At 40.9% G+C, this 288,358-nt stretch overlaps 1 protein-coding gene across 1 annotated transcript; it reads right to left on the bottom strand.

Annotated features, from left to right (window-relative positions):
- Nucleotides 1-25,708: 25,708 nt before the first annotated feature.
- LOC136866146 (uncharacterized) lies at nucleotides 25,709-153,543 on the bottom strand. The gene is made up of 6 exons (XM_068226510.1): nucleotides 153,492-153,543; nucleotides 144,597-144,884; nucleotides 98,189-98,627; nucleotides 57,731-58,064; nucleotides 29,035-29,463; nucleotides 25,709-26,077 (listed from the first exon to the last, which is right to left on the bottom strand). The coding sequence occupies exons 1-6, from the start codon at nucleotides 153,541-153,543 to the stop codon at nucleotides 25,709-25,711; spliced, it is 1,911 nt and encodes a 636-aa protein (XP_068082611.1).
- Nucleotides 153,544-288,358: the final 134,815 nt, after the last annotated feature.

The following is a 288,358-nucleotide window of genomic DNA, read 5'->3' on the forward strand; positions in this document are numbered from 1 at the left end:
TTTTTGGTTATTTAATTTTGTGTTTGTGGCATTTAAATTGTTCGCTTCCTTTTTGTGATACATCTCCCCAATGGCGTTACCAGCCGGACATCATTTTGATCTCACTAGTGTAAGGGGGCGTGTCACTAAAATATTTTGAGATTTTTGACTTATTTTCTAACTCCATGTGAAGGGATGTATTCACTTTTGCGTGCTCCTGTGGTGGTTAGTAGTATGATGAGTCGTGTATATAACAACAACAACAACAACAACAACAATAACCAGCGTATTTACCAACTAGAGGCATGAGACTGTCATACTCATGTTAGTTTTTGAAGGGAAAGTGATAAGGCTGATTGCCAATAACAAAATTCTTATAATTATCCCAGTTAGCAACATAATAATAATGTTATTTGCTGTACAGTCCCACTAAGTTCTTTTATGTTTTTCGGAGAGCCGAAGATCCAGAATATAGTCCCATAGGAGTTCTTCTACATGGCAGTAATCTACCAACATGAGGCTGACGTATAAGAACACCTTCAAATACCACCAGACTGAGCTGGGATCAAACCTACCAAGTTGGGATAAGACCAGCACCTCAATCGTCTGAGCCATTCTGCCTGGCAGTCAGCAACAATTTTCGCAAAAGCGTGCAAATGCAACTCACGATGACATTCTTTGTTTTGATATAAACAGTGTGAAATTGCTCTAAATAAGCAATTTCCATCACCTAGTTAAAATCCTTTGGGTTTCCATGACAGTAAATTAGGCAAACAATATTTGTGACAGAGAAGTGAGAGGGAAAAGACCAGTAGAAAGGCCAAAGTGTGAAATGGAAAAATATAGAGGAACAGAAACTGTACTCTGACGGAAAGAAATGATAAGTGCTTGTACACCACACCCAGGAAACTAGAGTTGGAAAATAATGATGATGAATGTTTGTTTAGTCACCATGAAATACTCTTGGCAAACCACGAGTCCATGAGCGACTGCTCAGTTATGTAGATTACAGCAAGGTGACGTCATACCAGACATGGCCTTGAAGTACTGGCGAGCACTTTGGCCAATCAGAATGCTACATTTTTCTTTAATAATTTAAAAATATAAGGCAAGAAATGTTATGCTTTTGAAGACACTGCAAATCTACAGGCCAAGAGCCTTCGTCAGAATGCTTTACAATGTCAATCGATTCAGCTGTTCTTGCAATCTTGGGATCCGGAGATCAACGCACTACCACTCTTGCACTGGAAAGATATTATTTGATCCAAACTGGGAAATGAAATCATTGGTTTTATGAAGGATTAAATAAAGATAGTAGAAGTATAAGGAAATAAGCATTTCATTTTTATTTTACTATAAAGAACTTAAAATCATGAACTCATGAGAAAGTAAAGTTAAATTTTGGAGCAATAGATTCTGATCTGACTTCACCCTTTTACAAAGTATGGTATAAGATCCAAGAAAATAATGGAAGTTTACAATAATACCTAAGTGAATAGGATAGAAGCCATCACAGCACATCCCAGAGGTGCACAAAATAATTAAATGTGCACATTTAAATTCTTTATTATAATACCGTACATACATACAGTGAGTAAGTGTAACTCTACCAGTAAGCAAGAAGCAAAATGAGTGAGAACTTTATTTAGATTACTCACTCCACTGGATCATAAAGTTCTCTGCATCATCCAATGATGTCACCCCTGTCAAACACAAATTAAAATGTGATTTGCTAAAATGTACATGTGAGAGTTTCTCAAATAATGACATATCATCACAGTAATTTGTACTTATTTAGCAGTAATAATTGGATCGGATTCTTGTGATAGCCCTGTAAATGTATGGAATTGGCCAAGTTTGTTTTCACTTGTACCAGTCTATGTGCACCCCTGGGCCATCAACAGGCAAGCATTTTTTCTGTAAAGAGGAACACAGTATTGAACAAATAGAAGAATGAAATACACCTCATTGTATAATAAATAACCACTAATAACATTTATTCATGAAATCCTATAATATTCAACTATCAACATAAAAGAGAAAGGACCAAATATCTACTGCAGAATGTATGACAAGTTTTGAAAGTCTTGTCGGATTTCAAGAGAAGAATATACTCTTTAAATTGGCACATATGTCTTATTATGTAAATCAATCAACATAGTGATATAAAAGCCAATTTAACCATGATTTTTTATGGAGTAATTCCTGTTAGAAACTTACTGCATTTATTCATTTACAATATATTTACAAATAAATAGCTTAACCTAACTCCTCACATTGCACAATTCCTGTATAACATAACCTTCAGCAAAGCTCAATTTATACATGAAGTTTATATAGGGCCTATCACATTAGAGGGGCCCCTGGAAAACAATGTTGTTTACTCCAATGAATTTCAGGTTCAGTTTTCTTGCTTACCTTACATGATTCACCAGTGCAAATAGTGTGAATTATAAAGTACCATACAAAAATATTGAGGCATACTACAACCCATAATATAGAATATATAAATACTGCAACTGTAAATGAAAACTAGCCAGTATCAACATTCCCAAGATACCTGCTGACTGATGGCCACATTGAATTAGCTTTTCTAAAAACCATTATAGGCCCTATATTTGCATCAAACAGTGAAAATCTCTTGGATTGTTTAACTCATGGAAGACATATTCCAGAGTGTGCAAGTAATTACATACCCTTAAATATCAGGAAAACATTACAAATAATTTTAAATCAGTTATTTACTTTGGTGGCCTCATGTTGATCATAGTGACTGATTTGATTATTATAGCAATAAGAATAAGAGAAAAAATAATAAATGTTTCTTGATTCAGCATATCTTGATTACTTTTGGAATCACGATCTGTTTGAAAACCAGCAATTAACCACTATGCTAATCTCATCCTGTGATGATGATAATATTTGTTTTAATATCTCTTCAATTATTGCAAGTTATAAGTGAGTAGGTAATTATTTAAAATGAATGTATGAATTAATAATGCACTTATTTTGTTTAATTTTTAAAGTAATAGACAACAAGATGAAGTCAATATTATTTGCAACAACTTTTGCTATGTTTTGTTATTAAAAATGTTGGTATCAGTAACAATAATATGTCAATAACTAACCAGATCAACAATACCTACATTGCTATTCAGGCATGGAAACAAATCCCACCTAGTTGGTCTGTCACTTGGTACATTTTATGTATATATATCATACTGAATTATATTGTAAATTAAAAATATATATATTTGGTATCTCCTAAGCAAACCATTGTATGTCCTCCTAATGGCCATATTGAATTAGCTTTTCTAAAATCCATTATATATTTGCATCAAACAGTGAGTGAGGCTCTAAGGTTGAATGGATATTGTTACAAAAGTAATTCACATTAAAATATATTTTTAAAGCTCCAAAAACAGGAATTATTTTCTTGTGTTGGTGAAATCAGGTTAGTCGTGCTTATACCATGCATTGCATACCCTAAGAGTGTTTTATTCTTGAAGTAAAGATGAAAGAACTCGACCAAGTCATTCAGGTTTCATTTTGTAAAATATTAGCAACAAATATGCAAAAAGAATGAGTGAAAAAGTATAGCCTGTGAATGAATTATCAAAGTTATGTAGTTATGCGACATGAATTAAAATCACATTTCATGCAAATATCAGATATCTGTAACACAAACCATGGTACAAGTGCACATTGTATGGTTTTACATGCCTATTCATTTCATGAAGCTGGACAGCACCACTGAGATTGTCTTTTTTCTTTTTTCTTTCTTTCTTTCTTTCTTTCTTTCTTTCTTTCTTAATCCATTTACCCTCCAGCGTTGGTTTTGCCCTCGGACTCAGCGAGGGATCCCACCTCTACCGCCTCAAGTACAGTGTCCTCTAGGACTTTGGGTTGGGTGTATACAACTGGAAATTAGGACCAGTACATTTCCCAAGCGGCTTCACCTGCTAAGCTGAACAGGGCCTTGTGGGGGGATGGTAAGATTGGAAGAAATAGACAAGGAAGAGGGAAGGAAGCAGCCCTAGCTTTAAGTTAGGTACCATTGCTGCATTCGCCTGGAAGAGAAGTGGGAAAACCATGGAAAACCACTTCGAGGATGGCTGAGTAGGGAATTGAACCCTCAACCCCTCTACTCATTTGACCTCCCGAGGCTGCGTGGACCCTGTTCCAGCTCATTTACCACTTTTCAAATTTCGTGGTAGAGCCAGGGAATTGAACCCGCGCCTCCAGTGGGGCCAGCTAATGACACTAACCACTACACCACAGAGGCAGACGAGATCGGCTTTCAAGGTTCATTAATCTTTTCCACTCTGATGTCAGTTGTTAATTGTATATCATAGTGTCAAAACATAAATTGAAGTTATAAATAAATGTGACCGACCTCGATAGCTGCAGTCGCTTAAGTGTGGTCAGTATCCAGTATTCGGGAGATAGTTGGTTCGAACCCCACTGTCGACAGCCCTGAAGATGGTTTTCTGTGGTTTCCCATTTTCACACCAGACAAATACTGGGGCTGTACCTTAACTAAGGCCACGGACGCTTCCTTTCCATTCCTAGGCCTTTCCTGTCCCATCGTCGCCATAAGACATATCTGTGTCAGTGCGATGTAAAGCAAAATAAAAAATAAAAAAATAAAAACAATAAAAAAAATAAAAAAAAAATAAATAGATTATTATTATTATTATTATTATTATTATTATTATTATTATTATTATTATTATTGAGAGCAAAGAAATTTGGAAATTCCAGGGCTATGCTTCAATGGAAAGCAAAAGAAGTCACTGAAAAATTAAAGAAAGATGACTTTACAGAATCTAATGAATGGATGGAAAGTTTCTGAAGGAAACACTATTGTTTTTGAGATTGTTTGTGGTGAAGATTGAGTTGTTAGAAGAGACTGTGACTGAATGGGCTGTCAAACTAGTGTCACTTGCATAAGGTTATGAGCAACATTGTCAACTGTGGTGAGACAGGATTATTCTTCCAAGCACTACCGGATAAAACTTTGTGCTTTAAGATGAACTGTGTTGTGGCAGAAATTTCAAAAAAAAAAAAAAAAAGCTCACAATTTTGTTGTGTAGATTAATGACTGAGCAGATGGAAGAAAACCCTTCTTATAGAAAATGCAAAAAAGAAAAAAAAATTAGAAGCATAAACTTCCTTTTTTGTGGAAATCAAACAAGAAAGTGTGGATGATGGCTGCAATAATGGAGAATTGACTAAGAAGGTTTAATGAGAGATGAAAGAAACAAAAATGATGTGTCCTGTTGTTTCTTGACAATGCTGCAAGTCATCTAGATCTTCAGCTCTTCAATGTAAAGTTAGCATGGTTTCAGCCCAATAAAACTAGTGTTATGCAACCAATGAAGCAGAGAGTCATAAACTGCATGATGATCAATTATTACAAAAATTGCAAAAGTCTTAGGATCTCTCATTACCACTATGGAGCCAGCAACTTCTGCCAGCGGTCAGGCATAGTCTATTTCTATGCTCTTGATACCATTGTTTGAATTACAGAAGCAGTCAAACATACCACTGTTTGAATTGCAGAAGCAGTCAAACAATTTCCTCAAGGCATGGTACAGTCTTGCTTTTCAAGTGCCGGTATACAAACAGTGGAGAAGAATTAGCCACTGCTGACAACTGAGAATCTTCAGAAAACGAGCAAAAGTCAAATGATGAAGCTTCACAAAAACATCACTCAAAATCAAATGTTAAGACCTACCGTGAGGCCTTATAACACTTGAGAGATTTGCAAGATTTCTCTGATAGGAATGATTCAGAGTTATTTCAAGTGATGTAGAGTGAGAGTAGTAGCAGAAAGCTGGGTCTCCAAGCCCCCTAATGTGCAGAACACACTAGATAAATATTAGAAAAAGTGAAATATAATATATACTGCTCAGTTTGAATATTTTGTAGTGAAAGGAAAGGTGAATTGAGGCATAGGGTGGTATATGTAAGATTATCCGTTTTCTTCTTTGTGATGTAAAAAGTGAAATTCAGTGGTGTATGTAGGCCTACATATCTTTGTGTTCATGCAATAAATCAACTTTAATGGATTTATACCTCTATCTTGTATCACACATGTATGGGATTTGTAACTATCCATGTATTTCAATTCTATATCTAGAATCTGTTCTAAATGGAAACCTGCCACAATGGAAAAATTTTATGGTCCTGTGCATTTCCTTTAAGAGCTGGTTCAACTGTAATTATTTGGTTGATTTTATACTGGCATTTGTCTGAAATGAGTGGAAAAAAATATCCAGAGGAAGTATAAAACTCAGGATATCTGCAATCTGTGCTTGAGATTCAAATCTCAGCTTCCCAGTTCTATCATAGCGTGAACTTTTTAAAAGTTGCTTTACGTCACACCGACACAGATGAGTCTTACAGCGACATTGGGATAGGAAAGCGCTAGGAGTGATGGGGAAGTGAATGTGGCCTTAATTAAGGTACAGCACCAGCATTTGCCTGGTGTGAAAATGGGAAACCACAGAAAACCATCTTCAGAGCTACTGACAGTGGAGTTTGAACCCACTATCTCCAGAATGCAAGCTCACAGCTGTGTGCCTCTAACCGCATGGCCAACTCACTTGGTTAGAGTGGACTTGGTCAGTGAACTATGAAAGTAAGTGTTCTAGAAATATATTTAAATAGACTGTAGTCCATCCCTGGGGGTGGGTGTGTGATTAGTTCAGCGGCTTGGCTGCAGGTTTTCCAACCAGAATATTGAGGTTCAACTCCTGGTTGATCTTGGATTGAGATTTTCATCTCAAAAATCAATGGCGTTAAGAAGGGCATCTGGCCTTAAACCCCCAGCTAAAACAAAAATTAACCTGGGTGGTTCTAGTGATCCCAGAAATAGCTAGGATACGCTGAAGAAAGTTTTTAGACTGTAGTCTAGTCCCATCAAACTGAGCCCATTAATATGGAAGGCCAGGCTCTGCCTATCACAAGCCAGAACAAACGGTGAGTGATAGAGGATTAAGATTAACACCTCTTTAAATATCCTTGATTTAGCTGGCCTGGCTGGTAGCATCTTGTCCCTTGCCAGGGTTACAGTGAAGTCCTTAACAGCGACTTCAGTGGATAACGGTGCAGTCGGTGGATGAGGCATTCCAGTACTAAATCTGCTGCCTTGTAGATGAAGTAGGGAGCTACTAAAGATTAAGCGAATTCACCCTGACTGAAAAACCCTCAATTGTATTAGCCACAGCAAGTCAGAAGAAGCGGAAGAAAAGTAATTGCTTACAACAGTAAAAGTACAAGCCTTGAGAGGGAACTTATTCATTCCCATACCCAGCCTGCAGGAGTGGAGAATTAATGATGATGATGATGAGACTATAGGATTATATTAAAATGTCCATCACATCAAAAACAATAATAGATGGGTCAACTTGAAAAGGAGTTAGCAATTACCTCAGAGTTTAGAGGAAGTAGATACCAAGGAAAACTGGATAATCATCAGAATAATTATACACCTGGCATAACATGGTAATGATTACGGATAGTGCTAGAATAAACCATGCCACATGCTTTGAAAGCTTCAGGTGTTTTGAATTGTTGTGTTTTTTTGTAAATAATACCTCAAAATGATGCTGTCAGCGTACTACTGGTGAAGAGAAGCCTCATTGCTGTACTGAATGAGGAAGCTCGGAAGTTTGCGATATGTATTCTGAAACAGAAATTAATTCTGAAGCGGACCATCATAAAATATAAAGTTGTGATTATTTTGCATTCCTCTTGATATTTCTTCTTGTTAGGATGAGGGTGCATGACTTTAAATATTGCTGTACAGTTTCATTTACCATTGTGTTCTTAAGATACATTTCATGTGGACTGACAATCCATCCCACAAACTTCTCACACTTGGTGCAAATTTTCTGATCCTAACATGAATATACCTATGAAAATTTGACCACATTGTAATCAAAATAGACTTTCAACCTATCAGGTCATTTTACGTCCATTTAGTACATGTTGAAGAGATATTAAGTACAGAATAAAAATGGACAACCGGACACCAGGAATGAGTCTTCTCTTCACCAGTGGTAGGCTGACAGCATCATTTTGAGGTATTATTTACAAAACACAACAATACAAAACACCTGAAATCGGGAGGTTGTGGGTTCGGATCCCACTGGTGTCCCATTGGCCATTTTTGTTCTGTACTTAACATCTCTTCAACATGTATTAAATGTACGTAACATGACCTAATAGGTTGAAAGTCTATTTTCATGAATATACCTACTTCAAAAAAAAAAAAATTACACACACCATTCAGGCACCACAATAATACACATTATCAAACACCTTCTACTCCTGTGAAGTTGACAAGTGTGTTGTTCTTAGACCATAAAATAAAAAATAATCTTTCTCTGAAATATGTAGGTATGGTACCTCTGTGGTAAGGTGAATGATAGATTTATAAAATTATTCTGCTTGACAACATCCTCCATCACTTGGAATATCATTGAGATAAAGTTTACCAAGCGAGTTGGCCATGAGGTTAGGGTTGTGCAACTGTGAACTTGCATTTGGAAGATAGTGGTTTCGAATTTCATTGTTGGCAGCAAATGGAGTGTGGATTTTAGTGCCGGGTCTTTCGATTTGTCGCCCGCAGGTGACCTGCGCGTTGTGATGAGTACGAAATGATGATGAAGACGACACATATACCCAGTCCCCGTGTCAGCGCAATTAACCAATGATGGTTAAAATTCCCGACCCTGCCAGAAATCGAGCCTGGGACCCCTGTGACCAAAGGCTAGCATGCTAACCATTTAGCCATGGAGCCAGACTGGAAAAATGCAAATATGTTTGGTCAGCCTCTTGCTGATTATTTTGTGAAAGAATGACTGTGATCATTCATGGTTCGAATAGAATTATTGTAACCATGGATAACTGATTTACATCTGCCCATTGGCTCAAACTATTTCAAACCCATCTTACTCTCTAACAATTGTGTTACAGTAAGGAAGTACAAACATGTGACAACTCCAGTGCTCCTTGAATTGAAGAAGTAAAATAATTGGCAAGTTGATGTTTTGTTTTGATACTAAAAACACTTATTTAATATGAACCAAAGCATAGAAAAGTTTTTGTTTTATTATCTACTACATATGGTAAGGTAAGGGTTATTCTGCCCGAAGGCAGGTCCGAACCTCCGCAGAGGTGTTTCTGAGCCGGAGTTTACGAGCAGTAGGGTGGCCAGTTCATTTCCGCTCCTCCATTCCCTTACCCCCCACCAACAGCGCGTGGCAACCCATCCAACTCCTGACCACATCCAATGTTGCTTAACTCCGGAGATCTCACGGGATCCGGTGTTTCAACACTGCTATGGCTGTTGGCTACTACATATGAGGACATGGAAATGAAGGATAATAGTGGCAAACCTTCAATAGTGGAATTTTAGAATGAAACAAAATGTGCAACAGACTCTTTCATTCAAATGTGCTGAAATGTGCTGCAGTAGAAAGACCCAGCACTGGTCTCCATATGTGTTCTTCAATATGATCAACATGTTCCTAGTTAATGGGTACAACATCCTACAAAAAGGAGGAAAACCTGCCTCAAGAAAGGGCTTTCATGTAGCTGTTAAGTGGTGAACTGATAAAACCTTGTTTCCTGCTCTAACTTACACAACCAACTTTGCAGTGGTCATTAAGAGGTATGACCTGTGAGATTCTCAATGAAAATCCACAAGTACACCAGCCAGACCACGGACAATTGAACAAGAAAAAAAATGTGCATTTTGTACTTTGAAGCTGTGACAAATGACTTTTTATCCCTGAACTATTTGCAACCAAACCATGTGAGGTGACCACAGATCCACTACTTGTTCTGAGTGCTGAAATTACATGAGTGTGTTGAAAACTGAAAAGTATGTCCATACATGAAATGTATTAATATCTGGTTTAAGTTTTAAATGTAAGATGTATCAAAGTTCATTCTTCATAGACCCACAGGTGAATGTTTAGTAATAACATACATGATCTGGGGTTTACGCACATTCATACAAATCCTCCAAGTTGGACTAGATGTACAAGATGTACCAATGCAAATATCTACAGTTGGTCCTTTCTCTTGTATGGTTATCACTATGACTGAGAAATGGGAGTTGATAACAACTGAGAATCAGATTTCTGAAATGTGGCCAGCACATTGCCTCACTCACATTAACTACATAACAATATAAATTTCAGCTCCTTTACCACCATGTAAAATAAAGTAAAATATTTTATCTTTAGAGTTAGAATAACATTTTAAAATGTTTACAAAATCTGCCATAAGAATGTCAATTTTTGTTTTACTTCATTTCCCTGAAATTAGCTGAGAGACAATGTAATAGTCATGCATTTTTAAAAAACCTTAAACAAAATATTATTATTATACACTTTCAAATTATTCTTTTGGAATGATTTTTGCAGTGGCAAAACCTTCATGTGGGATGAGAAGAAACTTTCATAGTTTGTCCCAAATTTTTGGATAATTTTAGGGAAAGAATAGAGAGAGAATTCAATAATACTTAGTCATATAAAAATGAAAGGTGGTTTAGTAACATTTACCAGCAGGAGACCAAAAGTAACCACACTGCTTTAATTATGTTAATTTTAAATTTTCATTTTTTCATGCTTAAGTGTAAAATCAGTAAAACATTTTTGACATGTTTACAATGAAGTAACCTATGCAAACAACCAGATAATGAATTGTTGTTCTAGTATAAAATATAATTTCAGCACTTGATGTCAGGGATATTTTAATATCCTATTACAATAAAATATTAAAAAGGAGGTGCATTAAATGAAATTCCTCCTTGTGTAATCACTCTGACAGGAAAGTGAAGAGTCCAGGATATATTGTTTTGTTGTATTCACATGTAGTTAGTACCTCTTATTTTTGAGGCAATTTTGATTATATTATTTCCATTCTTCAAGGAAAGAGTCAGAAAACCATTTAGATCTTATTCCTTCCATGTACCGGTATCTGATTATATATTATGGTAAGGGTTATATTTACAATTTGAACTATCCATAAACTGAGAAACATATGATGTATTCTCAATATTGTTGTCTTTTTCCAATGAATAACAACCAGGGCTGTTTAATGCAGGTGTGCCTGATGTTTAGTGCACTCCTGGTAAAAATGGACAATTGGTACATTTCTCTCTCTTTTATCTATTAAATATGAACCTTTGAATGCGCTTGCATGCAAATCGCTCTGTATTATTATTGCTCCCCTTTCCAAATTGTCCCTTCATGAGAGAGTGGTGATACTTTCCACAATGCATGCATGAGATTCTTGTGGTTAATATTCTAGCTTCTCACAGACCACTCAGTGAACACTTCAGCAGCTACTTTTAGTTTCACACACAGAAACGGGACTGTCAGTTTTAAGCTACCAGGGCATTCTGTATCACTGCAACTCGGCCAGCAGCCAGCAACTTGATTAGTGTTTGAGAAGACAACATTATGCTAAATTGTGTGCGTTCAACACCTCTGTTATAAGGCAATACCATTTTCAAATTCAGTTAGTGATATGACACAAAATATTACCATAAGGAACTCTTAAGAGAGACCATTTCGAATACAATAGAATCAATCAGTGCTATGACAGAAAATATTATTAGAGAAACCATTTTCCTTGCATCCTAGTTGCCAAAAATTAGGTATAGTGATAAAATACCAACCTGTTCCACCCCTACCCAATTTAAAATCCAGTCATAAAGGCAAAAATGAACAATGTATTAGACAGTTTTACATTTCCTAATATGAAAACATTCTGTGGTTGACTGGATGTGAAACCATCAAACAGACTGTTTTGTTGTCCATGTTTGTTGTTTCCCAGCAATACTGAAGTTTGGAATAATCAAGATTTTGCAGATTTAAACCATTTATCTAACACTCAGAGAAAAAAAAAATAATAAAATTAGAAATTTCTAACTCATGTTCGTTATTTTCTACAGTTAAAGCTTTACAGAAAACAACAGGTAGAACTGTTACTTGATGATCATCCCAGAAATGACACCAGTAGGCATAACAATCAGGTCAGAAAGAATAGAGAAATATTAAGATAGATAACTGATGCAGTTTAATGTTTAGCAAATCACGAGCTCCCATTCAGGAGTCATATTAAGATATCAAGTTTTCAACAGATGCATTTTCTTGCAATGTCTTAATGTGTTAAAATAATATGATCCACTTTTAGAGTGGCACATAAATTTGTCAACAGCTTTTAGAGCAACTTCCACAACCATACAGAGTTATATTATAAAACCAATTTCCAATGTTGTCAAAGACAGAATAAGAGATGAAATTAAATTGGCTATATTTGTTTCAGTAATGCTGGATGATGAAACATCTGATATTCTGTGTAAATCATAATTGTCAACAGTTCTGTGTTATGTACATGAAAGCAAAATATGTGAAAGATTTTAAGGATTTATGGACATTAGTGCTGATACGACTTCTGACAGATACAGCATATGATTAATGACTTTGGAATTGCAGATTAATTAGTAGAGCAAACTTATGTTGGAGCCTTGGTGATGAGTGGTCATTTGAGTGTTGTAAAAAAAAAAAAAAAAAAAAAAAAAAAGTTAATAAAAATCTGCTTGATAAGATACAACCACTTTCCTAAAGGCCACCTTTACACATTGTTACTCTTATATTTTAAATCTTGTATTACAGCAGAGCTTCATATGGTGGTATGGGAAGATACCTTCATAGGAACAAAATAATTCAAGAAGTTCAAAACTTTTCTGAAAGTTTAAAGAATTATTGTCCCAAATTTTTGGATAATTTTAGGAAAAGGATAAAGAGATAATTCAATGATACTTAGTCATATAAGAATGAAAAGTTGTTTAGTAATATCTACCAGAGGCCAAAAGTTACCACACTGACTTAATTATGTTAATTTTATAATATATGTAAGTCCAAAATCAGTACCACATTTTGATATGTTCACAATGATGTAGCCTATGGAAACAACCAGACAATGAATTACCACTCTAGTAGAAACACAGTCTCAGCACTGATGTCAGGGATATTTTAATATCATATTACAATAAAATATTCAAAGAAAGATGTAGTAAATGAAATTCCTTCTTGTGTAATCACTCTGACAGGAAAGCTAAAGTCAGAGAATTCAAAATAATTCTTCAAATGCTGAGTGATTTTTTTTTTACTGACTTTTTTTCTAAAGCTTCCAAAACAACGTATACCTTGCAACAGTTTGTACAGAAGAGACTACCAACATTTGCTCCAATGATAGACTTTTTCATAGAGTGAAAGAATACAGATGTGAGCTTTGTTATTTTTTAGCAAATGTTATTGAACATCCTCATAATGGGGATAGTAATAACAGCTCATGAGTGTCATTTCTTAAAGAATTTGAGCCAATATTACAATATTTCTGGTGGAATTATTTTCCAAGTTGTTTAGTTACAGATGTCTTGTGTACAGTTCATTAAAATAAAAAGGACTTTGATGTATTACTTTGTTATATATATATATGTAAGCCTATATAAGAGGCAGTCCATTCCAAAACTAATCTTATCCAATTTTAGAAAGAAAAAAAAAAAAAGAGAGACAGCATTGCCTTCTTGGTTAGATTTGTGATAATTCTCTCACAAAAGTAGACATCAAAACTTGCCTTTCCACTCGTCCAATAATACTGCCTGCAACTTGTTCTTGTTGGAAATAGGTCTTTTTGGCATGTTTCATTCCAATACATCCCACAAATGCTCAATTGGATTGAGGTCTGGTGATTGAGGTGGGGTCTACATATAACGTGGTGTGTTATAAAGCAGCCACAGCCTGGTATTAAGAGCCATGCGTTTAGGGTCGTTGTCCTGGGTGAAAGTGTAGTCCCCTATCAGGTCCATATCTTCAATACTTTTGACAAGATGGTTCTTCAGAATCTGAATATATCCATGGTAGTCCAAGATACCTTCAATTGGATGTAAGTCCTCCAACACCGCTCGCACTCATGCACCCCCATACTTGTATGTGTTTGACAGTAGCAGCCAAGTTCCGTTCTTCCATCTCACTGTTCTTTTGTCTCCAAACCGTCACTCTCGCATTTGACTGTTGGGCTGTTGGTCCATGAAAGCTAGCTATGTAGAGAACATTCCTTAAAGTAGTCTTTCCTAATTCATTTGTGACCTGAACTTTTAGTTTTAGGCCACTCAATTTTGGATACTTTTTAACTTGACGGACTACTAGCCACTTTTCCTTCTCTGTCAAGATAGCTGGATGGCCTTTTCAGGGAGCATTTTGGTATTTTTGTGTTTTAGTAAACATGTAGAGTATATTATGCTTCTTACTGTTGTAATTGGTCTGCAGAGAAGTTCACTAATGTCTTTATAAGATTTATCTACTTTAAATTTATGTACGGCAATTCGTCGTTCCTCCTCTGTTGTTTCCTTGTTTTTCCATCCCATTCTTCCCCACATCTTGCACAAACTTGCACACACTGCCTGCACCATATGACGTCGGTGTCTGCCTTGGATGGACTGCAGGCTAGCCTGCAATATTTGAATTACTGCATGCGGATGAATACATATTGGAGGGTAGATGTCGCTGATAAATGTTTCTAATGGGAATAACTTACGATTATTGCTGTCCATTGACTTGTTCTTAACGAATATGAAAGCCGTACATTCTTAACCAATATATTATATTTATGTCGGTAAGGCATTATATATTTGGACTTCATAATTAAACTCATAACATTACGTAGGTTAACAGATGAATACTTCTTGGCGCCACTGTAATTTTACATCATATTTATGACAGTACATTGTGAATGCAGCCTAACAATTTTGATTTAAGGAGCATATAGTTAGAGCCCTGCACAGATTTATTCATGGATATCCATGAAGTTAGTGTCTTGGCAGATACAAACTGTATGCCAGTGTGGATAATTTTGCTGATAGTTTCTAAATAATGATGTTTATTGATTTTTCACTCAGGTATACTCTTACTTTTGCTTGTAATTAGGCGACCCTTGACAGTGGTATGGGAGAATGGTAATATATAGAGCCTTGAGGCATAAAGCCGGAAATGTGACCTAAGCCTAACGGGCTTCTCCCTGCAATTAATGGAAGGAAGGAACAAAGGTCAATACATTGGTAATTGTCGCAAGAAAAAGTCCCTCATAAACCTATAACTGTAGGGGTTCTGGTGCCAGGTGTCAGGCCTATTGTATTATGTTAACAGATCTATCTGTTTCAATATCTTGGGTGTAATATACTGTAGGTAAATATTTATAATATCCGCGGATAACCATTTGCGGATGTGGACAACCATTCGCGGATGCAGATGAAGGAAGTACGGATGCGGATGTTATTTTGTATATCCGCGCAGGGCTCTTAATATAGTTTAAATTGCCCTAAAATGAAATCTTCCTTTGTTATTTACAGGTACCAGTATTCAAATGAACTACAGTATTTCCAATCTTCTCATAATTTTGTCCACTGACTATCAGGTATGATTCAGGGGTATAAGATGTGTATAACTGATATAACATATCACCATCTTCCTATAAACAATGGCAATTTTTATGAGCATATGAACATTGAAGCTACAAGATGCAGACAAAATGAAGTGCAAAATGACCAAAACAAACATACGGCTAACAGCAATCCTCCTTTTATAAAAACTGGCACACGAATTGTGAGAAAGTATATTGCACAGTTGTTACCGGTATAAGGTAAACAATTTATGTGGATGCCTCACTCTGAGCATAAAGATCACTTTAAATGTATTTATTTCATGAACACTAGCATACTAATGAATTATGTAAGATGATTTTTGTTTCTACTAAGTTTTTATATTATCTCCAACTTTTTACATTTCTTCCTTTCCATCCCACATAATTAATATACAAACAAGGAGTTACCACTGCATTCTAGTGAGTAGGTACAAACAATACTATGTCAAACTGTGTTCAACAGGCAAGGCAGCTCACAAGTATGTCTTACATTCCCTGATATTGATATTCAGTTCATAACTCCATACAGGTTTTTGTTTTATTTATAAAATTAGCTAAGTCTTTTCTACATCATTTGATATCTATACACAACTTCCATTATGAAATTATAATACAAAAGAAAGTGTGTGATTTATATGCAAAGTTGTAGTGAATGGAGAACACTTTGGCACATTCCTCTGTATAAGAAGAGGAAAAATTGACAGATAACATAATCAGTATTGATTGTGGTTACTGCAACAACGTATCAAATTTACACATGTACAAATATTAATGCCACATGTACATAGATTTATATAAACACCAAGCTTAATGCTACCTGGAATTTCCCTAATATTAACTCAGTGTTCCAAAATTCTCCATTATACAGCCATTTGCTAGAATTTTACATCTTTAGGATTGTATTAGAACACTGAGATATGATGGTGGCAGCAAAATCACACATAGCTTACAAAAGCCATTCAATATTTTATTATGTTCCACAACCTTTTAACTTGCCCATCAACTTCTGAAATGGAGTAGAAATACACAAAATAAAGTGGGGATGTCCTTGCTTATCATCATAACTTCAGGATCCTGTACACAATTATATATACTCTCTGGAAAAAATTTCTAGAATTTAGAGAGATTAATCCTCAATGAATAATGATTTATCACCCAATTTTAATAAAATCAGAGTTAAAAATCTCTTCATTATATTTAGCAAAAAGTACCTCAAAGATATTGTTTTTTATTAAATGAAATAACATACTGATAATATATCAAAGAAACAACTGGTTTGAGGAGTAAAATGTATTGATGCTCATCCATTACAGAATATTTACCATACTCCTATTTTGAAATTAAAATTCTAATTATGATCGTCAGTTCCCATGACTTTGATGTGATAATATTTAATACTGGTAATACGATTCCCATTAAACTGGAAAGAAAATCATGTTTAAATAAAAACATATTAAAGAAGGATATAGGAACTCATTTCAGGGCACTACAAAGTAACAGTAAATACTCCAATCTCTATTACAGTGTATTCTATTAAACTACAACAGGAAAGAATGGGGATTGTAAATTTTCTTGCAATTTTTATGCTATTCTTGTATACAGTGAACTAAGGTGATCCAAATGAATTCATTAGTTAGGCCTACTCTCTCAGTTTGATGCAGCCACTTAGTCAGTAGTGAGTAACAAAGACTTTGAGTGATCAAAATTGACTGAATCTTTCTGACACTATTCACACTTGGCAATTACATGGCAAGGAATCTTCATATATAAAAATATTTCTCATACAGCAATGAATGACAGTGTTAATGAGCCTAGATTCAATATCTGATCATTTTATTACCAGTACTACCTACTGTACTTGAAAATTGTATTTATGTCTGACTTGGCAATCATATTTAAGATGATGAGCAACTCATCATCTTTGATTAGACTTTGCATCCAATCTAATGAGTTGAACTTTTTTCTGCAATTCATCATTTAAACTAAGTGGCTAAAATGTGGAAAACTGTTTTCAAAAGGTTGAAAGGAGAACGTCTTCTGTGGCCTTGGGATTAGTTTTGGGTTGACCTGGATTTGATTCCTTGCTCTTTTATGAATTTAGGACTCATTTGTGAGACTGGAACAAGGTACACCCATCCTTCAGTACTATAATAAGGAAAAATTCTGTTTAAAATCCCACTCTCGGGCACCCTAGAAGTTTCTATGGTTTCCTGTAATTCAACTCCAAGAAAATATCAAGTTGTTACCTAATGAAGGCTACAACAAAACCCTAGCCCCACTTTATCTATACAGGTCTCTCTCTCTCTGAGCTGTTGACTGATATCTCAAGCCCCTTATATATTGCAATAACATAGAGAAGTAATGGACAAATAAAAGTATCATAAATGAAAATAAATTGTGATAGTAAAATGTTAAACTGTTATGAAAAGGAATTTTAAAAAAATGAACTCTTGATATATTTCATATAGAAGCAGTAAAGTATTACTTTAGTGTCACTATTGATTTAGTAATGGCTCATGGTTCACATCAAAATATTCTTGGGTTTGACAGTCACAATTTCTGTCATAATATGGTAGTGAATTGAAAGGCACTTTATTATGAAATAAGCAAAAGAATCAACAAAAACTGGACTGATGAAATAATAATTTCAGTTTTTCATGCATTATTATAGGTCATGACTTGTCATAGTTCGATTGTTTGAGCAATATACCAAGCTTCCATTTTGTAGCTGATGTTAGGTATGAACAATACACTGATCAGAAATCTAGCTCAGAAGAAGAGCATTCAGTTCTGTTGAATGGGCAAGATGGTATCGGTACGTGATCATGCATCTCCATATCATGTAGACTGACACCCTGAGCGCTTGAGCAGGGTTTAAGTAGACAGAGCACACACAAACTGGGAGTCTGAAGCAAGTCAATATTGAACAACAAATTAAAGAGTTTCAGAGCCTGAGCATGACATTTTTTTTTTTTTTTTTTTTTTGAGCAACTTGAAAAACATATTATATTTTGTGGGGCTGATCATATTAGGTTCTTTCCAACATGCAGTTTGCTGTCAGTACATGGATGCATCCATATACCGCTCTATACGCACGCGCTGACTTCGTATCGGTTCCGGGATTGATACACGATTGGGTTGTGTTGGAATGGATTCTCGTTCATGAACTCCAAGGAATAGGAGTAACGCAATTACTATACTAACCTGGTGTAATGCCGATATTTTCCCATGTTGCCCGTAATGTCTTTTATGATGCTCACTTCTTTCATATCGATTTGTAATATCTTGAACAACTCCTCGGCTAATGCGGAAATGCTCGAAAAACTCATTTTCATTATACTGAGGAACAGTTTCTTCTGAAAAATATATTGTATTTCAATTATATTTTGTTTCACCTGGTAGCTTTTGTGCCTTCATAAACTATAGGCCTAACACAACACAATACATAAATAACTAAAGAAAGATGTTTAATTACGGTCACCTAAATAATTTTCATTTTTTTCTTTTTGCGAAAAACAGTACCTGCTCTTCTTCACTGGATAAAGAGTGTAAAATATCATTGTCACTATCCATCCTAACCTCAGTAACCAAACAGCTGATTAATTTATTAATGGGAGAAGAGCGCGAAATGTGTATAAAAACAGCTGATTAAGGAACTCCATAGAAATCAGCATACAGCAGGAGACAACACAGTGTTTCTGTGCATGTCACAGAAATGTACGGCTCAGTACATGCTTTAGACTGTGGACTAGTTCCGACCGCCAGGGATCGATGCAAAGAGTTAGTTGGAACGCCTGACTGCAGTACATGGACGAATACATGAACGCAATTTTGACTGTGTTGGAAAGGATTTTTCATATTGCGCATGCGCAAGGAGACTATGTACTGGTACAGGGACTGTGTTGGAAAGAACCTATTGTCTCACTAATAATACACATAGTCTCACTTAGTTGCATGACAACTCTTTTGGTGTATGGGCTGTTGAGCCACACTGGAACACAATACTCTGCTGCTGAATAGACAACACTGAGTGCTGACACCAGCGAAGTGTCTGCTGAAGAGCCCTAGCTCATTCCATACAATCTTTCTGTAGTATATTATTTTTAACTCCAAGTCTGGCTACAGTCTTCATTAGGCATTGTTTACAAGAAAATGTCTTAACTATGGTGACCCCTAGATACTTGTGATGTGCATTTTAACTTACTTTCTTTCATTCAAAATAAACATTGAACACTCTACCTGCTGATTTATAACGGAGATGAAAACATGTCACTTCTGTCTTGGTGGGACTAAGTCTCCACTTCCAAAGTTATCTGTCCAGAATGGTTAGGTTAGAAGTCAGAATATCTTCAGTTGCCTCAAAATTTCTGTGTTGGGTAGCTATAGTCTAGTCATCTGCATAGCCAAACTTTATAGATTTTTATTTATTGGTATGTCGCCTATATAGAGGTTGAAAAGAAGTGGTGCAAGAACAGAGCCCTGTTGTTCAGTATTTTGTGTGTGCTGTTGTTGTCTCCTACAATGACTGAGAAGGACCTTCCAGCAAGCATATTGTTAATGAGATGGATTGTCTTTATGCATGGGATTGCCCGAATTAGTTTATAAAGCAGCCCTTGTCGCCAAACTGTGTGTCATTTTCTGCACTTTGATCTATGAAGGCCACTGATGTCTTTTGGTTTACTTGATACCCTGCTTCTGTGCAAGTTGTTTGGGACATCACTTGATCAGCCCAGCTTCATGCTGGATAAAACCTGTCTTGTTCCATAAGGATCTCTTGAAATATCTTTGTGCTGATTCTGCTATACAATAACCTTGCAAAGAGCTTGTAAAGAGTGCTTAGCAGTGAAATTGGTTGATATTTCTTTAGCTCGTTGGATGGTCACTTGACTTCCTAGGTTTCAGTAATGCAATAACTTTTGCTTTCTTCATCTGTTGTGATACTGTGCCCTTGTCCATGATTTTAGGAAAGAAGAGCCATCTTTCTGCATATTTTCTGTAGTGAAAGAAGAATTCTTAATGTATACCATCTGTTTCAAGTGCATTTTCAGCTTTTATATCTTTAAGCACATCTGTAATTTTGGAAGTATTGAAGAGAAATGAGATTCCTCAGGGCATGATAAAACATCACCACAGTGGTCTTATTTACTGATATATATGAGCTCTCTTCTTCACTCCTTTGAAGTCAAGTGATTCAACAGTTTCTTTCCATTTCTCTAGACATGAATTTTCATACTGAGAAAGAAGAAAACAGCAGCATGAAATGAATATGTCCAAATGACTACACAGTGATGTGATTGAATTCTTGTGGAAAGAAGGTGCTTAAAATCTTTAGTCAAATGCAAGCCATGTACAAAGATACATGTTTAAAATGAACTCTGTGCTCAAGTCTTACACTAAATTTCACAGTAGATCTCACACAACCTGGACAGTTGGTTATGATGACACAAGAAAAATTGCTGCTGTTGACATGATGGTGAAGGATGAGTGAATGAAAACCTACAACCTGTTTTCCAGTCAATGACCAGGTCAGGGATGGGATGAATGAAGCCAACTTGTGGCGAGGGTAGGAATTGTGTCCGCTGCCGAGGCCTGTCACACTCCTCTTGGGCAATGATTAATGACTCACAGATGAAATGAAATACTAGTGGAGAGTGTTGCTGGAATGAAAGATGACAGGGAAAACCGGAGTACCCAGAGAAAAACCTGTCCTGCCTCCGCTTTGTCCAGCACAAATCTCACATGGAGTGACCGGGACTTGAACCACAGTATCCAGTGGCGAGAGGCCGGCGTGCTGCTGCCTGAGCCATGGAGGCTCTATGATAGTGAAGGACAATTGCCTAATAATTGTACGTGAAGTTCAACAGATGTCAACTTCAATGTCAGATCCATAAACAGCTTTATTCACAGGGAGCTGGGATGTTAGAAAGTGTCCTCCAAATGCGTACCTATCATCTCTCTGATGATCAGAATGGAGCAGATTTTGACTATGATGAAACCTAGAGCCACCACCACTTTGAACTGGCAGTGAAGATGAATCCTTTTTCACCAAGACAAAAGAAGGTAAGATACCGGTAATCTGCTTCAACTGGGAAGGTCATTTTATTGCTGCCTTTAATATCAATGGGCCACTGGTTGGTGTCACGATCAATATTCAACATTAGCCTATTGTGACATCTAACAGAATCTCTGATAGGCCATCAATATTGGATTGCTGGGTAACTGTCACAAGATGTACTGATACTACACGATGACACACACTGACACGCTGCTAGTGCAATAATGGACACACTGCATTCTTTTTGCTGGAGTCTTAAGGATTGATCATCTTACAGCAAAGATCTCTCCCCTTGCAACTACCAAATCTTTTATTCATTGAAGAGACCTTTCAGGGTAAATGTTCCTCCACTAATCAAGTGATTTGTGATGCTATGGAAATGATTCAACCAGCATCCTTCATTGTGGAGGATATTGAGAAACTTTGTTGGAGGAGTAATGAGTTAAAGCCTCTGAATATAATACAATTGTCATAAGCAATTTAATTAATATGTTGTGTCTTCTAGGTGTACAGGATACTCTTTTCAGAGACCTGAGATAGGAGTCAATTGATCATTCAGAAAGAACTTTGTAAGCTAGTAAATCTAGCAGAAGGTAATTTCATCTGATTATGGAATCTGGCCCCTGTCTCAGATCTCTGAAAAGACAAATGCCTCAGTGGTGGGAGTGATTATCTATAGGCTCTGCAGTAACAGTATGCTGTCACTGTGATACAGTGTGCATATAGTGTGTATATAGTATATGTTGCTTAATACATACAATGTAAGTTTCTATGTTTTAAATGAATGGCCCTTATACTGTAATTGAAGCATACCCATGAGTGAACAGTGTGTATATAGTATAAGTTGCTTAATACATACAATGTATGTTTCTATGTTTTAAATGAATAGCCCTTATACTGTAATTGAAGCATACCCATGAGTTTTGTGAAAACATGCTTCAAAGCCTTTGTTGCTTGCTGAGTCAGAATGTCCAGTGTAATATAACATAGACCCTTATTCCATAAAAGTGATACTGCTGTTTTCTCAAAATAATACCTAAACTATAGAATTAAATATTGTGAGAAAAAACAGCAATAAAGTATAATATATAAATAGTCTATATTTCAAATTTAAAGACCAACGTTTTTCTCTCCTTGGCCATCATCTTTATGGCACTTGGTGATAAGTAATACGTGCACATTATCATTGCTGTTATCAAATAGCATATTCATGTTTGTAATAAGAAACATGGGCGCCCGCAAGGGGGGGCAAGCGGGGGCACTTGCCCCCCCTGGAATTCTAAAGATGTTGATGTTCAATTGTTTAATATCATACCAGATTATTTCATAAACTGAAATTACTGACAGTCATCTAGCATATGTTATAACTGGAAGTTTCTGTAAACAATTTAATGTTGCTGACGTTATATTGGTTTTTATATTCAAGAAAATTGTTAATGTGCCCCCCCCTGGAAAAGATCCTGCGGGCGCCCATGTAAGAAAACATTCACTTTCCAAAGACAGATAACATTAACTGCGCACTGTAGACTGTATGGTTGCTATGATTGTTGTAGCTTGGTGCAAGATAAGCAGGTTCATTACTTTCACATTTGATATAGACATTTGTTCTACAATTGTCAAAAAACATTTCACTTCAGAATATCTCCTGTATGGTAATGTCATCTATTATCATAAGCTAAAACTAGTGGATAGGTAGATGGAAGAGGAATCATAGACTTTTGTTCCACAAATAACTCACTTTTTATGGAAATGTAACATAAACCCTTGTTTGTGTTTATGCTTCAATTTATCATTCAGGAACAACTCTTTGCAAGTCAGTAAATCTAGAAAGTAAGCCAGTAAATCTAGCAAAAGTAGGTAATTTCATCTGCGTATGGAATCTGGCCCCTAAATCAGATCTCTGAAATGAAGATCCTGTACACCTAGCATACTACATCAAATAGCTTGCTTATGATTTCTATTTATTGTGACGATTTTATTATGTTCAGACACCATATTGCTCCTCCAACAAAGAATGATCTGTTCGAGAATGTCCCTCCAAGTGAAATGTATATGTGTTTAGAAGCTGCATGTTCTTTATTTTATGATATACATCTATATTTGTGTGTTTGCTTTCCATTACTTATATTAAACCAGCTGGGTACCTTTTCCTTTATGTCCTGTATTCCTTGTCTTCTACCACTTGTATTAACATTTTGTTTCTTGCATTTATATTGTTTTCTCCTTACTCTACCCTTCTCATATCAGGAAAGAGGAGTTCTCAAGAATGTCTCAAGGAGTATGAATGTCCAATTCTCCAATGAATGTAGGAAGTAGAAGAAAACTTGTTGCAGTCTGAGAAGAATAGATTTGAAAGAACTGAAATCATGTTTCTTATTGTCCCTTCTTCCTCTCAATCTCTCTGTTTACACTACCTTATCTGTATGTTCTTCCTTATGAACATACAACCTTCCTAGTCATCTATCTTTGATGATGACATTCCTACACTTACAAGGGGAGGCCATGACTTTCTGATCTTGGATTATCTTCAAAATTTGTACACTTTTAGTAGTCCATTAAGACAACATAATGTGCAAGTAGTAAGACATACGTACTAGGTACTTAGGCATTCTCGAGAAAATTGCAAGAGAAGTTTTTGCGTTGAATATGTATCGGTGTGTTGTGATCATGAGCACGATGGCGCCCATGCCCGGGGGCAAAGTGGGGATGCCCCCCCCCCCCTAGCTCTTAGGGAAAGGAAAAAATCTAATATAGTCAGGTGTTTTTCTTTCAAGAAAATGGTTTAAATATCGGTATTACGTAGAAGTGATAAGGGATACCGTGTGTGGCATTTTACCATGGAATAGAAGTCGACATTCATCTTCTAAAATATTAAAAATACTACATACCCCCAGGTCTAGCCCCTCCCTACAATCTATCCTATGGGCGCCCATGGATGGTGGCAGTTGAATGGTTAGCGTTCAAGTTCCGTAATTGCTGGATTGCTGGATTGACTCCCACTCATCTTTTTTTTTTTTCAATACTGGTCATATTCTTTCATGTATGTTACGATTCAAAGATAATATAATTAAAAAGTATGTGTATTTGCACGAACTTTTATTGAATTTCCAATGTTATTTGGCTGTTTACTAATTTTTATCATTACAAAAATTATATTATCTATAATTATCAACAAGTAAATGACCAAATGCATAAAGTTTTCTTGAAAATGTATGCCTGTCGTGATTAGCAAAATCCCTCATACCTGACAGTGAAATTAGGTAAGGTACCCGGAACTGCTTTGCACCTGTTCCTTTTCCTGTTCCTCCTATATAACTTGAAGTGACACTTGTTTGTTCTTTCCAATATGTATATTAAGTATGAACGCTCAAGGGTCATAAGTACTGTTCATTACTTGTAAAAGATGAACTAGCAATTTTCTTTGGCATGAGCAGCTGTTGTTTTTAGTAGTTTTGACAATCTCATTACCTAAATTTATGGTTCTTAGATGAACACACTGACCTTCATGGCCATATGTAGTAAGTGAAAGCTGAGTGGTTGGAATCTTTATCATGGTCATTTTCAGACTTTCAGTGGCCAAACTGAAATGGAATTTATCCTATGATACTTATATTCCTTCCCTAACTCCCGATCCTGCCACAAAAATAAAATGAAGAAACACACTCTCCTGTGACAAGACCATCATGCTTGAAGTTAAGTACCATACCTGGAGATTATGATCATAGGCCTATTGCTTTATCCCCTTTAAAAAGAGAAAGAACAGTTCTACAAATATGAAATAATTGATTGAATTTTTAAATATTGACAGAGAAAGAACAAGAGCTGTCAATTGTACTAATGAAAATGAATCCATTTCAATTATTGACAACAATCTAGAACAAATGATTCCTTACTACATCTATTGCCTTCAGTTAACCAATAATACTACAGTCAAACATAATATAATATGTTCATATGAAGTAAAAGCTGACCCTCTGTCACAGAGGTATTTTTTTAATGCACTAGGTTTCTGAAATGTGGAAGTTTAGAAAAGTCAGCCTTGACACAACCAGCAATGAGTTACAAAGGCATATGTGAACTGCTTCAGTCCCCTAGCTTAGTGTGCTCTAGGATCTGTTTCTGACCTTATCTTTTGTCAGGCTAAAATTGTTCTTGTTGTCTTTTCTAGGCAATGGGCATGGCCAGGTCATCTGGAATGACACTGTAGCGGATGACTGGGGGGCTCACCTTGTGGCAGTCCTCTCTGCGTGGTGGGCACTTAACACAGCGACGCACAAACACTGCTAGTCCAAACACAGTGAATATAGACAGAGAGAGTCCAAAGAAGAGCAGTGCCTTGAGCCCTTCTTGTGTTACCGCAGAATGGTGGGCAGATTCTGATGACACGTTCTTGGCAGGAGCAGCCATCACTCGTGGTTCTTGTTTCCCAGGCTCACCAGGATGCAGCAGACGAACTATGAAGCGACCACGTTCAGATCCCCAGTACTCGCTCAATCTGCGTGGATTAGGCACTAACCAGGACTGGCCAGCTACCTGTGTAACATTTCCCATTTATATTAATAAATGATTCACTTATTGGGAGTGGTTCCTACCAGCTCTTAATTTAATAAATACTTGAACTATGCAGGAATTGAGCCCTTCTCTTGAACCTGATTGCTAGTGAGGTCAGACTCAAAGAAGAGTCCCAAATAGTCAGATTTCAACCTACTAAAACCTGTGACAATAAAGTTCGGTGAATGAAGTCATAACGGTCAATCCGGCAACAATGGCGACACACAACGCTCCACCTGCATAGCAGCAGGTTTTGACCACCTGCTCCCAACGTTGTTCAGCTGAGCATCATGTGTGTGCCATGTAAGACCTGTTTGACACAGTGCATGTTTAGTGCATTGGTGCTTAACTGCGAACAGGAATATGAACGACCAAAAGATCAATGTACAGTTTTGTTTTAAGCTTGGCAAGACACTGAAAGGAACACATGCGATGCTGGTACGTGTTTAGGAAGATCAAGCACTGTACTTGAAATGTGTGTATGAGTGGTTCACCCGTTTTCGAGGAGACCGGGAAAGTGTTTCTGATAACCCCCGTAGAGGAAGACTGGCAACCGCCATCAGTGATGAAAACATTGAGAAGGTGAGGACATTAATCACGAACGATCTGTAATTAACTGTGCGCGTGATAGTGGATGAACTGCAGATTAACCGTGAATCCGTGTGATAAATCGTTATCCAGAAGTTAGGGAAGAGGAAAACGTGTTCTCGTCTTATGCCACATCACTTGACTGATGATCAGAAGCAGACACGTTTAGAGGCTTCACAGGATTTTGTCAGAATGGCAGATGCGACACCAAATTTCTTGAACTGTATTGTCACTGAGGATGAAACCTGGTGTCTGAGGTACGACCCTGAAACTAAACGGCAAAGCATGGAATGGCATTCTCCGCGATCCCCTCATCGGAAAAAGGTCAGAGCTGAAAAGTTGCGCATCAAACTTGCTTTGAAAGGAAAGAGATTTGACGATATTCCTGGCATCCAACGAAACGTGATGAGGCTTTTGAACATCATCCCAAAGGAAGCCATCTTTCAAAGTTTCCAGGACATGTATCGCCGATCTCAGCAGTGCACAGTTATGGGAGGGGACTATTTCAAAGGACAGTAAGGTCACTGTCGTGCATTCTTCATCTATGTTGATAGTACAGGACTATTCACCGAACTGTATTGTCACAGGTTGTATTATCAATAGTTATATCAGTATCATTAAGTGAAACCTAGTTCTCTTCATCAGAAACAGCAATGTGCAGAATGTATCACTCAAGGAATGTGTAAAATTTATGGCTGCTAAGAACATTTATAATCTTTACATGGCATATTTATTGTATGTTGGTCTTACTGGTATCTGACTAGCAAATGAGTTTACCATTTTCATTCATTGGAATTATAAAACTCTGTCACTGGGTTATTAATCTTTGCAATGTTACAGGCTCTTTTTAATATGAGACAACAATAAATAGTATAGGTCTAGTGTATTTGATAAATGAGTTGATTTGAAAGATTCTGATTCTCATAATAAGTGGATTCTGCAGTACCGTTCTATCTATTTAATAACAAGACAAATCTGCAGATATTCATTTTGAAAAGGGGGACTACAAGATTAGGAATTGGCTGCCATCAGGAGAATCAATGACAAACTTCAAAGCATGCAATATCAGCTAAGACATCACAGGGCACTGTTCTTGTTTCTCACAAAGACACACTTTGAGGCCAATTAAAAATCTATTATTCACAAGTTAGCAGAGACTCTGGAAATTTCCATAATTACTGATTGGATACATTAAAGAAAGTAAACTTGGATTTTTACAAGATTGTTAAAATAATGATCATAAGCCATGAACCTACAGTTTTTATCTGGAATGATAGCCACTGAGATGTAAATTTTCATTTGAAAATTTTGCTTACATTGGCTTAGATTCAGACTGAAGTTGCCCCAGTGAGAAGCCAGCAACAGTGTCACACCTACTTGTGTACATATGAAGAGGTTCTGATACATTTCTTGTCATGAAGTCTGAGTCCCACAGAATGTCAAATAAAAATGAAATCAGGCTCAATAAGGAATATTAGATACAAAATAAATCAGTTAACTATAGTAAATAGCTATTGCTGCTTTCTTGTAAGATCTATGAAGTTAAGAAACATTAGGTATTTGAATGGTAGCCCACGTGTTGTCAGCTAGGGGGACAGAAAGGAACTGACCACCTTAATACAAGTCAATACTGATGAGAATTTCGGATCAGCGATTTCCCTGGCCTAGCTGATGGCACTCAGTAGGTTACCAATGTCTACCTTTGCATAAGGTTCTACATAAATGAATTATTATAATTATTAGGGCCTATTATTTAATACTTAACACCAAGCTTTATAGCTGCAGTCGCTTAAGTGCGGCCAGTAGCCAGTAATCGGGAGATAGTGGGTTTGAGCCCCACTGTCGGCAGCCCTGAAGATGGTTTTCCGTGGTTTCCCATTTTCACACCAGGCAATGCCAGGGCTGTACCTTAATTAAAGCCACGGCCGCTTCCTTCCACTTCCTAGGCCTTTCCTATCCCATTGTCGCCATAAGACCTATCCGTGTCGGTGCGACGTAAAGCAAATAGCAATTAACACTTAACATTAAGCAACTGCGCATCTATTAATGTAAAATTTAAATTATACCAAAATATCAAGAAAATGCAATTAACTAATGCCATCATCATCTATGATATTAAAAAGACTTCATGGATAAGAGAGTACATAACAAACAATACCTGAAATGTTGCAAGAGGTTAAAATGTTGAAGTCAAGATTAAAGGTAAAATTGATATGGTCACGTATGCAAATTTGGTTCTAGTAAAAGTATGTTTTAAAATCAGTTTTTTGTCATGTGAGTCACACTTTTATTAGTGGAAAGTCATAGGAAATTATCATATCTAACAGTTGATTCTGAACCATATCTCCTACCTGTATATGATAAAGTGGTGAACTAAAACCCCTGAACCACTTTAGAGCACTACCTCGCCAGGTGTTCTCAACAGGGACAAAGACATTAGTATCTTTTGTTGTATCCAAGATCCATATGTCCATTAGTTGATCATATGCCAAGAGTAACAGGGTACGCCCAGGCCCAGCATCCACAGCTGCCAATATAACACGTGTATCATCTCCCCACAGTGCATCTGGAAGATCAAAGGTTGCTCCCAGTTGGAGTTGCCCTAATGCTTGCAGGGAGTGGGTGATACTATCCAGGCGGTAGGCAAGACGAGTGGAAGTGGGTGTTGAGGCACCATATGGAACGCATAACACCAAAACAGAACTTCCAGATGCAGCATATCTTACACTTTCTGCACCTGGAGCACAGCCTGGCCACAGAGTGGAGTTCTCCACCACCACCTGGAACACAGAGCATTTTGATGTAATGATATTGATAATAACAAATCATGTGACTTCAAACATATAAATTATTGAGGAGAAAACACCTAGAATTTTGTTATCAATTTAATTGCAATATAACTACCAATATGTTGCTCTAGCAAACTGTGTCCAGTTGTTCCCGTAGTACAACCAAATTATATAAATAGAAGTTTGCAATAGCAAAAGGAAATTTTACTGAATTATTACCTTATAATACAAAAACTTTTTAATATACTACACTGTATAAAAAAGGCAGGTTATAGATTTATGTTAAACATAACCATGTTTTGATGTAAGCCTTCTGTGTGATTGTGAACTAATTCTTCATGAAATAATAATAAAAATTGCTGTTACCAGTCACTTTGAAGTTTTATTAGATAATTCACTTCACAATGCATTTTGGAGACGGTGCTCCATCATCAGTTGATTAAAAAATGACAGAATTTGTTATTCTGTTTCATATTTAATTATCTCCAAAGAATATATTATTACATTTAAGAGTAGGAGCTATGTAGGCTTACATTATAAATATACTACATCTATATTGGATTAGCCACCGCTGTCTGCTGGATCAACTATAAGCTTGTGTCAATTCAGAAATGTACAGTTGTTACTAAATATTTCTTTTCTGTACCACAGAGGATGTGTTTTGGATCTATTAATTGATGTCTATAAATTTCTAGTGTTTCTGAAATGTTCCATTTTATCTGTGTGTGTGTGTGTGTGTGTGTGTGTGTGTGTGTGTGTGTGTGTGAAAATGGTGAGAGAATTCTGTGCTTCATGTCCTGTGTCATATAGAAATATAGAAACTGCTGATTTATCATGCTTATATAGCCGAAGTGTCAACATGTGTTCTTGAATCTGATATCAAATCCTCTTCCAGTTTGTCCAATGTAAAAATAGTCAAAAGTTTTCTCTGGCGATTTTGTATACACCAGTTTATTTGATTATCTGGTGTATTGATTGAGTGTGGTAGAATCTGACCCAGTTAGTTTATGGTTGAGAAACTAATGAGTAGGCCTCTATTTTGCTTTTTGAGGGCTCTGGCTATTTGGTACCTGTGATGATTTTTCTGTGAATGGTATGCTGTGATGTTACATGTCGTTTTGTGTCATTCACTTCCTTGTAGCGGTGTTTCTGTTGTTTTCTTTACGATGTTTTTAATAATTTTATCTATTGTATGTGGTTTGTTCAATTTTTTGTGGCCATTGCTTTATGAATTGAATTTCTTCAGTTCTATACTCATCAAGTAAGGGTAGTTTTAATGCTCCATAAAGCATAGCTCTAAAATGTAGCCATGTTTATTAGGTAGGGTGGCATGGGGTGTCATAAAAAGAAATGGCGTATGGATTTTTGTGCCAGAAGTGTCCAAAGACAAGTTCAGCTCACCAGATGCAGGTCTTTTGATTTGACTCCCGTAGGCGACCTGTGTGTCATAACGAGGATGAAATGATGATGAAGACAACACATACATCCAGCCCCCATGCCAGCGAAATTAACTAATTATGATTAAATTCCCGACCCTGCCGGAAATCGAACCCGGGACCTCTGTGATTAAAGGCCAGCACGCTAACCATTTAGCCATGGAGCCGGACATGAGATCTCATGTATGGTTATAGTGGTTATAGTTCACAATATAATATTGTTACGAATAGAACTCTATCCGTTTCATTACTCACATTTATTTCAGGATGACCCAATAAATGCCCACACACATATTCAAACACAAACATTTCTAACCAGTTATGAATGGCCACACTAATTACCAGTCTATTTACAAATCTCTCTACCTTGTGGTGCAGCAAGGGCCCAGCCCGTTCCTTTACCTGGGACACTAATCCTTAGTTTCACTTTCCCCCAAGTCCAGTTAGCTCCTACAACCACTGTGCATAGACAGCTGGATTTGAACACAGTGCCCCTGGCTATACAACACACGACGACTGTTCATCGGTTCAACTCCACTGATAGTCCAGTACTTCGCACAGTCCTATAGCAGTGAACAACTGAGCAGCTCAACAGTATTCAACAGCAGGACGATACTCACAACGGCGAACATTACCACAGGTCCATTTATCCTTGCACTCACGATAGCGCGTTTCCTCGCTGACTCACCGCGATCCTCAGTCCACAGAATTACACGAACACACAGTACAATCTTTTGTTCTGTCGTCTTCACCTACACACTGGTCTCTCCGACACCACAATAACAGCTTATGGTTCAGACCTCGGTGGGACACTAGGGACAGCCAACACCTCAGCCCAGCCACCGAACCCCAACACACCGAGTCTCACACCGACTCCGTCTCTGAGCCCAGCTGTCACTCCGAGTCCAAAACTGACTGACTGTCCGCGGCTAGCCTCCTTTTTATAGCTCGCGTGATTTGACCCAGAAATTTCGCGATGTCACTGGAGGCAGAACATTCCCGTTGAATCTCCAAGGAACTCACAGGTAAGCCGGTCGCCGAGAACAGTACACGGAAAGGCCGGCCCCACCCCACAAGCCGGCTGGGAGATTCCAGGTCGTCTGAGTCACCAGCCCCTTCCTGGAAGTACTGAAAGGAGCTACCACGGAGCTGGCACGTAACAATATGAATCCAACAGGTCAATTAACTTTCTGGACCTCACAATAACAAATGATACACAGGAAAGCAACAACAGCAACTATTTCATGGTACTGTCAGAAACTAAGGTTAAGTTATGAGTAGGTTCCCACCTTCCAATACTTATCAATTTCTATATAATAGGTTTATTAATTACAAAACATAAACCATATAATCTCTAGTACATGTTTCGTTCCGATTATGGAACATCTTCAGCTAAAATTTGACAAAATGGCAAGACAATTAAAATACATTGATGTTATGATGATACAAAAGCTAAAAGATATGATAAAATGGCACGAAGATTAAAACATATAATTATGATGATGAAATAAAGTTCATTCATGTTGGTTAAAAATTCAACAAGTCAGTGTTCAAATGCCGAATTAAAAAACGGCGATAAAGTTCTTCTTCATGTTGGAGACATGTACATTTTGTTAATCTTGAAGATAAATTGGAGAAATACAAGATTTTCTTAATGTATATTTATCGGGGGAACTCTTGATAAAATAACCGTAGTTGAAGTTGAGTTGTGGCAGTATTGAAATGAGTCTTATAGTCAGTCGTGTCGTATTTAACGTCCTCCCTTATGTCATGTTGTTAACTGACTGAGTCCTGTGTACGTGTGTGGACTTGAGTCAAATTTTAGCTGAAGATGTTCCATAATCGGAACGAAACATGTACTAGAGATTATATGGTTTATGTTATGTAATTAATAAACCTATTATATAGAAATTGATAAGTATTGGAAGGTGGGAACCTACTCATAACTTAACCTTAGTTGTGCTGAGCCAATACGGAATAAATATGAGATTTATAAGCTGTAAACTGTCAGAAATTTAAGATAGGCAAGAAGGCCGGTATGTGTTTAGAAAGATACATACAGCTCACCTTCATTGGGTGTGTGCTGGAAAGAGCTGTAGCACCTCGGGACGAGGACAAGAATTTACAGATTTTTAAAGTCCAAACACTCAATGTGTTGGCAGTCTCTCTGCTTTACCTGTGCATTGCGACGGTCTACACTTACTATATGTTTTTTCACAAGAGTTTAATCCTGATGTAAACATGGTATGTCCACGCCTCCACCAAAGAAAGAGTTGTGATTCGCTGAGCGTGTAGTACCGACCTCCACTTCGTCAATGTCTCGTGTTCGGACGTACAGGGCTGCGCATCACATACAACAGTGCGAAGATCTGAACTTCTGAATAACCGACTAAACCTGGATTCTGTTCACTTGGTTTATGGAACACATGCACAATGCACGCCTATGGTAATTTCTGAGCGGTTTTCTTCGTTTGTGCTTCACTAGACGCGATGGTCTTCCCTCTTGCGCCATTTCTCTCACTATGAATACCGACACTGACTGCTGCTATAAGATGCAACACCTTATCTCCACGCTGTGCAGCTTGGGACTTTCCCTCACTACGAGAAGACTCCCTGTATTACACCACGCCTTGTCCCTTCATTTCTCGTCATTTAATCAATATTTTATTAAAACAAAACCATATATATACCGGTATATATGACAACCATATTTTAATTTGATTACGTACTCTTCCAAACTTTCTGAATGTAATAAACTAAAATAAAATAAAATCAATACGACATACTACTTTTCTTCGAGCTCACATACAGTCAAGTGAGTGCGACGGTTGCTTCTCCAATCAACTATGTCCTTGTCCACGTGCATAGGCACGTTTACAGCAGGATTAAACTCTCGTGAAAAGCGGTATAAAGGTGAAAACTTCAGGTTCATAAAGCAAACAAGTATTTCGACAACTCACTAGATAAGATTAAATCATTGTGCACAAGGCAAGGGATATTTATTGGCGTTATGACTTCGTACACGGTAGAGCATTAATATAAACATGCTGGTTGGATACTGAATGAAGCAGAGGCGTCACAGAGAGGATGAGTTGGCAAATATGCTGTTATATATGGAGAAAGTCGAAGAATCTGATTTCTTTTTTGCGGGGCTGTATGCGTGACATATATGCTACATTACCTGATAACAGCGTAGCAAGTGAAATTTTCACTCTCTTCATATTATTGAGGGTGCAAGAAAGCGTTGTGAGACGTAAAATGCTGTGTGTGGAACAAGAGGGTGAATATCTTAAACGTATATTTTGTAAATAAAATGGTACTATACAGCAGCCAAAAGGCACCGTTTGTTTACGTTTCTCTTCATTACATTACTCGAGGAAAGCCTCCGTTGCTCAGACGGCAGCACGCCGGCCTCTCACTGCTGGATACCGCGGTTCAAATCCCGGTCACTCCATGTGAGATTTGTGCTTCATAAGGCGGAGGCAAGGCAGGTTTTTCTCCGGGTACTCCGGTTTTCTCTGTCATTTTTCATTCCAGCAACACTCTCCATTAACATTTAATTTCATCTGTCAGTCATTTATCATTGCCCCAGAGGAGTGCGACAGGCTTCGGCAGCCCGCACATTTCCAATCCTCGCCGCAAGATAGGGGCTTCATTCATTCCATTCCTGACCCGGTCGAATGACGAAACAGGCTGTGGATTTTCACATTACTCGAGGCTTTCTCCTTTGGAGTAGATTGACCTGCTAAACACTTAAGGCAGAGAGGTTGCCTATAAATCGAATGTATGGACTGAAAACTACAGTACCTCCCCGAAGCCACAGTTGTTTTGCTTTTGATACGAAGGTCTTACTTAAACCTAACCTACTTACCACATTTTATACTGTGTGACAATTAGAGTATCTGACCAGTGGGCGATCCTCAATGAAAATTAGCGAAGGTGTCATTGTATTTAGAGGAAATTATAGCCGACCCACCGATGAGTCTTATTTCGAAAGCTCTACTATCTACAGTGTGTTCAGTAGATAGTTCTATAGAAAAGTTATAAATACGTTCATATTGAATAAATCAAACATTATTTTTTCTTTAAATAGGATAATTGAACATTTCAGTCAACCCACATCAGGCAGATTATGAAGAATATCTATTTATTAAGGAGAGCAAAAAGGGTAACTATACACTAAACATTTCTTGAAATATCCAAGTTTACAGGGAACTCAAGCAAGATGCACATAGTGAATTACAGGAAGGGCAGGGTGCAGTTCCCTAGAATCCTATCGGTCTTTCTCGCTGCAGACCACCGCTGTTCTCTTCAACACGTACGAATTAGGAAACAAACCTCATTATCATAAAAACAGGAAGTATATTCAAATTAGGCAATGAGTTTCCTTTCCTTACCTTAACGTCATAGCAGCTGATAAAAATCAATAACATATTCATTCATGCAGACCTGGCATTTTCGAAGGAAATTCTCTTACACCCGCCGTCATTTGTGGGGTGGGTTACTCTAGGCACATCCTAGTTCGTGAACCATGGGCAACAGTCGAGCAGCCTAGTAAGTGGTCATGAGTGTCGGGATACCAGTTACTATGAAATAGGAGTGGGCATCTCGGACACATTCTTGGTCATGGCCCTCCTTGTGCCCAGGCGGCTAGAACGATACAATCCACCAATGCTCCCTAGCCCGTTAGAGGAGAGACTCCTGCTTTTTAGAATTCTTACTAAGCACACTCAGACCGTTTTAAGCAAGTCTCAAATCTATGGAAGTAACAGAGTCCCACTTCCGGCAGGCGAGGGACTCCTTGGAAGCACTTAGCGAACGAAACAAAATTTGATGGGGAGCTATCAATATTAAAGGGGCTTATGGAGGAAAGAAAGTAGAACTGGCTGAGTTAGCAAAAAGGTCGCGTCTGGATGTGTTAGTAGTTAATGTAATTCGGGTAAGGGAAGATGACAAGGCAGAGATTATAGAAAATGTTCTTAACAGTTAAACAGTGAAGGGCAGAGTGTGGGGTAGGACTGTTTACCAGGAATACTAGTGCACGCAACATAGTTTCTGTTAAGCACGTAAGTGAGCAAATGATGTGCGTAGACTTAGCAGTTGTAGGAATTAGGACGAGAATTATCTCTGTCTCACCATGTGAGGGTGCAGAGGATGAAATTGACAAGTTTTATGAAGCACTGAGTGGAACGTAGTCAGAGTTAAAAGCAAGAATACCGGACGAGTTGGCCGTGCTGTTAGGGGCGCGTGGCTGTGAGCTTGCATCCGGGAGATAGTGGGTTCGTATCCCACTGTCGAGAGCCCCGAAGATGGTTTTCCGTGGTTCCCATTTTCACACCAGACAAATGCTGGGGCTGTACCTTAATTAAGGCCACGGCCGCTTCTTTCCAACTCCTAGCCCTTTCCTATCACATCATCACCATAAGACCTATCTGTGTCGGTGCGACGTAAAGCCACTAGCGAAAAAAGCAAGGATAGGATAGTGATAAAGGGGAATTTTAATACGAGAGTTTGAAATAGACCGAAGGATATAACAAGGGTATGGGTAAATATGACGAAGATATGGAAACTAATAGGAGCGGGAAGCGTTTACTGGACTTCTCTGCTAGTATGGGATTAGCAGTTACGAATGCATTCTTCAAGCTTAAAGCTTTTCATTGCTACAAATGGGAGGGTAGGGGCACCAGATCCATAAAAACTATATCATAACTGACTTTAAATCTAGATATCTGGTACGCATGTGTGGAAATTCCGTGGAATTTTTGATGATACACACCATGGATATGATTAGTGAAAAGTTACAGACAATGGACAGTAAGTAGGTTCAGGATATAGAAAGAAAATGGGTGGCACACAGGAATGCTGTGGTAGAAACAGAACGGGAATGCCAGGAACAACTGTGTGTAAAGGTGGGAAAAAGTAAACATCTTGATGGAATGATGGGGTGAGAGCAGCTTGTAAATGTAAAAAGAAGGCATAACAGAAATGGCTGAATGCAGACAGGGAATTGTACGTAGATGAAAGAAACAGAGCGAAACAAATAGTTGTTGAATCCAAGAAGAAGTCGTGGGAAGATTTCCGTAATAATAGAGTATTAATATTAGCATGGAATGTTAGTGAGGTAGCTTCTGATTGGATGAAAGCAGTAATTGAACCTGCGTTTAAACAAGAGATCAATAAGGATTGCAACAACTATCGAGGCGTTCCATTGATCAGTGTACCAGGCAAGGTGTTCACTGGCATTTTGGAAGGGTGGGTGCGATCTGCTGGATGAAAATCAGTGTCGTGTCAGACCACAGAGGGCCTGTCAGGATCAGATTTTCAGCATGTGCCAGGTGATTGAGACTGCTACGAGAGGAATAGAAATTTATGTTTATGTTTCGTAGTTCTAGAGAAGGGACAAGGTAGAGTAGCAAGGGAAAAGTAGCCATACTGGAGGATTATGGAATTAAGGTAGATTATTAAAAGCAATTAAAGGTATGTATATGTTGACAATTGAGCTGAAATTAGAACTGATGGTTGAATGAATTCCTAGTTCAAAGTACTTACAGGGATTAGACAAGGCTGTAATCTTTCGCCTTTGTTGTCCATAGTTTACATTGATTATCTACTGAAATATATAAATTGGAAGGGAGCGATTCAGTTAGGTGGGCATATAGTAAGCAGTTTGGCCTATGCCGACGACTTGGTCATAATGGCAGATTGTACCGAAAGCCTGCAAATAGCCTGAAAATAGGTGCAATGAGTATGGTATGAATATTAAAATTTCCAAGACTAAAGTGATGTTAATAGGGAAAGAACGTAAGGGAATTGAATATCAGGTAGGTAATTCAAAAGTGGAATAGCTAGATCATTTGGAGTACCGGTATGTAGAATGTGTATTCTCCCAGGATGGTAGTATAGTAACTGAAGGGCTGTACCTTAATTAAGGCCACGGCCGCTTCCTTCCCTATCCCATCATCGCCATAAGACCTATCTGTGTCAGTGCGATGTAAAGCAACTTGTAAAAAAGCTAATGCTTTGAGCTTGCATTTGCGATCAACAGTATTCTGTAAGAAACTATCTTCATACTGGTCTGTTTTTAGAAAAACTTTGCTTTAGAGGAGTGAAAGCTGGGTAGACTTAGGATATTTTATTCATAAGTTAGAAGTAACAGACATGAAATTAGCAATAATGATCGCTGGTACAAACAGGTGGGAACAGTGGCAGGAGGTTACTTAGAATGAGGAGATAGAGGCATGGACTCGCTTGATGAAGCTGTAGTCATAAACTGGCTTTGCTGGTAGGGTCATGTGAGGTGATTGGAGGAGGAGAGGTTACCTAGGAGAATAATGGCTTCGTCATGTAGGGTAAGAAAAGTAGAGGGAGAGCAAGACGGTGATGGTTAGACTCAGTTTATAATGATTTAAAGCTAAGATGTATAGAAATAAATGAGGCCACAGAGCTAGTTACAAATAGAGGATTGTGGAGGCGTATAGTAAATTCACAGAGGCTTGCAGACTGAACACTGAAAGGCATAATGGTCTATAATGAATATGTATGTATGTAATAATAAGGAAATTCTATGACGTGCGTCATAATTCATCCTCTGTTATTTCACTTATCACTCCCCTAATTCCGTTTTCCAAGGCCTCAGCTGTACGCGGATTGTTCCGATAGACTTTCTGTTTCTAATTTCCCCTCAAACTTTCTGGAAATCGTTTGCCTTCCATCATATGAATTTAAAAAAATATGTTTCAATAACTAACACTCGTTGGTCAATGGTGTATTTAACAATGGCTGATAATTGTTACTGTGCACTTTATAATCGCAATCACTCAGCGCGTCCAGTAAATCATGTGTCTCATGAGCGCATGATAATTGCCTGATAATTAATTTCGTGTGGCTATTTCTAGCCGGATGCAGCACTTGTAAGGCAGACCCTCCGATGAGGGTGGGCAGCATCTGCCATGTGTAGGTAACTGCTCTTCGTATCAGAAGCAAAACAACTATGGCAAATACACGAATGTAGCGTAAGCGTTAATTCGTTGCACTTCAAAACGGAATAGTAGAATATTACGAATGCTAATGTTGGGACTGTACCTTAATTAAGGCCACGGCCGTTACCTTCCCAATCCTAGCCCTTTCCTATCCTTGCGTCGCTAAAAACCTTCAATGTGTTGGTGCGACGTTAAACCACTAGCAAAACAAGGAAAAAGAAAGTAAATTACAATACGCGTATGCCAGGAGATTAAGGAATTTTTAAATCCCGAGAATAGAAAAAATACTAGTTGAAAGTACCAGCTATAAATAAACTCCCAAAATATATGCTGTTGCGAAATGAAATTGCATATGGCTTTTAGTGCCGGGAGTGTTCAAGGACATGTTCGGCTCGCCAGGTGCAGGTCTTTTGATGTGACTCCCGTAGGCGACCTGCGCGTCATGATGAGGATGGAATTATGATGAAGACGACACATACACCCAGCCCCCGTCCCAGAGAAATTAACCAATGATGGTTAAAATTCCCGACCCTGCCGCGAATCGAACCCGGGACCCCTGTAGGTCAACACACTAACCATTTAGCCACGGAGCCAGACTATGTTGTTGTATGTTAAATAGATAACAGAGCAGATGAAAAGCGTAGCTAATTATGTCTTATAAAAATATATATTGTACATCCGTATTAATTTGTAATTCATTTAAAGGCCTTTTTAAGAGCAAACTTAAGCACAGGTAAAAGGAAAAACGTGTCTCTCCTTGCTTGTAACTCAGTAATAAGTATTATATCGTTCGTTCGTAATCTGTTTACCCTCCACGGTCGGTTTTTCCCTCGGACTCAGCGAGGGATCCCACCTCTACCGCCTCAAGGGCAGTGTCCTGGAGCTTCAGATTCTGGGTTGGGGGATACAACTGGGGAGGATGACCAGTACCTCGCCCAGGCGGCCTCACCTGCTATGCTGAACAGGAGCTTTGTGGGGGGATGGGAAGATTGGAAGGGATAGACGAGGAAGGAAGCGGCCGTGGCCTTAAGTTAGGTATCATCCCAACGTTTGCCTGGAGGAGAAGTGGGAAACCACGGAAAACCACTTCCAGAATGGCTGAGGAGGGAATTGAACCCCCCCCTCTTCTACTCAGTTGACCTCCCGAGGCTGAGTGGACCCCGTTCCAGCCCTCGTACCACTTTTCAAATTTCGTGGCAGAGCCGGGAATCGAACCCGGGCCTCTGAGGGTGGCAGCTAATCACACTAACCACTACACCACAGAGGCGGACTAATAAGTATTATATGCCAAGTATTGTTATTAGTATTATTTACTATCTTAAATATACGTCTGCGCAACTCTTTACTTAACCCTTGAGGGGTCACCTTCGGTCAAGGCGACCGAGTAAGTAAAACTTCCTGCTACTACCGTTTAAGGCAACGTCTTCTGTAACTCAAGCCGTGTTATTGTACGTGGGAACTTCCAGAATGGTATGGACTCAGTACCCCCACCATTTTCCAACTTGAAAACAAGACAGCCAACATCCGATGAAGATATTTGTAAAATAAGTAGAAGAACATTACCCTGCTGTCAAACGATAGGCTTACTGCAAGCTGATGAAACACCTACACGCGATCCTTTCAGACGTTAATTTCTCCGCATATAAACAAAATGTTATGAAACAAATACCCACACACATATGCATCAGTTAATAGCTATACTATCAATGCAAAATGTTTGTCTTTTTCGGGTATGCTCGAAATCTATTGGAGCGACTGAGCTGAAATTTGGTAAGGTTATAACTCGAAATCCCCAGGGATACTTTTGATTTTGATATATTTCACAGTTTTGGACTAGTGGGAGATTTTACTGGGGTATGTTCTAAATTTGGGCAAGTTTTACCCTACATCAAATAAAGTACCGAGTAAACTGTTGACCCTATAAAAAAAATAATGAAATCCACCATGTGGCATTTAAAATAAATTTTCTGCAAGGAACGATATATCAGTTATCTTCGTAACTCCAACGGTTTCCGAGAAAATGTAGCTTTCTTATGTTTTGGACTGCTGTCACGTTCACAAATGAATAGGCCATTAATTTCGCGCGTAAATAGAGGTCACGTGAAGCTATTCTCGCCATCATTCGTGTAGTAAAGTCGTTCGTTTGTTAACAGACCAGCTGAAGAATGAACGCGCCATTATGCGGAAAGCGCTTGGAGGCTACACTTGTGTTGTTGAGAGTGTAAAGTTTGAGAACTGCTGTGGGCTGTGGTTTATTCAGCCATTTTCATTATCATAGTCATCGTATTGTATTTGTATTCCGTTCTTCTGCCTTGTTAAATATTATCTAGGTTTAGTGTTCATATTTAGTACGTATTGATTTCATATTTCATTTAGCGTAGTCTTAGAATTTACATATCTTATTCACTTATTATATTCTTGAGAGTCTCCCGTTTTTATTCATAGTAAAATATTTTCTGATATTTCACTGAGAGACTGGTGTGACGACCACGGGCTCCGATCTGAGTCCGGCATTGGTGCTACTTACATGTACCAGGTTCTTCCTGTAATACTGCCTGTGCGACCTCTCTTCACCAATTCTTGTTTTTTACCGACTCCGATAATATCAGAGGCCTAAATAGGCTTTCATTTTCGCGCCTTTTACGGCTATTTCCTTTTCTTTGCCGACAACTTCATTCGTCAAAGGTTCACGTTCGAGGCCTAAAAGAGGCTTTCGGGCGGCGCTGTTGCGTCGGTGTAAGCCAGGGCCTCTAAACGCCCAAAATATCACGCGTGCAAATTGAGGCGCAGAGCTCCTGTGCACAGTGCATCGGTCCCACTCGGCTCGGACCAACGCTTCGTCTCTGGGCTACTCGGCTAAGCTCGGCTCAACTCGGTTCGGATTTGGAGTGTTACGGAGCAAGTGAGGAAAAGGGAGACATTCGGAGCGAGCTATGCAGGCGTGGGGAAAGAGAGAGATAGCGCTATTGCTCCAAATCGAGGAGTGGGGTCTGCACTCTGGTCAACCAAGCGAAGTCGTCATTTGCACCGTGAACAGGGCATGCCCCCTAAGAGGCCCTGGTGTAAGCAGTTGGTATGGGATGAGTTCACCATGGCTCACAAGCGCACTCTGGAGTCACTTCGACTGCACATTGCAGGACCTGAGGGGTAACAACCTGTTGATGAGAGGCCTGGTAGTTCTGTTGACCGGGGACTTCAGGCAGACGTTGTCAGTAATACAGAAAGGTACCCCAACTGACGAGTTTAACGCTTGCTTGAGAATGTCCATCGTGTAGAATCGTGTCTTAAACTCAATTTGACGAAGAACGTGAGGGTGTGTCTGCACAACGATACATATTCAGGACAGTTTTCGACGAATCTCCTTAAGATAGGCGACCTCTGCTGACGACCAACAGAGAATCGTACTCCCTCCGAACTTTGGCACGCTGGTCATTTCTACCGATAACCTCATTTCCTCAGCGTTTCCTGATATACGCAACAATTACCTGTCATCTGACTGGTTCTGTGATCGGGCAATACTTGCTCCAAGAAAATAAATCCGCGAACTCCATTAATAAAGGCCATGGGGCTGTTGCCCGGGGAGAGCACTTTCACCCTCTCAATCGACGCTATTATGGACCATGACCAGTTAGTTTTCCAACAAAAATGTTAAAATGGTTGGATATATCTGGGGGCCATACCACAAACTCCATCTTTAAGTGGGCGAAGAGATCATGTTCATGCGCAGTTTGGTTGCATCTAGGCTGTGTAACGGCACCAAACTGTTTGTCAAGCCATCGGGCTCAATCATATTGAGGGGATTATTTTGACCAGCTATGCCAAAGGGCAGCGGGTTTCCATTCCACACATTCCATTAACACCACCAGACTTGCCATTTAATTTCGAGATATTGCAGTCATATCGGCCTTTGCAGTGTCAATAAACAAGTCGCATGGTCAGACACTGAAGGTAGTAGGGAGCAGTGCTTCAGTCACGGGCAGCTTCGCGTGGTGTGTACTAAAGTGTCGAGTGAGCGTAACCCATACGTGTGTGTGTGTTTGTGTGTCTGGATGAGAAGATCGTAAATATTGTCTACAAGAGCATGTTGTCAAACACACAATTATGTTGTATGTTGGGTATTCAGCCCGAAGGCTGGTTTGATCCTCCACAGCTACACCAAAAGCTATCATAGCCTAGGCGTCACTGAAGAGGCATTCTAGGGAAATGAGGAGTGAGGTAGTTCCCAGTTGCTTTCCATACAAGGTGGAAGGTAGCTAATGCACCAAATTAATACAAATATTGGATCTAGGGGAGAGGATGGAGAGGATCACAATATCGTAAGTTTCAAGTCTGTTGCGAGCACCGTTATGCTATTAAATCACAATGAAATCAGTGATATAAAGGGTTAATGGCTCAAAACGGAAGACGATGTAGTATACAGACACCTAGAAATAAGTTTCAGAACAAATGCCAGCTGGTTGTTTGTCCTGAACCTCGATGCGTTTAGCGGTAAAAATTTAAAAATATATGACTTGAATGGCAGCAATGTTCATGTGACAACGCAGCTACGATGAAGCGAACGGTGGACACGGTCGGTAGCCTCGTTGGGGTGGGAGAAGTGACCTGAAACGTAATGTTTACAACCCGAACATGACTCACACCGCTTTGCCATGGCACCGTTCATATCGAGGGAATATCTGTACATAATTTTACTCTACGGTGAAATAGGACAAAATACTCCTGCAGCTGCAGACTTGTACGTTTAATGAGTCGTCACTGATCCGCATTTAAGGCTGTCGCCCAGGTGATAGATTATCTAGGCTATCAGTTATTTACCTATTCTTCTCGGGAAGATATTTATGAAATTGGAAATTCATCGAATGTCTCCCTTGGTAAATTATTCCAATCCCTATTTCATCTTCCTATAAAAGAATATTTGCTCCAGTCTCTCCTCGAATTCCAACTTTATCAAGTACCTACATTCTAACTCATCAGAAAAGCATGATCCTTCCGTAGGAAGCTGGGCAGTAGTGCCCCTAATTACCATAGCAAGAACTCTAAAATAAAGCCGAAACATATAGCAAACAGAATTGTTGGCTTAACGAAAGCATCAGCAGACACGAAACGGGATGAAAAAAGGCAAATCCTAAACGAGCTGAAGATAGAACTGTCCAGAGCTGAAACAAAATCGCAGTTCTCCGAGGATTTTTCTGTTGCAGAGATCTCAGCTGCTCTGAAGGAAACGAAATCGAGGAAAGCAGCAGACTTGGATGGTATCCGTCCAGAATTTTTGAAGCACAGTGGTCCTAGAACATTGGAATGGGTTGCCAAATTCTTCAGTGATATTTTAATGAAAAGAAGGCTCCCATCTCTTCTTAAAAGAACTAAAGTAGTTGCTGTTGTGAAGCCTGGGAAACGTGGCTGTACTGCGGAAGATTATCGACCTATTGCTCTACTGAGTATCTGCTACAAACTACTAGAGAGATTGATCTATAACAGAATCTCACCTACAGTACTTCACCACATTCCAGTTGAACAAGCAGGAATCAGACCTAACAGGAGCTGTTGTGATCAGGTTCTGGCACTAACCAGCCATATTGAGCAGGGCTTTCAAGAAAAAATGAGAACGGTTGCTGTGTTTGTGGATTTATCATCAGCCTATGATACAGTCTGGCGAAAAGGGACGATCCTGACGTTCCTGAAAATTATCCCTTGCAAGACCCTAGCTTCGTTTCTCAACAACATGCTTTGCAATCGCCTAATTCAAGTACATCTCAATGGAAACAAAGCAGATCCTACAGATTAAATGGATGGATTGCCGCAGGGTTCTGTTCTTGCTCGACTTCTCTTCAATCTCTACACGGCAGATTTTCCATCTACTGTGTGCCGAAAGTTTATATATGCTGATGACATAGCCCTAACAGCACAGTCCACAGACTTTGAGACCGCTGAAACCATTCTCACACAAGGTCTCCTAAAAATGGATAGATACTTCAACACCTGCGATTGAAACCCAATGTAGACAAAACAGAGATAAGTACCTTCCATTTAGACAACAGGAGAGCCCATTACATCCCACAAGTTCAATTCAGAGGCTAACAGCTAAAATACTGTGCTAATCCAAAATACTTGGGTATTGTGCTGGATCGCTCTTTGACGTATAAAGAATACCTCTGCAGAACAGCAGCAAAAGTTAAAACACGTAACAACATCCTTCACAAACTCAGTGGCACTAGTTGGGGAGCAAATGCTAATGTCCTCCGAACAACAGCTCTTGCCCAAGGTTCTTAAACACTACTAAAGGTTGGGCCCAACGCGAGCCGAGCTGCTATTGGTTAACGAAATGACGTCACAGTAGGAGCAAAGCAGCCGAGCGCAGAGCACGCAAATCAGTAGGAATCTCATAATATCAGCAAACATTACAGTTTCTCAGAACTAATTGCACACCAGACATAAAGATTACTGCTGTTATAAGATTGAAAAAGAGTACAGAATAGTAACTTTTCATTATATCCATTACGAATAAGGCGTAAATGTAACGTGACGGCACACTGACCAACGCTTGAAATTTATTAACATTTCAAAGTTCCTCTATTTAGTTTGAGGAAGGTTGCGCGCTTTCAAATCTGTAAACATAAATATTTAAGAGATATGAAATCTTTGTCATATTAAATCTTTACAGCAGAAATTCCGTTATGGAACTACCGTATGTTAACATACGATATACTGACTCACTTCCGCAGGTATCGAGTTTAAAGCTTAACACATATTATAACAGCAGCAGAAGTAAGTTCATATTCGAAACCATGCATAGATATTCCTGGAAAACCTACAACCTGTTTTCCAGTCTTTGATCGGGTCAGGGATGTAATGAATGAACCATATATAGGCTATTATTACAATGGGGTCGTCACTCCCAAAGTGATTTATTAATGGCTGATAAATGCTATGAAATGATAATGGAGAGTGTTGCTGGAATGAAAGATGACAGAGAAAACCGGAATACCCAGAGAAAAACCTGTCCCGCCTCCACTTTGACCAGCACAAATCTCACATGGAGTGACCGGGATTTGAACCACGGTATCCAGTGGTGAGAAGCCGGCGCTCTGCCGTCTGAGCCACGGAGGATCCGCATAGATAGTCTACTTTTAAAAAATTAAACAATAAGAAAGAATAGGAAAAACACTTCATTAGAACACAGTCCTACCTGTGAGATTGGATGTCATGACGTGGTTGCTTTTGAAGATGAAATCCACCGTCGTGCCTTTCGCCGATGAGCTGCTATGGATTTTTCAGTTCTTGTCCGAATGTTCATTTTTTGTATGCGTATAAATATTATCGTTCTAACATACATTTTTAATATTTCTGGTGGTACAGCGGTGACTTTACTGCTAATTATTTGACACACTTTGCGTGTAATATTAGGTATGCGTCACAGTTCAGCTCGTCCGTGAGTGTCCCTGAAAATTAACTCAAATTCCTTTATTTGGTTTACGATTCTAACGATGGAACGAGTAGACCTCCCCGAGATAACATTTCTATCCATCCCACAGGGGCTGTACCAGAAGAAATGGAAAGCATTTCCGCAGTGGGACTTAGCATTGAACTGTCATATTTTCTTTCACGGTCGGCGATGTAGCCAGCGAGGTACCGTACCGAAATCCCTCTGCTGAACAATCAGGTGTCGCTGTAGATTGCGGTGAATCTTTTTTTTTTGCTATTTATTTACGTCGCACCGACACAGATAAGTCTTATGGCGACGATGGGACAGTAAAGGCCTAGGAATGGGAAGGAAGCGTCCGTGGCATTAATTAAGGTACAGCCCCAGCATTTGCCTGGTGTGAAAATGGGAAACCACGGAAAACCATCTTCAGGGCTGCCGACAGTGGGGTTCGAACCCACTATCTCCCGAACACTGGATACTGGCCGCACTTAAGCGACTGCAGCTATCGAGCTCGGTCGGTGAATCATTAACGGCACAGTTTTCTATCGCAATGATAGTGTACTATGAGCACAAATTTCACTCCAGCTACTATTACACTGTTCACGCAACTAACGAAAAGAAAATAAGTGCAACTCACTGCACGAAACACAGCAACTTAACAGAGATCTCACAGAAACGAACTACGACACACACACTAAACAAAATACAGTAGGCCACTATATAAACCAACAGCAATATGCGGAAAGAAATTACGTATAGTTATTACGTGGAAATCCTTTCTTTATAAGACAGACATATATAAACAACGAAATGAGATACACGTGCGGTTGTGTGCTACACAGTCCCGGTGCTCCTGTGATGACGTCACGAGCAGGACGAGGGAAAACTAACATCTACTGCGCAACCAATCTGGGCCACCCGTGGCTCTTGCCCTAGTATACACAGTTACAGAATATTGCAGTTGATGTCTAGCTGAATGATACCATGAAGACAGTGTCTGTCACACTCAAATTCACACCACTCAAATGGTTGCCAGTATTAACTAACATCCATCCTCCTCACCTTCGAAGGCTAACTGCTCTGAAGAAGGAATGGTTAAAATGTACTGCAAATACACTCTTGTCGATTCATCAGGACTGCAACCCTCAGAAGCATGGAAGATTAAAATCTCAACATCCATCATGACAGCTAGGAAAGAGGCTGGTTGAGTCATAGTACAACATGAATAATGCCTGGAGGGAAGAGTGGGCTGCTTCAAACCCTGACCAGCTAGGGTTGATATCTGACCCTTGTAGGAAACTTGCTGGGTTCAACTTGCCAAGAAGAATCTGGGCTTCGTTGAACAGAGTGCGGACTGGTCTTGGAAGATGCAACTTCCGGCTCCACAAGTGGGGAAAAATTTCCACCGCTCATTGCGACTGCAGTGACGTGGCTCAGACAGTCCACCATGTTGTAATGATGTGCCCACTTCGGAGCTTCCAGGGAGGATACCACGAACTTCATGAGGCAAGTGAAGAGGCAGTGAATTGGCCAAATTCTCTGGATATTAAATTATAAGTTATGCTACCATCAATTGATCCTTCGTCCGATTGTTGTTCTATCAACTTTAACCGTATATAATTTTAAGCGTATATATAGATCCTCTGTACCCTCTTTACGCCATACGAAATAAATAAATTCTACGCCATCTCTCTGCTAATAGCTTGAAGTGTACCGCTTGTTCGAGCAGTTCGTCTCCTCACTCCCACGTCTTCCCAGCCCAAAGTTAGCAATTTTCTCGTAAAAGAAAAGGCACGTCCTCAACCTGAAGAGGTTCAGCCCTTTTCAAGCACTCCCCCACTGCGGTGAGCTACGTATAAACAGCAGCCTGTCTGCCAATCTTAAGCAATCCCTCCAGAAGGGTGCTGGAACAGGCGACTGGCTGTGAATGACGTCCACGTTTCCCCACGATCGCTCAGGTTGAATGTTCTCACCTCGCACATCTAGTTTAGTTCTAAGGAAGAGGAAAAAACTGGTATTGTGGAGAACAGCGCCTGCTCACGTTTTATCAGCACTTCATTTCGTCCCTTCCAGTGTTTATTCTAGTCCATAGTCTGACGTCTCTAGATTAATAGCTTCACTTCACTTCACTTTCATCTCTTCCTATGAGAGGTGGTCCATTCTAGTTCAAAGTCTGACCTCTCTAGGTCAATCACTTCATTCTCTTCTCTTTTCTTCCAGTCCGACTCGTTGGCTGAATGGTCAACGTACTGGCCTTCGGTTCAGAGGGTCCCGGGTTCAATTCCCGGCCGGGTCGGGGATTTTAATCGCTTTTGATTAATTCTTCTGGCTCTGGGGCTGGGTGTTTGTGTCATTCCCAACACTCTCCTCTGCATATTCACACAGCACACTACACTACCAACCACCACAGAAACACGCAATAGTGATTACATCCCTCCATATAGGGTTCGCGGCAGGAAGGGCATCCGGCCGTAAAACATGACCAAATCCACATGTGCGACGCAGTTCGCACCCGCGAACCCACACGCGTGGGAAAAGCGGTAGAAAAGAAGAATAAGAAGAAGAAGAATTCTCTTCCAGTGAGAGATTGTCTGTCCTAGTACACAGTCGGACCTCTCCAGGTCAATAGCTTCACTTCTTTCTCATATCTTCTATTGAGAGATTAACTTACCTTGCAGCAGCTATAAAGAGAATAGCAGACATTGGAAGGCGTGAAGCTGATGGGGCTAGATATGATCTTCGTGTGCATATTATAATTTATTGCAGATGATCGCGACATGAGTACTTGCCAAATCGCAGCAGTGGTGCGAGTGTCCCATTTGACCGCCCTACAAACTTTACGGGAAGACCGGCAACATCCGTACCATCCATAGCGTGTTCAGCACCTATCGGGGACCGCGCATGGCCTTCTGTAAATGGGTCCATCGTCAATTCGAAGACTTCGTGAATCATAATTATTTTGTTCTCGTTTACGTGAAGTGGCACCTTCAATTTTCAGAACACGCACATGTGGTCGGAGAACAATCCCCATGCTAACGAGACGTTCCCACCACTAGGTTCGGATTTCCATTAATGTTTGGACATGGATGTTAGAAGACATGATCATAGGACCTGAGGGACTTACTGGACTGGTGTACCTTATTTGCGGTTTTTAAAAGGCACTCAACCACTACCGTACTACTAGAGGATGTTCCACTCATACCCGACGTCACATATTGTCCTATTATGACGGAGCACCTCCGCACATTACCAATGCCACCTGGACGCCATCTATCTGCAGCGATGGATAAGGGCGTTTGAGCCCTGTCGGCTGACTAGCAAGAAGCCCCAGTCTAAACTCCTTAGATGACTCCTTTTGAAGGTTCAAGAAATCTAAGGTGTTTCTCAGAGAAGTGGAAACCCTGCAAGAAGTTTGCGAATGTGTCTCGGAAGGACATCAGCCAAAACCACGAGGTAATACATTAATTTCGTGTGGCTATTTCTAGCCGGGTGCAGCCCTTGTAAGACAGACTCTCCGATGAGGGTGAGCGGCATCTGCCATGTGAAGGTAACTGCGTGTTATTGTGGTGGAGAGTAGTGTTATGTGTGGTGTGTCAGTTGCAGGGATGTTGGGGACAGCACAAACACCCAGTCCTCGAGCCATTGGAATTAACCAATGAATGTTAAAATCCCCGACCCGGCCGGGAATCGAACCCGGGACCCTCTGAATCGAAGGCCAGTACGCTGACCATTCAGCCAACGAGTCGGAACCACGAGGTACTGAGGCGCGTTCAAGAGATTTTTTCCAAGGTAGTGAGCATGAATTACCGCGAATGGTGGACATTTCGAATACCTGGTGTAACAATGTGCATCATTTTCCACGTCTAATCTGGTCGAGTGTGTCACTCTCTGAAAGGTACACAAACGCTTTGCCGTTGTGTTCTCATCTTTTTCTATTAAATATGCAAACTATGCTTGGAGTTTTACGTTGTCTTTACTTTTGTGATCATGATCTACGAGACCCCTATTATGTAGAATCCGACCCATAGGACGTGACATTTCCTTTCATGAATCCTACATGCACTGACCGGGAATCAAACCCGGACCGCCTTGATGAGAAGCAATCACAGATGCCACTAGGATTGTTTATAATACATCCCATTTTACCCCTTTTTTCCTGCGGGGTCAGGGGTTGTAGTAGATTTGGCACGGCTGAATGCCCTTCTTGACGACAACCCTTAGAGAAATCTCCGTGTTAATGTGGTGGTGGTGGTGACTGTCGTGTCGTGTCTTGTTGTGTGCTGCGTACACGTGTTGAAGACGACAGAAAAAGCAATCCTGGAGCCATGTGAATGCACTTGTTAATCTAATAATCCCTGGCTCGGAGGGGAGTTGAACCTGGAGCCTCAAGGACGGAAGGCTAGTACGCTAGACATTTTTATTTTGCTATTTGCTTTACGTCGCACCGACACAGATATGTCTTACGGCGACGATGGGATAGGAAAGGCCTAGGAATTGGAAGGAAGCGGCCGTGGAATTAAGGTACAGCCCCGGCATTTGCCTGGTGTGAAAATGGGAAACCACGGAAAACCATCTTCAGGGCTGCCGACAGTGGGGCTCGAACCCACTATCTCCCGATTACTGGATACTGGCCGCACTCGGTAGCTAGACATTCAGCTATGCGGCCGGATGGTTGTTTTCCCATTATGGTATCACAGTATTTATTAACGGACTGGCCAATCAGGGCAGTGTATTGCAATTGACAGCGGCAGGCTATTCTGGGGAGTTTGCAGTCGGTTGGTGAGTTGTTTGAATCCCACTGCCGGTAGTCTTGAAAGTAGTGTTCCGTATTTCTCCATTTTTACCTTCAGAGTATAAATAAGGAACAGGAATCATCATCATTAGGATAGGCCATATTACGTTTAATGTCATATTGTTAAATAGTTACTGGACATTCATTACGATTGTTACACTCTATACTATCACAAAACTCGGTCAATGCACTAGTGCTAATCGTCTATCTTGAAAGAGGATAAACATGTTATTGCTTTTGTTGATAGTGGATGCTCGACCTTGAACATATAACAGCACGCCGCACACTTGCTCATGTACTCCGTCAGCTTCTCAGTAGCAATCACCAGCTGCTGCGTTGTAATTCTTGAAATTCCCAAAACTCGACTTTCCTCGAGAACGGTGCAAGCTACAGGCCTGAAACTTATGCCATTATGACCCTCTCCCGTGTTAGTTTGGCGCATCAGTTTCCTTCCACCCCGTATAGATGAGGGTCACCTTCATTTAACCGCTACCGAACAAGTGGCTGCGTGGTTTGGGTCACGTACCTATCCGCTTCCATTCGGGGGAGAGTGGGTTCGGACCCCACTATCGGCAACCCTGATGGTGTTTTTCCGCGGTTTTCCACTTTCATACCAGGTAAATGCTGGGGTTATGCCTTAATTAATGTCACGGTCGTTTCCTTCCTACTCCTAACCTTTTCCTGTCCCATCGTCGCCATAAGGCCTCTCTGTGTCGGTGTAATATAAAACAAATTGTGAATATATACGAGTGGTGCACTATATTGTTTTACACTTTATTTTTCGTACGTCCGGATATGGTTCACATTTCACTTTTGAAGGTGGTGACGTGTAACTAGTGTCTTGTTCCACCGTTTGGTAGCAGCACACCCACAGGGGCCAACGAATGCACTCGTCATAACCATTTCATAACAACATTGTCAGTGTAAGAGCAGACATGGAAAGCAACCGTCAGGGACAGCGCTACACGACTTGGTTCCTATAGAAAGAAGGCGTGACCACTGCAGAAATGCATCGGCGCTTGGTGGCTGTCTGTGGAGAACATGCGCCGTCACGGAAAACAGTTTACAACTGGGCAGAAGGTTGGAAAACAGGGCGCACATCGGTGGACAAGGGAACCAGTTCTGGAAGGAATGTGGCAGTTCTAACACCAACCAACATTGCCCGGGTAGAACAGGCCATCCAAGGAAACAAATGCATCACATTTACGGAAATGGAGGCAGCCACGGGAATTAGCCGAAACACCCTGCAGCGGATCTGCACTGTCACTTACAGTTGGGGAACGTGTCATCCACGTGGGTGCCTAGACTCTTATCTGCAGACGGAAAGCAGAGGCGTGTGGACGTGTGCAGAGAACTTTTGCAACGCCATGATCAAGATCCAGCCAACTTTATGGCTAGGCTTGTGACTTGTGATGAGACATGGCTCCATTACCATGAGCCACAAACGAAACAACAATCGATGCAATGGAAGCATACGGTGCTGCCACACCCACCATACTCTTCCGATTTGACACCAAGTGATCATCATCTGTTCGGGAACATGAAGAAATCTCTGCGCGGTCGCGGTTTTGCGAATTTTACAGAACTGGACACAGCTGTCAAGGCATGGGTTCGCAACACTCCGAAAGAATGGTTTCAGAAGGTCTGGAGAGACTGACACATCGATGGCAAAAGTGTATACAGTTAGACTACAAGGAGATTATGTTAAGAAGGTGGACGTAACATCTGATGTGTAATGTACTTCATTTGGGTAGAAAAATGTGCAAAACAATATAGAACACCCTTCGTATATAACCACTTTAATCCTTGATTGTAAATCTGTACGAAGGACAGGTACATAAGCTAGTAGGCTATAAAATACTAATATATTAATGTCGTATGGCTTCCGAAGAGGTCTGGTGCAGGTCTCTCGAATTGACACCTACAGGCGACCTACACGTCTGTAAGGACGGGACTCTTTGTATGATGAATTCTAATGTTGAAGATGGTACACACCCCCGGACCCCGAGCCAGAGGAATTAAGGTTAAAATCTCCGACCCGGCTGAAAATCAAACTCGGAACCCCTTGAACCAAAGTCCAGCACTCTAACTATTTAGCCATCGAGCCGGACGTAAGGTAATCATATACGAGATTATGCGTTTTTCTTTGCTTGATGCATTACTCATTGCCAATGGGAAAGATTCAGAGAAATTTTGCGTTAGACTAAGACATCAAAATCACTTATAAAATCTTGTTTTTGGAGTTTCAGTACTCTTTCTAAATTCTCTCTGCGATTCGGCATCTTGTCTTTCATCTCGTACACTGCTCCTCAGGTATAATGGCAAATGCGTAACTTACAAAAATTTCATTTTCAATAAATTTAGGAAATCTCAGGGTCGGTTTTATAACACCACCACCCAGTTGTTTCCAATTCCCATAAGCTATGATGTCCTTATTAGGTACCAGTTTTTTCATGAGATCGCACGAATACATTTCCATTTCCTTAGCTCTTCTTCAGGAAGCGAAAATGTGGACATAGTTCCGCTCAGCTTCACACTGCTACCACAATTCGACTTGCAAATCCAGCACACAACATTTCCTATAGCTGGGCCCACGAGAGTTGAAGTCTGAAATATGAGCGGCGAAAGCAATAACTACCAAGTGCGCTGCGTTGTCATAGTTACCTCATTCTGCGGCATATCAGTCTTTTTATACAGACTGAATATTTATTCAACTATGTTGGCCTAATGCAATTCAATAAACTTTGGCCCGTTCCTAAGCTCGTGCTAATAATTCCAGCATATAAGACAGAACACGCCATTGCCGATAAATTAGAGATTTCATATTCACTAAACTGACAATAACCTCAACAAATGCACACGTAAAATAGAGAATAGAACTGTGCAACTAGTCACTGACTAACTTACAAAAACTAACAACGAAAATAATATTCAGGAAACCAACACTTAAATTATTACATAAACCATAACGCAGCTAACACAGTACTACTCCGAATAATATCACAAAAGCGACTGAAAGCAAGCCAACCCAGGTGGCGATAGCGTTCTTAAATGTGGCATCTCTGTTTTCGTTGCCATAGAAACAGACCATTTTCGAGCAGCGTTAGTCAACTTTTTCTCGCCGGTGACGCTAAACATTAGACTTCAACTCTCGAGGGCCCAACTATAGTCATCTAAAAATGTTTCACTACATGTTAATGTATAAACTAGTTTACCAAATGCATTCAATCCGGAGGCCGGTTTGATCCTCAAATATCATCATCAAAGGTTATGCCTTTATACGGAAACCGCACAAACCGATGCCGCCGTCATAATGAGGCATGCAAGGCATGATAAGTTAGTTTGCTATTGATTTTCTCACTCGGCACCGTAATAATCATTAAAAATTAGGAACGACTAAATTCAATTAAACGATCTTTTACGTAAATATTACCACGCTGGCTATTGTTTTCCATATTCCTCCCAGCCTGCTTGCACGTTTCCAATTACACGAACCTCACAGTTTGTAAGGGATAGCGGGCGTTGCTTAAAGGCATTTCATATTATTTCCCTGTGCTCCTACATACCGTACAATGAACTCTTTCGCTTTCTGTAGCGGTCATTGTTGATCTTGAATTGCTTATACTCCAGACACAATATTGTTATCTAACCTCGTCGTTTCGACTTGGCGCGCGACTCCTCGCAATGTTCTTGTTGTTCAGTTATCCAGTTTATTCCAACGTGCGTGTCTTCTCGAATATTCTCGCCTATATGGTGATCTGTTCAATGTTGGTCTAAAATTGAACATTGAAGAAAAGGAACGAATGCATAGCTAATTAGAGTGTGTACTTTCCGTTCAGTAAAACTGCGCGAGAGTTACGAAGCATTTACAAACAGCTGTTCTTGGAAGAACATGGAGCGGATGGCGATTGCGACTTATTTAATGATTTGCATTTAGGTGAAACGTTCTTCCCATACCTGACGGATGCTATGTACCAAATTTGTAACGAATATGTGGGGAATAGAAATATCGAAAATGTCGTATGCGACCCGACGAGTGACAATGTTTGGCGCGATCTCTCAAGGATTAAAGGAATATAAAGAAAAACGTATTGTTATCAAATCAACGCTACTATTTCTCCCACCTGACTATGCATTTGTCTGTTATAGTACCTTAACTTTTCATCATATTTTTTAACATCTTCAAAGCAAGTCATCAGTCAAATACACGACAACTCCCAGTTTTCGAAACGGAAATTTCAAGAGAGGGCATTACGACGATAAGGAAGCTAGTCTTGTATTTGGGATGTGCGATATGACTTCCCTGCGATAGATTAAAATATAACAGAGAAAATTTACGTATTCTAACGAGGAATTATCTCATATATAACGAACATAGTACACAAATATGACTTACAAGGGAACATCGGCAATGGGTAAGTCGCCGATCGCGATGAAACTTGGAAAACACATTGAGGTACACGTAAAAATGATGTCGGCATCAATTTTGGGTGCCAACAGTCATTAGGGCGTTAACCACGGGGCCTAAAAGTTGCGACTTTTCAAATTCCGCGCGATCAGCGATGAATACCTGCTGGCCAATGCTAAGCTGGCACACTGCGTATCTGGAGACACGCCTCTGCACCTCCTCCGCTCCCCGCTCCAATTGGTTCGCCGCCGCACGTTCCCCTTCTCCCCTCGCTTGCCGGCTACTTAGCTATTCAACTGCTTCTTTTCGTACTGTAATTATTGAAATCCTTTATATTACGTTCCGTTTCACACATAATGATAATAAATAACCTACACTAATATACCCATATTTTATTCAAATGTTATATTTTCATTCCTGCTAATTCCGGTGAGTTGTCACGTTCGTGGGTACAACTCCGAGTTAAGTACCCCGGAAACGTGGGATGGGGTACCACGTCCTACCTACGCTTAAATTATGATTTACTTCTAAAACGCCTTAAAGCTGTCGATAGTGTCCTTTAGAGTGGACATACATATGGAATTAAATTAAATCACCCACCATTAAATAAATCTCCCACCTTTAAACAACGTTAAATACCTTTTCATGTAAAGAAATCACGTGCCCGGGTATAAGATCTCAATGAATGTAATGAGATTCGGTACCTCGGGATATCAATACCTGGTTATAGGTCCAGATCATCTTTTTATGACCCATTGTGTGTACGCTACCAGTTGTGTCATAACGAAACGACATCGCGGACGACAACAACAACAATTATAAACTCAGAGTTTGAAACTACTGGTATTTTCCGTATTGCGTACTCTGGTATAAGGAATAGGCCTATAGGTAGAATGTTTTTATTTGTGCTTGTACTGAACGATTTATTTATGTTTTGCAGTGACAGGCACAACACATTTCAATTGCAGCAATGGTTGTCGAATATAAATTAATTTAATGCATAGGCAACTTCGATATGAGTATGACATGGAATGTAGTAAAGTTTGACGTAATAAGAAAAGCCTTGAAACATAAAAAAGATGTGTATTTATATATGCAATAGATATACAGTAATCACAGGCAGACCTGTAGTCTTACTGTACCGGTACTTTTGCGTTATAGCTGACGAAGGTCTATGTATTCAACAAGTACCGATATTAAAGTATCACACTACAGTCTTCTGGGTATAATGGCAGTTACATACGCAAAAAGTTAAATGGGTATTGTACGAACTGGTACAACAAAAAACAATTACAAGGCAATACAATAAATGACTCTGTAACAATTACACATCGGGCAAACTCCCCGTCAATAACTGATAGTAAAAAAAAAAACAAAAAAAAAAAACAATCTTTGGTCTATTCGAAACATTAAAAAATAGTGAAAAGAAAACCGAAACAAATCACAATTAACAACAGGCACCGTACTTTTTTTGCTAATTGCTTTACGTCGCACCGACACAGATAGGTCTTATGGCGACGATGGGATTGGAAGGAAGCGACCGTGGCCTTAATTAAGGTACAACCCCAGCATTTTCCTGGTGTGAAAATGGGAAACCACGGAAAACCATCTTCAGGGCTGCCGACAGTGGGATTCGAACCCACTATCCCCCGGATGCAAGCTCACAGCCGCGCGCCTCTAACCGCACGGCCAACTCGCCCAGTGCAAACGTTTTCATAAACATTTCAGAAAACGTAAACTGACTAATACAATGCGGAAATTACAAAGGAGAGATATGAGGAAGGCTGATAGAGTACGCAAAGTGTAGCACCGGTTCTCTTCGACAGCTAAGCAGCCGTCAAGCGGGGGGGAAGGGGAACGTGCGGTGGGGAACCAATTGGAGCGGGGAGCGGAGGAGGTGCAGAGGCGTGTCTCCAGATACGCAGTGTGCCAGCTTAGCATTGGCGAGCAGGTATTCATCGCTGATCGCGCAGAATTTGAAATGTCGCAACTTTTAGGCCCCGTAGTTAACGCCCTAATGAATGTTGGCACCCAAAATTGATGCCGACATCATTTTTACGTGTACCTCAATGTGTTTTCCAAGATTTATCGCGATCGGCGATTTACCCATTGCCGATGTTTCCTTGTTAGTTTCATCATCTGGAAATGTCCACTCCTGACTCAAAATACTGTGTTGATGAATCATTAATTTTGAGATATATTACAATTGAGATATATTACCTGGTGTTGGCTCCAGTGTAGCGTTGCTAGGTCAAACTGCCATAGGAGAAGTGGAGTCGCACGCAGATCTATAGCCACTAGCAGCTCTCGTGAGGAGTCGCACCATGCTACAGACTGGGACCGCCCCACTGCTCCGCTCCTTGATTCAAATGATGGACAGAAGAGCTGGTCGTCGTCTCCGCAGCATGGTGCTGCCTCTCTACTTTTGTTAGAACTGGGCTTCTGAAGAGGCACAGCTACGGAGTCAGTGCTATTACTGGATTCAGGAGCTGCAGACACAGGTGCTGAGTTCGCCACTGATCTGCTACTACTGGTGGTGCTGGCACTGCTACTGCTGACAAACATACGTTTATTCTCTAAATAATTCCGTTATAGTAATACAGTCCACAACTGGGTCACAACATTTTCCTATCTTGGAAGTGTAATTAATGGCACAAGTCAAAAGGAGTAGCATGGAGACCAAGAGGGGATAATATTAGCCAACCAAGCGTTCATCAGCAAAATAAATTTGGCAAGGACGTAGTCAAGTCAGAAAGTGCTTGATAAAATCCCTAGTCTGGAGCATGCTACTATATGGTTGTGACTTCTGGACATTAACTAAACAAGAAGGAAACGACTCGAAGCTTTCGAAATGTGATTTTCTTTAGTGAATATACTTAAACAGTCTTAACAAATAGCATCTCATAAAAAGAAAATAGAATTCATTACACTATCTCTTTGTCAATAATACAAATGGAATTCAATTGTCTATAAACTTAGAGATATTATGTTTACACCGTTAATCATGCGCCTGACCTGTTCGCGTATGTGTGTGCCTGCACTTAAAGTTTTAGTTCTTCCTACTTATGTAATTAGGAGCCAGTAATTGCAGAACTATCTAATCGTGATCTGTATATAACCTATTGTTGTTTTTGTCATTTTTCTTCTAAATTTGTTTATTATAATTTTTCAGAATCTGTTGTTAATTTTTCGTGATCTTTTCTATTTTGCAATATATATTATTGTACTATATTTTGTAATGTCTGTTGTAATTGGAGTGCAACTCTCTTACAGATACGTGTAATAAATAAATAAATAAATAAATAAATAAATAAATAAATAAATAAATAAATAAATAAATAAATAAATAAATAAATAAATAAATAAATAAATGACTCAACTTATAATCATAAACAAACTACTGCACTAACACATTTGTATGGAAAACACTAAGATAATTATTCCTTCCGGTTCTGAATTTAAATACTTACAAATAAAATTATCATTAAATGAAACAGGAAACATGGACCATTTTATTCCGTACGCGGAACAAAAGAAATGTACAGTAGTACGTTCCTTAAAAAAAACGTACGTCCAGTAACTCTATTAGGAAGGGTAAGGTAGATTGACTAATTATACTGTACTGTACGTTAGTAATCATAAGAATGTTATTGATTTTACGTCCCACTAACTACTTTTACGGTTTTCGAAGATGCCGAGGTGCCAGAATTTTGTTCTGGGAGAGTTCTTTTACGGCCGGTAAACCTGTCGACGCGGGGCTGATATATTTGAGCACCTTCAAATACCATCGGACTGAGTTAGGATCGAACCTGCCATCTCGGACTCAGAAACTGTATGTTAGTACTTTACAATAATACGTGTGCAAGTATGTATGAACGTTGAGTAACACACAGTCTAAGAGCTCTTCTGTTCTTTAGTTTTGTTTTCCATGGAATTACTGCAGTATACCACTTTCATACGCCCATCTTCTAGAAAGGAATAGTGAGTACCCTTCTCTCTTTGTACGTGACACAAACAATTGCCCCAGGAGTCTGCAACTCATCTCGTCAGCAAGAAAGGTGGGTAGGTTATAGTACCAATTAATTAAGGGAGATGCGTGTTGTTGTGAGCGACATCGGAAGTATCTGCTTAGCAAACATGGAAGTTCTGAAGGAGTATAATATTAGTATTTTATTCCACCCATGTGTTCTTAATAGTCTACTTAGCACCTAGGTTTGAAAGTAGTTTCAGAACCAGTAACACTTCGCAAACAAGCGTAATTGAACAGTCGATATACCAGGCGACTCACGAGCGCCGTACATACAATTGTCCCGCATGCACTAGTGTTGCATGGGATGGCTAATCACTTGTTTTTTTTGTTTTTTATGATTTCATTTTATTTCTCACAAATAACAAGATAAAGTATTAACATACAAAAGAAACACAACAAAGCACTCAATCTCTTATTACAGTATAATGTTCACTAGTCACAAGTCCTTCTGTCCTTGAAAAAAACCTACCTTTTCCCTCGTATCTGATTGTTCTAGAGAATAATTTCAACTGAGAAAAAAACACAATTGGCACAATACACATAGCATGAAAAACACTGCACTATCCACTGCACGACCATTCGACTGTTATAATGAAACACTTTCGAGTTCCTTAACTTAATGTTTCTCGATGGCACGCGTTTCAGTAATTGTTGTTTGGCATCTTTTAGAAGACGTGTTCGTTTTTCTGGACATAATAAAGATACCCCATGACAAGCCATGTTTGCGCAAATTTCAAGTGTTGCGTACCGAAATCTAGCTCTAAGGCTGCTCTGTAAGCTGCATTAGGATTAGCTGATCCTGTCATCTGCCTTAGCACAGAACAAAACCATTTCCAGACTACTTTGGCATTTTCACAGGTAGTAAGTTTATGCCTCTGTGTGTCCACCTCCAGACATGTTTTACAGAGTGGGGATTGGGCGATGTTGTGACGGAATTTTTTATCTTCTGTGGGAATAATTTCGTTTATAGCTTTATATGCGGCTACTTTCCAGTCAGTTGGTATCTGAGGATCTTTAAATTTTCTCCAGATTTCATTCCATTTCCTATTTGGGTACTGCTCCGTGATCTGGGATTGTGTTTCGTTCTTCTTTAATAGATGATTGTATATTACTCTTGTAGGAGGAACGTTGTTTCCTGTCACTCGTATCGTATCTATCGCTTGCAGCGCTCTTCTAAACAATAGAATGGGATAAAAATAGAGTAAGACTAAGTAGTATTGTAGTGTAGTCGTATATTAATTACCTTATTGTTGTGTGATCTTTGAGTACTATCCCAGACAATATATCCCTCCGTTTATTTATTTTTTGAAAATTAGTTATTTTATTTTCATTTTTCCGTAAAGAATGGCTAAGGAGCGCGAGTGTACGAACTGTGGGTGTGGCGAGGCATTAGGGATATGAGGGAGGGGTTGGAGAGTTTGAGGGAGATAATTAGGATTCTCACAGAAGACAGGAAGGAAGATAAGACTCCCTCAAACAATGTACAGGTTACAGCAAGTGTACAAGAGGGAGGGGAAGGAAAGGGGGAGTTGTAGAAGACAGGTGGTCTAATGTTCTAAGAGGAAGGAGATTGCAGGCTAAGGGCTCTATTCAGGATCAGAATTCAGGACAGGTGTCTGTGCGAAATCGGTACGAGTCACTCCAGGTAGAACAACAGAGGGAAGATGAGGGAGAGGGAACTGTTGCTGAGATGTGTGGAAGTAGGAGGAAGGGAAAAGGTAGGAAAGGGAAAGAGTAGAGGATAGGAAAAGACAGGTGGAACAGGGTCATGGGAAGGAGAAAAGGGAGGAGAAAGTAGCTTCTGCAGCTATCAGGAAAGATAGGGCTGACCGGGAGGGGAGGGGATCAAATGAGGTGGGTAGGGTTGAGGCTCTGGTCATGGGGGATTCCATCGTTAGACACGTGGGGAAAGTGTGTGAAGGAAAGGAAACCAGGGTAGAATGTTATCCAGGAATTAGGTTGAGGCAGATGATGAGGAAAGTAGAAGAGAGGGAGGAGGGGAAGGAGAAGGTGGTAGTGTTTCACGTTGGTACCAACAACGTAAGGCAAGCTGATATAAGTACCAACATAGTTGGAGATGTGTGGGATCTGGTAAATGCAGCACGGGTGAAGTTTAAGAAAGCGGAGATTGTTATTAGTGGAATACTGTGTAGGAGGGATACTGACTGGAGGGTGATTGGGGATTTAAATGAGACTATGGAGTGGGTATGTGGGAAAGTGGGAGTGAAATTTCTAGATCCTAATGGGTGGGTAGGAGATAGGAATCTGCGCTCAGATGACCTTCACATAAACCGCAGTGGTACGTATAAGTTAGGAAATTTGATTGGAAGGGTAATAGGGAGGTACATTCAGGGAAACGGGGCGGCCTAGGGAGCGGTGATAAGGGAACAGGGAACTGGAAATCAAGTAGGGATGACATAAAACTGTTAGTGCTCAACTGTAGAAGTATTGTAAAGAAAGAAATAGCATTAAGTAATTTAATATATATATACTTACCAGATATTGTAACAGGAGTTGAATCATGGCTGAGAAATGATATAATGGATGCAGAAATTTTCACACGGCACTGGAGCGTGTATCGTAGAGATAGGATAGGAATGGTGGGAGGGGAAGTATTCATTCTGGTTAAAGAAGAATTTGTAAGTTACGAAAAAGTTAAAGATGAGACACATGAAATTCTAGATGTAAGGCTCATTTCTAAAGATAATAAGCAACTTGATATATTTGGAGTGTACAGACCGGGAAAGGGTAGCACTGCCGCGGATTCGGAATTATTTGATAGGATAGTCAGCTATCTGGGAAACGACATGGAAAGAAATGTGATTGCAGTGGGAGATCTGAATTTGCCAGATGTCCATTGGGAAGGAAATGCGAACGACAGGAAGCATGTCCAACAAATGGCAAATAAGTTAATATGGGAAGGACAGCTGATTCAGAAAGTGATGGAACCAACCAGAGGGAAAAATATCCTGGATATGGTGCTGATAAAACCAGATGAGCTCTATAGGGAAACTGAAGTAATAGATGGTATTAGCGATCATGAAGCTGGTTTTGTCGTAGTTAAAAATAAATGTGATAGAAAGGAAGGTCTTAAAAGTAGGACTATTAGGCAGTACCATATGGCTGATAAAGCAGGCATGAGGCAGTTTCTAAAAAGTAACTATGATCGGTGGAAAACAGTAAATAAGAAATGTAAACAGACTCCGGGATGGGTTTAAAGAAATTGTTGAGGAGTGCGAAAACAGGTTTGTACCATTAAGGGTGGTAAGGAATGGTAAAGACCCGCCTTATTATAATAGAGAAATAAAGAGACTAAGGAGGAGGTTCAGGCTGGAAAGAAATAGAGTTAGAAATGGCTGTGGAAGTAAGGAGAAATTGAAGGAACTTACTAGAAAATTGAATCAAGCAAAGAAGGCAGCTAAGGATAACATGATGGCAAGCATAATTGCAGTCATTCAAATTTTAGTGAAAAATGGAAGGCTATGTACAGGTATTTTAAGGCAGAAACAGGTTCTAAGAAGGACATTCCAGGAATAATTAATGAACAAGGGGAGTGTGTATGTGAGGATCTTCAAAAGGCAGAAGTATTCAGTCAGCAGTATGTAAAGATTGTTGCTTACAAGGATAATGTCAAGATAGAGGAGGAGACTAAGGCCAAAGAAGTATTAAAATTTACATATGATAACAATGACATTTACAATAAGATACAAAAGTTGAAAACTAGAAAAGCGGCTGGAATTGATCAGATTTCTGGGGATATACTAAAGACAATGGGTTGAGACATAGTACCATATCTGAGGTACTTATTTGATTATTGTTTGCATGAAGGAGCTATACTAAATGAATGGAGAGTTACTATAGTAGCCTCTGTGTATAAAGGAAAGGGTGATAGACATAAAGCTGGAAATTGCAGGCCAGTCAGTTTGACGTGCATTGTATGTAAGCTTTGGGAAGGCATTCTTTCTGATAATATTTTTCAAGATTCAAGATTCAAGATACCCGTCTCCCTTAATCTCGAAAATCATAGATTAGGGAGAGGGTATTGTTTATTGTAATCGTTTCATAATTTCATAATTTGTGATACATGCCGTATACAAAATTAGAAGGAGTAACTTAAAGAACTATTGTGAATAGTGTTAATAATTGGTACATGCGATGAATGTTCATATAAAGCAGGTGCATAGAAATTGAACAGAGAAAGAATACTATAAACTGAATGTTGGAGTTCCATTCATATATAGTATTATGGCAGAAAAAAAAACCAAAACATCTATTTACAGTGATATCTTTTCAGATTATCAAAAATAATATTGCCTTTGCAGGCTGTTAAGAAAAGAGAGAAAACGGAAATTCTTACTCGAGAAACATAAAACTAGTAGAACTACTGTAACGAGGTAGTTCCATGCTATCCCTTAAGACTATGTACCTAATGGCTCTAGACTTCAACGGAGTTATATTGTCTAGGTTACCCTAGGCACAATTCGGTTCCTGGCTGACATGTATCCAATCCTTTCCTTCCTTCAATTTCCTGCTCCATCTTCCCCTAATAATGTTAAATAATTTTGCAATTCTATCCGGGTGCCTCCATTCTCTGTTCAATAACTTTACAATTGTATACAACTGATTTTCGTTCTCAATTTTCTTAACATCCTCATCGTCTGTGAGTTTTTCTCGTATTTCCTTTGTCATAGGGCAATCTTTTATAAGGTGTGCCCATCCCATCTCTTCAGAGCATATTAAGCATTTATTTTCATCCCTGTTCCTTCTATATGCTTTATTTTTATGTATCCCCATTAACCACCATATTATACCCCTCATTCTCTTTTTTTTTATAAACTCTACATTTATTCTCATTCTCCCATATATATTACAAAATTCTTCTAATGACCTCTTACTTCTACATTGTGCATCAATGTCTTGTTTTTCAATATCCTTAATTCTTAGAACTATTTTTTTTTTACATATTTTCCACTTCTCTATACATTCTTTTTCCCAGTAACATCCCATTCCAATCGTTTCTAAAATATTCCGTACCCCATCCACCCAGTATCCTTGGTTCTGATGTTTCATTTGGTGTTGATATGCTATCTGTAAAATTTCGCCCCCTTCTCGCAGCTTCATTCTCAACCAATACTTTATTATCCTTTTAATAATGTCCACTCGCAGACTTATATCTTTGCACATCATTCTCACTCCACAATTAGCTGTACAGCTGGGTAGACCCATAATTATTTTCCCAAATCTACTCGTAATTGTATCAAGTGAGTCAATCCTTTCTTCAGCTCTCCAAATTTCCGCTCCGTACAACACTCTAGATTTAACTACTGCATTAAAAACATTTTTATACACTCTGTAGTCTGTGTTGGGCATCTTCTTCTCCAGTATGCTAATGGCTGACAGTGCACTCATGCCTTTTAGCTTTGATCTTTTTATTTGCTCTGACCACTTTCCGTTTCCACTTAAAATCATACCCAAGTATTCTACTTTCTTGACAACTTCTAACCTCGTCTCGCCCATCCACCATTTTTCATTCTTTAATAATTTATGCCCTTTTTTGCACACCATTACCTTGGTTTTCTGTACATTGATTTTTAAGTTCCATTCTTGACAGTAATTTACCACCACATTTATACTACCTTGCATACTATTGGGTGTCAAAGTGAGCAGAAGGATGTCGTCAGCAAAAATGAGGCCCGGAATATCCCGGTTCTCAAGACTTGGGTAAACCCCTGCCTCGAAGCCTTTCGATTGAAAGATATCATTTATAAAGAGTAGAAACAGTACTGGTGACAATTTACAACCCTGTTTTAATCCTACATTAGAGAATATTTCTCCAAATACTACGCCCTCCTTAGTTTTTATTGCGAACCTTACTTCTGAATATATATTTTCAACCGCTGTTATCATCTTCTGGGACACCCCTATCCCTCTCGTCTTGGCCACGACCGCCCCTCTGCTCACAGAATCAAATGCTTTCTCCAAGTCAATAGTAGTAATGTATACTTTTCCTCCTTTCTTTTTTACATACTTATCTATTATTGTTTTCACGACAAAAATATTATCTGTTGTCCTCATCCTTTCTCTAAAACGTGCTTGCAGCCTCTCCAGAATCAATCCCCCCTATGCCCACTTCATTATCCTTTTTGCTAACACACCTGTATATATTTTACTTAATGTATCTAGCAACGTTATACCCCTGTAGTTGTTAGGGTTATTTTTATCTCCCTTCTTCTTATAGATTGGGCAGATCACTCCCTCCTGCCAAGATTTTGGGAACTCACCTCCTTCAATTATTTTGTTAAATAGTTTCGCCATACTTTCTAGGATATCCTTATTTTGCGCCAGCTGCTTCCAAAATTCGTTAGTGATACCCGAAATCGCTCCTGATTTGCCTTTCCTGGCTTTCCCTAGTACCTCCCTTATTTCTTCTTTCGATATTTCCTTGTCTAATGCCGGCACCGTACACCCTAGCCCTACCGATATACCGGTATCGTTTAATCTCGGTCTCCACCTATCTTCAGCCTCTAATAGTTTCTTATAGTGCTCCACCCAGATAGCCTGACTTATTACCGTCTGTCGCGGCGGCTTCCGTATTCCACAAATCCCCTTAATTGTACTCCATACTTTTCTACTATCATTCTGTTTTGCATTGCTATTTAATTCGACAACTCTCTGCTCCTGCCATTCAGACTTAGTTGCATGCAGTAATTCCCTATATTCTCTTCTCAAGTTACAGAATCCCATCCTATGGTTTTCTCCCCCATGCTTCCGAAACTCCTTCAATGCTTTCATCACTTCATACTTTTTATGCCTGCATTCGTCATTGTACCAGCCTTTTCCTATTATATTCTGCCCCTCCTTTATCCTCATCTTCTCCCCTGCCATCTTTACAGAATTTTCAATTATTTTAACTGCTGTACTCGTTTGGTTACTCTCGATCATTGAATCTATTCCAACTTTCATTATCTGTCCTATTTCTCCATCATAATAATTCATAAACTCGTTTTTTAGCTCCTCTCTCCACCTATATTTAGTGACTATCGTTTCTTTGTATTTTATCATATTGCTTGTTGGTGTCTTACCCTCTCTAACTTTTATTCTGACAATAAGTGGGAGATGATGTGACTCACCCCATTCCTTAACCTCCATACTTTTAATCACAGGCAACGCATTCCTGGAGCATAACGTCAAGTCTATGCTACTACCCCCTGTTTCCATTATGTATGTCAGGTTCCCTAATTCGTCGCCATGCCACCATCCATTCAAAATATATAGTTCTATCGTACCACATAGCTCTAGCAACTTTTCTCCATTTTTATTACAACCCTTATCCTGGCTCACTCTCTTTTTTTACATAAACAGCTTCTGTCTCCTTGTCGTATACCGGCTTCTGGTCTGCAGCCCTCGCATTGAAATCCCCCATTATTAGAATGCCTGTATCCTCAAAAAATTTTGTACTCTATTGATTTCTAATGCCAAATCAAAGAAAACCCTTTTCGCAAATGGCGAGGTTTCAGGAGGGTTGTAGACAAAACCAATACATAAGTCTGACTCATTTTCATCATACATCTTTATTCTGACCCACATCATTTCCTCCATTTCTGATTCTATCTGAATTATTCTAGCTTGCAAATCCTCCCTAACCATCACCATTATCCCACCCGGGTATCTGCCCCTTTCGGTTCGTCTCTCTTTTGACTTATAATAGACTGTGAACTCTCCTATTTCTATAATAGTTTTCGGTGGAATCCAGGTTTCCACACATGCGAGAATATGCAAGCTATGTAATAACTCTTTAAAAGCTTCATTCTGTAACTTACTCCTAAGGCCCTCAATATTGATACACCCTACTCTTATCTCTAGTTATGTCTTTCTCCCCTGTCCCTCATTCTGGCTGATCTTCTTGGATCTCGTAATCTTTGTTACACCTAGATCTTCAGTGTTCTCATCTAGAGTGTTAACACCTTCCCTATAAAGGCTACCCTCATTTGGATTACCTTTTCTGAGCAAGAAGTCCTTGATACTCACACGTCTGCGTTTCGGTGTTGCTTCTTTCATAGAGTCTGCACTCAGTTGCCTCTGAAGGTCGCCTGGACTACCTTCGCTATTCGTTGTCTCAGCATCTGTTACTTCCTCTCTCTGTCCTTGTTGCATCGTTAGCTGGTTGTCCCTCGCTGCTCCGCATTCTGCTGGTCTCAGCTGCCTCGTACGTTCACCTTCCTCCTCGGCCAATGTACCCGCTGTATTGTACATATTCTTTAACTGCTCTACTCCCAAGGTCCTCGTCCATTTACTGTCCCCCACCACTAATTTGTTGCGCCTTATGTAGGCCCTTAATCCTTCACGTCTAGCTTTCCCTAGGTGTAACTGTAGCATTTTCTGGTTCCTGAGGGCTTCTTTTTCCATCTCCTGTTTGACCCATATGTTCTCACCTATCAACCGGCTTGTACTATGCAGAATCTTTCTCACTAGTAAGTTTGATACAAATCTCACTCTCACTGGTCTCTTGCCTTTTGTTTTCCCCATTCTCTGTAGTTCTTCTATATGGGCCTCTCTGCAGTTAATCTTCATCTTCTCGTTAATTAGCTCCAGCACTTTGAATACCAGGTCTTCTTTAGTGTTCTCTGGTAGCCCATTTATATAAAAATATTTTTCTTGCGGGTTTCCTCTTGTCTTTTTTTCTTCTGCCATCTCAACTCTTTTATCTCTTCCTCCATTCTCCTCACCTTATCCCTCAAACTTGATATTTCTTTATTATTATGGACCGCCCTTTCCGTCACTTTTCCTATCTCCTCTTTCACCATTTCTCGTAGATCACTAGATTGCTCTCGTAATAGCTCTCCCATTTGTTCAGTTTGGGCCTTACTAAATTCCCTTATCTTCTCCATGTCTTCCCAACCAACCACATTCTCATGATCAGGTCCAGGGTTCATCTCGACCCCTCCAATAACCAAAAACACTGCCATCACTGATGCAGCCATCAAAATTGAAACCAAACTCACCTGCTGTCCGGTTCTGCCACTCATATTGCGTCTCGTATTCCTGCCTCTACCGTGCCAACGACCTATCGACGCCCGGTACAATTCTATTGAAATCCCCATGTCAGCACTCACTCACTCAACAACCTTCCTCTTCGCTTGCACGATTACAACTGTTCTGATTATATTAGACATGTTTGTGAAATTAATAACTGGTTCGATAGAAGGCAGTTCGGTTTTAGGAAAGGTTATTCCACTGAAGCTCAACTTGTAGGATTCCAGCAAGATATAGCAGATATCTTGGATTCTGGAGATCAAATGTACTGTATCGCGATTGACCTGTCTAAAGCATTTGATAGGGTGGATCATGGGAGACTACTGGCAAAAATGAGTGCAATTGGACTAGACAAAAGAGTGACTGAATGGGTTGCTATATTTCTAGAAAATAGATCTCAGAGAATTAGAGTAGGTGAAGCTTTATCTGACCCTGTAATAATTAAGAAGGGAATTCCTTAAGGCAGTATTATCGGACCTTTATATTTTCTTATATATATAAATGATATGAGTAAAGGAGTGGAATCGGAGGTAAGGCTTTTTGCGGATGATGTTATTGAGTGATAACTAAGTTACAAGATTGTGAGCAACTGCAACGTGACCTCGAAAATGTTGTGAGATGGACAGCAGGCAATGGTATGTTGATAAACGGGGTTAAAAGCCAGGTTGTGAGTTTCACAAATAGGAAAAGTCCTCTCAGTTTTAATTACTGCGTTGATGGGGTGAAAGTGCCTTTTGGGGATCATTGTAAGTATCTAGGTGTTAATATAAGGAAAGATCTTCATTGGGGCAATCACATAAATGGAATTGTAAATAAAGGGTACAGATCTCTGCACATGGTTATGAGGGTGTTTAGGGGTTGTAGTAAGGATGTAAAGGAGAGGCATATAAGTCTCTGGCAAGACCCCAACTAGAGTATGGTTCCAGTGTATGGGACCCTCACCAGGATTACCTGATTCAAGAATAGGAAAAATTCCAATGTAAAGCAGCTCGATTTGTTCTGGGTGATTTCCGACAAAAGAGTAGCGTTACAAAAATGTTGCAAAGTTTGAGTTGGGAAGAGTTGAGAAAAAGAAGAAGAGCTGCTCGAGTAAGTGGTATGTTACGAGCTATCAGCGGAGAGATGGCGTGGAATGACATTAGTAGACGAATAAGTTCGAGTGGCGTTTATAAAAGTAGGAAAGATCACAATATGAAGATAAAGTTGGAATTCAAGAGGACAAACTGGGGCAAATATTCATTTATAGGAAGGGGAGTTAGTGATTGGAATAACTTACCAAGGGGGACGTTCAATAAATTTCCAATTTCTTTGAAATCATTTAGGAAAAGGCTAGGAAAACAACAGATAGGGAATCTGCCACCTGGGCGACTGCCCTAAATGCAGTTCAGTATTGACTGATTTAGTGTCGGCACTAAATACTTTGGATTTTGCTGACGTGTATTCCAGAAATAAGTAATATGAGCAGCTCCTACTCCTGTCTTCGCAATCATTAACTCTCGCATTAAAAGCGTTTGGCATTTTTCGCCGACTGCTATGAGACCCAGTCCTCCTTGCGCTACTGATTTTCTCACTTGTGATCTTGCTACACGAAACATATATCCGCGCCATAAATAATAACTAATACGGAGTTCAACTCGCTGGCTTATTTTTGCCGACACGGGTAGAATTTGTGCCACATACCACAATTTAGATAAGGCAAACAAATTTATATGCCACACCTTTTGGATGATGTTCAGGTTTCGACTCAAACTGATTGACAATGTGGCGCGTACCCTTGAAACTATGGTTGACAGTTTATGTCAATATTTTGGGACATATTAGGGTTGAACACTAATCCCAAAATCTTAATTCTATCTTTAATTGGTACGGACGCAATTGTCATTTCTTGTGACCAGCTACCAAGCGGTAGTATCTCGGATTTTTAATAACTGACTTGGGCATTAGAGGGTTTCTCGTGAGTTGTTATTATGCTCTTCAACTGTTGGGCAACGGTTGGTGTCTGCAGTAATATGGTGACGTCATCAGCATAGTTTGCAACCGTGAACAGGCTCTGGGGGGTTGGGAATCATGCACATTACAAAGTGGACTGCCCGAATAAAGGGTTCAATACTTAAAGCAAAAAGAATCATTGACAGGGGACTTCCTTGTCGTACCGATGTTTTAATTGGAATTGGTCTGGAAAAATGTCCATTAAGAAGTATTCGAGAATGCGCCGAACTACACAGGGTTCGAATAAGATTGTATATTGCGGTTGGGAGACCAAAGCGTTGCAGCACTCCTAACAAGTACCCTTGATGCACTCTGTCGAAAGCTTTTCGGAAGTCCAGGTTTAGAATCGCGCCCATTTCAGTTGGTTCTGCTTCAAAGTGTAACACTGCATTTCTTACTGCCTATAGGATGTGGGTTATTTTCCTTTCGGGAATAGCACATGTTTGCCCTACTTTGATGATGTTATTAAGGTAGGGTAGTATTCTTTTCGTCAGTATTTTCATGAAGAGTTTGTAATCGGTGTTGAGGAGTGTTATCGGGTGGAAATCCGATACAGTTCGTGGTGCGGGGACGTTGGGTATAAGGATTATAAGTCCTTCATTAACGCCTGTGCAATCTTGTAGATTGGCCAACAATAGTTGCATTAGTGTTAAAAGGGTTGTTTTCAAGATGTTCCAGTACGTTTTGTAGAAAAGATAAGTCAGACCATCAGGGCCTGGAGCTGATCTGTTACTGGCCGGTCGTAGGGCCTCGAATAATTCACTTTCCTCAATTGGACGGAGGAGCTGCTGCCTGTCATTATGATTTAGTTGTTGATCGACGCAAGACAGAATGGTCGTTTGATCTAGCGGGGAATTCTCACAGTACCGGAACGTTTCTCTAAAGTATTTCTCAGTTTCATTTAGACAGTCTTTAGTAGATAGGAGTCATCTGTTGTCATCTGTATGAAGAGTAGATATTATTTTTCTCTTCCCGTTCCTTTTTTCATGGGCTACATGATAAATCTGAGCTTCTTCTTCTGCTAAGGGTGAATTAGAACACGAATGAAGGAACCCTGTAGGCTGTTCTCCTGAATGGCTGCTATTCTTCGTTTAACTGCAGCTATGTGACTGTTTACGTTGTAACCTGCTTGTTGACGTACCAGAAGGTCAGTTAGTATAGTGTAGTAAGAGTGCAGAGTTTTCCGTCTGTTACTTGCTTTTTCTGCTCCATGTTTCTTAAAGGAGGATTGAATCGCCGGTTTAACCTTATGCAACCATTTGTGTACAGTTAAAGGTCCCTGTTGGGTGAGATGACTGAGCATATTTGACCACATCTGTTGAAAGTTCTCTTTCACTTGCTCGTCATCAAGCAACGCATTATTTAATTTCCAATATCCCTTCCCGATAACAGGTATTCTCCTAGTGGTACGAATCATCAGTAGGACAGCGTGATGATCACTGAAGGGTACTATGTTAACACTGATGTCATGTACATGCGGTGCTAAGTCTCTGTTTACGTAAATTCTATCAATTATAGAAGCCGATGTTCCTCGGAAAAATGTAAATTGTACGAAATTGCCATGTTTACTTTCCCATCCATCACGAAGCTCTAAGGCCTGACATATCCTTTCAAGCGCTGCAGAAGGGTTGAATTCTCCTCTCTGGTCTTTGGCGTGTAAAACACAATTAAAATCCCCACCGAAAATGAAGTCTTTGTAGTTATGTCGTAAATAGAATGGTAGGTGTGTGGTGAGAAATTCCTCTCGCTCGTGACGACGATGTGTTCCAGAGTGCAGGTAGATGTTTATGTACAGTGTGTTATCTTCTGTTAATATCGACGTGATCCTCCCACCAGGGTGTGTTTTACAAAGTTTAATGTGAAATCCAGATCTGTATATGCTTGCAGTACATCTTGAGTCTTCCCCAAGATTGGCAATATATTGGTAATTTTTCCCAAGGTAAGGCAAAGTATCTTCTTGTAGGAAAAGGATATTGATGTCATAATATCTAATAAATTCTTGTAATCGCACCTGTTTGCTGCGACTTCTCAGGCAATTTACATTAAGTGATGCTACGGTATGAAGAAATAGAATGGTAAAAGAAAATAACACAGAGCCATTCATAATGATTAGTTTGGATATGGAGACGAGTGCTGAAGTTATTTATTCGGAACATGTTTGATAATTTTAGTGTTTTTGCCAGCTTCATCTACCGGCCGCTTTAACCTAGGATCCCTTTGGCTAACTTGAGGTAGTTTTGTTTCCGTAATTTCCATTTTTTCTACCGACGGGGGTCTCTCGTTTTCGAAAGTCGGTGATATATTATGTTCTTCCCTACTTTGCATGTTACTGTCTTTGACGGATGTTGGTGGTGTCAATACATCTCCGCCTTCTGTTTCCATATCCTGAGTTATTGGAGCCTGTAACTGGTTATGATTTGTTTCTTGGGGTAGCTGTGCTGGCAGTAAGGCATCTGACTGGGTCGTAGGTAGCCTTTCCGGTTGCGGTATTTGATTACTATTATCAGAATGGTCGTTCTCAGTTATCTGATTCCCCACCTGTTGATCTAATAACTCTGTCTCCCCGTGCGTCACAGAAGTGGCCTGCATAGTGTTATGGTAACCATGTTGTGTTTCTTGTGTAGCTTCATGTAAGTCACTAGGTGACGAACTGTGCGAGTTGTCTTCAGAAGTCAACTGCGTAGCTTGCAGCGGACTGCGCTGTGTCGTCAGTTTCCCACTCGCCAAGGTCGCCCAGGTGGGACTAGCAGGCTGTTCGCTTAGCTGGACAGGTTGTTTGCGTCGTGGGCATTGACCCCGTAAGTGTCCCACTGCATTACAAGACGAGCACGTAGTAGGCTGATTTTCGTAACTGATCAGGGCTTTATGCCCACCAATATCTAAGTAAGACGGTATATGTTGCTTTAACATTAGTCAAATTGCTCGTACACCATTATGAACCTTGTACCGGAAACCTGAGCTCCACGTTTCATCCTGAATCGAAAAAATTGTCCCATATTTACTAATTTGTTCCACAATTATTGTATGTGGTATCTCATCGGAAGATTAAAAATTCTCACCAACTTTGTACCAAGACCTGCAGAATCAATAGTCACTTCGCTACGGAACCCATTACTGTGTAAGAAGGAATGCTCACCTGCGTAATCCTGTAGCAGTTTTTCAGTTGTTTCCTGCTTCTTGCATTTTATGTACACTTGCCGCGATATACCATTAAGCTGGATCATCTCGATGTCACTTTCTTCTAAGTGCAAGGTGTCGAAAATCCAGCCATGCACTTCGTATGGGGCTGGTCGGGGCGTGTCTCTGTCGGTGAAGTTGATCACAATCGTATTCTTCCTTTCCACTATCATGATGATCTTTTAACTATGAACACATAGATATCTTGAACAACCCTATCTGTCACCACTGTCAAGAGTTTATCAGGTAGTGACTTACACACAAGTATAAACAGACTCGTTAGACCGTACACTCAGTTCGAGAGCTCACTAGCTGCCCCGACTTGCACGCACGGTGGTCCAAACAGAACTGTAATTTAGTGATGGGTCGCGTGATACAAAGCTCCCGATGCATTCTGAGCAGTACATGCCTCATAATGCTAACTCGATGTCGTATAGTGACGCCAGGCGCATTAGCACTTTGTCTCGAGGCAGTGTTGGGAAAAGTATCGAGAGCTCTCGAACTCTCGATGCATTTCGAGCAACTGATGCAGTCCATGACTCGTAATCCTATCTCGAAGTTTGAATCGGGGTATCATGCGCATGCGGTATGTCATCCCTCGACTATACTACGCCTGCTGATCAACTAATGATGTCTCTGAAAACCTTAATAAGTAGTTAGTGGAACGTAAAGCAAATAGCATCATTATAACAACTAATGAGGTATGCCCACTTCTTTTTAATCTACTCGCAGTCAACTTACCTACCTGTACGTCCTGCATTTTACTTATGCACTGTGCGCTTCTACGGCCAAATGGTTAGCGTGTTGGCGTTTGGTCCAAGGGCTTCCGGGTTCGATTTTCTGCTAGGTAAGACATTTTATCCTTCATTGATTAGTTCCTATGGTTCGGGGAGTGGGTATGTGAAATAAATAGTAATGAAGAGTGTGACATATTTTTAACATATTATTGAAACCATTTCTTTTACTACGCATCGAGTTGTGTAATAATTTGAACAGAAAGGAAAATATACCGGTAATGGCATAAAGATACTGGTATATGTGTGCATGTATCTGAAAAGGGACTCGTTCTCGGGTTAAGTCTCCTTCTGGAGTATCGATACTTTTATATAAGTATGGTAACACATAGATCGTTTCCATGAAAAGGATCATTCAATACCAGCCACAATATTATCCGACCTGAAGGCACATGTACAGGATGAAGCCGAACTCCATCGACAAACTTTCGGAAATTGTTGAGGGAAACCTTCTGTGTATATTGGTAGAAGGTAGCCGTGGTCTCCGGTGGCTCGTTATAGAGTAGAACCGGTAATTAAATTATGATTTATTCGGTTTTATTACCACAAACAACATTATTTCTGTGAAAATACCTTCACAACAGAGAAAAGGCCTGCAAAATTCTATAACCAAAACGTACAACACAAAACCCAGGGTAGCAAAGCTTGTAATACGTGTATGTAATAACCAAAACGTACAACACAAAACACAGAATAATGCGATAACCCTCCGTAGAAACACGTACACTTTTATCACAGTGTGTTCAATATTTTCTGTCAGCGTATTGTTTTAAAGGTAACAATTCTATGTCCTTGGCTTCCAGCACGTTAAAGAACTCCTGCGGGACATAATTCCCACACCCCGGCGTCCATCAAGAACAAGCATTTAGGACGGACGAAAAACAAATAACATTATTATGAGTACTATTTTCAGTGCAGAACAGATACAAAGCTAACTGATCTGATGACATGGCCACAAGGTAATCAGGTTTGTTTGCATTATGATTGGTTTATATTGCATGTGTTCAAGTGGAAGAGATTTTATTATCTATTGGTTATTTTGTACATTCAGTAATGTTACAATTACTTCTATTAGCGATGTGGTTGTTTCTGCACGAACAGGCGTGTGTTTGGAAGCCGAAACTCCGATTGCAAAACAAAAAACAAACAAAAATATTTTACGAGAAGTTTCGAACCACCATAAAACGTAGCGGAGGATAATACCCAACGATGCTATTTAGCCAACAGCTCGAGTTCAGTCTACTAATCATTTCTGTTTCTACCATATTCGTCCCGGCTGAGGTCCAATTGGAGCGTGCCTCGAGATGCATCGAGATAGTGACGTCAGGCTCGAATATCTCAAACGGGAGTTATGCCCATCCCTACGTAGACCTCGAAGATCCATCGAGAGTGGTGACGTCAGTCTCGAGTATCTCGAACGAGAGTTTTGCCCACCACTACTGTAATTTTCGAAGGAGCGCTACAACGTGCTGTATTTGTATGTTGTGCAACAAATAGCAGTAATTTTACTGCACACGTTCCACAACAAGGTGCATTTGTAAATACGCCAAAAAGAGCAGAAAAAATGAATAACTTATTAACTTATACACGTGTAGACATTCCATTCTATAAGAGAGTTGTTTGTATGAAACAAAAACGAATACTGTTCGGCGAAATACGTGTGTAGAAGGTAGACGTCTGTTTGGAACTTCGGCTGCTTTCCGACCAGGTTCTCTAGATTAAAATGATGTCTGTGTATTCGTCGCTGCTGAGCACACTAGCCATTGCCGATATGCAGACAGCAAATGTCGTGCTGCTGTACCATACACATAACTAGTACTATGCAGTCGTAAACGAGGTTTACTAATTCAAGGGGTTGCATTAGACGGGTAGCGCTGAGTAACAGGCTGCGAGCGACCGTCCGGTTGTTATCTCTTCATATTCCAACGTAACCTGGCTGCTGACAGTACTGCACCTGTGAAAATCAGTTAGTAGATATCCCATTCATCTTTTGTGCATGCGGGACATTTAAAGTAGGAAGTACGGCGCTCGCGAGCCGCCTGGTTGTATATTGTTGGTACCCCAGGAATATGTGGTCTAAAGTGCCAAGAGTTCAAATGTACCGAACAAAACGTAATTTTTGCACTGAATGGTAAAATACCACAATAATGCATTAAAATACCGCCGACATTCCGCCACAGTAGTTACATACGCTATTTTGGTAGTTTCACGAACATTAGAGAGATCTAAAAATTATACATTAGGAGAATAGAAGCAAACTTTGAAATATAAAAGAAGCCGTAGAAATCCTCCTGGCACAGAAAAATAACACAGTCAACGTTAACAAACACGTAAAATTGAAAACTCTTCCCTACTATCACTTTTATATTGAAGAAAAATCATATTTGTGTGGTATTAACCGATCTCTGGAATTCATTTGCAATCCAAGTTATCGTTTCTGATCTGTCCTTGGGAGTTACCCTGAGCATAATGTCTGTAAACTTAGTGGCACAATCAACAAGCGATGTGTAACTGCAAGCCAACCATGGTAAGTGGATTACGCAGTAAGTTGACCTCTTGGTTAAGACATTTCAAGTCACATGGCATTTTCAAGATGACTAATAGAAAAAAGCCCTTCACATTACACCAGTATACATTACTTATCCAAGAATGTAATATTCACATGCTTTCATCCACCTGAATAGATAAGTTAAAATAAATAGTGGTATCAACGTGTTTCGAAATTTCCCGATTGGCGAACTGCAGAGATCGGGTTAGGCAACTCGCAGTTCAGTTGTAGAAGCTAGGATGCGGCGAGAAATCCATCAATGGGGATTGCATACTAGGGTAAGTATTCTAACAATCTAAATGCATATCTCACTCTATATACTCATAAATCAAACGTCTGTATGTCTGTCTTCTGAAACGACATCACATCTAAACCACTCCACGGAATTTCATGAAATTTTGCAGAAATACTCTCACAGGGATCTGCCACATGAATAGTTATGTTTTATTCCAAGATGTAGCTCTGAAAATATATTGTTTGTAAAATTGTTTGCAGAAAAAATTCACAAAATAGCTTACTCCCAGATCAGTATTGCGATTGACCTATCTAGGACATTTAATAGGGTGAATCATGGGAGACTACCGGGAAAAATGAGTGCAGTTTGACTTGACAAAAGAGCGACTGAATTGGTGGCTGTATTTCTAGAACATAGAACTCAGAGAACTAGAGTAGGTGAAGCATTATCTGATCTGTAATCATGAAGAGGGGAATTCCTCAAGACAGTACCATTGGACTTTTATGTTGTCTTATAGATTGTAACAGGAACGCCCTATTTTAGCCTTATCGGAGAGCATAGGTTGACGCCAGGGCGTGTACGGTCCATGCTAGGAACCACAGAGAGAAGGATATTTGAATAAATTATTTTGAAATTTAAATCTTTGTTTTTTCAAGTTAGACAAGAAATATATCACTTTTTACAGATGTGAACAATGGATTTCAGGAAGTCCAAGCAGTGGTTGCAAGTGACGCTGTCTCTCGGTATCGGCGTCGGTTGCCTGACTCCTTCCCCCTCACCACAGATCTCTTCTCAGCACCATGGTACCACGTTATTCCACGGTGGGTGTCAGATCTTGAAGGTCCGATGGGGATCGGGATCGAACCCGAGGGTCTGACGGCTAATGATCGATTACGTGCAATGCAGAATTATTGATTTAGCATTTAATTCCACTTCGATCCCACGAAGGGAGTAAAAAAATGTATAGGCATCGCACAGAATGTCAATGAGATCTGATAGGACACTTGTTTACCGCACTGCACATTTTGCGAATTAGTACCTTCACCGAATATTACTACTCAACACAGTTCGTAGAATTTACAAGTTCCACAGTTCATAACGAAAGAAGATTAACACAGTTCAACATAAATTAACTGATTGTCGTTCGATGCACTGTTCTAGTGCACCAAGTCTATTTAGCGAATACAGTTCAAAAACCTCGAATCTGTTCTGTCACTAAGGCACAGTCTCATAAAAATAAATGCTGTTATTAAAGCACAGTTTTACGAAATAAATTCTGTCACTAAGGCAGTCTCATGAAAATAAATTCTATTATTAAAGCACAGTTTTTACGAAATAAATTCTGTCACTAAGGCATAATCTTGTGAACCTAAAAGGCATGATTATAACGTGATCAGCATAGTTCGAAGGAAAGGAATTAAACTGTCCAACAAATACGATACAGTCTTTAGGAATTATGATACAGTTCGTTGCGAAAGACTGACATGAGTCAAATTGTCTCGTTTGTAACTGAACTATCATTTCCCCGAATATGTGCAATAACACGACGATAAACTATTATGTGGCGAGTCCGCCCAGTTTATGCAAGTTGATAATAATTTATGATTTTTTGCTCGGAGAATTTAGTCCCGTTCTTAAGAATGTTAATTACTCGAACTGTTCAAGTTTTTATACACAAGTCTATCAGCTGTTGACGACTCAAAATATTACCATCATTTCCTATCTCGCACAAAAATAGAGTTTAAAGTTTCCACCTTCGACACTTAGAAATTTGTACGTCCTCAGACGCGAACACTTGTACTTTCCAAAAACACAACTATCGTCGGCACTCTGCCGAACAGAGTAACGATATCCTCCACAGCTGGCCCGCACACCGTTGCAGCTGGGAATACACACAGATACTGATTAAGCTAACTACTATTACTAAAATGTTTTCATTCTTTCCCTGAAGGGGGAGGCGGGCCTCTTAGACGGTGACGCCGTCTCTCAGGCCGGGAGATTTGTTCCGGTGAAGGAGATGCGCGGAGAAAGTGAGGGGTTCGCGACCGTGGCCTATACTAGGAAATGTCCCGGCCTTCGCCTTATTTAAACGACGACGAAGTCGTTTTCATTCTCCGCCCGAAGGTCGGGGCGGGCCACCTAGAGGGTAACGCCCTCTCACGGGCCAGGGGAAGTGGAGAGAACAGTAGATGTGATGGATGAAGAAGATGAGAAATAGGAGATGATATTAGGTGGAGAACGAATGATGGGGGCCTCTTGGCTAGGGAGGAGTGGAGGTTCAGCCCGGAGTTCCTAAATGAAGGGTGAGGATATGAAGTGTAGCTGCGATGTTACAGAGGGAGGTGGTAAGAAGTCTGATCAGGTCAGCTGTCGGAGTGGTGGGAAGAAGGAAAGAGTTGAGGGAGGGAGTGGACGGACGTGATTCCGAGGTTGATATGGAGGGGCTGGCCGGGTTCGATGACGTGGGGTGGAGTGGGTATGGCCGGTGGAATGTTGGGGAGGGGAGAGAGAGGATTTCACTACTTTGTGCAGACGGCCATAGATGCGTGCGCCGCTGATGAGGAGGCGATCGACGTCTTCTGAAGTCGAGAGGTGGATACGCACTAGGTAGGTCGGTCCAGAGGTGTTATTGATGCGAAATGCTTTTCGGACTGGGATGCTTTCAATACGGAGTTCGTGGATTACTTCCTGTTCCGTGATGAGAGGATCTACGCCACGGATGACACAACTGAACATGGTGTTGTGGGCGGGTGTTGGCGATAGTGACGACGGTTGTCATGCGGCTTCTGCTGTGTGTGGTGACATCGTGACCGGTGGCGTTGCAGATGTGCCTTCGGTTGGCGGGATATATAGGAAACTTGGTTGCTCAGGGATTGGTGGCATAGGGAGTGGTGGTGTCATAATTGATAACGGATGGGAAGACGTAAGAGTGGTGATGGGAATGTAGGGAGGGGTCAGGGCGGAGGTCGTTGTTGTAATGGTGGTGGTGGTCATGGTGGAAAGGAGGAGTACATATTGGGGAGGCTAACGTCCATTCGTGGATTCGGAGGCTTGATTAAGTTCGCCAGGGAGCTTGAAGTATAGCTGATGAGCCACCTGGCCGAGCAAGAAAAGATGAAGAGATTTTTCAGAGTTCGGGGATGTCCAGTTTTTGAGAGGTTGGTGAGAGACGCTTGTTTAAACTCATCTATCTCCTTTTATACCCGTAGTCCGGGCATCGTGGCTTCTGATTCGTCAATCTTCTATCTTCAATTTCTCGGCTATCCCACCGCCGATTTTAATGAAATGTGGTATTCTACTTTCTGTTATTATGGACTATACGATGATGTAATTTAAATATTTGTATCACATTCAGTTCTAGAAATCATGAGATGGAAGGAATCAAATGTTCGATGGCTACGTCATATGTCCTTGGCTGGCTTTCCATCAGCAAGAAAGTTGCGTGCACAGCTGCTTCATACGTCACCTGCGCGCACAGCGGTCTTTTCAAACTTCTCGTACAGCTGTTGTTACGAGTTGCGCTAGTATGCACCAAAAATACTTTGATAATGAATATCGCTGTGACATTCCCGTTTCAATATATAAATGATATGAGTAAAGAACTGAAATCAGAAATCTTGGTGCAGTGGGTGAAGAACAAGGTGAGCGGTTTATAAAGACATTAAAACAATTGACACCTACAATGAAGGCCATTGAGATGTGTCAGTGATGGGCTGATTACTGTTGGTGTTTGAAAAGAAACTCTAGTGAAGGACATACAAGAGCTTCGAAAAAAAAAAATGCTTTTTCGACCTAACAGTAAAAAAGTTTGGAAATTCATATTTACTGAAACAGCTCTCTTTTTTAATACATTCACAAAGAATTTTAGTTAAAATTATACCTAGAGAAACAGTTTTGTCTTATGTCCTTTCATACGTGCGGTATACTATTTCATTTAAAATATTACATTATTAGATTTGATTTGTTTAAAAGCCTAGCCCGATAGAGTAAAATTGAATCTTCTTTTCTACTGATTCACTGCACTCTTGTCGGTTTTACAATGTTTCTCATGTATGTTTTGTTTGGTCTTTTTTCCATCCCTACATTAAAGTATGACATATTTTACAAGGTTGACTATAATTCTCAAAATTGTTAAATAATTTAACACTATTTTGGTTAAACGGAGCACTGACATTCATAATCACAGAGTAGTAACATTCCTAGCTTCAATTGATCGAATTACCGAGCTCGATAGCTGCAGTCGCTTAAGTGCGGCCAGTATCCAGTATTCGGGAGATAGTAGGTTCGAATCCCACTGTCGGCAGCCCTGAAAATGGTTTTCCGTGGTTTCCCATTTTCCCACCAGGTAAATGCTGGGGCTGTACCTTAATTAAGGCCACGGCCGCTTCCTTCCCACTCCTAGCCCTTTCCTGTCCCATCGTCGCCATAAGACCAATCTGTGTCGGTGCGACGTAAAGCAACTAGAAAAAGAAATGATCGAATCCTCCCACTACGATGAACACATGGATTTCAGACAACCAAGATAAACTATACATGAAAACATCACATGAATGAAGATGGTCACAAGTATCCAAATACAATACTACTCGTGCATTTACCACACATTTTTATTAATCGGTTTTACGTTACCTACAGCTTGAATATTACTGTAATTATTATTATTTATTGTAGCCATTAATTACAGTAGATGATACTACTGGATTTTCCATTTCTATACGAATTTTCACTGTTGAAATTAGTGGTAAGAAAATATGGGAATCACTTTCATGGAATAATACTCCTATATCAATAACTTTATTTTAGGATTTAAGATGAAGAATGCTGACTTCACATTACCTATATTCTGTCTTACTTAATCTGTTTACCATCCAGGGTTGGTTTTTCCCTTAGAATGAATTATTATTATTATTATTATTATTATTATTATTATTATTATTATTATTATTATTATTATTATTATTATTATTATTATTATTATTATTATCGAAAATGATTAACTCTAATAAATGAATATTTTGGCTGTACATCATTTAGCTAATTTGGAATATTACAGGATTAATTATGACTCTAGAAGCCACGACTAAAAATAACGTGGATTTAAACTGGAATAAAAATGGAAGTTAAGGCCATAATACTAATAGTAATGATAATAATGGATTAAATAAAATGGCGTATGGCTTTTAGGGCCGAGAGTGTCCGAGGACAATTTCGGCTCGCCAGATGCAAGTCTTTTGATTTGACGCTCGTAGGCGACCTGCGCGTCGTGTTGCGGTGAAATGATGATGAAGACGACACGTACACACAGTCCCCGTGCCAGCGAAATTAACCAATTATGGTTGAAATTCCCGAACCTGCCGGGAATCCAACACGGGACCCCTGTGAGCAAGGCCAGCACGCTAACCATTCAGTCATTGAATAATAATGGATAATTTCGCCTAATATTTATTCATGATTTCAGGAATACAAAAAATTATAATGACTCTAAAATTAAAATGGAGACTTATAATGATCTTATACATACTTAAGAGAGTATTATTTATGAAAGAGATCAGGAACCACTTGAAGCTAATCTGATCTAAATACACTTTGTAAATTATTACTAATTTAGTGATAAAAATTGTTCAAGATGATGTATAAATGTACATAAAATAACAAAGATCAGTGGCTGAAACCACACAGGAATGCCAGCAAGGTCAAATTGGAGCAGGCCCTACATGACTTGTACAGGAGAATTACAAATGGTTAATTGTACTAAGCGTTTAAGACAGTTATTTGAGACGGTTATGATAAAATTTTATATTTGCTAAAATTTATTGTAATCAATTAAAATTGAAATAATTGATTAAGGTGCTGAAATATTACTACTAATGACGATATTTCTTTTTCCAATTGAATTTTTAGTTATCATTAACAGTGGAGAGTACAGCAACGAAGGATAAGCTTCATATAAAGTCCAAATCATTTGATTTATATAAATTCACCTCAAGAGAAGAAATTAATTTTTTCAAACGAATTTTCACAATTACTGCAAGAATGATTTGTTAACTTTGATATTTTTAATTGTAATAAATCCACCAGTGTTTTATATATTTATTTTATTTATGCCACGAGCCTATAATCCATCCATCCATCCATCCATCCATCCATCCATCCATCCATCCATCCATCCATCCATCCATCCATCCATCCATCCATCCATCCATCCATCCATCCATCCATCCATCCATCCATCCATCCATCCATCCATCCATCCATCCATCCATCCATCCATCCATCCATCCATCCATCCATCCATCCATCCATCCATCCATCCATCCATCCATCCATCCATCCATCCATCCATCCATCCATCCATCCATCCATCCATCCATCCATCCATCCATCCATCCATCCATCCATCCATCCATCCATCCATCCATCCATCCATCCATCCATCCATCCATCCATCCATCCATCCATCCATCCATCCATCCATCCATCCATCCATCCATCCATCCATCCATCCATCCATCCATCCATCCATCCATCCATCCATCCATCCATCCATCCATCCATCCATCCATCCATCCATCCATCCATCCATCCATCCATCCATCCATCCATCCATCCATCCATCCATCCATCCATCCATCCATCCATCCATCCATCCATCCATCCATCCATCCATCCATCCATCCATCCATCCATCCATCCATCCATCCATCCATCCATCCATCCATCCATCCATCCATCCATCCATCCATCCATCCATCCATCCATCCATCCATCCATCCATCCATCCATCCATCCATCCATCCATCCATCCATCCATCCATCCATCCATCCATCCATCCATCCATCCATCCATCCATCCATCCATCCATCCATCCATCCATCCATCCATCCATCCATCCATCCATCCATCCATCCATCCATCCATCCATCCATCCATCCATCCATCCATCCATCCATCCATCCATCCATCCATCCATCCATCCATCCATCCATCCATCCATCCATCCATCCATCCATCCATCCATCCATCCATCCATCCATCCATCCATCCATCCATCCATCCATCCATCCATCCATCCATCCATCCATCCATCCATCCATCCATCCATCCATCCATCCATCCATCCATCCATCCATCCATCCATCCATCCATCCATCCATCCATCCATCCATCCATCCATCCATCCATCCATCCATCCATCCATCCATCCATCCATCCATCCATCCATCCATCCATCCATCCATCCATCCATCCATCCATCCATCCATCCATCCATCCATCCATCCATCCATCCATCCATCCATCCATCCATCCATCCATCCATCCATCCATCCATCCATCCATCCATCCATCCATCCATCCATCCATCCATCCATCCATCCATCCATCCATCCATCCATCCATCCATCCATCCATCCATCCATCCATCCATCCATCCATCCATCCATCCATCCATCCATCCATCCATCCATCCATCCATCCATCCATCCATCCATCCATCCATCCATCCATCCATCCATCCATCCATCCATCCATCCATCCATCCATCCATCCATCCATCCATCCATCCATCCATCCATCCATCCATCCATCCATCCATCCATCCATCCATCCATCCATCCATCCATCCATCCATCCATCCATCCATCCATCCATCCATCCATCCATCCATCCATCCATCCATCCATCCATCCATCCATCCATCCATCCATCCATCCATCCATCCATCCATCCATCCATCCATCCATCCATCCATCCATCCATCCATCCATCCATCCATCCATCCATCCATCCATCCATCCATCCATCCATCCATCCATCCATCCATCCATCCATCCATCCATCCATCCATCCATCCATCCATCCATCCATCCATCCATCCATCCATCCATCCATCCATCCATCCATCCATCCATCCATCCATCCATCCATCCATCCATCCATCCATCCATCCATCCATCCATCCATCCATCCATCCATCCATCCATCCATCCATCCATCCATCCATCCATCCATCCATCCATCCATCCATCCATCCATCCATCCATCCATCCATCCATCCATCCATCCATCCATCCATCCATCCATCCATCCATCCATCCATCCATCCATCCATCCATCCATCCATCCATCCATCCATCCATCCATCCATCCATCCATCCATCCATCCATCCATCCATCCATCCATCCATCCATCCATCCATCCATCCATCCATCCATCCATCCATCCATCCATCCATCCATCCATCCATCCATCCATCCATCCATCCATCCATCCATCCATCCATCCATCCATCCATCCATCCATCCATCCATCCATCCATCCATCCATCCATCCATCCATCCATCCATCCATCCATCCATCCATCCATCCATCCATCCATCCATCCATCCATCCATCCATCCATCCATCCATCCATCCATCCATCCATCCATCCATCCATCCATCCATCCATCCATCCATCCATCCATCCATCCATCCATCCATCCATCCATCCATCCATCCATCCATCCATCCATCCATCCATCCATCCATCCATCCATCCATCCATCCATCCATCCATCCATCCATCCATCCATCCATCCATCCATCCATCCATCCATCCATCCATCCATCCATCCATCCATCCATCCATCCATCCATCCATCCATCCATCCATCCATCCATCCATCCATCCATCCATCCATCCATCCATCCATCCATCCATCCATCCATCCATCCATCCATCCATCCATCCATCCATCCATCCATCCATCCATCCATCCATCCATCCATCCATCCATCCATCCATCCATCCATCCATCCATCCATCCATCCATCCATCCATCCATCCATCCATCCATCCATCCATCCATCCATCCATCCATCCATCCATCCATCCATCCATCCATCCATCCATCCATCCATCCATCCATCCATCCATCCATCCATCCATCCATCCATCCATCCATCCATCCATCCATCCATCCATCCATCCATCCATCCATCCATCCATCCATCCATCCATCCATCCATCCATCCATCCATCCATCCATCCATCCATCCATCCATCCATCCATCCATCCATCCATCCATCCATCCATCCATCCATCCATCCATCCATCCATCCATCCATCCATCCATCCATCCATCCATCCATCCATCCATCCATCCATCCATCCATCCATCCATCCATCCATCCATCCATCCATCCATCCATCCATCCATCCATCCATCCATCCATCCATCCATCCATCCATCCATCCATCCATCCATCCATCCATCCATCCATCCATCCATCCATCCATCCATCCATCCATCCATCCATCCATCCATCCATCCATCCATCCATCCATCCATCCATCCATCCATCCATCCATCCATCCATCCATCCATCCATCCATCCATCCATCCATCCATCCATCCATCCATCCATCCATCCATCCATCCATCCATCCATCCATCCATCCATCCATCCATCCATCCATCCATCCATCCATCCATCCATCCATCCATCCATCCATCCATCCATCCATCCATCCATCCATCCATCCATCCATCCATCCATCCATCCATCCATCCATCCATCCATCCATCCATCCATCCATCCATCCATCCATCCATCCATCCATCCATCCATCCATCCATCCATCCATCCATCCATCCATCCTTCCTTCCTTCCTTCCTTCCTTCCTTCCTTCCTTCCTTCCTTCCTTCCTTCCTTCCTTCTCACTGCGAACACTGCCGGTACAGAAATACCATTCTTTTTAAATTCTGTACAGTGTACAGACAGCACTCTTATTTTATACATATTTTGCTGGCGAGATGTAGTGTTTACAGTACACTATGTCTTTTGGTATGAGCTATATCTAATTTGTTACTTTCATTGACCTGTCTCAGTCTCATCCTTGGCTTTGACAGTATGAAAGTGACTGAGGTACGAGTGATGCTAGCAATACCATTGCTTATGCAGCCAGTCTCTGTTATGAATGGTGTGAAAATATCGCTCGTAGGGTCGGTTGGTGCATACATTTCAGTGGGCTTGGCAGACTGATATGTAATAGCAACGGCTGGCTCGGTGAGGAAAGCAACGGGAAACTACCTCACTCCTCATTTCCCTAGTACGCCTCTTCAGTGACGCCTAGGCCATTTATGACAGCTGTTGGCGGAGCTGCAGAGGATCATACCAGCCTTCGGGTTGAATACCCAACAACATACTTTCTTTTTGGTATTGGCTTTACGTCGCACCGACACAGACAGGTCTTATGGCGACGATGGGACAGGAAAGGGCTAGGACTGGGAAGTAAACGGCCGTAGCCTTAATTAAGGTACAGCCCCAGCTTTTTCCTGGTGTGAAAATGGGAAACCACGGAAAAATAACTTCAGAGCTGCCGACAGTGGGATTCGAACCCACTATCTCCGCACTTAATCGATGGCAGCTATCGAACTCGGTATACACATACATATACTAGTGGCCTATCACAACAATAGCTGCGAACACAGACTAAAAGTAAAACCGATAGTAAAGGAAACGTGAGAAAAGTAACAGAAATTATTCTGAACCCCGGAGAACCATTTATTTGCCTTTAAACTTGCACTTCCGTTGTGGCTGTACATGTGGAATCAATCCTAGGTAGATAAATTAGCCGATTCTTCAAAGCACCTATGACTTCTAATTTTATCATTTTGTCGTGCATTTCTAAATCATACCCACTCCGTTTATTTAACCAAAGACCATGTGCGTATTTCTTATAAGCATTACAATTGCAGCAACTTTCAATTTTAATACATGTGGAAGCATTCCAGATTGCATAATGTGGATATGCTGCTTACGAAATCTGCGTCAGCATTACCATCTGGCAACAGATTATCGACACTGTTGTATTCCTTTAAACTTCCTGAGATTAGGTGAAGAACATAATTTATGCTGCTAGTCATCGTTGAAGCGACTTACAATTGCTCTCTTAGAGTAAGCTGAAAAATTGAAGTCTATACAATTTCCGAAAACGTGACTTACCAATGAAGCGTTACTTAAGAAGTCATTGGAAACTCTTATTATATCATTTCCTATTTCACTGTTATTTTCATTATTTCCTAGTTGTTGCAGCCATGCCACGAATTCCTTTTCGGTAAGCTTTGCACGCATTATTGTTTCCAAGGACAATACTTTAATGTTTGGTCATATTTGAGCATTCTGGATGCATGCCTCAATTATCAGAGCTCTTCCACCTTTGGGTACCACAGGAAGAACCTGGCAAAAATCTCCCCCAAATATGGCAATCTTACCACCCATTTCTTTTCACACCTCATAATGTCCTATAGTAGGCGATCAATGCAATTTACTGTTAATGCAGGAATTATCTAAGCTTCGCCAATAATAATAATAATAATAATAATAATAATAATAATACCCGGCTAAGGGGCTCAGACGGTTGAGGCGCTGGCCTTCTGACCGCAGCTTGGCAGGTTCGATCCTGGCTCAGTCCGGTGGTATTTGAAGGTGTTCAAATACGTCAACATCGTATCGGTAGATTTACTGGCACGTAAAAGAACTCCTGCGGGACTAAATTTTTGGCACCTCAGCGTCTCCGAAAACCTTAAAAATAGTTAGTGGGACGTAAAAGCAAATAGCATTAATAATAATAATAATAATAATAATAATAATAATAATAATAATAACGGCCGATTTTTACAAAACGTCTGCTTTTGAGGCGTCTCATTTAATACACGAAACTGAGCTTTCTGTTATTGGAACAGACAAACCAAAAGTTTTGTGAATTGTCTTACCATCTGGTAATAACAGAGCTGTCCATACAGCAGCGATTGTAGTCTCACCTCTGCATCTAATCATCTATACTAAACTTGAATAAATGAATGTTTTCCCGCACCTTCCTGGAGCTTCTAAAAAATTATTTTCTGACTTAATTTCACAGAGCCATCTATCGGACTTACGTAGAAAGATCTGAATAGACAACTTTCACAGAACCCTCTATCGGGCTGGTATATAAAGATCAGCGTAGACAATCTTTATAGAGCATCGTATTATTCGAATAAATGACTATTTTACGCAAATAAAGGACTTAATGAAATACATTTTTTTAATAATCCTGAGATGGAGACCTTTCTTTTGATGTTTAACACATGGGCGTTAGTACTGCGATTTTCTCACAATATTGTGTTACACATTCAAATGATAAATGTAAATAGAGATGGAAGATGAATGGTATAGCGTGTTTACAGTCAATACATTATTTAGATCTACATGCCAGAGAAATATTTTGAACTACATACAGTCTAGTTTATACAGACATTTTAACAAGGGTTTGAAATATCATAGATTAGCTTCCGAATTGTAACATACCCTCTTTATCAATACAGCCAATTCACATAATATCAACGTCTCAGACAATGTTTACAATTACTTGCTTTGGGTTCTTACACTGCTGAGCAATTGCATTAGAGATAGCTGCCGCCTTGGCACAATAGCGCTGTAGTCGGCACGGTATAGCACGTGACTGCGATGTCGTCAGACCTCGTACTGGCCGTGTGAATAACACTTGACCATAGCATGGGCAAGACACGAGATTTCTCCGCATTTGATTGCGGCCAGATTTATCAGTCTTAGGCATATGGGTCATTCTCTCTCCGAAGTCGTGGCACGCGGCTGTCTACGGCCACGGTATCAAAAGTGTTCCACGAGTACGTGGATTCGGGGAATACCACCATCAAGGTCAACTGACGTGGAGTCGGCTCACCGTCGGCTAGTACGGATGGTAAAAGGTGTTAGACGGTCCGAGAGTGTTACTGGCGAATTCAGTGCTGGACGACACTCCACAGATATGAGCTTGATTGTCTAGTCTCGAAGGTTACCCGACCTCCATGCTCTTGAGCGCATGTGAGCAGTAGCGGCGATAAAGGAGGGCGAAGGGAAGGCCCCCCTCCCACTTTGTGGAGACAAAATTACATTTTTGTCCATTTTAACCACCTGGAACTAGGAATTATAAAAAAAGAAGCAATTTGTACAGACCCTGTTTTTTCAGCGAATTATTTCCCTTAATTTATTTAATTATTAAGAATAATATTTAGTGAAAATACGCGCAAACATGGTGTGTCTAAGGTGTGGAGCAAGTACAGTACAGAGAGAATGGCAATCTGAATGATGGACCCCATAGTAAACGTACACCTGTTACCACGCAACGTCAGGCAATCAACATCTATTGCCACGTCTTCTGTCTTCTTGCAAGCTACAGGGATCAAGAGCGCCCATAGGATAGTTTGTAGGGGGGCCTAAACCTGGGGGTATGTAGTATTTTTAATATTTTGGAAGATGAATGGCGACTTGTATTCCACCGTAGAATACCACCCACGGTATCCCCTACCACTTCTACGTAATACAGACTTTTAAATCATTTTCTTGAAAGAAAATCATCTGACTATATTAGATTTTTTCCTTTCCCTGAGAGCTAGGTGGGGCCCACGGGTATGGGCGCCCTTGGCAGGGATTCATGCCTCAGAACAAACTTAGCGCCCAAGACTGTTGGTCTCCATTCCGGAAGTTTTATTGCAGACTTGACATTGTGCTAAGTGAACCGAACACATCAAAGGAACTGACCGACATTCATCAACATTGAACCACTCATGAATGGAGTAATGTGATGTTGAGTGACGAGACCAGGATTATTTTGAGACCTGAGACCTGACACCATCTTATTCTTATTCTTCTTGTGCCTATCTGATTCGTATATTGATGATCAACATGGCAACACACCCTTTATCTATAACTGATCTGAAATGTACCCCCAATTTGTACTGAACTACGTTTTAGAATTATTCAGCCGAGAAATTCTTCATCTTCTTATTATTCTTCCAGGTCCTCTAATTTCTTCCATCTTCCTCTGGATAATAAATTGGAGTAAAGCATACATTTGCCTGTTCCTTATTATATACCCTAACTGCATACTCCAGTTTACGAGATTTTGGGTAAAAATAATCTTTCTGATTTCACACTTTTTCCAAAACAGTACCATTGTTGATGTGGAAATCCTGAGTGTTCGACGGTACAACCACATTTCATAGACTTCCAGGATGTTTGCGTCAAGGTCCAGGACTCAACTCCATACAACAGTACCGGGAGGACATCGTATCTCAATAGTCTTATTTTACATTGGAAGGATAGATTGTGACACGTAAATAGCTTCAGCATGCTAAGAAACACCGCTCTGGACTTTTCTATTCGGCATTTAATCTCTGATGACTTATCCTAAACTTCTTTAATTAATGTGGCCAGGTTTATACATTTTTGCATCCTGTATACTGGGTGATAATTAACCACCAGCTCCATAGGATGACTATCTTTATTCTTGGAAAACAATATGGTTTGTCTTTAATGTTGAACAACAGTCCATAATTCTGACTCGGCAATTCTGTTCATCAGCCTGCCGAACTATCTGCAAACACTATTGTATCACTGCACACACAGAACATTGTTAAGGCATTCTCTATTAATAATAATGCCTGTGTCGAGATCCTTCTTTCCTCCTGGAAAATTCTCTCTGGAAATAGTGACAGGTGACAGAACACGCCCTTTGCGGACTCCTCGTTGTATCGCGATCTCATCTGTCTTTTCCTTCGATGCATATAGAAACAATTTGGTGCCAGTACACGTTGCTGATGATTCTCAAATCTTGATTTTTTATACCGATTCCCCTCAAAATATTGATCAACTTTTCATGTCTAACACTATCAATTGCCTTCAGGTAGACCATAACACAGATATAGACGTCACTGTTGACATCCCGGCATCAATGAAATAAAAACTGGGCACCAAACAAAACGCCAAGGATCTGGACGTTAAACAAAGCCTCTGTTGTACCTAACGCATTACGAAATTCAAACTGTGTTCTCCCGATACTGTCTTCACCTAACCGATAGATTCTCTGGTGTATTTCTTTCAGGAAGAGATTCAGAATGTGACTCACTATACTAATAGTTCGAAAGTCATTACAATACTTTGCACTCGAATTTTTGGGCAGTGGTAAGAGTGACGACTTCAGCCAAGATTAAGGAAGATATCCACTCCTATCAACCATACAACACCTGATATCAAATGCACGGTATGATGGTGGACTTCCAGACGAAATCAGCAATATTCAAGAGTCCATTTTGCTGGTGGAAGTGTAATGTTCTGATTTGGAATAGAGTTCGGACGGCGGACTCATCTCATCCCCTCACATGGTACTTTGACTGGCCTCCGATGCGTTCAAGAGATTCTGTACGCCATTATTAAGTCCAAAAAACATGATAGGTTGTTGTGGTGGTGGTGGTAGTGGTGGTGATTGTTATGGATATGGTTTTAATAATAATGTTATTTGTTTTACGTCCCACTAACTACTCTTTTACGGTTTTCGTAGACGCCGAGGTGCCGGAATTTAGTCCCGCAGGAGTTCATTTACGTGCCAGTAAATCTACCGACACGAGGCTGACGTATTTGAGCACCCTCAAATACCACCGGACTGAGCCAGGATCGAACCTGCCAAGTTGGGACCAGAAGGCCAGCGCCTTAACCGTCTGAGCCACTCAGCCCGGCGGATATGGTTTTATGTGAATACGCGACTTACATGCTCTCTTCTTTACATCCTTACTACAACTCTTTTATACCCTCATAATCATGTGCAGAGATCTGTACCCTTTATTTATAATCCGCTTTATGTGATTAGCCCAATTAGAATCTTTCCTTATATTATCACCTAGGTAGTTACAGTAATCCCCATAAGGAACTTTCACCACATCAACGCAGTAATTGAAAGTTAGAAGACTTTTCATATTAGTGAAACTCACAACCTGACTTTTAAACCCGTATATCATCATACCATTGCCTACTGTCCATCTCACAACATTGTCGAGGTCTTTTTAGCAGTTGGTCACAATCTTGTAAATTTTTTGTTACTCTATAAAGTATAACATCATCCACACAAAGCCTTATCTCCGATTCCAGTTCTTTACTCATATCATTTATATAAACTGCTCACAAAAAAGTATCAAACTTTTGGTCCGCTGTAATATTTTGTGTTTTTTGTAGGCGTAGTTTATAAAGAACCAAAACATATTCATTTATTTGTATAGAAACAAAAAATGAACAAAAATACACACACGATTACGATTGATTGTCTCAAACAGACACAGTGGCCCAAAAACCGAAAGTCACTGCACTTGAATGCAACTAAAAACAAACTGACAGTTAACAATTTTTAGTACTCTGTGTCCCTACCTCTGGCTCGTAGCACAGCAGCACACCGGCGTGATATGCTTCCGATAAGCCTCCAAATTGCATCTGGGGGGATGGCTCCCCATCTCCAGATAATGCTGCTGTCAGCTCCGGGAGTGTGCGGGGTTGCTGTGGGCGATTCTCGATACGCCTACCAAGTTGATTCCACAAATGCTCGATACATCTGAGGTCGGGTCTACATGCGGGCCAGTCCATTACTTGAATTCCAGCAGCTGTAAGGAGGTTCCTGGTAGCCCTAGCAGAACGTGCAGTGGCTCCATCATGCACTAATGTGAAATATTGCCCAATATTGTCTGCGATCGGTAGTAGTTGGTTCTCCAGAACCTCCTCAATGTAGCGCACAGCTGTCAATCGCCCCTGAATGACTACGAGGTCAATTTTATGGTTCAAATAAATTCCTCCCCAAACCATCACTGATCCACCAATGTACGCGACTGTTTCCTGCATGTTGCAAGACAAATTTCGTTCTCCTTGACGTCGCCAGACTCGAATATGACCATCTGACCCAGAAAACTGGAATCTGGATTCATCGGCAAAGAATACTGGAGTACAGTGTCGGAGCTTCCCGTTGACATTCTGTTATGCATACTGCACACGGCATCTTCGGTGATGAGGGATGTACTGGGCCACTTTAAGCTGACCATCCTACAGTCCACTACGAACAGTCTGTGTACTGACGACAGTCCCATGTGCGTTAATTAGCTCACCTCGTAGGTTCCTGGCTGTACTGTGGCGATTTCAGAGGGCATGTAAATGAAGAAATCGGTCCTCACCTGGCGTTCTTTTCCATTTTCTTCCTGAATCATGTCATAGTTTGACATTTTGTAGCTTTTAATATCGCCGCCACAACCTGCAGATGACTGGCTGAGACACTCCCAGTCGCTCTGCCACGTAACGCTGCTTGCCATCCCTCTTCGTACGTCACATGTCCACGATTTTTTCGGCTGAGTGGTGCTCTTCTCTGCTGTTACTCAGTCGGCCCAACAATAATTCAACGGGCAGACGCCTAGTTGGCTGTCGCCTCCCCTCTCCACCATGGTTTGTTACAGCCTCATCAAGGATGTGGACATTTCGCTCGAAGACTCCTACCTTCTCATGAAACTCAGCAAGTCCGGCTGTCCCGTCGCCGACGTCATCCGCCTCCGGGATTAATGCACCTCTGGGCCTGCACCGCAGATCCTCATCACCTTCCGGGATGTCACCGACCAAGTCGCCTGTCAAACCACAGGTGTAACCATCGCCGGCCGGCTCTATGACGTGGTCCGCCCTACTGAGTCCATCTTAAGTCAACTCTTCTTTAATCCTTCCCGTGCTCCCTCTGTTTCACCACCCCCCCTCCCCATCTCGTACATTCCCGTCCACACTTGTCACTTCCACCACTACCATCACCACTTCTGCCACTAATACCCCGTCCTCTTTTACTCTTACTCCTACCACTAGCCACTCCTCCCCTATCATCTCCATACCTGTTACATCGCTCTCTCCTAATTTACCCTGTCCCCAGCAGCCTCCTGCCGACATCCCGGATGCCACCGTCGCAGCTTAGTCACTTTCCCCGGAACAAGCAGCCTCTTCTACTGTCGTCCAACAGACATCTCCATCCCGGAGTTGTGTCGTCCGTGGCATTGACCCTGCCATCAGCGAACAAGACCTACTGCAAGATCTCCAAAGGGCAGGCGTCCCAGCCGATCGGACGTACCGCATCTTCAACTCCACCGGCCCGAAGTTCATGGTTCGCCTCCAACTATCATCAGCTGCCGACGTCGACCATCTCATCACTACCGGCGTCCGTTTTCGCAGGCGGACTTACCACGTGGAGCACTCTCGTTCCCCACCCCGTACCGACCACCCCCCTCCTCATGCCTCTTCTGCTAGCCCACCACCTGCCCCGCCTCCGCAAGCTATGTACCAAGCTGCCCCACAGCCGCCCGTTTTTCTCCCGCCACTCCCCATCATGGACCTACGTACTTCGCCTTCTCGCCACTTCCATAACCAACGTTACCACAACCCTCTATTACCTCATGTCGCAATACTACCCAACTCCTTACTCCATCTTTCCGCCGAACACCCCCATTGTCCCTACTCAATTTATGTGAAATACTTTGTAACTTTATGTAAAATTGTATCTATTCCGACTTGCGCGCCCGAGATGCATCAATATGTCAATAAATTTCTCGTCCCTCTTCCCATGGTGTTTGTGGGGGTTTGCCTGCGCGGGGTGCTTTGTGGGTCTTCCCTGGGTCCCGGCTTCTTGTGATGGTGCCCTTACGCCAGATTCATTCATGGTGCCTTTACACCAGATTCATTAACTATTTTCCCCCTCTGGTGTGTACAACACACACCCCCTACACTTTATCTTCTTCACTAATTCTTTCCTCTATACGGCCGAAGAGCTCCTTTGTTGAGCTGATGGCCCGCCCCTCCTCGTTCGAGGAGAGGGAATTAAATAACTTGTTTTCGCTTCGCAACGCTGCTTGCGTCCTTCCTGCTTGAGGGTTACTGCACGCATGACTTTTTCTGATGGTAAATGCCTTCCCACGTCTTGTGCTCTGTCGTGCCTGTGCTGCTTACGAATACGACAACTCACACAGCACTGACAGATCATGCCGTATGTCACGAACCACTCCGTTTGAGGTGCGGTCACAAATATAACTGCTACGACTGGAGGGTTATGTACTTGACTTCAGTATTCCATCACATAGATGTCACCAAGGGATAAACGAACAACCCTGCAGAGCACCATGGATGTGAAACAGTGTGTGTCTACTCTAGTTCATACCAAAGCTGTGATATGTTTTTATGTGAGCCATGTATAATAAAACATAAAAGTCCAACAATATTGCTTTAGGAACTCCCCTCGTACTGATTACAAGATCAGATAATGCTTCACCTACTTTAATTCTCTGAGTTATATCTTCTAGAAACATAGCCACCCATTCAGTTACTATTTTGTCTAGTCCAGTTGCACTCATTTTTTGCCAGTAGTCTACCATTATCTGACCTATCAAATGGATTAGATAGGTCAATCGCTATACAGTCCATTTGACCGCCTGAATCTTATGTTTTGCTGAATGTTTTGCTACAGTTTCAACATGACGGCAGTAAAATCCCCGTGGCACGTAGGTACGGATTCAGTCCTCCAGTCGCGATAAAGACATTATTTCACTTGATTGGAGACGGCGTATGACGAGATGACAGAGCTTCTCTTTCTCGTAATTGACTTCTGTTGGATTTAATTGTACAGATGGATACACATGCATATTTGGTTACTCGCTATCCCTTGCTAGAATCCTACAAGTTGAGTATCAGCTTTCCTACACCCTTGTTGTTGACCCAAGGAAAGAACATCCATGAAAGGAATGTATCTCCTCTGCAACACAAACACTCTATATCCGAGCCACAATAACCAATTGGAAAACATCAGTATGTTACGGAGCGTGCGATTCACGGAGCGTGCGACTATGGAATTTTTATAGACCTAATAACGTTAATTAGCGACATGTAAACCGATTATTGAAGTATTCCTTATCGTTACCGGGCTAGTTCAAAGTCTGGAAAGTCCCTTTTGAATCCCTGGTATCAAAACCCTTCACTTTCAGGTATCACTGTTTTCCTTTATGTTTGCGATTATGACTGCATCGATTAGATCAGAAACAATCCCATCCGTATCCCCGTAATGTTGTGATACAGTTTCAACATGACAGTAAAATCCTCGTCGCACGTAGGTGCGGATTCAGTCCCTCAGTCGCGATAAAGACATTATTTCAGTTGATTTGAGACGGCGTATGATATGACAGAGTTTCTCTTTCTCATAACTGACATCTGTTGGATTTAATTGTACAGATGGATACACCGGCATATTTAGTTACTCGCTTTGTTGCAATAACAGATAAGAAACCAGCTCTTTTTGTCTCCATTCATCATCGCACACTGCAATAATATTAAAACTCTCACTATGGATAGCTTCCCTTCTTTTTATGGAAACGGCCTTTGTGGATCAGTGGTAAAGTGTCAGCCTCTGGATCCCAAGATAGCGGATTTAAACCCGACAGGCACACGGCACACAAGGGCTACATGACAAATGTTTACAACTGTACATAATTGGTGAGTTAGAATGATCGACGAACTGAACGAAGCCCTATATACTATACGCGAACTTTTTCTTGAGCCCGATTCTTACGGGGTGAGGGGTAAGGAGGGAGCGCTGACGGTTTCGGTTATACTGCCAACTGGATGGAAATGAAATCTGAATTGAATCGATAATATGATAGATCGATATGAATTTTCTAAACATTTATTATCTTACGCCAACAACTCCTGTCACACATACATTATTTAACATTATATAACATTTCTCGATGCGAATCCTGCTCCTAGCATGAATTATATAGTTTGGCTTTGCTGTGTAAACAACATCAGTACTAGTTCGTAAAGTGCACGCCAGATGTCGCACAGCGATGCATAGTTTGTGTTTCAAAGGTTGCCAATATGGATGTCGAAGATAACCGAGGTCTACCGATTCAGCACTAGGGAGCTCAGGGCTCAGAAAAGATTCGCGTATAGTATTTCTTTTTGTGTTGTATAAATCGAATCTTGATTTTCGATTACTTACCTATTAGCTGAGTCTGGTTTGTCACAGCAGCACAAGAAAGCGGTCCAGAGATGATCACGCAGTTCCAGCTGCCAGACTGTGTTGCTGCGCCGGCTGTGTGCGTCATAGAAAGCGAAAGACCTCTCTTCACCATCAGCACCACGGCCACACAGCAGCAGGGTCGAGTCAGGTGGACGCCGTGGCCGCTCTGATACAAGACGTCCTAGGTACGACTTCCGTACATCGGAAGTAGGGTACTCTCTGGACCAAGAGCGTTGCTCACTGTCATAGCGCCACAGGTCAGAGTATGCCTTGGGCTCTGGTTGTAGCAACCTTCCTCCAAATAACCACCACGCAGCAGCCGGCCGGTCAAACCACAAGGATACTCCCACTCGAGCTCCTGGTCCACGAGAAGAGTTGCCAGATACCCGTTGTTGAGGCCATTGTTCCCACTGCCACTCTGAAATAATAATAATAATAATAATAATAATAATAATAATAATAATAATAATAATAATAATAATAATAATAATAATAATAATAATAATAATAATAATAATAATAGCGAAATGGGCAAGCAGGCTACTTAAATGGTTGAATCATTGAAATAATTCGTTGGCATTAAACATCAAATGCAATGGGCTTCGTCAATATTAAATAGGCAGCCTACTTTTATGTCACCATATACTCTCTGTATAAACTAAACGAACATACTCAATTTATTGACAAATGTGAGAGTTAGCAATAAAAGAAATACAAGTATCGTAAAAAATCATTCATCGGCGCTGCATTGATTTAGACGTTTGGGTATCCCGACTTAGAATCCTTGCAACATCTGGTAGAGGACCCTTATCAGACGCTGTGCGCGGTTGCTATTCAAATGAAATCGACATCAAATCAGGTGCTATGTACGTCTAGTATGCTTAACCATAAGCATTTAAATTACTAGATAACATTCTATATAACGAAATATCATGAATAGAATTACCATCTTGAAAACATAGTATATATATATAAACAACGATACATGTGTCATAACTAGGGTACGTTTTCTCCCCTGATTGTATAACAGTGACATAAATCGAAACATACAGTAGCGATGTTAAGGCAGTGAGTTCGCTGCTACCAACTGCACTGTGCAATTCTGGTGTTATAAAATACTGGGGACTTCAAAGACCCGTCAGGTTCCAGAAACAATCAAGCAGTGGTTGAGGTTCTGTTTGCAGGTTTTAACTGCATTAGTGTCTATGGGTTATTGGACAGCCTCTTCATGGTAAAATGCATCACTGCCAACGGCAAATTATTGTTCAACTTTATTTTGGCGGTTGCATATATATATATAATCACTCTAACGAATTCCGCAGTAAAAATCTTTTCTTACTTTTCAGCTCTCTACAGAACATGCCTCAAAGTACCTGATATAGCTTATGAGCTGGAAAATATACCTAAGGACACAGGTACTCCTAGTGAACTTAGTAATGATAGTGTGGAAGCGTTTTCTGTAGAGATCTAAATGCTGAAAAGCAAGAAGGGATTTTTGCTGCAGACTTCATAAGAATGGCAGTCTATATCTAATCACTCAGCTGCTGGAATAAAGCTAAATAATTACTACTACCGTTACTAGTACCGTTATTTCTATGTTTACCATTGCTGTCACTGCCATACACCATACATGCATACATACATACATACATACATACATACATACATACATATATACATACATACATAAATAAATAAATAAGAATAATAATGATGGACCGTGGCCTGAGGAGAGGCCTGGTGCAAGTCTTTTGAGCTGACACCCTATAGACGACCTGCGCGTCCGCTGGGATTGGGCCCTGCCTAAGGTGAATTCTAATTATGAAGACGGCACACACAATCAGCCCCCGAGCCAAAGGAAATGGGAGGTAAAATCCCAGATCTGGCCGGGAATTGGACCTGGAACTCCTTGGACCAGCGGCTAGCACGCTAACCATTTAGCCATGGAGCCGGACACCACGGTCAGATGAAATTTACTCACTTTTAGCCTTGTAATTTCTTTTTGCCTACGATCATAGTGAAGTGCTTTGTCATTCATATGAACCTTGAAAATATTCCTGTAAATCCTGCCGGGACTTTCAAGACCCAAGTTACATTTTGGCCCAAATTACAACTATTTCACGTATTTATGGTTTCATACTTGTTAGTATATCTATCAGCAAACCGTATTAAAATTTACATCCAAAAACTTAGCAATTAATATTTCAGTAAACAAAGGGTATTTTTGTTTGTTTTTTGCTTTACGTCGCACCGACACAAACAGGTCTTAAGGGCCCCATAGACGGTCCGTCTTAGCGTCCGTCTTACCTGCGCAGTTCTAAGACGACAGGTAAGACGGACCGTGTGTGGTAGAATTTTCATCCCTGTACTGTCTTAGGCTTGGCTCGAAGTGAATCTGGCAGCGCCTGATTTTTCTGTGCGTGTACAGGTAAGTCGGCGAGCAAGTTGGAGCGTGTGTGGGGTCTTCAGACTTAGCGTCAGTTTTAACCAATTGCTCCTACAGTGCAGTTCGCTCGTAGGACATAACGTCGGATTTAACAATCATGCCTCGAGCGTTTCTAATGGAATTCATACAGCTATACCGTTGTAATCCGTGCTTGTGGAAAATCAAAAGTAAAGAGTACACGGTACAGGGTTATTTTTACATGTTTTCCATCAACCGCACCCAGACAGTTTGGAAAATTCCATTTTCTTTCAAAGTGCTGTCCAGTACATATCCATTCATCTTCTTTTGTTGGAAACTGAAACAAAATAAAATTATTATTATTATTGTTATTATTATTAAATCATGCAACTAAAATATAATTTAACCAATGCAATTAATTATATTTTTTGTTTTTAGGTTGGTTGGACGAAGACTGTTAATTTTCACACTCCGTTATATAATTGTTTCTTATTGTACTCTAAGCATACATTATACATTGTTTTATATTAAATTAACATGAAATACATTTCCTTTTACCTTGTGCAAGAAACTTATAAATAAATTTTACTTACTTTGAGATACTGATTCTTGCGCACCTTATATATTGCAGAGCAAGTCTCAGGAATTATTACTCCCAAAGACTGGACTGAAATTGCAGCGGAAAATTTCAGATCTTCGTAACTTCTACCGGTTGCTAGGAAACGAAGTGTGACGTTGAGTCTTCATGCGGTGTCATTGCCCGTCTCATTACATTGTCACTCTTTCTGATATGGGTCGCTACCAGGTGAAGAAGGTATAAATACGTTTCACTGTCCATCCTCAAATAATTGTCCGACTCGTTGGCTGAACGGTCAGCGTACTGGCCTTCGGTTCAGAGGGTCCCGGGTTCGATTCCCGGCCGGGTCGGGGATTTTAACCTTAATTGGTTAATTCCAATGGCACGGGGGCTGGGTGTATGTGTTGTCTTCATCATCATTTCATCCTCATCACGACGCGCAGGTCGCCTACGGGTGTCAAATAGAAAGACCTGCACCTGGCGAGCCGAACCCTTCCTGGGACATCCCGGCACTAAAAGCCATACGACATTTCATTTCATTTCTCACCTAGTTCAATAGTTAAATCTTTCATTAAATTTATATGCGACAGTGTATCTCGTTTAACTAACCAAGCTTTTGCCCATTTTGATCAAGCCCTTTTCTTTTTAGCTTTTGATCTCAAAGCTAATGCTAGAGCGGTGTAAATTAGAAATTCCTCTAGCATGTTATCCGTGCACGACTAGCGAAAACTGATCGCAAGTCTGACAGCAAAACGGAGCGTCTGTGTCCTCTTTCGTGTTCCGTCTTACCTCTCATCTTAGAACTGCGCAGGCAAGACGGACAGTAAGACGGACCGTCTATGGGGCCCTTTATAGTGACGATAGAGTGGGAAAGGGCTAAGAGTGGGAAGGGAGCGGCCGTCGCCTTAATTAAGGTACAGCCCCAGCAAAAGGGTTAAGTAAGGTGTGAGTTCACCGTGAGTAGGAGGACGTGAGGAGTGAGGAGGTGGCCGAATTGTCCAAAACAACTACTCTTAAGACTCTCTGTCACGGATGATATTCAAGAACTAATGTATCTATTGGAAATCGTAGTTTACCTATTGAAATTTCCAGTATGACAGAACATAAGATCACAAGCGTGAGCAATAGCAAAATGTCTACCACACGCCAAGAAGCACTGCAAACTGGCTGAAATCGTACGCGATGACCAACATCGAACTGCTCTTCAAGATTTGATAGTTTTTCAGAAGGTAGTAGCATCTTGCAGACAAATAAACAGGCACCCCATCTTGTCTGCGGCTCTGTCTTCCCCTGTTCCCCCAATTCGGTAATGCATTGTATTTAGTACATCCTTACTTTCTGCATATAAAAGTGGTTCAATAGATTTAAGTTCAAACTGTACTTAACCGTACACGCCGGCCAGTAAGTAATTATTGTCTGCTTTTCTGAGACGCATGCTGTCGATGCACATTAATTTGTGCGCAATCAGAACAATTTTAGCTACGAGGCCAGTAAATACTCTGTTCTCATGAATATTGAACAAACAGAGCAATTATCTTCTGCCCACCAACATTGCGTGAACAGGTGGCACAATGCGCTTAATGCGGCCCCATTGGTTGCTTCGATTTAATCAGCAGGCCTGAGCGAGAAAAAAACATATCTGCATTCATTAACATATACGGAATGCCAGTATCCATCACGCTGGTGATGGACATGAAATAAACACCTCGACAACGACGGTGGTACAGACGCACCAGGATATCAACAATTAAACATAATTACAGTATATCTTTTCCAGCCGTCCGGGTGGTCTAGGGGTAGCCTGCCCGCCTCTCACCCGGAGGCCCTGGGTTCGATTCCCGGCGAGAACAGGGTTTTTACCTGGGCGAGGTCCGACTCGTCGGCTGAATGGTCAGCGTACTGGCCTTCGGTTCAGAGGGTCCCGGGTTCGATTCCCGGCCGGGTCGGGGATTTTCACCTTAATTGGTTAATTCCAATGGCTCGGGGGCTGGGTGTGTGTGGCGTATTCAACATTAGAAATCATCCTAGGTAGGGCCCTCATCTTCATAGGCATGCAGGTCGCCTAATAGGCCGTCTACTAGAAAAACACCTGCACCAGGCCTCTCCGGAGACCATACGCCATTATTATTATTACCTGGGCGAGAGGGCTGGTCCGAGGTCCACTCAGCATAGCATAAGTGATTACATTTGAGGAGCTGTCTGTTGATGAGATAGCAGCATTTTCAGGGCTGCCGACAATGGGATTCGAACCTACTATCTCCCGAATACTGGATACTGGTCGCACTTAAGCGACTGCAGCTATCGAGCTCGGTAGGAAACTATTTAGCACTAACAATTAACCAGCGATTACATAACAGCAACATTTTTTTTCTTTTTCAGTTTGCTTTACTTCGCTCCGACACAGATTGGTCTTATGGCGACGATGTGTTAGGAAAGGGCTACGAGTAGGAAGGAAGCAACCGTGTCCAGCATTTTCCTGGTGTGAAAATGGGAAACCACGGAAAAACATCTCACAACAATTCAACACTTCGATTCAACAATTTAACACTGTTCCAATTCTGCTCACACAACTATTCCACACTCTGAGTCCACGTCGTTCTACAGTCCATGGTAGTTTAAAAAATACAATTTGCTTTACGTCACTCTAACGAATTCCGCAGTAAAAATCTTTTCTTACTTTTCAGCTCTCTACAGAACATGCCTCAAAGTACCTGATATAGCTTATGAGCTGGAAAATATACCTAAGGACACAGGTACTCCTAGTGAACTTAGTAATGATAGTGTGGAAGCGTTTTCTGTAGAGATCTAAATGCTGAAAAGCTTTTTTTTTTGCTAGGGGCTTTACGTCGCGCCGACACAGATAGGTCTTATAGCGACGATGGGATATGAAAGGCCTAGAAGTGGGAAGGAAGCGGCCGTGGCCTTAATTAAGGCGCAGTCCCAGTATTTGCCTGACGTGAACATGGGAAACCACGGAAAACATATCTTCAGGACCGCCAACAGTGGGGTTCGCACCCACTACCTCCACGGTAGTATACAGAGTACTCCAACAATACTCCAATAACACTCCAACACGACGATACTCAGGCAATTACTCTGGTGGAACACCTGCCACACACATGAAAATCAACCACCACCACCACCACCACCACCACCACCACCACCACCAACAACAACAAGAACAACTCTCCGACGACAGCTAACCCTACTGCTGTCCAATTATCTACACTCGCTAACTGTTCACGGCTAGCTTCCGTTTTATATCCTGATTATAGAGTACTAGAATCTTCAGTGTGCGGCCAGAATTGGAACACTCATTTCGTGTTCCAGAAGGTTCACGGAGAAACTAGATGAAGAGAATAGAGAGAAGAGGTTGTCACTATGCCCTCAGACTCACTAGTTCCTTCCAGGAAATGTCGAAGGGGGCTAAATAAAGATGGTTGACACGTAACAATATGTTAATTCACGGCCTTTTCCGTAATTGCTAACGTGGTCAGGAAATACGCAAAACAGTTCGAAAATCAATTTTATAACGTCAGTTTTCTTTTCATGTGATGATGTCGTAGAAAACAGTTGTATGATGAGCTCTAATGTGGTTTAGAGCATATCGTTGAGCGTCTAGATACGAAAAATTGGCAACTAGAAGAAAGGAAAGATAAAAACTGTGAAAGTTGCAAAATTTGGTAACACCTCCTTTTAAGCACATTCGTCTGAGAACGAGCATTATAGCAGTAAAACGTCATCCAAATGTAAATATTTTATACTTTGGTCAAGGTCCACTAGTTTGTCCGCAGTCCTGCCCTTTGCGACGAGGTCGTTATTCTCTGTCTTGTACGTTCAATAAGCTGTACACACGCGAATACTTATCCTGCTCTCTAATCAAATTAATATACACGCTTAGCGCGAAAGACGTGACACAGCTCTAAGAATTCCTTTGTTTCTGTGTTATTTTAGTTCTCACATACCTCCCAGTGAGTGGGAGTGGCAGAATACACCTATGGCATCCCTGCCTGTCGTAAAAGACGACTGAAAAGGGAAACCCACGGGGACTCTCATCTTGGGTGTGTGGGTTGGCGACTACGGGATCTTCCTCTTACTTTCACTTTTCCTAGCCGACGTTCTTCGGGCAATTTTTCCGACCCCTATATTTTTAGGTTTGCGAGGCTTAGGGAAACTTTCATTTTCATGGCCTTTATGGTCCTTATCCTTCTTTTGTTGACACCTTCAATCTTTCACCATATTCTTGAGAGTCGAAGCTGGACAAAAGATTAAGTGCCACAAGACCTATCGCCCTTTCAAGCTTCTACGGTTCACTTCATACAGATTTGTAAACCCATTATAACCTACGCTACATATGTATATGGCAAGAATGGCGAACCTATGACACGCATGCCACTAGGTGATACACGAACACGCCTTCTATGACACGCCGCACAACATATCAACATATTTTAATGTTTTTAACATGTAATAAATACGTCGGAATTCTACCAATATATTTATATTTAGGTATTGATTTTCGAACTGATTTACGTATTTCCTGACCACGTTAGCAATTACGGAAAAGGCCGTGAATGAACATATTGTTACGTGTCAATCCTCTTTATTTAGCCCCCTTCGATATTTCCTCGAAGGAACTAGTGAGTCTGAGGGCACAGTGACAACCTCTCCCCTCTATCCTCTTCATCTAGTTTCTCCGTGCACCTTCTGGAACACGAAACGAAATATTTATGTATTTAACATGTAATAAATAGGTCGAAATTCTACCAACATAGCATATTTTAATGTTTTTGACATGTAATAAATAGGTCAAAATTCGACCAACATAGCATATTTTAATGTTTTTGACATGTAATAAATAGGTCAAAATTCGACCAACATAGCATATTTTAATGTTTTTGACATGTAATAAATAGATCGAAATTCTAGCAACATAGCATATCTTAATGTCTTCAACGTGTAATAAATAGGCCAAAATTCTACCAAAATAGCATATTTTAATGTTTTAAACGCGCAATAAATAGGTCAAAATTCGACCAACATAGCATATTTTAATGTTTTTGACATGTAATAAATAGATCGAAATTCTAGCAACATAGCATATCTTAATGTCTTCAACGTGTAATAAATAGGCCAAAATTCTACCAAAATAGCATATTTTAATGTTTTAAACGCGCAATAAATAGGTCAAAATTCTACCAACATAGCATATTTTAATGTCTTCAACGTGTAATAAATAGGTCGAAATTCTACCAACATAGCATATTTTAATGTCTTCAACGTGTAATAAATAGGTCGAAATTTTACCAACATAGCATATTTTAATGTTTTGACATGTAATAAGTAGGTCGAAATTCTACCAACATAGCATATTTTCATGTTTTTAACATGTAATAAATAGGTCGAAATTCTTAACATGTAATAAATAGGTCGGAATTCTACCAACATAGCATATTTTAATGTTTTTAACATGTAATAAATAGATCAAAATTCTACCAACATAGCACATTTTAATGTTTTTAACATGTAATAAAATGGGTCGAAATTCTACCAACATAGCATATTTTAATGTTTTTAACATGTAATAAAATGGGTCGAAATTCTACCAACATAGCATATTTTAATGTTTTGACATGTAATAAGTAGGTCGAAATTCTACCAACATAGCATATTTTAATGTTTTGACATGTTGTAAGTAGGTCGAAATTCTACCAACATAGCATATTTTAATGTTTTGACATGTTATAAGTAGGTCGAAATTCTACCAACATAGCATATGTTAACATTACGCTTTAATAAAGCATTACGTCACAATTTAATTTTGTGTGGCTATTTCTAGCCGAGTGCAGCCCTTGTAAGGCAGACCCTCCGATGAGGGTGGGCGGCATCTGCTATGTGTAGGTAACTGCGTGTTATTGTGGTGGAGGATAGTGTGTGTGGTGATTACGTCACAATGAATTTTATGGTCTTTTTTTCTTCAAATTTTTGTAGGTTAAAGAAAAAATAAAGCCCATTCATAAAATTTACCTGTTTTTGAAATGTAATTTTCAGTAATGTTTGCAAAATAAAATTATGAAACAGTCGAATGGATTTATATGTAATGCAATTTAATACCTAAATGAACTGAAGTGAGGCAGTTTAAAAGAAAATAACCGGCGGTACAACAGACAGTGGAAAGTAATAACTGACACGCAAATCGGAAAAGATTTGCCATCCCTGCTATAAGGTATTTCAGAACGTGTAGGAGGTAATCGTGGGGTAGGGAGTATACCTCAAAACAACACAAAAAGTCTCTATTGGCTTATGTCTCATGGTCAATAGTTTACGAATAAAAGACTTTCCAGTTTTATACAGGCTTACCTGGCACATCCCGTGTCGAGTAGCTGTCGCCATATTGGTGTACCAGCAGGCGTATTCAGTTGTTTAGTTGGACCGAAACGGGCCAGAACGCCGTTCCGAAAAATATTTTCACGCTTTACAATGACGTAAAATTTTTACATTCAGTAAGAAAATCTTATAATCTATACCCCTTTCAGACCTGAAAGGAAACTGGAGGTGTGAATTTTTGTTTGTATGTCAAAAACTGACTAAAATGCTCCTCAATATACATATTGATAGTTTATTTTACAAAATAAAAACTAATATCCGAAAAACAGGACCCACACAATTGTGCGTATCAAAATTCAAAACCTCGTTGTATCACGTACGATGGTGTAGCTTCAAAATTTACGTTCACTAACCAATGTACACACTTCATTGAATATATTCCGGTATTCAGTAAAGCTTCTAGATTAATATAAACGCAGTAAATAAATACTTACTTTCGGCACTACTGCTTCCTGTCATTTCACCGATCAACTGTGCTTTTTAAACTCTTCTTCCTTCGCCCTGGCGGTCAAGCGCATACTAAAATCAATTGAAATACACGCCACGTGTCCTGCACAATCACTGCAGACCGGTGTAGCGCCGAAAAAACATCAAGTACGGTCAGGGATAACTAAAACACGAACTCGCACAATTGTGCGTACTCGGTCTGAAAGGGATAAATAGCACTGAAACGTCATGAGTGTACTCTAGCGGACTAATCTCGAAACTTACGGTTTTCTATTCATAAGATACGGACGATTTTACACTCCTGGGTGGTTTTCTGGTTCTCTAATGTTGGCTACACTGCTATTGGATTCGGAGAGCGGGAAGTGAGCACAACCACCTTCTTCCACTTGTTATGTTTGTATGAATCCAAGTGAATCCAAAATACTTACAATAAGATGGGTAGCATCGAGCCAGAGAACTGTAAAAGCTGTCTGGGAAAACTATAGTGCACTAGTAAAACATTTTAGTGAGCTCAAAAATGACCACCAGAGAGACTCCAAAGAAAGGGCAAAATTCCAAGGCCTAGAAAATATGTTAACATGTGTAGAATTCCTAGAAAATATGGCAATTATGTATGATGCTCTTGTTGAGTTAGCTGATTTGTTATTAGAGTTGCAGTAAAGAGAGACAAGTCTGACAGAGGCTCAAAATGCAATCAAGCACACTATAAAAATGTTTGAATCTATGTGTAACTCAGATCCTGGAGAATACTACAGAACAGTTCCTAAAGCAGCAGAAAACAAAATGTTTAGAAACATAGGATTACATGATTCTAAAACAGAGTTGTAAAAATTGACAGAAAGCTTTTTTTCAGAAGTCTTGTGAACAATTTAAACAACAGGCTTATGGAAAATGTGTCCACATCATCTCATCTTGGTTCCAGCACTAGTCAGCAGAGACATGAGAGAATGACAAAAGGTATCAGTGATTCAAAGATACTATACCAAAATAACTGGCCCTCCACTTCTACTTTGGATATATACTATGGTGATGAGAGTGTTGGCAACCTTTGTGACTTTTTCCACGTGTCAGACAAGACGAGGTACATTAATGCTTTTAGAAAGTATGTCGAGACCAAGGAAATTCCAGTGGAGCTGATGCCTTTAATCAAGACTGTACAGACCATTCCCATCTCTTCAACAGAAGCTGAAGGAGCTTTCAGTACCATGAATGAGATCCTCACCGAAAAGAGAAATAGGCTGCTGGATGCAAGATCAAGCGGACTTATTTTCATAAGCAGCGTTGGACCTCCTGTGCTTATATTTAATCCACATCCATATGTCAAGTCATGGCTACGAAAGGGGAGACATTCAGCTGATGAAACAACTTGTCGGAAACAAGAGGCCGCTGATTTTGACACCCAATACGAGTCCATTTGTAAATTGCTAAGGTGAGTTCCTGTAAATATTTCGTTCCAACTAAATCACTGGGCGTATTGCATTCTAACACAAATGAGTCCTCAAAATGCCCGCCATGAGCCTCAGTGCACAGCTGGGCTCACCATCTCATTGGCTGTCGGAAACGTTCGAATACTCCAGGCATCGATGGCAATCTTGTACCACACGCTGTCAAAGTAGGCCCTATTGCAATGTCCGGAACGTCATTCCTGATTGTTTTCTTTTTTTTTTTTACAATTTGGTTACGTCGCACCGACACAGATAGGTCTTATGGTGACGATGGGATAGGAAAGGGGCTTGGAGCGGGAAGAAAGCGGCCGTGGTCTTAATGAAGGTACAGCCCCAGCATTTGTATTGTGTGAAAATGGGAAACCACGGGAAACCATCTTCAAGGTTTCCGACAGTGGGGTTCGAACCCACTATCTCCCGAATGCAAGCTCACAGCTGCGCGCCCTTAACTGCATGGCCAAATCGCTCGGTCGTCATTTCTGACTCTAAACTTAAAACATAAATACGAACTAATCCTCACCCCCACCCCTTGTAATAATTAAAATAGGCGTAGCTCGTAACGATCAACCGTACGAAATATGTTCATACAGACTCTTTTGGGTGTACTGTCCACCCCGCCGATTACATCCCCCATGTTTGGGAACATTCTGTATATTGCAATTAGTTTATTATTTTCGTGTTGTAATTACAATGTATGTAGCCAGTGTGATATACAATAACTCAATTCCCACTTCCTCCATGCTTTATGAAGAATATATTGTACCGGAAACACCGCTACGAGAAAAACAAGTTCGAATTTATGAGAGTTAAACTTCGCGCGAGGTGAAGGATAGGCAAGTCCGCCGAACTCGGCTGACGTACGCAGCAGTGACATGGCCGCTTTGTACGGCCATATATGGTCATGTTCAGATCCATCTGTAAAAAGTCTATTTGGAGTTAAGACACAATTAATTTTGCACCACCAACGTTGAGGCCGTAATAACAGCTGCAAGCTATCAAATTCTTGAGCAAATTTACCAAGTACTTTAGGAGTTACAGAGGTGGATAATATCCATGTTTCGAGATGCTTCATCGGCTCCAAGTATAAAAGCACGGATAGACAGTAATACTCCACTGTCTCTACGATACGGGTGACGCGTGGAGATCTATAAGTGTGGAAGACCGAAGCTACAGTATGTCCAGCCGGGACTCGGCATTTCGGTGAGACGATACTCTGACTCTCTAGTGCTCGGTTCCAGTGGAACATAGTATTTTTCTTCAAGTGTCATATTAGTACTTGTGTTTCCTTTACTAATGGTGGCGTTCCAAAGGAACATAGTATTTTTCCAAGTGTTGTAATTTTTTTCATGTGTCATATTGAATTTCTCTTGTCATAACAGACTGTGGAAACATAATATTTCCGAGCGCCACATTTGAACCTGTAACAAACTTCGGGAGTATAGAATATTAATGCCATATTTGAACTTGTGTTTTCTTCTCGTGAAGTTTCGAGAGAACGTATACATTTTCAGTCCGCATTTAAACTTACAGTTTCTACTTCGTAATAATTATTCACAGACAATTCTTAAACATTCTTCAAGTGCAGTTAAACTCAGCGGCGTATGCTGAGTTCAAGACGTGGGCTACCACTAGACTTAGGTTACCCCTTTGAGATGGTTGGTTTAGTGAATGACAAGCCTTTTAAGCGTTTTGAGCTGCAACGAAGAACAGCTGCATTACGGATAATACAGGATAAACAGGGACATATTTACCCATACTACTTGGCCTTAAGAGTGAACGAGAAAATGTTGCACATAACCGGCCATTAACAAAAGGCAAGGAGGGGAACCTCCAACACTCCTTATAGAAATTACTAAAAACCTAAGTGGGCTTACGGCCCAAAGATACAGAGGTTAATCCCATGCTACAAGAGGGTAACTAAAGGAGGGACCTTTAAAGCCAAGATGAGATTTACAAAATTTAGAGTTTGAAAACTTTCGTCACCCAATTGCAAGGTTGAATGGGAGACGGCAGATGTTCACCACTCTTTTTTCCCTTACATTACATATTTCCCGGTAGGGAATAGAAACACAGTCCTCAGACTTGGCCTAAAATCCTACATTTAAACCACCAGTTCACAAAATTACATTTAAAGAAACCGGCTAAAACCTTCCCCTCAAACTACCCGCAGGCGCTGTCACATGTTTAGGAAAATTCTGCCATTACCTTGTATTGCTGGATATTCTTCAAGCAGGCTGCGCCCCTGCCTCCTAGGCCTGCGTCAAGTCACGCTCCCAGGCACTGGAGCAATTCAGACAAGACGGCCTTAAAGTACCCTGCTTATGTAGTTCCGTAAGAGGAAGCTTCCCGATTAAATTGAACCACACATTGCTGATAGACTGGATTCCTGTACACAACCCCTGTTTTGATTGGCTAGAGAACATATTTACAAGCATCTGAAAAATCAGGAGGAACAAGATGAAGTGTTGACAACTTCGGTACTTAAAAAAAACAGTGTTCAGAAAAAGGTTTACTAATAACAAAATACACTGACTGACAGAGCAAATGCAACACCAAGAAGGAGTGGTCAGAACTTTATGCCAATTGCAGGGTAGACTGACGTCACTGAGGTATGCTCATGATGTGAAATGCGCCGTTGTGCTGCGCACGTAGCGAACGATAAATGGGACACGGCGTTGGCGAATGGCCCACTTCGTACCGTGATTTCTCAGCCGACAGTCATTGTAGAACGTGTTGTCGTGTGCCACAGGACACATGTATAGCTAAGAATGCCAGGCCGCCGTCAACGGAGGCATTTCCAGCAGATAGACGACTTTACGAGGGGTATGGTGATCGGGCTGAGAAGGGCAGGTTGGTCGCTTCGTCAAATCGCAGCCGATACCCATAGGGATGTGTCCACGGTGCAGCGCCTGTGGCGAAGATGGTTGGCGCAGGGACATGTGGCACGTGCGAGGGGTCCAGGCGCAGCCCGAGTGACGTCAGCACGCGAGGATCGGCGCATCCGCCGCCAAGCGGTGGCAGCCCCGCACGCCACGTCAACCGCCATTCTTCAGCATGTGCAAGACACCCTGGCTGTTCCAATATCGACCAGAACAATTTCCCGTCGATTGGTTGAAGGAGGCCTGCACTCCCGGCGTCCGCTCAGAAGACTACCATTGACTCCACAGCATAGACGTGCACGCCTGGCATGGTGCCGGGCTAGAGCGACTTGGATGAGGGAATGGCGGAACGTCGTGTTCTCCGATGAGTCACGCTTCTGTTCTGTCAGTGATAGTCACCGCAGACGAGTGTGGCGTCGGCGTGGAGAAAGATCAAATCCGGCAGTAACTGTGGAGCGCCCTACCGCTAGACAACGCGGCATCATGGTTTGGGGCACTATTGCGTATGATTCCACGTCACCTCTAGTGCGTATTCAAGGCACGTTAAATGCCCACCGCTACGTGCAGCATGTGCTGCGGCCGGTGGCACTCCCGTACCTTCAGGGGCTGCCCAATGCTCTGTTTCAGCAGGATAATGCCCGCCCACACACTGCTCGCATCTCCCAACAGGCTCTACGAGGTGTACAGATGCTTCCGTGGCCAGCGTACTCTCCGGATCTCTCACCAATCGAACACGTGTGGGATCTCATTGGACGCCGTTTGCAAACTCTGCCCCAGCCTCGTACGGACGACCAACTGTGGCAAATGGTTGACAGAGAATGGAGAACCATCCCTCAGGACACCATCCGCACTCTTATTGACTCTGTACCTGGACGTGTTTCTGCGTGCATCGCCGCTCGCGGTGGTCCTACATCCTACTGAGTCGATACCGTGCACATTGTGTAACCTGCATATCGGTTTGAAATAAACATCAATTATTCGTCCGTGCCGTCTCTGCTTTTTCCCCAACTTTCATCCCTTTCGAACCACTCCTTCTTGGTGTTGCATTTGCTCTGTCAGTCAGTGTAGATAGAGAGTACCGCTGCCAGCAGAACATGGCTCCAAGATATAAATCAGCTGATGTTAGGCACCTATAATAAATTCCGCGGGCCATCGGTGTAAGGGGGGAGATTTCAAGGATTCATTGTCGACAAATCAGGCTTTTTCTATGCAATTTTAATGTGTTACAAACATTAAAAAACACGTATTTTCGTTGATGTGATAAGTGAAGTACACTAGTCTGAAATAATATAGCAAAAATGGTCATATCTCGCTCTGCTTACAATTGCAGTCAGAGGTTTGAAAAGGGGAGTAAGATATCTTTTCACAGGTAAGGATTAAAATCTGTAACTAAAAAGACAGTCTTGATTTCATACAGTATCTAGGCTGCCAGGGAAAACGAGTATAAGTCAGAAAATGACTTGTACTCTCCTTCCATAGATAGATATTGACATGTTTACTTGTAACGTTGGGACCAAATGAAATATTAGGCCTAGGTACATATAGTTTATTTCTGACATATAACTACATCGTAGACTTATCTTACTTTGAACTTTTTTGACATACTCGTTTTTTCTGGTAGCCTAAATTGATTTCTGGACCTCACAGCATAGCCGTAAATCGCGCACCATGACTATGCGGCTGAGCCGGATGTCCGGGGATAGAAAATTCGAATCCCGGTGCTGACTGGCCATCCTTAGAGTAGTGATTTTCCCCGGGTTTTCCAATAATCCTTCCAGGAAAATTCCGCGATGCTACGTCGTTTAAATCCCCCCACCCCCACCTACCTGAATCCCAGACCTTAAAAGCTAGTTGCACACACTAGGTTAAGACAAATTCAACAAACACCTAAGTATAAGGGGGTGATGGTCAATATGTCCCAAGCCACTCAAATGAAGTAACAACATAATTTATTTAATGTAAGATATAAATGTCTGGGGAGGGGGAATAACAATTGGGGGGGGGTGAGGTGCGCTTATTCATATCTGATAGTGGCTGATAACCTAGATGTTAGGCCCTGTAAAACAATAACTATCATCATGCCTAAATGTACATCTGTAAAATAAATGTGAAGGTCTGTGAATAAGTATGATGATGGTAGTGGCTGTTTTTTTCTTTTAACGACAGAACCTTGAGGTTTATCACCTGCATTAAGTATTGGTCATTTCAAAATTTCTTTGGCGATAATTATTATAGGTGCAGTGAAGACGTTTGCGTTATTATCGGTCACATTTCTTGATTTATAAGGCTTAACCAGCATAAAATCGGCATAATTATAAATGCAGTTTATTGGTATGTTTTGTTGAGTTTATTATTTGCGGCACTGTGAAAATATTTTAAAAATAACTATTGCAGATGAATATTACGGAGAAAAAATTAAACTTGTGAAATTAGGATACAAATAACTAAAATAGGTTAACAACGTGAGATCTATTCACGTCACCGTATCGCTTAACTGATACATAAACACGTCAGAATATCACACCTATAAAATGATACTCAACACTTTTCATCCAAAAAGGAACGGAAATATTCCTAGGGAATTGCATTTATCACCATCTTCAATAGTTTAAATCAATTAATCATAAGCAGCACGCTTAAATCTGAATTTAAAAACACTCCGCAATGCTCCTCTTACGGAAGACCGCCTTCTTTTGCCCTACATCAGCTGATCGCTCAGAGCTTGATGTTGGTGCCATACTTGGCCGATAGAAACATACGGAGCGCCCTCTCTAACTATTTCTCTTCTCGAAGGTGTGAACCATCTCGTGATGAGGAGAATACGAACTTGGAAAACATCGGAAAGAAATAATAATAGTGAAATGACACCTATATAAATCCTTAATGGGTGGCAACCACGTATTACGTAAGTGACAGAGTGTCCCTGGTGAAATACGTATTTCCATAGCCTCCCGTATAATCCCAGACCTATAATGTTTAGTGTGGGTAACAGCTCGAACATCGGGTCGGCGGATGCAGGGTGACTCTGGGCCCACACGTGGCCACCGCTGGTCCGTGGTCCGACAGCTCTGCACTCTGACCTGCCAATCGAGCAGAGGAGGAATGGCCACGACTCTACCGTAGCTCTACGCCCCTGTATTCGGGAGACGGAGAGGAGCTGGTCCCCACCTTCGGCTGTCTTGAAAATTGCTTTCCGTGGTTTTCCATTCTCCTGCACTAAGGTGAATGCCGAGACAGTTCCTATTATAGGAAACGAACGCCTACCCCCTCACTTTCTCCAAGCATCTCCCGGTCTCAGAGACGGCGGAACAATCTAAGAGGCTCACCTTCTTCAAGGAAGGAGTGAAAACATGTTAGTAGTAGTCGAACATTTCCGGACGCGACATAGACAGGGCGTGCTCAGCTATTGCTGATTTGCCTGGCTGATTGAGACGGATATTACTTTGGTGTTCCTTGATACGAGTACCAATGGAACCGGAATGTTTGACCGATGTATACCTTGCCGCAAGTACAGGGACATTTTTACACCCCAGGGTGTATTTTGTATGGCTTATTACTAAGAGTGGTGCAGCCTTTGTAAGGCAGACCCTTCAAGGATGACGGGCACCATGTGTTATAAGTACAATGTAAGTTTTTAAAAAAATAAGGAAACAAGATCTTGCACGGAGAAACTTTATTTTACAGGCAGATAAAAGAATACATTGTAAGTTAGTACACATGGCTATTCAACATACTCACTATTCTTATCCAAGCTCTTGTTCCTCTACATCAAGACATCGATGTTGGCAAGACAGAAATCTGCTTCCAGTTTCTGAAGCCACGCCATGACGTTCATCCTCGTGCTTCATCAACGATCCGAAGAGATGGAAATCACTGGAGGCCTGGTCGGACGGTCATCGCTCAGTCCACCTCGACAAGCTTTGCCTTTTTCTAGGTGAGAAAAAGAAGTATGTGTCCTTTTGGGGGGGGGGGGTGCCGTGAGGCTCCGCCCCGCCTCACAGCCCGTGGTGACCTACCTGTTTGGACAAATGACCGACAAGCAAGTACTAACGCAGGAACATAGCCTGGTACAAGAGTACAGAATAACTTGAGGTGCAAAGGCTAGTCTTCTGCCAGCTACTTCCACCCCTCCGTAAAGGAGAAGTTATGAGAAACCTCCCTAAACCCACCAGGCAATCCCATATCTCCTTTCGGCACTGGTTACCCTGTCGCGGTCATACCAAGACATCCCCGGCGCTAGACCACTGCCGCTCAAGAGCCACTGTCACCCCCGGCACATGGCCGCCTGCAAGGCTTTCAACGTAGAAAATGGAGAAATTAAAACAAAAAAGAAATTTTGACGCGCGGTCGAGAGACAATAAATAAATAAAAAGTAGTCTTGTAAACGACCATGCGGATGGGATAATGCGAAATCTCTTCCCAACACCACTTATAACATTAAGGACGGACCGCATAGAGAATGTGGTGCCGCACCACTGTTGTCATAGCGGTGGTGGTGAATATTGTTTTAAGTGCACATACAACTGGGTGATCTCGGATAACACTAATCATAGGGGAGGGGGGAGTATAGGGGATCCGACAATTAGAAAACTGAAGGTTTCAGCCAAGGAAAAGAAAGACAAAGTCCACTACGGGCATGAAAATGAAAGACTCCCTAGGCCTCGTGACCTAATACCGTCGGGGTTTGAAATGAACAAGAGTTGATCAATTGACGTCGGGTATGACAGATAAAACTTAGGAGCCTGGCACAGGCAATGCCAGAGGTCAGCTAAAGACCCCGTGGTCGCCAACCCACGCTCCTAAGTTAAGAGTCCCTGGAGCCTCTTTTACTCGCCTCTTACGATAAACAGGAGATATCGTGGGTGTCAATCTACTGCTCCCACCCACAAGGCAAGTTAAAGTATATTAAAGATCCTCCACAAACTTTACGTCTGATAGAAGAGAAATAACTGGCATGGCGAGCATCACATCTCGACTAGCATTCATCTCTGGTCTTCTGGAAGTAATTCCCCGTAATATTAACGTTGTTACTACTGGTTGTTCGACTAGAAACTAACGAATAGTACAGGGCAAGGTATATTGCGAAAATCATATTAAGGAGGTTGTCAAGAAAGGTTGCAGATCTCTCTACATGGTTATGAGGGTATTTAGGGGCGTAGTAAGGATGTAAGGAGAGGGCGTGTAAGTCTCTGGTAAGACCCCAGTGTATGGGATCCTCAGCAGGACTACTTGATACGAGAACTGGAAGTGATTCAAAGGAAAGCAGCTCGATTTGTTCTGGGTGTTTTCCGACAAAGGTGTAGTGTTACGAAAATGTTACAAACTTTGCGCTGGGAAGACTTGGAGTAAGGAGACGAGATGCTCGACTATGTGGTAGCTTTGGAGCTGTCAGTGGAGAGTTCGCGTGGAATGACATAAGTAGATGAATAAACTTGAGTGGTGTTTTTAAAATTAGGAAAGCAGTTTGAAGACAAAGTTGGAATTCAAGAGGAAGTTGGGGCAAATATTCGTTTATAGGAGGAGGAGTTAGGGATTGGAATAATTTACGAAGGGAGATGTTCAATAAATTTCCAAATTATTTGCAATTATTTAAGAAAAGACTAGGGGACTGATTGATTGGTAGGCAGGAGATACCGTGGGTGTTATTCTACTGCACCCACCTAGGAAATCGATTGATTGATTCATTGATTGATTGATTGATTGATTGATTGGTCGATCGATTGATTGATCAGTGGCTTATGCTGGGATCAATATGTGGACTACCAGTAGACTTAGGTTACCCATTTTAGATGGTTGGTTTAGTGAGCGTCAAGCATTCAGCGTTTTGAGCTGCAGCCAATAGCTACGGAGAAGCCTTTGTGTTGTGAAATCTGCTTCACAAGCTACTGCCCTTGCTTCTGCTGCTGCCAATGTTCAATCCCTGATCAGTGGATATGACAGCTGAAGGTTTAGCAAATTAAAGTCCGGCTTTGTGGCTAAATGAATAGAATACTTGCCTTTGGTCCGATGGCCCCGGATCAAATTTCAGAGTCAACCTCCTCATACCGTTAATTCCCCTGGGTTGGGGACTGGATGTTTATGACGTCTTTGCTATTCATTTTATCCTCATTAGGACACCACCAACCCTACACAGATGCCATATATTATTATTATTATTATTATTATTATTATTATTATTATTATTATTATTATTATTATTATTATTATTATTATTATTAAATACAAAAGTTGAATATTACAGCGGTCGTACCCATCGTGCACTGGTTTATTAGCTTCCTCTGGAGATCAGTGATGGTGTTTGACCCATAATCACGGGTTCGATTCCAACCAACCAAAGAGAACCTGAAAGATTGCATTTAATTTTAGCAGTTGCACCTATAAAAGTAACACTATATTGCTCCCACAATAACAGCCGTGCGGCCGGACTAAGAAACAGCATAGTTAATCAAAGAACTCACTTCTAAATATAAACTGGCATTTTCTGACAGTAGAGAGTATATTTCATAAGGTCGAACTGAGAGACATGTTATAAGGAGACCAGCTGAGTCGCAGTTATCATTCGTATTACGTACACGAAGTATCAGACGACTGGCAGTCACTGACCCAACTTTCACGAGTTCATATACAGAATGTCTGAAAATAAGTTACGGACCATTTATGGGCATAATAAGCCCAATAATGTAAGAGAGGATTCGTCATCATTTTTTTCCTAAACCGTTTAGTTAATCGTCAGCGCTAACTTTTTCATCTCTCTTATGTTCTGCGCCGTAATGCTCGGTATGCGCAACAGAAGAATGTTAATAGTAACATTTACGATTCCCAAGGAAAATGCGTGGGGTTCGCAGAAATGATCAGAACTTTTACTAGTGAACGGAGTACAGACATGATCGCGTGACTGAGGACTGCACGCTATCGACTGGTTACATGTGCTATGCATTTGGTAAGCAAGACAGTAGAGTGTATTGCGTGAATCAACACTCTAGGGGAGGGAAGTGGAGTGGACAAGCGGGACATCAGGAAGGAGAAATTTAAAGCATAATTTCTTGTAAGTTTTCGCGCTTGTGCCCTGCACCGTGCGAAACAAACTATAAAAATGAAATAAAAATATTGATTTTCACAGTGTGTAAAATACAAAAAATAAATAATTAACAGAAATCAATTATTACTAAACATATTTCCTCACTGGCCTAAGGACTCTAAAGTCGATCTGTAAAGAGCCGACCTGTTACGTCAGGAAATCTAAATAACGTAAGGAAGATGTTTGCATTAATTGTGGTGTACACTTCTGATTAACATTTATCAAAATACAATGATAACTTACGGAATTACGTTGGACTTGGTTTTATTAGCCTATATCCTAGAATACTCTGTTCTAAACCTAGCCTTTAATACTTGTTGATACCTCAGGACGTGCATAGTTGATGTTCCGTAGGTAATTATTTTGCAGTGTGGCGAACTTTAACATGCACGAAATGTACTATGTTAACCGATATGCTGCATAAAACAGGTGCTCTGTACTCGTCCGAAACCGGGAGAAGTTTTACTACTACGATTTGTACGCCAATCGGTTGAGGATACCTTAGCGCATGATAATCAGAATAAAGAGGCTAAATTATCCGGACATGATGATCAGATGCTGTTCTGTGACACACTGCAGTAGCAAACCGCCCAAGATTATCAAGAAGAGAGATTGGCCGGCTATACGCTGACAGACTGACACAGAACTTCTTCGTCGATTTTCTGGTGAGCTTTCACTAGTAAGAAATAAAATACGCTAGAGATCGATGTTTGTTTCAGAACGCTGTGTCCTCTTACAATTTCCGTAACTTATTTTCAGACATCCTATACAAAGGATGATCAACCTAGCACTTTGAATCTGTAAGATGCCTGATTTTGTATGTTTGCCGTGCGGTTGAGTGGAATAGATCGTATTTTGGTACACAATGAAGGAGAAAGATTTATTTCACTTTAGTTTTTTATTCTACACTGCATTAATGTTTTCTTTTACTGATCCGTCTTTACATCCCATTTATGTCTTGCTATTGTGCGACCTAGCGATAACATTATCCTTTATTTTTGGGCTCTTTTGGAGATAGCCATTTTATTTTTCTGCGCGAATCCTTACCAATTTTTTCCCCTTTTTATTTGACACCCGTCCACATGTGACGCAGCTTTGCCCTATTTTGTTTCCTTCTTTGCCGTAAGTCATTACTGAGGATTTTTCTCCGGAGTCTATACCTTCTCTGTGGTACGTTATATATTATTTTGAAATAAGTTATTAATGTCGAAATATATCATCTCCGAGGTAAATGGGATATTATGCGAAGAGTTTTCTCCTGATGAAAGAAAGAGTGGGGGGCCCTATCCCATCTCTGGTACTGAATTACACAAATTGTATTATCTTATGAAGGTCGCTAGGGTGACGATATGTTGACAATCTTCACACGCTATCATTTGTAAGTAGGCCTACTCTATAAAAGAATTTATGACCTGTTTTTTTTTTTCTATTATGAATTTATCTTCCATTTGAACCTTGTTAATAAACTTATTTTTAAGTCTTATCTCTTTCTTTACTTTGCCGTAGTAAGGTTTGCTTAGTTGGATATATAATTATATTACATAGGGCAGGAGTCCAACTTCGAACAGTTTCTTGTTTGCTCCGATCGACGATTTATCGTACCTCAATACTTTTCCACCACATTGCAACTCTCATACTAGACACTGGTATCTTATAATTTATCGCCTTGTATTATCGCGATCTCTTCATTTGCGATTTTCTCCGTGTTATCTCTGCTGTTTGGTAATGTTGTGTTTGGATTAACGAAAGGTGGGGGTAGGTCACCAACATCAAACATCTTCTGACTAGCTGAAGATAGTGATGGGCGGTTTTTACCTACTGTATGTGAATAACAATAATGGGCTCCTGAAAGAACGTGCAGTGTGTGTTTTGAGGCAGTGATGCCAAGGTGTCACTCCACAGGCCTGCAGCTTTTTAATCACAGGCTCTTACTATATCACTAGGTAACTCAAGGCCACAAGGATACATTTAGGCAACCGTTCTCCACCGGAGCCTCGTGCTCTGGGCGCACACAGTACACTCTGGAGCGCCGTAGCGAGTGAAGGCGTCGACCGATTTAAAAGATTATGGTCTCGTTTTTGTTCGTCAATAGGCACAAGTGACATTATACAAGTACAGTTTGTCAATAAAGTGACTGCACTTCGAAAATTTGCATTAACATGTTCCACGAACCTTCTACGCTGGCGTAGCAGGGGGAGAGGTGATACTCCCACGTGGCGCGTCCCAGGTGGCGGATAGGGGGTCGTAACCGGCTTGCCGGCGGACTTGAGGGAAATAAAATACCTCTCGCGGACCAAACACACGACCCCTTGTGGGTGGGGGGACGCAGACGAAGAATACACCTACGGTATCCCCTGCCTGTCGTAAGAGGCGACTAAAATGGGCGACCAAGGGATGATTGTATTATAACCATGAAACTACTTGTGATTAGTACCACCACGCGGGGAACACCATAGGTCGCTTTTTCTTGCGCGTAGTACCACTATGTTAGGTACCAAATAGGTTTGTGATTAGTAACACGTAGGAGCACCCCACTTAGAGTGCACCGTCGGCTTTTACAGTACCTGTGGTTAATACCACTGTATGAGCGACACTATGGTTCTGGCTTGCCTTTGATTAGTACCCACTATATGAGGAACACCACGGGATAGTACGAGTCCCTGTGGTTGACACTTGTGGATGAACGCCTGTAACTGGCGCCGTAATGTGCGAAACACCATAGGTCCGTATACCTCGTACATGTGCGAATTTCATTACCTGTGAGTAATACCATAATGTGTGTAATACCGCAAGTCTACGCTACTTTTGATTAGTACCGCACCATGACAAATACCATGGTTCTACATTCCTAGCGATATGTACCATTATGAGGGGCCGATGACTTGGATTTTGGACCCCTTTAGACTGCAAGCATTATAGATTCAGTATTGTGCTTTGGAAGCAGTCCCTTGGTCAGTAATACTATTGTTTTACGTCAGTTTCTGTGAATGTGAGGCACTGCGGGTCGGATTCACCGATTGTTTTAAATTTATATCCATCCATTCATTCCTTCTTCGTCCTCACGTTTTGAATTCTACTCAGTGGTGGATTTTGGACTTTAAATTTGTCATTACATTTCGTCTCATTTCGTACCATTAGGGGCCGATGACCTAGAAATTATGTCCCTTTAAACAACAACAATCATCATCATCATCATCATCATCATCATCATCATCATCATTAAAATGTTTGAAAAATTGGCGATTTGGCCGTCTAGATATCAATTTCAGCCCCTCATACGGGGTGCCATTATAAAGCTATCTCTAAGCCTTAGACGACGGTACCACAACTGTTTCCCCACAATCCTTAGGGAGAAAGTTATGTAGGGTGTGTTAATTTCTTAATTTGCTTCATATCGATTTCTGAATGTAAATTCCGACCCATGATTTATGTGTCAATGGGTACAGAATCTTAAGCTCTACACAAGGTAACCATTGCAATAGAATTAGGATAATTACGGCAAAAGTTACGTGATATACGAAATTTTGAAAATTACCAAGAGGACTGAAACTTGTGCTTGGGCTATATCATTAGTCATTCATGCCTCTAAGAGACCATCCAGGTAAATTAGTTCGTCAATAACAGCCATAAAGATAAAATCAGTTAAACACTCTTTATTTATTTATTTATTTATTTTCTTTTTTTCTTAATCTGTTTACCTTCCAGGGTTGGTTTTCTCCTCGGACTCAGCGAGGGATCCCACCTCTACCGCCTCAAGGGCAGTGTCCTGGAGCGTGAGACATTGAGTCGGGGGATACAACTGGGGAGAATGACCAGTACCTCGCCTACGCGGCCTCACCTGCTATGCTGAACAGGGGCCTTGTGAGGGGGGGGATTGGAAGGGATAGAGCAGGAAGAGGGATGGAAGCGGCCGTGGCATTAAGTTAGGTTCCATCCCGGCATTTGCCTGGAGGAGAAGTGGGAAAGCACGGAAAACCACTTCCAGGATGGCTGAGGTGGAAATCGAACCCACATCTACTCATTTTACCTCTCGAGGCTGAGTGGACCCCGTTCCATTCCTCGTACCACTTTTGAAATTTCGCGGCAGAGCCGGGAATCGAACCCGGGCCTCCGAGGGTGGCAGCTAATCACACTAACCACTACACCACAGAGGCGGACATTTATTTATTTACTTAACAATTACCCACTAAGATGCCGTTAATTTATACGGTAGCCATTATTGGCCACTTGTAAATAAAACTGTATTTTATTAACTCTCTAACGTGTCCTTCATTTCACTTAAAGCCAGATTTCCGCCGGGCGACGGCGTCATGAAAACCCAGAGGGACAGTTCCTCCCCTGTCCCCTCCCATGTTTATTTTATTGAAACTATACTCATTTCCGCTGCGTTCATCGTTCCTTTTTAGGTAGCCACATATTTAGCCATGCAATTATTTCCAGTCAGATGTGTAGCACTGGCATTGAAGTGTGCACATTTTCAAATGTGAGGCCGTCAGCAGTTTGTAGCACGAAGTTCAAGAATACAAGGACTACTTCCAGTTGATGTCACTGGAGTGAGTGTACATAGAAACAGGGCATTTAAGAGTACCGGTACTTAACCCATATGCGACGATTACTTACAGCATACTACGGAAGAAAATCGATGTGGCTTGAAACATATAGGCCTATATCCGCGACTGACTTATTAACACTTACTCTTTGCAAACACACACACACAAGGATAAATATTTTGACAGACCTTGTTGCAACGTTTCTGATACAGGTTACATTTAATTAGTCAGCTCTCTCCGTGTATTTGCCGACCATGGCGCTAGATATCATAACTGTTGATTCTTCACAGTGCAGGACAAAAATTAGAACTGTTGTGGGATAAAAGTTTGCACTGAACTATTTGTTGCACAGTTTATACACAAAAACACTCCGATGGACATAAATATCACTTCCCATCAGAACAAGCACTTCTTTTGTATTAAAATAACTCCTGAAATACTTTCACCCGTTCTCTTCCGACACAGTGATGCGTACGAAAGTTACTTGCCTCCGAGCTAACAGCGATCGCTAATGAAAATGTCTTACGCAGTCCGCACGTTACGGCAGGCATCTAAAGGAAAACATTCTCAGCTGGTCCAACTGTGCCGTCTTGCCGATCGAAAAACAAATCTAACTTGTATCAGATTCTGGAAACTTCGCAAGTTGAGGTCAGATAAATTGTAATACTTGTTCGTTAACACACAATAGTTTGAGTCACAGCCCGTTCTATGCAAAAATACTGTAAGTTGCTCGCGTGCGCCATGCAGTACAGACTATGTCCAGTATCTACACAACTGAAAATATATCCAAGTCTCAAAAATTGACCAACTTTTGTTAGAGTTTCACGTGGCCGACGGACGTGGAGATTGCCTCTGGATTCAAAGAAAGACAGTCTTTATTTTCCAGGACTGGAGCCTTTTATGCATTTTGCAAGTGACACCGTGAGTTAGCTTGAAAACAAGGAGACATTTTCTATTTCGCGCCAAAGCCACTTCGCAAAGCTCGTAACTTATCTAACCACAGTATCTCACGAAATCTCTTCGGCCAGATGACACTCGTAAATATTAAGTTCGTGCGTACAACTAAAGAGTTTAGTTCTAAATTAAGTTTTAATTATTGAAATATGAAAAGCGTCATAAAAACTATATCCTTTCACCCCTTCCATGGCGATATCGACAGGTTACCACCACCTAGCGTTGTAGGTGCTAAAATCCCGCGTAATGGATCATAAAATATAAGCAAATAGCGAATGTTTACTATATGTATATGGCAATGTAGATTAATAAAATCTTGAATTACTACTGTTGTAATTTTATTTCGTATCGACCGTGCGCGTAGAGGCGCGCGGCTGTGAGCTTGCATCCGGGAGATAGTAGGTTCGAATCCCACTATCGGCAGCCCTGAAGATGGTTTTCCGTGGTTTCCCATTTTCACACCAGGCAAATGCTGGGGCTGTACCTTAATTAAGGCCACGGCCGCTTCCTTCCAGCTCCTAGGCCTTTCCTATCCCATCGTCGCCATAAGACCTATCTGTGTCGGTGCGACGTAAAGCCCATAGCAAAAAAAAAAAATCGTATCGAATAAATACTGCAGCTCACTTTCTGGAGAAAAAATAGTATTCTTGCGCAGATAAATGCACATAACGAACACTGTCATTGGTGGTAGTTCAGGCAAGGTGAATACAATCTTGGATTATTTTACACAGTCCGAAGGAAAGTCCAATTTTGCTGTCTCTCTTGTGAGTTGTGCAATGGATTAATGACGTCTCCTCTTGCTTGCACTCCATGGACAATTGGGTGGAGTATGGACAGTGACATCTATCCAAGATAATTGTCATGAGGGACTGCGTAGTTGCAATCACCAGGAAATTGTAGAAGTTGTTGTTTGTACTGGAAGATAGGCAACGAAAGGCGAGTGCTCAATTTTTTTTTTTTTTTTTAGTTCATGCTCAGCCTCCTCCAAGAAATTCGCTCTTAACTCTTTTTCCTTCCCTGCACGCCAATGACATGGAAAATCGTAAGGAATACAGTGAATGGGTGCAGGAAACGAAGGAGCGGTTCTTGCCGTTACAAAGTCCTTCATGACTCCTAAAGGTATGTGGATTAGTTTGCAGCTTCTACTGGTGTGTTTATCTGTAGTTAATTGGTGGAGAATGAAGAAAGATAGCCTCGGGCTTAAAACGATATATCAGCATTTCCCCAGAATAAGTTTTGAGTGGCCATTGAATGAATTGCACTCAGTATAGAGATTAATGCCGGCCCCGTGGTGTAGGGGTAGCGTGCCTGCCTCTTACCCGGAGGCCCCGGGTTCGATTCCCGGCCAGGTCAGGGATTTTTACCTGGACCTGAGGACTGGTTCGAGGTCCACTCAGCCTACTTGAGGAGCTATCTGACGGTGAGATAGCGGCCCCGGTCTAGAAAGCCAGGAATAACGGACGAGAGGATTCGTCGTGCTGACCACACGCCACCTCGTAATCTGCAGGCCTTCGGGTTGAGCAGCGGTCGCTTGGTAGGCCAAGGCCCTTCAAGGGCTGTAGTGCCATGGGGTTTGGTTTGGTTTGGTTTATAGAGATTAATGATTACACATTCCAGTACAATCAACAAATTCCCACCTACGATGAATGCTACTTATTTTTTCCAATGTTGTATTTTACTCTGATTAAGTGAAGTAGCTTATGACGGAAGACCTGAAATTGGAATAATGGTAAAGATGTGCAAAGCACTCTATCACAGAATTTGAAAGTATGCATCGTGTTAATCTTCCAGGGCAGAGCGAAAACGAAGAAGAGAACAGCACTTCAATAAAATACAGAGACGAATAGATGAGTTAATAACCATATTTTATGCGCTACCGTTGGGGACTATAATGTAAAAGTCTGTAGCACATACAGTGGTTCAGAATTCACCGTTTAAGCTTAAGATATTGAATACAGTTCTCAGATGCAAAGATTCTACGTGTGACAATTTTTCGATCATAGTGTTTCAGAATAGTACTTAAAATTCCAAAAAGACCTAAGATAAATAACAACTAATTCTTATAATGAGCTTAAACTAAAACTGATATTTCACATATTTTCAGATTTGAAAGAAACAAGGGATGAAGTAGACCTAAGTGATTTTTATAATAGGTACGATTGTAAGATCCTATTAACTCATTTCTTATTTTTACTCAACTTCGTCCAAATATCAACATCATAATTAAAAACAGTGCCTTAGCTGGTGAGATCTAGTGTTTATAACACACTGTGTCTTCTGGTACGCGCTAGAACAAGCTTGTTTTACTTCCATTCACCTGTCTGTCTCATCCTTGGCTTTGACAACATGAACGTGACTGGGGTATGAGCGATGTTAATAATACTATTCCTTATATAGCCAGTCCCTGTTATGAAAAGTGTGAAAATGTCGCTCATAGGCTCGGTTGGTGCATACATTTCAGTGGTCTTGGCAGAGCGATATGTAATAGCAACTTCGGGATTGGTGAAGAAAACAACGGGAAACTGTCTCATTCCTCATTTCCCTAGCACGCCTCATTAATGACGCGTAGGCCATCTATTACAGCTGATGACGGATCTGTTGAGGATCAAATAAGCCTTCGGGCTGAATACTTAACATATACATAACTAAAAACACTCAAGCTCGTTAGGCCTTTGTGTTGACTTCTTTTGCAATCCATGAAATTAAATTATGATTTCCTTCTGGAAACTTATTTTTTGAAATATCATATATATATTTACAGAAAAAAGGCAATACAATGACCAATCATTAAACATAATATTTTTACGACTGAATATTGTTGTGGATCTGGTGTGCTATTCATTCTTTAACTCAGTTCCATAGTAGTGCAAAGAGAGATTAGCTGGAGAGGAATTGTTAACAGAAGCGTGAAATTGACTTCAAAGGCGATTAGCGGGCGTTGAATGTCATCTGAAGCGGAAGATCTGGCCATATGTAACTGGAAATGCTGCCAAAGATAATCTACTAAAGAGAGGTGAACTGTAACTAGATGTATTTGCCTGAGCAGCCCAGAAAACTCTTAAATATCTTTCTCGTCTAATATGAAAATACGTGTCATCAGTGTTAGTGTGGAACATGGACAGATGTCTTATGCTTAAGTTAGTTGCTGGGTGTGTACTTTTTATCTCAGGAGACTTACGTGGATATAGTGAGAAATATAAAATGAGATATGAAAAATCTACGTCTATTGACGTCTGGTAAACAATGAACTGCGTCAGTGCAGTCCTGGGCAAAGGACTATAGCAGCGAATGTATACAAAGTTCGACGCTGATTCCTCCGTACACGATTCAAGTGGTGGTGGAGATAACTTTTTAGGGGGGAACTAGGCAACCATTCCTTCTGAACACTAATAAGATGGGGGCCACGTAAGGCGTGAAAATCAAATACTTCCTAGTAGACGTGGGGACGGAGCGGTTCGGTTCGGAGCAAGTACTGTGACGTCATCACACGGTTAAACCGAGTACAGAACCGAGTACAACTTTATAGCGGTAAATTTAAACTTTATATTGGCCTTCTAAGCTACAGTTTACCTTTATAAAGAAATGTCGTATGGTTTTTAGTGCCGGAATGTCCCAGGACGGGTTCGGATCGCCAGGTGCAGGTCTTTCTATTTGACTCCCGTAGGCGACCTGCGCGTCGTGATGAGGATGAAATGATGATGAAGACAACACATACACCCAGCCCCCGTGCCACTGGAATTAACCAATTAAGGTTAAAATCCCCGACCCGGCCGGAAATCGAACCCGGGACCCTCTGAACCGAACGCCAGTACGCTGACCGTTCAGCCAGCGAGTCGGACTTTATAAAGAAGATTATCAGTTATTATCAGTGGTACAATGCTCCGTACTTTCTACTATTGGTTATTTGCACAATTTTTGTAATGTAATATAAATTTACCACTTAACGTAACAAACAGTGTAATTACAAATTTGTGCTTAATATGGGGCATATCAAGTAGACATAAATAAAGAAATAAACATAAAAATGAATATATAAATACAATAAATATTAATGCGTATGGATAAACGTACCGTATTCCATAATGTGATAACTGACGAAACTCTGTGGTAAAGAGTTAAATGAAAAATCTGTTAAGATAAGATCAGTATTGGAAATAAGTAAAGTATACAAATGAACTCAATTCTTGATCTTGTGACAAACATTAAATTCAAGACATAACACGTTGTACACAGACAGTAAGGGAAGTACCGTTAGTGTTCTGTATTGCATGGAACACGTTATATAGGAGGAATTTCCATTCAGAAAAATCAGAGTTTCAGCTCGTTTTGCGGAAAGCGACTACCTCCGGCGTGAAAGAATTTGTCCAGCACATGAAAACACCTCCTATGCGGGCACAGATGTAGCAGGTACGCTAAGGTAAGCAAGAGCAAGTTCACTTAAGTGTCAATGAATATTGAATTTTCACGACTGCATTGTAACCGAAATCGACTTTCAACCTATTAGGTCGTATTACGTACATTTAATACGTGTCGAAGTGATGTTAAGTACAGAAACAAAATGGCCAACCGGACACCAGTGGGATACTAACCCACAACCTCCCGAGTTCGCGTTAGTAGCTCCATTAATTGAGCTATGGTGGCCTACTGCATTTTTCTTCTGTTGGAAACGATCAAAGCTACAGGTCTGGCTCTATCCTCTACAACACTCAGTGACTACATGTCTTCGCATACAAAAGCAGCCAAACTCCTATGCAACATTTTTTTTCCCTGCACTCTCTTATCCGTACGTAGAAAAGGAATTATTTTCAGGATGTGCAACTGTATCTTGTACCTTGTCCTTACGATGCGCCCGTTTTATGTGTTTCCATAAATTTGACGTTCCTCCACCTGTACAATAGATTTGATTGCAAATTTTACAAGTAGCGGATTTTCTACCTGGACTGCTAGTAAAATACTGCCATGCTTGGGAGGACTTTCATGGCATTATTGCTTCTTTCTTATTACAAATATCGGTAGAAAATATAGCGCAACAACTTTAAACAAAGATATATGTAGTATAAGGAAACACAAATGGAACAGACGTCTCAGTCTGGAGTCTGAACAACAGCACAGTGGTGTTGCGAGTGTAGCCTGGCTTGAAGGTTTACTGAAGCACCCGCAGCGCTATACGGAGTTTTCGAGTTGAATCGGTGCTCCGCTGCCCCCCCCCCCCCCCCCCCCCCCAACCTGATATCGCCGTGGTCGAAAAGAACCAGAGTTGGTCAAGGGAAGTCGGATAAGGAAAAAAGTAAAGAATCACAAGAATCAATGCTCTTACGGCAGCAGAGAATATACATCACGAGAAGGATCCTCGACGACTGGGATGGTGGTATCGGAGTGGGAATCAAACCTGTCAGGGATATGCTGGTGCTTTCCTCTTCATAATTCCAAATACCAGGAAAATGGAAATCCTATTGGCTTGAGATCAACAACCGTAAGACAAAGCATATAAGGTCGGGTTCTATGGCTAAATGGTTAGCGTGCTGGGCTTTGCTTCAATGAGCCCTGGGTTCGATTCCTCGCCGGATCAGGGATGTATAACTTGCTCTGGTTAATCTCGGGGACTAGGTGTTTGTGTTCGTCTCAAGTATAGGAAGATCAAGAATACAAAATAGTGGCCAGCTGCATGGTCGAAGAAGATCGGAGGCCAACTTTATGAATAAAAAACAGCTTATGATCGTGATATGGAGAATCAGGGATCTCTAATCTGAACAATGGTGGTTGCTCAGGAGCGATCAAAAGAAATCTTGCGATAGTACGCACAGTGACTGCCAAGCTAAACAAGACATGGAAAGGAAGGAAAATTACAAATAATACCAACCTGAATTTAATCAATGTTTTGACATTTCCAACTGCCATGTATGCCGCTGAAATACGAACGCTGAAAGAAGCTGACAGGAAGAGGATATACGCATTAGAAATGTGGGTGTACCGCCACTCCCTACGAATATCTTGGACGAACCACGGCAAGAACGCACCAGTTCTTGAAGAGCTAAACTTTCAGGATGGGCTACGGCAAAGGTCAGCCGACCTTTCGTAAGATATTACCACCACATCTCCTGACGAACGCGAGTAAAGGAGAAGATGGCAATAGAAGGAAAGGCGCATGAGAATACTCTACCAGTTCTGCTAGAAGATGTACCTTTACAAGTGCGACAAAACATGTACTTCATGCACGATAGAGCTCCGCCTCATTTCAGTGTTAATGTTCGTCGGTCTCTAAATAACAAATTCAGTCACAGATGGATAGGTAGAGATGGACCAATTTCCTGGCCTCCACGCTCTCCGGACCTAAACCAAATAGTCTTATCGTTGGGGCATTTGAACTTGGGTACAAGATGTGGAGAGTCTTTAATTTCGTGTGGCTATTTATAGCCGGGTGCAGCCCTTGTAATGCAGACCCTCCGATGAGGGTGGGCGATATCTGCCATGTGTAAGTAACTGCGTGTTATTATGATGGAATATAGTGTTATGTGTGGTGTGTGAGTTGCAGGGAGGTTGGGGCCACCATAAACACCCCGTCCCCGAGGTTAAAATCTCCGACCCGGCCGGGAATTGACCCCGGGGTACTCTGAACCGAAGAGCACTGCGCTGACCATTCAGTCAAGGAGCCGGACGTCTGTGCTGTGAAAGGTTACGAACTCCTGCTATACATCATCGCATCTGGGATTCAATATGACGGCGGGCTGATAAGTTACATGTTAACGGAGAGGCATTTTAACACTTCACGTAAGAAATACTTCCATATGGTATGCTGGTACGTTCTGTTTTTGTGTTTTTCCCATGATTAATACACTATATGTCCGGCTCCATGGCTAAATGGTTATCGTGCTGGCCTTTGGGCACAGGGATCCCGGGTTCGATTCCCGGCAGGGTCGGGAATGTTAACCATAATTGGTTAATTCCCCTGGCTCGGACACTGGGTGTATGTGTAGTCTTCATCATCATTTCATCCTCATCATGACGCGCAGGTCGCCTACGGATGTCAAATCAAAAGACCTGCAGCAGGCCTCTCCGGAGGCCACACGCCATTTTTAATACACCATATAGCCCCCACCCCTCCCAACCCCATGACGCAACAGCTCCGAATGACCATGGCTTACCAAGCGACCGCTGCTCAGCCTGAAAGCCTGCAGATTGCGAGGTGTCGTCTGATCAGCACGACGAATCCTCAAGGCGTTATTTTTGGCTTTCTAGATCGGGGCCGCCAACTCACCGTCAGATAGCTCCTCAATAGGGAACATGCATGATCCGGGGTTTTAATTAAAAATATGCAAATCTGATTCAAAATTTCATGCAGAGTTCAAAAATGTGATCAGAATGTACAAATAATAACTCCAAACGTGATAAAAATCTACGAAAATGTCACGTCACGCAAGTACGCGATCTCATTGGTCTGACGTCATCGTACAGGTTGACTGAATTAGCAGACGAAATAACACATAGTGTGCTGTGAGAAGCAGGATACACTTCGCGTATTTCTACTTTACGTTAGTGTCTAGTATGGTTAAATTCGAGGTCTACACATTGGATAATAATCTGAGTGGTATATTTTAGACTTAAAATGAATCCTGCGCAGACAGTGAGGCAGAAAACTTATAAATGGTGTAGAGTTCCGATGTGCAATAGCACATCGCATACCATACCAAACAAATTGTTTATAAATGTTCCATAGACGCTAAAACTAGGGAGAAATGGATTTTGGCGAGCCGGAGAAATGCTGGTGATATATTGGAAAAGTCTACAGTTTATTTTTTTTGAAGATTTTAACGCAAGATGAATTTGTTTGAATTTTCTAATCACTTTTCCATGTCAGCTGTTCTAGTGGTAAAACTTTAAATTTTAATGTATGATGCTTTATTTAAATGCTTCAATTACATCTTGGAATATGAAAGTAATAAACAGTGCATTAAATAATGCTGATTATTAAAGTATTCTCCAAACCTAACCTATGTTTTGGGTGATCCATGTCAAGATAATAAATCAAAGGGGTTATGAACCATTTTGACAGCTCTAATTCTACCAATATATCTTGGCATGGGACAGTTATGTATGTCTTTATTGAAGAGCTTAATTGGTAAAGAAATTTAGGCTATATCTAAATACTCTATAATGTAACAAATAATAGGCGTGTACATCATGAAAGGAAACAACGTGAATTTAACAAATGTATAACTCTACACAAAACCAATGCTTGTCTGTTGGGGTCTTATAAGTTAACAATGCTCAATTATAATAATTATCATAATATTAATGAAATAAATAACATAATTGCACACAGGTGAAAATAGTGATGTAGGTGTTTAAAATATTATCCAACTTAGCCTAAGTTTTAGGTTATACAAGCCAAGTCAATAAACCGAAGGGTAAAAATACCGCGCGAGTTGGCCGTGCGGTTAGGAGCGCGCAGCTGTGAACTCGCATCCGGGAGATAGTGGGTTTTGAACCCCACTGCCGGCAGCCCTGAAGATGGTTTTCCGTGGTTTCCCATTTTCACACCACGCAAATGCTGAGGCTGTACCTAAGGCCATGGCCGCTTTGTTCCCATTCCTAGGCCTTCAGGGTTGGTTTTCTCTCGGACTCAGCGAGGGATTTCACCTCTACCACTTCAAGGGCAGTGTCCTGGAACGTGAGACTTTGAGTATGGTGATGAAACTGGTGAGGAGGGCCATTACCTCGCCCAGGCGGCCTCACCTGTTATGCTCAACAGGGGCCTTGATGGAGGATGGGAGGATCGGAAGGGATAGGCAAGGAAGAGGGAAGGAAACGGCCGTGGCCTTAGGTGCCTGGAGGAGAAGTAGGAAAATACGAAAAACCACTTCGAGGATGGCTGAGGTGGGATTCGAAACCCTTCTACTCAGTTGACATCCCGAGGCTGAGTAGACCCCGTTCCAGTCCTCGTACTGTTTGTTTTCAACTTTCATGGCAGAGCCGGGAATCGAAACCGGGCCTCCGGGAGTGGCACACATTAACCACTACACCACAGAAGCGGACTAGTACTATAATGCTACCTATATGTTTATGTTAGTGCTGAAATCCGATTTCTTACTTTACTAATGCTGAAAGCCCGAAAATGTAATGTTATTCTTTAATAGGGGAATCAGTCTAGAAGGAAATGTTGAAATGTTGAAAGTGATGTGATATCTATCCAGGTTCGTCGTTATCCTAATACTATGGGTTACAGTACATTGCACGTATATAAAAGACGCCACTTACAAACTTGCTTGTTATCCGCGAATTTCTGCGGCCACAAAAGTCACTACTTTTCAAGAATGATGACATCTACACATGATAGATTGTCTGACTGTGCTGTTTTGAACCTTTCTTCTGTCATTTCGAAGTTATTCGCGATCATGAATAATAAACAATCGGCTTTTAGCAACGGCTGATGCACAGTGGCTGGTAGAGCTCCATGCGGTACTGGATCGTGACGTCACAGCGCGCCGCTTACGTCAGAGGCCGTTTCACTCGCCTTGCGGAAAGGCACTATTAAATATTTTTTTAATGGTAGAAAACAAGGCAACATACCACAATGTAATACGTTTACGTACTATTTCATTGGTGTACTTTTCAAAAAAAATATTTTTGAAAATGATGCATGTTCCCAATTGTAATCGCGTACGCTGAGTAGACCTCGAACCAGCCCTCAGATCCAGATAAAAATCCCTGACGTGGCCGGGAATCGAAACCGCGGCCTCCGGGTAAGAGGCAGGCACGCTACCGCTACACCGCGGGGCAGTACACTATATAGAGTTGGAGAAAATTTCTAACATGGAAATAAAGCTTTTCCAGACCTATGTCAATATGTCTTCTGCGGGCAGTGTTTTTAAAATTCGGCCGGGCGTTATTGTTACATCCTATAGATAGTTGCAGTTAGAACGTACCTAACATACTATGCTATTTATTTTACTGTACAGCTCTAATGCCATCTATTCCTGCTGTTTTATGACAATGGAGTTTATTTATCATGCATTTCCCTTTCTCGAGCGTAATTTCATTATCTGCTCTGTTGCTCGCGAAATATATATTTCCTTTTACGTTGAGAAGATTTTCAAAATATTCCTTCTACCTGTCCAGTGATTCGTGGGATCTATTATTAGTTCACCTGATTTACCCATAACACTATTCATTTCCTCTTTCACTCCATTTCCAAGATTCTTTATTACTATACAGAAAGGTTTCCCTATTGCTGGACCTAGTATATCCAGGTTATAACCGAAATCTTCCCATGACTTCTTAGATTCGACAATTATTTGCTTCGCTCTGTTTCTTTCATCTACACACAATTTCCTGACTGCCATTTCTGATACGCCTTTTTTATGTTTACAAGCTGCCCTCACTTAATCATTCCACCAGGATGTTCGCTTTTTCCCATCTCCACACACGCTTGTTCCTAAGCAACCCGCTGCTGCTGCTCCTCCAACAGCATCCCTATATGCCACCTATTCTCTTTATATGTCCTGAACCGCTTACAGTTTATTGTTTGGAACTTTTCACTAATCATATCCATATGGAGGGCAGCCATGCTGTAACGTAAAAGGACAAATTTTAATGCAATTTTCTCTGCAATTTAGAAGAGAGCCATTCAGAACAATTTCGTGGACTTTTTCCAGCACTTTCCGTTTTATTTTCCTCTTAGTTTATGTTATGTTCTGAACACTCTACTAAATATACTTATCCAGTACTTAACATTATTTTATTAGGAAATGCATTTGTCACAGCATTGCGTAACTATTCACTACAAAGAATGTTCCAATGAGAAGAACAGCTGTTCTCTCCAGAGAGTATACATCTCTGTGTTGTTACGCTGTTGTTACTAGCGCACTCACTGTATTATTATTTTTAAATACACTATAGTCTCCCCCACTTAGAAATGTGTTATACACTGAATTTTAAATAAACACTTTGAAGCTGTGAACTTATCAGATAAGGAATATAGACGAATAAAAAAAAAGGAAAAACCAGATAATCTATTGAATTTTGAAAAAGGTACTTCACTTCTCACAGAACAGTTGAGCTGAGTTGGTTCACAAAACAAAATCACGGAACCGCACAGGCAGTCGAGTATGTCTTGATGATCTACGGACACGTACATTTGTTGGAACATCGGGATTCTGTCGTGGTGTCACTGCCGTATCTGGGGTTGATGGATTTTCTACTGGGACAGCTGGATCTTGGCGTGGTGCTGTTAAATCAGAATTAACCGAGACATGGCATTCTGGAGCTCTAGGTACGTCGTATGACTGGGCTGGTTCAAATGTAACTGATTTAGGTTGAATCGGTGTCCCACGCATTTGGTCAATATGGCGTTTCAGTGTCCTTCCTGATTCGTCCAAAATAACTAGGTAGTGTCGCTGACCATACTTCTTTACAACCTTTCCAAATTTCCAAGTGTACTTGTTATTGCAAAAGAAGCGCACCTACTACACTCTACTAAATATACTTATCCAGTACTTAACATTATTTTATTAGGAAATGCATTTGTCACAGCATTGCGTAACTATTCACTACAAAGAATGTTCCAATGAGAAGAACAGCTGTTCTCTCCAGAGAGTATACATCTCTGTGTTGTTACGCTGTTGTTACTAGCGCACTCACTGTATTATTATTTTTAAATACACCATAGTTTATCTATGTTAGGACGTCATATCTGCGCAATTTGTAATGGAGAACTGCATGTTAGGCTGTGATCTGACAAGGTACCTCGGGATTTGGAATTATTAAACTTCCATAATAGAAAACAATTGTTCGCACACATAACACCCGTGCAAGAAGTGCATACAATATCTGAAATCTGGTTAGGAGAACATTCTTGTAAAAAACAGCCTAGTCCTTTTGTTTACATTGGGCCTTCAACAACGAATCGTCGCAATGTAATTTGTTTTTGCTAGTTGTTTTACGTCGCACCGACACAGATAGGTCTTACGGCGACGATCAATGTAAATTTAATGTAAATTTAACAGTTCCATTTGGTATCTGTTAGAAACGTTATTTCCTTCCACTGAATACGGGGTTGCAAAAGAGCGAAAACTTAGTAGAAAATGTTTCTACACGTTGAAACATGACTAAACCTGTGACGAACGTTCTGTATAATTTTCAGAATATACTCTTTCGACAGACTAAAATCAGGAGCACGCATGTTATTTTCATCGAGAGCATTTCAGCTGACTGACCCCTCACTTCCGCACACAGCGCCGTTTCTCTAGGCAACACTGCAGTACTTAGCTCTCGTCTGACGTCGCACGAACTGACAGGCTTGTTTTTCGTTCTCCGAAAACCGAAAGAGTAGTTAGTGTGACGCAAAGACAATAACATTAATATTGCTCTTCGTTCCGACACGTCACATCTTCCTCTGCTTTATAACCTCCTATGGCTTCCTCGTTATCTCCCCTTGCCTGAATATCATTAACTCCTAACACAACCAGAAGCATCCTCTTTGTTAACTCAGCCAGTTCTACTTTCTTTCTTCCATGAAAATGAAAATCCACAGCCTGTTTCCAGTTTCAACCGGGTGAGGAATGGAATGAATGAAAGCCCGTCTAGCGGCGAGGATAAGAAGTAAGTCGGCTGCTGAAGCCTGTCGCACTCCTCTGGGGCAATGATTACTGACTGACTGTTGAAATGATATTGGAGGGTTTTGCTGAAATGAAAGATGACGGTGAAAACCGAAGTACCCGGTGAAAAGCCTGTTCTGCCTCCACTTTGTCAGCACAAATCTCACATGGATTAACCGGGACTTGAATCACGGAACCTTGCGGTGAGAGGCTGGCGCGCTGTCTCCTGAGCCACGGAAGCTCCGCTTTCTTTCTTTCTTTCTTTCTTTCTTTCTTTCTTTCTTTCTTTCTTTCTTTCATAAGCCCCATCAGAAGCTCCCCATCGAATTCCACTTCGTTCGCCATGTTTCTAAGGAGTTCCTCGCCTGTCAAGTAGAAGTAGGATTCGGTTACCCCTATAGGTCTGAGGCTTGTTTAACACGTTCTGAGCGTGCTCGTAAATAATAATAATAATAATAATAATAATAATAATAATAATAATAATAATAATAATAATAATAATAATAATAATAATAATAATAATAATAATAATGGGTATTTTTTCAGCGCGTTTTTTTCAAATTACACACCGTTTCTCTGTAACTGAGTTTTTGTCCACATAAAACGCATAGGGCAAACTTAGTTACATGGTCTGTGACAGTGAATAAGGCCATAGTGGACGCTCTTTTCGTCTTTTACTCATCGTCCACAACAGAGTGTGAACCACGAAACGTAAAGTGGAAAGACAATGCGAACTGTTTCGAGAAACTATGCTACTGTATGTATTTCCACCAGTTAACCTAATGCAACGAACTTCAAATAAATGAAGAATTTTTGTAACTGGCCAACACGTAGAGTACAGTGATGTCAGTACTGCCCCTGCCCTAAGCGAGCCGCTGTGTTTCCTCGTGGGGCTTAATATCCTTTAGTCAATCAGAAACTCCCCACTCTTCCCTTGGTTTCACTGAGACGTCTCTTTTTATATTAGGATCTTCTGTGGAGCAACTTAATGTGATGAAACAGGATACATTATTATCATGTTGCAATATTTAACTCCCATCTCTAGTGCCTTTACCTTCCACTTCTCCAAGGGCCCTTATGGCCTGTAAGGAGATGGAGAAAACGTATGTGATTTGTTTGTAATTGTGAAGAATGCATTTGATGCGTACCGTTACTCAACTTCTGTGGGCCGTTACCCGAATGGATGGGGATAATCCGCAAATTTTTTTCGGTAAAATTACCTTATTAAAATTGAATTCCGTTTTAAAGGTACATAATCAGTTGAATATTTTCTTTACGGAGTTTCAATCATGAGAATGTTTTAGGTGGATATGACTTCCCCAAATTCCCATACACAGCAATCTTCTTCCTGAACGTTGCCCACTTACTTTTGCACTGGTGGGAAAGGTGGCCCGGTATAGAGCTAACCACTCTATACGACTTAGGGCTGAGGGTACGGATAGTGGAGAACTTTACCTTTACAGGCACTTTGTATGGATTGAGCCTATTTTTAAAGGTGAATACCTTTCCTAACGTCAACCCTATGTGGGGAGATGTATTCTCTATTGCGTGCTTCTGTGGTGGTTCGTAGTGTAATGTAAACGTATGCAAACGAAGATGTGTATTAAGACGACGTCAAACACCCAACCAGACGAAGATAAAATCCAGAGCCGGCCGGGATTTGAATCCGGGGCTTTGAACTGAAGGCCACTTCACTGACAATTTAGCCAAGGATTCGGACTATTTCACATACTTATTTTTATGGCGAACTGCTTAACATGCTGGCCTTTGGTTTAAAGCGTCCCGGGATCGATTCCCGATTTGATCGGTGATCTTAATCCCCATTGCTTGTATCCTCTGGTTTGAGGGCAGGATTTCTGTGCTGTCTTGAGAATTAGATTTCATCCTAGGTAGAGCCCCATCCTCACAGACGCGTACGCCACCCATGAACGTCAACTCGAAAGTTCTTCATATTATTATTATTATAATTAAATGCAAATTTTCATGAATTTAGCTTCTTAATCCCACGCTAGCGTCACTGATATGAGAATATTGTTTCAGTGATCATGGTTACGAACAAACTGGCGATGATGGTGGTGGTTGTGATAGTTTTATAAGATGAAAAACCGAGTGGCCATTAGCTCCTATTGATCAGGAAGACGATGAAGATATCTGTCGAAATTAGGCTAAAAAATAGAAGGAGCGGCCACTCGTAGAATGAGGGGTAAAGGAGTCATGAAAGTGTGAGTGAAAGCCCAGGCCTTGAATGGCCCAACATCGCAGAGCTGGAAGTAATGTGTTGGCCCGATACTTATCAATAACTGGCTGACTATTGTTGTTAGATGAGACATGCTCTGCCCCTTCTGCTGCCACTCTACTTCTCTACATAGCACTATAAATAAATTAAAATAAATAAATAAAAAATAAATATAAAAAAATAAATAAATAAATAACTCACCAATGATCTGCGTATAGCGCTGTCGCTCAGGTGACAGATTCGTTATCAATTGTTTGCCTAGCCTTTTCTTAAATGTTTTCAAAGAAGTTGGTAATTTATCGAACATTTTCCATGATAAATAATTCCAATATTTTACTCCTCGTCCTATAAATGAATACCAACTGCAGTACTAAGGTTTCTGAGGATAGCTTTTTTTTTTTTTTTTTTGCTAGTTGTTTTACGTCGCACCGACACAGATAGGTCTTACCGCGACGATGGGACAGGAAAGGGCTAGGAGTGGGAAGTAAGCGGCCGTGGCATTAATTAAGGTACAGCCCGAGCATTTGCCTGGTGTGAAAATGGGAAACCACGGAAAACCATTTTCAGGATAGTTTTTAAATGTTTACCTTTAACATTTGTATTACCGTTTGTTATATGCGAAGTGAATTTTTATAGAATTCCTTTTTGAGATGTTGTTTTTAGGACCTATTACGTAGTTTTAGAGTTATTTGGAAAGTTGTTTAGATGTGCTTGATTTCAAGTTTTAGATTATTTAATTTTCGAGTAAAACTTTGTCCTTGTGGAAGCTCGAATTGACTGAGAAGTATTTGATCCTTCCAAAAATGTATGTATGTCATGACTGTAGGTATTTTACCCGTCGCGCTATAGATATTTTATATATACGATTTCAACTGTCATTGATACTGTCAAAAACAGCCTAACGACCCTAAAAGCAGTGGATTCAACCCTAATCTCAGTCATTTTAGACTATTTACCTTTAAGTACCTCTCAGCCCCTCCCCCGTCTCAATGGAGGCTGAATGTGGACATAAACGGTATCCAGAGCGTCACAATTCGTCTCTGTGACACATGAACAATGGATCCGTTATTAATATCGGTTACTTTCTATTAATTTTACAAGTCATCCCCCCTATTCCCCACCCCCGGCGGGGGTTGGGATGTTTCATCTCCATGGCTCTTTTTTCCTTCAGATGGTAGGTCATGTGTGTACCAAGTTTCGCTGAGAGCTATTCTAGAACATACCCACATACATCCATAATCTCGGTTATTTTTGCATTCATTTCCACCCCTTCTTAACCTCCAGAGTGATTTTCCCTAGTCTGTCCTCTTGAGTTCCAACTTTATCTTCATACTAGCAAATGCCCCCGTGCTTCGCTACGGTATTCTACATTGTATGCGGATATCGAAGTAAATTACTGTACATACAGTGAATAAGATTGTTTTAAATTGCATATCTCTTAGCGTTATCCGAGAAACAGCATGGACAGGTCCCCCATACGTTGTTTACACTGTAAAGTGTGAATTGCAAAGTTGTGATGATAACGACAGGCTCATTATAAAATTTGGAGAGTTTTCGTTAAAATAGCAGACTACTTCCAGACAGTTGAGAAGCTTTTATTGCAACAGCAGGCAAATTCCCTACTGCCAGTCAAAATTGAGTTGTGCTGTTATCATAATGACAGGCCCCTTTTCCTACTGCCAGCCAGCTTACTGAGAGTCATACCGAGTTGGCGAGTTTTCATTAAAATAGTAGGCCACTTTGCCAAATGCCAGTCACATAATGGCGGGTACCCTTGCCTACACGATCGGGTAGGGGAGTTTTGAGCAAAATTGCATGCTCCCTTGCCTACTGCAAGCCAAATCGAGAAGGAAATTATTCGTTATCATTACAATGGTAAGCCCTCCTTACTAATGCCAGTTACACGGGAGTTGGAGAAGGGCCCTATTCCTATTGCCACTCAAAGTCGATGTGGGGAATACTGATTACAATAGCAGACACCCTTTCCCAATCGCTACAAATCGACATCAATGACTATATATATAGATCGACATACAAAAGTATATGCATGTGTACAATATTGCAGACCCCTTCATTTACAGATTAACTGCTGCTAAACGGTACGTCATTTCGATAAACGAATTGTACCATAAGACGCCGTATTTAGCGATTGAGTTGGAAACGTTGAATAGAATGACATTTCTGTAAGATTGTCTCACAGTGCATTACTTTTCGGATAATTATGTGACAGCTACAAACAAAGCATTTGGCTCACATGTGGCTACTGGGTGGGCCAATGTCCGTGCAGAATTTGATGATTCTATCTTTCCTATAAGTGATTCAAAGTATAAATATTGTGTATATAAAATTTGCAAAACTTACCTAAAATCCAGAAATAGAGACAAATCTAACTTATAAGGGATAGAGATAGGACAAAAAGTAATAGGACCAAAAAGTTGTAGACCATTCCAAATTGAACTGACACTGAAACATCCGTTTCGCGGTAGGACTTGCCGTTTAGCCACAAAATACCTCGAAATGAAGGTGTTTACGGTCATTAAAATTGCCTCCATATTTCAATATTCTTCGGGGATAAAAAGTGAAAATTTAAAGATTTTGGAAGTTTCCCGTTTTCTAGCTCGTCTGGCAGATTGTGCCGCAATCTTGACTTTGGGGGAGGCGGGTAAAATTTAGGACTTTAATGAAATCAAAGCTTTAAAAAAGCAGATGGTCATTATTACCCCTTAAACGGATAGCTGTACGAAAATTTCGCAAAAATAGTCAGTGTACAGACACACGGTCGTTACGATTGTATTTATATACACTTTTAAAAGCTCCACTCAAGCTTATTCTTCTGCTTCCACGCCATTTCTCCACTGACAGCTCGGAACAGACCACTTAGTCGGGCAGCTTGTCTCGTTACTCCCAAGCCTTCTCCGCCCAAACTTTGCAACATTTTCGTAACACTACTCCTTTGTCGGAAATCACCTAGAATAAATCATGCTGCTTTCCTTTCGATCTTTCCCAGTTCTCGTATCAAGTAATCTCGGTGAGAGTCCCATACACTGAAACAATACTCTAATGTCTTACCAGAGACTTACTGTATATACCCTCTCCTTTACATCCTTATTACAACCCTTAAATACACTCATAACATTTATCTGTAACATTTATTTACAATCCCATTTATGTGATTACCCCAATGAAGATCTTTCCTTATTTTAACACCTAGCTACTTACAGTGATACCCATAAAGAACTTTCGGGCCGATGACCTAGATGTCAGGCCCCTTTAAACGACAAGCATCATATCATCATCATCAAAGAACTTTCACTCCATCGATGAAGTAATTAAAACTTCGAGAATTTTTCCTATTTGTGAAACTCACAACCTAATTTTCACCCCATTTATTGTCTGCTGTCCATCTGACAACTTTGTCGAGGCCTTTTTGCAGTCGCTTAAAATCTTGTAATTTACCACTTTATACAGTATAACATCATTCGTAAAAGCCTTATATCTGATTCCTCTTCTTTATTAATGCCACTTATATATAAGAAAACATAAAAGTTCAATAATAATGTCTTGAGGAATTCTCCTCTTAATGATTTCAGGAACAGATAATGCCTCACCTACTCTAATTCTCTGAGTTCTATTGTCCTTTGTCTAGTCTCCACTCATGTTTGTCAGTATTCTCCCATGATCGACCCTATCAAACGCCTTAGATAGATCAATCATGATACAGTTCATTTGATCTCCTGAATCTAAAATATTTCTTAAAAGCTGACTGGTCTGTAATTATCCACTTTATATTATCACCTTTTCCCTTGTATATTGGAGCAACTATTGCATTTCACTATTCATTTGGTATCTGTCCTTCATGCAAACAGTAAACAAATAAGTATTTAAGGTATGGCACTATATCTCAAACCATTGCCTTTATTGCATTCTCAGAAAAATCAATCACAGCTGATTTTCTAGCTTTCAACTTATATATCATTTTGTAAATGTCTATTATCGTAGGTAAATTTCAGTAAGTTGGCAATATTATTTGCCTGATCTATCAGGACATTATCCTCACATCCAACTACCTTCTTTACACTGCCTGACAAAAAAAGTTAAGCCCCCAAAAGGAGTGACTGAACGGGAACGACACTACATATGCTGAAAGTCCATGTGCCTTTATTGAACTGATTACAATGTGGGATGAAAGAGGCAAGGCCGTTGGCAGTTACAGGTGGAATGATGGCGCCAGGTCATTAGGGTGTCGTATCCTCCCCCACCACTGCCACCTTGGCCGCAATGCATGCCCTTATGCGGTTCGGAATGGTGTCAAACAGCCTTTGGATCCTCTCCTGAGGCAAGTTAAGTTCGTCCACAATTGTTGCAGCTGTCCCTCAAGATCCCGCAGGTTGGTACTGGGACAGAGTCCCCTTCCAATGTCATCCCACAGGTGTTCAATGATGGAGAGGTCGGGGGATCTTGCTGGCCACAGGAGGACCTTAACATTCTCCAGGATGTGTGTGGACGTGCATTATCTTATTGGAACAGTCTCCCAGAGTGCCACCCGCCAACGTACTGCGAGTTCCCGCACAGTGCCTCGACGACTCGCATCCGCAGGATTTGGGTCCTGTCGCCCCATACGTCGGTTGCCATTGATACTAGAACACCAATCCTTGCGTTTGGAGAGATGCCTTGCCCGGCAGGCATTAGAGGTGACCCGAATGCGTATCCCATGGCTCCTGACGCCATAATGCCAGGAATTACGCCTTTGTGTGTCTTTCCATAATATGGACAGGATCTGCTCTCAACGTCGCCAAACCTGTACACGGTGGTCATCGAATGGAGAAGCGGGACTCACCACTGTACATGATGCGACGCCAGTCCTCTGCCCATGCCTGCCGGGCAAGGCACCTCTCCAAACGCAAGCATGGGTGTTCTAGTATCAATGGCAATCGACGTATGGGGCGGCAGGACCCAAATCCTGCGGATGCGAGTCGTCGAGACACTGTGCGGGAACTCACAGTGCGTTGTAGAGTCTCCAGTACATGTTCGCGGATGGCGGGTGCCGAAGTTATGGGATCCCACAATGCTTGGCGCACCATACGACGGTCCTCTCTCGGGGTGGTGTTTTCTGGTCGACCCAAACCTGCATGACGTGATTGGGTGCCGTCATGTACCCATTGAGTCTAACATCGGGCCACTGTGACACCTGAATGGCCCACATTGTTGGCAATTGCACGGTACGATCAACCAGCCTAATGCAGTCCCACAGTGCGGCCTCTGTCAAATGCTGTCAGTTGGTGGATAGGCTGTCTAAACGAGTCTGCGAGACATCGCGGGTGCTTCGTACTGTGCGTAGTCCTCTCTGCACTCACAGCAGTTGACTGGTAACAACTTATCAACAACAGGACCCTTCTACGGTCATACCGACACGGATAGGTCTTACGGCGACTATGGGATAGGAACGGCTTAGGAGTGGGAAGGAAGCGGCCGTGGCCTTAATTAAGGTACAGCCCCAGCATTTCAATGGTGTGAAAATGGAAAACCACTGAAACCCATCTTCAGGGCTGCCAACAGTGGGGCTCGAACCCACTATCTCCCGGATGCAAGCTCACAGCTGCGCGCCCCTAATCGCACGGCCAACTCGCCCGGTCCTTACCACTTTTAACCCTTTCAGACCTGAAAGAAAACTGGAGGTGTGAATTTTTGTTTGTACATCAAGAACTGACTAAAATGCTCCTCAATACACATATTAATAGTTTATTTTACAAAATAAAAACTAACATCCGAAAAACAGGACCCACACAATCGTGCGTATCAAAATTCAAAACCTCGTTGTATCACGTACGATGGTGTAGCTTCAAAATTTACGTTCACTAACCAAAGTACACACTTCATTGAATATATTCCGGTATTTAGTAAAGCTTCTAGATTAATATAAACGCAGTAAATAAATACTTACTTTCGGCACTACTGCTTCCTGCCATCTCGCCGATCAACTGTGCTTTTTAAACTCTTCTTCCTTCGCCCTGGCGGTCAAGCGCATACTAAAATCAATTGAAATACACGCCACGTGTCCTGCACAATCACTGCAGTCCGGTGTAGCGCCGAAAAAACATCAAATACGGTCAGGGATAACTAAAATACGAACCCGTACAATTGTGCGTACTCGGTCTGAAAGGGTTATAGGTACATACCTGTTTTCACACTCTTCAACAATTGCTTTAAAACCATCCCATTGGCTATTTTCATTATTTACTATTTTCCATTGACCACAATTGCTTTTTAAATATGTCCCGTTGCCTCTCTTGTGAACCATATGGCATTGCCTAATATTCGTAATTTTCCAGCATTGCTTTCTGTCACATTTAACTACGACAAAACAGCTTCATGATCACTAATACCATCTACCAATTGATAATAATGTCATTTGCTTTACGTCCCACTACTCTTTTACGGTTTTCGGAGACGCTGAGGTGCCGGAATTTAGTCCCGCAGGAGTTCTTTTTACGTGCCAGTAAATCTACCGACACGAGGCTGACGTATTTGAGCACCTTCAAATACCACCGGACTGAGCCAGGATCGAACCTGCCAAGTTGGGGCCAGAAGGCCAGCGCCTTAACCGTCTGGGCCACTCAGCCTGGCTCTACCAATTGAGTTTCTCTGTATTCACTGTTTCATGAAACAAATAAGGTAGTGAATACCCTAAATGAATTTGTAAATACCACATATTTTCTTTATCACACAAATCGATTTTCAAGAATACGGACTTTCACTTATTTTATATTCATACGACAATGACCACAGAGTACGGCAATATTGACTTAAGCCTGTGTTTGTCCCTCTTATGCTGCATCCATAATTTGTTGCTCAGAAAATATTTACATTCCCCGACGCACACCACAAATGAGGGCACCGAATATTCATGTAGCCGTTTCTAAAAACCAACTGCTGGTGTCGTGATTTGAACGTTGGATCGTAACTATGAAAGTGTCTTAACAGTTAAGCTGCGACAATAGCAGTGTAATTGGGTTAAGCTAGTGCCTGTGAAGCTGGCCAGACTTCATCGTGGTGCACTGATAATCCATCAATAAATAACGCAAGTTTGAACATCATTCACACCTGTTGACATTTACCACACAGAATACGTAGGGTAATTTTCAACCTTCAATCATGTTGAATCACCAAATGCAAGCTAGTAACGTATGCAGCAAAACAAACGACACCGAAATGTTATTTTACTGCGTCGGCACAGGTTGTGCCATAACGCGCCACGCATTGTTCATAACTTTCTGAAGATTACTACTACTACTACTACTACTACTACTACTACTACTACTACTACTATCTGCGCACTTTTTTAGCGATAGATTTACACCCTAATGCTGAAGCGGTCGACCTCGGCAATCTTCGAGATTCGTACTGGCAATCTTTGAAACACAAACTATGAATCGCTTATGCATCGCTGTGCGACGTCTGGCGTACACTTTACATACTAGTACTGTTGTTATTTACACAGCAAAGCCAAACTATAGAATTCACTCTAGGAATAAGATTCGCATCGAGAAATGTTATATAATGTGTGTGTGTGACACAGTTGTTGGCTTGAAATAACAAAGGTTTAGAAAATTCATATTGATCGATCATATTATCGATTCAATTCAGATTTCATTTCCATTCAGTTGGCAGTACTAACGGAACCGGAAGAGCTCCCTCCTTACTCCTCAAACCCGTACACAAATCTATCGCTAAAAGGTGCTCAGATAGTAAATGTTTCCATTCCTCCCCTGAAGGGGGAGGCGGGCCTCCTAGACGGTGACGCCATCTCTCATGCCAGGAGATTTGTATCGGAGAAGACGTGCGAAGAAAGTGAGAGAGTTGGCGGCCGAGGCCTATACTGAGAACTGTCGCGGCACTCGCCATAGTGCAGGAGAATAGAAAACCACGGGGAAAAAAAAAAAAAACATTCTCAGTACAGCCAACGTTGGGGACCAGTTTATCTCCGTCTCTCGAATACAGAGTCGTAGAGTCCGGCTCCATGGCTAAATGGTTAGCGTCCTGACCCTTGGTCACAGGGGACCACTATCTGCCGGATGAGAGCTCACAGCTGCGCGCTCCTAACCGCACGGCCAACTCGCCCGGTAATACCACAATTTAGTAACGGAGCTAAATGGGCATCCAGAAAGATGTCAGATGTACTTCAGGCTGAACAAAGATGAATTCAACTACTTACATAATCTCATCAAGGATCTTTTTTTTTTTTTTTTTTTTGCCTTGCGTTGCGTTGCGTTGCACCGACACAGAAGGATGAAATCGCATTTGCAACTGATCCGGAGGAATCCTACATATGAGGTTTTTCAGATACGAGAAAATTTCAAAAATGAGTTCGACTCGCTTGAAGGCTCCGTGCCATGGCAATTCCCAATCGTTCGTCGTGGAAGATAAAATTGAACTAAATAGAAAAGAACTGTGCAGTAGCGAATAGATCAAACAATAAACACTTATTCACCGACCTCTAATTTAACAGAGTAATGTGTATTTGTAATTTGTGTAGTATTTAAATTATTATTATTATTATTATTATTATTATTATTATTATTATTATTATTATTATTATTATTATTATTATTGTACCGGGAGGTACACCTCAACGCCTCGCATTCAACACTAGCGCCTAAATGAACTCCTCTATTGGTAAAACAGTCAAACTGAAACTACACCAACTTGGAACTTTAATCAGAAGATGTCACCACTAAAATATTGAGTAATTTTGTTATTGTGCAGTTGCCTAAACTGAGTGAATTTTCTCCTAGTTTTGTTAGCTATACATCAAGAAGTTAGGACATTTCTCCACAGAAGACATTACCAAAAACAATGATCATGCACCCTGGTGCGAAGTGTAAGAAGTTACAATTTAAAGAAGCTTTGTTTTTCTAGGTTCTTGTAACTGATTGATGTTCATTTATTTTTGGGTTGGCAATATTTCCTTTTTCTTTCCGCCAGTTTTTTAATCTAGCCAATCCCTAATTTCTGTAATTAATTTTCAACCTATCCCAGGCTTCTTGCTAGATTCTAAGTGTAACTTAGAAATTCATCCAATAAAATTGAGAGGATGTGGCTAGTTTAGTCTTGAATGATCTCGAACATTCCCTGAGGGTTTATGAACTGCGGATTTTCTCGTTTCTTGGCCAATTGATCGTCATCTTACTGAGTGTCTGTGTGTCAAAGCAGGAGGCGGGTGGCCTCTTTCATCGGTTAACAGAACATCTACAAGGTAATGGCCACATAGCTTCTTTCTTTCTTTCTTGCTACCTCCGCAGTTTAACCCGAAGGAAAGGTCCGACTCTTTAGTTATGTAACAAGCTTTTCTAAAATGTAACTTTCTTCCGGCTAATGTAAAAGCCTTCATAAAATCTTTAACTGTAAACCGGGGATAGAGAGTGATGTACCCTCTCAAGCTCCCCTTCATCTTGGTTTGAGGTGACTACGTTTTGTAACTTTTCTTCTGTAAGGTGTTAAAGCAATTCCTATACGAGTCACCTCAGTAGTTTGGGAATAGCCCCTGTTTCATCGGCCGAGAGCCCTTTAGTTTTTTTAAGTGTTCATTATATTGGAAAGCCGTGTGCTTCCATTCACCTTGTGTTTGGGCCAGTTATTTAACCTGTTCTTTTCCATGAAGGCCCGGTAGGTTGGGTATTAAATACCCCTGTAAGTTCAATTTGTAAATGGTGGTTTGAGAGACCATAGATTGATGTAATGTTGCCTTGAGTAGGCAGTAAGAAACTGAGAGCCTGTTAGCTCTTTTTCAAATTTTGTAATTGTAACGAGTGCCTCTGGAAAACTAGATATTGTTTTTTGGAGAGCAAGTGCTCTTGAATTAGGGGATTTCTGCCTTTAATAATTTGTGCTCTTTTGTAAATTTGAGCTGGGGGCTCAAGAATTGTAAAGCGAGGGGCTTGAAGCCCAGGACCTGTTGAATTCACTATTATTGTATTTTCCTTGACTTGTTTCAAAATCGCTAATTATACCTGTTATGTTGTTATTTGCTGATTTTTGAAATTCTGAAGAAATATAACCTTTGTTAAAGTTTTAAATTAATTTTGAGACTGTAGTCAGACCCATTTTACCCCGGCACCTTCTTTAACCTCTTTCTGCTCTATGGGTAACCCCGTAACAATTATTATTATTATTATTATTATTATTATTATTATTATTATTACTGCGATAATAATCATAAACAGGAGGACTATTTTCTACGACTGAATGCCTATTAAAATCAGTACATTTTAGTGCTCACCTAATTCCTTTCCTATTTCGTCCCAAGCCTCGTGTCGCATTTGCCAGTTTCTATAGTTAATCGAACCTATATCATACAGATTCTCATGCACCCGCACCAATTCAATTAACATTCCTTCTATATCGCTAAGAGAAACTGCTTCTAGTCACACCTCACGTCGCCAGATATGTGCTAGAGCAGAAAATTGTGTTCCGCGTGAGGAGCGGTCACCAGATTCTACGTCACAATGACATCAGACGACGTGAACATCCGTGACATGAGTGCAGTGTGATCACTCTACATTTCGTACAGTGTGGAAAAGGCATAGCACATCTTTCTTGACAGGTTCGAATGCGTCACGATAGGCGCGAACTCACGTGAAGTGACAGTAGTGTGTTTTCACCTATGTCCGCGTCGTGTTGTGTACCTGGTTGTAGAAGCAACTATAGTTCAAAACAACCTAATATTTCAGTGTTTAAATTTCCTACTGACTTGGTTCCGAAACAAAAGTGGATCTTAACCATCCATCGAACCAAATTTGTCCCTTCAGAAAGCTCAGTTGTGTGCATAAAACACTTCGACGAACGATTCGTAATTAGGGAGGATTCTGTTAAAAGACCTGATGGGTATATTTAACTGTAAAACTTAACCATTTAAAACTCTCAGATGACGCTATTCCTAATAAGTTTAAAAATGCCTGCCTATCTGTCTAATAATCTTCCAACACCGAGGACAACTCCAATTCAAAGACAAGAAGAAATTGAAAAACGGGAAGAAGGAAGAAAGCTGAGGAAAAAGATGACAGGATCAAGGACTTCGATGACGTTAAGGGTAATTTCAGTACTAAATGCAAGTTAGATTTTGACAAAGTTTCTGTCAATTTTGAAGGCCAAAGTCTCTATTTTTCAAAATTTGTATGACTCAGGAAAATATTCCAAAAATATGTACTTCTTTAACATTAAACGAGGCTCTTGATTTTAAATCCATAAAACATGACATTTTCATGAATGATAATCCTGATATACGTGCATTAGATGATGGGGGAAAGATATTAAAATGGTCAAATTTGAAAGGTATCTGCAAATTCCTGTTTAGTCCTCCTTGCGACTCAAAAGTGTATGTCCACGACAAAATAGAAGCTGAGATAAAATAATCTATGAAATTGGAAGTGTCTTACTCCTGTATACTAATAATACGGTTCGCTTCAATATTTTTCGCATTTCCTGGGGCTTATAAGAAGATAAGACAGTCAACGTTCCTTACAATGCCTCAACCTGTGTATTTTACAGTCTTTTACTGCAAAATTAGGCACGGAAAATTCTGGTATAGATGATTCACATTGGAATTATTTGAAAAAGAATCTCAAATTATTAAATGAACATGAAAGATTTTGTAACTTCTTGTTGGATGAAGTCTATGTTAAACCTAAGCTTAATTATAAAGGAGGAAAGGTTGACGGAGTTGCTTTTAGTAGTGAAAGTGGAGACAATAACACTACATTAGCTACAACTGCACATCTTTATGTTGTCATCTATTCATTAAAAAATAAAGACGTTGTGGTTTGTTTCCATGTAAGAACCTAACGTCACATTTCTTAGAAGAGCTAACTTTGCAAGTCCTTGAAGTATTAACCGATATAGGTTATAAGGTAGTATGCATAATTTCTGATAATAACCGTTTCGACAGGAATATGTTTGAAAAGCTGTGCAAAAGAAATTTACAAACCACTTTTCAAAATACATTTGACGAAACTCAAATATTTTTGTAATGTTTGATACTGTTCATTTACTTAAATGCTTAAGAAATAACTGGCCTAATCGAGCTTACAAACTTTCGTGTTCCCTGACATCGACAACCCTGAGTCAGATAAAAAATGTTTTGCTAGTGTTGGTCATCTTAAACAGCTGCACAGAGGAAAAGAGAATAATGTAGTTAAGCTAGCTCCTGCCCTGAACCAAAAGTGTTGTACCAAACTTCTTTAGAGCGTTCATTCGTTCGTTCGTACGCAATCTGTTTACACTCCAGGGTCGGTTTTTCCCTCGGACTCAGCGAGGGATCCCACCTCTACCCCCTCAAGGGCAGTGTCCTGGAGCTTCAGACTCTGGGTTGGGGGATACAACTGGAGAGGATGACAAATACCTCGCCCAGGCGGCTTCACCTGCTATGATGAACAGGAGGCTTGTGGGGGATGGGAAGATTGGAAGGGATAGAGAAGGAGGAGGGAAGGAAGCGGCCGTGGCCTTAAGTTAGGTACCATCCCGGCATTTGCCTGGAGGAGAAGTGGGAAACCACGGAAAACCACTTCCAGGATGGCTGAGGTGGGAATCGAACCCCCCTCTACTCAGTTGACCTCCCGAGGCTGAGTGGACCACGTTCCAGCCTCATACCACTTTTTAAATTTCGTGGCAGAGCCGGGAAGCGAACCCGAGCCTCTGGGGGTGGCAGCTAATCACACTAACCACTACACCACAGAGGCGGACTTCCTTAGAGCGACAAAATGTAAACCTTCGTTCTAAGCTGTTTGATGAGAAAAATTTCGCCGCTTTAAAACACTTTGACAAAATAAAAATACAGATGATTTTAAAAGCACAGCTGAATTTTTAGTAGTAATTTGTCAGTGGTGGAAGATTGTTAATATTAAGCATGCTTTCAAAGGCGATAGATTTAACGACTCTCATTGTAACGCAATATTTTAAATTCATGACGACAATGTTTTATTTCTGCGCAAGTTTTTAACATGGTTAATTAGGTGGGATAATCTGTCTGTTCAAGGGGAGATCACACAAAAAACAAAGAGCCGTCATGGAAAAATTACTAATGAAACTCAAACAGCCTTAGTTCACACTATAACAACTATTTTGGAGTTAATAATTTTTTTGAAAACAAGTTTAGGATTCAAGTATATTTTGTTATGGAATTTTCAAACTGACGAATTAGAAGCAAGATTTGGGCAGTACAGTGAAATAATTGGTGCCTGGTACTATATTTCAGTGAAGCAAATCCTTGAGTCAGAACGAAAACTGAAAGCCCTAGCGGTAATAAATACATATTCTGCTAAACATGCAGCCATCCCTATTAATGATATTTCATTACGTAAGTACGTGGATTCCCAAGAGCTCACATTGTAAAAGCTTCAAACCTACAGACATTTCACATTTTGAAAATGTGGTGTGATAGTACATATATCACACCCTCGCACTATATGTAGAAGTGAGAGATATTATTGTCAGTATTCGATTTATTATTATTATTATAATCTGTATTTCATTTGTATATTTTGTCATTTATATTTGTAAGCTGGGGGATATCCACATATGTAGTATGAGTAATTTGTTTTGTACTGGGAAAACATTGCTATATTGGACTCTGGTATTTGGATGACTCATGCGGGCATCCCAGTCTGATGAGATGTGTTTGTTGATGTTATTGTACTAGGAAGTTCTATTAGTCATGTGATATACCCCAGCGTTTGTTTACCTCTTGGGAACATGAAGAAGTTGAGGGCAACTCTGAACGGTGGATCACTCATGATTGGCTGGCAAGGACTAATCCAGACGTATTATGTGAGAGGAAGGGGGAATGCTGATGCCTATCAAGGTTGATCAAACGGCGGGACAACAGACACTCGGTACGGACAAGAAGGAGTACTGACACACTGCACGAGAAGGAAGCAGTGCGCACAGACGGTACGGGAAGGAAGTAGTGATGATATGCGGTACGGTAGTGACACGGTTGCAATATACTGGACTGGACTTCAAACGTTCGTGCAACGTAGTCTTGTTATGTTCGTGGAAAGTGGCTGATCGACAAATTGTGGAGTATTGTAGCACTTGTGGCGGCCTGGCATTATATGTTGGTGAAAGCTATCTCAGACTTTCCATAATTTTTGTTCAGGGTCGATAAGCGTGTGTTGCTCAAATGTATACATCTTTACAACGAGTGTTAAAATATGTGAACACAGTATTACAAGGTACAGTATCTGTGTGATGTGATAACTGCCGATTATGAGAATCGGCAAGTAGTATTGATACAGAGACAGTGAAGGGTATTTATCTACATGTACGTACATTGTTCATCGGACTATCTACAAATGGTAGCTTAGTTCTCGCTTTCGTTTTCCCACTGTTTTCATTATTGTTGTTGTTGTAAATATGGAGTCTTCCAGCAATCTTTTGTGTGTGTATTATATTATAATTTTGTGTGTTGATGAGGTGCTCATGCACGGATTTTGTTAAGAATATAGTTAGCTATTTTTAGAATCAGTGGAGTTATTGATGAACCTAGGTGCAGTTCCTACCCATTTAGTCGTTTTCAGGAGGTTAGGTAAGGCCTGCAGCAGATGTACCAGTACGCAGCATTATGTACGCGCCCTGGGATATAAAATTTATCATGCTCTATCAAAATTCGAGGGATCCATTCTGGTGAACTCTGGCGCCCATACTACGGATATTTCGATCAATTTTTATTAAGTTTTTATATATTTTGAATAATTGATGAATTGAAACCTTAATAATTGTTAGGTAAGTTTTAAACTGAAGCCTAATTTACACTGACTGACAGAGCAAATGCAACACCAAGAAGGAGTGGTCAGAACTTTATGCCAATTGCAGGGTAGACTGACGTCACTGAGGTATGCTCATGATGTGAAATGCGCCGCTGTGCTGCGCACGTAGCGAACGATAAATGGGACACGGCGTTGGCGAATGGCCCACTTCGTACCGTGATTTCTCAGCCGACAGTCATTGTAGAACGTGTTGTCGTGTGCCACAGGACACGTGTATAGCTAAGAATGCCAGGCCGCCGTCAACGGAGGCATTTCCAGCAGACAGACGACTTTACGAGGGGTATGGTGATCGGGCTGAGAAGGGCAGGTTGGTCGCTTCGAAAATCGCAGCCGATACCCATAGGGATGTGTCCACGGTGCAGCGCCTGTGGCGAAGATGGTTGGCGCAGGGACATGTGGCACGTGCGAGGGGTCCAGGCGCAGCCCGAGTGACGTCAGCACGCGAGGATCGGCGCATCCGCCGCCAAGCGGTGGCAGCCCCGCACGCCACGTCAACCGCCATTCTTCAGCATGTGCAAGACACCCTGGCTGTTCCAATATCGACCAGAACAATTTCCCGTCGATTGGTTGAAGGAGGCCTGCACTCCCGGCGTCCGCTCAGAAGACTACCATTGACTCCATAACTCCACAGCATAGACGTGCACGCCTGGCATGGTGCCGGGCTAGAGCGACTTGGATGAGGGAATGGCGGAACGTCGTGTTCTCCGATGAGTCACGCTTCTGTTCTGTCAGTGATAGTCACCGCAGACGAGTGTGGCGTCGGCGTGGAGAAAGGTCAAATCCGGCAGTAACTGTGGAGCGCCCTACCGCTAGACAACGCGGCATCATGGTTTGGGGCGCTATTGCGTATGATTCCACGTCACCTCTAGTGCGTATTCAAGGCACGTTAAATGCCCACCGCTACGTGCAGCATGTGCTGCGGCCGGTGGCACTCCCGTACCTTCAGGGGCTGCCCAATGCTCTGTTTCAGCAGGATAATGCCCGCCCACACACTGCTCGCATCTCCCAACGGGCTCTACGAGGTGTACAGATGCTTCCATGGCCAGCGTACTCTCCGGATCTCTCACCAATCGAACACGTGTGGGATCTCATTGGACGCCGTTTGCAAACTCTGCCCCAGCCTCGTACGGACGACCAACTGTGGCAAATGGTTGACAGAGAATGGAGAACCATCCCTCAGGACACCATCCGCACTCTTATTGACTCTGTACCTCGACGTGTTTCTGCGTGCATCGCCGCTCGCGGTGGTCCTACATCCTACTGAGTCGATGCCGTGCGCATTGTGTAACCTGCATATCGGTTTAAAATAAACATCAATTATTCTTCCGTGCCGACTCTGTTTTTTCCCCAACTTTCATCCCTTTCGAACCACTCCTCCTTGGTGTTGCATTGTCACTGTCAGTCAGTGTATAAGAAAGGTTCCAGACTATTGTTGTGAATTGGTATCATGTATTTGCCTAGTAGCATTAAAACCATTTTTATACGTATTATGGATTTTAATATTTTACATGAAACCGTGTTCCGTTACAAATGAGAGGTGTCATCTTAATTTTACCTCCGGAGGTACATAAACTGCCCCGCCAGTACCCCCCCACCCCATTCGCCCACGTATAAAACTCGTGTAATACACAGGCATATATAAAACCACAATTGAAGACGTGTTCAATTATATCGCTAAGGTTCAATAAATGATCAATATCATGGTGACAGTGAGAGCGGGCCGTACACTGCCATGCTGAACGTGGGCCACTTTTGTGACGTCACGGTCCGAGCCTTGTGGCCTGTCTATCTAACGCGGCCTTAGTAGAGCCTCGGTGAAGCCGTGGCCACCCCTCTCTGCTCGGTTGGCTTGTATAGCCAAAACGTAAGGAATCTTGGTATAATATTTGACGAACATCTGTCCTGGTCTGCCCAAACTATGTCTGTGTGTAGAAAAATATACGGAACGCTACACTGTTTCAGTGCATCCAAATTCACTTTCCCTTTCAAACTAAAGAAAATCCTTGTTGAATTACTCGCATTACCTCATTTTGATTATTGCGATTTAGTTTACAACAACCTAAGAATAGAATGGAGAAGGAAATTGCAGTGTGCTCAGAATGCTTGTGTAAGATATATCTCTGGACTTCGTTACGCTGACCATATCACACCGTCGTACACACGGCTCCGGTGGCTTCGCATGTAAGAACGACGCACACTTCATACTCTTTGCTTTCTGCGTAATATTCTTAAAACTTCTCAACCTGCCTATCTCCGGGATCGCATCAAACTCCCCTCCACAGACCATAACAAAAATACCCGATCCTGCAGCACCGTGTGTTTATCCCTTCCTGTACACAGAGCAGCCTACACGAAGTCATTCACCGTTACCGCAGCCCAACAATGGAATCTCTTACTAGTGGACGTTAGAAGCATGTCCAGGAGCTCAGCTTTTAAACATACCTGTGTCGAAATTCTAGGTCAGGGCCTCTCAGAGTGCATGCGCCAGTGCATTGCGCGGTGCAAGGTGCATAAGACGACTTCGCTAGGTTAACCAGAGAGCAGATCCACACTCCCTGAGTTTGAGCAATAGCGCTGTCTCGCTCGCTCTGCCAGTCTCCCCCTTCCTCACTCGCCCTACAGGTCTCACAATCTGAGCCGAGTTGAGCCGAGCTTAGCCGAGTCGCCCCGAGACAGAACGCTGGTCCGAACTAAGCCGCGTAGGACCGATGCACAGTGCACAGAACCTCTGCGCCTCGTTTTGCACGCGTGAGATTTTGGACGTTTGAGAGGCCCTGTTCTAGGTAAACATACATGAATCAAGTTTTGACCTGAAAACACCTCCTCCTACCTTCTCTTCATCATTATTTCCCCTCACAGATCTTCTTCCTACTAATCCTCCTCTTCGCCTCTCAATTGAGGCGATATCTCGGTATACTGTAGATGTGTATACATTTTTGAAACTTTCTCTTAAGTAGTATATACAGTGCTCATTATTAATATATCTTTAATGTACTCTACGTACGATGTGTATTATGTAGATGATATGATTTTTTTACGTGTGATTACTTTTATTAATACTATTACTGTTATTATTGTTAATATTGTTTTCATATTGTCATCAGTAGTTATTATTAACAGTGTTCTAGGTTAAGACTGGTTAAGTGTAAGAAAGCGAGTACATCCTTAACTTTTCCACAATAAATAAACCATCATATTATTATTATTATTATTATTATTGTTGTTATTATTGGCCGGTCGGAGTGCTCTGCTCGGTCGGCCAGTCGGAGTACAGAACTGTCAGACCACGGACCAGCTGTGACCACTTGTGGGACCGAGATCCGCTCTGAAGGTTATTGAACATGTTAATGAAAGAAAAAAAGTTGACCAGGTGAGTTGGCCGTGCGGTTACGAGTGCGCAATTGTGAGCTTGCATTCGGGAGATAGTGGGTTCGAGCCCCACTGTCGGCAGCCCTGAAGATGGTTTACCGTGGTTTCCCATTTTCATACGAGGCTGGGGCTGTACCTTAATTAAGGCCACGGCCGCATCCTTCATACTCCCTTTCCTATCCCATCGTCGCCGTAAGACCTATCTGTGTCGGTGTGACGTAAAACAAATTTAAAAAAGAAAAAGTTTGCTGTATAAACATACAAAGTCAGGTTATCCCATCGCTTAATTCAAGGATATTTGTAGGTGGGCCATCTGGCTTGAAAACAGATTCCTTCAACATGTCCCACGAGAATAAGACGATCTCCAAAGTGTCGTTGGAGAAGGGTAAGTGACTCTCCCACGTTGTGGACTGCAGCACGATCTTGCTGCATCCATTGTCATTGGAGGGGTAAGTATTAACCCATTAACCCACACACTGTGTAGCGCTTTCTGTATAACGGTATCAGGTCGTTCAAACCTCTAAAAATGAGTTGTTTGTCGTTTGATGCAGACATCAAGGTGAATATGGCTTTCATCTGAAAACCATATACAGCCTATGTTGTAGAAGAAATTTGGATCCTTATACGCCATGGACAGCACTCTACTGTAATACTGTAATCGCGTTCGCGAATCCCATTCTGCTACATGTTGAGCAGCTTGAATATGGAATGCAAATCCACTTAGCTCTTTAAACATCCGCCAAATAGACCTATCGTTGAAACCGAGTTTGTAAATCTAGCTAAACAATTTTGAATCAACTTTTTCTTACGGAACTCATTTTCACCAAACAACCACACTATACTAGCGTCAGTACTGTACTGTGTGTAAACTATCTATGAGCTAACACAGTTTGGTTCTGGTCTTTCTAGCTGACACCCATGGGTAAGCACCGCGTCTATATGTCAGGTGATAATGAGGAGGTAAAAACTAAAATGGCGTATGGCTTTAACTGCCTGAAGTGTCCTGAAGAGTATGAAATGCTGATGGAGACGACACATATGTCCAGCCCCGTGCCAGCGGAATTAACCAATTATGGTTAAAATTCCCGACCCTGCCGGGAATCGAACCCGGGACTCCTGTGACCAAAGGCCAGCACGCTAACCACTTAGCTATGGAGCCGGACGATGATAAGGTAGGGAAAGGGTAATACCCGGTGACAGCAAGTAGTGGAATAAAGCCAAGGGGTCTGCTCACGGCTTTACGTCTCCAATAGCGTCATAGGCTCCCATTGCGACTGCGGGGAGGTTTGTAACTGAAGCCAGGCTTTTGGCATGCAATTAACTATTGCACATCACCACCTCGCTTACCCCCCCACCCCATCAACAGGACTCGAACCGCGTCTAACCATAGTGTCAGACGTCTTAACGATCACGTCCACCGGGCCCTCTACTGTAGTCTCCTCGTGAAAAGAATCCGTACGGAATATAGCATTACGGAGCAACACGTGGATGTGTTCTAATGCAGTGTTCCTTTGTTGGATGGTATGTATATATGTATGTTTAGTCATCAGCCCGAAGGCTAGTTGGATCCTCAACAGCTCCGCCATCCGCTGTCATAGATGGCCCAGGAATCACTGAAAAGGCGTACTAGGGACATGAGGAGTGAGGTAGTTTCCCGTTGCTTTCCTCACTGAACCAGAAGTTGCTATTACATATCATTCTGCCAAGCCCACTGAAATGCATGCACTAACCGACCCTATGAGCAATAGTTTCGTAGCAGGGACTGGCTGCATAAGGAATGGCATTACTAGCATCGCTCATACCTCAGTCACTTTCATATTGTCAAAGCCAAGGATAAGACCGAGACAGATCAATGAAAGTAACAAAATTGCTCTAGCCTATATGAGAAGATGTAGTGCACTGTAAACACTAGGTCCCACCAGCAAAGGGTAAGACCCGTTATTCGCCAGCGATCTTGCTCTTTCATCACTTCGGAGATAGTGTGCCGAATCTTTCAGATCTCTCAAATATACTGTAGAGTATGCGCGGTGAAATCGTATTCACACATCATGGTTATGAACACAGCAGCACCGAACTTCATGCGAGGGTTGTGTGTCGATTGCGGACACCTCATTAATAGTCTGGACTGTGGACAAAAAATATTTGGGAAGAATGTCAGCTCGTTCCAGGGATTTCCTTTCCACCCCTCTTCTTAACCCGTCTAACCAATCCAGTTCTGCTCTAGTTGTCATACAGAACGTTAGTTCTACCGCTGTGGTGAATTTTTAGATCGTTTGCTTGTTTATGTTCATTAATTTAAACTTAAGGTGCAAATGTGTTAAAATACATTATAATTACTGTGTGTGACCCAATTTTATTTTTTTCAAATTGACAAATTGCATGTGTCATAAAGCGCAAAGAAATGTTTTTAACTTAATTTGCTTGTATTTATTATCAACCAAAGTAATAGTATTGTAATTATTAAATATTTGTTATTTTTATTATTTGTTTACTTATTCTAGGTAATGTAGTGAGAATTGTAAATTGTGATAGCATACCTGATAAGGCTCAACAAGCAATATATCGTGCAAAGAAACGGGCTAGAGAAGAGCCTAGTACTTCAATACCACAGATTTATTCTGAAGAATTTCAACATTTGCATAATAAAGGATATTAACTTGCAACATACATTCTTCAATTCGGAAATTTTAGACATTCACATCCCACATAATGTCTTTGGGGGAAGGTTCAGGAAATAGGAATGACGACTATTCACAAGGAAAATGAAGAACTCAGACGAAATGTAAGAAAATGCGCTGCACTTGCTTTCCTGAAGCCTGGATATGTAGAGGATGGATGGATTCCAATTCACAATCAAGCTCCGCCGGATGTGAAGTTAACAAAATTCTTCGACTATTTTGCTGAGCAATGGCTACAGAGTGAGTCTATTCCGCTGGAGATGTGGAACTGTTTTAACGTTAGACACAGAACAATATAACTGAAGGGTGGAATCACAAAAATCAATAGTAAAATTGGAAGGCCTCATCAAAGAATGAGATCTCATCACCTGTCTAAAGCTGCAAACAGAGAATTCAGATAATTCAATTACGCGGATGGACTTAAATTTGGAAGGAACTAAAATAAAGTACTGTAAACTGGATTGAAGAATTGATCGAAGCACGAGGAAGTACAATGAGGATGGCGACTTGGAAAGGTTTTAGGAGTAATGTCATTTGTCCCCATAATGGATTAAGCTAAGTGTCGATCGTTCAAAAAACGTATGTTGTAAGTGAGAGTGTGTTATTAGCAGTATGTACTGAAAATGTTGACGAATCTTATAGACGAGAAATAATTATAAACCTGAATTAATACGTAAATAATTAGTAGTAAAATCGACAAACTTGTTAAAAAGCGTAGACAGGTATTCTGACAAAGAGAAAAATAAATGAGAAAATTATGGGATTAGGTCTTCATTATTTTAAAGGCCGATTACGGTTAACCGTGCGGGTCCGCAGCATCCGTGGGTCCTCCAAACCCCTGCCGTTAACTTCATGTGTGAAGCCACACAACAGGCCTACCTCGAAAATAAGAGAGGTGCTCTAAAAAAAAAAAAAAAAAAAAAAGAGTACGCAGTCCCGATTGGCACTAACAATGAACTTTTACGCACTTGCACTAGTAGTAAAAGTACAATATAGGTGCTTTATTTCACGAAGGGTTATATGTAGGGACTAGTGTCTGCAATCGAGGCACATCGAGACTCGTAATGGGATGTCCGCAATAAGAACACAACTGAAAATGGAAAACCCTGGAACGAGCTGTCACTCTTCCCAAATGTTTTGTGTCCGCAATCAAGACTGTTCAGGATCGCGACGACACCCACGCGAGACACGGCCACTACAGTTCCACAGGAATCGGCACATGCCTCAACCTTGCATCGCCTCTCGTTGTAGCGGGCCCACCGGCGCGTGACTTTTACACGTGCTGTTCTGTGGTAAGTTTTTTAGAGGTTGCGAATTACAAGTACCAGGGGCTGAATATCAGGAATGAGCCAGTTACTTATCAGTTTCTTTGTTTCTTAATCTGTTTACCCTCGAGCGTTCGTTTTTCCCTTCTGCCTCAGTGAGGGATCCCACCTCTATCGCCTCAGTGGCAGTGTCCTCGAGCGTGAAAGTTTAGGTCGGGAGATACAACTGGGGAGGAAGACCGGTACATCGCCCAGGCAGCCTCACCCGCTATGCTGAACAGCCGCCTTGTGGGGAGGATGGGAAGATTGGAAAGGATAGACAAGGAAGAGAGAAGGAAGTGGCCGTGGACTTAAGTTAGGTACCATCCCGGCATTTGCCCGAAGGAAAAGTGGGAAAACACGGAAAAATACTTCGAGTATGGCTGAGGAGAGAAGCGAGCCCCCTCTCCTCAGTTGACCTCCCGAGGTCGAGTAGACCCCGTTCCAGCCCTCGTACCTTTTTCAAATTTCGTGGCAGAGCCGGGAATCGAACCCGGGCATCCGAGGGGTGCCAGCTAATCACACTGACCACAACACTACAGGGGCGGACAATTATCAATTTATTAGGGAAAAAATGTGGCTCAGACGGTAGGGCCTGGCTTTCCGAGTTCAAGTTGGCTGGTTCAGTCTCGGATCAGTCCGATGGTATTTGAAAGCATTCATATACGCAGTTTTACCAGCACGTGAAACCACTCTTGAGGGACTGGAGTCATACATCTCAGCTCTGTAAACCATGATCATTTCATGGGGCGTAAACACAATAAAAAATTCTCAGTTCAGAGGTATAATAATAATAATAATAATAATAATAATAATAATAATAAGAAGAAGAAGAAGAAGAAGAAGAAGAAGAAGTTGGCCGAAACGAAACAACAACAATAATTTTACGTCCCATTAAATACTTTTACGTCTTTCAGAGACGCTGAGGTGCCAGAATTTTGTTCCAAAGGAGTTATTTTACGTGTGCATAAATCTACTAACATTAGGCAGATGTATTTGAGGATGGGGATTATTATTATTATTATTATTATTATTATTATTATTATTATTATTATTATTATTCCCACAACAATGCCTATAACTTTTTTCACTTGCATGACATTTGATGAGTAACCGGATGGTACTTCCTTTGGCAGGACGTGTTAGTGGACAAAGGTAATTAACCACATATATTTGAGATTCGTATCTTCTACCATTGCCAGCCGGAAGGAAGGGCAAGACACCGTGACTGCCAGGTAAGAGATAATTAGCAATATTGGCACACCATCATTCTCAGAGACAACCACGTGACGTCTCACCCCATATTAGAATGTGGTGCGGAATGTTGAGTGGTTTGTCATTTTAACTCCTTGTCTGAATGGTCAGCGCCACAGCCATCGGTTCAGAGAATTCTGGTTTCTATTCCCACACGAGTCGGGGATTTTAGCCACGTCTGGTTAATTCCTCCGGCTCAGAAAATTGAGTATTTGTGTTCGTTTTAATACGCATCTTCACATACATACAACCCTCCACACTGCCAATCACCACAGAAACACACAATAGTGAGTACATCTCTCCACATAGGGTTGGCGTCGGGAAGGGTAGTCGGTTGTAAAACAGGGCCACGTTCACATTGCAATACAGTTCGTACTGGCGACCCCATCATGATGTGGAAAACAATGGACAAAATAAGAAGAAGAGTTTGACACAAATAACCGAATTTCGACGGTTACTAACGAAAATGTTCAATTAACAGATTATTTGGACCGACTGTGCTGCGTAGCCTAATTGGAGGACGCCTCTCTCTTATGGCCAAAATTGTGCGATCGGAACCTGGCGTACCGACTGGTATTTAAGAGAGCTTAAGGCAGTAGATCCATAGGAGTAGTATATGGCCAAGTTGGAGAATACTTTGCCAAGACGAAATATTGGTTTGTTCAAAAACGAACAATACCGATAATTTTAGACCTTACAGATTATGCTTGTTTAAAGGGGCCTAACATCTAGGTCATCGGTCCCGATTTATTTATCCTGACAATATTAAGGCCAGAGTGCTTTTCTCTTACATCTAACAAGTTTAATGCACTGTCTGCAGCAAGTTGTTGACGATTATACAGACATATAAAATATATATTTTAGTGATATATACCTAAATTAAGATATGTTAGCTGAAATTAGGGGAAAATGTATATAAAAAACAAGATATGAATATTGTGTTTTACCTGCTAATATTTTTATAAGATTATGCATAGTGTAAAACAGTAATCAATAAGTAATTAAGTGCGTCATTAATAAATAAATTGTTTGTAATTAAACTTAATTTTGCAAGAAATGAAATTATTATTTCAAGGTTCGTATTGAATACAATATATAAATTAAAATATAAAATGTCAACGTATTCAATACTAGTGTTTTCTTCTTACTTCTGACATGACGTACAGAATACTCGTATTGAACAGGTTGAAATATTATATTTTAATTTGGATGACTAAACTTAAACAAAAAGTAACAAACCTATCTGAATCATGAATCATGTACGTGAATTTAGCAAGATTCAGCTAGTTATATTTGGAGGATATAAGAGAGGAATACTTTAACTGGTACGATTAGTAATCAGCAATTCAGTAATCCCAAGTCAGAGAGTGACATCAGAGGACACATCTCAATTAACAATAATAGTTAGTCAGTGTGATGTTATTGTTGATAAGTTTTAGGGGCTCGAGTCTTAGGCTTAGGGTTAGGCTTTCAACCTTCCCATTTATGGTTCCTATTTCCCTCATTCTTCGATGAGTCATCTCCATTACTTTCCTAGTTAATGACCATTGTAGCTTATAAAAGTAATCACCATCCCCAGTTCGTTACCATAACAACTGAACAATATTTCTTCATCAGCGATGTTCGCCGTTGATGAACTTAGCAAATCTACATATAAAACAATTTTTCCTGACAGATTCATCATCGCCGATCCAAAACTACTGGACATAAATGAAATTTTGAGGATACATTCATATTACAATGTAGATACTCACTAAGGGAGAATTTTCGGATATTCCGTCGCTAAGGAGATGAAAAGGGGGGTGAATTTTTAAAATGAGTGTATATATATCTCCAAAACTGAACAGTTTAAAGACATGAACATTGGTACTTGGAAACTCCTTTACAAATAAAGAAATATGCATTTTTTGTTTTCAGAAAATCCTGTTAAAGGGTGAGGAAAGGTGAAAAAGGGATTGAATACACTTTATGTATATCTCAAAAACTGAAAATGTTAGTCATAAAAATTGGTATTTGTAATCTCCTTTAAAAATGAAAACCACGATTTTTTGTTTTGGGGAAATCTACTTAAGGGGTGGTGAACAGGGGATGAATTCTTAAAATGAGTATGTCTTAAAAACGTAACGTGTTACAGATGTGAAAATTGGTATTTGGAATCTCATGTAAAAGTAAAGGAACATGCAAAATTTGTTTTCTGAAAATCCACTGAAGGGGAAATGTTAACGGGGGTAAATTTTAAAATAAGTATATATATAAACTTAACACGTCCCAGACGTAAAAATTGGTATTTTTAATCTCCTTTAAAAATTAAAGTAATGCGTATTTGTTTTTTTCGGAAATAACACTTCAGTCGGGGGGGGGGGGCAGTGTAAAAAGGACTGAAAATGGGGTTGAATTATTTTTATGTGGATACTTATATCCCAAAAACTGAATATGTTACAGACATGAAAATTGGTATTTGGAATCTCCTTTAAAAATAAACACGTATTTTTGTGTTCGGAAAATCCACTTAAGGGGGTGGTATGGGTGGAGAGAAGTGAACTTAGCTGAATTCTTTTCATGGGGATACTTATACATTAAATAATGAAGATGTAACAGACGTGAACATTCGTATTTGGAATGTCCTTTAAAAATAAGGAAACACGTATTTTTTGTTTTCGGAAAGACCCTTTTAAGGGCGGGGGGAAACAGGCGATAAAGGGACTGAATACCTTTTTGAAGATACTTGTAGGTCTCTCTCAAAAACTGAAGATAGTTACAGTCATGAAAAGGTTTATTTGGAATCTCCTTTAAACATAAAGGAGCACGTATTTTTTGTTTTTGGAAAACCTACTTAGGGAAGGGGGGGGGGGCTGACAAAGTAGACGAATTTTTAAAATGAGTATATCTCAAAAGCGGAAAATGTTACAGATGCGAACATTTGTATTTTTAATCTCTTTTAAATATAAACTATTATACTTTCTTGTTTTCGGATAAATCACTTGGGGTAAAATGGACTGAAAGAGGGGTTGAGTTATTTTTATTAAGATACTGGTATCTCAAAATCTGAAGATATTACAGACGTGGAGATTGGTATTTGGAATATCATTTCAAAATAAAGAAACACGCATTCTTTTTTTTTCTATTTACCGAGCTCGATAGCTGCAGTCGCTTAAGTGCGGCCAGTATCCAGTAATCGGGAGATAGTGGGTTCAAATCCCACTGTCGGCAGCCCTGAAGATGGTTTTTCGTGGTGTCCCATTTTCACACCAGGCAAATGCTGGGGCTGTACCTTAATTAAGGCCACGGCCGCTTCCTTCCCATTCCTAGTCCTTTCCAATCCCATCGTCGCCATAAGACATATCTGTGTCGGTGCGACGTAAAGCAAATAGAAAAAATATTGCTATTTCCTTTACGTCGTACCGACACAGATAGGTCTTATGGCGACGATGGGATAGGTAAGGCCTAGGAAGTGGAAGGAAGTGGCCATGGCCTTAAGGTACAGCTCCATCATTTGTCTGGTGTGAAAATGGGAAACCACGGAAAACCATCTTCAGGGCTGCCAACAGTGGAGTTCGAACCCACTATCTCCCGGATGCAACATGCATTTTTGTTGGGGGAAGAGAATGAATGTTGAGGATAAAAATAAGAAGCAGACTTAAAACAATACACCCCTAAGAGGTGTTGACTGGTGGATGAGGAATGGTGACAAAAATATACGTTTATATGGAACCGTTTGAATTACGAAGTTGAAATGTCAAATGATATCTTAGGTGTTAAATAACAAAAGGTTTGAAACAAATCTAACCTCTCAGAAAATTAAATGGGGGTTAAGATCCGAAAAAAAGAATCCTTCCTCCGAAACGGTTTGACGTACAAAGACAAAATTCCAAATAGCGGTGTATATTTTAAATCCTAGGTGTGAAATAAATATTTTTAAACGTTTCATCTCTAAAGTGTCATTTGAGGTTAGCTCCGTAAAATAATTATTCATCCGTCCAAAACCGTTTGGCGTACAAAGTTGTAATTTTACGAGAAGGTCTTTTTTTATGTTCTAGGTATAAAATACCGTATACTTCAAAACATTTTCCCCCTAAGAGGTTCAGATGGTAGTTGACCCTCAAAAACACAATATCCATTCTTCCTAAACCGTTTCAGGCACGAACATAACTTTTTTTTTTACGAAGGGTTGTTTTCTGTATCCTAGATGTTAATAAATGTTTCAAAACATTTCCTCCTTAAAAAGTATTCATTCCTCCATTACTGGTCGACGTACAAAATAAACATTTCACAGGTTGGTAGCTTTTACGTCCTAGATTTTAAATCAGATATGGTTTAAAACATTCACATTCTTCCGTACGGGGTTCAAGTGAGTGGTAAATGATAACATAAATAATCATTCCCCCAAAATAGTTTGACGTACGAACCGAGGACGTATTTTACAGGTTCAGCTGATAGTGGACTCTCCAAAATGTACAATTTTGAATAATAGCTTTCATTTTAAAGCCGTAGCGGAGCACGGGTATCTTGCTAGTTATTGAATATTTGTATTATTGTTGCTCGTTCGGCAAAGAGTATCAGATAATTATAAAAGATTGGAAATAGAACTTTTTATAAAGTTTGTTTTGAACGTTTTAGATAGAATTTTAATATTTACGGAGATATTTGTAAATTTGTGAAAATGGAATAATCGTTAATCGTCATTATTCCTCGCAAGGTAAAACACATGAAAAATAAATATAGTAACTTATACAACTATTATTATTTACCGTGTTTCATAACAGCTAAAATTAACGAAGAAAATTTACATTCCTGTTTTGGCAACTTGATATTACAATCGAATAATACGCAGCATAGTGCATAACCCTGTTATCCCTGTACTTAAATATCAAGATTTTGTAAATTCTACTGATAAGTTTTCCCGTGATATCGTAACAAGCAAACACAAACGAACAAAAAGATACAAATTGAACTGGACGTACTTTCAAATTTTGTAGCTATCCGATATAAGAATGGAGTTGAGGAAAAACGCGAAGACAAAATTTTAATTTAATTTGTATAGATATTGTATATGTGTCCGGTCTTCTGTAGAGACCTTCAGTTCAAAGGGTCCTTGGTTTGATTTCCAGCCGGGCTGTGAATTTTAGCCTGTTTGGCGAATTCTTCTTGCTCAGAGACTGGGTACTTTTCTTCGTCTTTGTACACTTCTTTTCGTGTACATGCAGTAATGGGAATAGGCTACATCCTTCCACATAAGGTTGACGTCGGGAAGGGCCTCTACCGTAAAACTGAGCCAATGCACATCAAATGCCGGCTCCAATAAATTGGGAACAACACCAAAAAAGACTACATATAAGTATTATGTAGGCCTATAAGGGTTTGTAAAGCCTGCGAAGAAGTTTCTGTAATATGCTAGAAAGAAGTACAGTACATTCAGTATATGATATTCAAATTGAATTAATTAACGTAGGCAATCTCTTAATCCCATTATATGCTCTCTCAGATTTAGCCTACACAAAGTCATCTACATCCCCTCGGGGACTCATCAGCACATTAACGTGTTGGGCTACTTGCCAACGAACAACTCCCCCTGGCCGGCTCGCCTCAAACACCGGGTACGCGAAATTGAATCAACACTCGAGCGTGCGTTAATTCTTTCACTAACAATGCTCTGCAACACCAAGTTCGTAAACTTTCTTGATCCCACGATATTCGACGTCTGTCTTTTAAAGTGACCAACCCAAAACCCGAAAATACTGGTGGGAAGAATATGACAACTTATTCCTTGCCTTGTAGCAATTATTTGGGGTCGACACTACATGTACCGTAGAGCAAGCCCACTTTTACGCCTGGATTGCCTTTGTGACGTCAACTCTAAGTGGAGTTTTTTTATTCATTATCGCGTATTCCTGGGGTAGAGTTGTGCATTTTGTTGGGTATAAGTGAAGAGGTGTGTGTGTGGGGGGGGGGGGCGGACGTGCAAGTAACTACTAGCGCTAAATGTGGCGAATCGGCAAGGTAGTGTGCAGCCCATGCTGGTTTAACTAACTCACAACTATGGTGTTAGCTGACGAAAGGATGTATTAATTATTTTGTCTGTACACTCAACACGTAATTTACATACATATAGAGGCAATATGGAAACGTCCTCGCCATGCTAAACAATACTGTTGTGTCGTGAACTGCCATAATTCAGAACGTTATAGCGATCCTTGTGTTAAGTTTTTCGCCTTCAATAGGAACAAGAAAGAAGGAAAATGGATATTGGCAGTGGACCGAATGAGGCAGGTGTCGTGAAATATTACCAGAAACATTTGTATGGCTTGGTTCTAAAAGGGCCAATGTCATTTTTTTAAATCGAAATTGAGATATTAACTGATAAAAACGCGTTTTATCCTGGCTTGCAACATGTTAAAAGGGCCAATGTCTCTGTTAAGTACTAAACGAGCAGTTAACGTTTAATTAAATAAGCCCTTGCCAATAATGTTAGATTACCGATAAAGATTAGAGACCTGGCAATTTTTAAAGAATACGATAGAAAATATTAGCGCTTAATAAGGTGACTTCCACAAAGAAAGTATACAGTAAAGTTATTTAAAGTTAGTTGTTAAAAAAATTAATTGCAACACTATAAGCAAAACTTCAAATGCTCATAGCTCAAAAACAGGTTTTTTGACATTGGCCCTTTTAGAACCAAGCCACACATTTAATACGCCTATATGTCATTATATAACCAGACATTAACAAAGTATGAAAGGTTTCTTGTCCCTGTTTATTACAACGCTGAATTAATTCATATAATCCGATAATTAATTTTGTACTGATTCCAGATTTCACTCTTTCTTTAAATCCATTCGAATTCATTCCTGCGATAAATATTAAGGGAAGTTGTGACAACTTTGGCCGAACTTAGGTTTCGCATTTAAGTACAAATGAACACATGTTTTACCAAATTAAAGATATATACACTGGCAAAAACAAGTATCCAAACACCATGAAATAAGGAATGTAGAATATAGAAATTTTGGCAATGTATTTATGGAGGTAATATATTTAATTGATTAAAAGTACAAAACTACAAGTTAATATCCGCGCGAGAAAAGCCATCACAAATGTGCTATGCTGGTCCATTAATAACCGGTGTAATCGCCTGACTGTTGAATGCAGTCATGCAAACGGGCATGCATTGTGTCGCACAGGTGCCGGATGTCAGCTTGTGGGATGTAGTTCCATGCCTGTTGCACTTGGTCGGTCAATACAGGGTCGGTTAATGCCGGTTGTGGATGACGCTCGAGTTGTCGTTAAATGATGTCCCATGCATGCTCAACTGGGGACAGATCGGGGGATCGGGCAGGCCAAGGCAACATGTCAACCTCTGTAGAGCACGTTGGGTTACAACAGCGGCATGGGGGCATGCATTATCCTGTTGGAAAACACCTTCAGGGATGCTGCTCATTAATGGCAGCACAACAAGTCGAATCACCAGACGGACGTACACATCTGCAGTCGGGGTGCGTGGGATTACCACGAGAGTGCTCCTGCTATCATAGGAAATTGCTCCCCAGACCAGAACTCCCGGTGTAGGTCCAGTGTGTCGACGCCGCAGACTGATGGAATGCAGGCGCTCACCTGCCCTCCTCCTAACCTACACACGGCCATCACTGACGCCAAGGCAGAACTGGCTTTCATCGGAAAATACAACGGACCTCCACTCCATCCTCCAATGAGCTCTTGTTTGACAACACTGAAGTCGCAGACGGCGGTGGTTTGGGGTAAGTGGAATGCACGCCGCAGAACGTCTGGCTTGGAGCTGTCCTTCAAGTAACCGATTTCGAACAGTTCGTTACGTCACCGTGGTGGCAACTGCCGCTCGAATTGCTGCGCCTCAGCCGTACGCCGTATACGACGGTCCTCCCTTTCGGTGGTGCCACGGGGACGTCCGGAGCCCGGTCTTCTTGCGAGCGTACGTTCTCGTGACCACTGCTGCCAGCACGCATGCACATGGAGACATTCCTGCAAAGTCGTTCTGCACCTTCACGTAGACTGTCATACGGCCTCGTTCAACCGCAATGAGCTGTTGATACTGGCTCTTCGTCGTCGTAAAGGCATTCTTGATTCGCTCACAGTCACTCTGTCTAATCTCACAGGTAACTAACGCTCTCGCACAGTACAGACCGTATTGACAGCAAACCTGTTGTGCAACGTCATGGGGCCGCTACTATCGCCACGCTAATGCGATTTGCGGGAAATTTGAATCAACGTCATCTTTCAGATGCTTAAATACGCCTACCATCGTTCGTTAATCTAGCACAACCCCTTCATGGTGTTTGGATATTTTCTTTCCGCCTGTGTAGATGTAGACTATTGGTTCAAACGTTTATTCAGTTTCCTTTTATACAGTACTAGCAAGATCTCCGTCCTTTATTACGTGTTTAAACTGAAAGTTATCTTTCCAAGTTTCACATTTTGGAGAGTTCACTGTCAGCTAGCCTAGAAAATACACCCTCAGTTCGTACGTCAAACGAGTTTGAAGGAATAATTATTTATTTTCGGATCTAAAACTCATTTGAACCCCATACAATAGGAATGTTTTAAAACCCTATGTTGTTTAAAATCTAAGGCGAAGATGCGACCAACCTATGAAATTTTGACTTCGTACGTCTAACAGTAATGGAGGAAGGAATGTTTTGTTTTAGAGGTAGAATGTTAAAAAAATTATTCTAGGACATGGAACGTTGAACGTTTTCGTAAAAATAAATAATGCGGATTTTCAGAGTCAACCCTCATCTAAACTCCTTAGTGGAGAAACATTGTGAAGCCATGCTGAATGGCTCAGATGGTTAAGGCACTGCCTTTCTGAGCCGAAGTTGACAGATTCTATCCTGCCTCAGTTCGGCGGTATTGAAGGTGCTCAAATTCGTCAGCCCCGTGTCGGTAGGTTTACCGATACGTAAAAGAAATCCCGCGGGACAAAATTTCGGCATATCTACGTCTCTAGAAACTATAAAATTAGTTAGTGGGACGTAATAATAATAATAATAATAATAATAATAATAATAATAATAATAATAATAATAATAATAATAATATTTTGAATTAAATAACATTTGGCACCTAAGATAAAAGAATAACCTTTTTATAAAATCACAACTTCGTACGTCAAACGGTTTTGGAGGGATGAATAATTTCATTTCCAGACCTAACCTCATTTAAATCTTTACGGGTGGAATGTTTTTAAATATCTCCTATTTCACACCTAATATTTAAATATATATGTCACTATTTGGAAATTTGTCTTCGTATGTTACACGATTTCAGAGGAATGACTTTTTTTTTTCGGACCTTAACCCCCAGGGTTCTCAAACCTTAGGAATTAGTCTTTTTTCTTCACACCAGGCAAACGCTGGGACTTTAGCTTAATTTAGGCCACGGTTACTTCCTTCCCGATACTAGCCGTTTCCAATTCCGTCGTCGCCATAAGACCTGTCTGTATCGGTGAAACGTAAAGCAAATTGAAGAAAAAACCTGTTATTTAACACCTACTGTATGATATTTGAAATATTTGGTGGTATTATTTGATTTTTGTGTGTGTCTATAACAAGGTATGGCGGGATTCAACGAAAGTAGTGTAGAACATTCCAGCATGTCTAGCGAGTAATATATTACACTTTGAGTCCGGGAAAGTAAAATGTTACTCATATTATAAAATCTAATTCATATACACGACATTAGCTGCCACGGAGAACGATGGGAAAAATGACCTTTGGGAGCTGAAAAAAGCTACTGTCTCTGAATAGCAAGATGATCTACGGGAGACATGAATCACTTTTCGCCAAAGGATCAAAGCAGAATTTTAACGTGTACATGAGCAGCGAATTAAGAACGAGTTATTGCATTGATCAGAAAAGTTAATCCCAGTTAAATCAAAAGCGGTGTATATAGCAAAATGGATCGACATTCTTCAAGCGTGGTTGCACATCTGATCGTCCTGAACCGCAGGAGTTGGCTTTTGACTTCAATGAAGTGAAGTTTTGTGATCATTTCAGTGATTCCTTCCTCGTTTCAAATTTAAAGTCTCCTTTAATAATTTTGTAAAGTATTTCAATGACCACTTTATGAAATGTAATCGTTTTCTCCTTATTGAACATTCTATTCTGACACAGAAGCTTCTCACAATAATTAAAAGCAAATTCTCTATCGTTCTTTCTTCTCTGCGATTGTTTTAACGCCGCACTGACTCGGTTAGGTCTTTTGGCGTCTATGGGATAGTCAGGAGCTAGGAGTCTGAAGGAAGCGACCGTGGCCTTAATTAGGGTACAGCCACAACATTTACCTGATGTGAAAGTGGGAAACCACGGGAACACCATCTTGTGAAATCATATGTGACTCTTGTACTCGGGGGATATCGGGTATAAAAAGTAATAGGATAAGGTTCGGCGCAAAGAGGAGAATAACAATAAAGAAGTAAAAATAAAAATCTAATTTATTCATAATATGTCATCCCTGTAGTTAATGTGGATGATTATGATATATGATCGCTCTACATGGCTACACATAATCAAGCCAGATAAAGATTATCATTACGACCTCTCAAAGCACGCATAAATTCTTATCATGAACTCTGAAAAGTGGTGGCAAAAGGGGCTCTGGTTAAGACGCAGCAGGTCGTTATGCTACTTAGGTTCCAAAATGGGTAAAATATAAATATGTAAATAAATTCAATGTTAATTTTAATCTTATACCAGTTGTATAGTATTATTAGAAGTACCGTACTGTATATGAGTTGACTATGTTTGTAAGATATTATAAGTAGAATTTTGTAAACAATATAAATTTATTAAGGATGATGTGTGTGTTTAATAGAAAAAATTATTAGCGTAAATTGTATAATATTGTATTCTAGGAAAATTTTCTTCGTCTCCTGTTAATTTAAAATTTAGTACTTGACAATAATGTATTTTAGTGTACCATTTGCCACCGAGGTAGACACCTCATTTGCAAATAAAGAGATTTTGATTTGATTTGATTTGATTTTGATGAAGAGTATAAAAACTCCAGTGGCGGCTCGTTTGGGAGGCGCTAAGGCGCGCGCCCCCCACGGGGTTCCATTAAATTCGGGAATTTTAATCTTAAATGTTAACAAGGGAAATATTTTACTATAAGATTATTATCAAGGGCGCGAGTTGTACTGGGCTGCGGCACGATGTGCTGCTGGCCCTACGCAGGAGGGCGCTCTCTCACAGCGGACCAAATACTCCCGAGTCTGGCTTGACTGGCCTTGAGGGAGCCAATCAGAGGCGCAGTAGAGATGTGCTGTTCTACGGAGATTCCGGCGCGTTTCTGCCGCGGCCCATCGTTGCATCCAACCTACCCGAAACATTGGTGATCTGATTTCTATTTAACAGGGGTCAGTTTATGTCATTTCTCTCCTAAAACTAGGAACTATTTTACTGAGGCACTTACCTGAGTTAAATGTGCCGGTATACATTTAAAATTGTCTTGTAATTTTTAGGATTATTAACTAACGAAACGAGTAACGACTGTAACTACTGGCTCCTCGCACTTGACTCATGTTGACCATACTCACTGGAGAGCGCGATGTTTAACTTTGTGTTGATGAATGATATCGTGAGGTGACTGTGACAAGGTGAAATTACGAGAAAGGTTGTGATTTATATGTAGGCGTAGTGTTATGTATGCACTTCGTACAGTATGATTACCGTCGAACATATTAAAGAACTAACGTTTTCTTCTCTTTCCATCGAGAAGAAAGTCGAACTGAGGGAGTGTTTTAGGCCGACACCAGACTTCTCGTTGAAAAAACCGGAGACAAAGAAAAATGAAAATAGGGCTTTCCAAAGACAAATTAGTTCTCCTGACGTATATAACAAGAACTCGCGGATATATGAAAGTGATATCTCAGAAACCTTTTACTGCTTTCCTAACCTGCTATTCTCCCGTTCTAGGAAAGGAGATAAATGGATCACCACAGGGGTGATATCAATAGTACCATGGACTTTGAAATGCTTGGTGAAGTCAATGTCGTGTCTTGTGTAAGTGATCACTACAACGAAACTATTCGTAAACATAACTCTATGGTGGACAAGAACAGGCAAATATTATTATTATTATTATTATTATTATTATTATTATTATTATTATTATTATTATTATTATTATGAATAAATGAATAATAATAATAATGAATAATAATAATAATAATAATAATAATAATAATAATAATAATAATAATAATAATAATAATATATCTGTATGTATGTTCAGTCTTCAGCTCTAAGGCTGGTTGGATCCTCAACAGCTCTGCCATCAGCTGTCATAGATGGCCTAGGCATCACTGAAGAGGCATACTAGGGAAATGAGGAGTGAGGTAGTTTCCCGTTCCTTTCCTCACAGAGCCAGAAGTTGCTGTTACATATCAGTCTGCCAAGCCCACTGAAATGCACACACCAACCGACCCTATGAGAAACATTTTCACACCATTCTTAGCAGGGACTGACTGCAGAAGGAATGGAATTACTAGCATCGCTCATAGCTCAGTCACTTTCATATTGTCAAAGCCAAGGATAAGACAGAGACAGATCAATGAAAGTAACAAAATTGCTCTAGCCCACACCAGAAGACATAGTGCACTGTAAACACTAGGTCCTGCCAATAAAGGCATATAATAATAATAATAATAATAATAATAATAATAATAATAATAATAATAATAATAATAATAATGGAGTCACCAAAGATATCTACAATAAAAGATGCATATCCAAAAATGCAAAAATAAGGCATTACAACACAGTAGTGAAGCCAGAATGCATATATGCAAGCGAATGTCTGGCATTAAACTATAATTTAGATAAGCTAGAAATACTAGAAAGGCGAATCATGAGGAAAATATTAGGCCCACAAAACACAGCAGAAGGTTGAAAATTACGAAGTAATGCTGAAGTATATCAAAAAATAGAAAATATATCAGATGTAATGAGGAAAAGGAGACTTATGTTTTTAGGACATTTATATCGAATACAAGTTAGTAGATTATCCAGTAAGATTTTCAGATATTTGTGGGGTAAGAAATCAACGACAAGCTGGGTCAATGAAGTAAGAAAGGATTTAGAAAAAAACAATATTACAACAGAAGAAAAAAAATAGAGAAGGCTTTCGGGAAAAAGTATTGAAAATAGAAGGATTCCAAGGTAGGAAAGTAAAAAAGACTGGTTCAAAGTGGTCTGAAGACAGAAAGAAGAAACATAGTGAACAGATGAAAGCGTACTGGAAGAAAAGGAAAGAACAAAGAAGAAGGAATTGAAATTGGCACGTGGTCCTCTGGCGGCCCATTCGAAAGAATAATAATAATAATAATAATAATAATAATAATAATAATAATAATAATAATAATAATCAACATCATCATAATCAAAACAATTGCATATGCATTGCACCGTATAGTGTTCGAAGTGTGTACCTTGATAACATGTTTTGAAGAACTTGAGATATTTTGTGGAATTACGAAACTAAGGTGCGCCCCCCACTGCTGATATCCACGAGCCGCCACTGAAAAACTCAATAGAAATATCAATGTATATCGACATTACCAAACAAAAACTGCAATATGAAATCTATTATTTCTAATTCAGTTTAATCACAAACGAAATCACCAATAATTAAGACGGTTAAGTTCAAATTTCTACACTTTCTGAAGGTACTGGTTTTCACTTTGCAACCTAACCTCAATCATAGATCATAACGCGATCTGATATGTTCCTAACCAATATATTATCAGTACTGTACTATGTGAATTAGGAGACACTAAATAAGTAACTCACTTCTCAACTAAACATAAAACACGCGCAACAAAAATAAATAACTTACAAGTAACCTAACACGGATGATAAATCTGTAAACAATAACTGTACAGCAGCGTCCTATAATCGAATATCATTCTCACGCAGAAGACTCTACTCATAATTCACTAAGTTACCACAATCAAATAGACATCCAAATAATTGTCTGAGATGGTTAAATAGGATAAGATAATGTTGTGCTGGTCATGCTACAACCCTCACGGCGTATAGCATAAATAAGCCACAGTAGGATGTGAGTATCTCTATTTCTTGCCAATATTTAATGAGGAATAATGTAAGACGTACACTATAGTGTTCATCACACATCTCGTGCTGACCCCAGTTAATTGTCATAACAACTGAGTAGATATGGTAAAAAGGACGGCAAACATTCCAGCTGTACTGCTAACGTAGTCTCTGATGTTAAATCCCAAAAAGTGTTACTCCAATATCTTACTTTAGGGAATATTGCCCTATTTCATACAACTCCAAACTTCAAAAGATACTGCCGGTAAGTGATGGGCAATCTGAGACGGAGTCTAGAGATTTCTCGAGACTAGCGTAAACACCTATTTCTCGCGAGAAATGTTTGTGCCGAGTATGCGAGCAGCAAACTACGGGCCTTCTCCCTTCCCTAACTACGTGTCAGCAACCGACTAGACCGTTAATTTCTACCGAGGTCTATTATTGATGCAGTGGGTATAACATAATTATAAAGAATACGCATTCTGGGATTGTATGGAGCGGTAAGTACACTTTTTTTTTTTGCTAGTTGCTTTACGTCGCACCGACACAGATAGGTCTTATGGCGACGATGGGACAGGGAAGGGCCAGGAGTGGGAAGGAAGCGGCCGTGGCCTTAATTAAGGTACAGCCCTAGCATTTGCCTGGTGTGAAAATGGGAAACCACGGAAAACCATTTTCAGGTAAGTACACTAATGCGTAGGCTAAGTACAGAAACTAACGGCTACTATATTCTCCATCGTTATCACTCATAAGTTATCAGACCCCACAATCAATATCCATTTGACCAGTGTTTGTATTTACCGATATTTTGGTGACGAAGGAAATAATCTCTTACAATGTTATAGAGTATCCGCGTCATAATTAGGTACTTCGGCATGTGACTGTGCACTGTGTAATTGTGTGCAATTTTACGCAACGTAAAGTCGTAGACGTGGGATTATTTTGAAGAGATGCCACATAATGTAGCACATTCCACAGTCGTGCAGCGCAGCCAGCTCGCTTAATCCTGTATGCTTTAATGTCACGTCAGGATACTCATGTTGTCTCTCAGAAGCCGTCGCATAGGCTATTCGTTTTTTCTTACTTACGACAAGTTATCATAGAGTATTTACGGGCACAGTCGAGTGAATGCCTGGTTATCAGAAGAAGGTGAATGAAAAATGCACGTTAGCAGTTCATGTGTTGTACGTAGCATGTCTTTTCGCCGACAACAGTTGTAGTTCACCGAGTTCGATAACTGCAGTCACGTATGCATCCAGTATTCGGGAGATAGTGGGTTCGAACCCCACTGCTGGCAGCTCTGAAGATAGTTTTCCGTGGTTTCCTATTTTCACACCAGGAAAATGTTGGGGCTGTACCTTAAGTAAGGCCACTGCCTCTTCCTTCCCACTCCTAGCCCTTTCCTGTCTCTTCATCACCGTAAGACCTATCTGTGTCAATGCGGTGTAGAGCAACTAAAAACCCGTTGTAGTTCGTGATTCAATCAAAAACGACAGCCTACAGTTGGCAAATGAAGCACGTTTGAAGACATTATACTTTCTCGAGAAGTACTTGTCCGATCACAGCTGAATTTGTAACGACCGTAAATTATTTAACCCTTGGTATAGAAAAGAGAGTAGTTCTTTTAAAGAAAAGTTACTACCATTATCTCAGTAGATATTGACAACCTGGACAAGTACTGCAGGTTGAACTAAGAGCCCCGTAATACTATAAATGACAGTGAAAACAGAATGTCAATATCTTAAACGGTTCGCAAGTTATTTGAAGTGGTCACCTTACAAGAGAACTATCGATAAGGTCATGTAAAACAGGCGATGCAATTTCGCTGAGAGAATGAGGAGACCATAAAATAGCTATGTAAAAAACCAAGGTCACTTTAATGTTAGGGAACGAATGTGAAACGTAAGTGAGGTGTGTTAATCACATGATAAGAACACAAATGTTTTTGACACGACGCACGACGAATATGCACTTAAAGGCCACATTGTTCTTCACAGTTTTCCTTACTTGTTCGAAGGTAATATTTTGCAGGCATTTCGAATTCGGGAAGTTTCTCCGTTGTGTAAGATGTTGCGAACGAAGAATTTTTAATCATGTCTTCGAACCGTAGGAAATATTGAAAATGAATGAAGGATTGCATTTTCAATATGCTGTTTCTCTGATAAACATCAAACCGGAAGTCTTTACAAACTAGCATACTGTCTGTTAAACGGCAAAAATCGTATCCAAGGGCTGTATTTTCCCTGTAGTGGTGGGAGGAATCTGGAGAATTTCTACACTTTTGGCAGAAGGAATGTCTTCAAGGCAGCATTTATCACTATAAGTAGTCCAAGAATCTAACAGTAGCAAACACTTGTCTCTCGCGAATAGGAAGAAGGCTTCTTTAAACCAATACTTCAATGATTTTTTTCTCATTTTCACTGATTTTTTGGCTGTTAAAATTACATTTTCGGCATGAAATATTTCTTTGAGAACTTTCGGATCAAAGGTTCCAGTTGCCTCCTTTGGTACAATGAATAATTCCGGGAAAGAGAGTACTGGCCATACTAACAGTAGGCATGATTGTTTACGAATGTGTGAATGTACAGACTGATTGAGCAACTGCTTATGTATGTTTCTCACCAACAAACGAGTCTTTTTTGCTTTCAGTTCTTGCACGAAACCACTCTGATCTGCATTGTACATTGAAGAAGGGATTTAATCCATAATTCGCTCTGTACCTACTTCCACAAATTTCTTTGCGACTTTATCTTTTTACTCTTCTTCTTGAAGACATGCACGGGATAAAAAGTTCGTGATTTTTCTACTTTTGATTCGGTACTTTTTCTTGAAGCAACTCAACTAACCAGTGGATGCGCTTAAATTGCTTTGTTCTGTTGAAATCTCTCTTGAAATGTCCAAGGCCCACAGTCGCAGTTCATCGCAAACATTATGCTTCAAACTTCTTTTTTTCTACAGACCGAGAAAATTTTTTCACACCAGGCAAATGCAAATTAATACCACGGCCGCTTCCTTCCCACTCCTGGGCCTTCCCTAGCCTATCGTCGCCATAAGACCTATCTGTGTCGGTGTGGCGTAAAGCAAAGTATAAACGTGGATTTTAATTGGTTCTTCCAGATGTACAGTTGTCGTAGTCGTGGGCGAACAGCGGTTAATGAAGGCCACTTTCCCCCTCCCCATTTAACTATAAATGTATAGCTTTCCTCTTGTACGCAAGATCTACAGTGTGTTTCATTTTCTTCTGTGAACTGGAAGCATATCTTAATTGGTAGATGTGTCAAGTGACTGCGGTATCACTTCACTGGATTGGCGGGAATCAGATTCGAGGCTCAAACTCGGATCCGTAACACCTCTCGTATCTGGCAATGGGGTGTTGTATTCTCTTTAAGATGATGCAGTTAAGGTGTCGCTGCTTCCACTATCACTTACACTGTCAATATTTCTCTCCAGATAAGACTCCGTGACAATGCTGGCACCTATGGGATGATTTTCTATTGATTCGATCACATGTCGACAAATCTCCCTTTTTTCCGAAGTTATTTCACGGGAAGAAGAGAAACCTTTTTCTCACAAATGTATACTGTAGAAAAACAGCGGTTTCATGGCTGCTCACTCAAAGGAACACGTGTTAACTGCCTGGCACAGAAAGCTCAAGGTAACGTGCTCACCTACGCCAAGGTCTTTCTAGGGAGGTCAAGTCACGAATGCTGCTTATGGAGCCGCCATATTGGGTCTTCAAGCGAGCGTAACCAAAGGCAAGTGTATTCGAATCTCCTGGCCATGTATATATAACTGTATAAAACTTAAATGATATGAATACATTCACAGCTATTTGAATAGGAAGATAATTAACAGAGCCTGAAATTCTATTTTTCTTTTTCTTTTTTGAGAAACAAGAATCAACAGAAAAGCCCATGTTCTTCTCCTTTACGTCCTTACAACTTGGTCTTACTGTGTTTCTTATTAATATTATCTGTCAAGTACGTAATCTTATTGACAGAAACATAGAAATCTGTACAGCACCTGTGCCATATTATTATTACCGGTACATGAAATACTGAACTTGAAGCATGTACCGCTATTTAAAGTACTAAACGACGGTTGTAATAAATTACCTTCAGCGTTTTCTTTATTAAGAGAGTCATTTCCGAGACTGCGTTTCTAAAAGGTTACCCCAGTATGTTGACAAACTATGAATGCCTCTTGAGTGCATTAAATTATGTATGGTAACTGTTGTTATCCATTCGTGTGGTATTTCTTTCGGTTCCAAGGCAAAAATATTCTGCACGTAAACAACAAGAGTGATGTTCTTAGCTACTCTTAACTAGTTTATTGATAACCCATGCAGCTATATAGTACAAAGTGGTGGTGGTGTTTATTGTATTAAGAGGAAGTACAACTGGACAACCATCCTCTATAAACACTAGTCAGAAGAAAACAAATGGAAGGGGACCAAAACTTCGAAAAATGAAGGTATCAGCAAAAGAAAAATGAAGGTCACAAAGTGCGTGGAAATGAAAAACTTCCTAGGCCTCGAATGCGCTAATGCCGTCGAGTCGGCAAAGAACAAGTGTTGACCAAGGGAGGTCGGATGGGCTAGAATAGTGAAAGCAATGTCAAGACTCAGCTAAGGACCTCGTAGTTATAACCCAAAATAGATTTCCCACCGTGGGTGGGGGCAATAGAACAACCACGGTATACCCTGCCTGTCATAAGAGGCGACTGAAAGGGGCGTCGCGCTCTCCTAACCAGGGAGCGTGAGTTGGCGACCACGGGGATCTTTACTGAGTTTTAATATTCGTGCATATAATAATAATAATAATAATAATAATAATAATAATTAAAAAAATTAAAGCCATTGGTAGACACGATTTCATAAGAAATAGAAATTCAGTCACTATTAAATTGAGTTAACCTAGGTTAGACTATTTTAGGGATTACATTAGGATATTATGTTAGGCTACGGTACATTAAATTACAGTAGTTGGTTAGTGCGAGTGTTGTGATCTTTAAGTATTTGTCCAGCCATATAATGTACTCTATAGAGCATTTAAGATGAATGAAATTTAGATGTAAATAATAACTACAGTACAGTATAAGACTGCTATTATCAATACAATTGTTGTAATGATGGCCAGCTGGACATAAATTGTTGGTTTGAAGTGATAGGCCTATTGTTTGTTGTGATTATAATTGGTAAATGAACAGGAACAAGCATTTCAAATATCTGTGAAACATTTCTACGTTGCATGTAGGGTTAGAATGATACTGTCTGTATTATTTAATTTATTTTCCGGGTTGAACCGTGTTGTACTTGTACGCATATCACGTACAAAATAAATTAAATAATTCTTCACACCGTGGAAGCTTCACTTCTAAGATACTGTCTGTAGTTTACATGAAAAGGAATGGAATGAAATGAAATGGCGTTTGGCTTTTAGTGCCAGGAGCGTCTGAGGTCAAGTTCGGCTCGCCAGGTGCAGGTCTTTTGATCTGACTGCCGTAGGCGACCTGCGCGTCGTGATGAGGGTGAAATGAGGACGAAGACTACACATACACCCAACTCCCGTGCCAGCGAAATTGACCAATTTTAGTTAAAATTCCTGAACCTGCCGAGAATCGAACCTGGGACCCCTGTGACCAAAGGCCAGCATACTAACCATTTAGCCATGGAGCCAGACACATGAAAAGGAAATTTTCATAAACATAAATACTACTATTACACATTTCCTGTTACTTTTCTTGCTTGTTTTGAAAGACAATTCTCTTTCTTTGGGAGATTTCCTATAATATGTCAAAGACTTAGGTAGATTAGGGACTTTGAAAATTGTTGGAATGGAATTCCACTTGAGTAGTTTCCGTCCATCTGCCCTCTTTAGTTCAAAATGCGATTCTTCAAAATTATGCTAGAAGAAAATACCCCGGGCGAGTTGGCCGTGCGGTTAGAGGCGCGGGGCTGTGAGCTTGCATCCGGGAGATAGTGGGTTCGAACCCCACTGTCGGCAGACCTGAAGATGGTTTTCCGTGGTTTCCCATTTTCACACCAGGCAAATGCTGGGGCTGTACTTTAATTAAGGCCACGGCCGCTTCCTTCCAATTCCTAGGCCATTCCTATCCCATCGTCGCCATAAGACCTATCTGTGTCGGTGCGACGTAAAGCCACTAGCAAAGAAAAAAAAACATAATAAGACCTATAAATATAAAACATCGTTCATATAAACATACTGTTATTCAGGAATAATACGAATGTATAACTTCACTAACCTCGCACAAGAAGCAATTATCTGTAGGTTGCCATTTGTCACGCCTACAGTTTTGTACCCACTGAGCTCTCCTTTGCTTATCTCTCGGGAAACGAAACACTCTAATTCCGTCAGTTGTCTTATTTTGACAATTTGGTGCGGCGCAATATCCCGTTTTCCTTCAAAATACAAGTAATAACTCATATTATTACATCGGGCACGCCCACGTAACAACGATATTTGAGACCCAATATGGCCGCCACCGCAAAGGATTGTGGTAGCGTGACCAGACCTCCCTAGACAGACCTTGCCTACGCTGGTCACCAGCGCTGCCCACGTCCAGCTATATGCTAACGTTATTTGACATTTCCGTGCCGATTTCAGGACCTTACAACTTGAAAGGGTAGCTAAATTCTTTCACATTGCTTTCTTATGGTCCCCTCATCCTCTCAATGAAATGTCATTGTCGGTTTCGGTATGACCGTATTGATAGTTCCCTTGTGTTAAAGTAGAGTAGAATCAGTGATGATTGGAATAGAGCACTTTGTGTCAATATTTTGTCGTTGCGCCTCGAATGTTGAGGAGAGAGATACTGACCCGCAGCACATGTATCACTTAGAGCGAAAATTCGTTGATAAAGTTCATGCAATACTGAACCTTAGATGAAGGAAAATTTCTAGTCAGCTTTCCACACTGAAATATCATCACATACCGGTTTTTCTAGGGGCAGTGACAATTTTTGGTGGTACTTGTTCATTCATGGAAGAAAGAAGACTGACCTGTTCAGGACTGACTAGCCATGGTTGTATGCAGTAACCTGAGCAGGATGAATCAATATTCATCGAACCCGCTAACTTGAGCTCAGATTGAGCTGCTCAGCCCGGCAATAAATATTAGGGGGCGATGGCTTAGTCTAACTCGCTACCCAGCTGAAAAGTTTCTGTATTAGAATATAATACTGTGCCATTTTCTGCTAGGAGGCTCAGACAGAGAGAGGTGGCTGAGGACTTGAACGTAAAGAAATTCACTAAGTGGTTGTCGAGGTCCAAAATTCAATGTATCGTCGCCATAAGACCTATCCGTATCGGTGCGACATAAAGCGACTTGCGAAAAAATCCAATGCTGGGCTTGTGTTCCGAAAAAGACACATCCTCATAGCTTATATGAGTTTACTTCACACGTGAATCATGAACTGTGATAGTTTCATGTTAACATGGGGGATAGTTCTTTTGTTGATGGCAGGTCTTGCACTGACTGCATGGCGATGACTCGGCGTTTCTTGTATCATCGCGAAAGTGCTAGAATCGAAACTGTTGGTATATCATAAGTGGAAAGTTAGAAGAAGGAGGTCATACTCCACGTTCCAAACAAACGAACAACGAATATTGATCGTAGTTGTGGAATACCATATTGATCGCCAAAGACTCCAAAAAACGTTGACATCCTAATGATTTATAGCCGCTGTGGCTGCAAGTAACGCGTTTAATGTTTCAAGATATTCCCTGGCCACGTGATGGATTACATGCTAAGATAGTTATTGCAGAGTTGAAAAATTAAAATATCTTTACAACAGCCAGGTTTGTTTACTGCTTGAGGAGAGGAAAGGTGCTGGTGAAGATGATTGTTTTCGGGGAAATTAAACCAGATTAAATCATCCTGTCTAGATACTAATGAGAAGAGAAAATGAAGGCATAGGAAAAGGAAAGAGAGGTACCAAAAATGAGGAAGTACAAACATAATACCCTCGAGGTCGGAAGAGTTGAGGGAAGTGAAATAAGTGGACCCGTGGTCACTGCACTATACTTCCAAGAGCCCCTGAATTTGATGCAGGGTTGGAAGGAAACGAGTAGATTCGACTATCATCGTCAGTCATTCTGGAAGATCTTTTCTGTAGTTTCTCATTTTCCCTTGAGACGCTGATGTCTCCTGGATATAAAACAGAGCAACTTAAAGCTGACGTCTACAGACATGTCTCTAGAAATACAAAAGAGTTACTGGAGGCTGTTCTTTTTCTTTTGTCACACCGACATAGCCAGGTCTTATAGCGCGAGCGATATGCAAAGGCTGGGAGTGGGAAAGAAGTCGCCATTGCCTTAATTAAAATACAGTCCCAGCATTTGCCTGGAAACCACGGAAAACCATCTGCAGGCCTGCCGACAGTGGTGTTCAAACTCACTATCTCCCGAATGCAATCTGATAAGTACCTGACTCAAACCACGAAGCCCACTCGCTCGGAAATTGAGGCTGATATCTACATTGATGTGTCGTATATTACAGTCGTTGCGTCTAGAAAACCGCTATGTGACAACGTTATCGCAGAAATACTGACCAGCAGCACATATATATTCGAAAATTGGTTGATCTAGTTCATGCAGTACTGACCTATCTGATCAGAGTTCAAAGCTGAAAGCGGTTTTTTTTTGGCGGAACGAAGATGTATGACAGTCACTTGAGGCTGATGTCTACATTGGTGTCTCCTAGATATATAAGAGAGTCACTTGAGGCTGATATCTACATTGATGTCTCCAAGATATATAAGAGAGTCACTTGAGGGTGATGTCTACATTGATGTCTCCTAGGTATATAAGAGAGTCACTTGAGGTTCATATCTACATTGATGTCTTCTAGATATATAAGAGAGTCGCTTGAGGCTGATGTCTACATTGATGTCTCCTAGATATATAAGAGAGTCACTTGAGGTTCATATCTACATTGATGTCTCCTAGATATATAAGTGAGTCGCTTGAGGCTGATGTCTACATTGCTGTCTTCTAGATATATAAGAGAGTCGCTTGAGGTTCATATCTACATTGATGTCTCCTAGATATATAAGTGAGTCACTTGAGGTTCATATCTACATTGATGTCTCCTAGATATATAAGTGAGTCGCTTGAGGCTGATGTCTACATTGATGTCTCCTAGATATATAAGTGAGTCGCTTGAGGTTCATATCTACATTGATGTCTCCTAGATATATAAGAGAGTCGCTTGAGGCTGATGTCTACACTGATGTCTCCAAGATATATAAGAGAGTCGCTTGAGGCTGATGTCTACATTGCTGTCTCCAAGATATATAAGAGAGTCGCTTGAGGCTGATGTCTACATTGCTGTCTCCTCTTATAGTGTCAGTCAGTGAATGAGTGTGTTTCAGTGGGTTTAGGAGACCGATACGTATTAGCACCTTTTGGCTCAGTGGGGAAAGCAAGAGGAAACAAGCTCACCTCTCGTTTTCCAAGCACTCCTCTTCAGTTACAACTAGGCTGCCTGCAACAGCTGATAGTGGAGCTGTTGGGGATCCAACCAGCCTTCGGGCTAAAAGCTCAGCATACAATGAGAATAGCCACCCTGAGGAGAACGTGGGAAAGACGCCTTAGCAATTGTCTGAATACAGTCGTAACTCACTAGGTTCTTGATAGCTGGTAATTAGCACAGGAAGTGAAGATGTAGATAGCACTGTACTTCAGAGAACGCTAGCGCACTGTGAAATACATGCAACCACATTATCGGAATTGCGTATTTACTACAGGTATAAAGGAAAGGGATAATAATGTAAGATGAGTGGTTGTCAAAAGCCTCACATATTCATACTAGCTGCAGGAAATGGAACTTTTATAAATATAAATAACTAGCTGATGTACCCGTGTTTCGCTACAGAATTCTCAGAAAGACTGTCTTTATGGTTTTCCAAACTGAAGTCAACATACAGTAGGTCATAACAATGACGTCAGAATCGACCCCCCCCCCTTCCTTATGAGGCTGAGAGGACCCCTATCACTTTTCAAATTTCGTAGCGGAGCCGGAAATCGAACTCGGGCTTTCGGGGTTGGCAATGTTATCATATAAAATACTCGATCAAACGAAAAGCGCACATTTTCTCACTTAACGAACAATACTACGGTGCCGATCTAACTGTCCAAAGTTCCAGTGCTAGAATGACCAGACCTCAGACAGTCGGGAATACTCCTCTGCCATTATTCCGTTAAATGTGCACATTGTTCATTCCAATCAGCGCCTCAGAGTAGGTATCGAATAGCTGGGATGCTATGATGAAGCAGTATGTTAGGTACAAGTAGTATCAGAAAAATTATGAACCAGAGGAATGACATGCTAAAGAAGAAAGTTATCTAACTCCCCAGCTACTTCCTGCCAATATTCAGGCAGGCTGTTATACTCGGTATGCAGCAGTAATCCCATCTATCGGAGATGAGTGGCAACAGAAGACACAAAGTACATCACAACGAACAATGGTCAATGTGTTGTTATTGTTCATCAATATGAGCTTTCTTTATAGGCCTTCACATTTAGTTTTCTTTCCATTCTGTGACATTAGAGAGTCTTATACTATTATTTATAACGTAGACTGCAGTTCCTTATTCCCCGACTTAACACACCGATTTTCATTAAATTCTGTTAATCCATTTTCTCGTGACTAGGCGCTGATACGGACTTAGCAACAAAAATCCAAATTCATGAATATCTCTCATCAAAGCCGATACGGTAAAAATGTGCATGACATAAATTATCGGAAATTTAATACTATATAACTTCAGTTATGTAGTATTTATCGACAGGACCACTAATAACAAATATTTTAGAATTACATTTTATGCCTTCCACTAAACTACCATTTCACTCAGCGTGAATAAAATTATTTATGATCTACATTGTAGCGACTTATTCCCCGACTTTATATACCGATTTTCATTAAATTCCCTTTAGCCGTTTTCTCGTGATGCGCTTTACATACATACATATATATATATATATACAGACAGAAGACAGACAGACAATACGGAAAAAATAAAAAGTGCATTTCCTTGTTACGCAGACATGACCGTTACAGCATTACCATTCTTTTTAAATTCTGAGCAATGTACATACAAAACTCTTATTTTATATATACATATATTGGTCTATACCAGCGATTCACAACCTGTAGTCCGCGGGAACAATGAAAGGGGTCTCAAAGAATGCTGATTTAAGTTATTATATCCTCCGTTTCTCACATTTTATGTTCGGTTGTAGCAGGAACGTGCAAATACCATGAGCTAGCCACATGTACAGACCAGCGACGCCTTGAATGTTTTCTTCTTCTTCTTCTTCTTCTGCTTCTTCTTCTTCTTCTTCTTCTTAATCTGTTTACCCTCCAGGGTTGGTTTTTCCCTCGCACTCAACGAGGGATCCCGCCTCTACCGTCTCAAGGGTAGTGTCCTGGAGCGGGAGACTTTGGGTCGGGGGAGACGAGGACCAGTACATCGCCCAGGCAGCCTCACTTGCTATGTTGAACAGTGGCCTGAAGGGGGATAGGAAGATTGGAAGTGATAGACAAGGAAGACGGAAGGAAGCGACCGTGGCCTTAAGTTAGGTACCATCCCGGCATTTGCCTGGAGGAGAAATGGGAACCAGGAAAATCACTTCAAAGATGGCTGAGGAAGGAATCGAACCCTCCTCTACTCAGTTCACCTCCCAAGGCTGAGTAAACCCCGTTCCAGCCCGCGTACCACTTTTCAAATTTCGTGGCAGAGCCGGGAATCGAACCCGGGCCTCCGGGGTTGGCAACTAATCACACTAACCACTACACCACAGAGGCGGACGAACCTGTTTCCAAGAACGAATATGCATTCACTTCAAGCTCCACCCTGACGCAAGTGTGATACCCATGGGTAAATTATGCAAGTATCGAGCTCGAATTATTATTATTATTATTATTATTATTATTATTATTATTATTATTATTATTATTATTATTATTATTATTATTATTATTATTATTAGTTGTTATGTACATCCACTTATTAGCATCATTATTAGTTTACGATGGCATTATTTGTGAGGTTATGTTATGAAACATTTGCTGTATATAGATATTTATATGAGTGTAGTTAATGTAAGAACCTGTAATTAATAATATATAACTTACTATTACCTGTATATATGATTTGTAATCCACTACAGAACTGTGAACTCTGTAGCATATTCTGTACATTATATCCGGGTCTTAAGCACCCTAGAATTTACGAGAAAATGTATCTTTCTAGAAGCCTGGCCAGGCACCTATGTAAAGAGGTGGTCTTGATGGCAGAGTTAGTTTCTGTTTAGTTGGAGTTATGGTTTAACAGGAGTTATACTTGTGACCACGTGTTATGACATGCTTGTAAGCAGTCAATTGTTTTAAATTTGCGATCTCCGTGTGGCTTAGTAATAGGCATTTGTTAAAGATGGCGGTTTGTTGATGTGTGTATTTTGTTTGTGACAACAGTTGATTAGGTTATGTGTATGTTGATGTGAAGTTAAGGTGAAATAAATAAGTGTACCAACTGACAGCATTTTGTGTGCGTCTTTGTGGATAACTTACAACAAAATCATAAACACCTAAAGACACAAGAATTTAACCACAATATAAGCCAACACTAATTGCTACTGTATATATAAAAATAGCATCCCAAATTATTTTCTTTTATTGCTAAAAGGGAAAGTGTGGGTTGGGTGGGGCTTGAAGTGAATGCATATTCGTTCGTAGCGGTTAGTGTGATTAGCTGCCACCCCCGGAGGCCCAGGTTCGATTCCCGGCTCTGACACGAAATTTGAACCTGTGTCCGTCTTCTCCTTCTTCTTCTTAATCTGTTTACCCACCAGGGCTGGCTTTTCCCACGGACTCAGCGAGGGATCCCATCTCTACCGCCTCAAGGGCAGTGTCCTGGAGCGTGAGACATTGGGTCGGGGGATACAACCGGAGAGAAGGACCAGTACCTCGCCCAGGTGGCCCCACCTGCTATGCTGAACAGGGGCCTTGTGGGGGATAGGAAGATTGGAAGGGATAGACAAGGAAGAGGGAAGGAAGCAGCCGTGGCCTTAAGTTAGGTATCATCCCGGCATTTGGCTGGAGGAGAAGTTGGAAACCACGGAAAATCATTTCAAGGATGGCTGAGGAGGAAGACGAACCCCCTCTACTCAGTTGACCTCCCGAGGCTGAGTGCACCCCGTACCACTTTTCAAATTTCGTGCCAGAGCCGGGAATCGAACCCGGGCCTCCGCGGGTGGCAGCTAATCACACTAAGCACTACACCACAGAGACGGACGAACCTGTTTCCAAGAACGAATATGCATTCACTTCAAGCCTCACCGAACCCACACTTTCTCTTTTAGCTAGTTTGTTGTTGTTTTTTTCCTTTTTTCTTCTTTTTTGCTAGTTGCTTTACGTCGCACCGACACAGATAGGTCTTATAGCGACGATGGGATGGGAAAGGCCTAGGAGTTGGAAGGAAGCGGCCGTGGCCTTAATTAAGGTACAGCCCCAGCATTTGCCTGGTGTGAAAATGGGAAACAACGGAAAACCATCTTCAGGGCTGCCGACAGTGGGGCTCGAACCCACGATCTCCCGGATGCAAGCTCACAGCCGCGCGCCTCTACACGCACGGCCAACTCGCTCGGTTTCTCTTTTAGCAATAAAAAATAATTTGGGATGCTATTTTTCATATATCTTATACGGTAATAACTAGTGTTGGCTTATACTGTGGTTAAATTCTTGTGTCTTTAGGTGTTCGTGATTTTTGGAATTAATGTACATGAGGATTGATTATTACCAACGGGTTCGCTAAAGAGATGCATGGTAAGTTAAGTCACAAGATATCAACAACTTAGGTTAAAAATACCAACTCCAGTCTTCCCATAAGGTGGATTATTACGCATGCGCTTTTACTCCTAAAGTACTAAGCTTTGCTCTGCCATCTGGTAGAGTGAAACGGAACGTCGAAATTGAAATGTAGGCAGCCTATAGGGCAGGGATGGCAAACCTTCACGGACTAGCGTGTCAATTAAGGTCTCTTTCATTACCTTGCACTGTCTAGTGTGCCATCGGTTATTTTCCTTTAACAAACCAAACCCCATGGCGCAAGAGCATCAAAGGGCCTTGGCCTACCCAGCGACCGCTGCTCAGCCCGAAACCTGCAGATTATGAGCATGGTCGGCAAGACGAATCCTCTCGGCCATTATTCTTGGTTTTCTAGACCGGGACCATCATCTCACCGTCAGATAGCTCCTCAATTGTGATCACGTAGGCTAAGTGGACCTCGAACCAGCCCTCAGATCCAGGTAAAAATCCATGACCCTGCGGGAATCGAACCCGGGGCCTCCGGGTAAGAGGTAGGCACGCTACCCCTACACCGCGGGGCAGACACATTTTCTTTTAACAACATCATGAAACCCATCATCTGACTTCATTTATGTATTAGATTGCATTTCATATAAATCGATTTGACGTAATGTTTCATGATTTTATTTTGCAAACATCGCTGAAAGTTATATTTAAAAAACAGGCAAATTTTATCAATAAGATATTTTTGCTTTAGCCCAATAAAATTTGTAAAAACATGTGACCATAGAATTGAGCCACACTTCGTTATTAAAGCGTAATATTAAAATATGTTATGTTGAGAGATTACTAACATATTTATTACATGTTAACAACATTAAAATATGTAGTTCGTTTCCTGACGTGCCACAGAAGTTGTGTTTACGTGTCACCTAGTGGGACGCGCGTCATACGTTCGCCATCCCTGCTATAGGGTGGCCGTGAACCATATCAGAGGCCATAACCATTATCATTATTATTATTATTATTATTATTATTATTATTATTATTATTATTATTATTATCTGCCTCTGTGGATCAGTGGTAGAGTGTCAGCCTCCGGATCCCAAGATAGCGGGTTCAAACCCGGCAGAGGTGGTCGGATTTTTGAAGGGCGGAAAAAGGTCCATTCGACACTCCATGTCGTACGATGTCGGCATGTAAAAGATCTCTGGTGACATATTTGGTGTTTACCCGACAAAATTCATTAAATCTCAGCCATAGACGCCTAAGAGTCGATTTACTCGGTCTGCCATCTAGTGGGCCTAGAGTAAAACGGAACGTCGAAATTGACAAGCAGACAGCCAGATGGCGTCAAATTGAAATGTCTGCACACGGTAGCTGAGGCCATGCGATTATCATCATCATCTGTTTACCCTCCAGGTTCGACTTTTCCCTCGGACTCAGCGAGGGATCCCACCTCTACCACCTCAAGGGCAGTGTCCTGGAGCTTCAGACTCTTGGTCGGGGATACAACTGGGGAGTATGGCCAGTACCTCGCCCAGGCGGCCTCACCTGCTATGGTGAACAGGGGCCTTGTAGGGGGATGGGAAGATTGGAAGGGATAGGCAAGGATGAGGGAAGGAAGCGGCCGTGGCCTTAAGTTAGGTACCATCCCGGCATTCGCCTGGAGGTGAAGTGGGAAACCACGGAAAACCACTTCGAGGATGGCTGAGGTGGGAATCGAACCCACCTATACTCAGTTGACCTCCCGAGGCTGAGTGGACCCCGTTCCAGCCCTCGTACCACTTTTCAAATTTCGTGGCAGAGCCGGGAATCGAACCCGGACCTCCGGGGGTGGCAGCTAATCACGCTAAGGCCGTCGTTATTATTATTATTATTATTATTATTATTATTATTATTATTATTATTATTATTATTATTATTATTATACGAGAGCGTGATGACTTAGCTGCTGGCCTCTCATTCGGAGGGCTGAGGTTCGAATTACGATCCATCCTGGGTTGGGGTTTTCACCTCAAAATAAACATGGCATCAGAAAGGGCAACTGGCCTTTAACACCCAGCCAAAACCAAACTGAGTCTAGGTGGCTCCAGAAAATTCAGAAATAACTGGGATAAGCAGAAGAAAGTTAGTCCGGCTCCTTGGCTGTATGGTCAGCGTAGTGGCCTTTGGTTGACAGGGCCCCGGGTTGGATTCCCGGCCAGTCCAGGTATCTTAGTTCTGGAACGGGGTTCACTCAGCCTCACGAGACAAACTGAGGAGCTATGTGAAAAGAGACGCAGTGGTCCCGATAAAGAAAGCCAAGAAATACAGCTGAGGATGTCGTTTCGCTGACCACGTCGCTTCCCAACATCTGCAGGTCATTTGGCTGGGCAGCAGATCAAGGCTCTAGTGAGCTGTTGCACCACGAGGAATTAATAGCTTTTCAGTTGAGATCTTACAATCTTCCTCCCACTAAGTGTGATATCAAGTGCCAGAGGAAATGCCTGTAGGTCACGCGATGGACATGCGCGCAATCAATACATCTGGCGCTGACAGTCTGTCGCGGGCCTTGGCACATTTACTCTGTGTTCTGGTGATAACTCACTGGCCTTCCATTTAAACTGAACTCCTTAAACAAGCCATTCTAGAGCTTCAAAAGATAAAACGCATTTGTATGTTTTATTATCATATAGGCCTAGTCCACCGTAGCACGTGGTTCACATAGAATTGGGAACAAACAAGGTACCGGTACGTGAGCTAGTATTTGTACAGGTCCAAACCAAAGACGTCACCGTACGGGATATGAAATGTAAGACAAAGACTTCCTCTGTTCTTAACCTCAGCATTAAGTCGGATCTTGTACGTATCTCCTAGACCAGTGGCATTTCCCCCGGGAATTAATCTTGGTATTCAATTGTGTTCTAAGCTGAAAAACTCCTACAGCCATAGGCGTTCCAAAAGAGACTGTCTCTTTTCCAAAGTTTTCGAATTCTGACGGGGAATAGACCCATTTTCATCCGTGTGAATCAAGCACATCTTTATCATCTTGGTTAGATAACTGTCTAGTTTTCAGGAACCATGCCGAAATTTACTAGAAGAGAATTTAAATAACTGAATTGGTAAACCGCTACTGACTGTGACTACTTGGAGTTGGCGATAATTGAAGAAGTAACAAGCAAACTAAGGTAACTCATCTCCATATGGGACGTGAGGTGGAAGATAAGACAAATTAATCTCAGTATGGGACGTGAGGTGGAAGATGAGACAAATTCATCTCAGTATGGGACATGAGGTGGAAGATGAGACAAATCCATCTCAGTATGGGACATGAGGTGGAAGATGAGACAAATCCATCTCAGTATGGGACATGAGGTGGAAGATGAGACAAATTCATCTCAGTATGGGACATGAGGTGGAAGATGAGACAAATTCATCTCAGTATGGGACATGAGATGGAAGATAAGACAAATCCATCTCAGTATGGGACATGAGGTGGAAGATAAGACAAATTCATCTCAGTATGGGACATGAGGTGGAAGATAAGACAAATTCATCTCAGTATGGGACATGAGATGGAAGATAAGACAAATCCATCTCAGTATGGGACATGAGGTGGAAGATAAGACAAATTCATCTCAGTATGGGACATGAGGTGGAAGATAAGACAAATTCATCTCAGTATGGGACATGAGGTGGAAGATGAGACAAATTCATCTCAGTATGGGACATGAGGTGGAAGATAAGACGAATTCATCTCAGTATGGGACATGAGGTGGAAGATGAGACAAATTCATCTCAGTATGGGACATGAGGTGGAAGATGAGACAAATTCATCTCAGTATGGGACATGAGGTGGAAGATAAGACAAATTCATCTCAGTATGGGACATGAGGTGGAAGATGAGACAAATTCATCTCAGTATGGGACATGAGGTGGAAGATGAGACAAATTCATCTCAGTATGGGACATGAGGTGGAAGATGAGACAAATTCATCTCAGTATGGGACATGAGGTGGAAGATGAGACAAATTCATCTCAGTATGGGACATGAGGTGGAAGATAAGACAAATTCATCTCAGTATGGGACATGAGGTGGAAGATGAGACAAATTCATCTCAGTATGGGACATGAGATGGAAGATGAGACATATTCATCTCAGTATGGGACATGAGATGGAAGATGAGACAAATTCATCTCAGTATGGGACATGAGATGGAAGATGAGACAAATTCATCTCAGTATGGGACATGAGATGGAAGATGAGACAAATTCATCTCAGTATGGGACATGAGATGGAAGATGAGACAAATTCATCTCAGTATGGGACATGAGATGGAAGATGAGACAAATTCATCTCAGTATGGGACATGAGGTGGAAGATGAGACAAATTCATCTTGACATTAAGTGGGATGGTGGAGTTGGTGATGCCGCTCAGCCTGGCAACAGTTTGTTTTGAAAATATGAATTTAAATTTAAAAACTTCTAACATTTCCGTTCCTATTTGTGGTGAAAACTCTGAAGATCCGGGACAATTATTCAGCAGTTTTAACTTCGACAATTATTCCTTCATCAATAGCGTTAGTGATTATGAGATCTTTAAATTCTTAAACTGCTATAACGTTTGGGAAAGTTGATTGCACCAAATATTCAAAAATTAGTTTATATAATCGCAACACTGACACTGTTTCATCAGCTTTAGAATCGTGTTAATGCGACACAAAATGCTTGAAATGAACAAACTCCAACTTGACCAGGAGACGGACTATTGTCAAGTTTTCCCGACCTTCACTGCTCTGATAGGAAGGTTCTTGTCATGCGGCAGGAGTTCAGAATGACAGCTTTCTGTATTTGTGGAAGTGTACTGTATAAGTGACGTCCAGATCCTGCAGGTGTTGTTGCAGCTTAATGTGCACAAGTCCCATGGCGGAAATGACTAAAGGCCTCGTTGTTGCCAGCACCATTTTCCACAGTTTTCGAACTACTAATACTAATACTACTACTACTAAATGTTTTCATTCCACCCCTGAAGGGGACACATAGCCCTAGTTAGAAGGGTTAGGGACCATCGGATGGATTGTAAAGTCCTAGCGCCTGAGCATAAGGAGGACCATGGCTCAGAATATGTACGAGATGCCCAATTCTATTCCACAGCAACTGATACCCCGACTCTCAGAACCACTTAATAGGACACTCAGCTTTTACTGAACTTCTATGCTAGTGTGGGATAAGCAGTTACGAATACCTTCCACAAGCATATATTCACCGCTACACAAGAGAGGGCAGGGGCACCAGATCCATAAATAGTAACCGACGTGACTACAGTTCTTATTCTTGTGCTGTTTCTTGCGCTATTTAATGTCGCTGTTACGTATTTAATACATGGTAGACTTCTGTTTCTGTGTTTCGTCACATATCTTGTTGTTGAAGGTCATGTGTTTTATTTCAGACTTTCTACAGCAGACAGTCCGTTACTTATAGTCATAACTACGTGGTCAAGGGTAAACGTGCTTTACGATCTATAGCTTCCAAGGCATACATAAGTTGCGTGGATTTCTTGAACTGAAAGTATAATTTAACCAAGTAATAAAATCAGTAAATACAAAAAGGCACAATATTAAAATGGATGAATTCATCTCAGAATACTACGTTTCGATGGTGAAATTTTGAAACTTAAGTTTTTACCCAAAAAACAGTGAAGGCATTATATTATGTTCTAGCTGAAGACAACCCGCTTCGCTGGAGTTTTTGTACATCCATGCGGTTTTCTCTACATAACACAGAAGACGTGCATTAAAAGACCAATCTTCCTCTGCTTATTATTCTTATTCTTATTCTATTTCTTTTTTCGGGGCACATAAAAATCTTACATACTAAGTCATTTCATAAAACTACATTCTCATACACTACATTTGATGTCTTGTTGTTTGGCGCATGCACAGACAGATGTTCTGCTTGTCCGACACGGGAGAAAGCAACGTAGAGCTGACCACGTGTGAAACAGGAATCCTTCAAATCAACTCCGCAGTAGAACGTTTGTTGACCCTGAGCCTTACTGATTGTCATACTATAAGCTAATCTCACTATAAATTGTAATGCAGTTTGGAACAAAACGACACATTGTTTGAGATCAATGGGATTCTTGGTATAAAAACAGATGTTTCCTTTTTCTTTGCCTGTTAGGATTACTGCATCGATTATATTGTTAAGGAGTTGTTTCAATAAGTATCTGCTTTATATTCAAGAATTACAGAAAATACTCACAGATGCACTCAAGCAGCAAACTGTTATGGTGTTGAGATCGCCATAATCCTGGGAGATGAATCAAAGATTGTATATAAAACCTAGAAGTACACATCACAGCCTTCTACAATACATTCTCACTACGATCCTTCCACTACATGCTCACTCGTACTAATACATTCACTGACGAAGTCAGCCATTTTCAAGCCCCACATCTCCCACACCACCACAGCTACAGACACGCGGCCACTATACTATACGATGGGAGAACGGAGGCTAATACCACACACAAACACCAGTGGTCTGCGATGGGTAGTTGTGGCTGCAAGGTGAAATCTACGAACAGACGTCTATTTATATATATTGTCGGCCAATTTCAAACCCCAGATCTCCCACACCACCAGATCTACCGACACGCAACCGCTATAGTGCACGATGGGAGGCTTGAGGCTACTACCACACACAAAAACCAGTGGTCTGCATTGGGTATTTGTGGCTGCAAGGTGAAATATATGATCACACACGTTTACTTTTATATATATACTACTATTTGCTTTACGTCGCACTGACACAGATAGGTCTTATGGCGACGATGGGATGGGGAATGCCTAGGAGAAGGAAGGAAGCGGCCGTGGCCATAATTAAGGTACAGCCCCAGTCTGGTGTGAAAATGGGAAACCACGGAAAACCATCTTCAGGGATGCCGACAGGTGGGTTCGAACCCACTATCTCCCGGATGCAAGCTCACAGCTGCGCGCCCCTAACCGCACGGTCAACTCGCCCGGTACTTTTATATATAGTCGGCCACTTCCATCCCGCCCTATCTCCCACACTACCACAGCTACATACACACACAATCACTACAGTGCACGATGGGAGACTTGAAGTCACTACCACACACAAACACCAGTGGTCTGCAGTGGGTATTTGTGGCTCCAAGAGGAAATATACGGAAACACGCGTCTATTTGTATATATAGTCTGCCACTTTCAACACCCACATCCACCACATGACTACAGCTACCGATACGCAACAACTGTAGTGCACGAACCCGCCTTTTCAGGCAGGACCTAGTGTTTACAGTGCACTATGTCTTCTGGTATAGGCTAGAGCAATTTTGTTACTTTCATAGATCTGCCTCCGTCTTATCCTTGGCTTTGACAATATGAAAGTGACTGAGGTATGAGCGTTGCTAGTAATGCCAATCCTTATGCAGCCAGTCCCTGCTATGAATGGTGTGAAAATGTTGCTCATAGGGTCAGTTGGTGTATGCATTTCAGTGGGCTTGGCAGATTGATATGTAATAACAACAACTCTGGCTCGTGAGGAAAGCAACGGGAAACTACCTCACTCCTCATTTCCCTAGTACGCCTCTTCAGTGATGCCTAGGCCATCTATGACAGTTGATGGCGGAGCTGTTGAGGATCCCACCAGCGGCATCGCTGACGGACTGAACATACATACATAGTGTGGTCTGCGGTGAATAGTTTTGGCTGTAAGGTGAAATATGCGGACACACACGTCTATTTATATATATATTTTAATTGGTCATCGGGGTCCGGCTCCATAGCTAAATGGTTAGCGTGCTGGCCTTTGGTCACAGGGGTCCCGGGTTCGATTCCCGGCAGGGTTGGGAATTTTAAACGTCAGTGGTTAATTTCACTGGCACGAGGGCTGGGTGTATGTGTCGTCTTCATCATCATTTCATCCTCATCACGACGCGCAGGTCGCCTAAGGGAGTCAAATCAAAAGACCTGCACCTGGCGAGCCGAACATGGCCTCGGATACTCCCGGCACTAAAAGCCATACGCCATTTCATCGGGCTCACTACAAATGGTAGTTCAATCCTCGCTCTATTTTATAACTGCTTTTGTTACAGGATCATTTTGCTGTGTATAGAGAGAATCTTCCAGCATTTTTTGAGTGTGTTTTGATGTAGTGCTCATGCACTGATGACGTTCTTTTTCAGAATATTGATAGTTATTTTAAATTAGTGGAGAAGTTATTGGACTACCTAGGTGCAGTTCCTACCCATTTAATCGTTCTCAGAAGGTTAGGCAAGGCCCATAGCGGATATACCAATACGCAGCTTCATGTACACGCCCTATATAAATTCCAGGGGGAACTCTGGCACCCAAATTACGGGCATTTCAGTTTGTTATTTTATTTTTATTTTAATAACATTTTAAATGACGCCCGAGCTTGGTTGCAAATATATATTACGACTTTAAATTGTTATAGGTGCAACACATTAATACAGTGCTTTCCCTATAGTCTTTAATCTAAAATTTTCGTTTCTTTAAGTTCTGTCTTTTGTAAACAATTTAAAAGCCTGATTGTAATTTTTTTCGAAGATCAAGTCATAGTTGTTTTGTTCCGTTGGGCCCATAGGCCAGCAATTACTCTGCCTATTTGGTAATCCGTTACTGCATTTATACGCAGGATATGTAATGAATGAAATGTAAATTAAGTCAAGGGTATGAAGGATCCCCTATACCCCAAAGCGGAGCAGATAGTAGCAGTTACCTCCAGTACCTACAGTAAGTCGTTAAAACGCCACTATATGGAAATGGGAAAATAATGATTTGCTCCTAATATAAACCCACAACTTGTAAGGTCGTATTTATGAACGTGTGTTGTGGGACGCGGTTACAGAGATCACTGGTGTACTATTGTTATTGATATCCAAACAAGGCAAACGAATAAGCCATTAACAATATGTGCATTGCTAGTCCACGTTATTAGCCAATTTACACTCTCTGTAAATGTGAGTTTGATCTGAAGTAATATAACTTCTCAGTTTTTCACTCTGTCCAAAGACGAATTACAACACTTAGAACACTATAACATACCCTTGCAACTTAACTAAAAGTTAAAATGCGAAGAACATGATGGTGACACTGAATAAAAAAGAAAAGATGCCTTCCTTGTTAACAAACTGTGTTAGTTAACAGCAGCAACATTTACAACGTAAGTAGTTATAACTTTCACGAGATAGATCGATACTGAGCTGTGAAAATACTAAAAAATGAGCAAAATAGGACATACATGTGCGGAAAAAAACCACAGAAAGTCATGTATTTCAACTTGAGAATACCCTTGTTGTCGAGCCGACCCCATCTCACATGTTGAGGGTTAACTCACAGGACAGTTTGCGGGAGGGATTTACTGCGACAAGTGAAAAGTGTAGTATGTCTGGTGAAATTATTCTGAAGGCTTTGAGGCAGCTCATTTTTGACCAACTCTCCGTTGGTTTCACAGAGGATTAAGCGTCAGCGTGTTACCACAGAGATGACGTGTGAATTAAGTCTCGTCCATAAGTAACTGTGAAATGTGCTCTTAAAATACAGACTGCCTGTTCTCTTTTAACCATCCCGCCTTTTGTATCAATCAGCAGACTTTTAAATCTTTACAGCACCTCGATAATATTTTATTTCTTCATTTTCCCGGCTCCTTGACTGAATGATCAGCGTCCTTGCCTTCTGTTCATAGAGCCCTGGGATCGATTTGCGGCCAGGCCGAAAAATTAAACTGTAAATAGGATACTTCCCCTTGCTTGGAAACTGCTTGTTTGTTTGTGTTCGTCTTTAGCCACTTTATCTATATACAACATACTATGTTACCAACCACCACAGAAACACGCAAAAGAATACATCACTCTAAGTAAGGTTGTCGTCAGAAAGGGTTTATGGGTATGCAGGCTCCGTGCTGTTAGCTGTGCTCAAGCTCGGCGTCGTCCTCCTCGTCGGATTGGTCTTCGTCCAGAAGTTGCTGTATGTTGCTCACGTCCTGGCTCAACTGGGTTTGCAGGTTGCGTATTGCTTGGAGCTCGTCGCCTGTAGATTCGTCTCCTTCTCGGGCGTAGTGAGGTCTGGTAAGGAAGTCACTGAATGATGCCTTGATCGTGTCCGGGGCACCGGAGTCTTTAGATTGTTGCCGGGTACCGCTAGATGCACTGGAAGTAGTCTTAGCTGTTGTCGTTGTCTTGCGGATTTCTTTAAAAGGTACTGAGTCTGTTTCCGAGGCATCGAAGCTTGGGTTGCAAAGCGGAACACTAGCTATTATTGTCTCCCCCACCCCACAGAACGACTGCTCCGACGGAGCTAGTTGACTACACGTTTCGGGTCACACAGCTGTGAAGATGGTAGGTTCGAACCCGATCGTCGGAAGTGCAGAAAATGGTTTTCCGTGGTTTCCCACTTTCACACCGTATCTTTATCAGTCCACGTTCACTTCCTTCCCAGGTCCTAGCCCTGTCGCATCCTTTCGTCGCCATAGGACGTGTCTGAGTCGGTGCGATGTTAAAGCAATAGCAAATGGCGGAATATCCGAAAGCATTTATACAGTGGTGATTCGTAAACTTAAAAGCAGATGTGGTCAGAGTACGAGTTTGAAGGCCAAACGAATGGGATTAAGTTCACGGTATAGGAAACTTAATAATAATAATAATAATAATAATAATAATAATAATAATAATAATAATAATCTATCTTTACTTTATTTATATCGGTCTGTTTTCAGACTGAATTTACTTTACAGGAATGAAATCTGCGTGGACTCAGGATATATCATTCATATGTTGGAAGTAACTTACATAAAAGTAGCGAGAATGATTATTGGTACAAAAATGTGGGACAATGGCAGGTGGGTATCATGAATATATTTTTATATAGATATAAATGTAAGTTCGTATGTAAATGACACATTTCCTCCTAAACCACTCGAAAAAAAATCACGAAACTTGGTACACTTATATCCCTAGCACCCTTAGGGGTGGGGGCAGGGGGTTATATATAAAATTAATCGAGATTAGTGTCGAATACATAGTTTTAGGATTCGCTGAGATGAATAGTGACACTCCGGATTTTAAAAAAATCAAATTTCAGCCCCCTTCGGGTTTGGGGGCGAGGGGGAGTGATATACAAAAATAATGGAAAATAGTGTGACTCCATTGATTTCGGGGTCGCTGAGATGAATAGTAACATTCCGGAATTTTTTAAAGTCCAACTTCAGCCCCCTTTGTGGTGGGGGCTTACACATTACCTACTGTCTGGAAGAAATGCTGTGGGGGAAAGACGCCCCTAGTTCCCGTAGGGAAGGGGGTGAAATATAATCGATATTAATAAATGGAAGTCTGTTTGGAAAGATCTATATATACTGTAGTATATATATATAATTTAAGGTATAAAAATGAAAATAGACGTGAATTAATGAGGCACTTCCAGGCGTCTTAGAAACTTAAATCTTGGTACCAGAGAAGCTGATGTCTTCAGAAACTCTGGAAAAATCGATAATTCTCAAAATACCCTGAAGGGGCCTTGCTGGGAGTCTCAAATTTGTGGCTCAGCATAAGAACGTAGTCGGATATATTTATCCAAAACGATAACCTATAGGTTTCATGGGCTTAAACGTTTCCTGAAAACTCCTTATTTTAACCCCCTCCCTCAAATCAAGATGGCGGTACAATCCGCCAGACGAGCTAGAAAATTGAAATTTGGAAAAAATTATAGCTTTTAGCTTGTAATCGACGGAAAAATTAAGAGATGTTTAAATTTTTCATTTTTACCACCGAAAAATATCGAAATATGGAGGCAATTTTAATGACAGTTCAGACCTTCCTTTCGAGGTATTTGGTGGCTAAACGGTAAGTCGTATCAAAAAACGGATGGCACAGTCTCTGTTCAATTTGGAGTGATCTACTACTTTGATCCTATGATTTCTTTCGTCTCTCTCTCTCTCTCTCTCTCTCTTATACGTCAGATTTGGCTGTATTTCTCGATTGCACGTAAGTTTTTCTTTTCACACGTACATTTCGTAGTTTGATACACTTATAGGAAATTTAGAATCATCGAATTCTACATGAACATTAACCCACCCAGTAGCTAGGCCCTATATGTGAGCCAAATTCTATGTTTGTAGCTGTCACATAAGTATCCGAAAAGTAATGCAATGTGATGTAAACAAAGAACATTATGTATCCGTATGTATCCATCCGCGATCTGAACGCTCGCGCTGATTGGAAAATCACTGGGCTACTCCTGAGCACATCACAGGAACCACGTGGGCAGTTATGAAACTGTCGTTACTTCCCTTGCTTGCGGTGATTAAATCAGCGTTAGTTCTACATAGACTGTTGCCGGATACCACTGATTGACACGCAATTGTGATGCGGATTACGAGACAAATTATACTCACTGTCCGCGAGAAATAAACAACATTAGAATGTCAAATGACATCTGGATATTTAACATATCAGAAAAGAAAGGTAGATCTGAATTAATGGCCGAAACGTAAATATGCAAAAAAAAAATCAATCACAACAGCGCATATAATTAATACGCCAAACATTTACTATTTCAATAAAATAAAATTCCAGAAGGGAACTTATAGCATAGAAAAGGTAATGTTAAAACAAAAGTGCAATACTTTACCTAATCAAAATCTGATAAAGGACGAACTCCTTCCAAGTCGGCGCTCTCCTTCGTGCAGTCGTTCGCTGCGCGCGGAATTAATGCTCCACTCCGAAACACAAGCGAACTCGGATATCAACTTCACAATATTCTTTAAAGCTAAAGTTGGGTATTTGTCACAAAATTTATGAAACACATTCAATACAATTAATTGTATTTTCGCCACATTTCAAAGGTTTCCCCTTGCGATGCTTAACAAACTTAACTCGATGTTCCATACTACACTAGAACAAGTAGTGTATCACTCATTCACTGTATCTGCTTGCTTCCCATGCTCACAGCTTTAGAAATGGCGGGTCAAGCATGAGCGCATGCGTCCCTGGCGCTCTTCAATTTGAAATGCTTGTTTATATAAAATAAGAATGAATACAAATATATATATATATATTTTTGTATATTCTTCTGACTTTAGTTATTTGAGGAATTATATTTCGGACATTTTGCATCTAGGATCGCATTAGCAATGATGTGGCTAACGAACTAGTTTCATGTTTCCTCGTACGTGTCCCGCGGCAGGAATAACCAATGAACGTTAACCCAAGTACGTGTTTATGTTTACATCACAACTGGTTCTCTAGGTGAAATCTGTATAGTATATGTGATGCTTGGATATAAGTTACGTTTGGGATGAATTTTGCTCGTGAATGGCAAAATGATTTGAATCGATCTTTATCAATGAATGAATAAATTAATGAAATATTCTAGATTTTTCAGATCTACGACGTTCCTTCCTTCCTTCCTTCCTTCCTTCCTTCCTTCCTTCCTTCCTTCCCAATTGTCCTATCCAAATCTTGACTTTTGCGACCTAGTGAGTGCCCTCAGATCCACTGATTGGTAGAGGCACTTGTTTGTGGTGAAGATGGTTGCCTAATTTCAAATTTGAAAAGTTGTATCGGTATATTTTTCGCGATTTTAAATTTATTTCGTCAAAAATTTCGCTAATTTTTTTTCCACTTTTTAGCAATAAAAGCTAACCAAACGATAGTTGATAGCATAATTGCAGTAAAATATATTTTATTTTTACATATGTACAAACACATGAGAGTTATGCTTCTGCTGAAAACGCATATTACATCATATTAAAGCATGGATGTTTGAAAAAATCTTCTAGTCACTTTAACAAGTAGAACCTAGCCTACGTATATTATTTACACATCAGTCTGTAAAAGACAGAGCTACCATGAGTCTCATACTACTGGAAGTCAGAACTGTTCTGCAGATACTAACGATGAAAATGACCCATCACTATCAACGTTACTGACTTCACTGCAGTTTTCACAAAATGTCCATGTTTTGATTTCAGGGAAAGAAGAATGGCAATCACATAAATACTTTTACCTGTTCTACATTAAATATCAACTCGATCCGTAAACACTGCGTATGGTTCAAGATATTCTTATGCCGAAAGTTCTCGTAGGATGGGAATTTGCTTTACTAGATGAGAATATCATTTTCTACATCACATTTCAATATGCTTGATTAAAGGTAAATAGTTTTGTGTTTTGAGCCAAATTTGTAAAAATTTCTCAAAAATTTCGCGATTTCGCGCTTTGCGAAAAACAGATGCCTTTAATGATCAGGCATACTGAGCCGGAGTTTACTTGCGGCAGGGTAACCAGTTCCTTTCAGCACCTGTTCTAACCAACAGGACGTGGCTATCCATCCAAATGGTGACCACTGCAGATGGTGATTCGGAGATTTCCGAGTATTTTAGCATGGCTACGCCGTGCCTTCGCTATAGTTTTCAACAATCGAATTACGCTGACTAACTATTGTTAAGGGCGATGTTATCTGTCTCTTCTGCTGTAACTCGTTTCTGTAGATAACATTTCTGCTGAAAGGACGATTAAGATACGTTCTCTGCAATGATACAAAAACGACAGGTCTAGCAAGCGACTACTCAACCTGAAGGCCTGCAAATTACGAAATGACTAATCTTCTCTGCACTTATTCTTGGCTTTCTACACCGGAACCGCCATCTCGCAGTCATACAGCTCTTCAATATTGTTCTCACACAGGCTGAGTGGACCTCGAACGATCCCACAAATCCAGGTAAAAATCCCTGACTTGGTAGAGAATCAAATCCGGGTTCTTCAAGTAAGAGGTAGGCACGCTACCCTTAGATCACAGGCCCAGCGTGATAGGTACAACGGCTAATTATAAATACGGTATAAGAAAGAATATAATTTCCGTACTGGGCTGCTTACGTGCCAACTGTTCTTCTGTAGTCTATTTAAGAACTTCCTGATTCACTGGTTATGAGGTAAGAGTTATCAAATTGCAATCTAAACACGATTCCTCAAGGTTGCAAGAACAAAAGTGTTTTGATCGATACGGCTTAAGATAAGAATTATGAGCTCTCTAAGATTTAGATGTTGATTGCACGCTAGTGACTGCGAAACGTTGTCCATCGATTGACTACATTAATGTGCATTAGACCTGCCCTTCAAATCATAGTTCCAGTTTTATTTTTACGGTATTTGACTCCTTTCCAATATCATTTAAACTCTTATCTGAAGTTTATATATTGTTTAGGCTTTGAACTTGAACTGTTGTTGTTTTTGTTGTTGTAGTATGGGCTTACTCTCACATAGGCTGACTGGACCTCGAATGACCCCTCAAATCCAGGTAGAAAATTCCTGACCTGGCAAGGAATTTAATCCGGGTTCCCCGAGTAAGAGGTAGGCACACTACCCTTAAATCACGGTTAATAGTTCTGTGTATTAATGCACCTGAAGTTACACCAAAGGATACGTCACACATACATCTTCATTATAGACCGTTATGCTTTTCAGCGTTTAGTCTCCGAGCATGTGTGAATTTACTATACACCTTCACAATCCTCTATTTATTTACTTTTTGTGCTATTTGCTTTACGTCGCACCGACACAGATAGGTCTTATGGCGACGATGGGATAGGAAAGGCCTAGGAGTTGGAAGGAAGTGGCCGTGGCCTTAATTAAGGTACAGCCCCAGCATTTGCCTGGTGTGAAAATGGGAAACCACGGAAAACCGTCTTCAGAGCTGCCGACAGTGGGATTCGAACCCACTATCTCCCGGATGCAAGCGCACAGCCGCGCGCCTCTAACCGCACGGCCAACTTGCCCGGTCCTCTATTTTTAACTAGCTCTGTGGCCTCGTTTAGTTCCACATCTCTATCTTGAAATCATTAGAAACTAAGTCTAACCATAATCGTCTTGGTCTCTCTCTTTTCTTATCGTGCGGCTAGTATGCGGTATTCGGGAGATAGTGGATTCGAACTCCACTGTCGGCAGCCCTGAAAATGGTTTTCCGTGGTTTCCCATTTTCACACCAGGCAAATGCTGGGGCTGTACCTTAACTGAGGCCACGGCCGCTTCCTAACCACTCCTAGCCCTTTCCTGTCCCATCGTCGCCATCAGGCCTATCTGTGTCGGAGCGACGTAAAGCAACTTGCAAAATACTTTTCTTATCCTTCATGACAGAGTCCACTGTACTCCTAGGTAACCTATCCTCCTCCATTCGCCTCACATGATTCCGCGACCGATGCCGGTTTATGCGTACCGCTTCATCCATCGATTTAATTCCTAACTTAACCTTTATCTCCTCATTACGAGTACCCTCCTGCCATTATTCTCACCTGTTTGTACCAGCAATCATTCTCGCTACTTTCATGTCTTATTTCTAATTTATGGCTAAGGTATCCTGAGTCCACCCAGCTTCCACTTTCGCACAGCAAAGTTGTTCTGAAAACAGACCGATGTAAAAAATAGTTTCTTCCGGGATCTGACTTAACACTTCATTGTGGTTTTGAAAATGCTAATTTTCATATCATACTCTCTGCACCTATTATCAAGTTCCAAGATACCATATTTCAGGCTTTTAGTATAGTCGCCTACTAAGACCACGCCGTCAGCGTATGCCAGACTGTTTCTTACTACATCACCACCTAACTGCATCCCTCCCTGCTACTTTTTACCTTTCAGCAGATCATCCATGTAAACTATACAAAAAAATGAAAGTGAAATATTATAGTCTTGTCTAACCCCTATAAATACCAAACAAAGACCTCATTTAAACATCAATTCTCACTGTAGCTCTCTTGACAACTTGCCTTTGATTGCTTTTAATAATCTACCCATAATCTAATCCCTTAGTACGGATAACATCTATTCCCTTGGTGTTCTGTCACATGCCATCCCTAGATCTGCAAAACATCAAACATAACTGGCTATTCACACGTAGCATTTTTCAGTTACCTGGCGCATACCGAAAATTTGATCCTTACAGCTCCTCTTTGATCTGTAACCACTGGTTTTTATCCGGCATAGTCTCAATCACTGATCGCACCCTCCCTTCCGAAATGCCAGTGAACACCTTGCCTGGTATACCGATCAACGAAATACCTTGATAATTGTTTCAACCTTCCCTTTTTCCTTTGATTATAGATAGGTGAAATTACTGCTTTCATCCAATCAGAAGGTACCTTACTAATATCCCATGCTAGTCTTATTGTTCTACGAAGCCATTTTATCCCTGCCTACCCACTATTAATTAATTACTTCATTTCTAATTTCATCTATTCCTGTTAATTTATGACAATGGAGTGTAGTTACCATCCTTTCCTCTTTTTCGCGTGTAATTTTACTAACATAATTGCCCTCCTCCCCATGAGCTCCGTTGATCGCGACGTTAACACAAAGATTTCCTTTACGTTGAAATTATTTTCAAAATATTTTTTTTCACTTGTCCAATAATTATTTGTGATCTATTACGAGTTAGGCTGATTTATCCAAGACACTCTTCATTTCCTTTTCCCTCCAAGAATATTCTTTACAGTCCAGAAAAGTCTCCCTGCCGCTTGATCAAGCCTTTCCAGTTTCAACAATGCAATTGTTTCGCTCTGTTTACGTACAGTTCCCTGTCTACACCAGTCCTTGTTTGGAACCATTTTTGATACGTCTCCTTTTTATGTTTATAAGCTGCCTTGACTTCATCATTCCACCAAGATGTTCGTTTTTTCCCATCTTTACAGACAGTCGTTTCTGTTTTTACTATAGCATCCCTGTATGCCACCCTTTCTCTTTCTATATTCTAAACCTGCTTACTATCTATTGTTTGAAACATTTTAACTAATCATGTGACCGAGAGAGTTGGCCATGTGGTTAGGGCCGTGCAGATGTGAGCTTGCATTCGGGAGACAGATGGTTTTCCGTGGTTTCCTATTTTCATACCAAGCAAAATGCCGGGGCTGTACTGTAATTAAGGCCACGGCCGCTTCCTTTCCACTCCTAGCCTTCTCCTATCCCATCGTCGCCATAAGGTCCGTGTCGGTGCAATGTAAAGCAACTTGTAAATAAACTAGTCATATGCATGTACTGTAGGTATTTCTGTCTAATTTCCTCGTCTTTCAGATTTTCTATCCTTATTCATCTGCAGACAGATTTCAATTTCTCCATCCTAGGTCTGGAGATATTTAATACTCTACAGTTCAGATAATGGTCTGCATCATCGAAAAATCCCAGGAATACCCGCACATTCCTAACAGATTTCTTGAATTTAAAGTCGGTTATAATACATTCTATTGTCGATCTAGTGCTCCTACCCTCCCATGTGCAGCAGTGAGCCTTATGGCAAGATTTGGCAAGCTGAAACTAAGCATTCTGATGCTCCGATTACAGACAATGAGTTTAAATAGCCTACTTTTGTTACATCTAATTCGATCTACTTCAATTCTGTCAGAAAGACTTATTCGACGACATAAACCTTGTTGCCATGCCTTCGACAGTGCCTGTCCGTTTTAAATAAAATGATTCCATCTAGTAAACACCAATGTGTCACCAGAAATCCTCTACATACCAACATTGTACGAGATCGGACATAATGTTATTTGCTTTACGTCCCACTAACTAGACCTACCTTTACGGTCTTCGGAGACGCCGAGGTGCAGGAATTTAGTGCCGCAGGAGTTCTTTTACGTGCCAGTAAATCTACCGACACGAGGCTGTCGTATTTGAGCACCTTCAAATACCACCGGACTGGGCCAGGATCGAACCTGCCAAGTTGGGGTTAGAAGGCCAGCGCCTTAACCGTCTGAGCCACTCAGCCCGGCAACATCGGACATGGAGAGTCGAATGTACTACGCAACGCTCTTCAAGAATCCGACTAACTCTGTCGGGTTCGAACCTGAGAATTTGGTATCCAGAAATCGGCAGCATACTGTTGATCCCCAGCGGGTGCTCGGTAAGCCTGTAGTTTTACATATCTGTGATATCGTGATCATAACCACGATAGCTCCAGTTAAATGGAATCCGAGCGTATGGACTTAATTATTTCAAAAATCGCAAATATATTTGGACGCCCTCTTAACCGGTGAATAATGTCTCTTCCAATTTCCCATGGTCGCGAGAACAGACGTTGAACCCTCCGCTCCCCCTCCGCTTGCGGATAAAATGCAGCTTGTTACATGTCGTTTAACACTATACACTAGCGGATGTGTTTTTAGCCAGTTTGCTGATTTAGTCAGTGCAGTAAGCAAGAAAATCGAAAAAAGAGGTAAATATCGAATATACCGGTACTGTTGTTCAACCATTTGCACCCCCTTGTAAGTTGAATTTCAAAAATGCAGAGATTGCATTTTAGGAATTTATATGAATAATCAGAAGGTAATAACACGAAGTGGTATGTTATTTACGGCGGAGAAAATATAAAAGTTCAATTTCGAATATACCCCCGTTTTAACCCTTTAAAATAAAATTTTTGTAAAACACTTATGAATCAGTCGGTCAGAACATTGGTTTATATACTAGCTGCAGTACCCGTCGTTGACTGGACAACTAGGCCCTATAGAGCATGTGAAAAGTTATGTAACTCCCCAGCTACTTTCCGGCAATATTCAGGCAGGCTGTTTCACTCAGGATGCAGCAGTAATCCCATCTATCGGATATGAGTGGCAGCAGGAGAGACAAATCACATCAAAGCAATGATCAATGTAATGTTATTGTTGATAAGTTTTATGACCTTTCGATATTGTAGGCCTTCACATTTAGTTTTCTTTTTTGCTAGTTGCTTTACGTCGCGCAGACACAGGTAGGTCTTATGGCGACGATGGAATAAGAAAGGGCTATGAGTGGGAAGGAAGCGGCCATGGCCTTAATTAAGGTACAGCCCCGGCATTTTCCTGTGTGAAAATGGGAAACTATGCAAAACCATATTCGGGGCTGCCGACACTGGGGTTCGAACCCAGTATCTCCCGAATACTGGATACAGACCCGCACTTTCGCGACTGCAGCTATCGAGCTCGATTATTATTATTATTATTATTATTATTATTATTATTATTATTATTATTATTATACATAAGTACATCAACATTTCAAATAGTTTATTGTTTTACGTGACAGTGGTTGTCGTGATCATCGTCATGGGATCTGCTGGTTTTAGTGTAATCCGAACTACATGACTGTGAATTTTCAGTTAGAAAGTCCAAAATATATTGGCCGAGATTTGAATCACGGCCGCATTGATAACCTACGGTAGTAAAAATGACATTCGTCTATCACACTCCCGTCATCACCATTCCGTCAATTGGTTTTTGTATCTCACTAAATTTGACATCTTGATCTTTTGAGGCAGGTCATTGAGGCTGTGCTGACTGGGAGATGGTATTATGTGCAGCTATAATTGCTAGCGCCAAGGATGGTTATAGGGCTCGTACCAATCCGAAGGAGAAAGTGCGAGCTTGGATTATCCAGGACATAGGTTGTAGGTTGGAAGCCTTTATTTATCTTCTATTGGCGTCCATGCTTTGTGCTAAGATGGCTTTGCCTTCTTTCAGAATAGGAGTAGGACTCCATAACTTGAAATAATATACCACCCTTGTAGTAATCAAGACAACTTTCTGGAAATTTTCCAACGACTTATTTCCCGTAAGGTAAAAGGTAGGCCTCAGAAAACAAACTATGGCAAAAAATTAGTTTGTAAATTGGGGAACTGATAATTGGAATGCATTTTCTGCCACAGTTTTGGAGCCTGCTTCGAGCAGATACTTCAATATCCTGTACATTTTGTGTAAATTTCTATATCATAGTGTTGCATTTACAAGTTAATCTAGCAGAAAGTCATTGTGTCGCTCAATCCATTGGAAATATTTACGTTGGCTGTATTTGTGTACGAGTGCATTGTAATGACTATGCTACACCACTTGTATTGGAATATTTTGTACATTTTGAGTGAATTTCTGAGTGACTGCGTTGTAATTATGTTCCTCTACATGTAAAGACATATTTTAAGTTCTTTTCCACAAATTGTATATGAATTTCTAAGTAATTGCTTTTAGTTATTAAGTCACACTAATCGTAAGCCATTTTTGTCATATTTTTTCTTGACTAAAAATTTCTTATCCCTTTATTATCATGATTTTTCATTTAATTTCGTTATTAATCAGGCATTTCCACCAGGATATCTACCAATTACAATATTTTTGTTAATAATAATATGGACGTAACTTCTCTTTTATTTTTAAGAGTAGATAGTATTCCCTTTACTCATTTTAACTCCTAAATTTTAAATTCATTTGGCCACAATATTTTCAAGTGACGACAGGTGCTTGTGTCTGATGCAACTGAAACTTTCCATATATTCCGTTTAATCAGCATCGGCGTGTCACATGCGTTTAATGAGATCCAGCCACTTAAAAGCTATGTGCATAGAAAGGCTTTTAGTTACAGTTAAATGAGGTTCAGTAGATCTCAAGCTGATTACCGGTAGTCCTTGGAAACGATGTAAATACCTTCCTAACAATTTCAGTGATCTGTTCCCCTTCAACCCAGTTCAGTTTTACATAGACGGTATTTTATGACTGTCATAGAATTAGATGTAAGTTCTGGAGAATCAAAAATTATTTATACATCTTTTTCATGAAAGTAGAAATATATATATATATATTTTTCTTTTGCAAACTCAAAACCTTTCATATTACCCAATTGAGAAATATTTTGTATGAATTTCTAAGTAATTGCTTTTAGTTATTAAGTCACACTAATCGTAAGCCATTTTTGTCATATCTTTTCTTGATTTGAAAATGAGTCGTCCTCGTCCGTCTCTGTAGTGATTGCTTTAAATGGCCCGGTTTCACAGTATACGCTTAAGGAACTAGAAGGCCATGTCGATGTCATGGTTCCTAGAGGAACTTTCACTTTGAAAGTGCTGTCCTCACGTACACTGAGAAATTCTACTTTGGCTAACACATCTTCGTCATTAAAAATGTCATCATCAAAATGGTCTTAATATCCAAGAACTGGACTGACGATTATTCATGTCCGGGAAAATATTACTTCAGTGAGTCTATTATTGCAGGTAAATGGTGAATCACGGAATTTTCAAACGTGATTTTTTCACATTCGTCATATCGCCAAATTGAACTCTGCGTTGACACGCAGACAGTCGCGTTCACTCCAGTGTCATTATTCCGTTAAGTGTGCACGCTGCTCATTCTAATCAGAGCCTCAGAGTAGGGATTGAACAGCTGGAATGCTATGATGAACCAGTGTGTTACGTACCAGTAGTATCAGAAAATGTATGAACTAGAGGAATGGCATGCTAAAGAAGAAAGTTATCTAATTCACCAGCTATTTCCCGCCAACAGTCAGGCAGGCTGTTATACTCGGTACGCAGCAGTAATCACATATGTCTGAGATGAGTGGTAACAGAAGACACAAAGAACATCACAACAAACAATGGTAACTGTAATGCTATTGTTGATCAGTTTTATGAGCTTTCTATATTGTAGGTCTTCACATTTAGTTTTCTTCCGACTCTTATGATATTAGGGCATCTTATAAGGTAATTTTTAGCGTAGACTGTAGTCCCTTATTCCTCGACTTTATATACCGATTTTCATTAAAATCTGTTTACCCATTTTCTCGCGACTTGGCGGCGCTGATAGACCCTATGGGTTGAGCAAAAAAACCATGAATATCTCTGTTATCATAGCCGGTAAGGTAAAAATGTATAAGAGATAAATAATCTGAAACTTAATACTATATAACTTCAATTATGTAGTATTTATCGACAAGACCACTAATAACATAAATATTTGAGAATAAAATTTTTGGCCTTCCCCTAAACTACCATTTCTCTCAGCGCGAATAAAATTATGTATGGCCTAGATAGTAGCGACTTATTCCCTGATTTTACATATTGATGTTCATTAAATTCTCTTCAGCTGTTTTCTCGTGATGCGCGTACATACATACATACATACATACATACATACATACATACATACATACATACATACATACATACATACATACATACATACAGAAAGACAGACAGAAATTACGGAAAATTAAAAAGGGCATTTCCTTGTTACTGTGGACACGACCGATAAAGACATACAATTCTTTTTAAATTCTGAGCAATGTACAAACAAAACTCTTATTATATATAGATAATTTCTTTTCTATATTCCTGTCAATAAGATTCGTGAAATCGCATTGTAGAAATGCTTCTTTATACAAGCGCTCTTTTTTCCGGTTGTAGAACCCATGTCACCTAAAACAATCGTTAAACACTGTTAAGAAATGAATGGACAATAGAAAAATACATGCACTACTTACTACTGGCTAACGGCTTTTGTTCTATTGTTCACTATGCTGCATGAAAATAAGTTCTTACGACGCGAAATAATTGGTTTACTAATAACAATATTGAAAAACACATCAAAAGAAGTGACAATTATCATTGGTACTTACCTACACATAATAGATAGATATTTTTAAGAACGGGGCGTAGGATCTTGTAGAATAATAGGTACACTTGTACAGCTTGATACTAGGAACCATGGAAAACAAACGAAACGTGCGAGTTAGTGCTCAAGTACACGCAAAATGAGTCGTCCTTCGCAAGCGAGCACAGCGGCGGCAGCTGCTAGAAGGGGGTAGAAACACAGTTGAGAGGCAACCTACAAACACATCCTCAGGCTTTTTATGAGTGTACCTGCAGAGCGCAAGCCACGTGGCGTTGATTTGTCATTCTATTATCTACAAACCAAAAATTACCGGCTCCATGGCTAAATGGTTAGCGTGCTGGCCTTTGGTCACAGGGGTCCCGGGTTCGATTCTCGACAGAGTCGGGAATTTTAACCTTAATTGGTTAATTTTGCTGGCACGGGGGCTAGGTGTATGTGTGGTCTTCATCATCAATTCATCCTCATCACGACGCGCAGGTCGCCTACGGGCGTCAAATTGAAATACCTTCACCTGGCGAGCCGAACTTGGCCTGAGACACTCCCGGCACTAAAAGCCATACGTCATTTCATATCATTTCACCCCCCACAGAATAGTTGTTTCACTCCCGCAGGGGTAATTACCCCCAGATTCGGAACCCATGTCCTAGAGAGAAGAGCTGAAGAACGTTCAAAATATACCGAAGCCTCTACAAGGATTTGTGATAATTTCTGTACAACAGCAAGAGCAAATCACAGAAAGAGATCCGTAACCAGACGTGAAGACGCAAAGATGACACAACGGTACATGCGACTCACGGCAGGTACTTCTTCCATACCATGTACTTTCTCCTACTTATCGTGGTTAACTCTCTGTTTGTTCTGGATCACTATTTCAAGTATGGCATAAAGATGCAAAATTGAAACTAAGGTTTGATCTCTTCGAGAAGATTTTATTATTACGAACCTTGAGGTTTGTTGGATCTCCAGTAGCTACACCATCAGCCGTTGCATATAGCCTAGGTGTCACTGAAGAGGCGTACTAGGAAAATGAAGGGTGGGGTAATTTCCCACTGCTGTCTACACTAAGCCAGAAACTGCTATTGCATAACAGTATACAAAGGCCACTGAATCCTATGAATGACACTTTCACACCATTTATTACATGGACTGGCTGAATGAGGAATGACAGTTCTAGCATCGCTCGTACCTCAGTCACTTTCATATTGTCAAAGCCAAGGATGAGACTGAGACAAGTCGATGAAAGTAACTAGTTCCAGCTTTTATATTATATTATATTATATTATATTATATTATATTATATTATATTATATTATATTATATTATATTATATTATATTATATTATATTATATTATATTATATTACAACACATTACATTACATTATGGTGGTGTTGCGAACAGCCAAGCTCATGGCGAGGAGGAAAATGATGTTGGTGAAATTATGCTTGAGGAAGTGGAAAGGATGGTAAATAAACTCCATTGTCATAAGGCAGCAGGAATAGATGAAATTAGACCTGAAATGGTGAAGTATAGTGGGAAGGCAGGGATGAAAGAGTAGTCAAATTAGCGTGGAGTGTTGGTAAGGTACCTTCAGATTGGACAAAAGCAGTAATTGCACCTATCTATAAGCAAGGGAACAGGAAGGATTGCAACAACTATCGAGGTATCTCATTGATTAGTATACCAAGCAAAGTATTCACTGGCATCCTGGAAGGGAGGGTGCGATCAGTCGTTGAGAGGAAGTTGGATGAAAACCAGTGTGGTTTCAGACCACAGAGAGGCTGTCAGGATCAGATTTTCAGTATGCGCCAGGTAATTGAAAAATGCTACGAGAGGAATAGGCAGTTGTGTTTATGTTTCGTAGATCTAGAGAAACCGTATGACAGGGCACCGAGGGAAAAGATATTCGCCACACTGGGGGACTATGGAATTAAAGGTAGATTATTAAAATCAATCAAAGGCATTTATGATGACAATTGGGCTTCAGTGAGAATTGATGGTAGAATGAATTCTTGGTTCAGGGTACTTACAGGAGTTAGACAAGGCTGTAATCATTCACCTTTGCTGTTCGTAGTTTACATGGGTCATCTGCTGAAAGGTATAAAATGGCAGGGAGGGATTCAGTTAGGTGGAAATGTAGTAAGCAGTTTGGCCTATGCTGACGACTTGGTCTTAATGGCAGACTGTGCCGAAAGCCTGCAGTCTAATATCTTGGAACTTGAAAATAGGTGCAATGAGTATAGTATGAAAATTAGCCTCTCGAAGACTAAATTGATGTCAGTAGGTAAGAAATTCAACAGAATTGAATGTCACATTGGTGATACAAAGCTAGAACAGGTCGATAATTTCAAGTATTTAGGTTGTGTGTTCTCCCAGGATGGTAATATAGTAATTGAGATTGAATCAAGGTGTAGTAAAGCTAATGCAGTGAGCTCGCAGTTGCGATCAACAGTATTCTGTAAGAAGGAAGTGAGCTCCCAGACGAAACTATCTTTACATCGGGCTGTTTTCAGACCAACTTTGCTTTACGGGAGCGAAAGCTGGGTGGACTCAGGATATCTTATTCATAAGTTAGAAGTAACAGACATGAAAGTAGTGAGAATGATTGCGGGTACAAACAGGTGGGAACAATGGCAGGAGGGTATTCGGAATGAGGAGATAAAGGCTAATTTAGGAATGAACTCAATGGATGAAGCTGTACGTATAAACCGGCTTCGGTGGTGGGGTCATGTGAGGCGAATGGAGGAGGATAGGTTACCTAGGAGAATAATGGACTCTGTTATGGAGGGTAAGAGAAGTAGAGGGAGACCAAGACGACGATGGTTAGACTCGGTTTCTAACGATTTAAAGATAAGAGGTATAGAACTAAATGAGGCCACAACACTAGTTGCAGATCGAGGATTGTAGCGACGTTTAGTAAATTCACAGAGGCTTGCAGACTGAACGATGAAAGGCATAACAGTCTATAATGATAATGTATATTATATTATATTATATTATATTATATTATATTATACACTGACTGACAGAGCAAATGCAACACCAAGAAGGAGTGGTCAGAACTTTATGCCAATTGCAGGGTAGACTGACGTCACTGAGGTATGCTCATGATGTGAAATGCGCCGCTGTGCTGCGCACGTAGCGAACGATAAATGGGACACGGCGTTGGCGAATGGCCCACTTCGTACCGTGATTTCTCAGCCGACAGTCATTGTAGAACGTGTTGTCGTGTGCCACAGGACACGTGTATAGCTAAGAATGCCAGGCCGCCGTCAACGGAGGCATTTCCAGCAGACAGACGACTTTACGAGGGGTATGGTGATCGGGCTGAGAAGGGCAGGTTGGTCGCTTCGTCAAATCGCAGCTGATACCCATAGGGATGTGTCCACGGTGCAGCGCCTGTGGCGAAGATGGTTGGCGCAGCGACATGTGGCACGTGCGAGGGGTCCAGGCGCAGCCCGAGTGACGTCAGCACGCGAGGATCGGCGCATCCGCCGCCAAGCGGTGGCAGCCCCGCACGCCACGTCAACCGCCATTCTTCAGCATGTGCAAGACACCCTGGCTGTTCCAATATCGACCAGAACAATTTCCCGTCGATTGGTTGAAGGAGGCCTGCACTCCCGGCGTCCGCTCAGAAGACTACCATTGACTCCACAGCATAGATGTGCACGCCTGGCATGGTGCCGGGCTAGAGCGACTTGGATGAGGGAATGGCGGAACGTCGTGTTCTCCGATGAGTCACGCTTCTGTTCTGTCAGTGATAGTCACCGCAGACGAGTGTGGCGTCGGCGTGGAGAAAGGTCAAATCCGGCAGTAACTGTGGAGCGCCCTACCGCTAGACAACGCGGCATCATGGTTTGGGGCGCTATTGCGTATGATTCCACGTCACCTCTAGTGCGTATTCAAGGCACGTTAAATGCCCACCGCTACGTGCAGCATGTGCTGCGGCCGGTGGCACTCCCGTACCTTCAGGGGCTGCCCAATGCTCTGTTTCAGCAGGATAATGCCCGCCCACACACTGCTCGCATCTCCCAACAGGCTCTACGAGGTGTACAGATGCTTCCGTAGCCAGCGTACTCTCCGGATCTCTCACCAATCGAACACGTGTGGGATCTCATTGGACGCCGTTTGCAAACTCTGCCCCAGCCTCGTACGGACGACTAACTGTGGCAAATGATTGACAGAAAATGGAGAAGCATACCTCAGGACACCATCCGCACTCTTATTGACTCTGTACCTCGACGTGTTTCTGCGTGCATCGCCGCTCGCGGTGGTCCTACATCCTACTGTGTCGATGCCGTGCGCAATGTGTAACCTGCATATCGGTTTGAAATAAACATCAATTATTCGTCCGTGCCGTCTCTGTTTTTTCCCCAACTTTCATCCCTTTCGAACCACTCCTTCTTGGTGTTGCATTTGCTCTGTCAGTCAGTGTAATTATATTATATTATATTATATTATATTATATTATATTATATTATATTATATTATATTATATTATATTATATTATATTATATTATATTATATTATATTATATTATTCAAGTGCCATATCCAGTCCCCCAGGCGTTGGCGATCACCCTGCAGAAAGCAGCCACCCCCTCCCCCCACACCCACTTTTTAGCTAATTTTAAGAGTTGCTTGGTATTGTTGATACAAGTCCAGGCTTTGATATTTTCGAGCCATGACATCGTTGGTCTACAACTCCTCGCTTGCCTTCTGTCTTGCCTTGTAATATTAGTTGCAGAAGCCCGTACTTTCTGCCTCGTAGAACATGGCCCATATAAGGTGTTTTCCTGGCTTTGATACTGTTTTGCAGCTCACGCTCAATTCTAGCTCTCCTTAACACTTCATTATTTGCTACAATTTTTTTCCAGGATTATTATTATTATTATTATTATTATTATTATTATTATTATTATTATTATTATTATTATTATTATTATTATTATTATTACAGTGCGTTCAGCCTAGGATTGTTTACGGAAGTGTGATCATGAGATGATTATTTACAATAAAAATATTACGGCATGCCAAGTAAGACGTTTAAAATTTGTAACACAAACGTGGGGTCATGATTAGTTCAGTGGCTTAGGTCTAGTTGTTTGCTTACCGCCCGGAAAGGTGAGATTCGAATCCTGGTCGATCCTGGGTTGTGATTTTCATCTCGAAATCCAAGTAGCTTCAAAAAGACCATGCGCCCTTGAACCCCGGCCAAAAAGAAATAAACAAGAAAAAAACACCCTGACTGGCTCCAGCGAACCCAGAAATAACGTTTTTTTTTGTTTTTTTTTTTTGCTAGTTGCTTTACGTCACACCGACACAGATAGGTCTTATGGCGACGATGGGACAGGGAAGGGCTGGGAGTGGGAAGGAAGCGGCCGTGGCCTTAATTAAGGTACAGACCCAGCATTTGCCTGGTGTGAAAATGGGAAACCACGGACTTAAGCGACTGCAGCTATCGAGCTCGGTCAGAAATAACTGGGATAAACTGAATAAAGTTGATAGTAGTAACATAAACGTGGTTCAGATTTTATAGTGACAGAAAGAAATTACTGACAAAGGAGGAATTGTCCACATTAATTATTTTGTATTAAAATAAGTAAACTAAGCCTAGTTTGTTACATTAAAGATACGAAAATGAACCATTCCGATGAAAATGAAATGGCGTATGGCTTTTAGTGCCGGGAGATCCCAGGACGGGTTTGGCTCGCCCGGTGCAGGTCTTTTGATTTGACGCCCGTAGGTGACCTTCGGGTCGTGATACGGATGAAATAATGATGAAGACAACATACACACCCAGCCCCCGTGCCAGGGAAATTAACCAATGATGGTTAAAATTCCCGACCCTGCCGGGAATCGAACCTGGGACTTCTGTAACCAAAGGCCAGCACGCTAACCATTTAGCCATGGAGCCAGACTACTATTCCGGTCATATCATTCTAGTCGTTCCTTAATAAATACATTATGACTTGAAGATGTCATTTCAGTATTTTTGATATAATTTCAGTATTTTATATGATTTTTAATTATTTCTACGAATTTTAAAGTATGTACGGCTTCTTGGCTGAGTAGTTAACGTAGTTCCGAGGGACCCGCGTTCAATTCCCGGCCGGGACAGGGATGTTAAACGCACCTGGTCAGTTTTTTCCTACTCAGGGGGCTGCGCGTTTGTGTTTGTCATGGTCATAACACATATCTTCACAACGCATCACACAACAAAACTCATAGAATCGAAAAATAATGAATATAGCCCTCCGCATTAGGGTTGGCATCTTGAAAGGCATAACACGCACAGTGCCGACTTCAGGTAGTTGGGAAAACGCCAAGAAGACGAAGAAGAAAATTGTGTTTCAAAGTATTTATTGTAATTAATAGTAACTTACAGTTATTTTCAAGGGACTGTCATCTCTGGACTAAAATTAATAACTAGAATATAATTACTGAAAATTAAGCAAAACGTCTTCCATGTGGCTGAGGTTATTGGTAAATAACGGGTTTGCTCAGCCTGAATTTTTGTGTAAGGGGTTCGCGAGACTAAAAAGGTTGAGAATATCTGTCTATACCACACCAGAAGACATAGTGCATTGTCAACACTAGATGTTACCAGAAATGGATCCGGGATGATTAGATGCTACCCTCAAAGATTCCTTTGAAGAATACGCGCACGTATGTGTGTACGCACTGTCAAATTTATCTCCCTCCCCCAACTGAACTTGCCATCACCATGACGCGGTGAAGATGAAGAGCGACAAAAGGAGCACTTGCTCACCTGTGTCCTGTTGCTATGGAAGCAGGCAGGAAGAAGTGACCCCTCACGGACTAAGAATAGCTGCGCACATCGATCTGAGCCTCGAGGTCGCTATGGCGACCAGATGAGCCCGCGTTGCTAGGGCCATCCACTACTCTTGACGTTGCGGCATCGCCACCTAAATAGGCCACTGGGAGTAATTTCATAAAAGCTAAATTCCCTTATACATCACGTTTCGAGGATCTGAATTTGACTTAAATTTGTAAAATAGAAATAGATATCTGCCCAGCCCGTATTTCCGAAAGTAGTAAGTAGGGCACGCAGGTTGAAGACCTACAAATTACCTAAAAAACGATCTATTAAAAAGACATACACATACCATAAAGGGGCTTAAAATGGCAAAAGGTCCTAAAATATTATCCAAATTAATTTGTAATTTTTGTTTTATTTAAATATTTAATGAAGGCACGAAGAGCAGCGGAAGAACAGGCCCAAATTTGTAATATCTGAGGAGCAGAGAAAAATAAGGAGTGAACGAATGAAGAAGTTCTGGGAAGAGAAAAGAAGAAGACTGGACAGAAAGGATTAAGTTTCACGTGGTCCATAGTTGGCCAAAATCGGAAGCAAGAAGAAGAAGGAATATAATGTTTATAAAGTGCAAAAATACTTCTTTCAAACAGTATATATGTTTAGATTAACATATTTTTTTTTAAATTCCGTCTTTGTTATAAAAGTACTTGCAGAATTTAGAGTGAACTATTTTTTCCACCTAGAATGAATTTAGCGAATCCGCAATGGACATTCTGGAATTGAAGTTAGTATACGTGGAGTCATATTTGGCTTAACCACACTAGGGTTACAGAAATTGGAATTCGCAAGCAGTACCTCAGTTGGCTTTGCAGTATATCACAATAAGTCATCCTCAGGTTGTTACTTATAAAAGGATTGTCGGTTTCCAGACAGCACGTTGCGAAACATCGAGAAACTTCCCACCACGTCATGGACGTCGAGGGTTCATGCTTCAATTGAGTGAGATCTTCCTCTTCAAAAGCCCTCACTTCTCCTTGCAATATTTCAGTTGTGTTGCACATAATTTGGTACCCCCGGGTTTTTTCAAGCACTAGTTTCATTTGTTTCATTTCGTTTCCATTTTCTTCAGATATGATTCAAATATACCGTAAGTGTTTAGTAGAGAAGAGATGTTTAAGATGTGATGGATGAATTAACGATGATTCGAATTGAGAACGGGCAGTAAAAGTGTAGTCAAAAGAAGGTAAATTTTAAAAAAAAGGCCATTAAGACCTAAAAAAGGCTAAAAAGGACCAATAAGCCAAAAAGGAACGCCGAAGAAGGCAAGAAAGGACGAATAAAACACCATTTTCTGGCCTACAATAACTAGGAAGGAACATATATTAAGTGTCTTCAGACACTCGAGAGAAAGAAAAAAGGATTTCTCCTAGACTTTCGAGCCCTAGTAACAAGTAACGAGTGTTACTCTCGAGCTCGTGTGTAACGGAGAAATTAGATCACATTTCTTTCAAAGTTATTTTGTACAACTTATTTAAAAACTGCAGCTTTATCGTAAGAGGTTCTAGATAAGTATAAGAGAATACTAGGCAAGACGTGTTAATTCGCAAAATAATGCGATTTATTTTTTATTTTGTTGATACTTTTGACCTTGCTACTGATCGTGTCTAGTCTAAGAACCGGAATATTGCATTTATCTGACTTCACATTGAAAAGACATGACGATTTATCTTAAAATTGCCGGGCTGAGTGGTTCAGACTGCAATGAAATAATAATAATAATAATAATAATAATAATAATAATAATAATAATAATAATAATAATAATAATAATAATAATAATAATTTCAGCGCCATGGTGTAGAGATAGCGTGCCGACCTTTTACCCAGATGACCCAGGTTCGATACAGTGTCTTCCTAGGAATTTTAATTCTGGACTGATGGCGAAGGCTGGAAGGGGACCATCTGAGAACCTGATTGACGATAGGGACTTCAGACCCGGTCACGAACGCCAAGCAATACGTCATCACGCTGACCACGCGTCACTCTAATTTCTATAGGCCATTTGGATGGCCTGTAGTCATCTGGATCACAAAGCTGGCTACTCATATTTCGAGAGTTACACTAAATTACCTATTTGAAGTTTGTCGTAGATCAGTTCTATAACTCGAGATTTACACGAGAGATTATAACATTATTGTAATTATATATCTGAAGTTTGTCGTAGATTAGTGTTATAATTCGGAACTTACACTTCATTAATCATGAACATTATAGAGGTAAGAGCTCGAGCTTCAAATCCATGATGCTATTAATCATATTTCACAAAATTGAACTCTGTTTTACATGACAAATAATGGTATTGTGTCGCTGAACAATTTCCCAGTCAGGAAGTCAAGAAATATGGAAATGAGATTTCTGGAGAGAGACAATACCCTGGGGCTCACTCAGCCGACTAAACCGGTCGGGCATAAAGGTAACTACTAAGTGTCGAGATTAGAGGTTGAGGGATATTTTGTTTTTCATTTCTTCAAAGTCCTTAGTGGCCTCTAGGTAGGTGGCTTTTTCATTTCCTTATTGCTTCTCAGAATTTAAAAAAAATATAATTGAAGTCAGGCGGTGAGGCGCAAAACGGGGCAGGTTAACTTATGGGATATGCTGCTACAGAGAGATAGGCACAGAATAATATCAAAGTTCCTTCCTATTCTTGGCAAGTAGTCTAAACGCATTGAATGAATTACATATATACATACTTAGGGATAATACGCCCTTTAACGTTATTTTAAAATCTATGAATGAACTGAACTTATGTTCATAATATTCGAAAAATCGAAAATCCACAACCTGTTTCCAGTCATTCGACCGGGTCAGGAATGGAGTGAATGAAGTACCCATCTAGCGACGAGGATGCCTGACTCGTTGGCGCACTGGCCTTCGGTTCAGAGGGTCCCGGGTTCGATTCCCGGCTGGGTCGGAGATTTTAACCTTCATTGGTTAATTCCAATGGCCCGGGGGCTGGGTGTTTGTGCTGTCCCCAACATCCCTGCAATTCACACACCACTCAGAACACTATCCTCCCCACAATAACACGCAGTTACCTACACATGGCAGATGCCGCCCACCCTCATCGGAGGGTCTGCCTTACAAGGGATGCATTCGGATAGTAATAGCCACACGAAATTATTATTATAATAGTGACGAGGATAGGAATTGTGCCGGCTGCCGAAGTCTGTCACACTCCTCCGAGGCAATGATTAATGAATGACAGATGAAATGAAATGATAGTGGAGAGTGTTGCTGGAATCAATTATGACAAGGAAAACCAGAGTACTCGGAGAAAAACCTGTCCCGCCTCCGCTTTGTCCAGCACAAATCTCACATGGAATGACCGGGATTTGAACAACGGAACCCAGCGGTGAGAGGCCAGCGCGCTGCCGCCTGAGCCATGGAGGCAGATCTTCATAATGTTAATTGAATCATAATAAATTAAAAGAATGTTACATGCCAGCTCTGTGGTAGTCTCTTTCCGTACTTCCTGGAAGGGGCTAGTGAGTCTGAGGGCGCGGTCGGCCTTCCCGTATATTGTTCTCTTGGTCTGGTTTACCCGCGTGCTTTCTGGGAGGTGCAACGAGAATGTTCCATCTCTAGCCACATCGCGAATATTGCAGTACACATCATTCGAGCTAGCCGCGAATAGAGAACAACTGTCGTGATCTTTTCACGTCCTGTTTGTGTGTATTGGATTCGTATTGTATGCGATCAGCTGGTTATTGTACCATAATGGCTCCATTTGACTCAACAAGTGGAGTGCTGCTCTCACTTGACCCAAGACATGAAAGTTTTCTTTCTGCCCTACCTTGACATGCCTGATTCTTCTACTTTTAACACATCGTCTTGTTTATTTTTGGTAATGGAGGCGGGTTCTACTGTATAGCCTTCCTTACAAACGATATTTCAATCGTTTTAAGGGTTATTTATCTACCTCTCGCGGATTCCAAACATTTGATATGGCTTATATCTTCAGATGTCTCAAAGGTAACTTTAATCATAATGGCATTCGCTTTACGTCTCACTAACTACTTTTACGGTTTTCGGAAACGCCGAGGTGTCGGAATTCAGTCCCGCAGGAGTTCTTTTACGTGCCCGTAAATCTACCGACACGAGGCTGACGTATTTGAGCACCTTCAAATACCACCGGACTGAGCCAGGATCGAACCTGCCAAATTCCAGTGAGAAGGCCAGCGCCTCAACCGTCTGAACTGTCCCGTTGGAATGTTTTTGTATTTACTTGGTCATGAGATGCTTTACCGTATATATCTGTTGGAGTTTTATGATTTTCTATTTTACTCATAACCTTGTGGTTCAAGCCTGATGTCTTTTCGTTTTGTTTCCATTAGTGTTTCATTTTCTTTGCATAGTCATGAGAATAATTGCTGGCATAGGGCCTACGTCATGTTGTACTGTAGGTCTAGTGGAGTGAGTGCTGTCTGTGGTTAGAAGCCGTTGTTTAATTTTGCCGTGTGGTGACGGTTCACTGCTCATGCCATGAAGTCTTGTTTTAAATGCTTCGTGTTTGCTGTAACGCACTTGGTGTCCGCACATTGTCGGAATTGTACGGTATGAGGATGCGTTAGCAGCAAGAGTTATTGGTTGTAAGGTGAGAATGGTATGCAGAAGGGTCTCTTACCAGTTGTGATCTGTTTCACTGTTTCGAGTGGGCATATACCTATCCTGTACTACTGACGGTGACCGATGGACTGTGGTTTTTCACCAAATTTCTGTTTCGATTATAATTTGATAAAATAATTTCGTGTGGATAACAGAGTGCAGCCCTTGTAAGGCAATCCCTCCGATGTGGGTGGGCGGCATCTGCTATGTGTAGGTAACTGCGTGTTATTGTGGTGGAGGTAGTAATGAGCAACGCTCTCGCTCGAGACTCTCGAGACTGACGTCGCAGATCTCGAGACTCTCGCGAGAATTTAGAGATCGATTCTTCTGTAGTGCAAGCTGTGCGACGTACCAGTAACTACGAGTGTAAACTTGATAGTATATCATTAGCAGTTATTGCCTGAAATAACGTTCTCAAGTGAACTTTGTCAAAAGCCTGGAAAAGTATTACATGTTCAACTATGAACCCCTTAATACCATTAACGAAAGTGTAAACAGAATGTCAGTATCTTAAATTGTTCAATACTTATTTGGGGTGGGCATCTCAGCCGAATAACCCTGCATAATTTGTGATTAATTGTAGATAGGATGTACACCTTCTTGGATACTAGAGGCGTGCATTATTCGAACTTGAGACGGGGAAGATGTGCTTTGCTACGTATGCAACCTCCATTACACATGAGTGGAACGTGTAATCTAAAATGCCCGAGTTTGCTCCAATAATTCTGTCGACAAGTGTGCTGGGCAACACTCTCGAGACCGATTCTCGTGTGCCGCTAGCTTTGCGACGTCCCAGTAACTACGAGTGTGAGCTTCATGGTATATCATCAGCAGTTCTCATATAGAAACGTGTGTGATGATAAATTTTGTCAAAAGCCTAGGAAAGCACTGCATATTGAACTATGAGCTCCTTATACCATTAGTGTGTCCGACTCGTTGGCTGAACGGTCAGCGTACTGGCCTTCGGTTCAGAGGGTCCCGGGTTCGATTCACAGCCGGGTCGGGGATTTTAACCTTAATTGGTTAATTCCAATGGCACGGGGGCTGGGTGTATGTGTTGTCTTCATCATCATTTCATCCTCATCACGACGCGCAGGTCGCCTACGGGAGTCAAATAGAAAGACCTGCACCTGGCGAGCCGAACCCGTCCTGGGATATCCCGGCACTAAAAGCCATACGACATTTCATTTTACCATTAATGTAAGTGAAAACAGAATGTCAGTATCCTAAACTGTTCACGAGTTACTTCAGATTGACTTCTTAGCTGAATAACCAGTATAATTTGTTAATAACCGTAGATAGGATGTACACCTACCTGGATACCTCGCAACCGTTGTTGACAGGGTAGCTTCTTGTGATTCAAACCGGGCCGGAGGTGTTCTGTGACGATTTCTCTTCATTCAATTTGATATTATGCGTTTGTAAGTGTCCGATCATCCCAGAAGTATGTCTAACGACGTATTTTACTTCTTTTGAATAAGCAACACAGCAGGCTGTGCTATGCGACATCTCTTCAAAATGACCGACTTCCACGACTTACGTTGAGATTCGGACATCGTGTTCAAGTTGTCGCGTACAATCAGACACAAATACAAATTGCACCGTCATATATCAAAGTACCTGATTATGAGGCGAATACCCTATAAAATTGTACGGAATTATTTCCTTCGTCACCAAAATATCGGTAAACACAAGCAGTCTTCATATGATATTGAATGTGGGATCAGATAACGAAAGAAAGAATTCGAGCAAACTCAAGCATTTTAGATTACACATTCCACTCATGCGTAATGGTGGTTGCATATGTAGCAAGTGTATCTTGCCTCGTCTCGAGTTCGAATAATGCACGCCTCTAGTATCAAGGTACGTGTACCTAGAGTAGCCGTTAGTTTCTGTAGTTAGCCTATTCATTCGTGTACCAACCAGTGCATACAATGCCAGAATTATGTTATATTGCGTCAAAATAGACCTCGGTAGAAATGAACGCCCTAGTCGCTTGTTGACGGGTATTTACGGAATGGAGAAGGCACGTGGTTTGCTATTCGCATACTCGGGACAAACAACATTCAGCTCCGACGATCTGTAGGCCTACGACACGCTGCTCGCCACACAATGCGGAGACAACGCTCTCGAGATGTCTCGAAATTTCTCGCGAGAAATAATGCCTGCGCTTGTCTCGAGAAATATCGAGAAATCTCGAGACCTCGTCTCAGACTGCCCATCACTACGTGGAGGATAGTGTTATGTGTGGTGTATGAGTTTCAGGGACGTTGGGGACTGCACAAACACCCAGCCCCCGAGCCATTGGAATTAACCAACGAAGGTTAAAATACCCGACCCGGCCGGGAATCGAACCCGGGACCCTCTGGTCCAAAGGCCAGCACGCTAACCATTTAGCCATGGAGACGGACTATAATTTGATATATTTAGGTGTCTGCACGTGTGGACGCACTTAAATGGTTCGGGACGTATATCTTTTGATTTGGTTTCCATCTTTATACTAAATTTAGTCTTTAAACTTTGCATTTTTCACTTTTGAATTTTTGCTCCTTGAGAATGTTACTCTTTTGCATTTTCTTGTTTCCAGGTAGCTATGGCAATGTATTTATTTATTCATGTACCACCTTCCACGTTGTCTCTCTTCAGCGCAAGCCAGGTCTCTTCTTGACCTTTCTGCCCTCACTTTTACGTCATAAATGTTTTCCCTGAACTACCCCTTGAGGCTTCTTTGTGTAGTGTTATGTGTGTGCATGATTATTATTATTATTATAGGTGAATAAATATCTTGGCTTGGTTTGATGTGAAGCCGATGTGAATAAGAAAGAATAACTTGATGACATTGGGTCGAGGCCAGTGAACTGACTGGGAGTAAAATAAATGAAGGTAAATTAATTGTCTGGAATATCAAACTGGTTAAGTCGAACCTGAATATTTTTGGTCCTGGAATTGTGGATGTGGTTGGAGATGTTTGATATAAGAAGGGCCTGGTCGTTTTCCTTGCTGTTGTGTTTCCATTTCCTTTACGCCAGGCCACAAATTTGTTTAATTTTTCCCTTGACATTTATTTTTAGAAATTAGTCCTTATTTTTAAGACGATGTTCATATTATTGGCATAATAGCTTGTTCCTTTGGCTTACGAGGCTCAAATCCAGCTCCAGGCAGTTTTACACGCCTGTTTCGACCGGGTCCAATAGAAAGGAGAATGAGTATGATAAAATCGTTTCCCATTCCCATCGTCACCATAAGACCTATCTCGGTCGGTGCGACGTAAAGCAAATAGTAAAAAAAAAAAAAATGCACACTAAGAGCATTGTCTACTAGCACTTCTAAATGCTAATTCTCTTCTAGGTATTATTATTTCAGGGATCAACAGGAATGCCGGACCTCCCAGAGGACTTTGACTACAGAAGCACGGTAGAGAAGTTCATTCGGAGGCTTAACGCCAGGACCAATGCCCTGAACCCGGAACACCCGGCGTTGTTGGTGTACCAACGACGGCCTCACGACAGCCACAAGGAGACTGTTGCCATCACAGGATTCCTCGTTACGCTGCAGGAGGACTGAGGAGGAGACAGCCCGGGAGAACTCGTCGAGGACGTCATGACCCAGGCGATAACAGTTCGCCCCAAGGATCCGCACCGCATCGCCCTCTACGAGAGGTGCATTTCTGCTTTCTTTCACGTTGCCACGGCTACCAGGAATGAGACAAATCCCAGCAGACACCGGCAGCCAGGAGGCGGCCACACAGACGCTGCTGGAGGAGAAGGCCACGCAGACAGCCAGGAGGCAGAAGCACAAGCAGGTAGGCATTGATCCACGCTTCTTGGCTCCCACTGGTCCGAGCGGAGAGGAACGAGGCCCGGCGTCATGTGCCACAACCCTCCAGCAGGTCTCCGCTTCGACGGGCGTGACCTCATTCTCCGGGGTTGAAGACGAGGTACCAGGGCAAGGTTAGTATATAACAAGTTACCCACAACGGCTAGCTGGCGGTCATTAGCTATTCGAGCGTGAGGTCACACAGATACCTGTTCTCTGATCGCGGGAGCGCTTTCCGAATAAATGTAGTGTCGGGCTCCCTGGCTAAATGGCTAGCGTGCTGGCCTTTGGTCACTGGGGTCCCGGGTTCGATTCCCGGCCGGCTCGTGGAATGGGTGTTTGTGTTCGTCTTAAATGTATAAGTTCAGTTCATCATAGTCAATTCATAATTAATACCCAGAAACGTACAAAATTATCAGTTCATAGTTAATAATCAGAAACATACAAAATTGTAGCCGGCTAAACGGTCGTTAAGGCCAAAATTTAAAAAAAAGAATTTAGTGATTGCGATATGTTTTATCTAAACAATTATTAACTCGTGTGTCCCCTATACCTGCCCAAACTGACTTTGTAAATAGTATATAGCGAACACAATAGTGTACAATACAAGAGCTAATCGTGTCACAAGACTCTGGTTATTGCTAATAGGATTTTAGTGGCCACATTACGCTACTGGAATCCAATGAAGTATTCTGAGTTAAACTAAACTGAGCATTAAATATTATGACCAATAAACAAGCAAGCGAACAAACTGTTCTATTATGAAAAAGGGAATCTTACCTTAACTGGTAAGTTTCTTCATTTTATTTATCTTCTTGACATTCACCTCCATAACGCTGACACGTTTGCTTCCACGTTTCCTTTTTCCTCAAGTTTGTTTAAAAAATTTATACGAGCATATGTCCTCATTTTCACAAACGTGGCTACCAGCTCACTACTTAAATTAGGATCACTTGCACATATTAAAGAAAGTAGGTTCTCTGTTACTCCCAAGCCTCTTCGGACTGTAAGTCCATGATAAGAACAGAAACTTTCCTCCATATCTCGTAGAGTTTGTGACCACTCAACTGTCGGCTCTGTAAGGCCACCGTATGACATACTTCGAACCCAGAACCCCGAACAATATGCACTGCCGTATGTTCCTCCTATGTCTTTTTGGGAACCTACAGTATGTGTGAATGAGTGCTTTCTTGCTTTTTAGCCACCCAACCTGCAATGTAATTCAAACCTTCGACCTCCATTTCTGTGTTAGTTTCACCGGCAAATGGTGGAACAGCATCATATTTGCCTTCTAAAAAGATAGCTTTCAGCAGGAGAATGTTCTAACTCACGACACTTACCTCGCACTTCGTCAGCATTTGTGATGAGGGATATTCATCAGAGGTTTCTCTTCGCGTGTTCTTGTGTTTCTCTATTTTACCGGCATTATTTCCGAGAATAATCATCCGAAGACGATAAAAGGCGTTCAGCGGTGTAGGGTGGTCGTATAATCTTCCTCGAGAACATATCTGGGAAAACAATTTATCGAGTGAATTTTGGTTCAGTCGGTGGGTTAAAATGTACTTCATTTATAGATTCTGAACTTCTGAGATCAGATATTTCAAGAAGGAGATAGCCACAGGATAACTTTCTGGAACACTTGCTTAACATTTTTCCCCTTGCAAGTCATAATGTTAATAAGGCCACACATTTTATCTAAAATTTCGTCTTTTTTGTTTTAACTAAAGACCATACGCATTTTTTGCCAGGGACTTTAGAAATTGGCAGACTGTATGAATTCATGAGATCGTACCAGTTGTAACAGTTTCAATGAATTCACTCGTGCTTTCAGCAACAGTTGTATCATCACCTAATTTGAAATGACGTAATGCTGTAGCTACACTGTGTGACATTAATTCTGCAGTTTTTCTTATGTTCATCCTTTCTGAGCCCCTGCAGTTTAAGTGACTGACATCGATTTTGTGGCATGATTTAATTTCGTGGCTCTCATTCTTAACCAGAGCTTCCACAGGTTCCTTCAAGACAACTTTATCATCAGAAAATTCGAAGCCGGTGTCGAGAAACCAGTTCCTAATTAGTTTCAACAGGTGAGGGGTATCTGAAAAGAAGTACACTTTTTCTGACGTCCGTGGGTTCAAAAATCATGTTCTTGTTTCATTGATTCCATATGCTTTCCACAAGCCTTGATTTGCTGCACCCATATCACAGACACATACCATTACTTTGTACCCTACTTCCGAAATACGAGAAACCAAATTGTGTAGTATGTCTTGTTATCTTTTTATCGAAATTAGCGTAAATTACTTGCTTCCAATTCTTGAACAGTTCTTTCACCATCACAGCTTGCAATTGTGAACCGGGGCTTATAATTTCATCCTTCAAGGGTCATGTTCTAAAGCACTTTTAACGCGCATTTCGTCAAACTAGAGGACTGCAATTTTCTCGTGGTCTTTATACGAGATAGCAGCAATCACCATACGCAGAATATCTTCCAGGATTCCACTTCCGTTTCGCATGTCAATTTTTGAAGCCCATTTTTTCAGCGTTGAAAGTTCGGGCAGAGGGTAATGCAGTTTTGTCTCATATAAATGTAAGTTTTCTTCCCTAGGTACCTTAAAGTGAAAGCCGCCGATATGTCTTCAGCAGTCCAATTCACGTGTTTTTTCTGGTTTTGAGTATCTTTATATGATTTTCAGTAAACGTTCCTTTCAAACAGGGGCTGCCTGGCCGAGGCGGTAAAGGTGTGATCGGCTCGCCCGGAAGGACGTGGGTTCGAATCCCCGTCAGGAAGTCGTAAAATTTAAGAAATGAGATTTCCACTTCCGGAAGTGCATAGGCCCTGAGGTTCACTCAGCCTACACCAAAATGAGTACCAGGTTAATTCCTGGGGGCAAAGGCGGCCGGGCGTAGAGCTAACCACTCTACACCATCAAGTGCCGAGTTTACGGATAGTGGAAGCCTTTACCTTCCACCCCTCCAAGGGCCTTCATGGCCTGTACGGAGATGACTTTGCTTTGCTTTGTTCGTTTCAAACTTTTTTTTTTTTTTTGCTAGTTGCTTTACGTCGCACCGACACAGATAGGTCTTACGGCGACGATGGGACGGGGAAGGGCTAGGAAAGGGAAGGAAGCGACCGTGGCCTTAATTAAGGTACAGCCCCAGCATTTGCCTGGTGTGAAAATGGGAAATCACGGAAAACCATTTTCAGAGCTGCCGACAGTGGGGTTCGAACCTACTATCTCCCGAATACTGGATACTGGCCGCACTTAAGCGACTGCAGCTTTCGAGCTCGGTCGTTTCAAACCTTTCGCCAGTTTTGTATGGATGCTCTGAACAGAAGTTTTTATCCTCCTACATTAAATTACCTCCTTACTCAAATTACTTACAGATTCGCGGCTTTGATGTAATTTGCTTTCCGCTGTCTCTAATTTCAGTTTAAGGACATCGTTAGTTTTTCTTTCGTCATCCAACTATTCTTTCAATCTTTCATTTTCTTCAATCAAGGCCATAGTATTATTACAGACCTAGGTAGGTGGAGTGGCTGGAGGAGGTGGTGAACTTACAATAGCCGTGCTATGTTCTGAATTTTTTAACAATTCGTCAGCCATTTTCCTATTGCCCCTCCTTTCCTTCCTTCTTAATCTATCATGTGCCCTTTAGATCCCTTTCAAAATCGCTATCAATAAAATATTCGGAACACATCCGGCACGAATCTGCGTTCCACTTTCCATCAAGCCGATATCTTTGAATCCACTTCTTAGTTCCTCGATATTTGTAAAACTGAAATATTTTATATGACTTTTGGAGGGATCTTTTCTGGTTTTCACCCAGCTGTTATTGCACACAGCAACCATACATCTCGTACCAGGCATGTTTATATGCAACCCGAGACAAATCAATTCAAGTCAAACACAAAATAACACTGGGAAAAGAAAGCAGGTATTCGCCACAAGGACTAGTCATAGAAAGCACCATGAAACTATAAAATCAAAACTGCAACTCACTTGCACATATTAAAGAAACTCACTCACTATTCACATACAGTATTACTGCACAGACTTTTAGCGAGATTGGCGGTCAAGGTTACAAACCGTGGCGGGGGGTAACTGTAGGGCTCTCTAAAGACTAGGTATGCTCGGCCGCCATTATGGTTCATTCCTGCACTACGTTGGTAAGGCCAGTTGACCGCCCCAGCCTTGTATATCCCTCTTTTTTTTTTACTGTTCTCCAAGCTAGAAAATAATGCTAAACTAACATACTGTAAAAAATACCCATTCTCAATATTATTCAAAGGGTTACTAAAAATAAATATTAGTATATTTCGTATATTATTGTGAAAATTTTACTCGAGACGGTGATTGTAAAAGCAAGGCTGTTGATAATTTGCCTTTTAACAAACAAACTAGGCATGTACTCTCGCTGGAGAAATATTAGAAAAAATAGCTTACTAATAAAACAGTTCATTATTATTATATTATTGATAAGTAAAATAGGTTGTTCGTAAGCTATGCGCCGCAGTACCGTCAAATAAAATGAGGGACACCGTGGTATTGATATAGGCTAGTCTATTTTCATTCTTAAATCGTGGAATTTGACGTGGTAATCGGTCAGTGTCCAAGATATATAAATTGTGATAGAAGATTTTGATTTTGATACCATATGAGCTCAGTCGTTATTTCGTACTTGCGTGAAATTGATTCAATGTTGTCGAAATAATAATAAAAATATTCATCAAACAAAAATAACGCTGAAATGTGATGTACGAAGACGAACACATCGAAGCAACTGGGATTTTTTAAGTTTATTTCTTTCTTCTAAAATTGATTCCTTTTTCTTATTTGCCAGTATTTAAAAAATTACATTCTGTGTGCAAAATAAACTTAATTTTTGGTGAGTGTTAAGAATCTCATCAGCTTATGCAGTTGTAATGAACAGAGGATTTTAGTTTATTCAACCGAACATTCATGAAACAAATGTTGTGTTATTATAAATTACATTCAGGAAGAAAATACTGTAGGAATAGAGTAACTACTTCTTTAGCCGAATATTCTCTCCCAACCTGAAGTATTGCACTGATAATCAACTACCAGTGACTTGTAAGGGTAATGACCCACAAGCTGTGGAGAATATTGAACATTTTTGACTTTGGCAAAGTTAACAGTACTGTTTTACTTTTTACAGAGGTTTCTCTGGTTTGAGAAGTAGTATGATTTCTCAACACGAATCACCTTATTAAGCTTCAAAGGGTTGCAACATTGGTTATCTTGCTCAGGCAGCACATTAAAAAAAATGTTTCAGTAATATTTTACAAATTTACTGTCTCCTTTTATTCCAATAGGCCCTATTTACAAAACAATAACACTATTCCTTGTTCACATTCTCTTCTTTTCCGAATAAGTCCCATATATTTTACCTCGTTTCCTTACATTCTTGTTAAAGTCCACAACAACATAGGATCGAATTTTGAATAACTGTCTAACCTTTTTTCTTTCAAATTACAGCACGTTGGAGAACATGTACTGGTACATTTATCATTCACAATGTTCTCTATTACAAGATTTGCACCATTTTTTATTATATAATGCTTATAGATCCTATAGAAGATCTCACAGTTACAAATTAATTTAATAACTTCACAATTTGGTTTCTTTAGGCACCCAATTAAAAAATACGAATGTTTCAGAGCTTGAGTCAGAAAGCTCATAGTTTAAAACCTGTCTGCATATAGGCCTACCACAGATCTTGGTTTTCAATAATTCGTTTGTTGTACTACTACCAATGTTAAACAAATTATTTCTGTCCTATGAAACTAGTTTTTACAAATATTGTAACTGTGGTTTTTGGATGTTGGAACTTCTGTTGCCGGAATATTGAATGAACAATGTGACTGTATTAAGGGGTGTAGTAATGTCAGTGGGAACTGGATGCAAGTTTAAGTCAGCAGTTGAAGTAGAAAGTGTAGCAGAGGCAGTGAAGGTATAATGCAGATCAGGAGGTAATCTAAACAACCTGTATCCCGCAGTAGAGACATTACTACAATTAGGTGCAGAACAACCCACCCTTATGTAATAAATATCTACACAAATATAGCACTATTCTGTCCATGCACGCGGTTATTTTAAAGCGATACGTTCAATGCGACGAAGCGAGGGCACGTAGGAGAAACTAGATTTTGATCGCATGGCCCACAGCGCATGTATGAACCAAAATGGCGGCTAAGCATACCCATCTTATAGAGCCTTAGGTAACTGGCTGACGTCATAACCGAGTGTAGCCGAAGCCCTCCGAACGCAGAAACCCCTGTTCTGGGCCACCTGTTATATACTAACCTTGGTACATGAAAGCACAGAAATGGTGTCCCGACGTAAACAATCAACACTGCCCCACTCCAGTACTGAAAGGTGGCGAGGGAGTGAAGGGGTAGTGTCGAAGGCCACTCCAGTACCGAGAAAGAGGGGAGGGAGTGAACGGGTAGTGCTAAAGGCACGGTGAGTGTATTGCTATACATCCACCACTGTGCCCATTTCAATCACAACAGTCTTGTAGCGGGCTGTCTACCTGCAGCAATGCGTTAAGCGTGGAGGTGGGGGTATACCATGCTTTGTTTATACCGGGACACCATTTCTGTGCTCGCATGTACCAGAGGACCTCCATGGAATCGGGCGGTGCGGCAGGTCCTAGGATTTCTCGCCGCATGGCTCGATAACCGGCAAGGCCCTCGCTAGTCACAGCAGTGCCCAGAAGGACTGATCCGCTCAATAACTGGACCGGCGCGGAACAGGCTAATGACTTGTGCTGATACCTGTTCCCAACTAACAGCATTACCTGGAATTTTTCCAGCCCATATCCTTGCATGTGATAAATACAATATGTCAGGTTTTATATGTAGGCATGTTTTATTTCTGCCTATGTGGTTTTGTCCTGACCCTTACTACCGGATTACACTGCTGATACCTTATCACCACATCTGGCTTGGTAGCATGCAGAGCAAGGGGACAGGTAGATACTTCCACAGTATCACATTTCCCAATTCTCTCTGCTGTCACTTTCTTCTTAGAACTAACGGCATGTAGAAGGCGATGTAGAATTCAGCTGATCGCCATGCTGGGGGTGCGGTTTCAGTGAGGGGCGTCAGCGGTCTTTGCTGTCGCCAGTGCTGAAATAGTGCTGTCTGCCATCAGTGTGCCACCGAAGTCAGAACGTCGCGTACGGAATACTCTCTCTCTCTCTCTCTCTCTCTCTCTCTCTCTCTCTCTCTCTCTCTCTCTCTCTCTGTGTGTGTGTGTGTGTGTCGTAGACTCAGCGATTGGAGCAACTGTCGTGATTGTAATTGGAACAATGTCAATGGTCGTTGTTGTGAGGAGTATTGTCCTGCTGTTAGCACTGTTGAGCTGTTGCTGTCTAGTTGTCAGTGTTTAGTTATTCACCGTGGTTGACTGTGTGAATTACTGAAATCAAGGAAAAATCATCGTGTGTTTTGGGGGAGTCAATAGCCCTGTGTTCAAACCTAGCTGCTGCACGCAACTACGTTGTGTGCGACTGCACTTGGAGAAGTGTCGTCTGAAAAGAATAGAGACTTGTAAATAGCCAGCAGTTAGTGTGCTCATTCATGGCTGAATAGAACTGAATGCGTGTATATATGTGTGAGTGCATTTATTGGGCCAACGTGAAATAAATTAGAGGGATAAATAGATGGTGTTTTATTTGTAACAATAATCAGGAGTTAAATAACTGTTAGATAACAGTTGACAACCTGTGGCAGCTGTGCATTACAATCCAGAACTAGTAAAATGAACATCTATTGTTTGTAAATAACTTTTTTCAAATTTTGTAACAAATGTTCTAGATTTCTTTACGCTATGGTTACATGACTACATTTTTAATCAAGCATTTACTTGTTTACTAGTTTATCATCATCATCATCATCATCATCATCATCATCATCATCATCATTACCATGTCACTGGTTTCTAAATGCAGGCGCCTCGGAATGCCCGCGTCGTTGCTGAGACGATGTCTCCAACTATCTTTACACCGGTCTGTTTTCAGACCAACTTTGCTTTACGGGAGCGAAAGCTGGGTGGACTCAGGATATCTTGTTCATAAGTTAGAAGTAACAGACATGAAAGTAGTGAGAAAGATTGCTGGGACAAACAGGTGGGAACAATGGCAGGAGGGTACTCGGAATGAGGAGATAAAGGCTCATTTAGGAATGAACTCGGTGGGTGAAGCTGTGCGCATAAACCGGCTTCGGTGGTGGGGTCATGTGAGGCGAATGGAGGAGGATAGGTTACCTAGGAGAATAATGGACTCTATTATGGAGGGTAAGAGAAGTAGAGGTAGACCAAGACGACGATGGTTAGACTCAGTTTCCAACGATTTAAAGATAAGAGGTTTAGAACTAAATGAGGCCACAGCACTAGTTGCAAATAGAGGATTGTGGCGACGCTTAGTAAATTCACAGAGGCTTGCAGACTGAACGCTGAAAGGCATAACAGTCTATAATCATAATGTATGTATATGTATGTATTTATTATTATTATTATTATTATTATTATTATTATTATTATTATTATTATTATTATTATTATTATTATTATTATTATTATTATCATACTGCTGAGATTCAATTGAGAAGTATATGCACAAGGTGAATATCGCCGACCTTGTCCCCTTAATAGCAGTGCAGCGAGGTCAGTGACACATTCACAGTTATCCATTTATGAGCTCAGGGCCACATTAGCACATACAGTATGTGTGCATTACAGCACACGTAAGTATTGATCCTGTGTGATCGTACTAGGTTTCGATTAACATGCATCACGCGCCACATACATAAATAATTGAATTAAAAATGATTAAATTTAAAATCTGTCGATCCAGCTAATGGTAAAATCTAAATCGTCCATCCGACGCTTCGAGAATACATTTCCGATGGTCTTACATCACTTACACCCAAAATTTTGTTATGGTGGGTAGGATAGGCTACATTTGGTTTCCCATCAAATCACTTACACCACAAATGTCTCTACCATGGCATATACAGCACTTAGCATCCTTGGCTCGCCAAGATCATTACTGTCCACCAGATGACCTGCAGATACCGGAGATCCACGTGGTCACCGTGATGACTTCCACAGCCGTACTGCTTGGTTTTCGTGACAGAGTGAATGTCTTTCACTACTATATACAAACACCTGTCATTGTCGTATAAGAATAGTATTATTTTTTAAAGCCCATTCTAGGTGTTAACAGTGCGGGATATAGCCTACTGTACTTTTACTTACTATGCCATAAATTCTTTCTCCATCCAGTTGTCCATTTATATATTGATGTAACAAGTCCCCATTGCGTAAAATTCAGTCAAACTGTCTAAATAGTCTGCTTCGGGTTATAGTAATGCTTTCTTTCTTTACTTCGGGGCCGATGACCTTCGATGTTAGGCCCCTTAAAACAACAAGCATCATCATCATCAGCATCATTTCTTTCCTTCATTTTCTTAATCCATTTACCCTCCAGGGTCGGTCTTTCCCTCGGACTCAGTGAGGGATCCCACCTCTATCGCCTTAAGGGCAGTGTTCTGGAGCGTCAGACTTTGGGTCGGGGAATACAAATGCGGAAGAGGACCAGTACATCGCCCAGCCGGCCTCACCTGCTATGCCGAACAGGGGTCTTGTGGAGGGAGAGGAAGATTGGAAGTGATAGGCAAGAAAGAGGGAAGGAAGCGGCCGTGGCCTTAAGTTAGGTATCATCCCTGCATTTGCCTGGAGGAGAAGTGGGAAACCGCAGGAAGCTACTTCGAAGATGGCTAAGGAGGGAATCGACCCCTCCCTCCTTCCTCTACTCAGTTGACCTCCCGAGGCTGAGCAGACTCCATTCCAGCCCTCGTACCACTTTTCAAATTTCGTGTCAGAGCCGAGAATCGAACCCGGGCCTCCGGCGGTGACAGCTAATCACGCTAACCACTACACCGAAGAGGCGGACTATAGCAATTGCATCTGGCTTTATTTAATGATAATTTTGTTGTCATTAACTGGGCCCAAGCACTTGCACAAGAATCTTTTACAAAGGTGATTATAGTTCGAGAGCTTTTCTTGCTTATTACCCAGTTTTCCACACTATCAGCATCACAAGAGAGCCATTTCAAAGGTAAGAAAATTGAGCGTATACATGCCATAGGTGACGAACTGGGTCTGACAATAAATATACCAACGACCAAGTTTATAATCTTCAGTAAGTAAGTACACTGGGAGGACAGCTTACATCTAAACTACTAGCGGATTAAAAGAGTCAAAGGACCCCAGATATCTAGGTGCTATCTATATATTTAAAATAACATTTCCTGACCGACCGACCGACCGACCGACCGACTGACTGACTCATCATCGCCGAGCCAAAACTACTGGACATAAAGAAATGAAATTTTGCGGTTACATTTATATTATGGTGTAGGTGCTCACTAAGGGAGGAATTTCGGATATTCCATCGCTAAGGGGGTGAAAAAGGGGGTGAATTTTTAAAATAAGTATATTTATATCTCAAAATCTTAAAAGTTTACAGACGTAAACACTGGTATGTGTAATCTTCTTTAAAAAGTAAAGGAACACGTATTTTTTAGAAAATCCAATTAATGGCGGTGAACAGGAGTGACAAAGGAAGTGAAATTTTTTAAAAATATCTACAGTATATCTCAGAAACGTAGCATGTTACAGACGTGAAAACTGGTATTTGGAATCTCCTTTGAAAATAAAGAAACACGCATTTTTCGTTTTCGGAAGATGCACTTTAAGGAGCTGAAAAAATTGAAAATGTGGGTGCATTGTTAAAATGAGTACCGGTACATCTACAGTATATGTCTAAACTTAATATTTTACAGACATAAAACTTGTTATTTGGAAAGTCCGTTAAAAATACAGGAACATGTATTTTGTTTGTTTTCTGAAAGGGCACAAACGGGGGTGAAAGGAAGTGAAAAAAGAAATGAATTAATTTTATGAGGATATTTCTATCTCAAAAAATGAAGATGTTACAGACGTCAACATTGGTATTTCGAATCGCCGGTGAGTCCATATCTCGTGACATTGCTATCCATTACTTACCTTCTTTCTGGATCAAGCTGTTTATTTTGATAAAAGTAATCGTTCCTCAGTACTGCAGAAAGACATTATCTGAAAATACCTGAAGTATAAAAACTCACCGAAAAACTGACTTTCATTTACCACAGAAACTCTTTGTAAACCACGTTTGTGCATCTTCCCCACTTAGGTGGAGGTGGGGAAGTGCTGATAAAGGGGTTTAATTCTTTATATGGGGATATTTATATCTCAACAACTGGAGATGTTACAGACGTGAAAATAGGCATTTGGGATCTCCTTTAAAAATAAAGAAACATGTTGTGGGTTTTTTTTTTTTTCGACTTGAGAGGAGACACGTTTCTCACATGTACAGCTCTATGTCGCATGGTCATCTTAGCCCCAAAAGGCAATACCACAAACGTGGTTTACAAAGAGTTTCTGGGGTAAATGAAACTCAGTTTTTCGGTGAGTCTTTATACTTCAGGTATTTTCAGATAATGTCTTTCTGCAGTTGAAATCGCATGCCAGTTCCGAACACATTCTAAGCATAAAATCTCGTCTTACCTTAGTCTCATCATGAATAATTACCATTACTAACTCTTCATTGGATTTTACACTGACTTAGCAAATATCATGAGATAGTCACCTAATAGCGTGTGGGACCTCCCCTGGCCCTGCTAACTGCAGTGAGACGCCGTGGAAGTGAGTCGGCAAGTCCCTGGAAGTCCTCTGGACACAGCTGACACCAAATCGTTTGCAGAGCGGCCGCCAATGCTGGTCTGTTCGTGGCACAGGGCCTTGCGTTCCAGGACATCCCAGATATGCTCGATAGGGTTCATATCGGGGCTCCTGGGTGGCCATGGCAACCGTTGGACTTCCGCTGCATGTTCCTGGAACCATTCCCGGGCGACGTGGGAGCGATGTGGCGGCGCGTTATCATCTTGAAACACCGCAGAACCGTCTGGGCGCTGGAAGGCCAAATATAGGTGGAGATGGTCTCCGAGCAGCTCAACATACCGCGTACCATTCAAAGTCTCTTCCAGAACAACTAGGGGGCCCATTCCATACCAGGAAAATGCACCCCAGACCAGAACAGAGACACCAGCACCCTGGACCTCACCTTCGAAGCAGGCGGGATCCATCGCTTCATGTGGTCTGCGCCATACACGGTGCCTCCCATCGGCATGGTGCTGTTGAAATCGTGATTCGTCCGACCATACCACGTTACGCGATTGTTCCAGTGTCCATCCCTGGTGACTGGTGACTGGCGACAAATGCGCGTCGTTGTGCCCGATGACGTTGGGTTAACAGTGGCACCCGTGTGCGGCGCCGGCTCCCATACCCCCACAGAACCCATGATACTACGGATTGTCCACTGGGAGACGTGTCTAGCACAGCCTGTGTTGAACTGAGCCGTGATTTGTTGCACGGTTGCCCGTCTGTCACTATTGACAATCCGTTTCGGATATCGCCGGTCACGGTCATCAAGGGTGGCTGGACGGCAGGTCATTCGTCTGTTGTGGACGGTGTCACCCGCATTCAACCATTCACGATACACCCTGGACACGGTTGATCGTGTGAAGCCGAATTCCCGCACCACTTCCGAAATCGCACTTCCCATCCGTCGGGCATCGACCACCATACCTCGTTCGAACGGTGTCAGCTCATGACGACGTTTCATGTTACACCTGTCACATGCACAGCCACTGCTCACAAGGTCTCCTATACAACTGCCGCTGACACAGGGGGCGTGTGATGCGCAGACTACACACCTGCGCATCAGTGCTTCGCTATCCTATGACATTTGCTCAGTCAGTGTATAAGCCAAAATACAATTTCGAAGAGTTGTCGGTAGGTAAGAAATATTATGGCTAAATAATATCAAAGAATGGTGAGGAATTCCTAATACTGAACGCATATACAGGGTGAAGCGTAATTCGCGCACTCGGGCGTCGCAGCGCGACTCCTCACATGCCAGCAATAAAAAAATGTCTCTTACAAAATTTCGTCTTGCGAATATATCCGGTAGAAAACGGACGTTGAAGAGTAGCAATCTGGCAACACTGTAACCATATGTAGGGTAACTACGGCTGTCAGCACGTTCTTGTCGTGCTGTACAGTTGGTGCAGTGGGTAGAGTTTTTTGTTGGCATACAGGAGGTCGATGGTTCGATCCTGGGTTGAGGCGCATTTTTTATTTGCTAATTTCCATCTGACATTCCCTACTGTAATACAGTAAGACACCGTTTCTGAGGTCATATGTATCCTACATTTACAACATTTTGTAACGCTGAAACAACAAATACCTGGTTAGACTAATAAGAAATAGACAGCTGAAACAAACAGGTTTCACATCTAGTAGATGAAGTGGTGCGAATAAATTCACGCCCACGACGTGGAAAAGGCGCCTTTCAAAGCTGACCAATGAAAACGATTGTTCGTCCATTTCTAGCATCGTAGTATGTAAGTGCAAATGATTTCTGGAGGACCCACTGCAATCGCTATTGACGGTTAAGATGCCAGATACCATACCACCTGGACTACATTTACGAAATAAAAAAAACATACGCCTCAACCCAGGATCGACCACTCGACCTCCTGCATGCTAACCCAAAACTCTATCCACTGCACCAACTGTACAGTACGACTAAGTTCTGCTGACACAGGTACTTACCCTACATGTGGTTAGTGTTGCCTGATTGCTACTCTTCAACGTCGTTTTTCTGCCGGATATACTCGCAAGACGAAATTTTGTAAGAGAATTTTTTTTATTGCTGGCATGTGAGGAGTCGCGCTGCTACGCCCGAGTGCGCGAATTACGCTTCACCCTGTATATTGAATCCATGACCTTTGTGTCATAAGGAATCAGGAGTCAGGAGCTCTAGCTACATTTTTATCTCTGACTAGAAACAGCACGTCGAGGAACAGGTGTTTGTTCTCATTCTCACGCTGAAGAAATTACGTCACCCGCACGTGTAAAAGGAGCGTGGATATGTTGGACTATTTGTTCTAATAAAAAGTACATTTTAAGAAGAATTGGCGACGAAACTGCCGTAGTAAATGTTAGGAAATTGCAAGTGAAACAATTTTGTCATTAATGATACAGATTTTGGACCGCTAAATAGCTTCAGAAAGAAATTTGTCAAAAAACGCGCATGTTCGTTCAAACTCTGTTACATCGACCAAATACAGTATAGTGCCTGTCTTATCAGGTAACTTAACAATTCAACGGGTTAAAAGAAATCCCTACCGAGCTCGATAGCTGCAGTCGCTTAAGTGCGGCCAGTATCCAGTAATCGGGAGATAGTGGGTTCGAACCCCACTGTCGGCAGCTCTGAAGATGGTTTTCCGTGGTTTCCCATTTTCACGCCAGGCAAATGCCGGGGCTGTACCTTAATTAAGGCCACGGCCGCTTCCTTCCATTTCCTAGGCCTTTCCTATCCCATCGTCGCCGTAAGACATATCTGTGTCTCGGTGCGACGTAAAGCAAAAAAAAAGAAAGAAATCCTTAAATGCTTATCAGTAATACTGCTACTAAACTAAACAACTGCGTGTTACATTGATACCTGCCTTCAGTACATTTTTGTGGAGTAGAAAACGTGTCTGTAAAAATTTGACGGTAAATTAAAATGGCAAGAGAGTGGGAGTAAATAGAAAAGAACGGTGCGCCATTTGCAAGGTCACATTGTGTCCAGTGAATTCGAGCTGAGTCCACGCATTTCAGAGTAACTTTATAAACCAGCGTTTGAAACACTAAGTCCCAAGGGAAGATAGGTTTTGGCCGAAGGTGGCTGTAACATCATCTCCAAGTGGAGATAGGTTTAAAAAAGTACGGAAAGGTAAACATTCTACTGTGACAGTTTCAATAGGCCGGATGGCTTGAATATGTGGATGGAGTGGCATATCTTCGAACTAGTACTCTTTGGAGTCTCAATGAATTCACCTGTGAGAATAATAATTTTCGAATTAATGGTTTAAGCTATAAAACTGTATTTGGATGTCAACGACTAGGAGTAACCGCCCAAGAAAGAAAAGAAGAAAGAAAGAAAGAAAAGAAAGAAAAACAAAGCGCGCATCGCTAGCATTCGAGAAACAGTTTCACACCGGTCATAACAAACCATATGAACGATTTGTGATACTATCAGAATAGCATGATAGAAAATTAATGTGTATGTCAAAAATAACGATTATAATAATAATGATAACAACGCTCCTGAACATTAGTTTACAAATGAAACCAGTGTGGAAAATTATTATTATTGTTAACTTGACTAGAGTTCCGGCTCGAACGCGCGTGCGTGGAGTATCAAGGAGTCCAACTGGTCAGCTGTGAAGAGAAGTAGGTTATTGGGTTAGTGTGTCTGCCAGTCGCCGGACTTCAGTGGAGTTTGACACGCTGTTGAGATAAGTCCTTGGTTCGAGAGCGGACGGCGATAATTAAAGATTGAATCGTGGAAGTTGGATTGTATTAACTTAGTTGGACCATTCAAATATACTACTCAGAATATTATTCTTATCAACGTACGTAACATAGCGGACGTCAAGTTAAGTTGAGCTGCCTACCGTGTGTAATATTTAAACGATATCTACAGGAAGTGTTGTGTGGCAAATTTACTAATCTTTCTTGTAATAGTTTCAGCCTGAAATTCAAGAGGATAGTGATGAATATCATCATGGTTTTGTCACATACTACTGTATGTGTTGGTGCTGAAATGGAAGCTTAAACCCATGTGACCAGCTGACAGGCAACAGAATGAGAGGAAGGCACCTATGACTATATTATTCCAGAGGACGACCAGTTATTCGACATCGTGAAGACGCCTTAAAGCTAAGTCGACACAATTGTCTAAGATAATCTGTTTGGTAGAAGTGTAGTTACGTAGTAGTAATTAGTAAATGGTCTGGCAGTATATTTTAGTTATGTTGTTGTACTTTACCATATTATAAAGACAGTAGAAGATCTTCATATTTATTCTTGTCAGATAATAACGTGATATTGGAACGGCGTATACGGCTTATGTGGTATAGTAAGTGTGTCAGGTAGTGACAATTCTCGGAGTGTATCTTTCAGCTTTATTATAGCCACAATTGGTGGGAATAATGTTAGAGCATTCGTTTATGTAGAATAGATGTTTCTGGATGTACAGTCATCGTACAGAGATGAGATATAACCGTACATGGTATTTATTGGGTGTATAATCGTAAAATATTGGAACTTAAAGTCTTAACAGAGAAATGATTCCGTTATTTTGGATCAGAACCCGTGTAGATAATCCTGCGGAACAGAGATAGTTGAATCCAGATATGAGAACCGGTAGGTGGATTGAATCTTCGAGAATTATACACGCGTAGAACTTGTTATGTGATGTTAGATTAAGTTTGTGATATCCCGAGGTGGATCACAAATGTATAATTGTATAGTAGGAATCGTTATTGGAGATTTTGCTACGGTTAATGTCATAATTTAGTTTTCGAGAGAAGTGATTTTGTAATGAATAAGCGAAGTAATTCTTCGAGAGTAGAATCACGCCATATAGTTATTGAGGCAAGTGATAAGTTGATAGTGGATTATAATAGATATTTGCGTGATTTAGGATATGGAACCTACGTATGTTTGAATTTGTGTACGTTTTCGAAGAGGTAATCTTAATTAGATTTATTCCGAGTTCTCTATAATTCACGACTTTAATGTTCACGATAATTTACAAGGGTTCTAGAACACCATTCGAGACTTTGCCTGAACTCGAGATTTCCAGAATATTCGAGGATTTTCATCCAGGTCATCGGATTAAACTTTAGAAATTTCACGATACCTTCAGCTATGATAAACTTATACAATGACACTCCGACAATATGATCAAATTATTCAGTAATACTCCGACAATATGATCATCTTTATGTAGCCACATGTGTAGATAATGTAAAATAGGGTGTAAATAGTAGTGTATTTTTGTATTATTGTATGGTTATGGTGTTTTGGAGTTGATTTTCTTTTGTCTCAGATATTGTTACACGATGCGGATGATGTTAATGTCTTCGTTATTTGCATTTAGTAGTTGTGATATGGCATTGAAGAAATTGAATTTTGAGTTAGGCAGACCATTTTAAATGCGTATTGCATTTTCAGACTTTAGTAATTTATCTATTTAATTTTGTTAATCCAGTAAGCGACTGGTAATGGAACAGATTATTATTTCATTGAGCCGACTCAGTTTTAAACAGAAATTAAAGCATCAAATTATGTAATTGTAAAGAATCGTAAATTTTTGAATCGATAAGTGGAAACTTAATGGGGTTTTGAGCAAAAGTTAATTCAAATTTTTTTCTTTTAATATTTCAGATCTGATCGTCTGAATCCAGAACTTTCAATAAATCAAACGGAATATGTCTATCTGATCAAAATATTAAATGAATATGTAATTACGATTTGCTAGGACAAGATAGGGTATGAAATCATGTACCACCCCATTTGATTATTTCTTTTGTACTTCAAGAGATACATTATTAATTCGTTAACGATCATTCACATCATCACAAGTTAGGAGGATGACAATTTGAGAGTATTTTGTGATTAATAAACCATGCCATATATTAATTTTATTCTGTATTTTATTTGTTATATGCCACAATTCAGTCATATTTCCTATGCATGCCACATCCTTCGATTTGTTATATGGGCGTCTAATTTATGAACTGAGCACACCTGAGGTGTCTCGGTGTTCTCCGACTGTAGCTGTACGGTAGCACTACGAACTACGATTTAAACTGTTGTGTTATAGGAATGAAGTCGGCAATTGCCGAAAGTTGCATAACATAAAATCAGTCAAAGTATTCTTCCGATAAAAGTAATCGACAGTATTCCAAGCGAGGAATCCTCACGTTATTTTGCAGGAACAAGTAACAGACGGTCATTCTAATACCGCGATCCTGCAATTGAAGTTGTAAATATAATTGTATTATTCTAACGTATTGCGTATGCGAGTCGGTATTCGACAGACGTGTTCGGTCCGTGCAAGGAAGAGGACGTGGGAAGGGCATTTTTTTGTTTATGTCATTATCTTAAGGTGAATGGAAATAAAATTAAAAAGGAAAAATGTTTTGTAAAGCCACTATCTGTCGAGATGGCTAAATAAAAGATTGAGATACTGATGAATCTATAAAGATGGAAGATGACGTACAAATACAGATATGTGTATTACCAACTTTCAAAAAATACTTTTATTTCTTCCATGTCACCATTTTTGTGTGTGTATCTGTGACACATTTTAGCCACCCTTTTACTTCGTGAAAATGTCAGAGAAATATTACAAAAGGTCATTTGTTTGTGTTTCTTCGATAATCGGGAAAGTCTCAGTTACAGCTGGCGTGAAGGCACACCGTTGTGTTAGGCGATGTAAATTTGTACCAAGGGAAGTTACGAGACGAAAGAATGAAGGTCATGTAGGAACAGAAATTTCTCTAATACACAACTTCGGACAGGAAATTGTAAACACACCTGTCAACACTGAAGCGGATAATATAATAAATGCTACGACACTAGAGAAACATCATAAATCACCAACACCCATTCTTTGATGGTATAAGAAGAAGAATTCAGCACAGGAAACAAGAAAGTTTGACCCAAGACATCATCTTAGAAATCCAGCAGGCAATACTTTTTTTTGCTAGGGGCTTTACGTCGCACCGACACAGATAGGTCTTATGGCGACGATGGGATAGGAAAGGCCTAGGAGTTTGAAGGAAGCGGCCGTGGCCTTAATTAAGGTACAGCCCCAGCATTTGCCTGGTGTGAAAATGGGAAACCACGGAAAACCATCTTCAGGGCTGCCGATAGTGGGATTCGAACCTACTATCTCCCGGATGCAAGCTCACAGCCGCGCGCCTCTACGCGCACGGCCAACTCGCCCGGTAGGGCAATGCTATAAAGCGCACCAAACAAATCTCCTGGTCTCGATGGTCTAGGGAGAGCTTTTTTCGTGATATATTGGCCCATCATTAGAGGTGAAATTGTTGCAGCAATGAATGACGCCTGTAATCTAGAAAGGAACATCGACAAGATGAATGAAGGCCTTGTGGTCCTTTTGTCGACGTCAAAGAGAAAGCAAAAACAAATGACAAATCCAACCAAGTTGTCTGACTTTCGGCCCATAACGCTCTTAAATTCTTACTATAAAGTATTGACTAAATGTTTGGAAAAGAGACTAACTGCGTTTATGGAGGACGCCACATCCGAACACAAGACTGGTGCGATACCAGACGGATGTATAATAAATTCTCTATATCTAATTCGGGATATTATAAGCGAGTCATTGGTCAACAACAAAAAGAAACTTCTAATATCACTAGATTTTAACCATGCATTTGACAGGGTAAACCACAAATATATAATTGAAACACTAAATGCCTTTGGCGTTGACACTCGATTCAAGACTCTCATGGGTAAAATCCTTAATGGAGGCTCTTCAAAGATGAACATGAATGTTTATTTAACAAGGCCAATCCACATCCAACGAGGAGTACGGCAAGGGTGTCCGCTGTCCATGTCGATCTTTCTTTCTCTCTCTAGAACCCCTTCTTAGCAATCTACAACAAACTTTCAGTTCTAGTAATCTAGATAGTGTCGTATTCGCAGATGACATTAGATCAAACCATTGATATCCAGCATTTGTTCAAGGTAATCGAGGATTACGGGAGATATTACGGGGCTCAGCTGAACCCAAAGAAGACAAAGGCGATGTGCATTGGGAACACGGGCCGTGTCCAATGGGCACTTACAGAGTGTGTAACATTAACACAAGAAATTAAAATTCTGGGAATAACTTGCTTTAACAGTGTGCACAAGATGATAAAAAAGAACGGGACCGATGCTTTGCAATCTGTAAGGGGCATATTGCAACAAGTTAGGTATAGATCTTTCCTCTTGCAACAAAGAATAATTTATGTGAATATGTACAGCTTAAGCAAAATATGGTATCTGGGCCAAATCCTTCCCATGCAAAGGATGATTGGTAAACTTATAATTTCGGTTGTTGGGTCCGATGACCTAGACGTTAGGCCCCTTTAAACAACAAGCAAGCGATTTCGGTTGTTGGTTGGTTCATTTTCCAGAAGTACACTCACATTACCTAAATCCCAGTCCGTCTCCATGGCTAAGTGGTAAGCGTTCTGGCCTTTGGCTACAGGGGTCCCGAGTTCGATTCCCGGCAGGATCGGAAATTTTAAGCATCATTGGATAATTCCGCTGGCACAGGGGCTGGGTGTATGTGTCGTATTCATCATCATTTCATCCTCATCACGACGCGCAGGTCGCCTACGGGAGTCAAATCAAAAGACCTGCACCTGGTGAGTCAAGCCTCGGACACTCCCGGCACTAAAAGCCATACGCCATTTCATTTCACCTAAATCCCAGGGCAGACTGGGACTAATCAACGTCAAAGAGAAAGTAAAAACTTTGTTTCTAACAAGAAACTTAAAGCTGTCTCACAGAACAGGTGATCATAAAACGAAGAATTTCCTCACGTGATGGTGCAGTCTTCAACAGCGCATTAACCCACCCTTCATCATGCACCTCACGCAAGATCTGAGAGTCGAGTTAAGTTATATGCCAAAAGACGTCGTCACATCTCCAGATGTCTCAACGAAAAAAGTTTATAATTGTATACTGTCTCAACAGTATTTAGCCCCTAGCATAACAAAAGCAGCTGTTTGTTTGTTATTTAAAGGGGCCTAACACCTAGGTCTCGGCCACGAAAGAAGCTATGATAATAATAATAATAATAATAATAATAATAATAATAATAATAATAATAATAATAATTTAATAATAATAATAATAATTTTTTTATTATTATTATTATTATTATTATTATTATTATTATTTCGTGTGGCTATTTCTAGCCGAGTGCAGCCCTTGTAAGGCAGACCCTCCGATGAGGGTGGGCGGCATCTGCCATGTGTAGGTAACTGCGTGTTATTGTGGTGGAGGATAGTGTTGTGTGTGGTGTGTGAGTTGCAGGGATGTTGGGGACAACACAAACACCCAGCCCCCGGGCCATTGGAATTAACCAATAAAGATTAAAATCCCCGACCCGGCCGGGAATCGAACCCGGGACCCTCTGAACCGAAGGCCAGTACGCTGACCACTCAGCCAACGAGTCGGGCATAATAATAATAATAATAATAATAATAATAATAATAATGGCGCGTGGCCTCAGGAGAGGCCTACTTCAGGTCTTTTCATTTGACTCCCGTAGGCGACCTGCGCGTCATGATGAGGATGAAATTATGATGAAGACGACACATACCCAGTCCTCGTGACAGGGAAATTAACCAATGATTGTTAAAATTCCCGACCCTGCCGGGAATCGAACCCGGTACCCCTGTGACCAGAGGCCATGGACGCTAACCATTTAGCAGCTATGATAATCAACTCGAATCGAGTATGGAGGAATATCTCCAATCGCATACTTCCAGATGCAGTAAAAGAAGGTTGGTATAAAGTAATCCATGACATTATACCGACAAACAGCAGACTTCATCTAATTCATATGATGGAGACGAATTTGTGCAACTTCAGTCAACATAAGGACACAATCCAACACAGACTTACAACTTGTGTGAAGATTCAACCGACATGGAATAAATTTAAACAGATGCTGAAGTGCATCATCGGACGTCCGAACACATATATCGCACCTGAATGGGAGATCCTCCCTACATTTAGTTTACAACCACCGCAACTGAACCGTGTTATCGTCTTACTGTTAAGTTGTTATGTCGACTGTGTGCTGAAATCTTCTGAGCCTTACAATGAACTCAAAAGAATGTCCGAGATAAATGACTATATTTCAATGTACATTCAGTGTCCGAAAAGGAAGAGATGGTTGGACGAATATGTAGAGCAGCTAAAGTAGTGTTCTGTAACTGTTGAGTGCTGGAAGTGCCAAGAGTAAATAAAAAAAATAAAAAATCAAGATAGACAGTATAAAAGTGTGATATACGTTTGTGTGATTCACTCATTTGTTAATTATTGTCATTTACAGATGGGCATTATTGTGTTATTCTGAGACCTCAAATAATTCATGAACATTAGGCAACAAGAATTTGTAAAGGCGGTTTCTGTTCGTTTTTTCTCTATTTAATTTTGTATTCATTTGTTAAACAGTTAAAATAATTTTATGTATTAACTATTATATGTAAATAAATCAGATGTGAAGAAAAGTAGGAGTACAATATTTTTCCAAAATAGCAATTTTGCACCCCAGAAAGGAACAAATTAACGTAATCAACCAACAGGTTCTGAATAGTTTAATAATGTACATTACCATAGACTCCATAGAGTGCAATGATTTTAATAACGTTAATAAAGCTGGTTTGTGCAACAGAACGAGATTGACTGCACTTGAGCTAGAAAAACTGCCGTTTAATGTAGAGATTCTGATTGGCTCAGCTTCAAGAAGAAGGTGGGTTTTATCCAAGAGTAGATTTAGGACCTGTTAATCCCGATATACCACTCTTTCTTAAACGGAGGCGATTTCCTATAAATTATGCCTTCTCTGTCACAATGAATAAGTCACTAGGACAAACTTTAAAGTTGGGATAAATCTCTTCATTCCATTGTTTTGAAGAGCTGTATGTAACTTTCTCAAAAGTACGCAGATCCATACACGTCAAATACAACTCCATTCTACAACTACACTCAGTATCATTTGTAAGGAAATACTATACTACCTCTTCTGATTCCATAACACCTGGAAAGTGCAACTTCCATTCATAAGATATATTAAAAGTCGATTTCACGTTTCCAATTACTTACGTACTAGTACGTAATAAATAGGTAATTAATATGCCATAAATAAGTATAAATAACAAATACACAACTTATACCTCATTCCTTCTTTCCAAGCAGGTTTCTAGTATGATATCTTTAACATAACTTACTTGTATTTGTAAGCGCCTGCTACTAAACCTAAACTAAATCATTTTTAGACATGCAATAATTGATACAAAAAGTATGTTTTTACCTTAAATTAAAGTATTGTGGTTAGTACCGTATGTAAAAACCTCAATAAAAATAAATAAACAACATAAACAGTACGTTTTCCTTTTTCCTGATTTTTTTTTAAATTTTGGAGTTAACATGATTTGGAATTCAGGTCCTCAATGTCGACAACTGTTCCTGTACAAAGTTATAAATAGTATTATAGATAGGAAGATTACATTTCAACTTGCGTAGCCGAACATACTTCCACATAACTTCGCCGTTACTAAAACAGTGCAGTGCTTTTAGATTGCTAGTAAAAACACGACATAAATTTCTCAATGTACGTATTAAACATTAACACCAAAGGCCTGCATTAGGCCTCTTCGTATTTTCCTATGGACCGAGCTCGATAGCTGCAGTCGCTTAAGTGCGGCCAGTATCCAGTATTCGGGAGATAGTAGGTTAGAACCCCAGCCCTGAAATGGTTTTCCGTGGTTTCCCATTTTCACACAAGGCAAATGTTGGGGCTGTGCCTTAATTATGATGCTTGTTGTTTTAAGGTGCCTAACATCGAAGGTCATCGGCCCCTGTGCCTTAATTAAGGCCACGGCCACTTCCTTCCCGTTCCTACCCCTTCCTTGTCCCATCGTCGCCATAAGACGTATCTGTGTCGGTGCGACGTAAAGCAACTAGCAAAAAAATCTTTCCTGCGGCTCGAAATCTACGTAAAACTGGAGGTCCCGTGGTTATGATCACGATATCAGCTTGTTTGCTTCTGTTATTTCCTAACTATAAAGTGAAATGCGAAGAGTTCCAACCCTTCGAATAACGAAGGTATCTGCCAAAAGGAAGGGAAGAGACACGAAGGGAGTGAAAATAAAAGACCCCCTTGTCCTCGCAAACTTAATACCATTGATATCGGAAGAGAGTGGTGTTGGTGGTGGTGATTATTGTTATAAGAGGAAGTACAACTAGGCAACTATCCTCTATATATAACTAATCAGAGAGAAAAAATGAAAGGTGTCCGATACTTCGAAAAAAAGAATGTACCGGCCAAAGAAAGAACAAGGGCCACACGTCTTCTGTCTGTCTGTCTGTCTGTCTGTCTGTCTGTCTGTCTGTCAGGTCATCAGCCCAGAGGCTGGTTGGATCCTCAAATAGCACCACCAAAGGTTATGCGGTTATAAGGAAACCCCAAAAACCAATGGCAGCACCAAAATGAGGCGTACTAGGCAAGATGAGGAGTGAGGTAGTTTGCCATTGCTTTCCTCACTGGGTCAGAAAGTATTATTGCAGCACGACTGACTATGAGCAGCACCTTTCATAACACTCAGATGCACTAGTCATGCTCTGAATGTCATTACTCAGCACTACCCATACCCCAGCAACTTCCATATTGTCACAGCCATGGATGTTGACTGGGACTTCGGTGGAAGCTACACTTTACTCTGGCCTGTGCCAAGAGATGGATGCAAAAGTACTGTATCCATCAAGAAATGACAGCAGGCAGAAGGGCCACATAGGGCGTGAAAATCAAGGACTTCCTAATCCTCAATACCTAAATACCGTCGGGGTCATAAAAGACCAAGTGTTGATCAAGGGAGGTCGGATAAGATAGACGAAAGTGAAGAGCCTGGCACAGGTAAGTGGAAGCAATGCCAGGACTCAGCTAAGTGCCCCGTGATCGCCAACCCACTCCCCCCAAATTCATAGCCCCTGGAGCCCTTTTTTAGTTGCCTCTTACGAAAGGCAGGGGATACCGTGTTTGTTATTCTAGCGCCCCAACCACATGGGGTGATCGGAAGATAACAAGAGCACCAAGGCATGGCAGATGGTACAGATGAAAGTGAGGAGACTGACAAGTAAATGGAAGCAATGAGACACCTAGATGTCCAATTCACGCTCCCAAGTTCAGAGATTCTTGGGTCTTTCTTTCAGTAGTAGAGCACTGGCCTTCTGAGCTCAAGTTTCCAGATTCTATCCCGGCTCAGGCCGGTGGTTGTGAAGATGCTCAAATATACCACCTTCGTTTCGGTCATTTGCCGGCTCGTAAAAGAACTCCTATGGACAAAATTCCGGCACGTCGTTCTCTCCGAAAATCGTAAACGTAGTCTGTGGGACGTAAACGAATAACATTATTCACTACATTGAACAGAAGAGCCTAGAACTAAAGGGTAGAAATGAACAGTGCAATGGAATAAATTACGATTGGACGAACTAGGTGTGGACGAAAACTCTCAGAATCGAGCCATCAATACAACTTGTCTCTTTACGTATCCTTGGTCGCTCGGAGAGTGTTACACAGGATTGGTTAGGATCCACTTAGTTCGCACTGTTCAGGATTCTTTGAACTGAAAATCATTTTGCGACACATCGCCTCAAAAGGCGCCGATATGACTTCACTTTCAAGCCAGACAAGTTATGTGTGACGATATTTAGAATTCCTGGAAAGATGGACTACTTTGAAGAATACTTTGATGTAAAAGATGTTTCTCAAAAGCGTTCAGCGTGCTTCATTTCAACTTAAGAAAACGTCAAGAAGTTTCTGATATAACTTTCAGCATGTCTTCGGTATCTCCCACTAAACTTTCAGTGTACATCGCTTTATTTCCTCAGTGATACATTGAATTGATGTGCTCGATGTTGGTGGCGATAATTGTTTTAAGAGGAAGTAGGCCTACAACTGTTCAGCCATCTTCTCTTAACACTTATAGGAGGAAAAATGGAAGAGGTCCGACCCTTCGAAGAATGAAGGTATCGGAAAAAGAAAGAGACTCTTGGTCCCGTAAATCTAATATCATCAGGTTAGGGGGAGAACAAGGAAGGCTGAACGGAAAAGCTGAAGATGAGGAGCCTGGCTCCGCTAATTAATTGGCTTTGGTCGTCAAACCACACTCCAAAGATGAGAGCCTCAGGGGTAACCTTTTAGTCGCCTCTTACGACTAGCAGGTGATACCGTGGATGTATACTACAACCGCACCCATGGGGGTAATTAACGGGATCCTTGACTGAACGGTCAAAGAAGTGGCCTTCATATTAATAGGGTCCTAGGTTCGAAATGAGACCGGAATTATTTGTCTCAAAACACGGTTTTTCTTTTACACCGAACATACCATTGCGATCAGCAGTATCCCAGAAAGGGCATCCAATGGTAAAATTAGCCCATATTCACCCGCGACTCCACCAGGATGTGACAAAGGAGAGGGTTGTATTTACTTCTTTTAAACGTCACACTCAGAAAACTTTTACTCGACGATGGAATAGAAAAGGACTGGGACTCGGTGTGGGATGGAAGCGGCCGTGATCTGGTGTAAAACGGGAAATCATGGAAGACGATCTTCAGGACTGTCGATAAGAGTATTCGATCCTACCATCTCTGGAATGCAAGCATATAGCTATCTGGGCCGCACTGCGCAGCCAGCTCGGTAAGAAGTGATACGCTAAAGTCAGGCCTGCCTAACCAAGACAGTTCGTTCGATTTGCTGTCAAGAAGACGAGAGATTTAGAAACGGAACTACCACATCTCTAGACGCACAGGGAGCAGGGGTTGTCTCAGCCAGTAGTAGAAAGAGAACTAGTATTTTTTGGCTTCGATTATTGTGACATGGTGTTGTGTGACGTTGGGATAGACCTTCAAAACAGGCAGTAGAGGGAAAAATACAAGTGTGTGTGATTATCATTATTATTATTATTATTATTATTATTATTATTATTATTATTATTATTATTATTATTATTATTATTAGAGATCTAACATCCAGGTCATCGGCATCGCCATCGTCTACTCGAGCGTAATGGTCTCGTCTTGACGTGCAACGCACATACCCTACACACTAAATCATTATCATCGCCGCTTGGCTATGATCGTTAAGGAGTCAAATTTATGTGGTCTGACGCCGTAGTTTGAATGTTGGCCCGCAGGGTAGGAGAAGTGGTGGTATACAGTTTTGGTGACTAGAATGTCCTACCTCTCCGTAGTGTTACGTAAGGCATATTACGCTGTAGATGGCAATTCGTCTATCAGACGGAGACGTTAAATATTAAGTAGAAACCTTGGTGTTATTCGACAGGAGTAGGCTATATACCCTCTCCCATTATTATTAGTGTCCGACTCGTTGGCTGAATGGTCAGCGTACTGACCTTCGGTTCAGAGGGTCCCGGGTTCGATTCCCGGCCGGGTCGGGGATTTTAACCTTCATTGGTTAATTCCAATGGCCCGGGGGCTGCATCCGTGCAACTCACACACCACACATAACACTATCCTCCACTACAATAACACGCAGTGTTCTACAAATGGCAGATGCCGCCCACATCGGAGGGACTGCCTTACAAGGGCTGCACTCGGCTAGAAATAGCCACACGTAATTCATTATTATTATTATTAGTAGTAGTAGTAGTAGTAGTAGTAGTAGTAGTATTTTATCGCACATCCAGACGCGCAGGTCGCCCATGAGCGTCAAATAGAAAGGCATGCACCAGGCGAGCCGAACATGTCTCGGACACTCCGAAACTAAAAGTCATACGATAAATAAAATAAATATTCATCACCATCGTATTCTATGTCCGGCTCCATGGCTAAATGGTTAGGGTGCTGGCCTTTGGTCACAGAGGTCCCGAGTTCGATTCCCGGCAGGGTCGGGAATTTTAACCATAATTGGTTAATTCCGCTGGCACGGGTACTGGATGTATGTATCGTCTTCATCACCATTCCATTCTCATCACGACGCGCAAGGTCGCCTACGGGAGTCAATTCAAAAGACATGCATCTGGCGAGTCGAACTTATCCTCGGACACTCCAAGCACTAAAAAAGTCATACGCCATTTCATTTTCCATTTCATCGTATTCTACTACTTCCTGGCTCTTTTCGCCATTATTTATTGGCGTCAACAGTTAATGTAAATTTGACCCAGTTTTACGCCAGGACGCCCTTCCCGCCGTCAACCCTATGTGGAGATGTATTCACTGTTGCATGTTTCTATGGTGGTTGGTAGTGTGATGTGCTGTGTAAATATGATGAGATATTAAGTACCCTTCATCTGATCGTGGCAGAATTACTCGATCCTATAACACCAACCTCCTAGCTTTATGTACCCACAGGTCTACTCTTTCACTGTTCTCACATCTCGTGAGTGACATCGAAATCGTGATAATTTGCTCCAATTTGTTCTCCTGAATTTACAACTTTATCTTCATATTGCGATCTTTCCTACTTTTAAAAACACCACTCAAACCTATTTGTCTACTATGACATTTCACGCCATCTCTCCACTGACAACTCGGAACATACCACTTAGTTGAGCAGATCGTCTCCTTACTTCCAAGTCTTCCCAACCCAAACTCTGCGACATTTTAGTAAGGCTATTCTTTTGTCGGAAATCACCCAGAACAAATCGAGCTGCTTTTCTTTGGAACTTTTTCTCGAATAAAGTAATCCTGGTGAGGGTCCCATACACTGGAACCATACTCTAGTTGGGGTCTTACCAGAGACTTATATGCCCTCTCCTTTACATCCTTACTACAACCCCTCGATACCCTCATAACCATGTGCAGAGATCTGTACCCTTTATTTATAATACCGTTCATGTGATTACCCCAATTAAGATCTTTCCTTATATTAACACTCAGGTACTTACAATGGTTCCCATAAGGAACTTTCACCCCATTCATGTTATACAGTCACTCAAAAGGAATAAGCGCATGGTATTTTATATTCCTCGCATTTAATATTTGATCATACTTTATTCTAATTACTATCGAAATACGCGCAGGTCTCCTACGGGAGTCAAATAGAAAGACCTGCACCTGGCGAGCCGAACCCGTCCTGGGATATCCCGGCACTAAAAGCCATACGACATTTCATTTCATTACTATCAAAATATAATTTATTTCCTATGGAGATAAAAACCTTGTGTGTACCCACAATAGGTTCAGTTGTTTCTGAGAAATGTGTACTGCAAGGAACGTACACAATACAAAGAGCACATTCTTCTTTGTAGTTATTATGAAAAATGAAATGGCGTAGGCCCTATGGCTTTTAGTGCCGGGAGTGTCCGAGGACATGTTCGGCTCGCCAGGTGCAGGTCTTTTGATTTGACACCGGTAGGCGACCTGCGCATCATGATGATGGCCCCCGTGCTAGCGAAATTAACCAATGATGGTTCTCTGCCGGGAATCGAACCCGAGACTCTTGTGACCAAAGGCCAGCAGGCTAACCATTTAGCCATGGAGCCGGACCGTACCTTATTAGGTCTTACTGAAATTAAATTAAATTAAATTAAATTAAATTAAATTAAATTAAATTAAATTAAATTAAATTGCGTATGGCTTTTAGTGCTGGGAGAGTTGGAGGACATGTTCGGCTCGCCAGGTGCAGGTCTTTTGATTTGATTTGACCCGCGCGTCGTGATGAGGATGAAATGATGCTGAAGAAGACACATACACCCAGCTCCCGAGCCAGCGAAATTAACCAATTATGGTTAAAATTCCCGACCCTGCCGGGAATTGAACCTGGGACCCCTATGACCAAAGGCCAGCACGGAGCCGGACTTTGTCTTACTGTATGCACGTGATAGGGGTAAATCTCGAAAGCCCCACTCTTAACTACACTAGGGATCGATAAAACCGCTACATACCCATAACAACAGTGATATAGTGAGAGGGTATCAAATTCGGTGCCCATATTTAAGCAATGTTGGGCGTGGTCACTCTTTGGACAGGGGACCACTCCCTAACATACATTAGGGAGGAGGAGAGAGATTCTTCCTAACACTAGTCTATAAATAACTCATACACCCATACCGTAAGTCCAAAAAACCAAAACATTTCATTCAACAACAATCGCTGCAAATATTATACGCACTGTCGCCATGACGAATGTCTGAACAGAGGTACTTACACTTCTTCAATTAATACCACTACTCATTCTGTAGCGCTGGCTGGGACAAAATCATCCTCAGAATACTTCAAAACAAACGTCGTAACAGAAGCGCTTACAAGTATCGGTGACGAAATCAAACTCCCTTTCTGTGTCCTCCCCATAGGGGAAACGACAAGGAGGCGGTAATTACTGTTATCGCATTATTTCTTAATTATTCTTAAATATTTACATGTATATTGTTTTATTAATCTGCCTTAAATTACCGGTGCTAAAAGGATCCAGAATATTAGGCCTTCCTCAAATTTATTAATTAATAATCTACTGCAGTTATGATAAAGGAAATGAAATACAACATCAAAAATAAATATTTGTGATTTGTGGAACATTAATTGCATTAACATGAGGATAAATGCAGAATGTATCACAGAATCCAGATTGGTCCCTTCAACGTTGTGAAGTAACTGCGTACTTGTTTAAACGCACTGAGTTTAATATCCATGTTAGTTTATAATATTTTATTCAATGTGTAAATTAGTTATATTCCTTTAATTACTTAGCTGCTATCTCAGTTATCACATTTTTAATTAAGAATACTGTGGTTATAGTGTATATAGCCTCATAATAATCTGGTTAGATGTAAGAGAATATAATGTGGCCTTAAAGTTTCCAGAATAAACATAATACCAATCAGGTCAAATAAATCGCTCAAGGGAGGCAAAGGGGACCAAGAATAGGGTAAACCATTCTATCCCATCATGAACCAATGTTAAAAATAGTGGAAGCCTCCTTTCACTCCTAGATGAGCCTCTAACAGATGTCTTTGGTTTTCAGTAACACACTAAAAAATATTGTGTCTAGTGACAGAACGGCCAGTAAAGGATTCTGAAGACTACTGCAGTCTAATATAGGAATCTGTTTTAGTCAAATTGATAGCAATACGGATCGAATTAAAGTTTTATTAGTCCAATTGTTATGCAGTTCTAAATTAGTAGCGTGCAATAGGTGTTAAATACTTTAAATGAAAGCGTTAATGAAATTAATTAAAGTACTTGGAGTGGCTTCTGAAACAACTGCTCCATCACGAATACATTTTCCGCTTTTTTCCTCAACGTCATGCAGTCTGGTTGCACAGCTTTTCAGTTGGTAACTCAAGGCGATGGTGTAGAGGGGAGAGTCACCGGACTTTTTGTATCGTTGGTAGTCGTCTACCATTTCCTCCGGTAATTAGTCGTGTCTTAGCAGTGAGAATCTCACTGTATTAGCACGACTTTTAACGGTCTAATTGCTGATTCCTAATATTTATTTTATTTCGTATGGCAAAACAAGGATACATTATAAATACATAGATTCCTAATATGATATACACTTATATAGGGAGGTCTTGGAATAGCAGTACGTAAGTAGCTATTAATTGCTGGTACAAACAGATGGAAAAAGGACACTCTACCCGCAATGAGGACATAAAGGCTAAGTTAGGAATGAACTATGCGTATAAACAGGCTTCGATAGCGGGGTCATGTGAGACGAATCGACGACCAGTCAGTACGCAGGTACAGTAACTTCGGGGTACTGGCAAGGAGTAGGTTTGGCACAAGGCACAGTGCTGGCTGCTGATGTTTACCTGTTGTTGTATAGTGTTTTCGTGTTGCATAGGTTGAGTTCCCTTATTCGTCAAACACGTCATTGAGTTGTGACTGCTATAAAGCTTATCCTCATTTAGACTTCATGTTTCCTAACAACGAGATATTCCAAACAGAAAATCCATCGCCTCTCCGAATCAAAATTTTCTATGACTGATTCAAGAAGCATTTTGGAGAGTTACAACAACTGATATAGCCACCACATTTACCTGATATTACTGTAACTCAATCGAGCATTTATGTCTTAATATTCTGCGCTTGCTTCTTTTTTCTTTTTTTGCTATTGGCTTTACGTCGCACCGACACAGATACGTCTTATGGCAACGATGGAACAGGAAAGGGCTGGGAGTGGGATGGAAGCGGCCGTGGCCTTAATTAAGGTACAACCCCAGCATTTTCTTGGTGTGAAAATTGGAAACCACGGAAAACCATCTTCAGGGCTGTCGACAGTGGGGGTTTTGCGCTTGAAAATACTAACGATCAGTGTGAAGCAATCTAGACAATATGGCTTAACATCTCTCCACAAGTCTTCTGTCCTCTCGTAAAACCCGTGCCCTGTCTAGTTGTTGAGCGTTTCTCGGCTAGCGGGGGCTCTATCACTCGCGAAACTTTTAGTTATACCTGGACTCCCTAACGCTGAATCGGTAGACATCGGCGAGATTCGTATTGGCAACCTTTGAACACAAACTATGAATCACCATGAGACATCTGGCGTACTCTTTACGTACTAGTACTGCTGTTGTTTACAGAGCAAAGCCAAAATATAGAATTCATGCTAGGAACAAGATTCACATCGACAAATATTATATAATGTGTGTGTGTGACACAGTTGTTGGCTTAAGAAAATAAAGGTTTAGAAAATTCCTATCAATCGATCATACTATTGATTCAATTCATATTTCATTTCCCTTCAGCTGGAAGTATTGCCGGAACCGGGCTAGCACCCTTCTTACTCCTCTATCTCGTACAAAGGTTTCATTAAAAGTTTCGTGGGTAATACATGTTATTGCATAGATATCCCATAACTTAACACATTTCAGTACAAAGATGTTTAATAAAGATATTGAATTTCCTGATAGACCTCCTTTACTTCGACCTCATACTTAGAGAGAGAGAGAGAGAGAGAGAGAGAGAGAGAGAGAGAGAGAGAGACATAATTTTCTTTGAGTATCCACCGATATTAGACTTTCTATTTTTAGATCCACCTTGTCTGGGCAAATCAGATTTTATTATTATTATTATTATTATTTGAGGGCCATTGGAGACCACGTTAAGAATACCATTTTGGAAGCCTTTTTCTGCAGTCCAGAATCGCTGCATTATTTCTCTGGCAGCCAGTCATTTTTCCTCCGTCCATCGTCTGTTCTGTTTCAATTATTCACGAAGCTCTAGAAGTTGTTGAACTGTAATCTGTATCGTGCTCGATCTGAGATGTTTTCCCGCCTCATACAAACTCTATCGAAGTAGTTTCTGATCTCCTGAAACCACTTATCTGAAACTGTAAGTCCATAGTCTCATATTTTGAAGACCCGATTTGTCAGCCGCTTTTCAACCATGTCCATAGAACTCCAGTCTTCGTTTCTTTGTTAACTCTATCAGTCGTTCGTTTTCCTGATATTTCTACACTTCCTCTAAACGTGTATTGTTCATCCATCATCTTCGGACCCATTATCTTGCAAAGAAACTTTGTAAAATTTCTCGGCTTCTTTTAGCCCAGCAGCTCCAATCAATCGGAGTCGCTCCTATGCATAAAGATACCCCGTTTAAATGAATTTATTATGATGTCTGAGCGCGTCGGCCTATCACCGCTGGATACCGTGGTTCAAATCCCGGTCACTCCATGTGATATTTGTACTGGACAAAGCGGAGGTGGGACGGGTTTTTCTCCGGCGAGTTCGGTTTTCCCTGTCATCTTTCATTCCAACAATACTCTCCATTACTATTTCATAGCATTAATCAATTAGTAATAATCATCTTGGGAGTGGCGACCCCATTTTTCTAATAGCCTATATCTGTTTCATTCATTACATCCCTGGCCCGGTCAAAGACTGGAAAACAGGCTGTAGGTTTTCATTATGATGTCTGAGCTTAGCTTGCCTTCAGATGGCCTTGTTCTAGTACAGGCTGTGTCTTCTCTGGCAGGCAGTGGCCATCTTCTCTCTCTCTCTCTCTCTCTCTCTTACTGTTATTATTATTATTATTATTATTATTATTATTATTTATAATATAATAATATATTCCTTTATTAAATGTTCACTCATCAATAAGGGCTGCTGCCCTATCTATTCTTAAACGCCACTGTATCCGAGCACATTACTCCCACTTCATGTAAGGTTGGCATGTTACATCGTCCGGAGATCCGTCGTTCGAAATCCATAACAGGGAGTTACATGTGTTTGTGTTTTCCCTGAGCTATTTCATATCCATGCGAGGCAAATGATAATAAATAATGTTACTGTTTTTACGCCCCACTGACTACTTTTACTGTTTTCGGAGACGCCGAGGTGTCGCAATTTTGTCTCGCAGGAGTTCTTTTACGTGCCGGTAAATTCACTGACACGGGGTTGACTATGTAAGCACCTTTAAATACCACCGGCCTGAGACAGGGTCGAATGCGAGGCAAATATGGCGTTAGTATCATATTTTAAGTCCCATGGGATCTATCCCAATTTTAGATCAAAATTATTCCAGTTTCATCCACTCAAATACAGTATACTGATTTTCATAAATACGTGGACAGAACGAAGGAGCCGTTCTAACGGGACAGGTTGACAATACAATATAGATGGGACGATTTCCTTCGTGTTCTCATTGATCGAGGTGTTATCGGGTGGAACAATGTTGTATGACGTGAAGTGTTATAATCGATCAAATGCAAAGCAGTAAAACTCAGTGTTTATTTAGCAGTGGACTGTTGAAGCCCCTAAGGATGCTACATCAGTGTACTGTGTAATGTACGACAACCACATACTCAACTTAATGAGTTCGAACAAGGCCGTATTACAGTGTTGCCAACTCATTTTTCATTACGGTCCTACAAATCAATACACATGTCCCTATACTCACTCTCCAAGTCCCTACTCAAGAGAAACAATATATGTAAATAAGTAAAATATAATAATAATAATAATAATAATAATAATAATAATAATACTAATAATAATAAATAACCGATCTCGATAGCTGCCAGTATCCGGTAATCGGGAGATAGTGGGTTCGAACCCCACTGTCAGCAGCCCTGAAGATTGTTTTCCGTGGTTTCCAATTTTCACACCAGGCAAATGCTGGGGCTGTACCTTAATTAAGGCCACGGCAGCTTTCTTCCCATTCACAGGCCTTTCCTATCACATCGTCGCCTTAAGACATATCTGTGTCGGTGCGACGTAAAGCAAATAATAATAATAATAATAATAATAATAATAATAATAATAATAATAATACATTATTACCAACTAAGAAGTGCGTTTGAACTTAATTAGCACAATGTTCTTTCGTTTCTTCCCAATATCTCTTCATTCGTTCAGAGTTCCTTTTTGAGTTCTTTCCATCTTGTTTGCTCATTAGGTTTTTAAACGTCAATCTATCTACCTTGAATGGTTCCTTTGCTAATACGATTTTTTTTAGATCGTTTATTTCCACTAACGGAATGTTGTGGTTTTTCAGGGATAGTCTTAGGTTTAGAAGTCTCCCTGTCAGCCTGTTGTTTACGTCCGACTCGTTGGCTGATTGCTCAGCGTACTGGCCTTCCGTTTAGAGGGTCCCGCGTTCGATTCCCGGCCGGGTCGGGGATTTTAACCTTCATTGGTTAATTCCAGTGGTCCGGGGGCTGGGTGTTTGTGCTGTCCCCAACATCACTGCAACTCACACACCACACACAGCACTATCCTCCATCACAATAACACGCAGTTACCTACATATGGCAAATGCCGACCACCCTCATAGGAGGGTCTGCCTTACATGGGCTGCACTCGGCTAGAAATAGCCATACGAAATTATATTATAGCCTGTTTATTATTATTATTATTATTATTATTATTATTATTATTATTATTATTATTATATGCGAATAGGCCCATTAAGACTACGCAAAGTACTTAAAAGCGTGCATTTGCCTTCCTCTTGACCAACTTGCCATTTGTGAATTTTGGATCTGAATATTACCCTGTTCTGGACAACTGCTGGTGTCATTCCTGCCTGTTCTAAATCGGTTTTAATTTCGCAAATCCATTTCATGTGTCTGCTTTAGCTTTACTCCTATATTCATGGAAATCGACTATTTGTTTAGTAAGTCTATCTGGATGCATTCTTTTAATATGACCAAAGAATCTTAGCCTGCGTTTCTTAATGTCACTGTGAATATTTGTGCATTGTTTGATTTCCTGTCTGCCTCTAAGTTGGTATTGTCCGTTGGTGAGTTTTGGGCCTAGAATTTTTCTTATGATTTTGCGTTCCTTTTTTTCTCATTGTATTCAATATCCGCTTTACTGTTCAAAATTAGCGTCTCTGATCCATAAAGACATTCTGATTTTATTATTATTATTATTATTTTGCTATGGGCTTTACGTCGCACCGACTCAGATAGGTCTTATGGCGACGATGGGATAGGATAGGCCTGGGAGTTGGAAGCGGCCGTGGCTTTAATTAAGGTACAGCCCCAGCATTTGCCTGGTGTGAAAATGGGAAACCACGGAAAACCATCTTCAGGGCTGCCGACAGTGGGATTCGAGCCCACTATCTCTACACTATTCCGTACGTTCATTGTTGATGCCATGTGGGAGATCTGAGCTATTTTGAGCGACATTAGCTTCTAGCATGTGTCATGTCTACTGACCATGAGTAATCAATTATTGAATTAGGTTAGGTTTTGTAATGCTTTCATCCGGGCTTTTATTATCTATCACATAGTTAACGCTTTTATAGGTACTGGGTTTATGTCTGTAATAGTATTTATTCCTCTTATATTACTTTTACTTCATATTAGTTGTAGCATTACATTTCTAAGCCAGTTCTTATTTCGATTCGTTTATCACACGTATATTCTTAATTTCATTACACTAAGATTAAAGCAGGCTGACGCTTGGGATGCCATCATTGACTTTATTTAACCTAAAAATGGAAAAATAACCCTCATGTTCATGTTATGACCAACTTAGGCGGTATAAAAAGACCTAAAACGATGAGGCAATGTTACCGACACACTAATCATCGTTGTAGTCGGGAGGAAGAATGGAAAGATTTTTAAGCATATAAAATTAATTAACATTTCACTGTCTTTAATTACGGGAGTGACGTTTGATAGAGCAAATCTTCAGCCAATGCCAGAGTCCATTCGTGCCAGCCATGATTTAATATGAATAACAAAGATAATAGCATGTTTAAATAGTTGAGAGGTAGCGATACGGTAATTACGGATCTCGCCACTGTAAAGCATAGATTGCGCTGTTGTCACTCTTAGAATACCTCCACACATTATTTAATATCAATGACAAAGACAAATAATGACATGTTTGAGTGGTTCAGAACTAGCGATACAGTAATTAGAGATCTCGCCAATGTAAAGCATAGATTGTGCTGTTGTCACTCTTGGAATTCATACGACCCAAATAATGGAAACAGAATTATACATATACAAGAGAAGCAGTAGCATTTGTAACTGGTCGAGATCTGACGGTAACGTGAAACTGGACATAGTAAGGTGTATATTTCGCTGATGTCAACAGAACTAAATCCGCTTCGCGGCCCTAACCTGGGGGCTTGTGCCCCCAGACCCTCTTTGCTTGATCACAGTCCAATGCGTTTTTTGCCATTTACCGGACCTAACCTATCCAGACCAATGGTTTGAGTTGATCCTAAAATTGGACACAGTGAGGTGTAGATTGCTCTGATGCCAAGAGGCCTAAAGCCCCTTCACAGCCCTAACCCCCTTTACTTGATTATAGTCCAATGGGTCCACTAGCCGGACCTGACCTATCCTGTCAGATGATTTTGTCCAGGGCTAGCCATAATGTTTCGACCAAGGGAAAGGAAGCGTGATGGTTATTTTAACATTTCACCACTGTAAAGTATAGATTGCGCTGATGTCAGTCTTATAATTGATACGAGAGAAATTAATGAAAGTAATTACAACATCTTTTTTACAGGAGGAATGAAAACATCTGTGATTGTTCCATGGCTAGCCATAATGTTCTGAATAGTAACACTAACGGTCCTGGGTATACGAATGCTGAAAAAATATTTCATACACACACATAAACAAAGTTTAATGTAATAGGAAGGAAGGAAGGAAGAAAGGAAGGAAGGAAGGAAGGAAGGAAGGAAGGAAGGAAGGAAGGAAGGAAGATGTATACCAAAATTTAGCACACCTTATTGGAGAGCATCTAAAGAATAATTCGTTCCCTCGCCGAACACTGAGTTTGGTGCTATGCCCACATTTATCATGATTGTTATCAAGCCATGGTTAACATAAAACGACCAAAAATCTTCAAATTTACTCTTGAAATCATTAACATCAGTAATTTTGACATACCAACCTCCGCAAAGAACAACATCCATGTTTAACAATACCTTGTTGATTACCATAGCAACGAATAATTTATTTATGACCATAGCACAACTAACGACGAAGCAACTAACCACGAATAAATTAAACAGCCCGACCAAAGTTGGAACTAGGAACTAAGTTAAGTTGGTACCAGGAATTAATTACGTCACATCAGTGGGTACCAGTCTCCAAGAACTTACTTACATCCCAAATGACAAATGAACATTAAACAGCCGTTCCTGTACTGGTGAGGGTTATGAAAAGTTTTACCTAAGATGGTATATAAAACCAAGGAATACACATCACAGCCTTCACGAATATATTCTCACTCCGATCCTTCCAGTACATTCTCACTCATTTTATTACACAATGACGAAGTCAGCCATTTTCAAGCCCCACATCTCCCACACCACCACAGCTACACACACGCAACCACTATAGTCTACGATGGGAGAAACAAGGCTAATACCACACACAAATACCAATGGTCTGCGATGGGTATTTGTGGCTACAAGATGAAATATATGAACACACACGTCTATTTTTATATATAGTCGGTCACTTTCAACCCCAATATCCCCCACACCACCACAGCTACGCACACACACAACCACTATAGTGCACAATGGGAGTCGAGAGGCTACTACCAGAAACAAACAGCAGTGGCCTGCAGTGGATATTTGTGGCTCCAAGTTGAAATATAGAAACACACGCCTCTATTTTTATATATATTCGGCTACCTTCAACCGCCACATCTCTCACACCACCACAACTACAGACACGCGATCACCACAGTGCACGACGGGAGACTCGAGGCTACTACCACACACAATCACCAGTGGTCTGAGATGAGAAGTCGTGGCTAGAAGGTGAAATATACGAGCACATGCATCCATTTTTATATATAGTCGGCTACTTTCAACCCCCACATCTACCACGCCACTATAGCTACAGACATGCAAGCAGCATAATGCACGATGGGAAACCCCACTGTAGATGCTGTAATTTGTGAGTGTTGTGTTTTGTGGGGCCTTATTCTGATTAACAGGGGTATATTGTTACATTACTTACATGTCATTGTCTTGTTAGAGACCCGAGAGAAATAGTCAATGAAATGAAATGGCGTATGGCTTTTAGTGCCAGGAGTGTCCGAGGACAAGTTCGGCTCGCCAGATGCAGGTCTTTTCATTTGACTCCCGTAGGCGACCTGCGTGTCGTGATGAGGATGAAATTATGATGAAGACGACACATACACCCAGCTCCCGTGCCAGCGAAATTAACCAATTATCGTTAAAATTCCTGACCCTGCCGGGAATCGAACCCGGGATCCCTGTGACCAAAGGCCAGCACGCTAACCATTTAGCGATGGAGCTGGACATAATCAATGAAAGTGTTAGGGTACTTCTCTAAAACCGAAGGAATTTGGAGAAAAGTGTCGAATATCATCTCGTATTATGGTTCGGTTAAAAATTAAATTTGACCATTTATCCAAATATCTGCAACAAAAGGTAGAAATTGTAAGGGTGTTCTCAAAATCATTTCCAGGTACAAGGAAGAAAATTCTTTCTTTTTAAATCTCTGTGTCACCACAAAATATCTTACTTATGTGGTCAATGATACTGACTGTCAAATAATTTGCAGAACTCTCCACAGATGATCCATTAACCTACATTTTTGAGAGTGACATCCTGCAGAGAAATCTAGGCTAACAGAGGGAATAAAGAATATATGTCTGAAATAGGCTCCGAACTAAAGTCATTTTAACAGGGGGGGGGGGGAAGGAAATATTCAATTAAACATCTAACAATAAGAGAAGAAATTTAAATACGATTCGCTTTGTTTTTATAAAGTTAAACATGTGTTAATTAGAAATAAATCTAAGATCTGATTTCTTTGATAATGATTTGTTTGCTCAGGTCTGCTTTTCTGGTGAATTAACAGTATAAATTATAGAAGATAGAATTAGATTTTTGTAGCTCAGACCAGGAGAAAAGTTCAACTCAGTATATATTATAGAAACGGTTAAATTGACCGCGAGGAGTGTAATTACAGTGAAAGGTAAAGGACGTCTGTAATGTTTGAAAGACATATGACACAAAGAACGATACCTGGAAGTCGCAGACACATGCCATATTCATCAAATTAAGAGATGATTTTCCAACATGACTGTGCCTCTATCCAAGCTGGAGCCCTGTGCCATGCAGCTAAGATTGTTAAGTCTTACCGTAGAATAAGGGGACTCATTTGTTAGATTGGCCAGGCAACTGCGCTAACACAAATCCCATATAGGGTGTATTATGGAACACAATGAAACACAGAATCAATACAATAGCATGTGCAAACAAGAAAACGTGTTGGTTAAGAGGATAAGTCGGGTTTGGTATCAGGAAGAGAATATTAAGAAATTGACTGTTGAGAGTATCGCAAGTATACCATGTCGCACTAAATCCCTTATCAAATACAGAGGTGGTGTAACAAACTACTGAGTACTTCCATTTGATGACAAAATGTCATTATTCATCGTTTATTATAACACTATATACTAAATAATAATAGAATCAACTAAAAAGTTCATTAAGATAAAAATCGGTAAATAGAAAAAAAATCCGATGGCAAACCGCATGATTAAGGACTTAAAGATTACTTAGGTAATCGATGTTTTCATACAGTTGATAACTGAAGATATTAACTGTAAGTAGGTGTTTAAAAGAACTTCTCTATGATTGTTCTATGGAGACAGTGTGGATTGCAATGTTCCTTTCTTTCTGATTCCTAGTGTTCTTTTTAGTTGTTTCTTAGTGTTGACTACGATGTAACGAAACGTATCACATTATTGCTTAGTTGACTGGGTTGTCATACGTAAGCTTCGTTATTTTAGGTACCGATACCACATATATTACATCTGCATCAATCGAGGCTATGGTGAAAGAGTCCAGTCTTAAGGACATGGACTATGCAGACGATTAATGTCTGCTTGTCGAAGACTTTCGAGCCATATCAACAAAAGTAGAGTCTATAAATCTGGAAACCAGAACAGCAGGATTCAAGAGAATCTATAAAATGGATATAAAATAAAAAAAGAAACAAGATAATGTGAGTCAACACAAGATCTGCGGAAAAGCTTTCACTGGAGAGAGACAAGAGTGAGCAGGTGGATATGCTCTACTACCTTGGTAGTTATATCACACAAAACGGCAGGTCCTTATCAGACGTTCAGAACCGCTCCAATAAGAGCACGGGAGCCTTCGCACAGCTGAGACCAAAGAATTGAATGTTACTTGTCGCTGAGACCTATTTGGAGATGGAGACAACTTCGTCACTCCGAGCTGTCATTAGTAGACAAATAAGCTGGAGTGGAGTTTTAAAAGTAGATAAAGATGGAATTCAAGAGGATAAATGGAGAAAATACTATTTTATAGGAAGAGGAATTAGGGTTGGAAAAATTCACCAAAGGAAATGCTTGATAAATTTACAACTTCTTTGATATCATTTAAGAAAAGGCTACGTAAACAAATGATGAGGAATCTGCCACCTGGCGTCAGTCCTAAGTGCATATCAGTGATGACTGATTAATTGATTGACTGATAGAATTAATATTAATATTTACATTTGTTCAATTCATTCGCGTAATTCCCCAGCATGGTATGGCTAATACCGCAGCAGTAACATTGCAAATAATACAGTAGTGATATTGTATAAATATACATATTATAGAAGCCTGTCTTCCAAATACAGTAAACTAGACATCGAATTTGGATTAAACTTTCGTATTAATAATAATGTTACTGGATTTACGTCCCGCTAACTACTTTACAGTTTTCGGAGACGTCGAGGTGCCGGAATTTAGTCCCACAAGAGTTTTTTAAAATCTACTGAATCTACTGACACGAGGCTGACGTATTTGAGGATCTTCAAATACCACCGGACTGAGCCATGATCGAACCTGCCAAGTTGGGGTCAGAAGGCCAGCGTCTCAACCGTCTGAACCACTCAGCCCGGCATACTTGCCTATCAGGGTTAGTTTTGGAGCTATTGGAAATGGTCAGATGTTGTTCTACTCATTAGGGTTAGTTTCAGAGTTAATGTTTTCCTGGCTGTTATCATTTTTATGTATATTATTATTATTATTATTATTATTATTATTATTATTATTATTATTATTATTATTATTATTATTATTATTATTATTATTATTATTCGTTGTAATGTTTATATTTATAGTATTTTAGTCAAATTATGATCTATCTATCTATCCAACAAGTATTGAAGTGTATTGATCCTACCACCACAGGGATCGACTGCAAAATTTACAACCATTACCACCAGAGCACAAAATGTATGGAGAACGTAATAAGTCGATCAGACCTTCTACTCACACTGCGGTAAAGCCACAGGAAAGTTACACTGAGTGGCCAAAAGTCACGGGAAGGAATATCCCATTAGAAAATGTGCTGTTTATGACTCCTAAGCATTGTGGCTGGCTGCGGCGTAGCTGAGCAGTCTGTCACAGACACTAGTGTCTTGAAGATGGCAAACACATTGCGAGTTAACCGACTTTGAACGTGGAATGGTCATCGGCGCACGGCGCATGGGTCATAGCGTTGCGGAGAATACACGCGTATTCGGGTTTCCGAGGTCAACAGTGTCGAGGGTGTATCTTCAATATTGTAGAGAGAATGTTACCACCCGCGTAAACCGCTGAACGGGAAGACCACAGGTGTTTAACGAACGGACATCACGTCGCCTCCGCAGAACCATACTGGGCGCTCGACGGGCGACTGTGAGTCAGATCACCGCCCAGTTGAATGTTCTGCCAGAACTGTACGGAGGCCACTGCGCCGCATGGGCTCCACCAGCCAACGATCAACTCGTGTCCCTTTGCTGACACCTCGACACAGAGCTCAACGACGTGCACTGGCCCGCGAACATCGGCAATGGATCATGGAACAGTGGCGGCGTGTGGTATGGTCCGATGAATCCCCGTTCCAGTTGTATCGAGCTGATGGGCGCGTGAGAGTGTGGCGTATGCCCCATGAAGCTATGGATCCCGCGTCTCAACAAGGTGGTGTCCTCGTGACAGGTGGGTCAGTTCTGGTCTGGGCGGCGTTCTCATGGTCGCAATTAGGCCCTATTGTCCGGCTGCAAGGAGCGCTGACAGGTGAACGTTAGGTGGACATTCTTTCAGGCCATCTGCATCCCTTTCTGGCCCTAGAGTACCATGCTGGAGATACCATGTTTCAACAGGGCAATGCGCCATGTCACCGCTTTGTGATTGCACGCAGGTGGTTGTAGGAGCACTCCAGTGAAGTTACAACCATGGATTGGCCCTACAGATCCCCCGACTTAATCCAATCGAGCATTTATGAGAAGCTGTCTATGTTGGTGTACGCTCCATAAACCCCGCACCAACTACACAAGACCAACTGTTGGGTAGCCGTGCAAGATGCGTGTGTCCAGCTCCCTCCAGAACAATTCCAACACCTTGTAGAGTCGATGCCTCGCCGTAATGCTGCCGTTTGAGGGCTTGCGGACGAGTAACTCGTAATTAACATCACATTGAGTGTCTTCCTATGACTTTTGGCCACTCAGTGTATATTATTTCAGTTACACCGTATTTAACCACGCCTTCAGTATAAGCACTCGGCATTAGGCGTTCTGTTTCACATCTGATCATATGCTATATCACATGCACTATGCAAGCTTGTGTTGTAAGATAACACAACCAGCCCCGTTCGCTGGAGTAGTATGAGGAACAGTCTATTATCTTCTCCAATAATTGAATAAATAAATTGGATAATTCTGTAAAACAATGCACTTGTTTAAATGCAAAGTTGTATGATGACATCGTGTTATTATTGCTGCTTCATTTGGAGACTACGACCTAATTGATCATCAACTAATAACTTCTAATAATCGGTTATGAGCTTAGAGCACTTATGCGTGAGAATGTCTGACAGCCCTTGTTATGGAGATGTCTGTGGTATTATGTGTAGCTGTACCTGTAGTTGTGACTGCCCACGGGTCCGCTCCCATTCATATGACGAGCAATACGACGATTTGTCAATCTATCAATACCAGCCCTATATTTACCGTTTAAACTCTGTTGGTAGCACGTATGCACTTGTCATCAAATCATTTTCACACTGCTAATTCATGTAACCAAAATCAACTTTATGTCTTGTTCATGGCATTTAAATCTGCAATGTTCTGTACTTCATTGGATCGTATTCTTCGATATGCTTCGATTTGATTTCATCATACAGTACATACAGCTTCATTATAGACCCTTATGCCTTTGAGCGTGAATTAACTAAGGGCCTCCACAATCCCCTACTTGAAACTAGTTTTGTGGCCTCACTTAGATCACACCTTTTGTCATTAATCATTACATAATTAAAAACTGAAACTAACCATCGTCACTACTTGGTCTCCTCACCACCGCAGCCAGTTTAAACGTACAGCTTCATCCAACGAGTTTATTCCTAAATTATTAGTAATGTTACGAATAAATTACTGTCTGTTTTATGCATAACATTTAATTCCAGGACGACCCAATTAGTAAACGCGCACACACACCACACTAATATTCAACCATGAATATTCACAATCCACTAATTGCTGTCTATTTACAAAGTCTCTGTCCGTCCTTACAGTAGGTAGTCAGGCTTGCTGGTATTGTGTGAGGCAGGCGATAATCCTGACAGATAGCTCGCCTTACTTTCCATTCGTCTCGCAAGTCCAGTCACCCCCGTAGAGCAGCTGCATGCAGACACCCACAGGACTCGATCACCACAACACACGACACTGTTCCTTGGCTCGACTGCACGGAAAGTTCGCGTTTTCACAGTCAATTCTCGTGGCCGCTCCACACAGTGAACTACTAAACAACGCTCATATAACAGCAACAACTCAGCAGTACTAACGGGCATTACGATATTCCTCACAACAAAGACAGTTAACACTGCACCAATTCTACTCATGCCAGCTGTTCCACACACCGACTCCTCGGCGGGCAATGTCCGCGATAGTACATACACAGTACTCCAGGGCCGTACTGCTTGACGATTCTCTGACTCCGGTGAGACACTGACGACAATCGGCACTACTGCCGTCCAGCTCCAGTCACTCACTCCACGTAGGTAAACGTACAGTACTCCAGTCAGAACTTCACGGCAGTACGCATAGTACTCCGTACTACAACACAAGGATACTCAGACTCCATGGCACGCTGACGATAGCCAGCACTACTGTCGTCCCAGTCCAACTACTGAACTCCAACTGACTGGCTGTTCGCGGCTAGCCTCCTTTTTGATATCCCGATGATGGAGTATCAGAATCTTCGGACCTCGGCTAGAGACGAACATTCTTGTTGCACCTTCCAGAAGGCACTCAGGGAAACAAGACGAAGAGAAAATAAACTGCGGCGTGTCCTCGGGCCGTCTAGGAGGTCCCCGGACTAGATTTATTTATTTATTTATTTATTTATTTATTTATTTATTTATTTATTTATTTATTTATTTATTTATTTATTTATTTATTTATTTATTTATTTAGCAGTGGTAAAGTTACGACTCGTGGTCCTCTCTTACACTAAACCACATAATTACAGTAATAATAATAATAAAGAAATACTATCACTGAATTGGATACGTAAACAAAATAATACGTTAGAAAAATACATAATAAGTAAAGCTAGCAATACGCTCAAACAAAGAAAAATATAAAGCAATTATGAGAAACAATACATCATAAAGGATGCACACTAGTCCTATGTCATAAAACTAGTGTGGCGGTAAACTGTGACTACCCAAATTCTATGTACACGAATTGAAACATTAAATATTACACACATACACACTATTATTTGTAATAATAATAGTAACAGTTCTAGGAAATAACGGCGTGTTTTAATTTCCAAATCACAGTCACATACCAAAATGGCTCAACCACGTCCAATCACCAGTCACACGAAACGGTCATCCGTGTTCTGAAGGAAATATCTGCAAGCAATTTTAAATTTCGTATACGTCTAACAGTTCCTAACCAACTGGAAGGGCATTCCAAAGTCGCGACCCAGTCACAACGAAGGATTTTTTGTACTTAGAAGAGCGGTTAACGGGAATAGCGAGGGAAGAGCCAGATCTAGTGTTAAGATTATAGAATGAGGGCAGAAAATGAAATTTCGAATAAGTATATAAGGGGAGATTTTCATCTAGAGTTCAATATACCGACGTCAGTATATGTAACATTCACCGCCCTTCGGGTTTCGGCCAGGAAAGAGTATTGTAACTAGGAGTTACACGAGAATCGTAACTCAAGTTGAAAGCAAACCGAAGACTAGAGTTCAATGCTCGTTGCAGTTTTATGGTTTGATCGCTAGTTGCGTCAACGAGGACCACTTCGCAACAGTCAAGTGTTGGTAGTCTAAGAGTCTCAATAAGTTTTATCCTCACGTCTTGTGTCAAAATGTCCTTACGCCGTTTGAGTGGGTGTAGCGCATACATCTTTCTGCACGCATACTTACATGTGAAGACCAGTCAAGAGTTTCAGTCAGTCATACTAAGATTCTCCATTGATTTACTAAACGAAATTACGGTTGTATTTAAAGTCACTAGAAGAATAGTGTGATTTTTAGACAGGTAACTCAATAATCCCTGCGAACCTATTATAATAACTTGGTTCTTTTGGGGGTTGAGAAGGAGGGCGTTATCACTGGCATACATGCTGAGTTGTTGCAGGTTTGCGTTTGCATCTCGTATCGCTTTCGATATATCAACGTGACAGTAAATGTGGAGGTCATCCGCATTATGGTGATATCTATTATACTTTATTACTGAGGAGGTGTCATTAATATGAAGGTCAAACAAAAGAGGACCAAGAACAGAACCCTGAGGAGTTCCTGCCATCCAGAGTCGCCACTGTGAAGCAGTACCTTGCGCTATAACATGTTGCATACGATCTGTAAGATATGCGGTGAAAAGCTGTAAAGCCTCATAACCGAAAATTGATTCAATTTTATTGAAGAATATATGTATGTATGTTCATCGTGTCAAAAGCACTGCTGAAGACAAGGAATGTGAGTATTGTCACTTATCTTTTGTCCCTTGCTTGTCTGATTCCTCAGTCACTTTGAGTAAGGCAGCTGCTGTGCTATGGCCCTTCTTGAAGCCAGATTGAAGCGGGTCCAGAAGAGAGTGAGCGTGCAGGTAATCCAATATTTGAGCATGTACCAACCGTTCTAACGCTTTGATTGATTGATTGATTGATTGATTGATTGATTGATTGATTGATTGATTGATTGATTGATTGATTGATTGATTGATTGATTGATTGATTGATTGATTGATTGATGTTTAAAGGGGCCTAACATCTAGGTCATCGGCTCCTAATGGTACGAAATGAGACGAAATGAAATGACAAATTAAAAACCCCAAAATCCTCCACTGACCACAATACAAAACGTGAGGACGAAGAATGAATGGATAGATGGATATGAATTTAAAACGATCAGTGGAACCGACCCACAGTGCCTCACATGCACAGAAGCTGGCGTAAAGTAAAACCATGGTATTTGTTATGTTACGGTACCAATCAAGAGTAGCGTAGGCTCGCGGTATCCCACACATTATAGTACTACTCAGAGGTAATGAAATTCGCACCTGTATTACAGACCTACTGTGTTTTGCACATTGCGGAGCCATTGCCAGGCAACGCAAACCTATGGTGTTCATCACGTAAGTGTACTAACCACAGGGACTCGTACTATCCCGTGGTGTTCCTCATATAGTGGTACTAATCACAGGTACTGTAAAAACCGTCGCGCTCTCGTTTGCTACTAATCACAAACCGATTTGGTACCTAACATAGTGGTACTACGCGCAAGGAAAAGCGACCCATGGTGTTCCCCGCGTGTGGTACTAATCACAAGGAGTTTCATAGTTCTAATATAATCATCCCTTGGTCGCCCCTTTTAGTCGCCTCTTACGACAGGCAGGGGATACCGCGGGTGTATTCTTCGTCTGCGTCCCCACCCACAGGGGGTTGTGTGTTTGGTCCGCGAGAGGTATTTTATTTCCCTCAAGTCCGCCGGCAAGCCGATTAGGGCGCCCCTATCCGCCACCTGGGACACGCCACGTGGGAGTATCACCTCTCCCCCCTGCTACGCCAGCGTAGTAGGTTCGTGGTGCTAACTCTTTGGAAAGAGCGGGTTGAATGGAAACCGGACTGTAATCGGATAGGAGTTTCGAACCTAGGATTTTAGGAAGTAGAATTACATTAGCGTACTTCCAAATTGCCGGTAATGTGCCGTTTCTGAGACAGTCCTCCCTTCCAGGAAATGCCGAATGGGGATAAACACATAAGGCTGGTATGTAACAATGTTCAGTTCGCTCAGCCTCCATGTCCGTACACCAACGTCAGTCAGAAAACAGACTGATGTAAGGATTTTTTATTATTTTTATTTTACAAGTTGCTTTACGTCGCACCGACACAGATATGTGTAATGGCGACGATGGGATAGGAAAGACCTAGGAAGTGGAAGGAAGCGGCCGTGGCCTTAATTAGAGTACAGCCCCGGCATTTTCCTGGTGTGAAAATGGGAAACCACGGAAAACCATCTTCAGAGCTGCCGACAATGGGGCTCGAACCCACTATCTCCCGATTACTGGATACTGCCCACACTTAAGCGTCTGCAGCTATCGAACTCTGTAATGTAACAACGACCTTTCAACTTTTTTTTATATGTGTGTTTAGTCTATTATGTATACGTCATGCCAAAAGTAATAATCGTTCTTATTATAGTTGGGTAGTGGAACAAATTTCTCCATACATCCCACACACTGATGCTAGGTGAAATACTGTGAGGAAAAAAGGTGCCCCCAAGTTGGCAATAACGACTCCATATTTCAGACGGAAGAATGCTATCTCTTATTACCTCAAACCCAGAGTCGTTTGACAATATCAACACAAACTGAATATCGACCACAACTCGTCCCTCGACGTTGGTCATTATCTCGGGATTTTCAAATTCATCTCCATAAGACACTGATATTGAGTGTTATTGTCATCTGCAAGGGAAATGAACACTTTATTGGCCCAGTGCCGGGGCGGGTGGCCTCCAAGGTATGTTTCTGTCGTAAAATATTCATGGCGTTTAAAGTAAGTGGTCGCAGTTGGTCGGGAGCCGCACCTCAAACACCTCAACTTCGGGAGCCTTATTGTAGCTTAATAGTGTCTTCAAACGTCGCGTCGTGTGTAAAAGGGAACTGAAATACTATTTATTTATTTATTTATTTATTTATTTATTTATTTATTTATTTATTTATTTATTTATTTATTGTCCGCCTCTGTGGTGTAGTGCTTAGCGTGATTAGCTGCCACCCCCGGAGGTCCGGGTTCGATTCCCCGCTCTGCCACGAAATTTGAAAAGTGGTACGAAGGCTGGAACGGGGTCCACTCAGCCTCAGGAAGTCAACTGAGTAGAGGTGGGTTCGATTCCCACCTCATCCATTCTCGAAGTGGTTTTCCGTGGTTTCCCACTTCTCCTCCAGGCAAATGCCGAGGTGATACCTAACTTAAGGCCACGGCCACTTCCTTCCCGCTTCCTTGCCTGTCCAATTCAATCCTCCCATCCCTCCACAAGGCCCCTGTTCAGCATAGCAGGTGAGGCCGCCTGGGCGAGGTTCTGGTCATTCTCCCCAGTTGTATCCCCGACCCAAAGTCTGAAGCTCCAGGACACTGCCCTAGAGGTGGTAGAGGTGGGATCCCTCGCTGCGTCCGAGGGAAAAACTGACCCTGGAGGGTAAACAGATTAAGAAGATTTATTTATTTATTTATTTATTTATTTATTTATTTATTTATTTATTTATTTATTTATTTATTTATTTATTTATTTATTTATTTATTTATTTATTTATTTATTTATTTATTTATTTATTTATTTATTTATTTATTTATTACGATTCCGCCTGCTATGGACCAAGTCATTTAAAATATTTTATTCCGTGGTCTTTAACCCAGGATGTCATCACGTGTTGTCCCCACTTCTTGTAAGTCTTTCCAACTTCTGTACACCAGGCTCTTTTGTTTTTCTTATCTAGAAAGTAGGCAAAGAACCGATTGGAACTGCTTCGTGCCAGCTGACCATAGAAAGAGATCCTCCTTTCTCGAATCCATTCCGATATCTTTTTTTTTTTTTTTTTTTTTTTTTGCTATTTGCTTTACGTCGCACCGACACAGATATGTCTTACGGCGACGATGGGATAGGAAAGGCCTAGGAGTTGGAAGGAAGCGGCCGTGGCCTTAATTAAGGTACAGCCCCGGCATTCGCCTGGTATGAAAATGGGAAACCACGGAAAACCATCTTCGGGGCTGCCGACAGTGGGGCTCGAACCCACGATCTCCCGATTACTGGATACTGGCCGCACTTAAGCGACTGCAGCTATCGAGCTCGGTCCGATATCTTTTCCCCGTGTGAGTATAGTTCGGGGATGCGTCTCTTTCCGTATTCATCATTCTCTTCGATCATCCCCAAGACTTTCGTCAGGATCTTCCTTTTCTTGGGTTGTAGTTTCTTTATCAAATCTTGGGCCTCTGGTCGAATGACTATAATTATAGTAGTGTCTGAGCTTGGCGTTGAAGGACACTTCTTTTCATTAGTTGGTATGTCATTTCAATATTTTTCATTGAATATAATGATGAGTAGGAAGGAAGCGGCCGCGGCCTTAATTAAGATACAGCCCCAGCATTTGCCTGGTGTGAAAATGGGAAACCACGGAAAACCATCTTCAGGGCTGTCGACAGTGGGGTTCGAACCCACTATCTCCCGAATACTGGATACTGGCCGCACTTAAGTGATTGCAACTATCGAGCTCTGCAATGTAACAATGACCTTTTACCATTTTTTTAAAATGTGTGTTTAGTCTATTATGTATACGTCCCGCCAAAAGTAGTAACATTCTATTGTCGAAGTTTTGCAGATATTTAACATTTCTCAATCGACGGTATCACGTGTGTATCAGAAATACATAATGGAATGCATTACCGCCGACAATGAACAGAGCAATGGCCGACCACGGATGCTGAATGATCGCGACTAGGGGCGTCTGGCTAGAATTTTCCGTGGAAACAGACAAACCACATCCTCATTCGATGCATGAAGTATCAGACGCATATCCATCAGGTCAGTACAGCGTTCTTTAACGTCAGTGGAGCAGAAAATCTACCAGAGTGCGCTTTTTACCAAGACTCCGGCCACAGCGTGACGTTGTTAATTGGACCCTGGAGGACTGGTGACATGTAGCTTGGTCAGGTGAGTCGCTGTTCCAGTTGTTTTGAGCTTAGAGTAGGATTCGGTTATGGTACAGGCCCCATGAAACCATGGACCCCAGTTGTCAAGAAGGCATCATACAGTCTCGCGGAAGCTCCGTAATGGTGAGTGTGCCATGAGCTGGATCTGTTGATCCACCCGAACAGGTCGTTGACCAGTGACTACTGTGTTGAACTGTTTGGTGACCACGTGCAGACCTTCATGCGTATCATTAATGATTGATTCATCGACTTCACGTACCCCTGCAAACATGAGATATTCCAGCAGGATAATGCAGCGTGTCATCGGCCCAGGTTGTCCAATATTGGCTCGAGGAGACTTCTAGAGAGTTTCAACTATTGCTGTACCCACCTCTTTCCCTTAATATGAACTCTGTAGAGCATTTGTGGCACGTGATGGTGAGGTCCATTCACACCCAATGTCCTTCACCTACAAATATCAGGAAGCTGTAGGTAGCTATCCGAACAGCAGGGGTCAGAAACTCTCCACAGGTGTTTCTTCCACTTGTGGAATCGATACCACGACGAGCTGCTGCACTAGTGGAGAGACTACACGATACTAGATCCCTCTCTTATGACTTTTGGCATGTCAGTCTATATAAATATTGTTATAATGCTCTTTTTGTACGTGGTACGTACAATATTTTTGACTTAGAACACGTCTATCGTTTTGTTCCAGTACTGGTCCGTCGGAAAAATTCGCATGTCCCCAAAAGTATAGGCCTATATCAAACTTCCTTCAATAACTTCAGAACTGTAAAACTAGCAAAGATATAATAACTGGCTTGAGAAGAGGAAGGTTCAAAGGGTCTACCAAAACAGGTTTCAAGGTCAGAGTGTGAAATAATGGGTGATGCGTGTCTCCGCCATGTTGTGGTGAAATTGGAGCTTACAATGGGTGGTGGATTTGGTATAATTCAGCATCGCGACGTGATAGCGCTAACCGCAAAATGCCAATCGCCTCGTCTACGCGAGATCTATCATGATATTTGTGAGAACATGTGATAAAGTACATGAACAATAGTAAACTATTTTGCAACCTTTGTGAAAATGTCCGAAATAAGTCATTTATTAGATTCCGCCTGCTAGACCATATATCTAGGGTTCAAGCGTACCGCAAACAGAAACTAGAAGAAAGGATGTGTCAGAGGGAATAGTGTATGTTGGGTATTCAGCCCGAAGGCTCGTTTGATCCTCTGCAGCTCCGCCAACAGCTGTCATAAATAGCCTAGGTGTCAATGAAGAGGCGTATTAGGGAAATGAGGAGTGAGGTAGTTTCTAGTAGCTTTCCTCATAGGGAACAAGCTCAAAATGTCCGAAGGTGAACGTAAGAGAGTCTACATACAAGATAAGAAATCCGAGTCGGTCGAGCGTCACAATCCTCAACTGAGTACATCTACAGCTTTCGTCTAGACTACGGAGGTCGGTATAGCCGAAGATGATCAAGGAAATGTCATTGCGTAGATGATTGTAAATAATGTGATTTGAAAACATTCGAAAAAAGGAGAGGGTTGTCCATCGACTCACTGAAATAACATTTTTCCAAACAATCCACTTACTTCTAACACCCACACGACGCATTCTTTGCCAAAAATATCTGCGGTCATGGATCCGACACAGCCTCCGCCCGCATTTTAGTAAAGAGCTCTCTAAATAATTATATGAGCAAGAGTAAAAGGGAAACGTTATACTGAGTCGGTTTCTCTCGTATTCGTGAACTAGAAGTAAAAGTTTCCAAAAAGTTCATGCAAGTGTGTTTCGCAGATATTTTTTGAAAATTGTAGGTACTTAATGCCGCAAGATCGTCTCAGCTTACACAAAACGTGATAATAATTCTTATACTTTCTTTTGTATTGCACTCAAGTGTAGATCTTTTGAGAGTACATCATTAACTGATAGAGTTATCAGCAACAAAGATTTCATCTTATTTAACAATATGATCCAAATCAAGCTCGCCATAACGACACAGAATATCATACATAATGTTTCAACATAAAAATATGTGCTCTTTTTCCAAATTCACTTATCGTGAACGCAATACGGATGATTACGTAGGATTTATACCAATGACGATTTCAGCCCGACTTTTTTTAGTTGTATCGCCCTCTCCAGTCAACGAAAAATTTTGAGATTGTACCTCGTATACCAATAAAGAGACCCGTAACTCGGATGCTGTGTATTCTCTACTTGTCTAGAAACTTTGATATGACGGGTTCATGTATTCAGTCTGGTGGTATTAATAATCAGGGGCTGCCTGGCCGAGGCGGTAAAGGCGTGCTCGGTTTGAATCCCCGTCAGGAAGTCGTAAAATTTAAGAAACGAGATTTCCACTTCCGGAGGTGCATATGGCCCTGAGGTTCACTCAGCCTACACCAAAAATGAGTATCAGGTTAATTCCTGGGGGCAAAGGTGGCCGGGCGTAGAGCTAACCACTCTACCCCATCACGTGCCGCGGTTAACAATGGTGGAAGCCTTTACCTTCCACTCCTCCCAGGGAGGTGACTTTCTTAGTCTTTGGTATTAATAATCGTTTGAATGATATAATGAGTTATCTAAACGTTTCTAGCAACAGCTTTAAAAGACTGAACCAACAAATATATTTTCTCACGTTGTAAGAAAATATTCTAATTATATATGATTGTCAAGCAACACAATGACGTTTGATGCAATACGTTGTTTCTGGAAATATGATTTCAGGCTGCAGAAACCATTAACAAAACTTATGAACAATAACTCTACCGGAGGAAGTCACAAATCATTATATCTACTTTTACAACTCTCGTGTCTGTTTTCATGGGGAAACGGCTGAATGCATTTCTTCCAAACTTCATATTTGAAGTCTATTCATCCAGGATCAAACGTTTATATGTTTATGATTTAAAATCACTCACTATAGGCCTACTGATGGTTCATAGGAACACCAAGAGTTGTATGCGGGAAGGACGGAGTTTTCTTTTAACTAGTTAATGCAATCAAATCTGAAGATATTCATTGAAGGGAAACCAAGAAAAGCAGTTTTATGTAAATTAGTTCCATGAGTTGCCAAGGATAGCCTGGTACCATATTATGGTAGCGCAGGTCTCTTAAGAGAACAAATTTTGCAAAATTTGACAACACATTTGCATTAAATTTTGAAAGTGACTCCAACCGGTCTTTTATCTGGGTGAAAAATCAGAAAAATATGGACACATAAAACTTATAAAGGAAGCATATTCACAGACTTATTTTATAGCTATTTATAAAATTGGGCTGCTGATGCTGGTGCGGAATTATTTGGTAAATTAATCAGTTACGTGTGGAACGACACAGAAAGGAATGTAATTGTAGCAGGAGATCTCAATTTACCAAATTATAACAGGGAAGATGATGAAAATGATAGAAAACATGACCAAGAAAAATATTATACAAGTTAATCTGGGAAGGACAAATGAATCAGAAAATGATGGAACCTACTAGAGGAAAGAATAATGTAGATATGGTGCTGTAAAACCAGATGAGCTGTATAGAGAAACCGAAATGATAGATGGTGTGAGTGATCACGAAGCTATTTCTGTTGTAGTTGAAAATAAGTGCAGTAGAAAAAATGAAAGAAAAAACCTTCTAAAAATTAATTCAATACCCATCGCACATCTACATGAGGAAGTAACAGAATGATTGTGTCTGCACAATACACAGGTCTGTCCTGTGCCGTCAACTTCAACAACTGACCTATGGTTCAGTTCATGACATTTTACCTTTTGTCAAGGAAGCACTCAAATATCTCAGTGACTGACTTGCCCCGGAGTGAGGAATAGTTCGGACTGGGAGATAGTAAGTATTCAGATATTTTACTTCGCAGGAAATCCTCCTCACTGTTTATCACGTTCGTGGCTGAAAAATATTTCGGTAAGTGCGTGCAACTGCCGTCCTGCAAGATTGTCTGCTAAAATCCTTTCATCCTCCCCTACAGAGTCCTCACGGCGACATCCAGTGGCTCAGTGTGTATGTCCCTTACGTCTTCGCCATCCTCTTCCAAAACAAGGAATACTTCCTCCAAGGTGAGACCACTGGAGAGGGAAACGTGAGGGACAATACAAGTACCTACAGTAGATGTTATCTTCATTAGGGTAATCATATTAACGAGGTTGTTAAGAAAGGTTGCAGATCTCTTCATATAGTTATGAAACGATTTAGGAGTTGTAGTAAGGATGGAAATGAGAGGGCGTATATGTCTCTGGTAAGACCGCAGTTATAGTATAGCTTCAGTGTATGGGACTCTCACCAGGACTACTTGAGACGAGAACTGGAACAATTTCAAAGGAAAGAAGCATGATTTGTTCTGGGTCATTCCCGACAATGTTGCAAACTTTGTTCTGGGAAGACTTGGGAGTAAGGAGACGAGATGCTCGACTGTGCGGTATGTTTTGAACTGTCAGTGGTGAGTTGGCGTGGAATGACATAAGTAGAAGAATAAGCTACAGTGGAACTTTTATAAGTAATACGAAGATTAAGTTGGAATTCAAGAGCACAGACTGGGGAAAATATTAATTTATAGGACTAGGGGTAAGGGGTTGGAATAAATTAGCAAGGGAAATGTTCAATAAATTTCAAAGTTCGTTGAAAATGTGTGAGGAAAAGCTCGGTAAACAACTGATCGGGAATCTGCCACGCGGGTGACAGCCCTAATGCTGATCATTGACGATGTATTGATGACGAAACTAATTACCAACTTACTGTGCTTGAATTTCTGAGCACGCTTAAAATTTATAATGAACTTCTATAACAGGCCTTACTCATACATTTTTGAAACCTTCAACAACCGTACGGTACCACCATATTAATTCTCCACCCAGATCAAGATAATGGGATCTTTTCCTGAGTTGAAAAGTTTGTGTCCACTGTCTTGTTTACCTCTGACGAGCTGTCATTGTCGATTCATATAAAGATCGCGCCAGTTCAGAGCACGGTTGATTAAATGTGGCACACAACACAGACACGCTGACTGTACTTAATGATTCTTAAAAGGTCTGATTTTCATTAGATGTTCAACGATACAATAATTATGATGTCCTGTTCGATAATTAGGATAAAGTCGATAGTAGCATGCTCTGGTACCGCATGGTACGGTAAATCCTTTCCGAGTCAATATGTTCTCGTTTATACTATTGATTTAATGTAAAATCTGTAGACTACATCTGAAATGTCCCTTATTTTAAATCATTTTTCCTGCACATATTTTCGTTTAGTTTTCAAAAGACGGAGAAAATTACTGTTTTCTACAGCGTTTATATTCTTCTGCGAGTGGCCTACTCCCACACAGCTCGACAGCGAGTCTACCGGTTGCCATGGCAACGTCTTAGTGTTCTTGCCAATAATGGAGTAACGTAATGACATGTTCGTCATCATTCGTGTAATCTTGTGGTTGTTCGTTGGGTAGTAGGCGAGAGAGACATTCTACGGAATACTTGCAGAATACCGTTGGAAGCTACAGTCGTATTCGAATAGTGTGGCTGTTAATATTTGCAGGGTTAGTGAAGTTTTGTCTATTATTTCACACTATAAAGCGTTTTCTGGCATTTGCTATATTTGTTACTGTATATCTACTCTATTTCCATTTTCTGCTTTAATATTGGTTGCTCCTCTTGGCTCTTTCGGCGTGCGTAATAACACCGTAAATCATCTTATCTGAATATTTGAGAAGCCCCGAGCCTAAATTTCTCCTTTGTTACCAACTTCAAAAGTCTGTAACTGATATGATTAGAATTTAGTGAGGAACATTTCATTTTTCCAATGCATCTATATGGTATTTACATACTTTACCTATCCGTCTGTATCCTCAAATGTTATCTATCCTATCTTCAACTTTCCAGTTAATTGCCTTAATTTTATCATATGTATGGGACTGTTAATCCAGAAACCTGGACTCTTCTTTCTTTGAGTGATAGTATGGAGCTAATCTTTCCTACATGATTTCCTTCACAATGTATGATTTCGCTGATTAGGTCCCATCACGTACAGTTAACTGGAACATATTTAGAGTCAGTGGGTGAGTTCTGACACTTTTAAAAATTGGTGCCTTGTACTATCATCGTCCAAAGCTTAAAAATGTGATTTTCTACGGTCCCTGACTCGGATTGCAGGGAGAACACTAGTCAACGTCTAGGGCGTCTAAGAATGCTCCTAAGCGTGAGGCATGACTGAATGCTCATGGACTTAGGGATAAATTCGGAGAGCGATGCTGGGTCAGGGGTTTTTAATTGTAAATGATTAATAATCCTGGCCTGGGTACTGGGAGTTTGTGTGGTCCTTAACGTTCCTTTCCTCACATTCAACACTCCACACTTCTTCCATTCCAATTACACGCAGGTTCATATCACATGGTGCAAAAGATCTCTATAGGTCGACGCCCCGAACAAATAGCATTTAAAAAAAGACTGAGTGAGACCATCCTCTTTGCCGAGAGACTTAAGAAGAGCTCTGCTGAGATTCAGAGTGTGATGCTGATCGTGAGGCCAAGTTCTGTTGTCAGAAGATTAGATAGCACCGCTTAAGAAAAACATCGTTGGATGGCTCCAATAAAAACTCGTAGCGAGCATCTTTCACTCAGACACGAAAACCAAACCACTCAGGAATCTTTGCACGCATTAGCTGAACAATCAAATAGCTATACGTCGTCAAACAAAATGTACAATACTCAACAGCAATAGGATAAACGATAGCTGAGTAACACAGATCAAAGATCACTGATGAAGATTACAGGCGCTTAGAAGCAGAGTACGACTTGCAATTGTTGGAAAATTAACCTGAACCTTAACTGAAAATAGACGTCGTACTATTGTTCCATGAAGTGAAAAGCAGCGAAGTATAATTGAATGGATTAAACTGGAGACCCCTGATGGATGAACTCTTAACGCCGGTTAGAATACTACCCATCGCCCCCATGAGTGTTTCGTTGATCATAACTGATGACTACCATTTTGAACATCATTCATCTTTCACATAAGGTGAGTGCCCCTTCAGAGGCCTCCTTGGCCCATGTACTGTGTGCCCTCTAGAAAGCTCTGTAGGATTACCTTTTCCTACAGTTCAGCGCTTATGACCTTATCAATGTCGGCAGTTGGTATCTTATCCTCGAGTCGTAACAGCAC

This window comes from Anabrus simplex, chromosome 1, assembly GCF_040414725.1.
Source record: "Anabrus simplex isolate iqAnaSimp1 chromosome 1, ASM4041472v1, whole genome shotgun sequence".
NCBI classification, from domain to species: domain Eukaryota; kingdom Metazoa; phylum Arthropoda; class Insecta; order Orthoptera; family Tettigoniidae; genus Anabrus; species Anabrus simplex.

What these genes read in the sequence shown, in the direction of transcription:
- LOC136866146 (XM_068226510.1), bottom strand. Translation starts at nt 153,543, where the DNA reads ATGAGTGATCCACCGTTCAGAGTTGCCCTCAACTTCTTCATGTTCCCA. An exon ending in GCGTCGCATCATGTACAGTG is followed by an intron (nt 98,628 to 144,596) that starts GTGAGTCCCGCT and finishes TTATTATTTCAG; the next exon opens with AGTGGCAGTGGGAACAATGG. An exon ending in TACACTGGAGCCAACACCAG is followed by an intron (nt 29,464 to 57,730) that starts GTAATATATCTC and finishes TCTGTGTTCCAG; the next exon opens with GTGGTGGTGGAGAACTCCAC.